At 39.7% G+C, this 288358-nt stretch overlaps 2 protein-coding genes, 1 long non-coding RNA gene, 1 other non-coding gene and 1 pseudogene across 5 annotated transcripts; 3 read left to right on the top strand and 2 right to left on the bottom strand.

Moving 5' to 3' along the window:
• Window positions 1-40193: 40193 nt before the first annotated feature.
• Window positions 40194-41698, bottom strand: LOC137224845 (uncharacterized). Of its 2 annotated transcripts, none has more exons than XR_010943532.1 (2): window positions 41550-41698; window positions 40194-41024 (listed from the first exon to the last, which is right to left on the bottom strand). It is a non-coding gene; the product is annotated as an uncharacterized lncRNA (long non-coding RNA). The 2 variants fall into 2 exon arrangements; XR_010943531.1 differs by having other exon boundaries at window positions 40194-41016.
• Window positions 41699-56723: 15025 nt separating this feature from the next.
• VEPH1 (ventricular zone expressed PH domain containing 1) lies at window positions 56724-271590 on the top strand. Its single transcript, XM_067737220.1, has 14 exons — window positions 56724-56851; window positions 60653-60947; window positions 86630-86845; window positions 96531-96705; window positions 119588-119754; window positions 131432-131641; window positions 158663-158883; window positions 174425-174634; window positions 175206-175603; window positions 216608-216747; window positions 219183-219317; window positions 249035-249152; window positions 265662-265798; window positions 269788-271590. The coding sequence occupies exons 2-14, from the start codon at window positions 60810-60812 to the stop codon at window positions 270022-270024; spliced, it is 2502 nt and encodes an 833-aa protein (XP_067593321.1). The 5' UTR covers window positions 56724-56851; window positions 60653-60809; the 3' UTR covers window positions 270025-271590.
• Window positions 79930-83076, top strand: LOC137225415 (THAP domain-containing protein 7 pseudogene; annotated as a pseudogene).
• On the bottom strand, window positions 106737-112277 carry PTX3 (pentraxin 3). The gene is made up of 3 exons (XM_067737219.1): window positions 112026-112277; window positions 111174-111578; window positions 106737-107964 (listed from the first exon to the last, which is right to left on the bottom strand). Exons 1-3 carry the CDS (start codon window positions 112153-112155, stop codon window positions 107351-107353), a joined length of 1149 nt encoding a protein of 382 aa, XP_067593320.1. The 5' UTR covers window positions 112156-112277; the 3' UTR covers window positions 106737-107350.
• On the top strand, window positions 163192-163298 carry LOC137225659 (U6 spliceosomal RNA). The gene has a single exon (XR_010943965.1). It is a non-coding gene; the product is annotated as a U6 spliceosomal RNA (small nuclear RNA).
• Window positions 271591-288358: the final 16768 nt, after the last annotated feature.

The following is a 288358-nucleotide window of genomic DNA, read 5'->3' as shown; positions in this document are numbered from 1 at the left end:
GAATAGACTTTTTTAATAGTATGAAGGACATAGAGAACAGAGAAATCAAGTCTCTAAGGACTCTTGGGAGGGTTTATTTGAAGGGTTAGAATGTAACTGGGCCATTAAATGCCTAAAAAGCAAAGTTTTACTTCACAACTCTTTCCCAAATTGAGAAAGGCCTAAAACAATTTGCCACTTTTGAAGAGCTGCTGGTTTAGGAAAAGTGATGCAGTTGGAGAACTTTGGGTGTTTCCTTTACCTTTTATTTAGTGGCTTTTTGGTAGTGGTAAACTTCTAAAACGCAACACTGAGGAAAAAAAAATCATACAAGCAAATCAGCTTACCTTTCTGTTCACTGCTTCCAACTTCCTGATCCTTGACAGCATGGAGCATGATTGTTGGTCTGGAATCTGAAATGATACAGTGGCATATCTTATTTATCAAAGTGCTGTACGCTTAGGCCCTAAAGAATGTGTTTTGAAAATGAGTGTGACCAAAAGAAATGGTATTCATAAGAGAGCTTATGGGTAAAACCTACCCACATTTCAGACTTAGGGAGGAAAAACAATTCATGCATAAGAGTCTTGGAAGCTTGTCTTAGAATTTGAACATTGAAACCTCTTCTTTTTGACCATTCCTTTAACTTCTTTTAACACATATATTAAAGAATAGAGTAGAGCAAGGAGGAAAAATCTACTTTTTTGAAAAAAGTAGATTTTCAAAAAGGTTTAGGTTATGTTTCATCATCGTATTTTTCATGAAATTCACTGTCCCCCACACAAAATGCAGCAATAAGTTATTAATTGCCTTAAGAGATGTTATCAATTTTATTAGTAAGAAAATTCAGGTCTTATCTATAAAACCACATAGGATTTTGTTTGAAGCTAATAAACAAAAGTTACATTTTTCTTTTTGAAATCACATTTAGCTTTGAGATACAGACACACGCATACACGCACACACATGTCACTCTCCATTTTCAACTTCTCAGTAATCTTTTATTGCAAAACCAAAGCTATTTGAAAACGGAGTCTTCAGTTTAATCTTTTGTAAAGTCTCCTGATTGTTCTCTAAATAGTGTAAAATGAGAAAGCTCACATCTCACACAACCTGCACATCAGTGTCTGTCCATCACAGCCAGTAACTGTTAGTCAAATGGGACAAATACCACGCAACGTGTCATTAGTAGGCTCTTACTAATATTTCAAATGTGTGGATCTAACACCATCCTGTTGTGCTCAGAAATAACTCCCAGATGTAAATTATGCATCAAAGATTATACTTGTCTTTAGCTCAGTTCGGCTTTCTGGCTGACCAGCACCCACCTACAAATTAGGCAGCCACCAGGTACGGTGGCCCAACAGATTTTACTGGTGTTGTTGATACTTTAAGTAATCGTCAAGAAAATGGCTGATAGTTAAAGTATAAACACGTTTCTGTAGCGGTCCCCACAGCACTTCTCCCACAGTGATGTACAGCTGTGACACCAGGATTTTCTGAGATTCTAAGCAAAACCCAGTCTCAGCAGATTGCAATCATACAAATGATCAAAGCTATTAAAAATCAAAAAAGGTAAATATTACCCACTGGAAATTCTGTACTGATCTTCTCACTTGCTTGAAGAACACACTTTCACAACTCTCTCAGGTCATATAAAAATAGTGAAATAAAGTCTGTTGGATGCAAGACACCAATTAAGACAAAGTTAGAAGTACATGTCAGATAAAGAATTTCCATAGCAAAAAATATTTCTTACCTTGTTCTTCATCTGAGCTGTGCTAGTCAAATACTTTATCACATACTATGTCCCCTTTTCTCTCAAGAGAGTCTGAAATTCATAATAGGGTACAAATTTTTTTTTTTTTTGGCCGTGCCAGGCAGCATGCGGGATCTTAGTTCCCCGACCAGGGATCAAACCCGTGCCTCCTGCATTGGGAGCTCGGAGTCTTAACCACTGCACAGCCAGGGAAGTCCCTAATAGGGTACAGGTTTTAGACTTGGTGGTGTCTGATCACCACATACAAATTGCCAAGCACACAGTTCTCAATGCCAGACAATGTAGGACAGGCATGGTAAACACTTCTACCCCAGCAGTCAGTGATGTGAGGTCTAGGGCCACAGTCTAGGATAAGGGACTCATCCAAACAGATTTCCACTTTCCTCATTTCAGGGCACCCCTGTACCTGCCTCATCACCACCATACAAGGTCCCAGGCCAAAGATTCCAGTTCTTGAAAGGGATGTAAAGATACAACATGTGCCTGAGAGGGCTGTTAGCTGGCTTGGTGCTACAGGCCTTTATCTAAAGCCATACAAGTGGGGTGGCTTCCCCGGGACCCACCTTGGGGACGAGAGGTGCTCAGGGAACAGAATCTGGGGCAAAGTGCCCTTGGCAACCCAGAAACAGGCACTGGTGGACCCGGGATCCCAGGCCACATCGCCAAGGCAGGGCTCCAGCTCACACCCTCCTCCTTCTTGAACCTCTTCTGCTCCCAGCTTCAGTGTCTTATCCTGCTCTCCTAAGATCTATTTTGAGGGCACAATACCAGAGACCTGTGGTCAAATGCAGCCTGGAGCTGGATAATGTTGTGGCCTCTAGTTGTAAAAAGTTTTAAATTTGTTGCCAACATTTAAAACCAAAAATATTTCACATAAAAATAGAGAATGTGGGCTTCTCTTGGAAATGGGGAAATCTGGCAGCTGGAGCAGCTTTTCCTGTGACAGTGGACTGGAGCTGAGGGACAGCTTCACCTTCTAAGACAGGACAAGCACCCTGTGGACCCATTGGCATTTGAGTTGACAGCTGTGGCTCAGCAGTTCCCCACAACTTTTGAAACACAGTCACAGATTCTGGACCATGAATTAGATTAGATGTTAGGAAAGTATTATTTTCTGAATGGGAGGCATGGTTTTGTGTGTGTCATGGTAAAACTGGTCCCTTATGAGTCTCTGGTCTCCTGTTCACCTTCTTTGCTCACTTCGAAAAAAATCTTTGCTATTTTCTGGAGGAGCCATTTTTCTTTTAACTTTTTGCTCCTCCGTTCATGAAAGCCATTTGTTAAAAGGCTGCAGACACCTTTCCTGCACTAATTTCTCTCTTCCCTAGAAGCTTGAGCAGTCTCAGTTTCCTCATCCTGAAAACCTAAACAGTAATGCCCACCGATGGGCAGGTTGTCATGAGGACTCACTCTTACTTACATTCATGCTTTCATTCTTGATTAATGTCACCTCCTACCTTGTTCTAGGCACTGTGCCAGGGGCTGGGTTAAATGAGACACCTATATGTAGGTACAGAGTGTATGAACAGCTCTTAGAACCAGGCCTGTCTGACACACAGATGCTGCAATCATCACTGGAGTCCAGACACTGAACCTCACTTTAGTGGGAATTCACACCAGCACTTTATGGAAAGAGAATCTAAAAGGAACAGTAATGGAAAAAGCTGAAAGGGGCTTCTTACCCTTGGAAAACAATAACTCTTATCTCCACCCTCCTTCAACCCTGGTCAGTTTCCACATTTCCTTCCAGCAATGCTCCCCATGCTTCCGTTAAAGATGGAACCATCCAGAGAGCTGGGTGTGTGATTGACTCCCTGTGGCTCTGTCTGCTGATTGAGGTCATGTTCAGCCCTTACCGGAAGCCCAACCTGTGTCCACACAGAGCTAAACCCCTCCCAGGTGGACTCCGTCTTCCCTCTGCTCCCTATTATACTTCAAACAGTCATTCCATCTCTTCCTTGAGCTATTCTCATAATCTAAATTCCCCTAACCTAGCTTGTAAGTGATAGGACGTAACTCAGGCAGAAACCTTCCAACCCCAGAATCTGTGCTGCCTCTAAACCACATCTTTTCTCCAGCTGACATGTAAGCGCCCCACAGAAGGGACAGCCTTAGTCTACTGTCACACAGGGACGCCACTGGATTTTTGAATGGGAAAATTCTTTATAGAGTCAGGCTGTCTCGGGTATCATAGAACATCTAGCATCCCTGGCTCCGATCAGTTAGTTTGAGTAGTACCCCAGTACTCGTGACAACTGAAAGTGACTACACATTTCTAGACAGAGGTAAGGGAAGTGAGGCTACATGGGGGGGGATGGGGCGTGGGCAGGGAGCAGTCCTCATTAAATTTCAACATTTCAGTTGAATTTGGCCCCCACATTTTCTTCCCAATAAACTTAATAGTCCCTGGTTTAGCAATAGGTATCCATAATTATAAACAAAGCAAATTCCCAAGAACATGTGGTAATTTTTAAGATACAGAATGTTTCCAAGGAGAACAATGTGCACCACCACTGTGATCTCAGGCAAGTTGCTTAAATTCCCTATGCATCAGTTTCCTCAACTGCAAAATGGAGATAATAAGGGTCCTCAAGGACAGATGATTCTTGTTCCTCTTCCACTGTATAGAATTGTTCTGTGAAGTGGCTTCCTGGCCAGGAACTACATTTCCTGGCCCTCATTGTATCTGGGTGGGAATATGTGGTTAGTTCAGTGAAATGTAAGCAGAAGTGATGTGTGTTGCTTTCTGTTAATGTGGTTTGGAAGTAGGGGCGCCTTCTGCACATTTTTCTTCTTTTGCCAGCTAGATGTCAGTGTCCAGAACATCCTAGGAAGCAACACATTGGAAATGAAGGAGCAACAATGTAGAAGGAGCCTGGGATCCCTGGATCTCCATTTGGAGGAGGATCATATAGCTCTTATGCCAATCAGGAATATTCATTCTGGACTTAGATGAATAAAGAAGCTTCTATGGTGTTTGAGCCACTGTTCATTTTAAATTTTGTTAGAACAGGTAGCATTGCCTTAACTAATACAAATATTTACCTCTTGTGATAGAGTAAATGACGTAGAGCACTAAGGAAAGCCCCTGGTACATAGTAAACATTCAATAAATGCTAGCAATAGTTATTGTAATAATTATTATCGTCTCTCTATATTACTTAGTGGGGCCAAAGGCACTAAAGTTTGGGGGAAATTAGGTGTGTAGGATGCTTTTAGATGCAACAGATAACTCGGTCCAAAAATGGCTTAAATGATAAGCAAAAATATCTCACATTGTAAGTTCAGGGCCAATATTTTCATGATTGGCTAGACCATGTTGTCACAGACCCTAGTGCTGTCCATCTTTTTGCCCCATTATTCTGGTGTGTGCTGATGTCCCTCCTCATGGGTGCAAGATGGCTGCCGTTGCTCCAGAGATCACATGCAAACAGGACAATACCCAGTGAAGAAAAGGGGCTTTCTCTTTAATTGGTGAAGAAGACCTTTCTTCCAGAAGACCCCCAACTCCTTATCCAGGATTGGCTTACATGCCCATGACAAAACTAGTCAGTCATTGGTAAGAATAATGAAATCATCATCGTTGGTCACCTTCCCTGAGCATATGGGAGGGTAAGCAGCCAAGATAAATGGAGGCTCTGTAACAGATGCTGTGGGTGCTGTTATTTCCCCAAAGTAATGCTTTATACTTCCAACACAAGGCTGTTCTACTAATCTTGCAAGCATCCTTTATTCATGTCTACCTCTATACTTTTGCTCACATTAATGTCCCCTGGAATGCCATCTGTTCTTCTCTTGTAACCAGTATTCAAGTGGCTCCTCAAGTTCTACTTCTTCTATGAAGCATTCTCTGAATGTGTCCTTCCTCTTCTTGGAACTTCTATAGCTCTTGTGGTCAGTATCACATTTTGGTATTATTGTATCATATTATATTATTATATAATATTTTTGTTAGTTTATGGTATATTACTATAGGCTCATTGTTTGTTTGACATATATGGATTTATTCACTCAAAATTTGTTTTTGAGCACCCACTGTATGCCAGGCATTGGGGGAAAAAAGTTGAGTAAGACATGGCGCTTGTCCCCAAGTTCCTTATAGCAGTAGAAAACCCCATACCTTAGATGCCTACTGTGTCTTCCATGTTGATCAACCCAGAGCCAAGCATAAGGTGAACACTTAAAAATTTACCTACAATAATATACCCAGGGAGGGGTATATTTGGAAAACAAAGTGTCACCACCACACAAACCCAATTTGTAAAGTGTTCACCCATTATTGTACCTCAGGCCTCCCTATTAATCACCAAAATCACCCCATGTAGAAACCTCATCACTACAGTTACACTGTGAATTTAAAAGTGTCAGTTTCCCAGCAGTTCAAGAGACCCTGAGACATTGTGAATATCAGGTGTAATCATGTGTTTCCTTCCCCAGAAGAATGTGTCCCCATTTGTCTCTTCTCTGTAAAGAGATACAGGACATTAAATCACAAAGGAGAGAAAAGACAGGAAGAAGAGTAGATTTAGAAAATCACTTAGTAGTTGCCTTAGGACTTGCACATAGAGTTTACAAGATGAAAGAAAGTGAAGACACAATCAATTTTAATAGTTCCTTGGAAAAACTCCATCCCCAAATGTCCTTCATTCTTGTTGCTATTTGTTGAAGGTTTGCAAAGCTGACTAAGTGTGTTTTATGCTAATTGGCTTTATCTGACATCTCTTTATCATTTGAAATTAATAGACAGCCTCGTAGATACAAGGTTAATGGAATATCTTCTCCTCCTCAGATTTGCAACTTGGCATTTTCCCCAAAACACCACTTTCATCTTTATATAAGCGATCGTGTCTATAAAGTCTTCTTAAAAAGGCATACTGTCTAATCCCATCAACCCATTTGTGAAACGTTCCAGAGGGAAATTGTTACACTGTTATTGTAGAAGCTGTTCTGCTCTTTGCATGCTCCTAAATGCCCAACAGATCTGACATCCTCTTAGCATGGTGGGGCGATAGCAGCTGACGTGCCAAGCACTAAGCAACAGCTGGCCCCATAGCAAAGCCCCTTCTTCTTTGCTTCTTTGGAATGATGCCACCTGAGAAAAGGAACACTTAATGTGCACTAGAACCAAACTTCGTCCCAAAGTGCACAGATGATAGAGGCCCTCTCTCCTCTCCTCCCCTCCTCCTGCTTCTCCCTTTCGAGGAATGGCTGTGGTGACATTTGGAAAGGAGGTGTGAAAATGTTTGGGAAGGCTTCTCTGTGTATCTGTGAGGGACAAGAGGAGAGGGGAGGAGCGGCAGTAGATAGGGTGACCGTTTTTGGCCTTTAGGGAAAAAAGTCGAGGGAATCAGCAAGTTTATTTCTGTTTGTCCAACTCCGGTCACCAAAGGGAATGAGAATTGAGGGAGGCAGATTGCATGCAGAGTCCATAATGATATTTACATGCTTTATGCTCCCAGAGCTCCAAGGGCTCCAAAGTCTTAAATAGCATTATGCCAGCATTTAAGACATGCAAAAAGGTATGAAGAATAAAACGAAACAAAATGAAACCCAATACATGCTGTATATACATGTCCCATCTCTCCCTCCTGCATCCCACCCCAAAAGTAATCACTATCCTAAATTTGTTGTTTACCACTGCATGCTTTCCAGGCTTTTGCTACATACTAATTGCTTTGCATCTTTTGAAACTTTATTTACATCTGTATCAGATGTAAATAGAAACAGATATAACAGAAAAACACAAAATGAAAGCAGCTTAAACAGAATACATGTTTATTCTTCTGTCACATAGGAGAAAGTTGGGGGTGGGCCAGCAGTGGTACCTAGGAATCTGTTTCATCCTAGCTCATGGTTTCCACTTTCCAAGGCACCTTAAAGGCAGCTTCTGGCGTTTCAGCCACTATGATCACCTTGTGGGCTAGAAGAAGGCGATAAGGCTGAAGGACAAAAAAGAGTCATTAGCGGCTGAGCGCAACTCCTTTAAAAGCTCCTGGAAGTCCTAGTCATCACTTATACTTACAGATCATTGGCCAGAACTAAATCACATGACCGCACCAAGCTGCAAGGTCCCCTTTATCTGGGAAGCAATTTACCAAGTAATATTGGTGTTCTATTGCTAAGAGGGAAACAAGAGTGGCTTAAGCAACTGTAGTCTCTGCAAAGATTCATGGTCTGTGTATGCTTGTTTTGCTTAATTGCATTTGTGAGATTCATCTATGTTGAAAGTTATAGCCCCGATGCATTAATTTTCACTGTTCTATACTATTTCATTTGTGAATAGTCTCCAACTTATTTACCCAGTCTCCTGTTTTGTTTTGTTTTGCTTGTTTGTTTTAATTCTCTTTTGGGGTTGGTGAAAACAAAGGTTTACAGAAATGATGCTATGAGCATTCTCATATGTGTCTCCTCATTCATACATATGAGTGCTTCTCTAGCACTCTTAATGGGGAGTGGAATTGCAGGGTCAAATGTATGCACTTCTCCAACTTTGCAAGGTATTACTGAATTTTTCTCAAGGGTGATATAGCACCATTTCATTGACCCCAGTCAATGGTGTCCCTCAAACTCCGCTTTCTCAACAACCCTTGGTATTGAGACTTTTTAGATCTTTGCCTTTGATGAGTGTAAAATAGCTTCCCACTGTGGCTCTCTTTTCATTTTCTTGGATATTAATATAAATGAGTGTCTTTCGTGGTTTTTTTTTTTTTTTTGCGGTACGCGGGCCTCTCACTGTTGTGGCCTCTCCCGTTGCGGAGCACAGGCTACGGATGCGCAGGCTCAGCGTCCATGGCTCACGGGCCCAGCCGCTCCATGGCATGTGGGATCTTCCCGGACCGGGGCACGAACCTGTATCCCCTGCATCGGCAGGCGGACTCTCAACCACTGCGACACCAGGGAAGCCCTCGTGGTTTGTTTTTTTTTTTGGATGATCTATGTTTCATCTTCTGTAAACTGTCCATCTCTTTTGTCCATTTTTCAAACATCAAGTTGTTTGCTTTTTTCTTTTTGGTTCTTTATGTATCCTGGCTACCAGTCCTTTGCCAGTTATGTGTGTTGAAGATATTTTTCTCCCAGCTGGGATTTGCCCTTTCACTTACTCTATAGTATCTTATGATTAACAGAAGTTTTAAATTTTAGTGTAGATGAGTTCATTGAACTATTTTTAGTTTTTTTATCTTAAGAAATATTTTCTTCTCCAAGTTCAAAACATTTCTCTATTTTCACATTTTAATCTTCAATTTACTTATACATAAAATTTATTTTCTGAGATAAAGTTCCAATTTTCCTTTTTACCGTTTGACTAATCAATCATTAGCCCTAACACCACTTATTAAGTAGTCCTTATTTTCCTCATTAGTCTGCAATGCCAGGTATGAACTATATTGTTTCCAGATATTGATAGGACCTTTTTTGGCTCTTTCATTCTTTTTTACTAGTTTACTTTTCTGTCATTCTGTCAATAAGATGCTGTCTTAATTAGCACAGCTTTAATCATGAAGTTAGTATGGGATTAACAGCGTGATAGACAAGTGAACCAATGAAACAGAATAAAAGAGCCAGTGTTTTCCTGTGCTGTGTGTACTTTTATGTGATGGTCAGTCAGGTTCAGCCACAAGAGGAGACACAGGAGACACTCAGGAAAACAAAGTCTGTTATACTCACAGGTCCTACAGAGGGGTCACAACAGCTCTCTCCTCTCTGGTATGCAAGATGCATCATCTAGCCACCTTGGTGTCTCTGGATTGTAGCTCCATCTCCTCAACTCAGAGAGTCCACCTGACTCCCCTTGGGTGAGCATCTCTGAAACTTGGTGTGGAAACTCTCTCAAGGCAATAATCTGGGGCAAACATAGGGCTCATCTCATTTGTTTTTCATATTTCAGGAATCACTGTCCTTCATTGCCTGATGTCCAATGTCACAAAAACCATTTTTTCATATATATTGTCCATTGTTTTTGGTTTTTCAGGTATAGGATAAATCTGGTCCTTGTTACTTCAGCCTGACTGGAAACAATAATCTGGGCAATTCTCATTTTGTCAATATCCATGCAAACTCTAGTAAAGACTGTGACTGAAATAACATTGAATTCATACAGATGGGAATATTGTGATATTGGGTCTTCCTATTAGTGATATGAAACACATGCAAATAACTTCAACACAAATATGGTATATCTCAGACTTCCCTGGTGGTCCAGTGGTTAAGACTGTGCTTCTACTGCAGGGGGTGTGGGTTCGATCCCTGGTCGGCGAAATTCCACGTGCCGCAAGGTGAAGCCAAATAAAACCAAAAAAAACCATGGTATGTCTCTCAACTTTTAAAGATTTATAAACAAAGTTTTATAATTTTATTCATTAAATACATTAAATGTATTGCACATTTTTGTTAGATTTACTCTTAATACTTTTATCTATCCCTACTATTATAAAAGCTATCTTTTAAAAATTAATTTTTTAAATGTATTTCTATGTTTTCTATAGTGTTTTAGAATATAGTTGACTTATATATGTTGATCTTAAATCTAGCAACCTTGCTGAACTTTCTTATGAATTATAATACCTTATCTAGAAGTTCTTTTGGATTTTGTACATATATAATTGTATCACCTGTATATAATTACACATTTTTTACTTCTTCCTAATCTTCATACTTTCTTTCTTTTCTCTTTTCTCTTCTTTCCTTCCTTCCTCCCTCCCTCCCTCCCTTCCTCCCTCCCTTCCTTCCTTCCTTCATTCTTTCTTTGTTGTTCCCTCTCTTTTTTCTGTCTCATCGTGCCAACCTGAATCTCCAGCACACTGATCAATACTGAATACAAGTAGAGGTAGCAGGTCTTCCTGTCTCACTCCTGATTTCAAAGAGAATTTTTCTAACATTTCACTAGTTTGAGGTTTGCTATAGGTTTTCATAAGGTCCTGTATTGGACCTTTTTTCCCCCTCAGTTTAAATATTCATTGAACATTTGCAACATGAAAGGAACTGTGCTAGGCTCTATGAAGTAGACAAGGTTATACAAGACATGGTTCCTACCTCAAGAAACTGACAGGATCATTAGTGATATGAAATATCAATATATATAAATGTAACTTTAATACAGAGCAGGCTAGAAAGTGACAAATGAAAGATACAAACCAAGTGTTTAGATGTTGCATCAATTCCTTGCAAGATTCAGCTCAATAAATAAATTTTGAATACCTACTCTGTGCAAGAATTAAGGAAGGCTCTCTTAGACATGTTTCTAAATTTTAAATGAATAAACTCTTAGGTTAGTAGTAAGTTTAAGCTTGTGTTCAGTATTTTGATTATTTAATGATTTAGCTCTTAAAACCCCAAGGTTTTACGAAAAGGAAGAGGCCAGTTTTACCCCCACGATAGTGTTAAACTCTAAAATGTACAGTAAACCAAAAAAGGGATATCTTATATGTCAGTGTTATGGAAAATATTGTTTTAGGAATGAAAGATCAGCTAAAAAGATACATTTTAGACATAAATTTTAAAGAGATGTAAAAATTGCAATGCTGTCTTCAGAGAAATAAGGATAAAAAATACTGCCCATGAATAATTGCTTTTAGTGCCTTTAGAACTTGATTTTTTGTAATTTTGTAGTTAAATTCAATTCAGTAAGTTACAAGGAAGAAATCCTCTTCTAGGGCTTTGGATAAAGCCGTTTTTGTATGTTGTTCTCATTGTATGAAATTAGAGATAAAACATGATTGTACCTGCTTCTCACTATTATAAAAAGAAGTGACTATTCGTATTCCTAAATCATTTGTCCTTGGCAATGTTACATATATACTACCACATAGGAAAAAAAAGACTTCTTCCAACATTTTTCTGTACAAAACATGCACCTACCTTATTATTGTTAATATTTTGTAGCTAATATCTTGCCTGGCTCAGTTGTATATGAAAAGTCAGAAAAACCGTAACCTAATTCTCTGGGGTAAAGGGTAATAACTCTAGAGAAAAAGGAGAAGAATGACAGGAATGATCAAGAATTTCCCACACCAGTGAGAGGAAGAAAGATGCCTGAGAAGTACCCATTAGATTGGGTCAGTAAGAAGTCACCAGTGACCTTATGGAGACCATTTTTGGTGAAGTGACAGGAGAGGAAAGCCCTGACTATGAAAGATGAAGGGAAGGTGAGGAGAGGAGACAGTATAGACAACTCTTTCCAGCAGTGAGTCGGCTGCTTTGTGTCAAATTCCCTCAGGGGAGTTGGAGTCCTGAAATCAATGGCTCCCCAAAACCAACTGTTGATCCCATAGAGATACATAATAGAATTTTCATAGAGATGCATAATAGAATTTTCACTGGTCCAAATCAAAGTGAAAAAGGTACAGACTATGTAGGAAGTTGTTCATAAAACTACATTTACTCCATTTAAGAAGTCAGCTCTTGCTCTGAGGTAAAGACCTTCCGAAGCATCCCCCATCTCTTTTGGAGGTGGGGAAAAACACTCTTTCCTCTAGGAAATAATGGGGAAAGTAGATAGAAATGTTTTCGTTATGACTTCTTTTTTTGTAAAAAGGGACTTAGTAGAATTTTAAAAGTTCGTAGCTGTATATTTTTCTTTTGTTTTTGTTTTGTTTTGTTTTGTTCGGTGGGGGGATTGGATTCCAAAAGTCTTAGAATCAGATTTCTTTACCTGAAGGACAAAATGCCTTGGAGAGACCATTACCACAGCCAGCCCACCTGGGATACCCAGGCTCCCTCTCAGGTGCCTGTCTTCTTTCTCCTGGAATCCACTTCCTCAGCTGCCCTGTCCTAGGGAATATACAGGGTCCAACATGGAGGGCCACTTCCTTTTTTTCTCAGCCCAACGGTAAGCAGCAGCAACACAGATGAGAGCTTAAACACACCTCTTTAGTTGTAGGATTGCTGACCATCAACTCTTGGCTGCTCAGAGCCCTGCACAGTCTTGACTGGGGTATATGTCTATGCAGCTATGCCAGGTGTGGTAGTACTTTTACAGTCCTGTGTTATGGGCAGTGAATTCCTGTAGAGTTCATGCTATTATCAGTTTGGTAGAACCTACAGGTTCTTTTATTTCTTCTCTCTTGCTAGAAGATGATGATGATGATGACGATGATGATTGTAGTTCCATAGACAGAAAGTCCTTTAACCTTATAAATCATGCCTATTAAATTACTCCTCATTTACCAAAACACAGTTTGTTCACAAATGACAAGTAGCAAGAATAATGTGAACGTGTCCTAAGATATGTCAATTTGGAAGTTGTGACAGATTGTATTTTCCAAGGTGGCCACACAAGATCTCCCTTTTTACTTGATTTTCTTATGATGTGATGTTGATATTTTTCCAGTTAAGAGGGGATGTCTATGTTATTACCCCTTGAATCTTAGTGACTTGGGACTGTGGCAGAAGTGATATTTTGTGACTTCCAAGGCTAGGTCATAAAAGATACAACTTCCACTTGCTTCTCTTGAGATGCTTACTCGTAGAATCCAGCCACCATACTGTGAGGAAGTGAAGAGGCCACAAGTGGGTGATCCAGCCCATAGCCTCAGCTGAGATCCCAGCAGACTACCAGCCTTGACTGCCTGACATTTGGGTGAACAAGCACTCAGATGACTCTAGCCCCCAGCTGTTGTGTCACTCCAAGCCTTCAAATCTTCCCAGATGAAGCTTCAGACATTATGTGGCAGAAACAAGCTGTCCCCACTGTGCCTTGTCTTTGTTCCTGACCCACAGAATCTGTGAACATAGTATAACTTTGTTTTAAGCCACAAATATCAGATGGTTTTTTATGCAGCAATAGGTAAGTGACAAAGATGCTCTTTTCTTGGTTAAGAAGTAACAATAAAACCTCATATTTATTGGTTCTGGCAACAGATAAGAAATTTACAGTACTTTCTTATTTAATCCTCAAAATGAGCCCTTGAAATAGGTATTACTTATGAATCCCATTTTATTGATGAAAAACCAATGCATAAAGGCATGGGTACAACCTCATGGAGCACAGATACGTTTTACATTTTCATAATTAGTGCCATGTTATTTCTCTTCAATATTTCTCTTCTCTTTTTTCTATACACTAGTGATAAGGGATCATTCAATGTGGAATAACCTTTTTTGTTTTAGTTTGAACTACTTTTGGAAAAATCTAAATTCAGAGTAAACCTTGAAGTAAACCTATGAATGCAAACTCATAGTTTGCATTGTCTGTTAGAGACATTATAAAACAAGTTAATGGAAAAATCCTGGCAAATACTTTGATCATGGAGAATAGTATAATAAAATGATTTCTATAAAGAATATAAACCATAACATTCTATTCTAAATGAAGTATAATTGACCTTCAACATCATATTAATTTCAGGTTCACAACACAGTGATTCGATATTCTATACATTACAAAATGATCACCACAGTAAGTCTAGTTACCATTTCACCACACAAAGATATTACAATATTATAGGCTGTATTCCCCATGCTGTACATTTCATCCCTGTGACTCATTTATTTTGTAAATGAAAGTTTGTACCTCTTAATCTCCCTCACTTATTCTCTCATCCCCCCCACCTCCTCCCCTCTGGCAACCATTTATTTGTTCTCTGTAACTAGGGGTCTGTTTCTGTTTTATTATGTTCATTCATTTTTTTTTCTTTTTTAGATTTCACGTATAAGTGAAATCATACAGTATTTGTTTTTCTCTGTCTAACTTATTTTACTTAGCATAATACTCTCTAGATCCATCCATGTTGTCGTAAATGGCAAAAAAAGTTTTTATGACTAATATTTCATTGTATAAGTATGCCACATCTTCTTTATCTGTTCATCTACCTGTGGACATTTAGGTTGCTTCCATATCTTGACTATTGTAAGCAATGCTGCAATGAATATAAGGGTGCATATATCTTTTCAAATTGGTATTTTCGTGGTTTTTCTTTTCTTTTCTTTTTTTTTTTTTTGGAAAAATACCCAGAAGCAGAATTGCTGGATCATGGCAGTTCTATCTGTAATTTTTTCAGGAACCTCCATGGTGTTTTCCATAATGGCTACACCAATTTACATTCCTATCAACAGTGTATGAGGGTTCCCTTTTCTCTGCATCCTCACCAACACTTGTTATTTGTCTTTTTGATAATAGCCATTCTGACAGGGAGTGAGGTGATATTTCATTGTGGTTTGGATCTGCATTTACTTGATAATGAATGATGTTGGGCATCTTTTCATGTGTCTGTTGACCATTGGTATGTCTTTTTTGGGAAAATGTCTATTCGGGTTCTCTGCCCATTTTTAAATCAGGTTGCTTGTTTCTCTGATGTTGAGTTGTATAAGTTCTTTGTATATTTTGGATATTAATCCCTTATCAGATATATTGTTTGCAAATATCTTCTCCCTTTCAGTAAGCTGCCTTTTGGGTTTGTTGATAGTTTTCTTAACTGTACAACAAGCTTTTTAATTTAATGTAGTCCCATTTGTTTATTTTTGCTTTTTTTGGGGGGGGGTGTTTTTGGTCTGAGGAGACATATACAAAAAAATATTGTTAAGACTGATGTCAAAGAGTATACCGCCTGTGTTTTCCACTAGGAGTTTTATGGCTTCATGTCTTACATTTGCCTTTTATTCACTTTGAGTTTATTTTTGTATATGGTATGAGAAAGTAGTCCAATCTGATTCTTTTGGAAGTAGCTGTTCAGTTTTCCCAACACCATTTATTGATGAAGCTCTCTTTTCCACATTATATATTCTTGCCTCCTTTGCCATAGATCAATTGACCATATAAGCGTGGGTTTATTTCTGGGATCTCTATTCTGTTCTGTTGATCTATGTGTCTGTTTTTGTGCCAGTAGCATATTGTTTTGATTACTGTAGCTTTATAGTATGATTTGAAATCAGGGAGCATGATACCTCGAGGCTTGTCCTACTTTCTCAGGATTGTTTTTGCTACTCAGGGTCTTTTTTGTTTCCATACAAATTTTAGAATTGTTTGTTCTAGTTCTATGAAAAATGTTATTGGTATTTTGATAGGGATTGAATAGACTCTGTAGATTGCCTCGGGTAGTATGGACATTTTAACAATGTTAATTCTTCTAATCCATGAGCATGGTGTATCTTTCCAATTGTTTGCATTGTCTTCAGTTTCTTTCATCAATATCTTATAGTTTTTATTTGTAGATATTCTTTTCTGTTTAATTTGTATATGTGTTCATTCATGTAGTAATGCTACAATGTTTGAATTGTAGTGGCTTTATAGTAAGTTATATAGCTGCCTGTTAATTAACAGATACTCAACTTCTAATAAAATTTATTACATGTATCTGAAAAAAAAAATCTTATAGTTTTCCCAGTACAGGTCTTTTACCGCCTTGGTTAGATTTATTCCTAGGTATTTTATTCTTTTTGATGCAATTCTGAATGGGATTATTTTCTTAATTTCTCTTTGTAATAGTTCATTGTTATTGCATAGAAACACAACAGATTTCTGTATATTAATTTTGTATCCTGAAACGTTACTGTATTTATTTATTAGTTCCAATAGTTTTTTGGCAGCATCTTTAGGATTTTCTATATATAGTATCATGTCATCTGCAAAAAGTGACAGTTTTACTTCTTCCTGTCCAATTTGGATTATTTTATTTCTTTTTCTTCTATGATTGCGGTGGCTAGGACTTCCAATACTATGTTGCATAAAAGTGGTGAGAGTAGGCATCCTTGTCTTGTTACTGATCATAGAGGAAATGTTTTCAGCTTTTCACCATTGAGTGTGATGTTAGCTGTGGGCTTGTTATATATGGACTTTATTATGTTGAGGTATATTCCCTCTATACCCACTTTGTTGAAAGTTATCATACATGGATATTAAATTGCTCTGTATCATTCAATCTACTGTTGATCCCTTAGAGTGCATTCTTTATTTCAGTTATTGTATTCTTCAACTCTGTTTTGTTCTTCTTTATATTTTCTAACTTTTGTTAACCTTATCATTGCATTCATCCATTCTTCTCCCAGGTTCATTGAACATCTTTATGATTATTACGTTGATGTCTTTCTTGGGTAGATCACTTATCTCCACTTTGTTTAATTTTTCTTCTGGAGTTTTATCTTGTTCCTTCTTTCAGAATTTATTCCTTTGTTGCCTCATTTTGCCTGATTCTCTCTGTTTTTATTTCTATGTATTAGGTAGGTTAGTTACATTTCCCAGTCTTGGAGAAGAGGCCTTATGTAGGTCCCATATCGCCCAGCAACACAGGCCCCTCTGGTCCCCAGAGCTAGATGCTCTAGGAGGGCCTCCATGTGGCCCTTCTGTTGGCCAACTACTGTGAGCATGCTAATAGTCAGGGCTGGCCCCTAGCCTGATTGGCTGCCACGAGGTGCCTCCTGGGGGCGCTGCTCGTCCACTGGTGGGCAGGGCTGTGTTCCAGAGCGGCTGGCTGCAGGGCCTGGCATCACGTTCTTATGTTTTGTTATAAGGAACTCAAAGAACTCTTCTAAGTGGCTATCATCATCTGTTGGCCATAATTCTGTCTCTATTTTGAAGGCTTGGAGTGGTATAATTAATCAGCTGTAGAGGATCAGACACTCAGCCGGAGGGTAAGGAATAGTGCTTGTACCTCCTAATTTGTGTTCTGGCCTCTCTATTTACCTAACTGCAGTTTTCTGACACTATTGAGTATATATTCATTCAGTTATTCATCTATTAATAATTTTCTAAGTTATGGACACCTATTACACACCAACAAGGTACCAGGCACAATCCTAGTGTGATGAAGAAATATTTTTGAAGCATTAGTTTATTTAAAAAAATTCTGCCAGACTTCCCTGGTGGTCCAGTGGTTTAGACTCTGCACTTCCACTGCATGGGACACGGGTTTGACCTCTGGTCAGGGAACTAAGATCCTGCATGCCACAAGGTGTGGCCAAAAAATAAATAAATAAAATAAAAATAAATAAAAATAATTTTACCACCTCCTATTTTTAGCTCTTTCCCCCAGTTCAGCTAGTTAAGTTTTTCTGGGTTCATAGAATCATGGAAATTATGTGAAACAGTAAGTAGAGAAAAATAGTTTGCCTTTGCTTTTGAGTTTCAGAAGATTAGGCCCTCAGGGGAACACACAGGACTCCATATGGACAAAATATTTGAGAGAGAGAACTCAAAAATAAGAGTGAGGCTTCTATTTATCCCATCTCCTGCTCCTTTTAGGAAAAGATTCTCTTAACTGAGAGTACAGAAGATCTGGAGGAAGGTAGTAAAAGTGCAGACATTGATGGGTTCTGGAACAGGGCCCTGTTCCTGTCCCCAGGTAGGAATGACTGCAGAGCCAGATTGAGAAGACCAAGCTTCAGCCAGCAGCACAGACTGCCCAGACTCCCAAGTGGTGTAGAAACTGCAGAATAGTTTGTTTTGCATCTAATAGAAACGTGGTGTGAACTACTGGATTGAAGGGCCTTTGGATTAGGAAGAGGATGTCTCTCTGGTGGCCTTTGTGAACCAAAGGCCTGACAGAGGCTCAGAAGAACAGCAGGTGTCCTGGTAGGTACTAGTGGATGGAGAACATGGAGATCTTGAGGGGGCACCCATGTAATCCCCCTACCACTACCAGGAAAGTGGATGGGGGACCACCTTGATTCAGATTAGATTTGCCTGCCTTGGTAGAGTAGGAATTTGTGAACAAAAAGGAATCATTTAAATAGTCATATTTTTGCACACTGGTGTTAAGGACAGTGATTCTTCTTGAACAAACTAGGTTTGGAGATTACATCATTGGAGAGTGACATAATAAATGAGCAAGCATGTAAATAAATAAAATAATTAGAGCCTGTGAAAAGCATTAGGAAGGAAGTGAATAGGGTGACAGAGAATAATCAGGACACCTGCCTATCTAAGATGATCAGGAAAAGCCTAAAAGAACAGCCAGCACAAGGCCCTGAGGTGTTGCAAGCGGTTGTTCTGGATTCCACAGAAGGCCAGCTGAGTGGACTGAGGATTGGGATAAAGTTGGACAGATGGGCAGGGACCAGAGTTTAGAGGGCCTTGTGGGCCATGATACAGAGCTGGGATTCTATTCTATGTGCAATGAGATGCCACTGAAGGGTTTTAAGCAGGAGAAATCAGAGTCAAATCTATAATTGAGATTTAAGAAGATGAATCAGGCTGTTGTCTGGGGACTGGATTGCTGAGGAGAGGGACAAGAATGGGAGCGTGGAGCCAGCGAGTACAGTGGTCCAGACCAGAGATGATGGCATCTTGAACTAAAGTGGAACAGGAAATGGAAAGAAAACAGTAGAAAAATATAAGATATATTCTAGATATGGGATCAAGAGATCTGGCTGGTTCACCTAGGTTTGGGAAGAGGCACGAGTGGGTATCAGGATGACTTCTAGGTATCTGGCTTTAATAACCAGGTAGACATTAGGGGCATTTCCTAAAATTGGGTAAAAGGTGATGCTGGGATGATGGCGATACCTTTTCTGCGTTGTGGTGCAAAATCCATTGTTCCATTTGGACTTGTTCAGTTTGACAGGACAAGAAGTCATCCACATGGAACTGTCAAGAAGATATTTAGGTATGAGCCTGGGGTTCAGAGGAGAGGTCTTAGGAGATAGAAGTTTGAGAGTCATCACTCTATAAATATTCTTCAAAGTCATGGTTATGAATGAGATCGATTAGGGAAAGAGTGTGATGGAGAAGAAAAGAGGGCAAAAAATAGCTGGATTCCGGCATTTAGAGGTCTGGCAGGTAAGGAGGACAAGGGAAGCTGGACTTTAAATTAAAACATGTACTCATAGTTCTTTACTCTTTGTGATAGCTCTGCTTGGTGAATAGTGTAGCTGACAGGGAACCAACACAAACCAGCCTGTTCTTCATATATGACTTCCTCCCAAAGCTCTAAGTCTCCTCCGCTATTAGTTTCCTCAGCTACACAAGAAGGGCCCTGTGGCCCTTGTAAGGAAGGAAGCAGCCACCTTCCTTACAAGGTTTGGTGTCAAGAGGGAATTAAACTCAGGCACAAAGATTTACATTCAAATGCCAGCCATTTTCTCGGTCCTTATGAATAGTCCAGACTTTGTATTTTAGGCCTTTAGAAATACTAATAATGCAAACGGAATCAAAATCATTTCATATTATTAACAAGCATTTTTGAGTAATGTTTTGAGTAAGCGCCTAATAAAGTTTAAGAAATAAAAGTAACTCATGTTTATTAAAGAGGAATTACTAAGTCTCCATTCATAAGCTTCAATATCCTGCTTAATGGATTCCATACAACATAACAGAAATCCAGTGAATGAATTATGGAGAAACAGTCCACAAAAATTATACAGTTTCCTTTTTTTTTTTTTTTTACTGTTGTTCCCCCTCCATGAAATAACGATGAGGACTGTAGCTTGAATAAAGCCATTTCTTATAACAGAATGAAAGCATTAGGGTGACACTGGTTGTATTTTATAGCTGCCTGGCAAGAACATCAAAAGCTTTATGGTCAGAATGTGCCCCCTAGTGGAAGATGTGAGTAAGAAAAAGTGGAGAGGAAACGGTACAACGCTCAAGATCTTGTGAGAATTGAGGGTGGGGAGAGGCCTAAGGAGGCAATGAATAAAATGCTTGTTGACCACAGTTTGTAAAGAGCTGTGTAAAGAAGAAGGCACGTCATCAAATGAGGAAATGAGTGTAGCCGGGTGGAAAGGAGCGCCTGGGACAATTAAGCCTGCAGCCTTAGGTTCTAGAAAACTTGAATCATTTATGATGAATTATAAATGAAAAAGCCACTGAATGAGGCCTCATAAAGTGGTGGAGAAGTGGGTTGCCTGGGAGCTCAGGCTGCCTGGGTGCAGATCTTGGCTCTGTACATAGCTATGTGACTTTTGAGAGTCACTTTGCTGTCCTCTAAGCTTCAGTCATCTCATCTGTAAAGCAGGATAATCACAGTGCCCTAGGAGGTGTTGGTTGTTGTGTAGATCAGGGTTGCTGCAAGGCACAAATGAAAAAATGTCTAGAAAAGTGTTTTTAGCATAGTGACTGCTGTACTACAATAGCTGTCACTGTTACCTGCCAAGGGTGCATTTAAAATCAGGAACAGGCATTTGCATTTCTATTTTTAAAAATGCCTTCAGATACAGACATTCAACTACAGAGGGAAGCTCTGGGGCTCTGAAAGTTGTGAGACCAGAGATTTCTGAACCATTCTGTAAGACACCCAGATATAGTAAACCGGGTTGCACTTGCTCATCTGCCGTGTGTGTCCTAACAGAACAGTGGCCAGACACATTTGGATCTGTGTGTGCAATTTGTTTTTACAGTTTTACAGTTGAGGTGAAGCCAGTCAGGGCTGGAGGGTTGACTGAGCAGGGCTGGTAGGGTGGGTGGCATGGGGCAGGGGTCAGCTTTCTGTGAGTGACAGCTGAAGGGGGAAATGGAACATCAGCTGGGACCACAGGTAGGGCACAGGTTTACAGGAACCCAGAAGAGCTGTACTCCAGGAGAACACATGAGAACATTCTCAGGGCAGTAACCATTTCCACTCAAGGGTTGACATGGTGGAGTGGGCAAACAAAAGAATAGCGGGTTATTACAGGAAGTTTTCTGGGTTTTTGGAAACTTGCTTTAAACAAACAAAAAAAAGTGTGTGTCTTTTAATTCCCTCAAATGTGCTGCCAAAAATTCAGGTATTTGAAAAGGTCAAGAAGCACTGGTGCGACTGAGAATCTCCAGCTGGAAAGAGGGAGGTTGGGCTGTGGTTGCCTGGAGTCTGGGGCCTAAGGCTCTGTCTTATAAGGAAGGAGGCTTCCGGGAGCCGTGCTGATGGGCTGGTGGGCTCTGCCCATCTCTCTCACTCAAGGAAGGAGTGCACAAGCTGGATTTTAAATACATGTTAGTGCAATAGTTTTCAGATGGGGAATTCCACACACACACACGGCAGCCACTCCATGCTTCCCGGATGCATCTCACATCACCCAGAACCCTGTGCAAGCAACAATGCGGTTAAGAATGTGTCATGGCAAATCAACAAAATATGTAGTTTGATCAGCACATCCTGAGAGCAGATTATTAAAATATGCAACCAGATCCCCCAAGTGCATGAAAAGTTAACTAACAAGTTTTGTATCTTGATCAGTTTAATGAGTGAGAAGTCGATGAACAAGCATGTCAAATTGTACACTCTGGCAAGGGGGTAGATGTTTGAGAGAAGCGGGAGGGGCCAGAGCTAATACTGTTGGTTTTCAAACTACCAATCCTTAGAGTTCGATGTCAGAGAGAGCTGATTAGTAGTAAGATGTTATCCAGCCTGTGTCCAGCATGATGTGATGAGAGGGAGAGCCTTCTGATGAAATGAAACATTGATCCTCCCTTTGAGGCTTCACTAAGTCCTAATGGACTCAGCCATGTTCCTGGAAGACCCTGCCCATACCATTATATTCGCATGTGTGCAACTAAGAGGCAGTGGCAGCCTCTTGAAATATCTAAACTACCTGACCTTGAAGAGCAGCTAAATGGAAGGGGGGAAAAAAAGCTCTTTAATCACACTGTATTACAGATGCCCCATGCCACTGAGAAAGAAGCAGGGCTTCATAAACTAGGAATGCCCAGCTAGAAAGCTGGTGGAGAACTCGAGTAAACTAACCCAAGTGGTTGATGATCACTGAGGAGATGTGAATTGGATTGTCACTGAAGACTGTGAGGTCTGCTGTCACACTGCTACTGGCAGGATGCTAATGGGGAGCTTGGCAATCCACTTTCAACACAGCCACACACGCCCCCAGTGACTTGACCTGCATATAAACAGGGACGTAGGCACCAGTTTATCAATTCTGCTCTGCTACTTTATCTTGGCTGACTGACTGGCATTGCAGCTGTGGGAGTGTTGGTTTCCCCAGGCATAAATTTACCCCCTTCTATAATGAGCCGGGCAACAGAGAGATGGCAGTCCCAAATAAAAGGCATAAAGCAAATCCAAATGGGAAATATTCCGCAGACAAAGGAGAAAATTGGCAGTCTGGCAAATGCTGACGTTGGAGCTGGCTGCCAGTTGCCCTTCTGTTGAACATGTACTGTTGGGGCAGAGGAGGTGGGAGAGAGACTTTTCTTTGTCTTTCTAAATTTGGCTAGATTTTCCCAAAGTATAGCACATGGTCATACCTAGAATGATTTGGGGTCTTATGTAGTATATGGACAAACATTAAAAAATGGTAATAGTTATGATTCTATTTCCATGAATATTAGATAAAACAGAAATAGCACATCAAACTCATGATTTGACTAATATTGTTGGAGTGAGGTAAAGATACCAAAAGTAAGTCAAATTAAAGCAAATTTAAAGAAAAATACCACATTTACAACAAGACATGATAAATGGATATGTCAAAAATCATAAAATGTTTTTCAAATGGCTGGAGTTTAGGAAAATTTGGGCTAGAATATTTTTTTGGTAAGAAGTTTTCATGTAATTCAGCCTAAGAAACAGTTCTGTGTATGTGTTGAAAAGATGTGTGTTTCTGTTTAAAATGATTTTAAATAGAAAAGGAAAACTGGAGGACAGGAATAAACAAATTAGAAATTAAAGAAGAATTTCAAAATTTGTCACTTATCCCATTTTCATTTGTTGAATGAGCTAAGGGAAGTTCTCTAGCCATAAGCCTGGGAAAAGAAAAAGGTCAGGGTCAACAGATATTTTTTCCACACTGTGTTTCAATGACACACGTTACACATGGCTCAGTGCTGCCATGGGGGCCAGACCCAGGTCTGCATGAGGGCCCTGGGAGCCTCTGTGAATCTCTTTCTTAGATAAATCAGGAAATGTAACTTACAAAAATTTATAATACACAGATGAAGGGATCTGCAAACATACCACAGTTAGCTTATTACCTCGCTGTATAGAAAGAGACAAAGAAGCTCAGACCAAGAACACACCCTTGAGGCACTAACACATTAATGAGCTGTCATAAAACCATTAAAGTACTCTTTGAATTACCAAAAAATAACTCTCGATTATTAAAAGTTTTAATTAAATTTTTATGAAGATTTTATTATAAGTTATAGCATGCATCAAAAGTATGTATACTATGTATGCATGTATGGCATGTATAAACATACACACACATATGTATATTTTTAAAATAATAAGATACACCTGCACCCTCCAACCAGCGTAAGAAATAGAAAATGACTAGTATTTTGGAGTGTCCAGTGTGCCCTACGAACAGCAACCCCATTCCCTCCTATCCCCAGGTACCTACTTTACTGAGTTTCATGTTGATCATTCCCTTGCCTTTCTTCATAATCTTACTATGTGTGTATGTACCCCTAAGCCATATTTTATCTAACGTTTCCTGTCCTTCAATTTTACATTAAAGGAATCACACTGTATGGATTCTTTACAATTTGATTTTCTCATTCAATATTATGATTCTAGTATTGACACATGTTAATATGCATAGATTTGGTTTATTCATTTTCACTCGTGTACTATTCCAATGAACATACCACAATAATCTATTTACTATACTGTTCATGGACATTACAGTTGTTTTCACTTTTTGTTATTATGCACAATGCTGCTTTTACAGGCCCCTGGTGTTCATGGGCAAGAGCTTCCCTTGGGTATACACTTAGGACTGGAATTGCTAGGTCCTAGGTATGTGTTTCTTCCACTTCAAAAGATAGTGTCATTGTTTTCCAAAAATAGTTTTATCCCTTGTTGCTTGCACTGTTTGCAAATATTTTCTCCCATTCTGTGGGTTGTCTTTTTGTTTTGTTTATGGTTTCCTTTGCTGTGAAAAAGCTTTTGAGTTTAATTAGGTCCTATTTGTTTATTTTTGTTTTTATTTCCATTACTGTAGGAGGCAGATCCAAAAAGATACTGCTACAATTTATGACAAAGAGTGTTCTGCCTATGTTTTCCTCTAAGAGCTTTATAGTATCTGGTCTTACATTTAGGTCTTTAATCCATTTTGAGGTTTTGTTTGTTTGTTTGTTTTTTTGTGGTACGAGGGCCTCTCACTGTTGTGGCCTCTCCCGTTGCAGAGCACAGGCTCCAGACGCGCAGGCTCAGTGGCCATGGCTCATGGGCCCAGCCACTCCGCGGCATGTGGGATCTTCCTGGACTGGGGCACGAACCCATGTCCCCTGCATCGGCAGGCAGACTCTCAAACACTGCGCCACCAGGGAAGCCCCATTTTGAGTTTAGTTTTGTGTATGGTGTTAAAGAATGTTCTAATTTCATTTTTTTACATGTAGCTGTCCAGTTTTCCCAGCACCATTTATTGAAGAGACTATCTTTTCTCCATTGTATAGTCTTGCCTCCTTTGTCGTAGATTAACTGACCACAGGTACATGGGTTTATTTCTGGGCTTTCTATCCTGTTCCACTGATCTACATTTCTGTTTTTGTGCTAATAACATACTGTTTTGATGACTGTAGCTTTGTAGTATAATCTGAAGTCAGGAAGCCTGATTCCTCCAGCTCCATTTTTCTTTCTCAAGATTTCTTTGGCTATTTGGGTCTTTTCTGTCTCCATAAAATTTTTTTTGTTCTAGTTCTGTGAAAAATGCCATTGTAATTTGAAACGGATTGCATTGAATCTGTAGATTGCCTTGGGTAGTATAGTCATTTTGACAATACTGATTCTTCCAATCCAAGGACATAGTATATCTTTCCATCTGTTTGTGTCATCTTCGATTTCTTTCATCAGAGTCTTATAGTTTTTGGAGTTCAGGTTTTTTGCCTCCTTAGGTAGGTTTATTCCTAGGTATGTTTTTTTTTTTTTGATGCTATGGTAAATGGGATTGTTTCTTTAATTTCACTTTCTGATCTTTTGTTGTTAATGTATAGAAATGCAGCAGATTTAATCTCCAAAATTTACAAACACCTCTGTGGCTCAATATCAAAAAACAAACAACCCAATCAAAAAATGGGCAGAAGACCTAAATAGACATTTCTCCAAAGAAGACCTACAGATGACCAAAAAGCAAATGAAAACATGCTCGACATCACTAATTATTAGAGAAATGCAAATCAAAACTACAATGAGATATCACTTCACACCAGTTAGAATAGCCATCATCAAAAAGTCTACAAACAATAAATGCTGCAGAGAGTGTGGAGAAAAGGGAACCCTCCTACACTGTTGGTGGGAATGTAAGTTGGTACAGCCGCTATGGAGAACTTAAGGAGGTATGGAGATTCCTTAAGAAACTAAAAACAGAGCTACCATATGATCCAGCAATCCCACTCCTGGGCCTATATCCAGAGAAAAACATTTTTCAAAAGGATACATGCACCCCAATGTTCACTGCAGTGCTGTTTACAATAGCCAAGACATGGAAGCAACCTAAATGCCACTGACAGATGAACAGATAAAGAAGATGTGGTACAGATATACAATGGAATATTACTCAGCCATTAAAAAGAATGAAATAATACCATGTGCAGCAACATGGATGGACTTGGAGATTATCATACTAAGTGAACTAAGTCAGACAAAGAAAGACAAATATCATATGATATCACTTATATGGGGAATCTAAAAAAAATTGATACAAATGAACTTATTTACAAAACAGAACCAGACTCGCTGACTGAGAGAACAAACTTATGGTTACCAGTGGGGGAAGGGTATGGGGGAGGGATAGATTGGGAGTTTGGGATTGACATGTTTGCACTGCTCTGTTTAAAATAGGTAACCGGGACTTCCCTGTTGGTCCAGTGGTAAAGAATCTGCCTTCCAATGCAGGGGATATGGGTTTGATCCCTGGTCAGGGAACTGAGATCCCACGTGCCGCGGGGCAACTAAGCCTGTGCGCCTCAACAAGAGAGCCCACGTGCCGCAAGCTACAGAGCCCATGAGCTCTGAAGCCCGCTCACCACAACCAGAGAGAAGCCCATGCTCCGCAATGAAAGATCCCATGTACCGCAACTAAGACCCTATGCAGCCAAAAATTAAAATAAATAAATAATAAAATAGGTAACCAACAAGGACTTACTGCATAGCACAGGGAACTCTGCTCAATACTCTGTAATAACCTAAATGGGAAAAGAATTTCAAAAAGAATAAATAAATATATACGTATAACTGAATCACTTTGCTGTATACCTGAAACTAACACATTGTTAATCAACTATATTCCATATAAAATAAAAAATTTTTAAAAATACCTTTATCAGTTTAAACTCCCACTATTTACAACAGCAACAAAAATAAAATTACTGGATCTTTATCTTACACTATACAAAAATCAACTCAAAATAGAGTAAAGACTTAAATGTAAGACCTGAAACTATAAAACTTCTAGAAGAAAACATAGAGGGAAATCTTGACATTTGTCTTGGGAATGATTTCTTGGATATAACACCAAAAGCACAGGCAATAAAAGCAAAAATTAATAAATGGTACTACATCAAACTAAAATCTTCTACACAGCAAAGGAAACAATCAGTAGAATGAAAAGGCAACATATGAAATGAGAGAAAACATTTGCAAACCATATATCTGATAAGGAGTTAATATCCAAAATATACAAGAAAATCCAAACTCAGTAGCAAACCCCACTCCCCGAATAACCCAATTTTAAAAATGAGCAAAGGACTTGAATAGACATTTCTTCAAAAAAGAAATACAAATGGCCACCAGGTATATGGAAAGATGCTCAGCATCACTAATCATCAGGAAAATGTAAATCAAAACTACAATGAGATATTCCCCCACCTGTTAGGATTGCTATTATAAAAAAAAAAAAACCCAAATATTAGCAAGCATGTGGAGAAATTGGTATGCTTGTATACTGTTGGTGGGAATGTAAATTGGTGCAGCCATTATAGAAAACAATATGGAGTTTCCTCCAGAAATTAAAAATAGCAGTACCATATGATCCAGCAATTCCACTTCTGGGTATATATCCACAAGAATAGAAATCAGGATCACAAAGAGATATGTGCACTTCCATTTTCACTGCACAGTGTTCACAATAGCCAAGATATGGAAACAACCTAAATTTGTCCATTGACAGATAAAGGAAATGTGGTATATACATACAATGGAATATCATTCAGCCTTAAAAAAAAGAAAATTCTGTCATACATGACAGCATAAATGAACCTGAAGGACACTATACTAAGTGAAATAAGCCAGTCACAGAAAGACAAATATTGCATGATTCTATTTATGTGAGGTGTCTAAAACAGTCAAACTCATAGAAACAGAGAATAGAACAGTGGGTAGCAGGGACTGGGGGCAGGGGGAGCTGGGGGGTTGTTCACTGGGTAGAAAGTTTCAGTTACACAGGTAAACAAGTTCTAGAGATCTGCTGTACAACATAGTTCCTTTAGTTAACAATACTGTGTTGTGCACTTAAAAAATGTATGAAGAGGGGAGATCTCATGTTAACTATTCTTACCACACAAAATCAAAAACAAAGTGGCACAAAGAAACTTTGGGCGTGATGGATCTGTCTATTACCTTGACCTAGATTGTGCCTATAGTTTCATGAAAGTCTGTATGCATATGTCCAAACTCATCAAATTGTACATGAAAAAGCTAATTGACTGAAAAACATTAAAGAAGATCTAAATGATTTTGGAATTATAGCATGCTATATTTAGGGAAATTCAGTATTTTATAAATATTAACACTCCTCAAGTTAACTGTAAATTTCATGATATTCCAATCAAATCTTAGAATTTTACATGGAAGTTACCATCTGATTCTGAAGTTTACAGGGAAATTCAAAGGGCTGAGAGTAGCTAGAATAATTTTGCAAAAGTAAAAGATGAGACAACTAGCTCTACCAAATGTGATAATTAAGACAATGTGTTGTTAGTTCAAAGATAGGCTATATATTGAAAGAAGAAAACATAGAACTCGGAAACAGAGCATTCTCTAGAAGGAAATGGATAGAGATGGCAGCGCAGATCACTGAAGAAGGGATAAACTCATAAGTAAATGGCACCTGACTATTGGTTGACAATAGGAGGAAAAATAAAACAGATCCCTACATACCACCACATACAACAATCAGTTCCTTGTGGATTAAAAACTTAAATGTGAAATGCAAAACTATAAAACCTTTTAAAAGACAGTGAGAGAATATATTTATGATCTCAGTGTACAAAAGAGTATCTTCAATAATACACAAAAAGCACAGTGCATAAAGAAAAAGATTTATAATTTTGACTACATGAAAATCAAAATATCAGAAGACATTTTAAAATATCATAAAGACGGACTTCCCTGATGGCTCAGTGGTTAAGAGTCCACCTGCCAATACAGGGAACATGGATTTAATCCGTGGTCCAGGAAGATCCCACTTGCCACAGAGCAACTAAGCCCGTGTGCCACAGCTGCTAAGCCTGCGCTCTGGAGCCCGCGAGCCACAACTTCTGAGACTGTGTGCCACAACTGCTAAGACCCGTGCACCTGGAGCCCATGCTCTGCAACAAGAGAAGCCCATGCACGACAGCGAGGAGTGGCCCCTGCACACTGCAACTAGAGAAAAGCCGGTGCACAACAACGAAGACCCAATGCAGCCAAAATAATGATAATAATACTAAATAAAATTTTTTAAATGTCATAAAGAGAATGAAATTCAAACCACAAACTGGGTAGTACTGTACTATTGGTAGTGCAAAATTTGTACTACCAATATCTGGAAAAGAACTCATCAGTAAAGCATATAAAGAGTTCCTATGAATCATCAAGAAAAAGATAACCAAACAGAAAAAAGACATGAATAGAATTTCACAGAAGAAAAATATGAATGGCAAATAAATATTAAGAGATGATCAAACTCATTGGTGATCAAGGAATTGTAATTTAAAGCCCAAGTGAGACATAATATCATACTCACCCAACTGGCAACAATTAAGAAGTCAAGCAATAATCTGTTGGCAATGATGTGGAGCTAAGAACTCTCACCCACTGCAGATGAGAATGTAAATCAAGACAACTACTTTGGAAAATAAACAAGCATTTTTCAGTACAGTGGGAGGTTCACATATCCTATGACCTAAAATTCCACTGCTAAGTGTATAAGCAAGAGAAATACTTGCACATTTGTATGCGGAGACATGTATAGGAATGTCCAGAGCAGACTCTCCATTACAGCAAAAATGGAACAAGCCAAAAGCCCACTGACAAGTTAAAAATAAAGTGGGACAAAGGCATAGAGTGGAATACTATACATCTGTTAAAAGTAAATCAGCCACATTTCCATGGAAGAATCACAAGAACATAATGTTGAGTAAAAAACATTGAGTCACAGAAGAATATAGTTTATTATCCAATTATTATTTCAAAAGCATGTGAAGTATTTAGATAAAAACATGGGTTATAAAACTATTTCTAAAAAGCAAGAGAATAATGATATACAATTCAAATAGTACATTACTTCTGGGTGGGGAAAGGGAGGGAAAATTGAGGAAGGGCACACATTCTAATTGCAGTTTTTTTTTTTTTAAACATCTTTATTGGAGTATAATTGCTTTACAATGGTGTGTTAGTTTCTGCTTTATAACAAAGTGAATCAGCTATATGTATACATATATCCCTGTATCCCCTCCCTCTCGTGTCTCTCTCCCCCCCTCCCTGTCCCACCCCTCTAGGTGGTCACAAACCACCGAGCTGATCTCCCTGTGCTATGCGGCTGCTTCCCACTAGCTATCTATTTTACATTTGGTAGTGTATATATGTCCGTGCCACTCTCTCAGTTTGTCACAGCTACCCTTCCCCCTCCCCATATCCTCAAGTCCATTCTCTAGTAGGTCTGTGTCTTTATTCCTGTCTTACCTCTAGGTTAAGCTGGGTGGTGAGTAGATGAGTGTTCATTTTATTATAATCACTTAAATTGTATATTTAAAAATAATACATTCATTTGTATATATTACAGAGTTTACAATTTAAAAAGACAAAAGGAATTATATAGCTAACAAACACGGCAAAAATTGTGAAGGTACCCCTTGATTGACCAAAGTAGGTGTCATTCCATGTCAGAGAGGAAAAGGAAGTATGACTGCTGCATGTGCACTGCCAAAGGTCCTGTTAATTCTTTGGGGACACCAGCATATACTTGAACATTTGGCACCTGGCATGTAATACATATTCAATACAGTTGGTGAAAGAAAGAAGGAAAGAAAGGAAGGAAGAGGAGGAGGGAAAAAAGTAAAGAATGGGGTGGGGAGGGAAGGAGGCCGGCCATTCTGGGCTTGTGAATAATTGATTCTACATAATAAAGAGATTCCTTGTTGTCTGGAAAGAATTCACTCTTGTCTTGATGAGGGAGAGCTCTATTCTCTTGCAGAATTTAGCCCATTGTGTCTTCCTGTTACTAACGGCTATACTGACAGCTATAGTATACCACTGAGACTTGCTTGTCAAACATTAACTGCTATGCTATGTTATTATAGATTTTTTTTTTCTGATAGAGTAATCATTACTACTTATGCAGAATGACAGAAGCTGCCTGATAGTATTTAATCTAATCTGAAAATACAAGAAATAGCCCAACTATGTAAGACATAGAATGAACCCAAAGGGATTTTTCTTGAAAAGTCAGGACAGGAAGGGAAACATTCAGCACATAACAAAACTCTGACAGACTGTACCTTTCACTTTAGTTTCATGAGAATTGGAGTAGTAGGCAAACAGCCCAGCAATTTGATGGCATGCTTAAATCTGCATTTTTAAAGGTTGAATACATACAAAATCATACTCATAAGACATTTCAAAATATAAAAATAATGATAAAACAAAAACTTGCGTACACACACCACACAGCTTTAAAAAATAGAACACTAAAAAAAAACAACTTAGAAGCTCTTCCTGTCTCTTATCCCCTCAACTTTCCATCACCCCATGCAAAGTAATGACTGTCCTGAATTTTATCTGTATCATTCCATGACTTTTGTTTATAGTGTCACATATTTGTATATATTCCTAAACACTAAATTCTTTGCACACATTCAAACCTTATATAAATACAATACTACTACATTTTTTTTCTACTATGACTTTTTTCCATTCAGCACTGTTTTTGAGATTCATCCATGTTGATAATATATTTGCCTATAATTCACTCATTTCCATTGCTCTTTGTATGAATAGCACAACTTACATCCATTTTGTCTACTGATTGATATTTAAGCTGTTTCCAGTTTTTTGTTATTATGACACTATGATCTTTCTTGTTCACCTCTACTGGTTCACATGTGAAAGTTTCTCTGAGACTATACCCAGTAGTGGAATTGTTGGGATATAGGGCATACATATCCGCAACTCTGCTAGATAACAATTATTTTCTACAGCAGTTTACTAATTTGCACACCCACCAACATTGACTGAAAGTTCCCGTTGCCTCATATCTTCACCAGTCATTTTTGCCACTCTTAGGAGTGAGTATTTATCAAGTTCTCTGATGTGCCCACTTATATCATACTTTTAAGTAACCACAGATGTGATTCAGTCAGTATATTAACCATGTACTTAGATCTGTGCCCACAATTTGAAGTTAGTGCCCCATATCGAATTGAGCCACAGCCTCATTTGGACATTTATCAAAAAGCAGGGCTTAAAATGGAGAATAACTCTGTTGTTTTCTCAATAAAGTGCTGATTGACAAATATGAGGAAAAAATCATGTTAGTGGTAGAAATGAAATATTGCATTTGGCACTGTTGGGAAATCACCCAAGTTTTGTGGGTTTCTGACTTCATAACTACAAGATATTTGGATCAAAGTATACTTACTTTAGGTGACATATGAATTCATAATCCAAGGGAAAAAGCCTCATAAAAATAACTTAACATTAAATATATCTTGCAAAAGAACCATTTAACTTGGCAAAATATTAATGAAATAAAACACATGGGTTAGATTTCCCTTATAATACACATAGGAATAAAATGTGCTCAACAAAATGTACTTCGGCTTTTTCCAAACTAGAAACATCTGAAAATAAACTAAGAGATTTCTCTAAACCATAGCATGTTTCTGGCTTTGTCCTCCACTTAATTGAGTGTTGCTTTCATAATGAAGCACATTAGGGATGGGGGTTGTATTCAGCCTACAAACCATTCTTTATGAGGTAGTAAAGATAAAGACAATGATACCAACATAAAAAATACTTAATTTCATGGTCTTACCTTGTTAGCATATGTTTCATATCAGCCATACGAGTTCTTTTCTGAAATCCCCTTTAGTTAAGAAAGTTAACCATTGTTTTGTCCTGGAAAATTTAGATAGAAATCTATTATGAAGGTTACAGATAAAGGAGCTAGGTAAGATGTTTCCCTGGCAACTGTAATTCCATTGCTTATAAAGAACAAAGTTATCTATGTTGGTAAAGCATAACTGAAGTTCAGACATTTTTCAAGGCAAATTATTGCTTTATTCTGTGTCCACCAATGTGAACTGCTGACCCATTAAAACTAAGGTTGTAGAAATAATAAAAATATCCATAAATGCAATTTTAGTATAATCTCAGTGCATGTGCAGACTAATTTTCTAAACGTGCAAAAAAAATAACACATTTTAGAGATAAAAACTTAACTGTTTTAGACTTCCACTTTCAATATAGTCTAGGCAAATCTGACCAATTCATCTGATGAGAACAATAAAATCTGGACAAAATACTTTTTTTGGTGTTTGGAAAAAAATATGTTTCAAGGCACTGAAAAGGCAAAAACATAATAAAGTATCAGGGAGCCTAGATGTAGAGGAGGATTGAAGACCAGGGAAGTGAACCTGGATTTGGGGGCCATTTTTCCCTGATGGGCTTTGCTGACTCAAAAAGGAATATGAAAGTCTAACAGGCAGAGAACCTGAGCATTACTTTTCACAGCTTCACAGAGAAAGGGGAATAGGCGTTAGAGTCCAGGACCTATCAAGAAGGGAGGAGACTTGAAGAAACTCCTGTAGAAATTCCAAAGGGCTGCACCCTAGGGACAAGGTAAACTGGAAATAGAGGAAATAAAGTTTCAACTTATCTCAATACTTAAAATTGGTGATACCAGTGCTAATGCATGAGCATATTTGAATCCTCTTCTCAAGCAGAAGACATCCTTAGTTTCAAATTATTTTTATAGTCAGTTTTGTAAATACAATGTCCATTCACTCACACACATGAACACACACACACACACACACACACACATACATATTCACATACACATAAATAACCAAGCATACAAGGAGATAACATATATGAATAAAAACAAGAGGGGGAAGAAAACCAGGCAACAGAAATGGACTCACCAGGTCTCCAGATACTGGATTTATTAGGCACAGACCTTAAGATAATTTTGCTTACGATATTCAAGGAGGAAAAAAAGACACGACTAAAAAATTGGCAGGGAACTGGAATCTACATGTGAAAAAAAGCAAATGAAAATTTTAGAGACAAAAAAATAACTGAAATGAAAATTTTAGTGGATGGGATAGTATATTAGACACAGCTGAACAGAGAATTAATAAGCTGAAAGATCAGAATAAAATATCCATAATGTAGAACAGAAAATCAAAGGATGGAAACAAGTGAAATTTAGAAAAAAAAAAAAAAGTACTATAAGGAGTCTATCATACATGTAATTAAAGACCCAGAAGGAAAAGAGGGAGAGGAAATGGGGCAGGAGTAATATTTGAAGAGACAAAGGCTGAAAAATTCCAAAATTACCTCTAACCACAAATTCAAGAAACCCTACGAATCCCAAGTGCAGGATAAATTAAAATAGATCCACACCTAAGCACAACGTAATGTCATTGTTAAAATGATAAAGTCTTGTGGAGATATACATACACATTATATATACACATATTACACAGTGTACACCTATACATATTGTATTCACCAAGGAAGTACAAAAAGATAGTAAATGAATATGTAATTTTGAAGCTTATTGAGGAGACAAAAGGAATAAAAACTGTTCAATCAAAACAAAAGCAAGGGGCTTCCCTGGTAGCACAGTGGTTAAGAATCTGCCTGCCAATGCAGGGGACATGGGCTCGAGCCCTGGTCCGGGAAGTTCCCACATGTCACAGAGCAACTAAGCCCATGCACCACAACTACTGAACCTGTGCTCTAGAGCCCATGAGCCACAACTATTGAGCCTACACACCACAAATACTGAACCCCACGTGCCCAGAGCCCGTGCTCTGCAACAAGAGAAGCTACCACAATGAGAAGCGTGCGCACTGCAATGAAGAGTAGCCCCTCCTCACTGCAACTAGAGAAAGCCTGCACACAGCAACAAAGACCCAACACAGCCAAAAAGAATAATAAAAATAAATAAATTTAAAAAAAATTTTTTTAAATCAAGAAAGAGAAAAAGAATCATAAAACAGAATATAAAACAAATACTATAATGATAAACCCAAATATATAAGTAATTAGATTAAATGAAAATGGTTTAAATATTCTAATTAAAACATGAAAGTAATGAGATTGAGGGGGCAAAACTATATGACGTAAAAAAGAGACATATCCAAAACATAAGGATAAAGAGAGGTTGAAATTAGGATCTAGAGCATACAAATATTAACCCAAAGATATACTGCATAATTATATTATTGTCAAACAAAGCTGACTTTAGAAGAAAAATCATTATTACCAGTAAGGAGCGCTTCTTAATAATAAAAGTTTTCAACCACCAGAGATGATAACAATTCTAATATTCTAAGTATAACAGAGCCTCACAATAGTATAATTACAAAATAGAACTTCAAAAGAGACAAACGGAGAAATGGAAAATTCTAAAACATAGCAGAAAATTGTAACACATCTTGAAATATCTAATTCAAAAAGCCACACAAAAAGTAATATTAGAGAGAGGGGGAAGATGGCGGAAGAGTAACACGCTGAGATCACCTTCCTCCCCACAGATACATCAGAAATACATTTACACATGGAACAACTCCTACAGAACACCTACTGAACGCTGGCAGGAGACCTCAGACCTCCCAAAAGGCAAGAAACTCCCCACGTACCTGGGTAGGGCAAAAGAAAAAAGAATAAACAGACAAAAGAATAGGGATGGGGCCTGCACCAGTGGGAGGGAGCTGTGAAGGAGGAAAGGTTTCCACACACTAGAAGCCCCTTCGCGGGCGGAGACTGCGGGTGGCGGAGGGGAAGCTTCAGAGCCGCGGAGGAGAGCACAGCAACAGGGGTGCGGAGGGCAAAGCGGAGAGATTCCCGCACAGAGGATCAGAGCCGACCAGCATTCACCAGCCCGAGAGGCTTGTCTGCTCACCTGCCGAGGCGGGCAGGGCTAGGAGCTGACGCTCGGGCTTCGGTCGGAGCACAGGGAGAGGACTGGCAGCGTGAACACAGCCTGAAGGGGTTAGTGCACCACGGCTAGCCGGGAGGGAGTCCCGGAAAAAGTCTGTACCTGCCGAAGAGGCAAGAGACTTTTTCTTCCCTCTTTGTTTCCTGGTGCAAGAGGAGAGGGGATTAAGAGCGCTGCTTAAAGGAGCTCCAGAGACGGACGTGAGCCGCGGCTAACAGCGCGGACCCCAGAGATGGTCATGAGATGCTAAGGCTGCTGCTGCGGCCACCAAGAAGCCTGTGTGCGAGCACAGGTCACTCTCCACACCTCCCTTCCGGGGAGCCTGTGCAGCCCGCCACTGCCAGGGTCCCAGGATCCAGGGACAACTTCCCTGGATCTGCTGCAGGCTCGCCCCGCACTCTGAACCCCTCCCTCCCCCCAGCCTGAGTGAGCCAGAGCCCCCGAATCAGCGGCTCCTTTAACCACATCCTGTCGGAGTGAAGAACAGACGCCCTCCGGCGACCTACACGCAGAGGCGGGGCCAAATCCAAAACTGAACGCCGGGAGCTGTGCGAACAAAGAAGAAAAAGGGAAATCTCTCCCAGCAGCCTCAGAAGCAGTGGATTAAAGCTCCACAATCAACTTGATTTACCCTGCATCTGTGGAATACATGAATAGACAACGAATCATCCCAAATTGAGGAGGTGGACTTTGAGAGCAAGATTTATTATTTTTTCCTCTTTTCCTCTTTTTGTGAGTGTGTATGTGTATGCTTCTGTGAGAGATTTTGTCTGTATAGCTTTGCTTTCACCATTTGTCCTAGGGTTCTATCCGTCCGTTTTTTGTGGGTTTTTTTTTTACTTAAAAAATTTCTTTTTCTTAATAATTATTTTTTCATTTTAATAACTTTATTTTATTTTACCTTACTTTATTTTATTTTATCCTCTTTCTTTCTTTCTACTTTTTCTCCCTTTTATTCTGAGCCATGTGGATGAAAGGCTCTTGGTGCTGCAGCCAGGAGTCAGTGCTGTGCCTCTGAGGTGGGAGAGCCAACTTCAGGACATTGGTCCACAAGAGACCTCCCAGTTTCATGTAATATCAAACGGCAAAAATCTCCCAGAGATCTCCATCTCAACACCAACACCCAGCTTCACTCAACAACCAGCAAGCTACAGCGCTGGACAGCCTATGCCAAACAAACTAGCAAGGCAGGAACACAACACCACCCATTAGCAGAGAGGCTGCCTAAAATCATAATAAGTCCACAGACACCCCAAAACACACCACCAGACGTAGACCTGCCCAGCAGAAAGACAAGATCCAGCCTTATCCACCAGAACACAGGCACTAGTCCCCTCCACCAGGAAGCCTACACAACCCACTGAACCAACTTTAGCCACTGGGGACAGACACCAAAAACAATGGGAACTACAAACCTGCAGCCTGCAAAAAGGAGACCCCAAACACAGTAAGATAAGCAAAATGAGAAGACAGAAAAACACACAGCAGATGAAGGAGCAGGATAAAAACCCATGAGACCTAAAAAATGAAGAGGAAATATGCAGTCTACCTGAAAAAGAATTCAGAATAATGATAGTAAAGATGATCCAAAATCTTGGAAATAGAGAAAATGTAAGAAACATTTAACAAGGACCTAAAAGAACTAAAGATGAACAAACCAATAATGAACAACACAATAAATGAAATGAAAAATACTCTAGATGGGATCAATAGCAGAATAACTGACGTAGAAGAACGGATAAGTGACCTGGAAGATAAAATAGTGAACATAACCACTGCAGAGCAGAATAAAGAAAAAAGAATGAAAAGAACTGAGGACAGTCTCAGAGACCTCTGGGACAACATTAAATGCACCAACATTCGAATTATAGGGGTTCCAGAAGAAGAAGAGAAAAAGAAAGGGACTGAGACAATATTTGAAGAGATTATAGTTGAAAACTTCCCGAATATGGGAAAGGAAATAGTTAAAAAAAGTCCAGGAAGCACAGAGAGTCCCATACAGGATAAATCCAAGGAGAAATATGCCAAGACACGTATTAATCAAAGTATCAAAAATTAAATACAACAAATATTAAAAACAGCAAGGGAAAAACAACAAATAACACACAAGGGAATCCCCATAAGGTTAACAGCTGATCTTTCAGCAGAAACTCTGCAAGCCAGAAGGGACTGGCAGGACATATTTAAAGTGATGAAGGAGAAAAACCTACAACCAAGATTACTCTACCCATCAAGGATTTCATGCAGATTTGATGGAGAAATTAAAACCTTTACAGACAAGCAAAAGCTGAGAGAGTTCAGCACCACCAAACGAGCTTTACAACAAATGCTAAAGGATTTTCTCTAGGCAAGAAACACAAGAGAAGGAAAAGACCTACAACAATGAACCCAAAACAATTAAGAAAATGGGAATAGGAACATACATATTGATAATTACCTTAAATGTAAATGGACTAAATGCTCCCACCAAGAGACACAGACTGGCTGAATGGATACAAAAACAAGACCCATATATATGCTGTCTACAAGAGACCCACTTCAGACCTAGAGACACATACACACTGAAAGTGAGGGGATGGAAAAAGATATTCCATGCAAATGGAAACCAAAAGAAAGCTGGAGTAGGAATTCTCATATCAGACAAAATAGACTTTAAAATAAAGACTATTACAAGAGACAAAGAAGGACACTACATAATGATCAAGGGATCAATCCAAGAAGAAGATATAACAATTGTAAATATTTATGCACCCAACATAGGAGCACCTCAATACATAAGGCAAATACTAACAGCCATAAAAGGGGAAATCAACAGTAACACATTCATAGTAGGGGACTTTAACACCCCACTTTTACCCATGGACAGATCATCCAAAATGAAAATAAATAAGGAAACACAAGCTTTAAATGATACATTAAACAAGATGGACTTAACTGATATTTATAGGACATTCCATCCAAAAACGACAGAGTACACATTTTTCTAAAGTGCTCATGGAACGTTCTCCAGGATAGATCATATCTTGGGTCACAAATCAAGCCTTGGTAAATATAAGAAAATTGAAATTGTATCAAGTATCTTTTCGACCACAATGGTATGAGACTAGATATCAATTACAGGAAAAGATCTGTAAAAAATACAAACACATGGAGGCTAAACAATACACTACTTAATAACGAAGTGATCACTGAAGAAATCAAAGAGGAAATCAAAAAATGCCTAGAAACAAATGACAATGGAGACACAACGACCCAAAATCGATGGGATGTAGCAAAAGCAGTTCTAAGAGGGAAGTTTATAGCAATAAAATCCTACCTTAAGAAACAGGAAACATCTCGAATAAACAACCTAACCTTGCACCTAAAGCAATTAGAGAAAGAAGAACCAAAAAACCCCAAAGTTAGCAGAAGGAAAGAAATAAAGATCAGATCAGAAATAAATGAAAAAGGAATGAAGGAAACAATAGCAAAGATCAATAAAAACTAAAAGCTGGTTCTTTGAGAAGATAAACAAAATTGATAAACCATTAGCCAGACTCATCAAGAGAAAAAGGGAGAAGACTCAAATCAATAGAATTAGAAATGAAAAAGGAGAAGTAACAACTGACACTGCAGAAATACAAAAGATCATGAGAGATTACTACAAGCAACACTATGCCAATAAAATGGACAACCTGGAAGATATGGACAAATTCTTAGAAATGCACAACCTGCCAAGACTGAATCAGGAAGAAATAGAAAATATGAACAAAACAATCACAAGCACTGAAATTGAAACTGTGATTAAAAATCTTCCAACAAACAAAAGCCCAGGACCAGATGGCTTCACAGGCAAATTCTATCAAACATTTAGAGAAAAGCTAACACCTATCCTTCTCAAACTCTTCCAAAATATAGCAGAGGGAGGAACACTCCCAAACTCATTCTACGAGGCCACCATCACCTTGATACCAAAACCAGACAAGGATGTCACAAAGAAAGAAAACTACAGGTCAATATCACTGATGAATATAGATGTAAAAGTCCTCAACAAAATACTAGCAAACACAATCCAACAGCACATTAAATGGATCATACACCATGATCAAGTGGGGTTTATTCCAGGAATGCAAGGATTCTTCAATATACAGAAATCGATCAATGAGATACACCATTGCGGCGAGCCGCCTCCGACCAGCAGAATGACGAGTCGCCACACGCAAGATTCTTCTCGTATCACACTTTATTGGAGCACAGCTTGGTTAAAGAAAAGATGGAAGGAAGACCCCGCAATCCTATAGCAGTCTGCTTATATAGGGATTAAGAACATGTGTCGCTCTGTGATTGGCTTTCGCTGATGGTGCGACTTGTGAGCCAGCATCGGATAGGTCGCTACTTTAAAACCTCATTAGTATACTTAGCGCAAGCGCAGTGGCCACAGGAAGGATGATTCAGCTTGCTTCAGCTTCCTGCTGCGTGGCAGTTAGCTGACCGCGCCCTACATCTCCCCCTTTTTTATTTACTAGGATCACCAAGCAGAATGTAGCCCGTACAAGTGTTCACCTCATGATGTGCTCACTGTTCGAGGGCAGTCTTCCGTTGGCATGTCTGAGACACCTTCCTGCGTGCAATGCCAACAAGGGCTGCAGGGTGCAAAGGCTGACTCAGAATACGTTTTGATTCCCTATAGAGGTGCAATGGCAACAGGGCCTCTCTGTGCAAGGGCAATCAATTCGAACTGTTCAGGACGGAGACCCAGGCTGCGGGAGAATCACCTTCACTAACAGCCAAAAGTGCTTGAGTGAGTAGGACCTTATCTCGATGTGCCCTGACGCGCATGCGACAGACCAACCAGAGACATATCCCAAAGATCCCCACCCCTACCCACTCTTTAAAGAAGGAAAAGGCAGAAGAGAGCCAAGAGGTAAAATCTCCAAAGGTAACGGGTTCCAGCTTGGTAGCATTCAGTTGCATAATCTGAATCTTTTGCTTAAATATCATCCGTTCAGCTTCTTGAGACCAGTTTCCCTTTAGGAATTCTCCAATCTCTGCACTCCTATTCAGGGCATCTGTAAAGTGGCCAAAGCAGAAATATCCATGCCTACTCCTGCCTCATTAACTAATAACCAAGAATAAAATGGCCATCCTTCAAAATACCACTTTGTACTATCATTTCCTTTTGTCTCATTAGTATCATTTCCTTTTTCCTTTCTTCCCATATAGGACTTTAAATCAGGGGAAAATTGAAAGCCTGAACTAAGTTCATACTTAGCATAAGTTCCCCCCTGACAAGGGGTAAAGACTGGGGATGTTGATGTGACTGGCTCACAATAGGGGGCGACAACAGTCCTGTTGGCACTTGTTTTATCAGAAGCATTATTTCTTAAAGGAACTATCCCTGTATGTTCCAAAACTAAAGTGGTAATATTCATCTCATTTTCACTGGAATTCCCTATACCTGAACCTGAAGTGTGGCCTTGAGTTATCTTGCTCAAAGCTTCATTCAACATATTCAATGGAACCAAATTATTTCTAAGTGGATTGTTCCAAGTGGTCAAGGTTATCCTGGCCAAAAGGATACAATCCTTTGTGGAATTCCAACTAATACAAAGACTTCGATTCAAAATAAAATCACTGGCATTATACGGTGCCCAGTCATAATTCAATGGCTGGGTACAGGCCGTATTCATTTCACAACTAGTGGAATAAAATATTGGAAGAACTCTGCTCTGAGAGCGAACCGGCATGGGAACTGGCCAGGTCCGGCCAATTCCCCAGAACGTCATATTCTCTGCCCTAAGCAAGGGAAGAATCATCAGGAACATCCAGCTCAGCATCTTCTCTGAAGTTTTCTTCAACAATTCTCGTCAGTCTTGATGGCACCCAGATCGGATCTTGATCCGACGGTTCACTCCGTGTGTCGAGTTCTGAATCGGTCCTCCATGCAGGGCGCGAAGTTCCCGGGTTTCGGCACCAAATGCGGCGAGCCGCCTCTGACCAGCAGAATGACGAGTCGCCACACGCAAGATTCTTCTCGTATCACACTTTATTGGAGCACAGCTTGGTTAAAGAAAAGATGGAAGGAAGACCCCGCAATCCTATAGCAGTCTGCTTATATAGGGATTAAGAACATGTGTCGCTCTGTGATTGGCTTTCGCTGATGGTGCGACTTGTGAGCCAGCATCGGATAGGTCGCTACTTTAAAACCTCATTAGTATACTTAGCGCAAGCGCAGTGGCCACAGGAAGGATGATTCAGCTTGCTTCAGCTTCCTGCTGCGTGGCAGTTAGCTGACCGCGCCCTACACACCATCTTAACAAATTGAAGGAGAAAAACCATATGGTCATCTCAATAGATGCAGAGAAATCTTTGGACAAAATTCAACACCTATTTATGATAAAAACCCTCCAGAAAGTAGGCATAGAGGGAACTTTCCTCAACATAATAAAGGCCATATATGACAAACCCACAGCCAACATTGTCCTCAATGGTGAAAAACTGAAAGCATTTCCACTAAGATCAGGAACAAGACAAGGTTGCCCACTCTTACCACTGTTATTCAACGTAGTTTTGGAAGTTTTAGCCCCAGCAATCAGAGAAGAAAAGGAAATAAAAGAGAAGAAAAGGAAATAAAAGGAATCCAAATCGGAAAAGAAGAAGTAAAGCTGTCACTGTTTGCACATGACTTGATTCTATACATAGAGAATCCTAAAGATGCTACCAGAAAACTACTAGAGCGAATCAATGAATTTGGTAAAGTTGCAGGATACAAAATTAATGCACAGAAATCTCTGGCATTCCTATACACTAATGATGAAAAATCTGAAAGTGAAATCAAGAAAACACTCTGATTTACCATTGCAACAAAAAGAATAAAATATCTAGGAATAAATCTACCTAAGGAGACAAAAGACCTTTATGCAGAAAATTATAAGACACTGATGAAAGAAATTAAAGATGATACAAATAGATGGAGAGATATACCATGTTCTTGTATTGGAAGAATCAACATTGTGAAAATGACTCTAGTACACAAAGCAATCTACAGATTCAATGCAATCCCTATCAAACAACCACTGGCATTTTTCACAGAACTAGAACAAAAAATTTCACAATTTGTATGGAAACACAAAAGACCCCAAATAGCCAAAGCAATCTTGAGAACGAAAAACGGAGCTGGAGGAATCAGGCTCCCTGACTTCAGACTATACTACAAAGCTACAGTAATCAAGACAGTATGGTACTGGCACAAAAACAGAAATATAGATCAATGGAACAGGATAGAAAGCCCAGAGATAAACCCACGCACATATGGTCACCTTATCTTTGATAAAGGAAGCAGGAATGTACAGTGGAGAAAGGACAGCCTCTTCAATAAGTGGTGCTGGGAAAACTGGGCAGGTACATGTAAAAGTATGAGATTAGATCACTCCCTAACACCATACACAAAAATAAGCTCAAAATGGATTAAAGACCTAAATGTAAGGCCAAAAACTATCAAGCTCTTAGAGGAAAACATAGACAGAACACTCTATGACATAAATCGCAGCAAGATCCTTTTTGACCCATCTCCTAGAGAAATGGAAATAAAAACAAAAAGAATCCAATGGGACCTAATGAAACTTCAAAGCTTTTGCACAGCAAAGGAAACCATAAAGAAGACCAAAAGACAACCCTCAGAATGGGAGAAAATATTTGCAAATGAAGCAACTGACAAAGGATTAATCTCCAAAACTTATAAGCAGCTCATGCAGCTCAATATAAAAAAAACAAACAAACCAATCCAAAAATGGGCAGAACACTTAAATAGACATTTCTCCAAAGAAGATATACAGACTGCCAACAAACATATGAAAGAATGCTCAACATCATTAATCATTAGAGAAATGCAAATCAAATCTACAATGAGATATCATCTCACACCAGTCAGAATGGCCATCATCAAAAAATCTAGAAAGAATAAATGCTAGAGAGCGTGTGGAGAAAAGGGAACACGCTTGCACTGCTGGTGGGAATGTAAATTGGTACAGCCACTGTGGAGAACAGTATGGAGGTTCCTTAAAAAACTACAAATAGAACTACCATATGACCCAGCAATCCCACTACTGGGCATATACCCTGAGAAAACCATAATTCAAAAAGAGTCATGTACCAAAATGTTCATTGCAGCTCTATTTACAATAGCCCGGAGATGGAAACAACCTAAGTGTCCATCATCGGATGAATGGATAAAGAAGATGTGGCACATATATACAATGGAATATTACTCAGCCATAAAAAGAAATGAAATTTAGCTATTTGTAATGAGATGGATGGACCTAGAGTCTGTCATACAGAGTGAAGTAAGTCAGAAAGAGAAAGACAAATACCATATGCTAACACATATATATGGAATTTAAGAAAAAAAAATGTCATGAAGAACCTAGGGGTAAGACAGCAATAAAGACACAGACCTACTAGAGAATGGACTTGAGGATATGGGGAGGGGGAAGGGTAAGCTGTGACAAAGTGAGAGAGTGGCATGGACATATATACACTACCAAACATAAAATAGAGAGCTAGTGGGAAGCAGCCGCATAGCACAGGGAGATCAGCTCGGTGCTTTGTGACTACCTAAAGTGGTGGGATAGGGAGGGTGGGAGGGAGGGAGACGCAAGACGGAAGAGTTATGGGAACATATGTATATGTATAACTGATTCACTTTGTTATAAAGCAGAAAATAACACACCATTGTAAAGTAATTATACTCCAATAAAGATGTAAAAAAAAAAGTAATATTATAACATTTGGAAAGCTAATTTGTAAGTTTGATCTAGTGTACATAAACAGAACACTGAATCCAACATACAATCATATTTTAAAAGACCATATGCTGAGACATAAAACAATATTCAAAGCATTTTAAAGGATTGAATAGAGTGGATTCTCTACCTAAAATGGGGGAATAAAAAGGCAACTAGAAAATCACTAAATGTTTGGAAATTAAACAATAAACTTCTAAATAAGTCATGGGTCAAAGAAGTCATGATGAAAATAGAAAATATTATGAACTCAATAATGATAAAAATACCACATATCAAAACTTATGAGTGACAGCTAAAACTATGCTTAAAAGGAAACTTAGTTTTAAAGGCAAATATGAAGAAATAAGGAAGGGTGAAAATCAATAACCTCAACTTCAAACTCAGGAAAATAGAAAAGAACAGCAAAATAAACCCATAGAAAGCAGAAGGAGGGAAGTAATGAAGAGTATAAAATCTATAAATACAATATAAAGGAAATTTTTTAGAAAACTAAAAATTATATATGGCTAAGCTAGTCATTCCAAAGGACTAGGGGAAAAAAAATGTAAACCCAATAAAATTTGTAGAAAAGAAACAATAGTGATAAAAGCAGAAGTTAATGAAATAGAAACTAAAAAGAAAAATAGGATTGACCAACAAAACTGATGCTGGATTTTTGAAATGACTAATGGCAAAATGGGTTAAAAAAATCAGAAGGGGTTCAAATGAATAAAAAAGAAGAGGAATATAAATTGGGGGGGGATGGATAAAACTGTCCTATTTACAGATAGTAAGATTATCTACATTCAAAAGTCTCTATAGATAAACTTTTAAAACTACTAAAAGTATTCAACAAGGTTTTGGATACAAGATTAATATACAAATTTCTTTAAGGCTCCCTTACACTAGGAATAATAAAATAGAAAGTGTAATTAAAAAAAAGAATCACAAAAAAATTATACAACAGTACCTACCTAAGTTACAAATTACCTAGGAGCAAATCCTACAAATATGTGCATGAACTTCATAAAAAAAAATGTTATTGAATAACATAAAAGAGAACTTGAATTAAGTGGAAATTGTACCTTGCTCATGAATTAAATAAATCAACACTGAAAAGATATCAAGGGACTTCCCTGCTGGTGCAGTGGATAAACTCTGCACTCCCAATGGAGGAGGCCCGGGTTCAATCCCTGGTTGGGGAACTAGATCCCACACACATGCAGCAGCTAAAAGTTCACATGCCACAACTAAGGAGCTGGCGAGCCACAATCAAGTAGCCCGCCTGCCGTAACTAAGACCCAGTGCAAATAAATAAATAAATAATTTTTAAAAAGAAATCAGTACTTCCGAAATAATCTATAAAATTCATTAAAATCCATATAATTTTAATTACAATTCTAATCAAAATCTCAAATTGATTTGTATGAAAAAATATTAACTGAGTCTAAAATTTATGTGGTCAACAAGCTGTAAAGGTCAAAGAATTGCTTACACAATTTCAAAAAGAAAGTACAAAGAAGGGGTACTCTTTCTATACAATATTAAAGACATATGCAAGACATATTAAAGATATATGCAAGATATATTAAAAAGCTAAGATCATCAAAACTGTGTAGTATTGGCACAGAGGAAAACAAATAGGCCAATGGAACATAATAGGTACTCCTGAAATAAACCCAAACATATATGTAAATGTGGACTATAACAGAGCTGGTATAATAAATCAATGTGTAAAGAGCAGACTATTTACAAAAAGAAATCATGCTAGAAAAATTATATATATATACATACACATATATGTATATACATATATACTAATAAAACCAGATTCCTACCTCACCTTATAAACAATAAATTTTGCATTAAAACCTAAATATGAAAAGTCTGTATATTAGACATTAAAAGTATGAACCATAAAAGGAAAGATGAATTTTTTAAAAGCTAAAAGCTTCTATTCTAATTTTCTACTCTATTTGTAGAAATGAAGAAAGATTGGTATTACCCAAACACCCATTACTAAATAAATTATGCCATATCCATACAGTAGAATAAAATGCAGATTTAAAAAGAATGAATTGGACTTCCCTGATGGCACAGTAGTTAATAATCCACCTGCCAATGCAGGGGACACGGGTTCGAGCCCTGGTCTTGGAAGATCCCACATGCCGTGGGGCAACTGGGACCGCAAGCCACAACTACTGAGCCCGCGTGCCACAACTACTGAAGCCCATGCTCCTAGAGCCCATGCTCCGCAACAAGAGAAGCCACCACAATGAGAAGCCCACACACCTCAACGAAGAGTAGCCCCTGCTCACTGCAACTAGAGAAACCCTACATGCAGCAACAAAGACCCAATGCAGCCAAAAATAAATAAATTATTTAAAAATTTTAAAAAAATTTAAATAAAAAAAAATAACGAATAAGCTAGAGCACCATGTTATACTGTTAAGTGATTGAAGTATTATATACCTATAGTATCTGTAGTGATGTCAACTGTTTTATTCCTGATACAGGTAATTTGTGTCTTCTCTCTGTTTCTCTGATTGGGCTGGTTAGAGTTTTTTTGGTAAAGGATATGCCTCCTTACCAGTACTAGGAAAATTAAAAAAAAAAATTTTTTTTACCAATTTAACAAGAAAATAATTATATCTCAGCCAAATTGATTTATTTGCTATATATTTCTTTGTTTCTGCATCAGAATTCTTTTCAATTACAGAATTACTGTTTTACTGATGCTTTAAAAAGGAAGCCTTTATTCATGAAATTTTTATTGAAGTCCTCCTCCGTGCCAGACAGTAGGCTAGAGCTGGAGTTTCTCAGATGAATTAAAACCTGGTCCCTGCCCATAAGGGTTTGTCAGCTAGTGGGAGATAATGAGATTAATATGGTAGCCTTCTGTACAAGTGCCCTGTGGAAACAAAAGACGATGAGGTCAGCTCTACTTGGCATGAGTATCTTTACAGAGAGGAAGAGGTAAGAATCATGGTGAAAGGATGAGCTGGCACTTTATAAACAGACCAGGCATTCCAGGTAGAGGGGCTGCCAGGTACAAGGCACAGTAGCAAAAGGGAGAATGATGGCTGTATCATCGTTCCTTTTTTTAGTTGCAAGCAGTGGAAGCAGTTTGGGGTTGATTAAACAGAAATGGATTTTCATTAAAAATCCATATTAGGAGTTCCCAGAATGCTGGGAGGAGTGAAGGATCATTGGAGAACAGGTGGGGAAGCCCCTTCTGCTCCTGCACTGGGAACTGTGGGGAAACCACCTCCAGCCTGGTCCCACAGGTGCCTGTGTTGAGCCAGGACCATGACCTTGCCACCACTCCTGCCCATGAACGATGGATGTTTCCTTTACCAAACTAAATGACAAAGTGGGTTCTACACAGTTATCCTTCATCAGGTTGTTCACTTCTAAATTACAGTCTTGCATGGAGAGTCTGATTAAGCTTAAATTACCTTCCTTTATTTACTCAAAGGTTATTCAACAAGTCAGGTCCATACTATATGCCAGACACCAGGTTGAACTCTACAGAATCAACTGAACAAAGTTCCTACCTCCATGAGGTTTATAGTTTTGGAGGAATGGTAAGAAAGAAGTGTAATAAAAATTTTTTACAAAGAAAGAAGTAAATATATGTTGGAGGAAAACATATATAGTATGTCAGGTGACAGTAAGTGGTATGGACAAAAATTTAAAAATAAAACATGCAATGGGCTTCCCTGGTGGCGCAGTGGTTAAGAATCCGCCTGCCAATGCAGGGGACACGGGTTCGAGCCCTGGTCTGGGAAGATCCCACATGCCGTGGAGCAACTAAGCCCATGCACTATAACTACTGAGCCTGTGCTCTAGAGCCCACAAGCCACAACTACTGAGCCCACATGCCACAACTACTGAAGCCTGCGTGCCTAGAGCCCATGCTCCGCAACAAGGGAAGCCACCGCAATGAGAAGCCCGTGCACCGCAACGAGGAGTAGCCCCCACTCGTTGCAACTAGAGAAAGCCTGCACGCAGCAACGAAGACCCAATGCAGCCAATAAATAAATAAATAAAACAGGAACTGAGACATGCAAGGGAGGCAGGGAATGTCAATGTTTTATAGACAGTGGTCAAGCAAAGCACGCTAAGGTGATATGTGGGTAAACATATGAAGTCAAGGAGCCAGCCATAAGGACCTCTGGGGGTAGGGCCTTCCAGGCAGAGGAAACACAAATACAAATGCCCTCTGGTGGAAATATATCTACTGTGTCCAAGGAATAGCAAGGAAGAAGAAAACTTTGTGTAGCTCCAGTGTGGCTGGAGCAGAGAGAGCAAAAACAAGAGTGGTAGATGAAGTTGAAGACAAGGAGGAAGAAGGGGGGGAAAGCTGTATCATACAAGGCTTTGCTGATCATTGAAAGGACTTTGGCTCTGAGTCAGGGTGAGATGGAGAGCCATTCCACCGGAGAGTATTGGACAGAAGGGAGTCAGTTTTGACTTGCATTTTCATAGGATCATCTAGATGTTCTGTTAAGACTATATTTTAACAAGGCAAGAACAGAAGCCAGGGAGGTATTGCAATAATCCAAGTGAGACATGAAATAATGGTGTTTGAATCACAGTAGTAGTGGTAGTGAAGAGAGGAGAGTGAAAGGTGATAGGCTCCTGGATGTATTCTGAAGGCACTGGCCTCACTACACAGGGCTGTGTGTGCGCGAGTGGTGCATCAAGCCTGAAAGGGGGTGGGAGCCAGATTACAAAGCCCTTTGTATACCAAGTAAAGAAGTTCGGATTTCATCTTCAGGCAGTGAGCTGTCACTTACTCATTTTTAAGTAAAAGAGTCATATATCATATTTTATTTGAGAAAGCTAATCAAAGTTGAGAATGGAATTGAAGGGGCCATGCTGGAGGCAGGGAGATCTGCTAGGAGACTTCTGTCACTATCCAGATAAGAGAGGATGAAGAATTTAACAGACAAAAAAAAAAAAAAAGAATTTAACAGAAACAAAGCTATCTAGCTATCACAGTGGAGAGGGGGGAATGGTCATGTATTAGTTTTCTATTGCTCTATAACAAATTGTCATGAACTTAGTGGTTTAAAACGGCACACATCTATTGTTCCACATTTTCTGTGGGTCAGGAATCCAGGCATGCCTTAGGTGGGTCCTCTGCTCAGGGCTTCACAAGGCTGCAATCCAGGCGATGGCTGGGCTGTGTTCTATGGAAACTTGACTGGGGAAGAGTCCTCCTCCAAGTTCACTCAGGTTGATGGAAGAATTCATTTCCTTGTGTCTGTAGGACTGAAGGCCCTGGCTTCTTGCTGGTTCCTGGCTGGACGCTGCCCTCAGTTCCTAGAGGCCTCCCATAGTTCCTTGTCACGTAGGACCAATTACTTCATCAAGCCAGCAAGGAGAATCTGAGAGTGAGTCTGTCAGCAAGATGGAGTCCCAGATAACATTAGGTAATCATGGGAGTAACCTTCCACCATCTTTGCCGTATTCTGTTTCTTAGAAACAAGTCACAAGTTCCACTCACACTCAAGGAGAGAAAATTACACAGGGTATGAACATCAGAAAACGGATCATTGAGGGTCACCTTAAGATCTGCCCACCACATATAATAAAGAATGTGGAGGACACAGAATGGACAGGATCTAGGATGTGACAGGGTCATTGTATGTGAGCCTTGTGGCTTGTGGGATCTTAGTTCCCTGACCAGGGATCGAACCCACGTGCCCCCTGCCCTCGCAGTGGAAGCGCAGAGTCCTAACCACTGGACTGCCAGGGAATTCCCACTACCACATTTTTAAAATCAAAGTATTTTTTATTTTAATGAAATAGACAATAAACCTAGCCCCAGGTCCTTATTCTCCTTTTCCTAAAACAAACGAACAAACCAAAAAAAAACAACAAACAAACTCTTGCAGTTCAAGCCATGTGTTATTTTGCTGAGCTAAAAGGAAGTTCCTGGACCTGTGTGAATTTCTGTGTTTCTAATGGACTCTTGCAAACCTGGGAGACTGAACACAGAAATGGTATACCTGAAGCAGTGTGAGTGGTTTCAGGTAAGAAAAATTATTTATAGAAAATGAAATCATCCAGCAATTCTCAGTGTTTATATATAATTTACACATTTAAAGCCATTTTAGAATTTATAGATATTCTGTAAAGGAAGCATCTTAGTTTGACTGTGGTTAGAGATTCTTTATTTCAAGTTTGCCAAGGGGGTGTGGGAAGGGGTGGAAGTTGTGCAGAAACGGGAGGGGGGAGAGCAATACTCTGTGGAACTAATTACCCAAAGGAATTTATGACAATTGTACATGGATGGATGGATTCCATGATTAGGTTTATTAAGGTCACATAGTACGTGACTAGGATCCACCAAACAAGTTTAGGTGGTTAAAGTGGAAATATTTGGGGAAGTTAACATATAATTGTTTGAAAAGAATTAATTTGGAATGTCCCAGTTTCAAGTACACTGAATGACTACATTCCTTGTAGGCCTTTCCTGTCTCTACCTGTTGTCTGTGGAAGCCTGTGGTTGTCACTGAAGAGGCCTGTTTGACAGAGGTGGTTGTCCACTTCCTTTGCAAGGAGCTGCCCCGTGGGGACCCAGGAGAGCCCGTCCACAAACCTGTCTTTAGCTGATTCTGTCCCGTAAAACTTTTTCAAAACAAATGGCAGAAAACCCAACCTGAAATCACTTAAGCTATAAAGGCTTACAGTGAAGGGTGGCTCTTGCCAATATCAGAAGCAGCTGGTTTAAGAGCTTAAACAAAGTCACAAGATTTGTTTTTTGGTGGCAAGAGCAACCAGACCTTGTATCACATCATCAAGTCTAGCAGGAAAGACTCTGTCCCCCCAAAGCCAAACAATCATCTTTATCTTGACTTTCATTGGGCTGGAAGGGGTCATACACCTCCCCTAAATTAATCACTATGATTAGGAGAATCCAATTCTCTGATTGGCTAAGATCCAACCTGTTTATGTAAATCAACTCTATCTAAAGGACATCATTTCCAAGGAAAGTTTGGGTATAGTTTTTACCAGAAGTAGGATGAGTGGATGTTGGGCAGTAAACACAGAAGAAAGTCCTCTTCACCCCATGAGAATGCCTTTTAACGGAGCCAGCAATTTATTTACACGGTAGCATGATTGCCAATGACATGGAAACCTTGATATTTGTGCAACTTGTACAGTTGTACAACTTACATCTTATTCTCCCCACCACACTACCCCACCACACTCACATACTTCATTTGACTGAAAGCTCTAGTTAGAAGAGGCTCAGAAATATTCTATTGCTTTGTGTGCAGGCAAAACCTCAGATCAATAAGTATAGAAAGCCCATGTCATGTACATAAGGGGAGAGAAGTGCCTCCAGATACAACAATCCACTGGGTACCACCAATTAATTTATGCATTAGAGGTTTGAAGAACACTCTCCTTAAAGGAGAGAGAGATGTAAGGATATGTAGGACTGCTTGTAAGGGATCCTCAGTGTATTAGGCCTGAGAAGAGGAGTTCCATATTTGGATGGTAAGAGGAAGTGAATTAGCAATTGGGATGGGCACAGGAAGGGACAGTGCTGACTTGGAAAGATCTCTAGTGCTACTAGATGCTTCATTCAGTTGTTCAGGGTTTCACTAGCAATACTAATACAGTTAGATTGTTTGCTCATTGAGACTAGTTATTTTCCTTCTCTTGTGGTATTTTTCTTCTCTCATATTTGGCTTAAATACTATCTCATTCCACTACATTCCTCCCTCCATCCCTCCCCAGACCTTTTCACTGATGCCTGCCTGATAAAAGGCCCCACATCTGATATTAACCTAAAAGTTCCTTGATTCCTTAGAGTGAGTTATTCATTAACAGCACCTAAATTACTGGTTGTTAGGCAAATCTTCTAATTCTTTTCAATCTACGGATCTGCTCCGAGAGGCTTCTGTAAATCTACTGCAGAAATAAGTGAAGCTTTGTGCCAGTTGTTAGCCCTAAGGAGAAGTTTGAAAGAGGGAGGAGAAGTTACTCATTTGCTCGATTCAGCATGGTGAGTCCAGGGGAGGGAATCAAGTGTACCTCAGGCTTGACAAGCAGCTCAGGAAAACACGGCTGCTGCCTGCCGACAGGACAGAACTAGGCAGGGGCGACTGGGCTGCTTCTGAGCATGGTCGTGGGTTCCTGCCGAATTGCTCTAAAGATCAAGCATTTTTCCATCTATTTCCTATGATGGCCAGAGTTTCCTGTGCTAAGAGGTATGGCTGTCTTCTTTCCTGTCCTTTTGTTCAGCAAAAACAAAAGCTAATTAAAGTAAACGTCAGAAGCGGTACTGGGGCAAGGAGTGGGCTTCGGGACTGGGGCAGAGAAACTTCCAGCGGCTGTGGCTGATTATGCAGATAAAGTGCATTTGGGAGCTGTGTGTCTAGCCATGTATGCATGCTTTTCAGTTATTATGATAAAAAAAAAAAGCAACCTCTCTGTGGGTTATTAAAACATGTCTCTAGGCCTCTGGAGCAGAAAACTGTGCTTCTAGATTCACAGAATGTGCATTTTTGTTTTACTCCATAATAGTCTAGGCTCATTTCTATTTCATACTTTTGTTTACCTCAAGAAACACTTTGCAACCAGCAAAGAAACTGGCTCTGCCTATGATTTTCAAAGAAAATTCAGTGGCATCATTACAATCACTGGGTAGGACAGTCACCATTATTGTTTGTTGTTGCTGTCATTTTTTTCCCTTGATGTTTCAGATACCTTACAAATCATAACTGAATCTAGCCACTTGTTTTTCAAATACATATTTAAATTGCTATAGTACTCAACTGCTGAATTCCATGACATTTATATATGTTTTCAATTTAAAGACTAGAAAAAAAAAATACTTAGGGCATTATTTGAATTGGTCATGCAGTTGTTTAATATATGAAATTTAAATGTAAATAAAGATACATTTAACATTGAATTTTCCTTGTAATTTGCAACTCTGGATATGTTCTCTGGAAAAGCAAACCCAGAAAATTGGAATTAAAATTTTTTTGGTGAGATTTGTATCAATTCCAGAGCAAACGTGTCTTGTGAAGTCAAAATTTACAAATGAAAATTGATACACCTTGAAATCATTTTGACAGATCACAAATTCTTGGTTTAGAAAGTTTGCTAGATGTTTCCTTCATTCCTGATGAAATGTTTCTTTCCTATCTGTGTTCTCATAAGTTGCAATACATTTTCAAAATTAAGTAGAATTTTTTGAGCTCTTGCCTAAACAGGTCACCAAACCTATTTTTTGTATGCGCCTATGATAACAAGGCTGCTACAAACTTAGACTGTATGAGTTCTAGCAAAAACACCAAGGGTTGAGTCCTTTAGCATCATTTGGAATAACCCAGCCTCAAAGGCTTTCAGTAGAAGTGAAGTGTAGCAACATGTCACAGCAGAGGGAGCCAAGAGACGCCCAGGGAACAATAGACATCTTGTGGGAAGGGCTGAAATGTATGCGGCCCATTCCCATGGGAACGCCTGTAGTTCTTTCACACTGTGTGAAAAAGATGCTCCTTGAAAAGGATCTTTAATCCTTTCTTTCAAGGGAAAATCTGAGAACTTTATTGAAAGTTTCTAGAACCCAAATGGGTCTAAGTTAGTCACTGGGCATTTTAAACACAGGTGAATAAAATGAGAATTTTTTGATGCACAGTAGTGTTGTCCAAAGCATAATGTAAATAAATATTGCTATTCTAGAATTGTCTGAAGTGAAGAAACCAGAGAATATCCTAACCTGGAGTTGGAAGCTAGAGGCTCATTTCTTCAGAATAATTTGGCTTCCTGAGATAGTTATGTTTATTGAAATCCCCCCAAAAGTGGTATCCCAATAGCTGGGCGATTAAGTCCTCTGGTTCAAGTGTGTTTTCGTTTAGCAGAATCTACTGATGCATAATAGAGTAAACCAGCAATGTCTTATTAGCCCCCATTCAGCGTAGGTCACCTTGAAAAGTCATAAAGAACTTTTCCCTCTGGTGCCCTGGAGGGTATAATACCCTCCCTCCTTCCTAATAAACATGGGAGTGAGCGTGACACTTAAGTAGAAAGCTCAGGTATTTGGATTACCTGGCCACAAAAAGTCTGAGATACATTGTATTTCAGTCCATATCCGCTCTGTAAAAAAATTCACTGTTACTGTTTGGCCATGGTGGGGACAGCATCACAGTAAAGCTGTCTCTCCAAGAGAACAAGGCAAGTTTGCTGAGAAATCAACAGGGACACATACAAGATAGTGTATGACCTGCCCAGATATAAGACGGGGGGAGAGTACAGCTAGGATATAAATATGACACAAATGGGGAAGACCTAGGCATCTTTAACGCTGTGAATTCAATGTCAGGTAGCAGTACAGTCATCGTTAGCATTTACAAGGTATGGCACGGGGACGTGTAAACAGGAGAATGACCTACAAGAATAATGATATTATTAAGGATATGATTGCTGTCACTCTTCGTGTGGTTGCCGTACGCCTGATCTGTGTGAAATGCTTTACATAATCTCTTTAAACCTCCCAACAACCCACATCACCATCCTCAGGTGTAAATAAGGAACCCGAGGCTCAGGGAGGTTGATTAATCTGCCCAGGTTTATACTGCAGGTAACGGCAGAGCTGAGCCCAGATGTGTCCAGGTCCCCCTGCACTTACCACTCTGCTCTTCTTACTGGGTCCCCATACTCTGTCCAATTCTGGACCCTAAGCTCATTTAAAAATGAAAGAAAATTGAATAAAAACTAGTGATAAGTACCGTGAATAATGAATAGAGGATGAAGAAGAGGGAAGACTAAAGAAATATAGTCTATTCCATTAAAAGGAAATAGAGTACAGCTACTGTATCAGAAAATTGTCAGTGAGAGAATACACCTTCTCACAGATGACTAGGTTCTCTATTTTTATAAAGTAAACTCTTTAAGGGGACAGTCCTCCACATGTGGATGGCGTAAAAATAGACTAACCACCAAGTGTTTAGGAAGATTTAAGAGGTTATTCTCCTGAAGCATATGACCTGGTTCAGTGGCAGGTGTGTGGCCACCCTGAGCACACACCTTTATGGGTAGCACCACTGGGGAGACACCTGCAGTGTTCACATCTTGGTGATCGTGCAGATGAATTTATCTGCAGCACAACTTTTTGTGCACTTTGTCAGCAGATAGGTGAATCCATGGGACGAGCAGACCTACTATAGGAACAGACAAGCTAGGGGTAGAGAACAATATGGTTTAAAACATGTTTTAAAGATGTGTCACTAACTTTTGAAACAGTAAGGAAGGGTTTAGGTACCTTTTTCTCCTCTGCAGTATCAACAGATGAAGCAGATAAACATTTTCTCTGAGTATTGCTGCAATATTTAAAGTACCAATCTAAGTCTGATCCAAGAATCTCCCAGCAAATAAAGTGGGAAAAAACAGGGTATGCATCTTTGTTGGGTGAGTTTGTTCTCTTTATTAGCAACTTCCTGCATCCTGAAACTTTCAACAATGTTGATCTAGAGGCAGAGCAAAAGTATGACTTCTTTAGGAGCTGTGACTCTTCCTGAACAAACTCTCAGTGTTTCAAACTCTGTACGTGAAATCTCGAAGGCGAGGGAAGTGTTAATTAAGCTGCAATTCTCCTCCCTTCCGGGGAGGGGAGGGGGGTGGATGTTGAGAAATGGCTCCGATAGCCGTCCCATTCACCTGCTTGAGTTCCTATTGAAACCGTGTTATCTGCGTGGCTTTTTTTTTTTCCCCCTCCATTCTTCTCAGGGAAAGTATAGATTTTCATGAACACAGGCAGTTTTGTTTTCGCTGTTAAAAACAACTCCACTTTACTGGAGCAGGCTTTCTGTTTCACCCCAGGAAACAGAGCGTTTCACTCAGAGGTAACTCTCCACTGGGTGAGGCGCAGCCTGTCACCTGACCAGCTCCAGAGCTGCCAGTGGCATTCCTAGAATTCTTGAACCCGGCACCGCAATGAACAACTTCAGGTTCACTGAGCTGAGTAGATTCCACTCCCTGTGCCCTTGGAGTCCGCTGCCCGAGTCTCCCACCCAGCCTCAAAATAGACCGTTGAGTAGCAGCAAGTGCGCCTTTGAGGAGTAGCACGCAGGTAAAGCGCGTTTGTGGGGGACAGCTGGGACTCCCCGAAATGTGTTGCGCATGGTTCAGAATAATTTCTCTTTTTGGGGTGTCTGTTTCTCCATACAGAAACCCGACTTGTCAGTCAACATCTGCTTAAAAAATGTAGACTGAATAATGAGCACCTGGGCGTCAGATTAGGGAATGAAATTAGGAGGGCCAAAGGCGGGGATGAAAAGGAATTTTATAAGCCAGTTTTTGTAACATAGAAAGTAGAAGATTTGGAGGCTGACCTACTTGGATGTGAATCTTGGCTCTGTGTGTAACCTGGGGCATGATGTTTAACCTCACCAGTCCTGTTTCCTCTTCGGTAATCATATCTACCTGCAGGGTTGATGGGAGAACTGAGAAGAAAGTGTCTAGTGAAGAACTTGGTACATAGGAAGTATCCTAGTGTGTGTACATACGTGTGCTTGTGTGTGTACGGTGGATGCATATGTACACCTACATATAGGCCACAGGACTATGACATTCATAAGAGCACGACGTTTCTCAGAAGATGAGGTAAAATTTGATCTGGCTCTAACCTTCTGGGCTGCTGCAAACAGAGCAGCAAGAGAAGCCAGACACCTGAGCAAAACATTGACCGGAGCTGCTGAAAAATAAATAACATGCCCTGTTGATTCTTATCCAGGAAAGGGAGGACTGGATAAGGATGCAGGGTGCTCTTTAAATGAGGACAGGTGGAAGGGAGGCGCTCAATAATTACCATGCACAGTCATGTATGTACCTACACACAGTCCTGAGAGGGGCTTTGTCCTGGGAGACCAACTGCTTTCAATCCTGACTCTGCAACTTACTCTCCAGGTCCCCCTGGACTGCTTGTTTTCCTCTCTGGACATCAGTTTCTCATTGCATGGAATTGTTGTGAGAATTCAGTGGCTTGTTATGTGGGAAACTCTCAAGAGTAGTGCCTGACACATGGTAAACACCCACTAAACATCAGCTGGTGGTGTCATTATTTTACAAAGTGCACTTTTGTGTGTTATCTGCTTTGATCTTCAAAACAACCTGATGAGGTAGATGAGGTGTGCCTTACACACGTTTTGCAGATGAGAAAACTGAGGCTTGGGGAAGGGCAGAGCATGAACCAAAGGCCCCATGACCACTGACTGGCTGGGCTGGAACTTGAATCTGGGGCCCCAGATAAGCAGGTGGCTTAGTATGTACTCAGCACACATGCACTGAATGAAACCTGAAAGTTCTGGCTAAACACCATTTCCTCCACAGACCCATTCCTTGTCATCTTGCCCTAGGAGAGATCTCTCTCTCCCTCGTACTTCCCCAAACTTCCTTTTGTAGTACCTCGGCGACTTTTCTCTGGGTCATCCTTGTAATGTAGAATGTTTGGTACAAGTCTCCTCTCTCCCTCCTCCACCCCTGGATGTGTGAAAGTTTTCATGTATGGCTATGTGTTGAATAACAATGTTGCACATGGTGGACACACAAGAGTAACAGCTGCAGTTGGAAGCATGAACGTGGGACTCCACACCAGGTGTCACTGCAAGTGTGAAAAGAAAAGAAGGAGCTCAGGAGAACCCTGTGGGTGCCCCTCTCCCCCAGCATGTATTTCTGCTCCTTCTCGAGTTCCAGCTTGAGAAGCTCTGCCATGTCTGGGGCAGCTCAATCTGCTTCCAGAAGTGCCTGATAGTGACCAACAAGCTGACTGGTCAAGGTGAAGTAATTTCCATCCAATACCTTATTTTCCTGAATATTATTTCACAGAGACTCTGCCATTGCAAATACCTGAGTGGGAGAGGGCGAGGGGAGCAGGGGAAAATTCAGGAAAACACTGCCCTAATTTTTCTTGTAGATATTGTAATTCACCCCTCCACATTTGCCAGGATGCAAAGGTCCTTTGTAGGATCCTCACTCTCCTCTCTCCCCATCCCCTGAAACCTTCCCTACCTCCCTCGTTCTTTTCTCATCCTCTAAGCCTCTCTTCCTTGTGACTCTCCTGCTCTCTGGTTGGCCTAAATCCCAGGGTGTAGATGGACGAGGATGCAGGGTCAGTGTAGGAGGCAAGAGGAATTCATCTTCTTGCTTTATGACCCTACCCATATCTTCACCCTCAAATGTTACTAATGAGGTTTCTACTCCTAATGGTAGCTTCATGTGGAGTCTTACGTGTCATCATCAGTCCACAGCAGTTATCGACTGGGAGCCCAGCACTGGAGTCTCTGGGTCCAAATCCCAGCTCTCTAATCTACTAGCTATGTGGCTTAGACAAGTTATTTAATGCCTTGCGTTCCTCACCTGTAAAATAGGAATGAAATAGCCTCATACAGTTGTTATGAGGATTAAACGAGTTAATGTTTACAAAGCATCCAGGATCTGGCATATAGACAAGCATATGTAAGTATTGGGCGTCATTTTTCTAAAGCTGGTAGGTAGTGCAGAAGTCGCATGTAGGCAATACTACCCTTGAAATCTCTTCACTGGCCTGTAAATTGCACCATTTGGAATACTACAGATCGCTTCTTCAGTTAGGTGCCTGATGATGGATTTGGCTTGTGTTTAGAGAGCATGTTGTATGGAGAGTATGTAACTTTAAAAGTGCTTTCAGCACAGAGAGGTGCTGCCACAGTGATAGCTCACGGGGGGACACCCAAGGGAGCAGCAGACTTTCCCTTTTCACACTCATTCTGGGGAACACATTCAGACTGAAATGCTGGGCAGAATTGCTTATGTTACATAAACCGCTTATGTTACATAAATCAGTCTCAGCTCTCACTCTTGGAACAAGTGGCTGCATTTGTAAGTTACCTGTATGTATGAGGTGACTCCACTCTAATGTAAACTTGGGGGGAACCCACTGGCCTGAGATCAGGAGAAGAGCACTGCCACAGCTTCTGTGAGGCCTCGAAGAAGTCTTAAACCTCCCTGGTTATGAAATGATTGCTAAGGTCTCTACCAGTGCAAACGGTCTACAGTTTTATTAGGCCCAGAAAGGAGCTGATGAGAATAATCAGTTATTTAATTGGTACCATTGCCTTACTCTCTGTGGGCTGTTAATTAAGTAAGAACTACAATGGGACTTTATTATTTCAACTTTGGGAATAGAGGGAGGATTGCCCGATCCTAAAACCCTTCCTCTTTAGCCTTCATTGCAGCGTTCTCACCTTCAAGCTCTGTGTTCAAGTTCACGCTCACGTTCTGTAGAGATTTATCTGGTCTCATACTCCCAGGCAGAGTTCTTTATTTCATAGCCATTTGTTTAGAGAGTACATAAGAATAGGGCACCTTCTGGACTGAGGTTCAGGAAGCTCCTGTTGTCAATACAGCCAAGAAGCCCCGCCAAGGAGGTAAGTGAAGCATTGGTTCCCACGTCCAGGAAACAGGCAGTGGGTCTAAAAGGTGTTTCCTGTGTTCTGTCTTCCTTTCATTGCCCTTTTCTGTTTGCTTCCCATGGGAATCTGTTTGGGGAAAATCTGGCAGGTATTGGGCATATTTGTTGCTGGTCCACTTGTTTCCTTGTGGCAGGGAGAGAAGGACAGGATATGGAAAGGATATAGAAAGGAGAAAAGTAGGGGATTTAAGCTGCTTTTTGAGGCTCAAATTAAATTCTGGAGAAATAGAATCATTTTCGACAGGACTTTTTGAGACAAAATAAGGAGAGAGTTCTTTTGAAGATCATCAAGCCAGAATCTGTGATTCCATGTACATTTCCAAATGTCTTTGTTTTCCTCTCTCTCTTCTGGGCACCAAGTTCACATTCTGAGCTCATGCCATCCTACTAAAGGCTATCTTGTGTCATTTGTTTCTCTTGCAGAGCGTGTCAAAGAAGACCTCAAAGTCTGGAGAAAAATGACCTTTCAAGGAATACGAAGTCTATGTCCTGCTACATGTTTTTGTCTCACTAACCTCTGGTGACTGAGACACATGGTCCTGGGCCTGCAGACAGTCCATTGATTATCAGACCCCTCAGCATGCATCAACTCTTCAGACTGGTCTTGGGACAAAAAGATCTTTCACGAGCCGGCGACCTCTTCTCCTTAGATGACTCTGAGATTGAAGACAGCCTGACAGAAGCCTTGGAGCAAATTAAAATCATTAGCTCATCTTCAGTAAGTAAACTCGTTCTTAGACTAGACCCCTGAAATGACCTATTCCGGAGCTAAATGACTGTACATATCCTGGGGAAAAAGATCTTTGCAGAGGAAAGAGGAAGGACCACTCATGTTGGTCTCTCTTAACCCTTCTCTGTGGTTTAGCTGGCATCTGAGAAATAATACCAGGGAAGTCTTTGACTTGGGGAGCACCCAGACCACCTTTTGCCCATTCACAGAGACCAGAACTCTGGAAATGGCAGACCAGAGTGGAATTCTCACTAAAGGCTGTCTAAAGGTTGTTTCTACATCCTTGAAATGACATGGAGAGGAGAGGGAGCAAATCTGGGGGAAAGCAGACCCACCGAGCTGCACAAGAGCAGCGCCTGAGATGGGGGTTAAATAATGAAAGAAGGCAAGGTGACACCTCCTGCCACACAGGTAATACGAGACCAGGACAGCTATCTCTCTGCTGCCAGAAGTGACAGTTGCCCAGGGCTTAATCACGCTGATTCTGTTTGCTTCTGTATAATCTCCATTTTTTGAACCTTTCCTTTGCTCCTTTTTCTACACGCCCCCCCACCCATTTAATTCAACTCACCCGTTATTAGCCCCCAGTATGATTAGACAAACTTAAAATCTCCATCAACCCTCCCATTCCTTCGCTTTTCCTCAGTGTCAAGATTATATATCCTGAAAGCACTTCTGAAAGAGAGCGTGTGTGGAGTGCCTGGCGTGGTGGGATGTTGACCTTCTTGACTGTGCTTGCAGGTTGGTCCCATTTCAAAGACCAAGGCCACCAATTATCCCCTCCCATCCTCCCAGCTCAACAGTGTTTTTGCCAACACTTGGCACAAACACCCACCAGGCAAAGGAAAGAGACAGGACTCCAGCCATAAAATACTGAATAGCAAATATGTACATATTTCAGAGATAACAGCTTTCTTCCATGTCATAACGAAAAGATGCTTAAAAGGCATAGCAACCAGTGCTGCTTCCTCCTCAAATCTGTCAGCACGTTCTCTTGTTGGCTGCCATTAACGTGCCAAGTCTGCCCAGTGACAAGTGAAGTCACTGCCCAAACACTATTCTTTCCTCAGGTAATGTCTTTGACAGCAATTACGTGTCCAGAAAATTAATCAACTTAGTCTGACTCAGAAAACAAAGTATTCCTGGTACATTTCCGCTTTCTGGGTAGGATTTGTGTGCTATTTCCAGCAGTCCCTTCCTTCATACTCCTCTGGAAATAAACTGGCTGAATGTGCTACAGATGTTATCTAATCTAATGGAAAATATGTGTATGTATATCTAGGTATCTGTATCTATATTTCCCTGAAGCCTATTTCCACTAGAGGTCACTAGTGTCAGTGATTTCTTCTGTTTCCTCATCAATTGCTTTGTCTCACAGATGTCAAATTCAGAATTTCAGGACTGGTGAGTTCTATTATGTGTCCCCACTTTTAACCATTAAGGCTGGCATGTCCTTTGTCATCAAGAGCACTGTCCATACTTTAAGCCCTCCACTTAGCATCCCACGAGACAAGTAGGTCTGGAGAGCTGGTAGTTCTCTTGAGATCTACATCTACTAATTTCTGTCACATCCCATTTCTTCCATTCTCTATCTGTAACCATGGCACAGAGTAGATAGGTGGCAGAATGAAAAGAATAATTTTTTTTTAGAGGAAATCATGCCGATCATTCCAATTTTTAAATGCAGGGATCATGTTGATAGATCCAGTTTTGAAATTTGCTGATCAATCCTGGTTATAAACATGTCCCTGTTTGGCATTCCTTCCCAGCTCCCCTCCTTTAAAAGCCAGTTCAAGTTTCATTATTCCTGAAATGATTTCTAGTGGTTCTAGTTCTTAGTGGTTGCCTCTTTCTAAAAGGACTTAATTGCCCTTTTGCATTATACTTTTCTTATAGAAAGTCATCTATTCATATATCCTCAAGTGCAATCTCTACATGGGGGAATCCAGGATCTATGTTTTCAGCCTTCATATCTCTCGATGAATTTCAAGCTCGTACTAGTTGATATCCATCACCTCAGATTCAATATATCTAAATTAGAAGTTGTCACCTTTCTTCCAGTTATACTACCCTTTTCCTAGGTCTCCAGGTTTGAAACCTGGAGTCATTCTTGACCTCTTTCTCTCACTCTCACCTTTTCCTGTAAATTCTGTAGGCACTGCCTGAGAAATGCCTCTCATCTGCTGCTTCCCTTCCCTTCCTGCTGCTATCACCTTGGCTTAGGCTCTCAAACTAATTGATATCCCTGCCTTTGGCCTTGCCTTTCTCTAGTTCAATCTACTAACAGTTACCAGCTTAAATTTCCTAAGCCAGGTTTTATTACATGTCTCTCCATTGTTCAGAGTGTATCCATGATGCCTCAATACCCATGACATTCAATGACCAAGGCCAGTGATCAGTCCCCTGGACGACCATGCCTACTCTATGGTTACTTCCCTGTTAGCTGCATCCCATCCTTCCCTTATAACCAAGATCAGATAAATATTCCTTCTTAGGCCTTTCCTAATGACCCTGGATCTCAGTAGTCAATTCCACTTCTCAATTCCTCTTTGGAAACGTAGAACTGGAAGGACCTTCTAAACTGTCTTGTCCAACTTCCTTACAGCACAGAAATCCCTTCTTTAGGATTCTCGACAAATAGGTGGCCTCTCCTTCTGTTTTTGCAATGATGGGGACATAGTACGTTTCTGATATTTTTTTCCTGCTCCACCATTTTCCTTTGGTAAATTGCCCCTTCCCATTGCCTGAAGCCTTCCTTGATGGGGCCTTGAGTCAAGGTTTTCTACTTTGCCTTTGACAGGGAGGGGGGAAGGCAGGAGTGGGGTCACCTGACCCAAGCTATGCCAATCAGATTTTCTTTCCCAGTAATTCTAGAAAAGAAATCAGCAAAGGGTGAGCTATCATGATGATGGTGTCCCAAAGAAACAGTCCTTGCTTCCTGTCCCTCTATGACTATAGCTGCCTCAGTCATTGTCTTTCTAAGGCTAGATACTACAAATTTCCCTTCAAATCTGCAAGCCACCTCATATCTTTTAATTATTTTATTTGTTTGTTTATTTTGCTACAGCTATCCAAACTTTTCCTGCTGCTTATGAACAAAGAATCCTAACTGTCAAAGAGATAGCTGTCTCACTGTTGGAAGTTCAAATCGTTAGTGTGTTCCTCCTTTTGGCCTAATAAAATCACAGTCTATGTATTTTCTTTCTACTATTCTTTGTTCTATTCTCTGCCCTCAACAATCAAGAGAATCTAACCTCTGTTCCTACAAGAAGAACTTTAAACATGTGCAGATAGGTATCAGGTCTCACCTCTGGCTTCTCTTCCCAGCTGAATATCCTTATGTTTTTCCAGGACAAAGAAGAGCCTGTAGCAGGGATAGTTTACAGCAGTCTCTGGTCTGGAAACTCAATTTTGTCAGTACATGAGAAATGCTATTTAAATCATGCTATCAGAAGTATGAAACAATGGTGACTTAGTGATTTATAATGAAAAGTATAACGTCTGTCAGAATTATTGTGTGTTCCATGCTATTCTCCCCGACTCTATTTACCCAGTCTTTCTCTAGACAAGGAATATTATTACTGATTAGGCGTCTTCCTCCTCTATTATAATCACATTTTAGCCCTACCTCCCGGAGATTGTATTTAACTTACCTGTAAAGTCACCCATGTATAGGTAGTGTCTTGCGTTAACCCTGTAGTTATTAGCTAATCCCACTCATACAAGTGGGGTTTTTTTGTTTGTTTAATCCTCAAAGGGCAATCTTTTTTCCAGATTTTTGGAGGATGCCTCTTTGTAGCCTATGTTCTCAGAATTTTGGTTACCCTCCTCTGGAATCTTTTAAATTTATTATTGTAATTTATCAATGCCTAATACTTGAACCAATTGCTTGGAACAGTTGCTGATTCTAGTCAGATACTCTGCTTCTAAAATTTCTTTTCAATAGTAACATCACACAATTGGCCACATTTATCCTTTGATGTGCCAAGACCCTCAGGTTAAATCAAGATTTGTAATTAGATAACCTGAAAAAATTTTTTAAGTATAGAATGTCACATTTTAACCATTGAAATAATATTCTTGTCTTTAGGCCCTCATTCCAGAATGTTTATACCTTTTAAAAAACCATGATTCTGTCCAATATATTAGTTATCATTCCCAGCTTTGCAGAATCTGAAAATTCAGTAAGCAAGCCTCTAATCCTTCCCCCAAAGTCACTCATAAAACAATCGAATGTTACTAGACTCTGCTCTGCAGTCCATGCCCTTTTTTTCCATCAGTTACTCTAAAACAGAGCTCGAAAATATTTTATCCTCAGGCTTGATTTGAGAAAGTGACTTCTCACTCGAAATTCTAAGTTCCCAAATACACCTTTAAGTTTTGTCTTTTCATTTCAAGTCTTATCTGGACTACATAGGCTCCCTCTTTCCAGACTATCCAGGTGAGACTCTCTCCCTATCCATTCAGCCTCTTCTCATACTCTCAGCACCACCTTTCCCACGATGCGCACCCATGCCTAATCGATCTACCCGTCTTCCAGTTCTCTTTAATTTTTTTAAGAATAAAAAAATGTTAGGTACACAAAAATCACCAAATTTAAGAAATTAAATAAAATTGTTATCACCTGCGTGTGTCTCTCTAACCCAATGCACCTCCCTTTCCTCTCTTAAGGAAACCAATATCCTGTTGTGGTACTTATCCATACGTGTTTTTATTTCTTTGCTACACATGCACGGCTCAAAAATGATTTATAGCTCTGTAGTTCATGTTTTTAAACTTTATATAAATAGTGTCATAAGTCTCAATGTTATGTTTTTGAGGTTTATCTATGTCGGTACATGTAGTTCCAGTTCTTTTGTTTTCAGTGAAATAGTGTATTCCATCACATGACTATGCCACAATTTATTTATGCAATCTTCTTTTGATGGACATTCACTATTTCAACAATGCTGCAGCGAACATTCTTATAATTAACAGGTTTGGCAAATGTGCTTGATATCTAGTGTACACAATCAGTAGTGAAACAACTAATTTTGGGGTTTTGTGTACTTTCAATTTTCTGATAAACCACCAAATTGCTCTCCAATGTGGTTTTACCAATTTACACTCCCATCAAACATGTACAGTATGAGAGTCCCAGTGGCTTTATTTCCTGATCAATGCTTGCTTTTATCAGATTTTTAAAGTGTCAGTTTAAGTGAAGCAGTGTCTGATTGTTATTTAAACTTTCACTCCTCTCATTATTATTATTATTTTTTTTGCGGTACGCGCGCCTCTCACTGCTGTGGCCTCTCCCGTTGTGGAGCACAGGCTCCGGACCCGCAGGCTCAGTGGCCATGGCTCACGGGCCCAGCCGCTCCGCGGCATGTGGGATCTTCCCGGACCGGGGCACGAACCCGCATCCCCTGCATCGGCAGGCGGACTCTCAACCACTGCGCCACCAGGGAAGCCCTCACTCCTCTCATTATTAGGGAGTCTGACCATTTCTTCATACGTTTATTTGCTATTTGCCATTTGAGTTTTCTTTTAAGTAAAGCACCTCTTTATGGTTTGGGTTTTTTTTTTTCTTTCCATTTTTCTCTTGAGGTTTAAAAAGAATCTGTTCTTGTTAAAGGAGTTTTTTTGTATATTTTCTACAAAGCCTTTGTCACTTTGTGCATGTTGCATGTCTCTTACTCCAAATATAGCTTGCCTTTTTTTTTTTTTTTTTCTTTTGCGGTACGCGGGCCTGTCACTGTTGTGGCCTCTCCCGTTGCGGAGCACAGGCTCCGGACGCGCAGGCTCAGCGGCCATGGCTCACGGGCCCAGATGCTCCGCGGCATGTGGGATCCTCCCGGACCGGGGCACGAACCCCTGTCCCCTGCATTGGCAGGTGGACTTTGAACCTCTGTGCCACCAGGGAAGCCCAGCTTGCCTTTTACTGTAACATCTTGATATCCGATAGGATGAGTGTCCCCAAACTCTTTCTTTAAAATTGTTTTGATTCATTTCTGTTCTTTAATAATTTTGTATTAAGCTTCTCAAGTTTCATGAATAATTCTGTCAGTATCTTGATTGAAATTTCATTATATCTATAGATTAATCTGAAGAAAATTAACATCTTTATGGTACTGTTTTCTTATCTGTAGATAATGTTCATCTGTCCATTTATTTAGATCTTCAATATCTTTCAATAAGGTTTTATGACTTTTTTTCTTAAGGCTCTTGAGTCTTATACATTCTTTAAAATTTATAAATATTTTATGCTTTTAGCTGAAGTTATAAATGGTACCCTTTTAAAAATTATATTTTTCAACTATTTTTGAGGTGATAATACCATAAATGACACTTGTATAGTAATATTATGTCCAGTAAACTCCCTCAACTCTCTTATTACTTATAAATTTTTTCCATTTATTCAACAAATATTTATTAGGTACCTACTATGTTCCAGATGCTTCTATGCTGAGGACATAGGAGTAAGTAAAATAGACCAAAAAAAAAAAAACCTCTGCCTTCATCCATTGAATTGGGTGAGGCAGAAAATTAAATAAATAAGGAAAATATGTAGTATATTAGAAGAGGATAAGTGCTATGTAGAAAAATAAAACGAAGAATGGGGACATAAAATTGGAGGTTTGAAATTTTAAGTAGAACAGACAAGGCAGGCCATACTAAGAAGCTGACATTTAAGCAAAACTTGAAGGAGATGAGGGAGCATTACCTGTGGATACCTTCAGGAAATCATTTCAGGTAGAGGAACCATAAAGTACAAAGGTCCTTAAGTTGAGGGCAGCCTAGAGTGTTTGAGGAACAGCAAGGAAGTCAATGTGCTTGCAGCAGAGGGAGCAAAGTGGAAAGATCATAGGAGATCGGGTCAGAAGGAAAGGGCAGGCTGGATCATATTGGTCCTTGGGCAGAGAGCTGGAGAGTTCTGACCAGAGAAGTAACATGATCTGACTTTCCTTTTCCTGTTTTGAAAAGAGTCTGCAAAAAGGCAAAAGTGGAAACAGGGTGGCCAATTAACCTGCTTCTGCAATAACCCAGATATAAGAAGCAACAGAGACTCTTGGAGCAATAGAGGTGATAAGAAGTGTTCAGATTCTGGATATATTTTGAAAGTGGTACAAACAAGATTCATTAATATGGGTACAGCATGTAAAAAGAGAGAGAGAAAGGACTCGAAGATTTTTGGCCTGAAAAACTAGAATGATAAAATTGTTGTTAAGTAAAATGGAGAAGACTGGGAGGAACAGATGTGGGGGAGAGGTAGAAAGGAATCAAGAGTTCTTTGGACATGTAAAGTCTGAGCTGTCAGACATCTGAGCAGAGATATAGTGTAGATAGTTGGATATATGAGTCTGGGGTTGAGCAGAGAAGTCTGGGCTGGACATTTTAATGTTGGAACTCATCAGCCTTGAGACTGGATGGGATCACCAAGGAAGTGAGTGTAGACAGAGAAGAAGAAAGTCCAAAGGCTGAGTCCAGCGCACAAAGATCAAAAAGATGATGAAGGAGGACAAGTCAAGTACACTGAGAGAAGGGTCCAGTGAAAGAGGAAGAAAGTCAGAAGAGCATGATGTCTTGAGAGCCAGGTGGACACTGTCAAGGACAGAGCGATGTCAAATGCTGCTGATAGGTCAAGTGATGTGAGGACTGAGAACTGACCATTATTTCAGCACATGAAGGTCATTGTGACTTGACAAAAACAGTATCATTGGGTAGAGAGGAGTGAAAACTGGATTGGAGTTCAAGACAGAATGGGAGGAGATTTGGAGAAAATGAGCCGTGACAACTCTGGGCATTTTCCTACCAAGAGGAACAGGGAAATGGAGTGGTAATTAGAAAGAATTAGGGAGTCCAAGAAAGGATTTTTTTAAGAAAAGAAAAGCACATTCTTTGGAATTTTTTATATATACAATCATTATCTTAAAATAATGATGGTTTTGTTTCTTCCTTCTCAATTCTTACGTCTTTTATTTGATTTCTCTGTCTCCTTGTCCTGACTAGCTCTCGAGAACAATGTTGAATACAATAGGAATAGCAGATACACTTTTTTCCTTCTTTAAAGGAAGCTTTCTGACTTTGCAATGTAAGTATAACGTCGTTTGCTCCAGGCTTTTGGTTAATATCTTTTGTCAGATTAAGGAGATTCCCTTTCATTTGTATTTTTCTAAGAACTGTTAAAGTTTATCAACTGCTTTTTCTAGATAATCCGATTTTCTCTTTTAATCTGTTAATGTGGTGAACTGCAGTAATAGATTTTTAAAATATAAAGCCATTGTTACACTCCTGGGATAAAATAAAATTTTACATTTATTTTAATATATTTCATGATTTGGTTTCATATTTTTAAAGGAGTTTTGGAACTGTAAGCTTGGCCTATAATTATCCTTTCTTCTACTAATTTTACCTGGCTTTGGTATCAAAGTATAAATACTAGTCTCATAAAATGAGTTGGGAAATATCTCCACATTTCTATTATATACAACAGTTTTATAAGGTGGTGATGATCTATTCCTTGATCTCACAAAACACCCTTGGGGCACCATGAGTTTGTTTGTTTGGTTTTCTGGGGTAGATTTCTGAGGTACTAATTCAATTTCTTTGAAGAAAATGGAAGGATTTTTGCTTCAGTCACTTTTGATAAAATATAATTTCTAGGAAATTGTACATCTTATCTGAGTTTTCAAATTGATTGGCATAAAAATGTTTGCATTATGTTGTGTGTGTTCTGCTGCATCTGTATTTAAATGCTCTTTTTCACTGATATTTTCTTTCATCAATATTTTTAGAATTTTGTCTTTTTTTAAAGCTTTTAGCATCTATATAGGATCTTCCTTTCTTATTAATTTCTTTCTTAATGTTTATGATTTTCCTCTTTATTCTTTCTCTGGTTGTATTCTGCTTTTTTTTTTTTTTTTTTTTACTCATCTCCTGAGTTGTATGATTAGCTTATTGCTTTTTTTTACTTTCTTATTTTTTAATATAAGCACTTAAGATGATAGATTTCTTGCTAAGTACCACTTAGCTTTATCCTACAAGTTTTTGAGACATAGTATTTTCATTATAAATTCTAAATACTTTATTGATTGTGATTTCCTCTTTGACTCATAAGTAAGTTAGAAGGTTGTGCTTTAATGTCCCAAAGAATATTTGTAATCTTGTTGAGTTAAAATTTAACTGCATTGTAGTCAGAGAATGTTAACTGCATGATACCAATTGTTTGGAAATGGTTGACTTGCTTTGTAGCATAGTTTATGGCTAATCTGTGTACATAGTAATAGCTAATGCTTATGTAGCAGTTGCTTTGTTCCAGGAACTGTTCTAAGAGCTTATCACAAGTTAATATGCTTTTTCCTTTCTAAACTTTTGAGATAAATATACTAATATTACCCCCATTTTATAGACGAGGGAACTGAGAGACAGAGAGTTTAGTAATTTAACTTGTCCAAGATTATATAGCTAGTAAATTGTAGAGCCAAGAATCAAGTTCAGAGAGTTTGGCTTCAGAAACTGCTCTTAGCACCACACTATACTGCCTGCCTCTTTACATGTTTCATATGTGCCCAAGAAGAATGCGTATTTTCTAATCATTGAGCATAAGACATTAAGCTTGTCAATTAAAGAATTCTTATTAATTATATTGTTCAAATTTTCTATAGCCTTAATAAAATTGTTTTTGCTTGGACTGCCAATTGCTAAGAGAGGCATTTAAAAAATTTAAATTTCTATTTCTAGTCTCTTAGTAGTTACCTTTAAAATTTTAGCAAACATAGTCACTATATTTCATCAATTCTAAGATACTTTTCACATATCTATATCTCTGAAACAAGTATACATTTTATAATTGATTGAAATCTAACAGTTGCTATGGGCCAGGCAATAGGCATAATATAGTTGTCATTGCCCACGTATGCATGAACTTATCATAGCTTTGCATATTGTTACCATTCCAACTGAAATATGTGCATTATTATTACCAATATTGAGTTAATATACATTTAAAATGTTTCAAAACTTCTAAATATAATGTGGCACTGAAACAAAAACTTATTAGCAATGCAGAAAGGCATGGAAAGAGAGGACCAGGGTATGAATTCTGTATTAATGAATGAAATATTCATCACTGGGGGAAAGATAGAAATTCCATCTTTTCTTGCAAAACAGTAACTGAGAACTTTATGGAACCTAAAACAAAACAAAATAAAAACACCTTTTTATTACTGAGGTATTTGTAAAAGATTGCCTATTAAAATATAGTAAGTAGTGCAACTGAAAGCAGAAGAAACAGGCAATTCCCTTAGAATAGATGAAAGAAATTTCAAAGAAACGAATTCGTGTCGTGCATAAGATTTTCTTTAAGGCATGATGTAACTCACAATTAAATGGCACATTTTTCTCTTTCTTCGTAATGGTAGGTCTTATAATTGACACCTTCTTACATCTGATAAATTATAATGAATGTCTAAAGTTATGCAATGGCTCTGTTCTCCTCCTATTACCACAAGGAAGTTGGAACACTTTAATACTCATCTTACATATTCTTAAGCAGCACTTTTATTCTACCTTGTTTAATGCCCTCAAAACTATTCTTTAAAATTACTGACTTGTTTTTTTAAATTCAGCCAATGCTTACTTTGAGCACCTAAGGTACTGTTTCTTTTCTCACCATTCTTTTTTTTTTTTTTTATTCTCTTCCTCCTTTTTTTTTTCCTTTTGAATCCAAATTCCTACTTTCTGAAGTATACATTTTAAAGCCCCTTCAGTGAAGGCCTGTTAGTAATAAACCCTCTCAATGTTTGTTTTTCTGTTTTTCAGACTTTTTGTCTTTATTTTGCCCTTAATTTTGAATGATAATTACCTGGATATAGATTTCTAGATTTGTAGTCTTTTTATTCCTCAGTAATCTATACTATTGCTGTTGTGAAATCTGCTGTCAGTTTGTCATTCCTTTATGCATAATCTACTTTTTTCTATTTTAATATTTTCTCTGTGTCTTTGATGTTATAGGTTTTCACTATTATGTGTCTAGATGTGGTTTTATTTGTGTACTTCTACTTAATCCTCATTGTGTTTTGTGATTTTGAGTTTTATGCCTTTTATCAAACTTGGAAAGTTCTTAAATATTATATCAAATATTGCCTTTCCCATCTAATCTCTCCTTCTGGAAATCCTAATTATTTACTTATTTATGCATTCCAAAAATATGTTTTGAGTACCTACTATCTTCCAGCAATGTTTTTAGATATTGGGAATATAATGGGAAACAAAGCAGACAAAAAGAATTGCCCTCATATCCTTTATATTCTATCCTATTTTATTCATGTCTCTCTTTCTTTTTAATTGTGGTATAATTGACATATAACATTATGTTAGTTTCAGGTATACAACATAATGATTTGATATTTGTATGTATTGCAAAATGGTCACCACAATAGGTCTAGTTAACATCCATCACCATCAAAGTTACAAATTTTTCCCCTTGTGATGATAGTTAATAACACTGTATTGCATATTTGAAAGCTGCTGAGAGAGTAGATCTTAAAGGTTCTCATCACAGGAAAAAAATGTTTTGGAACTCTATGTCTTTTCATCTTTTATATTTTCCATCTCTATGTGATACTTTGTTTTTTTGTTTCCTCAGCTCTATATTCCAATCCACTGAGTATTTGGGGGTTGGAATTTGATTGCCATCCAAGTTTCATTTGGTTTCCATTCTAAGTTTCATTCGGTTCTTTTTGACATCTTTCGGGTCCTTTTTAAAGTGACTTGGTCTTTGTTCATAAAAATAATTTTCCTTTGGGGCTTCCTTGGTGGCGCAGTGGTTGAGAGTCCGCCAGCCGATACAGGGGATGCGGGTTCGTGCCCCGGTCCGGGAAGATCCCACATGCCGCAGAGCAGCTGGGCCCGTGAGCCACGGCCGGTGAGCCTGCGCGTCCGGAGCCTGTGCTCCGCAACGGGAGAGGCCACAACAGGGAGAGCCCCGCGTACTGCAAAAAAAAAAAAATAATTTTCCTTTATACATTGAATCATTTTGAACATATAATTGCATCATTTGAGATCAATAATTCTATTACTTGAAATTTTTGAGTATCTAATCTGCTTATTAGAGACTTAGTTTCTTATTTCCTTGAGTGTTTTATAAATCTGAATTTTTTAGTTGTGTTTAAATAAGGATTTTACTTGTGTGAATATTGAATTGATTGAGGGTTGAGTGTTTTATCCCTCAAAGCAGTTTTATACTTGCTTCTGCTGGGAACCCCAGTGATATTATCATCTCTGGGACAGCTTTTGGTTTTGTTGTTGTTGTTAGTGTCTTGAGTTTGGAGATTCTTGGAATGGTAAAATAAATGAGGTATGCATATAGGTGTGGTTTTTAAAGTGGAAAGAGTGATACAAATATAAAGGATTATCCGTATGGACGCCAATGTAGAATGTGACCATAACCGAGGAGTAACTATGTGGTCTTTTTTGTGCTGTATGTTATTTAGTGGTTATGGAATAAATGTATAAAAATTGTAACCAAAGAAGGCAATATCTGTAATTCTCTGTAAGTTATAAACCCAAGGCTGGCTTTTAGGGTTCTGGTATCCTTAAGAGAAATAATAAACATAGTAATAGCTAACCTTTATCTGTACTTACTATGTGCCACACACTATTGTAAATCCTTTCCCTGTATGTTAGCTCATTTAATCCTCACAACTATGACTATAGGAGGTAAATATTAACAACATTCCAATTTTAAAGATTAGGCAACTGAGTTATAGAGAGATAAGTGATTGCTCAAGATTGCGGAGCTGATAAGACCAGAACATAGCTTTGAGCTTGGGCAGTCTGACCCAAGAGCCCATGCTCATAACCACTATGTTATACTGTCTCTAAAGGGGAAGAGAAATGGTCCATCCTTTGCCATAAGATGTCTCCCTTCTTCTCTCTCAAGCCTCTACTTTCATGCCAAATCCACTCTTCCCACCACTAACCATTTTATTTCAGAGGTTCCACATTCCCTTTTGCCAGTGGGCCATTCCCTGAAGAGTGCTTACAACATAGAGAAGGGTGACTGAAAGGTTAATGGATGGTGATGTGGAGGTGTGGTGTCTATGGCTGAGTGGGAGTTATCCATCCTGATAACTAGACCTGGAGCAGCACGATGCGTGGCTTTTTCATTGTCCTACTCCTCCATTTTGACATGCCCACCACTTTAGGATAAATTACTTTAAAATTGACAATGACCAGGTCACTGTGAGAATGAATCTCTAAACTCAGCTTGATGGGTTTGCTATTAAATAGATTTGGTCCTTGGAAGATATTCATTTTAATATGCATGGGTACTAACCCAATCTTGTGCTCAAGCATAAACACATACATGTGAACACATATATATTTCATAAGAACAGGGTGTTTCCTGGAATGTGAATCAGGAAAACCCTAACTTCAAAGCTGATTCTTCACCAAAAAGCTTTAAACTATTCAATTACATCATTAAAAGAATTAAAAAGGTTGGGGTTTTTTGTTTTTGTTTGTTTTGCTTTGTCTTTTTGAATATCTGCCGAAGGAAGCAGTTAACTACTAATTCAGGTTTTTCCCTTTACTGGAGGAAATCTCCTTTTTAGAGAATAAATTTTTCTTCATGTCATACATAGGAATTTGAATATATAAAATTTCCAGTTGAGAAATCTCTTTATTTTTAGTGAAGTGGTATGGAATAAGAAATTATTAGCTTCAAGAGGTTCACAGTAATAAGAAGGTTCCTAACTGGTGCACCTATACCTAATATATTAACATATCAGCTGAACTTACGACCAGTGTGAAGTGATTTATCCTTATGGACAGCTGCTCAACTTTGCTAGTTAGAAATCTTTGAATATATGCCTTTGGTTCAACAATCTCACTGACACTATCCTGTACACTCCAGTGTCATTCCAAGGCAGCTTTTTCAAAATTTCCTAAAAATTCAGTACTCTCTTAGCATGGAAGTTATTGAACCTTTGTGTTCATGAACCAAGACACATATATATGCCATGTGCTTTCATTGATTTGCACCTTCAACTTTTACTGAGGCTTGTTTCATCCAAATGAAAATCTCGTTGCTATTTGTTGTTAAATGATTGTTTAGGCATGGTTTAGTATGTTTCTCAAGGTCATCTATATAAGCTCTGTGGTAACTGGGTTCCAGGGACCCAATTTAAAATGCTCCAAGGGAGAAACAAAATCTTGGGTGAGGCCATTTCCTTTGACCAAGGACAGTTTTGGCAGGCAAACTTGGCTATGAACCAGCTGAGAAAATGAGTGTCCTTTTCCTAGCAGGGGATTTGGGCAGTGTAGCATAGCCTCCACTACAATCTACCCCTGGCACCATGTGAGTCCATTTGCTTTATGTAATCATTTCTTCCCATACGGAAGCAGCTTCTCGGAGATGCTGATTGATCTCTACCACTCCAGTTGGTATCAGTGCTGCAATTGGTACTCATCGTCTCAGTGGTAGGCTGAATAATGGTTCCCCAAAGATGTCCACATCTTAAACGCCAGAACCTATGGATTTTACCTTACATGGCAAAAGGGATTTTTCAGATGTAATATAGTTCAGGATCTTGACATGGGGAGATTGTTCTCTTTTATCTGGGTGGGCTTGGTATAATCACAAGGATCCCTGCAGTAGGGAGGCAAGAAAGTCAGAGGCAGAAGAAGGAGATGGAATGATGGAAGTGAGGTTGGAGTGATGTACTTTGAAGATGGAGGCTCATGGAGGCCATGAGTCAAGGAATGCACATAACTTGTAGAAACTAGAAAAGAAAAGGAATTGGATTCTCCCCTCAGAGCCTCCAGATGAACTATCCGTGCTTTAGCCCAATGAGACTCATTTTCAACTTTTTACTTCCAGAACTGTAAGAAAATTAATTTGTCAACACAAATTCTTGAGCCTCTAAATATGTGATAATTCATTACAGCAGCAACAAGAAAGCTGATACAGTCTTCCTCCTCCACCACCTATTCTAGATTCTCCTCACCTTCAGCTTGCACCTCTGCTGATTTAAGTTGCTTCTTAGTTAGGGGACTCAGATGCTTTTTCCTGAGGGATCTGAGACCCTGGTCTCCATGCCCTTCTTAGGCTGCGACTACTCCATTGTCCATTTACATCAAAATTGGGCAAGGGAGCGCCTACAGATGCCCCACTGTGTAACAGCAGCCCAACCTCCTCCTAATGCTGTGGCCAATTACCCTTGCCAGGATGGCAACTCTTTTTGTTTTCTGCTGGTCTCTTGACTCGGGAACCTGGAGTGGCTGGGTTCCCAGGCTTGTGTATTCTACCCATAGTGAATTCAACACCATGCAATGGTCATTATTTTAGCATGTATGTATGTATATATATTGCTTCTTGGAGAATGGTGGCCCATTCATATAGAGTATCTGGCTGAGTTGCTCCTTCAAAAGCCTATTCTATTGCTCTGCTAGTCCAGCAGTTTCAGGTGGTATGTGGTAAGAACAAGTGATAGAATCCCATGATCATGTGCCGACTGCTGAACCTCCTTGCTGTAAAGTGGTTCTTTGCTCAGATACAATGTTTTGTGGGATCCTATGTCAGCAGATCACATACTCTGTGACCCCTTAAATAGTAGTTGAGGCTTAAGACCTGGGGGCAGGAAAGGCAAACTCAAACTCAATACCTATTCAATAGGTATTGATGTCTTTTCTGGAGTGGAAAGACCTAAAGCAAAAAAATTGCCATCAAATGATTCATTGGTTTTCTTGAGGGATAGTGCCATTTTGGGGGCTCAGCACTGACCTCTGTTGCCAGCAGACTGCACACTTAGGCAATGACAATAATAACAAGATCAACCTTGGTGAATAGGAGCTTATGCTGTTGGGTGATGCCTAGCTTATATCCCAAGGCTACTCCATTCATGTACCCGTTGGATCACACTGTAGTGGCTATGATAAAGCTGATGTCATCTAAGCCATTCTATCCACTTGTTTTTTTAGTGCCTCTTCTGTGGTTAATGCTCTCATGGGCATTAAAATGGGATAAACAAGATATCTACACTTTGTGCCAAATTCCATGTATCAAACCACATGTTTCTTGCTCAGAGTTCCTTATCTCTGATCTCTCAATCTTCCTTCTTCCAGGCCCTTGGCCATTCAGCCAAGCCATCTGCCACCACTCATGATTCTTAGCTCTTACCTGTACGTTCCTTTTTCCATACAAAGTTAATGACCAAGTGCACAGCCTGAAGCTCTGTCCATTGGGAGAATTTTCTCTTATTGTTGTCATTCAAGGTCTACTTCTAACTAGGTCTACACTGTAACATCAGTCAAATTTTGACTTCCATCCACATACTGAGCTAACCCATCAGTAGTCCAAGTTCAGATGTTTTCCTACTCTGTCAGCAGATCATAAGGGAACCTGCCATATGACTGTGTCCTGGAGGTGTCATTTCTATAGTAGTAGATGACATAGGAGTCTAGGCTACCTGTTCACACAGCTTATTTGTGCCTTCTGGCTTTGTTTGTGTCTAACCCAAGATGTGCCACTTCCTAGCAAAATAACTGAACTCCAAAAGTTAAGAAAAAACAAAATCATAGTACAAAATAAAATGACATATTAAGATCAAATATATCTATCATATCATTTCATCTAAATGGTCAAACTTGTCTGTTATAAGAAAGACTTTTAGATGGGATCACAAGGCAAAAGCTAGCAAACAAGAGACATATATTAAATAAAATGATTTAGAAAATGTAAAAATAAAAAGATGAAAAACAATAATTTACTTGATTAAAGTACATGTTAAAATTAATTCAAATTAAAGCAAATCCTTTTGATATTTACAGCAAAACCATATGCCACATATTCAAAACTAATATGAGTTTATTATTATTTTTTGTACCATGCCAAATTACCAAATAAAGCACATGAAATGACACTTTGAGACAAAGTCAACACTGAGTCAAAATTAATCCTCTTTGCTGAAAATTCTGAGAAGCAGTTTGTCCACATATCTGCTAAAGCAGGGCCCTCTGTTCTCAAATGAAGATCTGTGAACTCTGCATGTAATCCCACCATGTTTAAAAAAGAGTGGATATATGTATATGTATAACTGATTCACTTTGCTGTACAGCAGAAACTAACACAACATTGTAAATCAACTATACGCCAATAAAAATTAATTTTAAAAAAGTGCTGACAGAATGATTTGGAATCATATGATCAAGTACTACCTTCTTATTTTTGTATAACCTATATACTAGGCATATCTTCAGCTATTAAGAAGCATTGAATAATGACTACTAAATTGTTTTATACAAAGTTATATTAACAGCCATTCATTTAATGTAAATCAATGTAAAAGTATGTAAAAGAAATGTTAAAAATAAGAAAATGATGCTAGGAAAATGCAAACCAAAAGAAAGAACTCATGATCTTTATATAAGACAAGGAAAAACATATGCCAAAAACACTAAATGAGACAAAGAAAGGAAATTTTTACGACAAAGGATTTGGTTCACAAGTTATAAAGATTAAGAATATCTATGCATCAAATTATATAGCAACAATATTCATAAAATGAAAACTTTAGGAGATACCAGGAAAAAAAGATAAGATACATTAGTTGTAGGAAATTTTAATTCACTTCTCTTGGGCCATAATACATGAAAGTAAAAAAATTTAAGTAAGGCTATAAGAAAGATCTTCCAAAATCTTTTTATGAAATTGTCATAAAGTTGGTATGAAACCTGACAAAGACAAATCCCTCAAATATTGATGTAAAATTATTAAATAAAATATTAATAAACCAAACCCAGTAGCACATTAAAAAATTAATTTCCCAGGATGCAATAGGATATATTCCAGGAATGCAAAGATAACTGACATTAGGAAATTTGTGTCTATAATTTGTCATATTAATAGATCTAAGGGCAAAAATAATATATCTATAAATTCTAAAAAGGCATTTAATGAAATTCATTATCCATTCTTGATTAAAAGATAAATTCAATAAAACAGGAATAGATTGGTACTTTCTTAACATTATAAAAAAACAGCATAATGCTGTTTATGCTGTTTCTTAACATTATAAAATATATCTTAACATTACAAAAAAACAGCATAATACTTACTAGAGAAATTCTAGGAGTATTTTCCTTAAAGTTAGGAACTGTACAAGACTTTCTAGTATAATGTAATTCTTTTACATTTTTCTAGAGATTCTAGCCAAAACAATTAATAAGATAAAATTAGCAAAAAGTTTAAAAAGGAGGAGGTAAAATTGCCATCTTTTGCAAATAACATGAGAACATAACTGGAAATCCAAGAGGATCAACTGAAAACACTCTAACATTAAAAGAATTCAGTGAATTGGTAGGGTGTTAAATTAGTGTTCAGAAATTGGTGGATTTTATATAACAATAACCAGTTAGTGGAAATAGTCACCAAGAAGAACCAATTTAGAATGTCAACAGAAAGATAAAGTATCTAGATATATAAATAATCTGCATGAATAAATGTGCATGCTCTAGATTAAGAAATCTTTAAAATCTTTCTGAGGGACACAAAAGTGGACCTGAAAAGTAGAGAGGCATGCTGTATTCTTACATAGGAAACTCAGCATCATAAATATGTCAGTTATCCCTAAATTAGTTGAAATATTTTAATAAAAACATCATCAGAAATTTTCTTTCTGAACTAGGCAAGATGATTCTATAGCTCCTCTGTGTAGCAGCAGTAGTACTCACAGTAGTGATAATAACAACCAAGAAAAAATATAAAACAGAAGAGTAATGGAGAGACACCAATCTACTTCCACTTATAGGAATTTGTTCTATGCACATGCTCCTGTAAGTGTGAAGTAACTTGCATATGAAGTTAGACAATGCAACATTTTTCATAATTCCAAAGACTGGAAACTGCCTAAATGTTCATCAATAGGGGGCAAATTAAATACACTATGGTACCTCCTTACATTGGTATACTATCCTACCATAAACGTGAATGGCGAAACTCTTCATATGTTAGTTTGAAAAGATCTCCAAGATTCAGTATGAAGTGAGAAAGCAAGATGCAGATGTGTATGTCCATTTTGCTATCATTTGTGTGTAAAATAAGGAGTGGGGGAGTATATATGTATATGCACGTATGTATGTGTATCATATATTTCTCTACGTACATATGTACATTTGCTTGAATATGTATATAAAGTCTTTGTAAGGATACACAAGAAAGTAATAACTTGGTTCTTTGTGGGAGGGTAATGAGTAGGGGAAAAGGGAGACTTTTTTCTTATTTCCTACTTTTTAAATTAAATTTTAAATTAAGATTCATAAATATATTTTTTCACATAATTAAATTCTGAAAATTAGTGCCAACAAAATCTTCTTTCCTATTCAATTAAAACCAATGAGAATATTATGCTTAGTGAAATAAGTCAGAGAAATACAAATACTATATGATATCACTTACATGTGGAATCTAAAAAAATAATACAAATGAATGTATACAAGACAGAAACAAACTCACAAACATAGAAAACAAACTTGTGGATATCAAAGGGGAGAGGGAAGAAGGGAGGGACAAATCAGGGGTATGGGATTAACAGATATAAATCACTATATATAAAACAGATAAGCAACAAGGATTTACTATATAGCATTATACCCATTATCTTATAATAACCTATAATGGAATATAATCTGCAAAAATACTGAACCACTATGCTGTACACCTGAAACTAACACACCTGAAACTAACATAATATTGTACATTGTGATATATATATCAACTATACTTCAATTTTTTACAAATTAAATAAATGAATAAAACTAATGAACCTTTACTGGGCATCAACTATGTACCAGGTACGATTATATGTTCTGGAAGCACTGTGGTACACAATTTCCTCCTCTTCTTGGAGTCCAGAGAGCTTAGAGAAAATGTTATGGAGCAATCATATTAACCATCTTAGCATTTACAGTTGGAATACAGGCTTCCTTCTGTCTATGGTATTGGTTCTGTTTCATCTGATTTTATGTATATTCCCTTTATTACATAAAGTAACCAATATGATGCTGCTTCATATTTGAAGATGATGCCATTAAAATAACTGCTTTTTACAAGAACAATTATGGCCAAAGATAGTGATTTTAGCCCAATGGTGTTCTCTGTTATTTTTCTCCCCTAAGGATGGTTTCGGTTTTTCTGTTGCTGCAGAGATTTTTGGAAAAGTCAGCATCACTTATTTGCCCTCTAATATTCCATTTTTCTCTATGACTTGGCTCTATAAGTACCTATTTGCTATATAGGTTCTGGCACAAGTAATAAGTCTGCTGCATTAAAATTAAAAATACACTCACCAACAAAGGAGAAAGGTAAAAGAAAATATAATAAACAGTCCACCAAACCAAGTGATGTTCATTCTAGGAATATGGTGATGGATTAATATCCGGAAATTTCATACTATATGATAACGTAACACTTCACATCCATAAGCCAGGTAAGGAAAAAAATGCTTGGTTACCTCTATAGATGCTGAAAGGACATGAAAAAAATTAAAACAAATATTTAAACTTTCAAAATAGAAAGTGGTGCATCTATATGATTTAAAACACAGTATTTTCTTGCTTTTGGCCATAAAATTGTATATATCAAAAATCAGGAACTAAAACCAGAAACTAAACCGCATTCTTTCGTTTATCCTTTTTATGTGAAATAGCTTAGGAAATTCTAGCTGACACAATAAGCCGTGAGATATATAAATGGTACAGATACAATACAGAAATCTTTCTAGTAAACCCAAGAGAATGATCAGAAAAAATACTACAATTAAGAAGGCTAGAGGGCTTCCCTGGTGGCGCAGTGGTTGAGAATCTGCCTGCCAATGCAGGGGACATGGGTTTGAGCCCTGGTCCGGGAAAATCCCACATGCTGCAGAGCAACTAAGCCCGTGCACCACAACTACTGAGCCCACGTGCCACAACTACTGAAGCCCACGTGCCTAGAGCCTGCGCTCCACAACAAGAGAAGCCACCGCAATGACAAGCCCGTGCACCGCAAGGAAGAGTAGCCCCCGCTCGCGGCAACCACAGAAAGCCTGCCCTCAGCAACGAAGACCCAACGCAGCCAAAAATAAAGTAAATAAAATTAATAAATTTTTTTAAAAAAAGAAGACAAGCTAAACGGCTCGGTATGACACCTCGCCAGACTTCAGCGCAACAATGGTGAAACCACGTCCCATCACTGCTCCGTGCAGGGAAGTGCACGTGGGACACATGCGAGACGTGCAACCGTGGCATCTTCTTCAACAGGCTTCCCAAGAAGGACAACCAGAGGCGAGGCTTGTGGCTGGCCAACTACCAGTGCCTGGACCCCAGTGGCCAGGGCCTGTGGGACCCGGCACCCGAGTACATCTACTTCAAACACTTTGAGGAGAACTGCTTTGAACTGGTGGGAATCAGTGGGTATCACAGGCTGAAGGAGGGAGCAGTTCCCACAATATCTGAGTGCTTCTCCAAGTTCCGCCCAACGACCAGGACCCAGGGGCACAGTTACCCACTTGGACCTCCTAAAGTCAGCCAGCTCCCGCCACGCAGTAAGCACTGCTCTGAGGGCCAAGGGCCCACAATGCCAACTTCTCCGCCTCCACCTCCTGACGTCACCTGCCTTCCGGCGGAAGAGGCGTCAGCCCCTGCCGCTTTGCCTACCTCCCCCGCTGAGAGGCTGGAGGCTCGCCTCAGTAGCGCCTTCTCAGACCTCTTGGGGCCCCTGGGCGCCCAGGCAGATGAAGCGGGCTGCAGCACTGATCCGGCACCCAAGCGGGAACCGGCAGCCGTCGCCTCTGGAGCCGAGGACCGCCTCCCCCTCGGCCTGCGTGCTGCGCCTCCCGCCACCCGCCAGAGCCTCCATCCAGAATGAGCCCAGCGACCGGGTGGGCAGCGGCCTGCTCTGGAAGCGGCGGGCTGAGGCCGCACCTGACGCCCTGGACAAGGCCCAGCGCCAGCTGCAGGCCTGCAAGCGGCGGGAGCAGAGGCTGACCAAGCTGCAGCAGGGGCGGCGCGGGAGAAGAGGGCCCAGGCGGCTGCCCGCCGGACTCTGCAGGAGCATGCGCAGGACTTTGCCATGCAGCTAAGCCGCAGCATGGCCTGAGCGAGGGGCTGCCCGTCAGGGTCCAGCCTCTGCCAAACTCAGAATCCTCCTGGAGAGGGACCTGACCTGAGCTGCGTTCACCAGACCTGCCAGATGCCAAAATAAATGGGATTCTAGAAGGAAGCTCTGCTCTCTGGCTCAGCTCCCCACTCACCACCAGGCCTGTCTCATCGGAAAAACCCAAGAATGACGATTACTGACCTCCTGAGGCTGCTATGCTTGGCAAGTAGTGAGGGCCCTACAATGACCTTTCTGGTCCCTGGAGGGCAGGGATGAGGCCTGTGGGGAGCAGGGGGACAGGCACGTGGGCAGCCATCCTGGCCTCGACCTGTGTCCTCATTTTCCTTCAGTTCAGCTGGAATGTGGAAGGCCTCCCCTCACCTGTGGTCATCAGGTAAGTGTGTGAGGTGACGTACAGCACACGTGACCTCTGCCTCTTGGGCCTCGGCCACAACGGCCCCAAGAGCACCACTGAATTCTTTCTAGTCCTGGAAACAGCCACACAGTGTTGTGAAATTTGCTTTTGGGGGCCCTCGGAGTACAACTTCATTGATTCACATTGTGCCTGGGAGAGTGGAACGGCCATTACAGGAGGCGGACGCAGAGCAGGGTTCGCAGGTGGTTCCCGAGCCCAAACTCTGAGGCCAGCTGAGGCGCATCTTGCACCGCCGGCTGCTAGCTTGCAGGTGGCTACAGGTGAACTCCCCTCGCCTCAGGGCCACCCGGTCACCAGCACACGGCACCCGGGACTCTTCAGCAAGGCCTGAGGAGTGGCAGGTGCTGCATTTACGCGGGGCACAACCAGAGGCAGGAAACGAACTCTAAGGCCCAGAAGGTAGACCATTTTTCCCTAAAGTGGCTTCCTGGCAGCTGGGGCAGAAGGGCGCTTGTTCCCAGAAGGGAGGCAGAGTGGTGGCTTCTGCACTGGGCTGGACTCTCAGCACCTTCTGCCGGGACAGGGAAGGACCCGGTGGGGTGGCCTGCCCTCGCTTTCCCGGCCCAGGCAGGAGCCTCCAGTGCAGCCCAGGAGCAAGGCAGCCACAGAGGGGCTGGGAGAGCCGGCTCCAGCCCCCCAGGGCTCCGCTCCGGTGGGGAGAGGCCGGAAGTCGGCCTGCATTCCTCCCACCGGCCTTCCAACTACCTGGCGGGGGCACCCCCGGTAGGGGTGGGGAGCTGCTGGCATGAACAGAGAACCAGGCAAGACTGGCTGATCCTGAGGCCTCTGGTGGCACGGCCAGGCCTCAGCTCCAGGAGACCGCGGACTGGAACCCACCAGTTGGGACTGTGGCAAGGTTTGTGTGTAGGTAGCACTGCTGTGGCTTTAATGGAGCAAGCCTATGACAAATACTTACGAGAGACAAAAAAAAAAAAAAAATTGAACAAGTAAACAGAAGAGACAGCCCTGAATTAGAACCTGATATACACATAAAACAATAACTAGGAGATGCATTATTCAGTGAATAATGATGGGAAAATTAGATGAGCTAATTCATAGAAAATGAACATCTTTACTTCCTTCCATAAATGCCAGATAGACTCAAGAGCTAAGTGAATGGTTAAAAGATTAATTTCTAAAATACTAAACATTAAATGTTGTTGAGTTGTTTTTTTAATGTAGAAAAAATACAGGTAAATTTTTTAAAAATATTTATTTATTTATTTGGCTGTGCCGGATCTTAGTTGTGGCATGCAGGATTTTCGTTACCACGTGCGGGATCTTTTAGTTGCAGCATGTGAACTCTTAGTTGTGGCATGTGAGATCTAGTTCCCTGACCAGGGATCAAACCTGGGCTCCCTGCATTGGGAGTGTGGAGTCCTGGCCACTGGACCACCAGGGAAGTCTCCAGGTAAATTTTTATTAAACCTTTGAATAAAGAAAACATGAAGTTAATAAAAAGCTATTAAAGGAATCACAAAGAAAGGGAGGGAGGGAGGGAGGGAGGAAGGAAGGAGTGCATGTAGATGGAGATTTGTATGAGCATAGAGTACATCTGTCAAATACGTGAGAAATTGGTGAGCATGGTTTCCCCAGGGAAGGGAACTGACGTGAAGGGGAGACTAACTTTTCAGTGTAAATCTTTTCCTTGTGTCTTTCGTATTTTTGTACCATGTCCATGTATTATCTTTTCAAAAAACTAAATAATTTAACTAACTTTAATTTCCAATTTAAAAAAGGAGAAACAATAAAGTCCCCAAAGACTGATAGATTTGGCTATCTAAAACCTTAGCATGTCAATAAGAGCAGCAAAACAACTAAAAATAATGTAACAAGGGTACACATTCACAACCAATATGCCAAAGGTTGACATAATATCCTTAATAGAAAAAGATATTATTTCACCAAAGAAGGACCAAAAAAAAAAAAATGAAGTCATTTAAGGAAAAATAGACATAAGATACAGTGGGCAATTCCCAAAGGAGGAAATACAAATGACAAATAAAACGTGTGAAAATATTCAACCTTACTTCTGATCAAGAAATTCCAAGGAAAACAGCAATGAGATACTGTTTTTCACCGATCAAATTAGCAAAAATTGAAAATACTGTGTTCTTGCAAAGGTACAGTGGGCAGAGCTCGCTTTAACCCAACTGATGGGAGTATAAATCAGTAAGACCTTTCTGGAAAATAGTTTGGCAGTATGTATCATGAGCCTTAAAATGTTCCTGAGTTTTGTCTCAGAAATTTCCACTTCTGGTGAATCTGGACTATACATAATCTACAGCATGGAGAGGGCTTCACGCGTAAGATATTTACTGCAACATTAGTTGTAAGAGTAGAAAAAAGATCAAGCTAGAGCCTGCAGTTGGACAGGAAAGCCCCACCACTTCCTGGCTCTAATGGCACATGACGGTGCAAGAGTCTAAGCTCTTCCCTGCTCTGTTTTGTGTTCAGTTTTACCAATCCACCACACAGAGTTCACAGGCCGATTTTCCAAGTTAAAGTGATGGACCTATTTTTCACATTTAGATTTTTTGAAGGGTCATATTACCTCTCCGTAAAGATCATTAGGTATTTGAGGAAGAATTAAAATAGGAGAATGGAAGGAAATTTGGTTGGGGAGAGCTACGATGGACTTGGTAGTTATTTGAATTGAAAAGGAAGAGATGAAATGATAAGTTCTGTTATGTGCAGAAAGAGAGAGAACACTCCTGAGGGGAAATTGGCGAGTAATTTGAAACATTTCACAAAAGTTGCTGAAATGTCAGAGCAAAAAGTAAACCCTGACCTCTAATGAACTTAGAAACTGAAATAGCCTGAAATTTGAACCCATGTGCAAGTGAATAATTAAGCTCCTTTGGACTCTCTCTGCTCCCTGTCTGTGTATCTGGGATAGTACAAACCTGCTCCATTTTAGCACGTTTGCAAATCTGCCTAGTCCACAAAGTACTCATCTCCAAAGAAGGAGGTATTGCATTGGGCTTTACAACCTCATCCTTTAAAAGCCGCAGTGTGGCACACCCATTTGCTAAGTGACTGAGTTCATATTTTTTAGGTCCTTCAAAGGATAACTTTCCAGAGTATTATTTAACATGAAGGTTTTCTTTCAAACAGGATTACCAAACCAATAACAATGACCAAGCAGTGGTTGAAATCTGTATCACACGAATCACAACAGCCATCAGAGAAACAGAGTCGATTGAAAAGCATGCAAAGGCCCTTGTGGGGCTCTGGGACTCCTGCCTGGAACACAACCTGAGACCGTCCGGGAAAGACGAAGACACTCCCCACGCAAAAATCGCGTCTGATATCATGAGTTGCATTTTACAGGTACGTCAGTGTTCAGCATCATGCTATTTGAGACCGGCTTGGCAGCTTAGGTGAGCACGTGGTGTCTCTGAACCGAGAGCCAATGTTTCTGTAGCATTCAGATACTGTAAAAAGACACCACCAACCATCAGTAGCTAAGCTGAGCAGGCTGGTAATTAATAAGCCGGGAAGGTTGTACTGAGCCCCTACTGTATGCAAGACACACTGAGGGGAATTCAAAGTAACACCACAGCAAGCTCTGATCTATTTGGAGAGATAAGACGTGTACATATAAAAAGCTAACAGTAAAGCACTGTGTGTCCAGGTCCAAATGAGGAACATTGGAAAATTCAGAAAAGGAGACCAAAGAGGGGGTAGAGTCTGAGTTGAGGGGCAGTGAGCTTGGAATATGTGGAGAGAAGCGGCTAAGTCATTTTTAAGTGCATTTCTGTATGTACTGTGAATTTTCCATTATAATAATATTTGCCTGTTCTGACCATGTTTAAGTTCTTTCCTTTGGCATAAACATGAATTTGGAATTTTGGCTTAGCCATGAAATAATTATCTAAAATTAAAATGTTGGACAAGTCACATAACTTCTAAGCCACGGTTTCCTCCCTACAAAATGCAGATGAAGTGACATTGTGACAAATTTTACCAACCAGTAATGTTGATAGTTGTTTCTTTAAAAAGAATTCTGTGGTCAAATAAGTTGGGAAACACTGAATTCAGTTTTTCCCTTTTGAGCTGTCACAATGTTTCATAGCACATTAAAAGCTCTGAAAAGTTCTGCAATAAAGAAAGCTGGTTAATTGTTTAGAACAGCATTTTGCAGTCTGATTTGACCATGTAACTTCCTTCCCCATCTCACCCTAACACAACGTTTATGAGCATCCCTCAGAACTAGTGTTCTATTGAGCATAGGTCAGGAAATTCCAGCTATGTTAAAGTGTTTAGCACTGTGTGTAGCAGCTAATATCAGCTTCCTTTCTTCTGTTTTTCCTCACAGTTGTCTGTGTTTAACTGAAGCATATTGCATTTTGTCTGCTCAGTTCCAGGACTGGTCAACTGAACAAAAGAGTCTCCACACACTATCATACTGTTTTTCCTTTGTCCCCAGGGTTAGAGATGGGAGGGGAGGAAATGGGAATTTCAGCGAAATTAATGGAAGATTAATGCTTTTGGATATAATAACAAAGACCTAACACACCTTTTCTTCATTGATTATTCTTCTATTTTTATCTTGAGTATTTATTAATTTTTAAATTTTATTTATTTTTTATACAATTTTTAAAGGTTACACTCCATTTATAGTTATTACAAAATATCGGCTATATTCCCAGTGTTGCACAATACATCCTTGAGCCTATCTTTCACTCAATAGTTTATACATCCCACTCCCCTACCGCTATGTTGCCCCTCCTCCCCTCCACTGGCAACCACTAGTTTGTTGATTATTCTTGACTATGTTATTGAAATACATCAGAAACCTAGATTATTTCACTCCAAAGTGCCACTCCAACAGACATTCAGACAGAAACTCATAAATCAGCCCGATTCTCCAGCTCCCCCTGTGATTTCAAAACCACTGGTCTAGATTCCAGCAGCACTGTCCAACAGAAATACAATGCAAGCTACAAACATTAGCCACATATGGAATTTAAAATTTTCTAATAGCCATATTAAAAAGAGGTGAAAACAGATTAAATTGATTTGATATTATATTTTCCTTAACCCAATATATCCAAAACATTATTTCAACATGTAATAAGTGTAAAAATTAATGAGATGTTTTACTTGTTTTGTCTACTAAGTCTCATAAATCCATTGTGTGTGTTAGCATGTGTTACTTTGCACTGGTCACAATTCAGGAGCTCAGTAGGTTCACTCGGCTCCTGTGTTGGTACAGTTCTAGAGAGTCTGGAAGGCTTTCTGGATGGAGATCGAATTTGAAAGGGTTATGAGCAATTATTGGGAATTTTACCAGGTAGGAAAAGTGGAGTGAGAGAACATTCCAAGTAGACAAAACAGATTGTACAAAAGTCCAAATTTGTGAAATGAGACCCAGATCAGAGAACTAAGCAGGCTGACCTTCCAAAATGCCCCAAAGTCTAACATAAAGGGGTGTTTCATTCTGGGTAAGGCATTATGTCTCCTACTTTAAAAAGGGGATGGTGGGGAGCAAATAAAAACGTGAAACTCACTGCTGATCAATGAGAATGAGTTTGTAAGATTGTTGAGAGCAGGGCCCTGAGGACAAGCACTGACATTTTGGGAAAGGACAGAGAAAAGGGCTAAGGGTTAGGCGTCTTGGTTGAGAGGGACAAGTGAGTCACAGGAGTGGGAGATTCTAACCTGTAGGGCCAGTGTGGTCACAGGGCGTCCATTGTGTGCCCTCTGAGCAGGCAGAAGGTGTAATAATGGAAGATGGAAAGCCCTAAACGTAAACTTGCCTTTTTCAGAGCAAAGTGCAGCAATTTGTCCAGGCTACCCCTAGGGGTGTGGTCCCAGAAAGTCATTTCCCACGAACCAAAGGCAAGCCTGTGGTTGCAGCTTTGGCATTTAGCTTTCAATCAGATTTTAAGGGGAACATTTTGGCCTGCGGTAAATATTGAAAAGAAGATTTTGTCCTACTTGTAAAATAGGTTCTTGTGGGAAACATGTAGAAATCCAGATGACTCATATTCTGTTTTGTTTTTTCAGTAAAATAAAACAGTAGGTCAACTTTAAAGTCAACCACTTAACATTTTTAGCTACACACACACAAAGATTCCCTCTCCGCCCACCTTACCTCCCAAGATAAGCAATCCCAGCCTCACACAACCTGATCAAGCAAGGGCCCACCAGTTCTGCCCGTATTCTTAAACATTTTTTTTTTTCTGGCCACTTTGCTGTCATTTGAAGCTAAATATGTTCACACACACACAAGAAAAAACCTTTTTTTTCCCCTAAATTTCCTTTTTCAACCTACACTCAAACCTACTTCAGATGACCATTCCTATTCTACTTTTATATCTTTTTTTTTTTTTTTTTTTTTTTTGCGGTACGCAGGCCTCTCACTGCCGCGGAGCACAGGCTCCAGACATGCAGGCCCAGTGGCCACGGCCCACGGGCCCAGCTGCTCCGCGGCACGCGGGATCCTCCCGGACTGGGGCACGAACCCGCATCCCCCACATCAGCAGGCGGACCCCCAACCACTGCACCACCAGGGAAGCCCCCTATTCTACTTTTAATAATTAGTGGTTATACTGCTTTCTTTTCTTGGTCCTAACTGTATGAACTTGCAACATTTACCTCAAAATAGTTTTAAAGTTTTCAGAATTCACCTTCTATACCTTCCTCAATGCAGAATCTGTACATGTATGAGGCATGCACTTGTGAGTTCTGGTTTCTTTTGTGGTGGGTGATACTATCCTGCCATCCCACCCTGTGTCCTTAGACTTCTGTAAAATGAAGGATGAATCAGGTGAGCTCTCAGATCACCTCCTAGTCTGAAATTCTGACTCCCTTAGGAGATGCTGAGAGGTAGAACAAAAGGCTTTAGAGCTTGAGGGCCTTAGAATCAGATACTCTTGGTCTTGTATCAGTGAGAGATTGGCAAGTTATTTCATCTCTCCAAGCCTCTGTTCTGCCATCTGTAAAATGGGCATAACAATACTTGCTGCTCACGAAGAACAATTTTATTATAAAAGCAATCTCCATTTGTGATCCAGCCACTATCTGGAAGTACCTATTTCAAACCACAGCTTCCTCTGACCAGGGTTCTATATGGAGTTGGCCAATGCTTATTTGTTTGTCTGTAGAAAAATCCTGAAAGAGTAGATACCCCTCTCCCCCTCCACAAAGCACATTACATTCTAGGATAAATCAAAACCTGAAGAGGGTTGAAGAAAATACACATGCACCTCAAGGGGGTTGTAATTACTGACATAACTGATGGGCTAGAATGAAATTCTAGAGAACTGACAGACCAACCATCATGATGTTGAGAGCCAATGCCTGGTTTTCTCCTCAGTACAAGTTATAGTGGTTTCAGCCTCTTCCCCAACCAACCAAATCGCTTAGCAGAGCTAATGCCAAGTAAGCTCTGGCTTTTATCTCTTCCTCCACATCTTCTCACACTGTTGATGATCATTTGAAGAGGGAGATAGCCAAAGCAGGGAGGAGGGAAGAATGAAATAGCCACCAAATTCACTGTGGGAAAATGCGAAAGTATCTGATTTTCCTTCTTTATAGAAGGACCCCCCACTATCCATTCACCTTGATTCCACGCTTCAGTTTTCTTATTTCCTCTTCCCCAGTTAATGCTGCATGAAGATTCAAAATCTGTCCCTGGCTGGCATGCAAAATGCCTTAGGCAATGTTGAGAGCATTTCCTTTTCAGCTCTCAGAGGCAGGATTGGTCATGTTCATCTAGAAGTTTATTCAATAGGCAATCCCAGCTTTACCATTTACTGGCAGGGTGATCTTGGGCATTTCATCTTTCTGTGCCCTAATTTCCTCATCTATAAAATGAAGGTAAGAGTAGCTGCCTCATGAGTTTGTTGTGAGGATTAGATGGATAGACATTAAAAAATAGACATAAAATATTTAAGACACAGGAAGTGCTGTATGAGGATTAGCTCTGGTTGGTATTGTCATCATTATCATCTGCAGGAAACTCTAAAATAGCATCAACACTTTGTCATTTAATTATTTATTTTAGCCATCGTTCATTGCCTGTCTCCCCCTGGCCAAAATAGAAGCTTAGTTTTATTCACTGATATGGTCCCATCACCTAGAACAGTGAATGGCACATAGTAGGTGCTCAAGATCATATTTACTGAATGAATTAATTAATGGACAAATGAACACATGAGTAGCTCAGGAGACCTGACTGCCCTCTGGCTTTTGTACTAGCCGTGCTTCACCCCAGAGTGGGCTCCAGTACCATTTCCTCACTTAATGCTGCATAAGACAGGGGCATGAAATGGGAGGAGATTGGGACACTCCCCTACCCCCCAGGTTCCTGAGACCCACTCCCTTATTGCCTGTCAGAAAATACACTGGGAAAACTTAAGTGGATGACATTTAGATTTTATATATAGCCATGCTTCTAAGAACCAAGCATTTTATATATAAATCCAAAATATGATTTATCTGATCCATGATGGGGATGAAAGACAATAAAATAACCATTTTAATATATGGTATTTAATATTTCTTGAGATTACTCTTTTACGGCTCTTAGTTGAATTCAAGGCCTGAGACCAAAGAGCTTTTTAGTTGCTATCACCTCAGATATCTATCTCTTTTACTCAGCTTTATTCTTTTCAATTATAAAACACTGGGAAACCTTCCCAAAGTGCATTTTCCAAAGGAAAATCTCCACCAACAGCTCAAATTGGTGCTAATCTAGTCAAGAAATAGAATTCTTGGCATCTGTAGAACAAAGCCCTCTTGTTTTGCTTCTACTGCTAGATATAACTGTCCCTATGAGCAAGTCTTTATTGCTACCTTGTACTTCACTGAATTGTTCCCTGAGTACTGAGTATTGAATTGTGCGTAAGAAGATACACATGCCATCATGCTCACATCTGCATGGAGGGACAAGATGTAGCATAAGCTCTGGCATTAACAGTTGCTGTTAAAGTGGTTTATTTGTACGAGCAATCACAGGGGCTTTGTCTGCATGTATACCATTAGCATTCCTGGGATCCAGATAATCACAGAGATAAAATAATTTCAGGGGCCTGAGATCTACTGCATTAGCAAATCCTTTTGCTTCACCTGAGAGCAAAGCTCAGCCATTAGAAGGAGGTCCATAGGACCCATGTTTGCCCAGCCTCACCTTGGCCTACCAACCCCTCACTCATATCCTGTTGCTGTCACTAGTGCCCATGGTCTCTTGAGACACTAGGAACTGTCTAGTTGCTGTTTAGAGATTGAGAGCCTTTGGTGGCAATTACTTGGTGTTTATATGAACTGTTTGCTCTTTGCTTAATGTTTCACTTCTCTTCTCATTTGAGAGATTTCCAGATGACATATGTGGGAGGAAAACAGAAAAATTGAGTGTGTTATAGTTTTGTTTTTTAATAATGATATTATACATTAAAAATTTTTCTAATAATTTTCACATGGAACCACACTTCAAAGACTTCAATAGCTGCCCACTATTTTTCCCTAAGACATCTAGAATTGTTGTAAAAAACATATGACCAAATTGGTTAAGACAGCCTGTTCTTTCATTGTTGCTGGCAAACGTTAGCTCATTCCCAAGGTTTAAAAACATTAGTTGCTGTTAATATGATTTTCACTGATCTTTTACTATGCCTGTCAGTGTTCACAATTAGTAGGAAACACTTGAGTTGTACTTCCAATGCCACCATCGTGGTTTCTCAAAACGTTACAGGTAAATATGCTTAGAGACATTTTCCTCCAATGGAAGGCGTATACTTCTCTAGCTGCAAGTTGTTTTGGCTAAAGACAGAAAAGATAAAGTAACTGGGCCATGATATTCTTTGTTGGAAAGCTCTAAGAAGAATTGTGTGATTGTGTTCCACTCTCAAAACTACAGCTTTGGCAGCCATGACAGGGACAAAGATATGTCATGTAAAAGGTAAACTAGCAAAAATCTACACACTATGGAGAGATTGGGGCAACCCAAGAAAATTGATAGATGAGACGGAAGCGTTTGGGAAATACTCTGTTCAAATTGGAGTATAACTTAAGTGTAACCTTAAGGGAGCGGGCATAGAACAAGATTATAACAGAGAAAATCGACAAATCATTCGGGCTTCCTAAACACCACATGTCTGAAGTGCATGTCAACAAAAAGAGCATGCTCAGTATGAGGTCATTATTTTGACACATTTCCTCAGCACTGTCTGGGGGTGGGGGTGAAGGGTGGGTAGAGACTTAATCTGATGGAGAGGAAAGTTCCAATCACCAGACATGGGGATTCGGCTGTAGGGCAGGACCGTTAGGTTTCACCATGGCGTAGATGAAATAGCCCTCAAGATATTCCTTTGCTCTGATCTGCTCTTGTGCCCATGAGTGAACATTCTGGTTAGTAATCTGGCTCCTGATTTCCTAATGGTGTGAAAGGGTCTGACCTGAAAACACTGTCACTGTGAGAGAGTAAATTGGCTTACCTGATCATGCACCAGCCTTTTGGAAATCCCTCGGTGTGAGTTTCCCTCAGTGGATGCAAACAGTTCTGTAAGGCCTGGCCAAGTACACAGGCAGACTTCTAATGCTGAAGGGTGGGGAGCAGCCAGCCTCCCAGGGATGCCTGACAGCTCATCACTCCAATAGTGGCCCAGTCTAATCAGGCACAGTTAAATTACCAGGAGGGGAGACACTCTAGATAAAGCCTGATCTGAGAGAAGTCTGGCTGCAGGCCCTGGTTCTGATAGTTAGATTGTGTTAGGAACTCTAAGAAGGATAAGACAGAGACTTACTGAGTGGAACTGATACATAAACACATGATTCGTCACCAAGGAATAGGGTCAGAGCTTTCATCATGGCTGACTTCATGGTGAGACATCAACTTAGGTTGTTGAATACCTATTTTCTCTGCTCAGGAGTCAGACTGATCCTTGAATCTGAAAAATGGGTGGAACTACAGGAATGGATTATGGATTTATCAGGTCTATTTTTGTTTCTAGGGACTGGGAAGAAAAAAAGTTTAAGCATAAGAGACTTAACTGGCTCACTTAGAAAAATTTAGGGATAGAACTGGCCTCAGGCACAGCCTAATACATGGGGCTCAAATGATGCCACCATGTTTCTCTTAACTTGTCTCAGATAGATCCATGTTGCCTTGAATCTCATACAGATTCTCTCCTACTGAGGTCACAAAATGACAGCTACTCTTTTTTTTTACTGTATTGTTTATTTGTGGCAAACTGTTTTTTTCGTTTGTTTGTTGGTTTGTTTCTTGCGGTACGCGGGCCTCTCACTGTTGTGGCCTCTCCCGTTGCGGAGCACAGGCTCCGGACGCGCAGGCTCAGCGGCCATGGCTCACGGGCCCAGCCGCTCCACGGCATGTGGGATCCTCCCGGACCGGGGCGCGAACCCGCGTCCCCTGCATCGGCAGGCGGACTCCCAACCACTGCGCCACCAGGGAAGCCCTGACAGCTACTCTTGATCTTCCATTCTCAGCATTTTGAATACAACAGAAGAGAGAGAGTCTCTTTCACAGAGCCCTTGAATGGCTCCTGCATTATAATTGGGTAACTTGCCCATCCCTGAACTTATCATTTGGAAATGTGATTCTCTGGTTGGTCAGCGTCTGAGTCATTTGACGGCCCGTGAAGCTAAGGGTGTAAATGCCTTCATTAGAAGTACCTGGGAGGTGGCCGTGGAAGTCCTATTTGCTAAGGAGTGTGTAACAACTCACCTGCCCAATCAACTAGCCCTGAAAATGGATGGCACTGGAGGCCATTGCTGGCAGTTGGTGACCCAAGCAAGAAGGTGGGAGCGAGCAGGCCCTTTCCCAACCCCATCACCTGCCCTTCCTTCTTCCCACCACATTGTGTTCCCAATCATAACTACCACTATAGATTTGTATTTTCTTCATTAGTTATTCAACTTGACAAATGTTTATTGAACACCTGCCATAAACCTAGAATTGTGGGAGGTATTAGAGGGGATAATCTATGGGTAGAAAGATAGACGCATTTTTCACATGAACGGTCAGAGAAAAACAACCACTTTTTATTTCTAATGTAGTAATGTAAAGTTGAACAAATTGTGCACTGTGCAACTTTTGCTTTATAGTTAGCCTAAGGGGTGGGGTTGATGGTTAGAATGGTTAATGGTAGGGAAGACATATCATTCATTTGTAAGAAAACAATTTGTATTTTCCAAATAGTATTCCCTAATTAGGTAATTGAATGCTGATGGCACTATTGTGTATGTAAGGATATTGATGTTCAGTCACAAAGTACATCAAAAAGGGAATTATTTCAGGATCCAGAATTCCTTTAGTTTTTAGCCTTACGTTCATTCATCTTTTTCCTTCCGAATCTCAGTCGAAACTTTAGTTTTTAACATATAGTCGGGAAGCAACTGATTCAACATTCCGTAGGTTTTTTTTCTCAAGTATAAATCTAAGTTATTCCTCTCATCAGTGACTCCTGATCACCCTAAAGATCAATTCCAAACTCCTTAGCATGGTGCCAGACCTTTCATAATCAAGCCTGTTTACCTCTCCAGTCCCCTCTCTCATCTCCTACCCCAGCTTTCCCATGTGTACCCCACATCATCCATACTGAACTATTTACAGTTCCTCAGATGCACAAGTTCTCTCACCTCTCTGCTTTCACACACGCTTTTCCTTTTGTCCACTCCTTTCCTAGCTATCTCCCAGCCATTTCCTCTTCATCCACCAGGTCTCAGGGAAGACATCACCTCCTCCAGGAAGTCTTCCTTGACACCCCCTTCAGACTGGATTAAGCGCTCCTTTTTTGCTCCCTTATCCCCCTGCACATTCCTTATCATGGCCCTCATTAGCCTATGCTATTAAGCGCCAGTTTGCCTCGAAGTCTCCCTAACAAGAACAAGAGTTTCCAGAGTTCCCAAATACAAGGAAAATAAAGCGGGCCCTGTGTTTTCACAGCTGCACTCTGAGAGCTTAGCTCAATAAATATTTTTCGGATGAATGAATAAATGAATAAAGAATGAACCACTTATTATTTGTTGATTTCTTATATTTCCTCAGAATTACAACCGGCCCCCTGTGATGGCATTAGCCATCCCTATTGCAGTGAAATTCCTCCACAGAGGCAACAAGGAACTGTGCAGGAATATGTCCAACTACCTGTCCCTGGCTGCAATTACCAAGGCAGACCTCCTGGCCGATCACACAGAGGTTATAGTAAAGAGCATACTCCAAGGTATGGTGCAACGGCTGAGCTTGGGGACGTGTTTTAACAATCATTTTAAAGTATTTTCATGAAGCAGTTATGGTTTGTGGAAAGTAAGACTTTGAGTATTGAGAGGTACGTTAGATTCTCTGCTTTGCCACTAGGTGGCTGGGGAACATGGATAAGGTTACTTGAGCTGGCTGAGTCGGGGTCTCTTCACCAGGCAGATGAATTCTTTGGACTCATTAGATGAGTCGCACGCTTCCTCTCAACTCTTCGTGTCTCATTTGGAGAACTGTGTTTTCCGTGCTTCTGGTAATCTTGTCCAACTACCAACTGTGCAGAACCTGTCTGTACTAAGTGGAATGTGTCCCACTGCTGTCGGTGGCAGATGGAAAAGCTCTTCATCCTTTGTTTTCCAAAAGCACAAAATGCTAGATAAAATACACCAGAGAATGTGTAAAGACCTCTTAAATGTGAACACGATTTGGGACTGATTTATAATTGTGTTAAATACTACCATAGAGTATCAAATGAGGACATCCCTGTTAATGTTTTCATATTTGTATGAAAGAGATCAAGTTAGTGCAGTCAGAATATTCTCTTTTCTTGTATTGTTTTCCTTTGGTTTTAGATCTATCAGAAACCTTTTTTTGTTTGTTTGTTTTTGGTTTGGGATCAAAGAGCAATATATGGTATTATTTGATAGGTACCCAAATATCCCCAGCCATATAATGTCTGAGGTCCATGAGTATCTTGGCCCACATTTGACTGCCACAGGCCCACATACTCAAATGGAGCATCCGCCTTCTGGAAAGTGCTCCCAGACCAAGTATTTCTGAAAGGCCCCAGTATTCTCTTCTTGCCACAGCATAGTGTGGTGATGCCCATCTCTGCCACTCTGAGCCCAGCAAACTCTGTGGACTGCTACCATGGAGGCCCCAGGAATGGACTTGCCCCACACTGTCCTGCCTGGGATGGCAGCCTCTGTCCCTTTGTGCTGTTACCTCTGAAGTTTCAGAAGCCACCAGTCCTCAGTCCACTGTGGTAGGATGGGGAAGAGAACCTGTCTTTCCCCTTTGTGTTAGGCTTTGGTAGACAGCCAGAGCAAGGTTGCTTGGCTCCCAGTGTCAAAGTATGGTACTGAGTTCGCAGTAGAATATGTTGTTCCATTTGATCTAAAACTCTCTCTTTCTTCCCTGGGCTCAACTATCCACCCAAGAGTCAGGCTAGTAACAAATTAGTCCACCAGTTCTCAAAATTTCTACAGCCCACCAAGGACCAAGATTTTGTTCACCATACCAGACATTCCCAAGAAGAGCTCTTAGTACCTGCCCCCAACCCTGGACATCTGACCAGCCACCCCAGTGGTCTGCCAGATGCCCAGTTTGTCTGAACCCCAACCATGACAGTGGGGTTTGGCTACAGGACTGAACTGCTAATTCCTCTTTATGCATGATCTAAATTTGTTAAAAGTCCAGGAAAACAATTATGCTTTTTTCACCACCTTGACTACATATTTGGTACACATTTTATAGAAATTACAAACACACACGCCACACATTTTAAATCCATGATAGTTAGACTTGCAAGTAACTGATTTATGAGGGAAAAAAATGGAATTGTCTCTTTGCACCTGCCAAGAACTTAACTCATGTATTTGTTTTGTTTTGTTTTTTTGAAATGCACTTTCAATGACAAAGAAATCTTTTGAAACACAAAATACACTTTCTGAATTAACGGCTAGTATTTAAAATAAACAAATGATTTCGTTTATTTGATCTGGCACTATGAAAATCATCATAAAATAAATGAAAATTTAACCTATAAAAGGTTGGGACTAAATATTTCAGGGTCAGATTTTTAGGACTGATGTGTGTGTAAAACTCTGCAATCACTCACATAAGCCTATCAAACTCTGATTTGCAAAATGGAAGGGATCTTTGTGTCTCTGAGTAGTAAGTTTCCTGCTCTGCAAATCTTTGTCATATATCCCCTGCAAAACAGCCTTAGGAGGCATCATTGGGATTTCTTTTTTCTTTACATGTAGTTTTCTCCCCTTTCGATTTTCCTCCTTGATTTATATTATCCTAATCCTTATTCTCCCATTTTTCTACTTCTGCAGAAAATGCTAAAGTGTTAGAGTTATTTGATTTGATCTGCTTTTATTAGACTAGAATTGTAAAATTGTAGAATCTTAGGTTGATTCAGCTCAGTTACCCGGGCAGTGCTTGAATCCCCACAAAATTGTCATCCATTCAGTGATAACAATAATAATTATAATAACAGTAATAACTACAATGGCTAGAATTTATTTCATGCTCTCTTTATGCCAAATGCTGTACTAAGCATTTTATACTGGTTAAATCATTTAATCCCCACAAGAATTCCATAACAGAAGTCCTATTATTATCCCATTTTACCAATTAGTTATAGCTTAAGTAACAGAAACCCAGGTATAAATAGCTTGATGATGATGATGAAGAAGAGGAAGAGAAGGAGAAGAAGGAGGAGGAACTCCTTACTGGCACACATGACTGAAAAATGCATGAATGTATCAGACTTCCCATATGGATTGATTCAGGACTCAAATGTGGTCCCAAAAAGTCATTACTCGGTTCTGCTTCCTGTGGATTGGTTTCACTTTCATGTTTCATATAATGGGCCTCTCTCATCATGAGATCTCACATGAGCTCACATCATCATGAATACCAGTTAAGAAAAAGAAACTCCATATCCAGTCTTACTGTCCCTGTTTGACCACATGCCCATTTCTGAACCAATCCATCATTGCTGCTGGGAGATACAGTACTTCAACTGGCCGGACTAGGGTCATGAGCCACCCTCAGAGCAGGAGCTGATAGTAAACTCAGCAGAACCATATGGATGAGGAGTAGATAACCTGAAAATCCAGGACTGTAGCCAACAGTGTTGTAAATTAATACTGGGTACCAAAAAGTAGCCTTATGTAAATATTTACTTTTATCCCTTCATACTTATTAAGAGATTCAGTTCATTTCTTTGGCATGCCAAGATCTCACTGATAATGATCCTCCATTTCAATATATCTCCAGTTCTTCCAAGGTTCTTGTCATCTGTAAATTTTATGAACAGAATCACTCTATCTTCATTTTAAAACGGTAATGAAAAGGTAGACCCAATGGGGCCAGGCAAGCCTTGTGGTGTACCAGTGGCAACTAACCCCTTACCCTTGGTTGGTGTTATTCCATTGATCATATTTTTTCAATTGTGTTATATACATGTCTATCCCTAATTCCAAACCAAATGCGTCCTTTAAGCTTAAATAAATCATGAGAGAATGTCAAATGGGGTTAAATATTTATCCCTGAAGGCTAGTTCCAAGCCAGTGTTTTACTACTTCCCATTATTAATGGTTGTATATGAGTAATACTATTTACTTTTACAGTAAATGTAAATATGAATTCATTTATTCAAATTGCTTAGACTCCATTTGTCTGTTTTGTGTTCTTTGAATTCTCCCAGTGAGAAGGAAATTCTGAAAGTCCTTCTTTTTGGAGAAAGGATTAAAGGCACGAGCAGAATGTTGTCTTGATTTGTATTAATACTTGAACGCTAAGGAGATAGAGAACCTGAATGTCCCTATATCTAATAAGACAATTCTGTCAGTATTTTTAAATCAACCCACCAAAAAAAAAAAAAAAAAAGCCTGTCACATTTAGTATTATATGCAAATCAGAACAAATATGCAAGGAGTAATTACAGTCTTATCTAAACTTTTTCATATAATTAAAAAAGAAGATGGGGAGGGTGGGAGGGAGATGCAAGAGGGATGAGATATGGGGGTATATATATGTATAACTGTATATATGCTATATATATGTATATATGCTATATATATGTGTATATATATATAACTGTATATATGCTATATATATGTATATATATGTATAACTGATTCACCTTGTTATAAAGCAGAAACTAACACATCATTGTAAAGCAGTTATACTCCAATAAAGATGAAAAAACAAAGCATTATGGGAATGTATGGGCACAGATTTTTGTATAACAATATTAATGAAACTACAAAACAGAACCTAAAATACTGCTTTAATGAGTACGTGCACAGTATCTTGCAGGTGAATCACAGTACAGTTTCCCTTTTATTCTGCTTGCTTGGTAGTTTACACATGTTATTATATATGCCTGCCTGCACTTAGCTGTGTTGACAATAAATTAATGTGGTAATTTAAAAAAAAAAGTACATTCTCCAGCTAATTCTATAAGGCTGGTATAGCCATGATATCAATACCAAAGGACAATATAAGAAAGGAGAATATAGACCCATCTTAATTATAAACAGAGATGCACAAATCACAAAAATTTTAGCAAAGTGATTCTAGCAATGCATAAAGAATATAATAGTTAACATTCGTTGAGTTCTTGCTCTGTACCAGGTACTAGTCTTTTAACTCATATAATTCTCCTAATAACTTATGAGGGAGGAACTAGTGTTATCCTCTTTTTATAAAAGTTATCCCAGGAATTCAAGGATGACAATATTCAAGATGTAATTCTCCACGGTAAAAGACTAAAAGGGAAAAAAGTCATTTGATCAGTAAAAGCATCTCATAAAATTCTGTATCCATTCATGAAAAAAAATAAAGAATGCAATCTAGGAATTTTGGAGAACTTCCTGAAACATTAAGAGGATATAATATATATATATGTATATAACTAAGATATATATATATATCCTTTCCTTTTGTAAAATTCAAAGTCTGTTCATGATTAAAAACAAAAAAAAACCTCTCAGCAAACTAGCAATAGAGGGAACATCCTTAATCTAATAAAGGATATCTGCAAAAACCTACATCTAAAATCATACTTAATGAGGAAATGTTGAATGCTTTCCCATTGAATTAAAAAGATAAGACAAGGATGTCCCTTGGGTAATTAATTTGTTTTCTACTTAAATCATATCAGGGCAATTTAATATTTTGTAACATCAGAACCTTTTCAGAGTGGGAGATATGTTTTTCAGTGTCCTGAATAATTCTTCAAACTTGTTCTTTGCTATGTGAAAATACTTTGTTAAACCTGTCCAGTACTGGAATATAAAAGCACAACCAATGCTTAGTGCAGCATGAGTTAGCATATCTTTCACCTAGGAAGTTGACAATATTATTGGTGATCCCTAAAATGAGGGTATCACCAACTGTAAGGGATTATTTGAGAGCCTATAGGGAAATCCTTTCCAAATTTTTATTTGGAACTCTGATGCAATGCACACCACTACTATCAAAACTAAAAACAGTGACGTCCTTTCATCTGCATTTCTGAATCAGTGATCATAATAAGGAAATATTCCTCTCTGTCAATATGCCTTTTACACGGTCCTCTGGCACAAATCACAAGATGACCTCAAATGATTTGAAACTTAAGTAGAAAGTCTTTGGAAAGAAATGTAATCTTGTCTCAGCAAGAGTCCAGATTCCTTTCTGACTTCCTGGCAATGGCCTAGAAAAGACTGTCTAGTTAATTATGATAAATTCACCTCATTTCTTTCTCAATGTGAGACAAAGTTCAAACCACTGATTGGTGAGCTGTCTCAGAGAAATCGAGATAGGAAATTAACCCCCCGTTTATTGTGGCAGTGATAATATGTACCAAATAGTGTGGATGTGAGGCTTAAATAGATAAAGCAGCTATACTTTGCACAGTGCCGGGCCCACAGTTCATCAGCGGTTACCATGATTCTTCTTTTTATCACCATCATCATAATCATCATCATCGTTATTGTCGTCACTGAGTGTCTGCTTTATACCAAGCCCATATTAAAATATTAAAGGCAGAATCACATCCATTTGTATAGTTTCGTAATTTCTGGGGAGATACTTAGCCATTAAAAATTCATGATACAGTTATTCTTCAAGGAAAAGGTTTTAAGTTCACCATATTACAGGCTGTTGAGAAAGAATTTACTAATCAAATATTCTAGAAAACAGGCTACCAAAGTAGTCTCATTAAGAATATTCAACCTGAATATTAATAGATATAGGGAAATATTAAATATAATGTTATAGAAGTCAATACAAATGTGCAACAAGAAATAGAGACACATCTTAAATCAGAAAAGAATCTCTTCTGAATCGTTAACCAAGTCTTGGATCTGATGCACGCCAGAGTTTGCACCTTCCTGACTTCACCAGCAGATGTTGCTGTGAAGTAGAATAAGGCCTGCACAGTTATAAGCATCCATGGGCCGAACTCTGAGAATAACTTACTCACAATGGAAGGGAATCTTTATATTTATTTGTTTGTATTTTTGTTTGCTTATTTTTTATTTAATCCACTGGGAACAAGTTGAAAAACATTTTTATGATAACTATTTCATTTCAAAAATTATTTTAGGGTTTATAAAGCATTTTTAGATACATTATCTCTTGTTGTATCATTTTCATAATGCCCCTTCAGCAAGGTAGGTAAGTCCTGTTATCCCCAGTTTTTTGGCTAATTTGAGATTCATAAAGATTAGTTAGCAGGCCTGACATTTTATAGTTAGTGGGTAATGGTGCTAGGATTTGAATGTTGTGTTTTTGACCCCAAGCCCAGCAAGCTTTCTTCTATACTCCAGATTTATAAAACCAAATGCAAGGGTCAGCAATCTGAGTTTTCAAGTTCACTGAATCCAGGAATATATAAGTGAACACATACAATTACTTTGACCAAGATTTTTAACTTTTTGAGTGCCCTCCCTTCCTTCCTTCCTTCCTTCCTTCCTTCCTTCCTTCCTTCCTTCCTTCCTTCCTTCCTTCCTCCCTTCCTCCCTCCCTCCCTCCCTCCCTCCCTCCCTTCCTCCCTCCCTCCCTCCCTCCCTCCCTTCCTTCCTTCCTTCCTTTTCTGTCTTTTTATTTTTGGCTGTGGTGGGTCGTTATTGCTGCACGTGCGCTTTCTCTAGTTACATCAAGTGGGGGCTACTCTTCGTTGTGGTGCGCAGGCTTCTCATTGCAGTGGCTTCTCTTGTTGCGGAGCACGGGCTCTAGGCGCGGGCTTCAGTAGTTGTGGCACCCGGGCTTCAGAAGTTGTGGCGCACGGGCTTAGTTGCTCCGCGGCATATGGGATCTTCCCAGACCAGGGCTCAAACCCATGTCCCCTGCATTGACAGGTGGATTCTTAACCTCTGAACCACCAGGGAAGTCTTTGAGTGCTATTTCTTAGTGGCTAAAATACAGTTCTGGAAACTTTTGGCCTTAGTAAGCTTCTCAAAGAAGAGCTTTCTAATATAAAATTTAAGAAGAGATGAAATAAAAATCAATTATAGTTTCTTCTTTGTTTTCAAATCTGTTTATTAAAGTGAAGTTAGTTGAGTAATTGCAAATACCTAGCTCTAATATTCTATAATATACACTTAATAGTCAACTGTTCTGGATTTTTTTAAAGGAATTAATACTTAATTAAAAGCCAACTCACATTGCAATAGACAAGGAAAATATATCAACTCTATCTTGTTCAGATACTCTCTCTGCAAAAAAGTTGCTCTACTTACATACATATGTAGGAACTAGAGTGACAAAGTGTCACAGTTTGCCTAGGACTGAAGGATTTCCTGGAACAGGGGACTATCAGTACTAAAGCTGGGTTGGTCCTAGGCAAACCAGGACAGTTTGTCACTCTAGCACACATACATAATATTTTATATTTTGTACATGTATTATATATTAGTTATACATGTAATTTTTCCTCTGAATAACTTGAGCCATCTTGCACAGTTCTTTTACTGTGCTATAATATGATGATGCTCTCAGTAACCATCCTGGTGAGTGAAACTCTTTGCCAATGTGCTAGACTAAGCCAGCACACTGATATTTCTCTTTAGATTATTTTATCACTATTTTACACATTTCTTACTTCCTCCTTTTGCTGACACTGTGTATTCTAAAACTCATTAAATGCTATTAGTGTAAAGAAAAGAGTCAGATAGCCAGCTTCCTGAGACTGTAAAGTGTAGTTTGTACATATAGTCTGAGTATTTTGAGGGAATAAAGTGCTTGGTCTTTTTTATTAAAACGAAAAATTGCTCCACGGGATCAGGATTAGATTAAGTGGTCAACCAATAGTGGATTGAAGAAAAGATAAAGGTGTATTTTTCTTGTTGTTGTTGTGTAAAAGAAGTACAGGGACAGGCAGCCTAGGGCTGGCAAGACAGCTTCATAATATTAAAGGCCCAAGCTTATTCTATATTGTTATGCTAAATCTCTTGATCTAAGAGATGGTTGCTGAAATTCCAGCCGTGATTAACATATTCCCATCGGTCAGAAGGAGGAAGGGAAAGGGAATCACATTCGTTATTTCACCATCAGCCAGAACATAGTCATTTGGCCACATCTAGCTGCAATTGATGCTGGAAAATAGAGACTTTACTCCGAGTGGCCATACATACCATTAAAACCAGAATTCTGTTACTTAGGAAAAGAGGGAAAATCGATATCAGGGAACAATTAGAAGTCCCTAGAACACTTATCCAGATTTACTGCTGTAGCAGAGGTAATTTCTACTTTAGTAACTCAAGGGTTACTTTCTTTTTTTCAGTTTGTTTCTTCTCTGCCTTCAACATGTAATTCCTGTTAAAAATTAAAAGTTCCCTTACATTTAACTCTATCAGCATATGAATTTGCATATCTCTTGGCCAGCATCATCTTGGGTCTCTTGAACAGATGTAATTCATGCTGAAATGTGAAAAGGAATTGAAAGCATGCCTAACTCTCTGCTGAAGGTTCGGTCAAGTATTTCCTCCTTCAGCTCAGCATTCAGAGTCATAGACAGTGGCTAAACAGGGACTGTAACCTTGAATTATGTAATCTCCGAGTGTCTGAGACTGACCTGTGACCTCAAAACTGGGAAGGATTTTCTTTGAGACACTTCACTCTGGCTTTGTGGGTCTCATGAGTAGGGTGAAGCTGTATTGATACCATGAGTATATCTTCAAAGATTCCTAGATTTATAGAATTTCACTGGACACTAAGAGTTTTGTTTTGTTTTTTTTTTTATGATTTTTTTTTTTTTTTTTTTTGCGGTACGCAGGCCTCTCACTGTTGTGGCCTCTCCCGCTGCGGAGCACAGGCTCCGGACGCGCAGGCCCAGCGGCCATGGCTCACAGGCCCAGCCGCTCCGCGGCACGTGGGATCCCCCCAAACCGGGACACGAACCCGCGTCCCCTGCATTAGCAGGCGGACTCTCAACCACTGTGCCACCAGGGAAGCCCTGGACACTAAGAGTTTAACCCCCTCCTTTTACTGAGAAGTTCCAGAGGAGTTAAATAACTTGTCTAGACAAGACCAGGATAGTTAGTTACAAAATGTGGTTTGACAATTACTCCTGGCTCCCTTCTCCACACCTCATGAACAGGAGATGACATGTGGTTGTTCAGGTCCTACCTTTAGGTGGACACATCATCACTGTGGTTCTACCACATTTCCTACTGATGTTCACATGTGGCTTTGTGGTTCTTCTGTCAGCCCTTGCTTGCGTCGCCTCTACAGGAAGAGAACATTAGTGTGGTAGAGAGTTATCTCCCCATCTACAGGTTGAAGGGACTTGACTGTTCTCTCCTTTATGCGTAAGAGAATGGGATGTGTACTAAGGGCAGAAGTCATTGTTTCTTTTCCAGATTTTTAGATCTCCCCAATAACAGTCCTAAACCATCTCTTGCAGGTATCATGTGAATCTGAGGAACTCTGAATATAATTCATATTTTTTCCCCTGTATACATGGGACAGAAAGTTGTATATGCTCATAGCATCATCAAATTGGAAGGAATCATTATTTCTTCAATTCCTTGATTTCTCAGTTGAGGAAACTAAAACCCAGAGAGATGAATTGACTTAGCCAAGATCATATTTCTTGCCTATGATTTATAGGAAGCCAATGCTTAAAACAACTCTATAGTTTGTTTCTAACGATAGTAACTATTACTATTTACATAACAGATTAGTATCTGAAAACTAATTGCCTGCTTTAGATTAAAAAAAAGTGTGGATTTGCTCCCAAACATTTTAAATTTATAATTAGATGACATGGACTCATTTTTATAAAATATTTTATTTACAGAAGAGATTTACAAAAATAGTCTCAATAAAATTAATACAAAACCATTTTACAATATAACTTATATAACTATCTCCTCAAAAAATGACATTTGATTATAACACACACTACATTTGTATTTGTTAAGTCACATGGTAGTATAAATATGTTCTATCATCATTTTTTCATAATAAGGTATGTACCAAATACAATGAACAGTGGACAACAAATGTTATTTTATTATTCTTCCAATGTAAAATTCATCTCTGGCCAAAACAAAATTAGCCAAAGAAAAGTAAAACAATTGTCCTTCTGTTCAACCATACAGTCTTTTTTCATTATTTGAGAGTTTATCTGACAAAGACACAGCATTAATCTGAAAGCACATGGCATAAAGTCTAGTAACAATATCCCCAAAAGCCTTCTCCAATGTCTCCCCTTCGACTATTTATTCAGTATTTTGCCAAGATAAATAAAGATTGATCTCAACTCTCTCCTTCATTAGTCTCAAGTGTTCTTAGTAATGCATTCAGGTTTTTAGACCTTCCCAAGTGGCATATGCTTAAAATGTGAGTTTCTTTCTTTGGCTTTAAGTAGAGTTTCACCACACTTAAGAAACGTACTGTGCTCCTCCGTGGGGCTGAATCTCCGTGACTGCCCACCCAACCACATTGCCCCGGATGTGACAGGACTCTGCTCCTCCGGTCTTTCTTATGTCTTCATTGCTGAGAACATGATCCCAGATGTTGAAGCCCGTGAGTCTGCCAGAAAAGGCTAATGTCTCATCAAAGCCACCACCCACACAACAGCCGTTCTTTTCTTGGCCAACCTGCAGGATTCCTCCTTCGGGAACAACGTGACCCGTGGCCATGTCTACAGTGGCGGCCACCAGGTCACCATTTACCCACAAGGCCACGTGCCCTTTCTCTGAATTCCAGGTGCTGCACAGATGGGTCCACGTTCCCAGGGAAATCACAGTATCGGTGACCAGTCTGTTTTCCTCTCCACCCACCACAAGCACGATGGACTGATAGCTGAGGTACAGCTGGATCTCATACGGATTCCTCTTTGTGCCATAGGAAAACAGGACAGTTTTGTTTAACACATCTGTGGCTTTGACCCAAATGCAGGCACTGAAAGCCTCAAGTTTCATTGGTGTTGCTGGATGCACACTTGCAAAAATCTTCTTGGAACGCATGGGGAATAAAATCGCTGTTTCACAACCTAGAGTAGCAAGGGAGTAAGAATATGAAAGAAAATACAAATTCATTCCGAAATGATTCTGGCAGTTAGGCATTTTAGGATGGGCCTTTTAATGACTACGGTTAAAAACTATATGCAGCAATATGTTATGACTTGAGGGGCCCAAGTATAAAATCTCTATAAAGGAAAGAAAACAGGAATAAGGAAAATCAACTGTCTCATTCAGAAGCATGTAAATGGAAAAGAAGGCACACAGAGAAATGGTAAAATTGGGTTTGAACTTGGGCACTCTGGCAGCAGGAGCCACACCCTTAACCAGCACACTGCATTGCCTCTTAGTGGTAGAAGAAGCCCTGGATTTGGCTAAAAGAGCTGGAATTCAGTTTGTTTTACTACTAGTAAGCTGTGTTGCTTTCGATGAGCCCCACAGTCTCTCCAGGCTTTATAGTTATCTGTCAAAGGCTCTTCCATTCTCCTTGTAATATTCTGCAAGTCCGTAAAGAACAAGCATGTAGCAGTCGAGAAGAGCTCTGTGGACCAAAGATATGCTTAAAAATTCTTACTCTGTCCACATGCTTATAAATGCTATGTAAGCCGTAACAGAAAACCTTTAAGGAAGAGTGAATTCTTCCGAGGGGTCGGATAGAGTATATATTTCTGCTAATACGCACTTAGAAGGAGACTTCCAAACTTGGGGGTTGGGAGCTTAGTAAATTCCCACCTCTGTCCATCTCCAGGTCACATGGCCAAGTCAGGGAGCTGCAGCTGCTGAAGTGAAGACCTTTTAGGTGTCTCTAGGAAATAATGTGCTAAAGCCTTTAACAAGTGAGCTCTGCCTTGTGCTAACCTCATATATGCATAAAAGACCATATAAAGAAAGAATTTTAAAAAATCTAAAGTAGGGCTAGGTATTCAGTTTATAACAACCTAAAGAAGATTTACCATAAGATACCTTTAAAAAGCAAACTCTCAGAGCTTTTAAAGACTAACTGGTGAATAGAACTTACAGGAACCAAATATCCACGCAAAGTGTGGTAAACTAAGCTAACTGCCTACAAGTGGCTGAAGGCTAGGCTCCATCCTGAAAAAATTAAGCAGATGGACCTTATCCTTTAGAAATAGTCAGAGAAGATAATGAGGTTCAGAAAATCCTAGAAAAATAACTATACTAAAGCACAAAATTGGTCCTGTCATACTTTGGTATTAACTTTTTCACTGAATAATTTGAATTTCTGAAGATTTTTTTAAATTAATTTTTAATGAGGTGTTGATTCTTTTTTCAGATGAAATTGGTAGGTACATGCTTTTCTAGCTATGTTATTTAAATCAATCAAAGATCATGGAACAAAAGATCACCATATGCATGGGCATTTGACATACTCTCTGTAATGTTTCAGTAGTGTTCAGAGAGGGTGCCAACTACAATCTCATGAACTGATTTCCTGTTTAAATAAGCCCAGGCAGTTAGGATTGCATTCCAAAGCCTTTCTTGATTGCTTCTCAGAGACCCAGCTTCCCCTGTTGGCTGCACTGGTTATGTGAGTTCATGGAGTAGAACTGCATGTTGACAAGTTTTTTTGTGGCTTCTTTTGGGGGCCAGTGATTGAGGCTCTTGATATGTCTTTAAAATGTCAGAAACTCTCTCATGAAATGGCTTTTAACTAATAGGTTTTTCTGATTATATTATCAAAGACCAAACAGAATTAAAACCAGGTTCTTAAGAGGCTGACAACAGAATGATTAGGAATCCCTTAGGAGCCAAGCTGGCAGGAAACCAAGAGAGAAGAAATCAAAGCATGTGGGTAAAAGTATTAGTAGAGGATGTATTATAATAAGAAATTAACATTTTTGAATTCAGAAATACATCCCTCTTCTGCTCTAACTAGTATGCAGAGGTGGAAGTGAAACAGCATAATTCTTCAGTTTTCCTGGTATGTGATATGTACAATGATTTATACATGGTTTGCAAAAGACAAGAAATTTCATCCATTAAAACAGCTAAAGAATTATAATTTGTCACTTACATTGAGGATCTATTGTATATTTGATTTTATGATTTTTCCCCCCTCTGAAGCCCTACTTAATATTTTAAAAAATATGTTCTGTACTGATAGTCCTCAGTTATTTAGGAAAGACTCGTATTCTGGTATGGTTTCTGCAATTTTAAATGCAACATGCTCTCACACATGCATGATTCTTCTCCTACCCCATCCAATAAGAGTTGCTTTATTGGACATAAAGAAAGGATGGTGCTTTTTGTAATTGTTTTCTGTTCATAAGATGCTCAGGAAAAGTGTAAGTCATATTTTCTTACATAGGACACAGATTTTCTAATGTAACCCACAATTGTTACATCACCATTTCTTAGAAATTTTGACTTACAAAGGAGTGTTACTTGGCTCCAAATCTACTCTTTATTTCCTTGAACTGTCTTTCGAATGTATTATTTTGAGCTCACATGTGTTTGAAAATTCACTTAGTATTACATGGGACTTCGACAGGTTGCATCTGGTTTGAACTGCCTCTCTCCTGTTTCACCCTGATCCTCCTCATCCTTGGGGTGCCACCTGGATACCAGTTGGCTCCTACATCTTACTGTCTCTCTTTGGATCCCTCAGCCTCTGGTTTATTCCAAACCTCACACCCTGGACCTCACTCTGGCGCTCATTTCACAGACCCGAGGGCTGGGGGGACCCCTTGGGAGATCAGATTCAGCCTCGAGTCTTTTGTTTGGAACAGGCAGGGAGGAGGGGCCAGCCCAGGGATTGGAAAACCTTCCTAAAAATTAGGCTGTGCCCTGAAATAGCGCGGGGAACCAGAGCTCCCCTAAAGAGAGAAGCCGGCTAAAATTAGACGAAGTGGAAATCCCTAACGGAGGGAAGCTGACACCGAGAGAGGTCACGGTTATAACCGGCCAATAGAGCTCCTGTAACGCCTGGTCGGATCGGGTGTCAGTGTGGGGCCCCTTGACGTCTATTTCAAGACTGTGATGATTACGTGCACATCTATCCTCTGGATTCCTCGGGACTGGAGACTACTTTTGAAAGCAATTTTCCCGCCTTGTATGGTGTGTCTGAGCTCTGTGACCATGCATGGAGAAACAGAAGGGTGTGTGTGTGTGTTTCTTCTCACTAAAGCCTCCTGTAGAGGGTTGGCTGACTCGGCTTCCCACAACTCGCGCTCCGAGAACGAAGCCGCGTGGGGGTCCCCGCCCGGTCCAGCGTCCTCACCTGCTGGCAGCCAGCGTCCTGCCGCCCAGCCCTGCACAGCGCGGAGGTCGGCCTGCGTCTGCCGCAGCTCCTCGAGCACTGCGCCAAGGGCCCGCCCCGCCTCCTCCTGCGGCTGCAGCGCCCCGGCTTCCTCCAGGCGCGCCAGCCTGCGGCTCGCGTCGCGGCTCGCCTGCAGCAGCTCATCCAGCGCCCGGGCCAGCCTGGCCTCGGCGGGGGCCACCGGCGTGCACAGCCTCGCCAGGCTGCCCGCCAGCCGGCCCAGCTCGGCCCGCAGCTTCTGCAGCTCACCCCGGAGGACGTCGTCGGTGGCCTGCAGCAGCATGCCCTCCCGCATCTGCGAGTTCTCCAGCATGATGAAAAGCTTGTCCCACTCGGAGTTCTCCCGACTGCAGTCGCACGGCGTAGCTAGAGAACGGGACACACGCGTTACCGACCCGCCCAGGCCCTCCTCGGGTGTGCCTTGTAAAATGCCGACCTCCCTCGGTGGTCCCAAGTACTCATCCCCAGTACCCCCCCCCCTTTCCTTTCAGGATACCTGCAAAAAACCAGCATGTAAATATCTCGAGTATGACAGAAACCATGCGAGTTTATATGAAGTTGAACTCTATGAAATTGCCGTTCATGGAGCTCAAAACGAGAATATAGGCGATTTCATACAGTTCGACCCATTATGTATCTCTGACAGAAGTAACTTTTTGAAAACGCTCCCTTCCCTAACGTGCTTTTCTCTTTTGTAAAACAAACTAATTTTTTTGCTTATTTCATTGGCTACAAAATATATGTATAATACTTAGACCCAAAGAGGCGGATATGTAATTAGGGTTAGCAGAGAAACAGTTAAAATGAACTTACGGTCCTCAGTGGGATGGAGTCCATTGTCTATTTCATTGTCCAGATTCACATACATGAGCTCATATTCATCCGAGTTCTCGGCCGACACTGCAGACCAGAGAGCACAAAACAGAATCACAGGGAAATGCATTGCTGAAGAGACAAAGTTCTTCCCACAGACGTCGGGAGGGGACGAGACAAGAGGCTCTCAAGTGAGTGGAGAAGCAGCGGAGGAGAGTGAGAGGCAGGAGCTGAGAGCCCTTAATAAATGCTGGGGAAGGTCTGAATGGGGATGAATGAGTAATGCCAGTGGCACTGCGTTCACGGGAGTTCCCCTGAATTGGGGGGGGAGGGGTGGGTGGGAGGGCGAAGGAGACGTGGGGAGTTGCACAATAGTAAACCACAAAGGTTTGCACTGCAGTCAGATTAATTGGAAGAGGGTCAGAGGCGAAAGAGGTGGGGAGACTGGGCTAGGACTGTCTCCCCCTGGGGATTAGCTGTTGTAACTTGAATTGGTAGCACTGAAGGATGAGAGGGAGGGGAGGGGTATTAGGGGGAGAAATAATTCAGCAGGCATAGAGGTGTGAAAGCAAGAGCATCATTTCAGCATTTTGTGTGCACTCGCATTGTTTCACCACCGTTATGTATAGAAAACTTCTTTTCACTTTTCTTTGTACACAGTTTTACAGGTCTAAACTGAAAGTTACTCTGATTTCAAGATAAACCAACACAGTAAAAATTTGTATGGCTCTAGAAGCCAAATCCATTCCGAGTTATTCCACCTTTAATCCTTCTGGAGTTGCAACTATACTTTTATAAATGGACTTTCTAATGACAAACACAGCAAAACTGGTAAACCTAGAATGAGAAGGAGCTGGGGAAAAGGAATTAACTGATTTTAGGTGTGTTTCTTTTCATAACCTGAAATTATGTGGATATATTATTTCACTAGGCTTAGAGTCAAAGATCATATTTCTAAAGTAAATTTAGGGATTCCTGCTTCTGCCAATATATGGAGATCTATATAAGCTGAAAACTCTGGTGAAAAAAAAACCTAGAAATGTGTTTACATTAGAATAATAATAAGAACTTAAAATGTACAAATAAGCTTCCAATAAAGTAAGGGAGATATCCAGAGGCCAAAGAGAGGGAACCAAAAACAGACCCAAGAGCTGATGCTAGGCCCCCTCCCCCGAGGGGAGGTGAAGGGGAGGACATGTTGTCCGTTCTGTGATAACCAAGTGTTAATGGCCATATGGGAACAAGGCTTAGGCCAGGATGAGGAGTTACCTATTGGATTTCAGTTGGTCTCTGCCCTAGCTCAAGAAAGTGAGAAGTAAGCATAGCTCTCTTTGACTGAACTCTACAGGGTCTCTGAGAGTTTGTGATGTTGGGCCTGCCCTCATACATGTTCCAGATTCAAATGTATACTGTCTGACACATATTTATTATTAAAAATAAATTCATAATAAAAATTATTTAAACATATGAGGGAACAATCCACCATAAATTAGAACCAACAGAAACCAAAAGGGATTAGACACCCCTCCCTCAAGAATTTCACTTATTTAAAATATCAGCTAGAAACTAGAAAATAAGTGTGTTTAAAGTGATTTAAGATCTACAAGAAGGAATTGGAAACATGAAAAAAGAAAAAGACACTGATGTTTTTTAAAGAATCAAATATAACTTCTAGAATTAAAAAAAAGTTAATTGAAATTTTTAAAACATTCAAGGAATGGATTAAATGACAAATTAGGGTGAAGCTGAAGAGAATATTAAGGAACTGGAAGAAAGAGCTAAGAAAGTAACTCTAAAATCCTTTCATTGTTCAAGACAGGAAAATTAATTTTTCTTTGTTAGTTCAAGAATGTTTGTCTTTTAAAGGACAGCCACCAAAACCAAAAGGAAATAAAATGTCCAAATGGAAGGAATAGAGTGAATTTAAAAAAAAAAAAAAAACTTGACCTATTCAATAGGAAGCAGTGAAGTAGGGAAGAAAAGCATAGACAGAGCAAGATAAGTAAAAAGCACAATGTAATGTAAAAATGAATCCAAATATACCAGTAATCACTATAAATATTAATGAAACAAACTTTCAGTTAAGAGACAAATGTTTGTCAGTTAGAAATATTTTTTAAGTCCAGCTATAAGTCACTTACAAGAGTCACACATAAAACATAAGAATCTAGAAATCTCGAAAACAAAAAAATTTAAAAGTGGTGAGAGAATATACCAAACAAGGGCAATTCAAAAAAGCTAGCATAGTTGTATTAATATCAGTCAAAAGTAGACTTTATTTTTTTTTATTTTTTATTTTTGCTGAGGGATTTTTTTTTTCATTTTAACATCTTTATTAAAAGTAGACTTTAAAGCAAAGAGAGAAATTAAATTATGATGAAATGCTTTACCAGGAAGATATCTCAGAACTATCTGGTAGTTTCAAAAAAATATGCCAAATATTGACAGACTTATAAGAAGAAATTGACAAATCCATAATCATAAAGACAGATTTTAACGTACTTCTCATAACTGATAGGTTCACTTCTGTCATAACTGATCATTCAAATGCCAAAAAACTGCGAAAGGATACGGAAATTTAAACTACATAATTTAAATTTTGATATGATGAAATATATGGAACATTGCTCAGAAGGTTTGATAAGCAAGTTCTACCAAGCAAGGAACATGTAATCCCCATTTTATATAAACGGCCTCTGAGAATAGAGTGTGCAGGAATGCACTAAATTCTTTTTATATGTCTAGTAAGTATGATACTAAAAAGAGACAAGGTCAGTACAAGAAAGGAAAACTGCAAGTCAGTCTCATTTAAGGATATAGATGTGAAAGCTCTAAATGAAGTATGAGCCAAAATCCAGCAATCTATGCATTAAAATGCATCATAACCAAGCTGAGTGTATTCTAAGAGTATAAGATTGATTAAACATTAGAATATTCATTAATTTACTACAATAACAAGTTAAAGGAGAAATCATATGGTCATGTGGACAGGTGCAGAAAAATCGTTTAATAAAATTCAACACTCATTCATGTTCAAACTAGGAAAAAGACAGGAACTTAAACTGATAAAATCTAAATACCAAAAATGTGTAGAAACATGTACATACATTATGATGAATCCTTAGAAACATACTCTGTAAAGACAGGAATAATAAAACGATACCAGTGGACACTGGTTCTATTCATCAAAGTGTTTGAGGTCCCAGCCGGTAAAGTAGGACAAAAAAGAAATGTAAGGAATAAGGATGGAAAGAAACGAAGTTTTCATCAGTTATTGTAAGTTGATTATCTATATGCAGAAAATCTAAGAGACTCTGAAGACAGTTTATTAATAAAAGAACTAAACTTTTGCTGGATGAAAGGTCAATGTACAAAAATCAGTTGCTTTCTTAATGCAGCACATAAATAGAAGATATCTTTAAAAGACCAAAAACTTTCATTTACAATAGCAACAACAAATATGGAATACCTAGGAATCTATTTAACAAAAGATATATAAGGTACAGCTAATATCACAAAACTTTGAAAGACATAAAAAAATTACATAGATAGAAGAATATATCAAGTTCTTGAATAAGAAAACTCAGTTTCACAGAGATGTCAATTATTCCAAATTAGTCTATATATTCAATGTGAAGAAAAAAATCCTAACCTAGTTTTTCAAGGAAGTTGACAAACTAATGGTAAAATTTATATAAAGTAGAGGAATTTGAAGTAGAAGATGAAGAAATTTGCCCTGTGAGATATAATGATTTATTATAAAGTTATTGTAATGAAGAAAATATATAATTGGTGAAGGTATGACAAATAACCAGAAACAGATCCAGATACATGGGAAACTTTATATATGAAAGAGGTATTACAAATCAGAAGGGAAACAGTTGGCCACTCAATAAATTGATCTGGGACAATTGTTTATATACACACAAATATATATTTATAATTAGATCCCTTCCTCATATATACAAAAAGTAAAATCCAGATGGATTAAAGACAAACATAAAAACGAAATCATAGGTCTTCCCTGGTGGCACAATGGTTAAGAATCCGCCTGCCATTGCAGGGGACACAGGTTCGAACCCTGGTCCAGGAAGATCCCACATGCCACGGAGCAACTAAGCCCGTGCGCCACAACTACTGAGCCTGCACTCTAGAGCCCGAGAGCCACAACTACTGAAGCCTGCACACCTAGAGCCCGTGCTCTGCAACAAGAGAAGCCACTGCAATGAGAAGCACATGCACTGCAGCGAAGAGTAGCCCCCACTCGCCGCAACTAGAGAAAGCCTGCACGCAGCAGCGAAGACCCAACGCGGCCAAATAAATAAAATAAATTTAAAAAAGAATCATAATGCTTTTAGTAGAAAATATAGTAGAATATTTTTATGAACATATTCATTATATTAGGGAAAAATTTCTCAATAACAAAATCTTTAAAAACCATAAAATAAAAAATTTAAAAATCAACTCCATTAGGATTGCAACTTTAAAACTAATAGACCAAATATTAGTATCCAGAATAAATAAGGAACTTCTACAAATCAATAAGAAAACACAAACATCCCAATTGAAAATAAGTAAAGGATATGAATGGCCAAATCACGGCAGAGGAAATGACCTGAAAACATATAAAAATGGTGCTCAGCCTTACAAGTGAGTAAATAAATGAAAATTAAAACAAAAAATGAGGTGTCACCTTACACCCCATCAGATTGGCAAAAACCGATGTCTGTCAAGACCAAATGTTGGCAACAGAAACATTCATGCTCCTGGTGGGTATGTAAATTGTTATAATCGTGATGGTAGGCAGAATAATGAACCCCTCCCCAATAATTAAGATATCCACATCTTAATCCCCATGACCTGTGAACATGTTGTGTTTCATTGCACAGAAGATGGAATTAAGGTTACCATATAAGGAGATAATCTTAGATTATCCAGATGGACACAGTGTCACCACAAGGGTGCTTAAGTGGAAGAGAGGCAGAAGAGAGAAGCAGAGGAAGAGGTGTAGTGACAGAAGCAGGATCAAAGAGTTGCTCTGTAGCTGACTTTGAAGATGGAGGAAGGAGACCCCAAAGCAAGGAATGCTGGTGGTCTCCAGAAGCTAGAAAAGCCAAGAAACGGTTCCTTCCTACAACCTCCAGGAAGGATCCCAGGCCTTCCAGTACCTGGATTTTAGCCCAGTGAGACTCATGCCAGACTTCTGTATTATGGAAATATAAGATAATAAATTTGTGTTATTTTGGGCCACAGTTTTTGTCAGTTTCTTATGGCAGCTATAGAAAACTACTACAACCACGTTGCAAAGAAATTTTGGAACATCTAGAAACTTAACTCCGAGGGAAAACCCCACTGCTTTGCTACTTAATTATGTGGTCCAGGGACCATCAACATCACTTGAGAGCCTGTTAGAAATTCAGATTCTCAGGCTGTACCTCCAATCTGTTGAATCAGTATCTGTGTTTTAACAAGTTGCCCACGTCATTTCTAAGCACATTAAGCTCAGAATCAGTACCCAAGGGAATATCACCCATTTATGCACAACGAAATAGTCTAAAAATTGCAGCACTATTGGTGAAAGCAAATAATAATAACAATAATAAAAATCTTCCAACCATATAGTATATGAATAAATTGCTGCATATTTATACAATAGAATACCATACAGCTGTGAGAATAAATGAAGGAGAACTTCTTGGATATAAAACTTCAATACAATGTTGGATGGGAAAAAATATGTTGCACAAAGATATGTACAATATACTATTGATATAAAATTTTAAAGCATGCAAAGAACACTGTAAATGCTTATTGATATATTCACATACAATTGAAGTGTAAAAACATTCACGAAGATGGTAAACACCAATTTCAGGTTGGTGGTTGCCTCTGGGGAGAAAAGGAAGTGAGTGGAGTGGGAAGCAATTATGGTACAAGGTTAAGTTTTGGTAAAGCTGGTTGGTAGGCACACCAGTGGTCCTTATATTTTTGCCTATATTTGTCTAATGGCTTGAAATATTTCATAATGAAGAAGAATATATTAGTTTATGAATGAAATTTATAGGATTTCTACACCAAAGTGTCTTCATCAGTTTCAAATTTTTAAAAAAGCCCTTATTTATTTTTGTATTCTTTGATCAAAATCCAAGTCAGCTAAAGATGACTAATCTGGGTTTTCCCTCTTCAGGGGTCCCAGGACCTTTAATGAGTATTGTTCCTGTCTTCAATTACAATGACAGTTCCATTTATTGTGACCTTTTTTAGCAGTTAATCAGTATGTCTACATAGCTAAGTTCTATGAGCTAATGTGCTTTGTAGAGATTGGGCATGACATTGACAATTCCTGATCCTTTAAGAAAAAGCTCTTAGTAAAATTAGTAAAAATAAGCAAAAATAAATTAAAAAATAAAACAATGTTTTTTACATTTAAAAAAAAACCTGAATATTTCCAATACCTTGGAGTCTGTGAGCATATGCCTAAAATCTGTTTGAGACTAATTCTATGAACCATGTGTGGAAAAAGCAATTCTCATTATTTATCGTCACCAAGATATATTCACCATGACCCAGGATCACCCTTTCATTAAATTTAGTCATAGAGATTCTGAAAATTCTGGCCTTATTTTCTTAATCCTCATATCTAAATGTCCCCACCATTTAGTAAGGGTCTACACATGTATAATCACTGCTTATTTGATTCTTTCTGTGTAAGTCTTCTATATACAGAGCCAAATTTAAAGTAAATAGAAGCAAGAAAATTCTTGTTCGAGAAATCCCTAGAAACAAATTCTGAGACATTTAAGTTCTTGAGAGGATTTTTCGAAAAAATCCATACCATAAAATGATAAGCAGATGTTTCCCATATGTTGTTTGCTGATGAGTCCCTGCAAACCTTACATCATATTTTTTTCTTCAGGTTCCGCCATTTTAAACCCAGTTGTCCATACAAGTCTTTGAGGCAGGTCACCTGTGAGAAACAACCTGAGTGTAAACTTCCCTTGAAATAGTGCAGAAATTGGGGATCTAAATTTGCATTGCTACTTTTCTAACTATTCGTAAAAATAAGGCATAGTTTCCACGTATCAGTTGTCTGAATCGTGCCTCCATATCTCTCAGGAACATGAATACATTCCTCTGCACTTTTTTTTTTTTAGTTCAGTTTCATTTAGATTCATGCTTATGTCACCGCTTAGTTTTCATTTAAACAGCATCCAAATGTTGTTTTTCGTCAGGAATTCTTTATTGGAACTGTTTCCTTCTCAAGGGTGTTGTCTGGTTACTGTCAAATTTTCTTTTCCCCATGGTGCATTACTCAGGAAAAATTTTCATTAGATAATAATGCTGATCATATCATAAAATATTCCCTTTTATGGAATCTGTTTAAATAATGATTCAGTGATTTTTCAGAATAAGGTACCATGTTATTTTTAGCAGAGGATTTGGCCATTAGTCTGTGCTGTTTAATATGTGAGGAGGTCCAAAATTTGTTGCATTGATAATAATGGTATTCTATGGCTCATGGGCTGATAAAGTCATCATTTCTGTTATTATTCCTTCAACAGGTAATGCCATGTTGTTGAGGGTGTTACCTGCTGTGTACGATAAGCAGCCTCAGCCAATTAACAGACACCTGACAGAACTCCTAGCCTTGATGTCTCAGCTGGAACAACCAGAACAGTACCATCTTTTACGGCTTTTGCATGTAGCTGCAAAGAGGAAGCAACCGGAGGTAAAGTTTACGTTATATACCTGATGGTTCATACAACCGGGTCTGTTTCTGGGTATGTGGACAGGAGGTATGCTTCAGCTTTCCTCTCTCATGTATCTGTGCATGCTCACCTTTACATAAAAGCACTCATTCACTTCTTCTAGAATCATAAAAGTGAGGAGGTAATGGCAGAAGTTGGATACTGTCTTAGTGTTTCTAGAGAAACAGAAGCAATAGAATGAATCTGTCAATCAATCTGTCTATCTATCTGTACATACATACATACATACATATTTATCATGAGGAATTAGAGTTGGCTTATGCAATTATGAGGCTAAAAAGTCCCACAATCTGCCGTCTGCAAGCCGAGGACCCAGGAGAGCGAGTGATATAGTTCCAGTCCAAGGACCTGAGGACCAGAGGGCTGAGGATGTAAGTCCCAGCCTGAGGCCCGGGGAAGACTGATGTCCCAGCTCAAGCAGTCATATGCAGGCCTTCAACAAATTGGATGTGGTTCACTCACACTGGAGAGGGCAATCTGCTTTCTCATTCTACTGATTTAGATGCCAGTATCATCTGGAAACACCCTCACAGACATACCCAGAGTAATGTTAAACCAAATATCTGGGCACCCTCTGACTCTGTGAAGCTGACACATGAAATTAACCACCACAAGTACAGTAATACAAACACAACCAATGTGCAAATCTGTAGCCATTGCAGGACAGCTTTAGTGAAAGGTCAGTGTGGTCGTGCAGTCCTAGGAATCTACAGTTTCTCAGATAGGGCCAAGGGGGAGACCTACACATGCCTTGAGTTATGGGGAAATCAGACTGCAGTGAGAGCAAAGGCTCACTTTCTAGATAGCAAATTACTTGTTCTTTGGATTCAAGTAAAAGATTGTAATAATTAGGATGCTTGTGATTATCAGTAACCAAACACCCAACCCACAGTGGTTTAAACAAAAAGAATTTATTAGCACATGCGATGGGGAAAAACCTTCAGATGAGGCTTGATCAGGGGCTCAAATATGTGAGCAGAGCAGCTTCTGTATCTCCATTTCTCAGATTTTTGATTTCTCGCTGTTGGCTCTCATTTTCTGTAGGATTTCTCCTTGTGGGCTCCAGATGGGGCTAGGGGTTCTCTAAGCAGTATGCTTTCCTACAACATCCAAACCAAAGTCCTGACAGTCTCTGTTTCAGACACATGCTCTACCCCTGCAGCTTCTCCTGAACCCTGAGGATACTCACATAGAAACTAGAGGCTGCCAGGAAGGAGGAAGTAGAATTGGATTCTGGAGGGCACCAAGACGTGTGCACAGTACAGATTAATGGTCAGCCAAGGTTATATATGGCTGCATCTTCGCTCCATTTTCCTGATAATATCAATATCCACCACTTGAAAAACCAGTCAACACTAAGGTGAAGCCTGGAACATTTGGATTCAACATCAAAATTGAAAGAAAGGCAGGCAAGAATGGTCATATGCATAATTAACCACAATAGACTGTAAGCTCCTTGTGGTAAGGCATGATTTCTTCTTTTCCTTTGTATCCCACATCTTGGTACAGTATCTGAGAGCACTCAATAAACATTCATAAAACTAAAGTGAACTAAACAGGGTGATAAGTGCTCTATGAAAGGTATAAACGGCGGGCAGGGGATAGTGAGTTCTACCTTAGGGGAAAATAGGTGCCATGAAGACGCACAAAGGGAGTGGCATCAGGCAAGATGTTGAAGCTTTATGTCAGGTGGAGCAGAGGGGCAAATGGTCTTCAGGAAGTGGGGACTGGGCTGGGAGACCTGGACACTGGAGAGCAGGCTTAAGCCCCACCCCCAGAGGTTTCAATTCAATAGGTCTAGGATGGGGTCCCCGATTCTGCCCTTTTACAAGTTCCCAGGTGATGCTGCCCCTGCTGCTTCAGGGACCACACTTTGAGCAGTAAGGCTAGAAGTCGGGCAGAGGACTGGGCACCTCTCTGTTACCTGGTATGCATCTTTGCTTTTGCCCTTAGAATAATATATTGTCACTATTTTTTCCCCGTCCATCTCTTCCAGTTCACCTTAAACTCCTTGAGGAGCAAAGAGTGTGTCTGCATATTTGTATGAACTCCCTAGCGTAGTGCTGGGCACCTAATAGGGTTTCAGTAAAACGTTGTTGAATCTGGAAATGAATAAATGAACAAAAGAGGCCAAAGAGAGTGAAGACCATGAAGAACAAGGAAAAAGATGTGTGTGGTCTCCAGAGGGGGAAAGTGGCTCAACAGGGTCAAGATCTAGGGAATTAAAGGAGATTGGAGATGGGAATTGACCTTGGATTTGGTAGCTGGGGACTCACCAGTGACCCACGAGAGGCAGTGGTCTGTGGGGTGAAGTGGAGAGTGACAGGCATCCATTACTTATTGTGTGTGGAAGGGAAGGGTAGGAAATGACCGCACGAGTGTGGGAGTTTAGGAGAAATAAGGAGGGTTTAACAACATCCAGTAAGAATAAAGTGATTGAGGTTGTGGGAGAAAATATTAGATAAAATAAGGTGCTAGAGGAAGTCTGGGAGTGAATTCCAGAGCACAGATGGAGAAATGAGTTTCAGAAAGGATTAAGGACAGAAAGGATGGGCAAAGCTACAACAGAGTTTGGGCTGGGCAGAGAGTGGAGTTGAGGGATCACTGGGTCACCTAAAAGAAGGCTCAGGGTGAGGGGGGCACAGACAGGATGGTGTATTCGTTTCCTGTGCTGCTGTAACGTTACCACAAATGTAGTGATTTAAAACAACACAAATTTATTACCTTATAGTTCTGGAGGTCAGAAGTCTAAAATGGGTCAACAGGCTTGCATTCCTTCTGGAGAATCTAGAGGAGAATACGTTTCCTTGTGCTTTCCAGCTCCGAGAGGCTGGCCCATGGCCTGCATCACTCTCGTCTCTGCTTGACTCTCCTTTTTCCCTCTTCCAAGGCCTTTGTGAGTACATTGGGGCCGCCCAGATGATCCAGGATTATCTCTCCATCGCAAGACCCTTAACTTAATCACATTTACAAAGTCCCTTCTGTGTGGAAGGGAGCATTTTCACAAGTTCTGGGTATTAGGGTGTGGACATCTTTGGGAAGTCATTATTCTGCCTACCACAGATAGAGACTGGGGACCAGGTGATATGGGGAATAGTGAGAGGTGACTAACAGGCCAAACCTAGTTTCATAAAGGAGGTGGCTGGCATGCCATTTGATCTGCAGCCTGAGAACAAAAGCAAAACAAACACAGTTTTTGGAAAGGCAGGTTCAATAAAAGTTCAAGGGGGATTTGGATAGAATAAGCTAATTCTATCCAAATAGAATAAGCTAACTTATTTCCCATAGGGTAAAGGATGGGCATAAAGGTAAATGAAACCAGGAGGAGGCTCACTTATAGGAAGGGGGAGAGGAAAGGCCTTGGTGTCACCTGACCCAAAAAGGTAGGGTCCAAGAATGAGGGTGGCACCATGTGTGGCGTTCAGAGAGGTCCTGTCAGACCTCTGGTTACAGGCCTTCTGTGGCTGTCCAGAGACTCGGGAAAGGGCTTATGAGGCCATTTAAAACCAGGCCCCTGACTGTTGCCTGGCCTCGTAGGGTCACTTTAATCCTTACACCTTGAACAACTATACAGTCTTAGGGACCACAGGTGGGCATTCTCTATCAGGGCACTGAGTTTTTACATATATGCTATGTTCTCCATCTGGAATGTTCTTTCCTAACCAGGACCACCCTTTTTGGGCTGACAGTTGCTTAGGTGTTGCTTTCTTGCCAGTAGTCCTCTCTGACTCCTTTCTTCTGCCTAATCCCAGACATAGCAAATTTCACACTGTCATGAATTTGTCTCTGCTGGTCTCTCTCCCTCTGGATCACCTTGGCTGTGATGCAAATGCTTGAGACACAAGGACCACCTTATCCATCACTGTGTCCCCAGTGCCTGGCATAGTACCTGGCACACAGAAGTCTCTCCACGAATATTTCTTAAGACGGATGAGTTAGTATTAGTGCCTAAATTTGCAGAGGATTTTACCATTCACAAAGGACTTTTGTTTTAACATCTAATATCTCATTTAATCCTACCAATAACTCTATGATGTGTTATTTTTTCCTCCATTTTACACCAGTCAAAATGGATGCTTTGTTGCAAATGGAGTGTAACCTTTAAAAATTGTATAAAAATTAAAAATAAATTAATCAGTTAAAATCAGAAAAAAAAAAAGAAAAAAGAATGTTTTGAGAGGTTATCTTGCCCCCATCTCACAAGTAGTAAGCGGTAAGTGACAGGTCCAGCACTCTGACTCCCAACCCCCTCCTCTCTTGGCCTGGGGGAGTCACTGAGTAGCCTCCACTTTCAGAAGGCCACAAGGGAAGTGTTCCCAGGTTACAGAAGGCAGGGGAGGGTGGACAAGGGGCACCAGTAGTGGTTGAGCTCATGCCAAGTACCAGGCACTGTGTAGGTGTTTTACAGAGATTATCTCACTTGTTCTCCACAACCTTTTCATTTTGTAAACAGAGAAGTTGAAGTTTGGAGAGGTCAAGAACAGTGCTGGTACCAAGGAGCGACTTGGTGAGGTGGCTTTTCATGCCCCCCTTATCTTTATCGGCCCCTCCAGCTTTCAGACGGGCAATGTCCATGTCTTCCACAGGCCATTACAGTCACAATGCCCCGCCCCTAAGACTGCCATTTACAGAAAATCTGGGGCTGACACTGGTTAGGGAACTTTCGCAGAGCCATACAGATTAGGCTGAGCTACCTCATCAACCCAGTCTAATTCCAGCCAATGAGATCTTTTGATCTCAACATGCTAAAAAAATGAGACTGTAAGGCTGTGGCTTGTGAAACAAATGGGCGAGCCGGGGGACACAGTAGAAAGGTAAGCTAGACAAGAAAAGGAGGAGAACTGAACAGAAGGGGAAAGAGAGTGGGAAAGCAGATTGCTGTAGGTATTCCTGTAGGTGCTGAGTGTGGATCCTAGAATGAAGAAGCAAAGGATTAGGAAGCACCCATAATGACGTGAAGGGACCCACCAGGGCCAGGATCCTAACTGGTGGCAGGAAGTGGTGACTAGGGCACCACCCAACCCTTTGTTTCCCCTCAGCACTTCTCTTCCTGTTAAAGCAGCCCTGCCCCTTCCCACCCCCCTTGCCTCCTTCAGCTCTTTGTCAGCTAACACCTGGTTACTGAGATGCTCAGGCAGTGAGCTAGAGAAATCCCTGATTCACCTCTCTCTCTCATGTTCATTAATTAGACAGCAGGCAAGGGGAAAAGGAGGGATACAGAGAAAAGTCTACTGAGAGAGGAAAATGAAATACGTGGCAACAATCAAATCTACAGACTGAGGCTTTCAGTGTAAGTCTAGTTAATTCAATTTCAGATGAAATAAGAGGCTAAATGAGAAGGATTTTGACTTTGTGACATTTGGATTAAAAGGGGGTTTTTCCTTCTGCATAAAAGCTGTGCCAGTGCTCTGTAACTTGGAGGTAAACTGAGCTGGTTCTCCAATGAAGGCAAGTGCAGGAATGTTTTCATGCTTTCTTGAATGCACTCCTCATTACCCACCTTCTGTGACCAGTGATAACTGGGCTCTCCAGGGCTGGAGGGTCAACAGTTGGCCCTTGAAAAAAAATCTTCTCTATGTATAGCTGACTAGTCCATGAGGTTGTGAACGTGACATAGCATCAACATCCATCTGTCTGTGAGTTTCTGATGTTGCTGCCCGATCATGTGGTATCCCTTCCTCCATCACTGCCCTCAGAGTATCCCTCTTTTAGGAAGCTATCCTTCCTAGGTGGAGGGAGGCAGTTCTTGGCTAGTGACTCGTGGCTGGAATCTCCAGAGGATTCTCCGAGTTCATTTATAGGAAAAGGCTGGGTGGTCAATTTTCCAAGTGGCCTTCTGGGGCTAAGTCTATATTCTCGGCTGCCAAAAACCATGCTGTAGTCTAGTCAATGAAGGAAACAGAATTTAGTAACACATATGAACATATGTGTTATTATCCCCAGGATGTAGGTGTCTAGCCCTAACCATACAGAGAAGAGTGGCAGGAAATGGCAAGTTCAGCCCTCTGTTGATTAATGTCCAGACCCAGAGGAACTGCTTTTGTGGTCTGGTCCCTAGAGTCATTTTCTAGGATTTTCTCTCAGCAGTGTAGAGCATTCCTATTCACATACCTAATCCTACAGCACCTAACATAGCATCACCAGGCTGACAAGACTCAGAGGTCACTTGGTATTTATTTAAAATGAGAAGCCAGTTGCAGAGCATTAAGTTAGAGTGATGGAATATATATAGACTGTTCTCAAACAACCTTTGGAGCAGAACCCTGGATTTCAGAATATATATTTCGTTAGTATGGTGGGTATAAGTAATACATGAAAAGAGTAGCAGTTATTTTATAGGTTTCTGGAGATTAATAGAACTTGAGTACTATCCAAATTAAATTGAAAGAGAAAATTGAACCTGAGGACTAATTTAAGAGGGAGTGTGGATACACACGTGCACATACACATGTACATGTACACAATAGCTCGACTTTTTATTCTGTAAGTAAGAATTTAAATGTCATTTGCTGCCAGTTAAGTTATGGAGCTATGTTTTCAGATGGTCGCACCCTCAAGGTGCCCATGGGCTGGAGTAATGAGCTGTGTCCACAAAATTTCAGTTCAAGGACAAGATGCTAAACTTGTCAGCAGACTGCTTTGGGAGACAGAAAAGGCAGTGATTAATTCTGCTCAGGAAGGACCAGAAAAGTCAGGGATAGGACCCTTCCCTGGGCTACTTGCTTTATACTGTTCTGGTTGGCCCTCCTCTGCCTGTGCCCCCAGTTCCCATGCACTTCCCTGTCTACTAGACATAGTCCAGATAACTGGGACCTTGGAATCCCATTCCTGTAAGTCTCCATCCTGCTTCCAGGATGCAAGGCCTGGTCCCTGGGCCTGTTTTCCCAAGAACAGGCCATGCCAACAGTGTGACCCCATAGGTCTGAGAGGCAGCCTAGATGAGCTTGCATATGTGGGCTTGGGTATCCACATATATGCATAGGAGACTCCTTGAGGGCAAAGCCAGGGGTAGGAAGAGAAGGGAGGGGCAAGAGATGGGGATTAAGGGTCATTTCTTCCTGTTCCCTCTACAGGGGCCAAAAATTCTAAATTCAGATCAAGCCTCCCAGATTGTTATAAAGGTGTATGTGTCAGGTAAGAAGATAGAACACTGTATAAGACTGTAGAATATTTCAGTGTGTGGTCTGGGGGCCTCCCTTGTTCTCTAGCTTCAGGTTCTGTGTATGTTAGAGCAGCCTGGAGGGAAGGCTTCCCAGAAGTAGAGCTATTTGAGATCAGCTTTGAAAGTATGAGTTTTCTCCGTATTCAAGCCACTGTGGGTGGTCAGTGGCATGTTGCTGGCTCAGAGGGTTCACAGAGGAAGAGCCAGCAAATATACCCATAAGCGAAGACCCTAGAATGCCGTGGCATTGGGATTCCAGCCATGCGCCATGGGAAATCTTTTTTTTTTTTTTTTTTTTTTTGCTGTACGTGGGCCTCTCACTGTTGTGGCCTCTCCCGTTGCGGAGCACAGGCTCTGGACACGCAGGCTCAGCGGCCATGGCTCACGGGCCCAGCCGCTCCGTGGCATGTGGGATCTTCCCGCACTGGGGCACGAACCCGTGTCCCCTGTATCGGCAGGCGGACTCTCAACCACTGCGCCACCAGGGAAGCCCCATGGGAAATCTTTGACATAAGCAGATGAAGTTTTAGGCAGTGAGGAGGCGGAAGAAAGGGGAAAAGACTTGAGGCTAGGAGGTCAGTTTGGAAGCTCTGTCAGAGTCCAAGGCGTGGGGCTTGTGGCCTAAACAAAGGCCGTGTTAGCTTGCTCTTTGCCAGCCATCTATGTTACCTTAGTGGCTACTCTACTCTCAGCCAAAGAAGGCTTTCTCTGAGTTATGAGATGACTCCAATGAGGCACCATGAAGAGACCAACCTAAGGAAATGCCCTGTGTTTGGAAAATATAATTTCTCCTTATCCAAGAATATCTAAAGCCCAAAGCACCACTTCCCTTAAATGTGAGTGATAAACTTCAAGAAATATCTGCCTTTGTTCATTCACATTATTCACATTTTATTATTATTCCCATTATTCAAGGTTTCTCTTTTCTTTGCTCCTATGGATTCAACTCTGCCCAGAAGTATATATATTTGCCTGAGCCTGCCTGCCTGCCTTTCTTACTTTTTCTTTCTTCCTTTCTCCTTTTCTTTCTTTTCCTTTTAAAATTTTCTTTATAGGCTTGGGATGTATGGCTGGAGTTTAAATAAAATTGTCATGACTGGAAGCACGTGTCACAGGTGTTCCAGGAATAGGACATGAAGAATAAGGACTAGGAAATGGAATTTTGTAGAATGGGGCAGGAAATGTGTAAGCGTTTTCCATTTCTAAAAGCCTCAGGTTAAGTATGCTGCCCTGACCCGGAGCAGCTGGCTGACACTTCTGCCATAGGTGCCAGGGACCTCTCATAGTTTCACCCAAAGGACATACGGTCAACCCCAATGCACAGGCAGCCTTTACTGAACTGTTCATTCATATGTGCCATTTACCAGAAACTACCTCTGTCCTTTTCTCCGCAAGTACTGGATATGAATATCAAGTTTAAATTTATACACAGGATGATCCTAGTGATCTCAAAATTATCTTCTTTTATGTCCTTATTAGTTATGTTGTATATGACACATGGTAGTATATATGTTTAAACATTATGTACAACTATTCAAGTACTATGGTGTGGGGTGGGAGTTGGGGTTATCCCAAAACTACCCTATAAAATCATTTAGATCTGCCTTCCTTTTATTTGTTCCTTAAATATTTATTGACTTACTTTCAGGCCAGACTCTGTGCTAGGCACTGAGTATACATTCATAGGTACAAAATGGAAATGATTCTTGACCTTGTAGAGATTTCAGTCAGTCTGCAAGGCAGACACTGGAACAGCAATGAGAAGGAAGTATGAGGGTAGGAGCTTTAGCAGGGACATGAGACTGAGAGGGGAAAAGAAGAGGAGTTGAGGAAGATTTTTTAAAGGAAATAGTAGCTAATCTGAAGCCTCAAGAATGATAAGGAGTTATCCAGCAAATTGGGGGCAATAAGAACTACAGGCCGAATGGATCACATGAGTAAAATTCCAGACACAAGAGAAAACTTAGCAGGTCAAGAACATTTTTTAAAAATCCAACATGATGGAAGTGTGTTATGTGATGGGATCTGGATGGGGAGACAGTAGAATAGGTGGGTAAGGAGCTAAGTCTAGAAGGTGGATAGGAGTCAGTTCAGAAAAGGTATAGTGAACCTCTGGCTTGAGAGCAATGAGAAATTAGTGAAGTATTTTAAGCAGGAGAGGGTCACCATTGTGGCCACAAGGTCGAGAAGGGATTGGACGGACAAGACTAAAGGCAGGGAGAACAGTTAGGAGGCTGTTGGAATAACCCAAGTGCAGGGTGACTAGATCAGTGTCTCAGCTTAAATGTCCCTCCTGAGAGGACTTCCCTGACCCCCAGCCTAAATCAGGGCCCTGGGACTGTGTCTCACAGCACCCTGTATTTCCCCTATGTGACATTTATTAAAACTTATAATTACGTATTTCTTTTGTAACTATTTGTTTTACTAAGTATCTCCTTTACTAGACAGTGAGTTATTCCATGAAGGCAGGAACCTGTCAGACCTGTTAGAAACATTAACTCCAGCACCTAGAATAGTACCTTGCAAATGGGAAGGACTCCATAAATATTTGTGAATGAGTGAATGGATAGATGAATGGACATGGAGGGAAGTGGACCCATCTGTGGGATACTTGGGGGGTGGAATCAATAGGACTTGGTGATTGCTTGGATGAAGCTGCTGATAAGGGAAAAACAGTTGTCAAGAATGATTCCTAGGGCTTCCTTGGTGGCACAGTGGTTGAGAGTCCGCCTGCCAATGCAGGGGACACAGGTTCGTGCCCCGGTCCGGGAAGATCCCACATGCCGCGGAGCAGCTGGGCCCGTGAGCCATGGCCACTGAGCCTGCGCGTCCGGAGCCTGTGCTCCGCAACGGGAGAGGCCACAACAGTGAGAGGCCTGTGTACCGCAAAAAAAAAAAAAAAAAAAAAAAGAATGATTCCCAGACTGCTGACTTGAGCAGTCAGATGATTGTGTCATTTATGGGGAAAGAAGACACTTGGGGCTAGAGAGGTGGGAAAAGCAGGTTTTGGGCAGGGGATGAATTCAGCAGATTGAGCTGTGCATCAGATTCAGTTTTTATACTGGAATCTGCATTTCAAGTTTCCCTTACCAAAACAGCAAACCAACAACAAACAAAAGAAATAAGCATAGTAGAAGTATGGATGGGCAAATAGTTCGTACTTCTTTGTTCAGTTTTCCACAGGTTGTCCTTTCTAATTCTTTTATTTTAGCAGACAAAACAGTTAATTAAATCATCAGTATGCAATGTGTCTATGTGTTAATATAGAGACTTTATTCCACAAAAAAGTCACATTCTCCTTAATACAAATTATTGCATCTTTATATTGATAAAAGCATTAAAAATTAAGAAAGATTAGGATATTGAGAATATGGTAGAAATTATTTAATAATTATTTATTATTATTTAATAATTATTTAATTAATATATAATTTAATATATAATATAATTATTTAATAAAAATTAATAATTTTTTATCATATTACATTTTTGTGATCCAAATGGAAAATGGAAGAAAATGGAAGAGCTCTTTCCTGCTTCCTTACTTTTATTATTAAATATTTCCACACCATATTTCTCCAGTTTGAAGGCTCTGATTAAAGTCATCGTCAAGGATCTCTTACATACTTATATTGTCCTTTAAATTGAAACTCTCTGATAGTCTATGGATAATTAGGAGTTAACTGATGAAATGAGGTAGTGGAGAAGACCTTATTACAGAGGGAATAATATGTGCACAGGTCCCATGGTGAGAGGAATTTAAGAGAGAAAAAAATGCCATTGTTACTAAAGTTGAGAGAGCAAGGTGGTCATGTCCGAGATGATGTCTAAGGAGTAGGCAAGTAGGGACTGAGTATGTAGGCCATGTTAAAAATTTTGGCTAGTATCCTAACTTCTAGGAATCTCTAGTTGTTCTGGGTACATAGTAGGTATTCAATAAATATTGTTAATGCCATCTATGCTTTTCAATTCAATTTAATTAGTGGTCAAATTCATTCTTCTCAATATATGCAGCACAGTTGATAATGGACAGCACAACCAATTTCTGAGAACACTACTTGATAATGTTTTCCGTGAGTCTTTAGGAAAACTCTATTGTATATAAGCACCAAAAATAAAATAAAAATAAAAAATTGAAGCTTTCAGGGTGGTTTGGAGGAAATGTAACACTACCGATAAGGACATAGCACATCAAAACTTGACTTACGAATAGAAACATTTAAGCATTTTGCAGCCTTTACTCTTCAATAGCAGAGTGCAGATTTAAAGAGGAAGCAAAAGGAACTGAAGCCTCTGAAATTTTATTGTAAATTCAAAATTTCAGACTTGGGAGATTTGTTTGAGTTCCAGCAAGAGTAATAATCTCAGAATGTGTTGAGTTCAGATTGAATACAAAAAATATTAGGTTGATTCTGACTTAATTAATTTCCTCTTTGTTTCTCTTTCTTCTCTCTTCTTCTCCTTTCTTTCTGTAGGTGGTTCAGAAGTGTATTCCTTTCCTAATCGGGCATTTGAAGGATTCGACCCATAACGACGTCATCCTAAGCATCCTCATAGAGATAGCAGGCTATGAGCCAGTGGCTTTGAACAGTTTTCTTCCAATGCTGAAAGAGATTGCTGAGAGATTCCCCTACCTCATTGGACAAATGGCGAGAATCTATGGAGCTGTTGGGCATGTGGATGAAGTAAGTATGGGTTTTTTTCTCTCCATTTCCCTAAATTCCATCAGCACTTAATCCATAGGAGCTCTATGACCTACAAATTTGTCCTGAGACTTCTGAGAGTTTCGTTTCTTTCTCTCTCTCTCTTTTTTTTTTTTTTTTTAATGCATGGACAGCAGCCTCTGGATCAAGGGCACATTGTAGCAGGGTTATGTGGAAGGTTCAGGAAGTGAAGATTTCATTGCTGGAGTGTCAGTGAGGAAGGCGAAGGGTTACAATGGAAAGAGCACTATGACAGATTCAAGACCACTTTGTAATAACAGCAACCAGTAAGAGTTTCATCTCATTTCTGGTTGCAATTCTGGTCAACCAGGAGACCATCAGTAAACACAGAGTTAGGTCCCAGAGACTGCATATTAATGAGAACCCATAGCTATCCTGTCAGTAATTGCCTGGACTCTATGTTTTGAGCCCTCTACATGATGTTACTTGAGAGAGTGCAGTAAACGTTCATGGATGTTTAAAAGTCCTAGTCTAAATATTTGCATAATAAAATCTTTCGGAAGGGACAACAGGATGCCGCCAGAGCTTGTGGGGACTAGGCAACTAAGAAAGAATTTCCAGAAATTAAAGTTCTGAAGGGTGTGTGCCTGCATGTATACACACACATGCATGTCTCTCTGGCGATTTCATATTGGGATTTAGGATTTTTATCTTTTAAAAATAAAAGCAAATATATAATCGATAGAGGAAAGCTTTTACTTTCACCCACTTACCCATACTGTAGTTTCCTATTAGATAAATATAAAATTGTACAACTCTTAAAAGAGATTTCATAGTTCACCAAGTTTAGCAATCTGTTTTGTTTGATTTCTGCTGAGATTTGTGGAGAGCCTGGTGAATGCCAGGCTTCCTCCTGGTTGAGGGCCTTACTCCTCTAGTTTCCCAGAAGAAGGTGGGAGAACTGGTCTCCCAAGCAGTGTGTATTTATGAATGTGACAGTGACTCTTGTAAAAGGATTACTCGGTACTGACGTGCTGCTTAGTATAATCCCTTTCCATTCAGTGCTGTTTGGAATGTCTCCTGCCTGCCATGATCTGCCTTGTGGTAACAGTTTCTGTGCCCATCGCCTTTGCTGCCAGGAGAGGCTGCTGGTATGCCCAAGTGCTTTTAGGCCAACTGTAACCAACAGCTGTTTGCCTGAATCTGCTGACATTGCAGATTTTTGCATGGACCAAAAAATTCAACCTCTGATGTGCAAGGCCTTGGAATCTTCAAGTGGTAGTTCTTTTTGTCACAAATACATTTACGATTCATTAATGTGTAGTGATGCACATTGAAAGTGACTACACCTCCCATAGAAAATGTAATCTGTAAACAAAGCAAAACAAAACAAACAAAAAACACTAGCCACTGTAGGTTTATCTGAACTAAGGCTAACTTGAGAGAGAATGGACTATTAGGTGACATTTTTTGTGACTCCAGGTGAGTGCAGAGAGAAGGCGAGGAGGGTCCAAAGAGCCTCAGGGATCACTTATTTCAAAATTCAGAATATCAGAATATTTCCTCATCTCTGTCTCTCTCACCTCTCTCTCTCTGTCTCTGTCTCTCTCTATCTCTATCTCTATCTCTATCTCTCATTCTCATGTGCCCATGGAGGCATCTATGTTTGGGAGAGAAAAAAATTTTTTCTGATGCTTCTGATTCACCTCCTCAGCAGAGAACAATTTTAGATCAAATACTTTCCAAATGTTTCTGGATATCAGGACTATATTAGGAACTTTTTTAACAAAATAAGTTCTTGGGCCCCATAGAATACCTACTAAATGAAAAACTCCAGGAAAGGGACCCATGAATCTGGATTTATGGGACACCCCTCCCCCACGTCTGCCAGGGTAATTCTGATGCAGCATTTTGTGGATCAGTATTTGAGATCCCTTGACATAACATATTTAAAGCATTTTATCTTTTAGACAAAGGATCAGTCAGGCCTTGTCCATCACCCATCCTGCCCTCCTCCATCAAGTCATGTTAATCAATTAAAACTTTTCCAGACTACTGATATAGCAGTTTACATGTGGTCAGGAATAAGTAACACAAAAATTCAACAATGGTTTAAACAAAGATACACATCTATTTCCCTTGCACATAAAGAAGTCTAGAAGGCAGTCAGCCTAGAACTCCATGTTTCAGAAACCCAGGCCCCTTCTCCTTTGTTGCTCTCCTATCCTTGAGCACACCAAAGAGCACAGGGCTTCTATCTCATGGTCCAAGATGGCTACTCCTCTCCACCCATCAATTCAACATTTCAGCCAGTAGGAAGGGGAAAGGGGAGAAGAACTCTTCCAGACAGTCAAACACAACCTATTGTTTATAGCCCATTGGCTAAATAAAACAAAGCTGCAGATGACCACACCTAGCTGCAAGGGAGGCTGGAACATCTAGTCTGGATTTAGGTGGCCATATGCCCAGCTAATCAAAAGAGAAGGACAGAAAGAAATGACAGGGGACAAAGAATGTCTCTGTTGCAGTTCATCAAGTCATTCGTTTCTCTGGGTCTCTTTTCTCTCCTCAAAAATAAGTAATGTCTTTGCACTGGATTACCGCCCTTCTGGCTCTGATATTCTTGAATTCCATTATTCCATTTCATTTAAGATCAGACTGACACAATTACCTATAAATGTTAGTCAGGATCCTTTACTCAGAAATAATGCCTAAGATATCAGCCTTTGAAAGTCCTTCTTTTAGTTTTAAGAATGCTAAAATTCAGATGTCCCAAGAATTAGTAGTCTAAGCAGCTATTAACTGCTTAATTTGAGTAAACCTGTTCAATGTTCTAAAAATTTTGTGGAGCCATATTCCTAAAGACCAAAACCAATAAGCAAGATACATGTGTATGGTTATTTCTCTCCAACCTCTTTGCAGAAGGAAACAGAGAGTTACTGAAGTACATTGCCAGGTGGGTATGAGGGCAGAAGTCAAGTATGGGCTCCTGGCTACCTATGGAGGAGGACATTGCAATAAAAAGAGAACAGCAGGAACTTTGCCCTAAAAAGGCCCAGCTGTTTTCTGTGTGGAGAGCTTGGTCTGTGTGACATAAAGGGACATGGGGATATATGAGACATGGAGCTGTTTACGGTGTTAATGATGAGACAGCCACAGGACCCTAGTGATCTCAGGCCCTAGGATCCTCTTTCTCAGTCTCATCTAAAAATTTCCCAGCCTCATCTAAAAATTGACGTCATTAAAATATTTTTTCTCTTTGACACCAGAGTAAAATTTTCAGATGTATTCAGGGGTTCCAAGTATCAGATGATTTCTGTTGCTAGGATTTTAAAAGATTTTGGAAATACAGAAAAGCCGATGCAATTTGAGTATCTTGCTTCAACTTCTGAGATGCGCAGTCTGTGACTGATTGGAGCCTACTGTTGATCCCTCCCTTGCTGCCTGCCTTCCAGCAAACTGCACTGTTTGATCCTTAAGAGGAAGAGGGGAGTCTCCAGGGGATGTAAGGCTGTCAGGCCCAGGGTAGCCTCAGGGGTAGAGTCAGCTTGGAATCAATCACACATGTTATTAATTGACTTCTGCCCCACCTTCTGTGCCTGCATAAAGCTAAGTGTAGGAACTGCAGGGCTGGCTATGGGGAACCATACCACGTGTGCCTTTCTTTCAAATCAGCACCCATCTGGGTGGGCAAACTGTTTTCAGCAGCTGATAGCAGTCACAGTCTTCCCATCTGCTGATGTAAACCCAGCAGAGGAAAGTTGTATCTATAAAACAAAAAATAACACCCTATAGATACTTATTTTCGCTATCTCCCAAATTACCTCAGGGATCTTTTTTTGCCCAGATTTGGAAAGAAACCATGCTTAATAGCCATGGTGCTTGTGTCACTATAGGAGGCTGTAGGGTGGTGACTCACAGGCAATTTTCAGGTGTGTTCCGGCATCCAAAGTACATATGTTGGATGGAGAGTGAAACTAGAAGGAACAAAGGGCAGAGAAATCTACCCACTTCTAGGGTAACTGATGAGTGGTTGCCTCTGAGGTGTACCTTCTTTGGCCCTGTCCAGTAAAGGACACAGCTGGCTCTTCATAATGCCAGGATACACCCCACTTCTGTGGTGTGTTCAGTTGAAGCAGATGCACAAATAAGGAATATTATCTTATTAGACATGTACTCAGCATGGCAAAAATACACAGGTCCTTCTGTCTTTCTCAAATGAGGAGACTATATAGTGGAGACCTCCAGACAACAGCAGAAATGACTTAGTACTTTCTGAGGGTCCATCCTCAGACCTACATCCAGAGAATTCATATAAAGCCCTTAGAACAGTGCCTGGCATCGGGTAAGTGCTTGATACATTTCAACTCATAATAGTAATAATAAAAACAACAGCAATATAATAAACTCCTACCCAGTTGGAGAGTGTTACTGAGAGAGGAATGTGTTTCTTCCCACTCTAATGCATCTCTTGTAGAATTACCAGTTTTTTTCCTAAAAATGCAAGTGTGATCCTACTTCCTTGCACAAAGTCTTCTGTTGGCTCCTCCACTGCCTATAGGATGCCATCATCTTGGCTTGGCCCTACTCTCCCTCTCTAGCTTTAACTCTTATCTGTCCAGGCTGTTCCAGCCCCGCTATGTTCTGTCTGTTAGCATTTTACATCCTTCCCTGAGCACACCTTGCTCTGACGTACGTCGTGATCCTCACAGCCTATTCTTCTGCCTGGATAGTTTCCATCCCCTGCTCTTACTTATCTTTCCTGACCCAGATCAAATGTCGCCTCCTGTGTAAGCTCTTCCAGTTCCCTTGGGCAGTTAGTCACCCCCTCTATGCTCCCACCTCACTCTGGCTGTACCTCAAAGGCCATACCGACTGTGCCATGTCATAATTTGCCTGTCCATGTCTATGTCTTCTCCATGAGTTTCTGAGCTCTCATAGGAAGGAATCATACCTTATCCATCTGAATTCGCCTGTGGCCAAAAGAATTCATGAGTACTCTAGAGTACTGTTAACTAAGAATTTGAAGGTTGGATTCTCACTAGCCACGTTCCTTCAGTCAAGTCTCTGTCTAATTCTTCTAGGTGACATAACTATAACTTAAGAGAAAGGAGAAGAAAATATTAAGATGGAAAGTGTTGTTGACTCTTCAGAGCCTACACAATTTATCTCTAATACCTAACAGGTGAAGGATGAGAATAAATTGGATAGCGGACCTGACGTTATTAACCAGAAAGCATATGATGAGCCATGTCTATCTGTGATTCCCAAAGATCCTGGCTCTTGGTAGGTGACATCAGAGAAAAATGATGTTGAGTGGATCATGAAAAGAGGTTTTCAGTGACTTCCCTGGTGGTCCAGTGGTTAAGACCTTGCCTTCAAACGCAGGGGGTGTGGGTTTGATCCTTGGTCGGGGAGCTAAGATCCCACATGCCTCATGGCCAAAAAAACAAAACATAAAACAGAAGCAATTTTGTAACAAATTCAATAAAGACTTTTAAAATGGTCCACATCAAAAAAAAAAAATCTTAAAAAAAAAGAAAGAAAGAAAGAAAAGAGGTTTTTATATATGAGAGCTCAGCAGGCAGCAAACCGGTTGAAGTACAGCTCCCAGGAGGAACATTCACCACTGTAGACTGAGCAGTGATCACCACCTAGGATATGTCTGTGTAAGAACGCATTGCATGAATGATCTTGCTGCCCATGGGGACATCCATACAGTGTAACATGGTGGCTAAGAGGGTGGTCTTAAGAGTCAGACCGCCTTGGTTTGAATCCTCACTCACTGTGTGGCCTTGAGCAAGTTACATCACCTCTCTAGATTCAGTTTCCTCATCTGTAAAATAGGAATAGCAGCATTATTTACCTCGTAGTTTTGTTGTGAGAATTTAATGAGTTAAACCATGGAGAACAGTTTCTGGCAAATGGTAAACATTCGATAAACATCAGCAATTTATTACTTCCTCAGTGGTGCTCAGGGCTTTCTCATTGCATTTATTTGGATATAGACTGAAACTTAAGCCAAACAGACTGAAATCAGGGAAGACAGGAACAGGTTAATGGTGTGCCTCAGGGAAAGAGACTGAGTGGATGTGTATGTGGGGGACAAGTCAAAATAAGGACAGAAATAAAAGGAATGAGGTACTGCATGTACCATCAAAGGTATAAAGCGGGACTGGCTGTATCTTCTTTCCTTGTTAGGAAATAACTGGTATATATAAATTTTTTTCCTCAGAGTGGAATGTATTTCTGCATTATATTTATATTGTAGACCACCATTCCTGAGGGGAATAAAAGTAACAAAAACAATAATAAAGCCACATTTTGTAAAAATTTTTATAATTTAAAATAAGCCTAGTTTTCTTGGGGGCACTGGAAGTGCATTGCTTTCCATAAAGGGCAGGTGGTCCCCAGCTCCCCACCTATAAAAACAGCTCAAATAAGTTTGCAGCAATTTTTTTAAAAACTCTCATTAACTAAATCTGAAGTGGTTTAAATTAGATCCAGGCCAGATTGCCTTTTCTTGCCCATGAAGAACTGAAGTAGAATGCTTCAATTCCAGAGGCTTTATTTTTTTCATTATTTTCTTCACTCATTAGACTCTCTGAGCCACGCAGGTGGTCTCAGCCCCCTTGGTTGGGTATTGCAGTTATTACAACCCTCTTTCCTAATGTGGGTCCACATGCAAAAGAGACTTCTTTAGGAATGGCTTTGACTTTTTTGAGAGGACAAACTGCACTCATGTGTTCTGTCCATCTACCTAAGTCTCAAATAAACGAACTGAAGCAATTTTAGTTTAAGAGTCCCATCCTCACCAGGACCTCATCTCATTAGAAGGCACACACTACTACAGAGCACACCCTCCATAGCTGTGTTTCCCCCGCCCTATGCCAGACCCGCAAGGCAGCCAACCTATGTGGCGGAAACAGAGATGCCCTAAACTGCTCTTTACACATGATCTCATAGTACGTGGAAGGATGTTACGGCCAGCTGTTTTCCTTAGCTGGAGACCAGCAGTTTGCACCTGTGAAGAATCAAATGGCATGCCCTCTGAGGGCGGCCACTGCCAGGGCGGGTGTGAAATCCTGTGCCCTCTGCCTTGTTTTCCTAACTGGCTGGAATATGCTGGCCAAGCACCAGGGTGTGTTTATTACATCCTCTCTGGGCTCAGAGTCTTGGACACGTTTCAAGTAGAGAAGTGACACACATCTTGCCCAGGTCGCGTTTCTGTGACATCCGGCAGGCCTTCCACAAAAACACTTGCAGGAGGAAAAGGAAAAGAATGACAAAGGCATCTGAGAACCACATTACTGTCCTCATCCTGACTGTGTGGAAAAACATCCTGCGACATAGGAGCTGGATGGATGCTATGCATCTCTAACTAGGAAATCAAGACTAAGGGCCCTAGGGGCCATTCCACAAGATGAAGGACCTGTGACTTAAAAACCACAGTTTCCCCAAGGGTGGGGGATTTAGTTAAAACTTTGGAAGGTTCAATGTCTTTGGGGAAGCCTTGGTTGGTGCCAGCCGGCAGCTACTTAATACTACAGAATTGCCATCATCGGGGAAGATTCTTTTTTCCAAAATGCAAGTAGCTTTATTGTTTTTTATATTGTAAAAAGGGTACATGCTAATTGAAATGATATTAATAAGTCTCTCGCAGAGTGTAAAGAAAACAAAAAAATCTTTTAAGTATATACAAGATATGCTTTCACATAACAGAGCTGATTTTCCATAGCCTCCCTCAATGATATAGGGTTGAGTCGCTGATTCTTTCTGAGTGCAAACCCCAGTGCTGGTGGTGAAGGGAACACAGAGAGGAGAAAGACATGGTCCCTGCCCTAGAGGGGCTCACAGTGAATGGGGGGCAAGAGAGATGTACAAACAGATGATTAGAGTTTAACTTGGTGCCTGTTAACTACTGATTTCTGAACTGGATCAAGAAGGAAAGAACTCACCTTGTGTGGCTGAGTTTGGAAGTGTGTTCTAAGTGAGGCTTGTTGCATGATAGGATTATGTCAGGGGAGGAGGAGGAAAGTATTCATGGGAGGACACAGCTGGTGCAATGGCATGCAGCTGGGGGAAAGCCTTCTGGAAGCCATGAAGAGTTTCAAGTGCCTGGATAATGGAGGGAGGGGAGAGGGATGAGGCTGGATGGTAGACTGGTTCCAGATGATGGAAACTCCTCATTGATTAGCAGGCAGTTCTTGTTTTCTACCTTCTCTCTCCAAACTTAACTTATCACTGGTGTCCAGGTCACGTGGGAACAGTATTTTGTTTCCCTTTATTGTGTAGACAAGCAAATGAATACTGTGTACCTCAGAGTTCCCCAGAAACTAAAGAGCCTGTTAAAAGGACAAACAGTCCCCACAAATAGTTGCAAATGTAGGATAGTAATGGTTACAAAAGTTACATGTTGCAGCAGTTTTCAACAGTGTCTTGTAATTATCAACTGTAATTTAGGCCAACCGACCAAATCCACAAGGGGCTCTCAGTGGCTCTGTGAGGGGAGAGCTTGGCAAGGCCTAGAAAGGGGCCTCTGCTTGACCAATCTCCCCTCAGGATTGAACCCCAAGGATAGTTAGCCTGGTCCCCGCAGATCTCACCTTCTCTTTTCAGAGGGGACTTCTGCCTTTCTTATACCGGTGTCTGTGAGGAAGCAGGCCTGTGCCTGCCCCACCAAAAGCATAAAGTTTCCACTTAGCGACTGCCCTTCTAGGCTTGAGCTTAAGATGTAAACGAATCCTGGATTCATCAGAAAGGACAACGTGGCATTGGCAGCAAGTGGGTTGAGGGGATAAAGCAGTTGCTACTTCCAGCTCAAATCCTGCTGCTCTTTTAAGGCTGTAGCACAGACCTTGCTCTGCCCATAGCCCTTAGGCTTAAATCACTTCAGCATAAGCCAGCTCTTCTGATCTCTGGTGGCCTCGGCCTGCAGCGGCTTGAAGCAGGGTTTTGGTTCCTGGCCAGTGATTGAGGTCTGGTTGCAGCCGTGAGAGCACCGAATCCTAGCCACTGGACCAGTGGTCAGCGACAAGGCCCTGGCCCTATGGCTTTGCAGAAAAAGAATTCCCACAAAGACGGAAAGTAGTGAAACAAGTAAAGTATTTATTAGGAGAAAAACGAGTACAGTACGTGTGGATAGACACACGGGCAGGCTCATAGAGTCACGCCCTCGTGGCAGTTTGAATCACTTTTATGGGGCATTTCTTCCGGGTTTCCTTTGGCCAATCATTTTGATCTGCCTGGTTCAGAGTCCATACCTGGTTCAGAGTCCGTATTTGGTATAGCTCAGGATTTTTCCATGTGTGCACACACATCTCTTAGCCAAGGTGGAGTCCACTGAAGAGGCCTATGTGTAGGTTTGGCCACTTGGTATCACTCCCCTTTTTTTTTTTTTAATTTCAATTATAATATTTTTTATTTTTAAAAATTCTTTTTGTTTCGCAAATTTGCAAGATCATTACTTTTTTATATTTTATTATTACTATTTTTTAACATCTTTATTGGAGTATAATTGCTTTACAATGGTGTGTTAGTTTCTGCTTTGTAACAAAATGAATCAGTTATACATATACATATGTTCCAATATCTCTTCCCTCTTATGTCTCCCTCCCTCCCACCCTCCCCATCCCACCCCTCCAGGCGGTCACAAACCACCGAGCTGATCTCCCTGTGCTATGCGGCTGCTTCCCACTAGCTTTTGACCTCCAAGGAGCCTTTCTCTGCATGTGTAGCTGGGGAGGTCTCCTGACTTCGAGAATGAGGAATATGTGGTCTCTCTGGGCAGGGCCCAGCCTCCTCTCTCAATTGTCCTGTTATTCCCTTCTCGGAGTATCTGTCCACAGGGAACGAACTCAAACCATTTGCTCCAGGGGCCTGTCTCTCTCCTGCTTCCCTTCAACTGCCAGCATCTGCATTTCTGAGTCTGTGGTTTTCCCCAACTCTACAAGCCACCCGCTGACATGCATGGCAGGATAGATGTGTGACGAATATCACCCCCAGCCCCACTAGCAGCCTTCAACCAATGATGGGGGTATTTATACCCCGACTCTGTCACTCCTCAAATGAGGTAACTCTTTTCCCAGAATCTCCTGGCATCCCTTCCGAGCTATTTCCCTTCTCTGCCTCACTCTTCTACTCCTGTACTCATCTGCTGCAGTTTCCAAATAGATGATTTGCACATAAATCATCTCAGGGTCTGTTTCTGGGGAGCCCAATCCAAGAAAAAGTCATTTCCATACCCTCCCAGGCCATCACCATCTTCCCTGCTCTGAGCATGTGAGAGTGTACAGCTGTAATGTGGAGTCTGCACCTGACTTTCTTCTGGTTGCATTTGCCTTCTGTTCGCTTGGTGTATGAATCCACACACTCCCAACCCACTCTAATACCTTACATTTCCTTGTTACCCTGCACTGCAACTGTATTTGTGGCTCCTAGCATGTGGGCCACAAATACTTGCTGACCAGCTGTTACATAGAGACTGGAACTTGACTGGACACTAGTACAGGTCTTGTACTAGTAGACGGCAGCTGATGACATGGCAGGTTGTGAGGAAGACCAGGAACATTAAAGACATTGGGTTCCAGTTGTGGGTGGTGGCTACTGCTTTTCAGGTTCTGTTGGTCTCCTTTCTGTGTGGTGGTCAAAGTGTGGTCCCCAGCTTTGGGCACCACTGGGAACTTGAATCGGAATCTACAAGTTAACAAGATCCCCAGGTGATGTGTGTGCACGTGAAAGTGTAAGAGGCACTGGTCTCAAGGATCCAGGCCCCACAGGGCTTATCTGCTATAGGATCCCCCCGGGGGTCTGGGCATGCCCACATACGTATATGCATGCATGATTCATGTATGTTTATAGACACAGCCATACCCCCGCAGGTTTCTTTGTAAGACCCATTTGTTTCAATGTAAATAAATCAATAACCTTTAAAAATGATCATCTTTGGCAATGTTAGGGTAAACAGAAACTCAGGGAGCATCAAACATTATTTATTATACAGTTTTGAGCATTTATCACACATCTGATGTGTGCAAGGCACTGTAGAGAGTGTAAAGTTAAATAAAATTCAGCTCTTGTGTTGTTGGAAGGGGCTTTGGTTTTTCTTCACTTAGAAATGATCCTTCAGTGGGCTTTGACACTTCCTGTATAACATTCCTAGAATTCCTCACCCCATCCCCACTCCTATGGAAAATGAGGTGGCAATGAGGGGAGGATGGGGGGAGAGTGTTCCTAATTAACAGTTTTAAATAACATAGGGGATATATACAAGATTTTCCTATTGCTTAACTTTTTTTTTTTCCTTGTTACTCAATTCATCATCTTTTGACCAGGATCTGGAAGCATCCCCAAAACCCCCAGCAGGATTTGACACATAGATGGTATCACCATGATGTAAAGTTTTTTTTTAATAACTGTACTCTCAAAAAATATGAGGAGAGTACTTGAAAGTAGATGAATTTTGTTGCATAGCCATAACTATACTATGTGAGCTGATATTTACATTTCAGCTCTCTGCCTTATTTATCAAAAACTGTAAGCCTGATTTTATTTTGTAGTGAATAGGGATGGGGAACTTGGTGCTGGTTCACAGCCCCTAAGAAAAGATGTATCTGACAGTTGGCTGATCAGTCACGCTGAAATGTTCACTTTATAGTTCTTAGCATTAACCAGCATGAGTCTTGTTATCCACATGTATATAACACAAAAGAAATTATACTGAGAAGGGTATCTTAACATCAGTTTATTCCTTGTTAAGTAATGAATAAATCTAGAGTAGATAAAGAAATAGTTGCTATTTAAGATTAGTAAATTTAAGATGTCTGGAAAATGTTTTCAGAACTGTAGATTTCCCAACTTCAGCACTATGTAGATCCCATAGAGTTTCAAATATCTGGCAATTCACCCAGAGAAGTGGAAGACAAACACTTTCCTAACTATCTCCCATTACTGAAATCTTTATTTACTTAGTATGGTTGATTTTAGAAATCCCTGGATTATACTAAGCTCCTATTGATGTCTACATTTTCTCTGGCTCTTCCTTCGACTGCCTTCTTCTTTGAAGACAAACTTCCTTCAGCTGTACGTAGCATTCTCTGTGACGGTGGTCCCTATCTCAATCAAATGTCCCTTTCCTCCTTCAAAACACTTCCCAGAGCCCACCTTCTCTATGATAGCTCCACGTTCATAAAGCATTATTTGGTGACCAACTCTTTCTCCTTCATGATTGGTAAGTACAAACTGATTGTCAGGGAAGGAGGGTAGTGGGAGGAAACGGGAAGTTACAAAGATTTCCTGAAGGAAACATTCTACCTTTCTCCACTTTAGAAAGTGAGAATTACCTTAAAGGCTAAATGCATAGATTTTAGCATCCCATACAGTAGATAAAATGGAAACAATGGATACAATGAGGTGACTCTTCTATTATTCTGCTGAGGAATGGCAAGATTAAATCATGCTATGGTCTAAATGTGCATGGCCATCCCCGCAATTCCTATGTTGAAGCCTAACCTTAAGGTGATGGTATTAGGAGGTGGAGCCTTTGGGCGGTGATTATGTCTTGAGGGTGGAGCCCTCATGTACAGGATTAGTGCCCTTATTAAAGAGTTTCCAGAGAGCTCCTTTGCCCCCTTCTTCCATGGAACCAAAAACCAAATCTGCCAACACCATGATCTTGGACTTTGCAGTCTCCAAAACTGTGAGAAATAAATATTTGTTGTTTACAAGCCACCCAGTGTGTGATATTTTGTTACAGAAGCCCAAATAGACTAAGACAAAACATGAGTCCATTCAAGATCTCAACACAACCTTATCTAAAAATCCTAAAATGCTGTTCTGCTTTATTTCCACTGTTTACATAAAGGTGAGCTCACAAGTGAGTGGAAGGCAATTTGGAAAGTAATTTTTTCCTCCAAGCTACTACATTTCAGACCTTCTCTTCTGAGCCATCCTGGCCAGACAGACATACCTTCAAACCCCCATCCTATTAACTGCAGTTTGTTTGCATATTTTGATTTACTTATTTATTTATGCCCTGCTGACTTCCAGCAAGCAGTTCAGGCAGTTCACAATGAAAACATAGTTGCTATGAGACCAGAAATAATTAACCCAAGGCAAAATCCAGGAACGAGAAAGGGGAGCATTGGGGGGATAGGGGGCAAGTAGCAAAAAAACTTAAACTATCCTAGCTAAGGAAATCAACAATCTCAGGCAGGGTCACATTTGCAGACTGCATTTTTCCATTTCATTCTCCCCTATAAGTAATGAAATAATATTTATCCAAGTATTTCTGTCTAACTTGTATTTTAGGAGTTACGTCTCAGCTACCATGAATAAAACATCCTGGTGATATTTTTTTGACAGTAAGTAGGTGTAAAGAAAGATAGGCATCTTGTATTTAATTGTATAATGAGTAAATTATGTAATATAATGAGTAAAGTATGGAAAGTTCAATTGTAGCTGATGTATAGTTCAACTGAGTTAAATCTTACCATATTGTTCCTTTTCTAATGACCACAAAGCACTTTTTCTTTTTTTCCTGGCAAAAGGTTCAAACACAATTTCTCTTTCTTTCTTCCTTTCATTTTTCTTTCTTCCTATTTCTTTTCTTTCTTTTTGGACCTGTAATAAGCAACTTTCTTCAAAATGGTTTCCATGATTGGGCCAGAAGACCTGTGGTTACTTTTTTCTATCATTCTGTGATTATACCACATTTGCAAAACAGATATTGTGTAGTTAAAGATGGGCTGCTTCTTTGAGTTCTCTAGAAATGTTTCAATGCTAAAATCCCCAATGGTCTTTCAAAAAGTTTCCTTAATTGAAGCAAAAGAAATAGTGGAACCATTGTTGGGGATAATCAATGAGAGGTCATTTACATGAGGGGACCGTGGTGTGGTGGGAGAAGAAATTCTGGCTCCGTATAATTCATTCTGAGTCGCTTGAGCCCACACAAAAGATTTACCTTTAAAAGGCTAAGTTCCCAAGCCCCCAGTTTTTAAAGAGTAAATCCGAACTGTAGAACCTCTAAATCCTTTATCAACCCACAAAATAACACTATGTTCAAAGCTCAAATTAGATAGATTTCTACAAGCTTTAAGGTCTGTAAGTATTTGGGGGTCAATGCAAAGAAAAGATGCTGGGAAATAAACTCTCAGCACAAATGAAGAGAGATTTGGGTTTTCAGACATAAATGTGGCCACACCAAATGCTATTTAGGGAAAAATAATCTTAAATTTGAAACACTTATTTGACAGCAGACCGTGTTCAGTTTTCTGGCCTTTAAAAAAATCAATCATACTAAAAACATAATTTATTTGGTTACATTATTGTCTCAAATAGCAAGACATTTCACATTCTCTGATTTCTACTTTAAATCCTAAGTCAACTTCATTGAAACCTCTCTTTGAGGAAGACATAGTAAGTTCAACATTTAAATAAAAGCCATAACTGCTTTATAAGTACAAAAATTATACCTTGTATTTTTTTGTTTTGTTTTTTTTACAAGGGCAGGGTTTACTTTAGCATTCTGTGCCTAATGCACGGAGTTGAACTGAGTCCAGTAGATCCTTAATTTTTGCCATGTTACAAAATTTGAGGTTCATTCAAAACAAAGGATACATCTGTTTTCATCAGCTGCTTCTTAAATTTTATTACTGGGACTTATTCTTTTTAATTGTTTTGCCTAAGCAGTATTGTTTTACTAGGCATGATTTATTACTCTCCCATGTGCCCACAGAAACTGTGTGTTCCTGAAATCATGCAAACTAAATCAAAAATCATAAGGAAAGGATGGGAAGTTATTCCCTTTACATTGGATTAAATGATCATTTAGAATATGTAAATATGTTTAAATTATAATAGAGCTTTGTTTTTCAATGGGAAGAAAAATATGTTCAATTAAGTCCAAGCTGATATAAAGAAAATTGAGGCTTGATCAGAGGATAGAAGAAAGAATTGAGGAATACGACTTTTTGGAACGCTATTTTAAAAATCAGCTCAAAATTGGAGGATTATCTGCCTAAGGAGACATTAACAGTGTTTTTGTTTGTATATTCTCTACTTCGTTCCACAAAAAGAGTTCTCAGGCAGCTTGCTCTCTCAATGTTCTATTTAAAATAAAATATCAAATCTTAGCTTTTGAACATGATAAACTAACAGCATTTGATGCCTACTTACTGTGCAAGCATTTTGTGTATATTTTTGTGCTAGTATTTTCAGGCTAGAAGAGCATATCCTTGTCTGGGGGTAGCATAATTTTTAAAGAGTAAAATTTATTAACTGTAGAATTATCTTGGAACTTATAGATTACTGGATGACTTTATTTTACTGGACCATTACTGCCTTGTCTACTTCAATAATGGCGACTTTTTGTGGAATTGAAAATGTTATAACTGTAGAATATTTTTGCTTCAGATACAGGAAAATATTGAGAAAGACTGGGAAATAATTGCAAAGAGAAAAGGATCTAGCTATTGATCATGAGGATTCAAGTCACTAAGAAAACCTTAAGTTATATAGTCTTTTGACTTAATCATGTGACATTTTTAAAAAGAGAAATAGGCTTTCTCGGTAAGATGTTGAGCAAATTTCACTTCTAGCTAAACCTTTCCGCAGGTTACTGAAACAGTGGCCCATATTTGCTTCCTGAGTGGGTATTGGGGTTTTGGACATCTCTAGAACTTCCAAACCTTTATCAATTCACAAAATAAGTTAACTCAGAAAAATTAAGGGAATATATGGCTTCTGAAACAGCTTATTTTAGTTTTGGTGATAATTTAGATATGTCTGCATTTACATTTAGGATTTTCGACACTGAAACAATATTAGCTAACATTTACTTAGCATTTCCCTGTGCCAGGCATTGTTCTGAATGCTTTGTTTTTAACTCACTGAATCTTCACAACCACTGTATGAGGCGGACCCATTAACCTGTTTTATGAACTGAGCCATGGAGAGTTAAGTGACTTGCCCAAGGTCCATGACTGCCTGGTGGCAGTGCCAGGATTCAAACACAGGAAGGAGCTTCTGAGCACACTGTGACCACCACACCACCACCCGCTTCTTCTCAGCTGGGAGGGCTTTCCATGGGACTGCCACCTTTCTGTTCTCTGAGGGTGGAACTTCCTCTGGGAATATGTATCCAAAGAAAATCTCTCACACTTATCAACAACTCAAACAGCCAATACTCTTTTTGTTTGCCCTGCTAGTGTCTTACTCACCAATTCTACTTTCCAAGCAGTAAAGGAAACCTCTGGAAAGGCAAACACTCATTGTTTCAAGGGGAAATTTTAGGCAGTGGAACAACTTAGGCTGCTGCTAGAAGGTGTCTCAGAAAGAGCTATAAATCTTCAGGGTGAGTGCAGTTCAGAGAGGCCTGAGCAGGGGCTGAGATGGAGAAACTTTGCACGTTGCACAGACAGACCAGCTAAATCCAACAGAAAAGAAGGTCTCTAATGAACTGGACTCAGTCATTTGGAATTTCTAAGAAGAGTGACTATAAACTCATCAGTCAATAGAATCTTTAAAATTTTATTTTAAAGGTTAATATCTCAAACTCTGAACAGACAATAGAATAGGAGGGACCAAAAGTCTTCCAGTAGAATAGGACCAGGAGTCATACATCACCAGTAAGTAAAACTTTACATGTTTCAAAGGGACTCCCACTGTTTAAAAATGACTTTTAAAACCTGACATTGATTTCTCTGCAGGGGAGGTATTCAGAGAAAGAGAGAAGCACAAGGGAGGGGCACACCGGTGCTTTCAATGGTATTGCCAGTGTTCTGTTTCATTACTTAAATATGTTTATACATATTCTTTCATATGCAGCACATATTCTATAATATAAAAAAAAACCATTAAACATTTACTATGTGCCAAATAGTATGGCTGGCATTGACAACAATAATATAATAAAACAATAGGCCTCTACTAAATGGCTTATTTTTTAACTCATTGACATTTCTAGTATAATCACATCTTATTAAGAATAATACTTGTAATAACAATTGATTGCTACCATTTTTTAAAACCATTTGCTCTATGCCAGGTCCTTTATAGGTATTATTTCATTATTCCTCATAACAAAGTCTTGAAGAATTTGTGTCAGCTGAGTTTGTTAATAGCATATCAAACTAAAGGCAGCTTCAATAATAAGAATATTTATTATCTCATTTAAGAAGTCTGAAAGACTTGATGGGTCCAAGTTCCTTCAAAAATTCCAAAATGTCATCAAAAACCCTTGGTGACAAGGCTCTTTTCTCTCCACCTCCCCAGTATATTGACTTGGCCCCATAAGTATGTCCCCTCATGCTTGTAAGATGGCTGCCACAGATCCAGGCAGCACATGATGTAGACACAGCAACGTCTGATTAAAGAAAAGGCAGGTGTCCTTCCATGTCTCTCTTCTTATTTGGGAGAAAAACCTTTTCCATCAATCTCTAACCCCAGAAAACTTCACCTCAAGTCCAAATGCCCTCAAGACGGGTAAACTCATATACCCGTCCCCTAGTTACAAAGGAGGCTGAGGAGTTGAATAGCTGTCATTTTCACATTATGGCAGGATGGAGATTTTACCAATAAGAAAGAAGGTGATAGGATGAGATATGACTATTGATAGGCAAGCAAAAATATCTGCCACTGAATTGCTAGCTCTAATTTATAGATGAAGAAACTGAGGCTCAAAGTGGTTAAATAAGATGCTCAAAGTTATACAGCTAATAAAAACACCAGGCCCAAAATCATCTCATGTTTTTCTTAACATAAGTCCAGCCATACCAAAAAAAATCTATCAGTACAGCCATTCCCCAAAAGGAGGTAGGAAGATTTAACAAATCCTATTTTGCTGAAAAGCATGAGGTTTCCCCACCTCATGGTTCCAGAGCCATGTCAGGAGTGTTGGGGTGTTGATGGTGATTTTCAATAATAAACTTTATGTCAGGCAACACATTAAGCACTGAAGGTACAAAGATGAACATGACATGTCCAGCCTTTGAGGGGCACACCGGGAAAGGTGACAGTGACACAGAAATTGCAGGCACGGATGTCAGGGCTCTCATGAAGATACAGCCAGAGGTCTGAGGAACACAGAGATAGGTGCAAGCAACTTTGGCTGGAAGAGTTCAGGAGGACTTCACAGAAGAGGTGACGTTTGAAGTGGTTTAAAGACGTGTGGGAGGGTACAAGGAAGAGAAGGGGAGGAAGGGCTTCCAGTAGCCAACAGTCTGCCCTAATGGAAGACATCTGTTTCTGATGGAAACTGGGTTGCTAAAGGAGATGGAAGAAGAGAAAACGATTTTAAGGGTGGTCTTTTAAAATGGCAACAACCCCTAGCCACAGATAGCTCCGAGAAGAAGGCATATCTCAGTATCTCCAACATGAACACCACTTCATAAATGTCTTACCGAGCATATCAGAATCTATTAGAAAAGGATTTACAGATAAGTTTCTCCTTTGGCTTTCTCATAATTACAATTCTCATTCAGGGAGAGCTTCATTCAGTGTTCCAAACCAAATGGATCCCTTTTTTGGAAAGAATGGCATTATTCTAACATCTTTTTTTCCTTTTTTTTTTGTAAAGAATCAAAAAAGTCAAAGAAGGATTTTAGAATATGTCATGTTACCATGTTTTTCATATTCTGCTCTAAATAACTGAGTTGCTGTTCCAGTCATACTCAATGAGAATGTGCATACTATTTTTTTGAAGTTGATTTACAATATTGTGTTCAATTCAGGTGTACAAGAATGTGCATCCTATTTAGTTCAGGATTTAAAAAATATTTCTAATAGCTCAAATGTATTAATTATATGGTTAGGTCTTTGATATATCTACTTGTGTGTTACTTGCTTTAACTATCAATTTTGAGAGAAGTATATTAAAATCTCCAACTACAAATATTCATTGATCTATTTTTCCCTGAAGTTTTACCAATTGCTAAATAAATTTTGAGGTGGTTTTGTTAAAAATAAAAAACAAAAAACAATTGAGTTGCAAGCAAAAAGCAAATGGCTGTCGCCAGCCTTCAATCTGCACACCCAAGTTGGGTCATATATACAAATCCATCTGTGGTGGGGAAAAGAATTAATATGTGGGTGAAAAACAGAGCACATGTGGATTTGGATATACAGTAACTTACTAAGGAAAGAACGTTTCAATTAGTTTAAAGGCAAGGAGAGAATCTGCCTGTGGTGAAAAATAGAAGGAAAGAAACTGGCAAGATGAGCTGGAGACTTAAACCAAACTCCATATGACCTGGTTAAGCTGAGCTCACATTCCTGATGGCTGAATGGAAAGTCAGGCCCAGCAGTTTGGAATATCTTTCAATTCTGACCAGAAGATAATTTTCTTTTATAGGAGGTCCACAAAGATGCAAGATTGATTAATCGATCCACCTATCTACGTGTCTATCTGTCTATCTATTGATATCTATCTATCTTTCTATTGACCTTACTGATTTTATATTCACAGAATTCACCCTAGTCTCTAAACTGTGTTTGTAACCCCAAATCAATACTCGAGGTGCTTGTGCGGTCACTCACAGACTTGCACAGAATAGTGCCCACTGCACAGGTTCCCAGCTGGGGTTGAACAAGGCAATGCTCTGCCTTCTTGTTTCAGTTCCCCTCTCTCTGTAAACAAGTGTCTGTTCTTCTCATGGTCTATTTAGTGCCACAGTCTAATCTTTGTGCTCTTTCTTGGTGACTTCATTGCTTAAAATGTCCACAAGTTTAGTGCTGAAGTGCTCTCTAGTGTTCCCAAGTGTGAGAAGGCTGTGATGCACCTTATGGAGAAAATTCGTGTGTTATGTAGGCTGCATTCAGGCACGAGTTATAGCGCTGTTAGCTGTGAGTTCAATTTTAATGAGTTAACGATCTGTATCAATTAAGACATCTTTATTTTTTTTCTTTTGAATTTTACTTTATTTTTTTTATATAGCAGGTCCTTATTAGTTATCTATTTTATGCATATTAGTGTATATATGTCAATTCCAATCTCCTAATTCATCCCACCACCATCCCCCCCCGGCTTTCCCCCCTTGGTGTCCATAGATTTGTTCTCTACATCTGTGTCTCTATTTCTCCCTTGCAGACCAGTTCATCTGTACCATTTTTCTAGATTCCACACATATGCATTAATATACATGTTTGTTTTTCTCTTTCTGACTTACTTCACTCTGTATGACAGTCTCTAGGCCCATCTATGTCTCTATAAATGACCCAATTTCGTTCCTTTTTATGGGTGAGTAATATTCCATTGTATATATCTACCACATCTTCTTTATCCATTCATCTGAAGATGTCTTTAGATAGAAACACACATAAAACAAGGTTATGTATTGATCAGTTGATGAAAATGTGTGACCAGAGACTTTCAGGAACCTACCTCTATATTTGCTCTAGAAGCAATGCTTCAGTATTTGCTAATTCAGTGTTTGAAATGACTTTATAGAGCATAGCTACTATGAATAATAATAATCGACTCTGTGTACACAAACACACACATACACACAACACACACACATACACATATACATAGAGAGACAGACAGTGATATATCATCACATTCACCAGCAGTGTGAGGCTGTCTAGCAGAGTCCTCTGAGCTGAAATAATTTCCCACCTTCTCACAGACTCCAGAGTAGGGTGCCCAACTGTCCCAATTTGCCCTCGATTGAAGAGTTTCCCAGGATTTGGAACCTTCAATGCCAAAACCAGGAAAATCCCAGGACCAATCAGAAAGAGTTGGCTCCCCTACTCTAGAGTTTCTTGAAGCCAGGTAATTGAGGTGGAGGAGGGGCCCATACTAACCCTTCAGCTCTTGCTCTGAAGCTAGTATCCCCACCATCATTAGGAAAGAGGCTCATGGAATAAATACACCACCAAGCAACTGCTGGCCTCACTCAGGCTTCTGAGGGCTCCTAAGTAAAGGCTGGGCTCTCCCTGGCAAAGCTTCACTGAGAAAGCATTAACAAGCTCTTTTGATTTACATTCCTAATGCCCCTTGCAAGTGTCTTTTTGGTGTGTGGAGACGTCTAAGAGTTGAATTATGAAAAAATAACAATGAAATGGCCCAGTAAAAAAGCAAGAATAACAGATGCCCAGTAAATAAAATATTTTCATTCAGGCAGCAAAATAAATTATTTTCTTTAACTCTTTTGTAAATTGATAAAGGACAGAGAGAAAAGTATGGATTTTAGGACCAAATCCACATTTCCTAAAATCAGCAAATTCTCAAACTTTCAGAGATTTGGAACTCTATATAGACTAGTGATTCTCAGCCCTGGCTCTATATTAGAATTACTTGGGAGGTTTTAAAAATTCCTCTGCCTGGACCCCACCCATCACAATGAAATTAAATAGAAATGGGGGCGGGGGGAAGAGGGGAATTATTGGGCATTAGAATTGTTCTAAAAGCTTTGCAGGTGACTCTAACATACAGCCAGGGTTGAGACCCTCTCACAAGGAGCATAGTGTTGAGAAAGGGTCTTGGGAAAGTTCAGCAGAGAACGCTGAAATCAGTTGCTGATACCTGCTGTGGGTGGAAGACAGGAAGGTAGCAGCAGACAGGGCTGCACTAAGCCATCTTTTTCAGCCTAGCCAAAGTGGAAATATTCAAACTGAAATCAGGCAGATCTTGATTCACTCTTGTGTCTGCTACCAAGACTCGTATTACCAGTGTAATCTTGGTCCAGTGATTGGCCCTCTTATCAGTATCTTCATCCTCTTACCATTTTGCAAGGTTGTCATGAGGATTAAGTGAGGAAGCAGATGCCAAGTACCTGGGACACAGTGGATGCTTAACAGAGGGAAACAATCATCACCATAACCAGGCACCCACATTTTCATTTTTGGCCGCTTTCTGATTTACATTCTGTTATCCTAACAAAGAATAACAGAGGCGTTTTATGAGATAATAGCAGTATTTTACAAACAAAATGAATAACACAAAAAAAATGAATGGTATGACCAAGGCAAATCACTGCCTGTGACCCCAATCCAGCCACACCTATTCATTTACTTATTGTCTGTAGCGGTTTTCCCATAACAGATACCACATGGCCCATAAAGCCAAAAATATTTACTCTCTGATTCTTTACAGGAACAGTTTGCTGACCCTTGATTCTAGTTCATCAATTCTCAGTGCGGTCCATGGACCCCCGAGACCCCTTCAGGGGATCTGCGAGGTCCAAGCTATTTTCACACTAATACTCACACATCATTGACCTTTTTCACTGTGTTGACATTTGCACTGAAAGGACAAAAGCGATGATGGGTAAAACTGCCAGTGCCTTAGCACAGATCAAGACAGTGGCACCAAAACGTACTCATCGACGCCTTCACCACCACATGTTTGCAGGGAAGAAACCAAACAAACAAAAAGCCAGTTTCACTTAACTCAGGTTGGCCCTGTTGATATTTTGAGCCAAATATTTTGATATTTGGTTTCCGGGGGGCTGTCCTATGCACTGTAGGATGTTTAGCAGCGTCTCCAGCCTCTACCCGGTAGATACGACCAGCTTGTCCCCCCTAACACCCCCAGCAGTGACAACCAAAAATGTCTCCAGACATTTTTTGAAATTGCTTTTATTTAACTTAATAACTGGTAAATATCAATAGATATAACTCAGATGAACAAAAACTCTTTGGTGTCTTCTATAACTTTTTAAGACAGTAAAAAGTCCCTGAGACCAAAAAGTTTGAGACCTGTTGGTCTATTTTGTATTTACAGAGTATTTATGATATTTACACCACTAAATCAAAATAAAGTGAAAAGGATCCTATAACTGATGATGAACAAGAGACAGGAAAAAGGAGTGGGAAAATATGTGCAAGGGTGGGTTTGGGATTTGGGGTGGGAGGGATGGAAGTATAGCCAGAGAAGACACAGCTTTAGAGACACGGGGGTCAGTGTGACCTGAGTGAATTAGTCCTCCATGTGTGCCTCAGTTTTCTTCTTATAAAATGGCAGTGATCACAGTATTATTGGGAGGATTGCATGAATAAATACATAAAAATCATATAGAATAGGATTGGCACTTAGATTTAAGTGTTCTCTGTGGGTCAGCTATTATTATTTTAATATTAAATAATCAATTTATGTCAGAAGGGATGAGGTCAGGCTTGCCATTAAGGCACACCAGTGCTGCTGACCCTGTCCCCACGGTGGGATGACTGAAAGCAGAAAAATGCAGTCACTGGTCCCCAGAGATGAAATATTGTGGAGCCAAGAAAGAAATCAGAATCTCCTAAACCCCTTCTTACCCTAACATCACACTTTCTAATCCAGAATCACATCTGTTACCCCTGTGAGGTACATGGGCATGCTCCAGGTTTTCAGAACAAGCGATGTGAGGTTGGCTAGGCTTCATGCGTTAGTTCCAGAGCAGCTATAACTTTTCTTGTTCCCACACTGTGATTAATTTTTCCTTCAGCTCAATTTGGCTGCCAGAAAATCATCCAGAATTGTGTTGATTTCAGCAAGTACGCACACAGCCATCCTCACCTTTAGGAAGACATGTGCTTTCAAAAAAGGGCTCTTAATGAAACCGTAGGGACACTTCTTAGGTAAGCAAATGAAATGTTTGTGGACTGACTAAAAAAACTGCTAAAGAAGAACCTGAAGCTGAAGCTGAGGAAGTTACTTGAAATTTGAAATCGCATTGTCCATAGTAAAGTGCCACATCTCCCGTGTCCCTTTTCTTATCTCTTCCAACCTCCCTTTGTCAATCAGGACACTTTTTGCTGTAACTGTTTTCTGTGGTTACTGAGACTATTGGGTTTAGATTCTAAAATCTTGCTGAATTCACATGTAATATTCTCTGTGAAATCTGACCTGACTACACTATTTAACATTAACCCCCCTCTGTGGGTCTCCCTAATCTGCCTCATCTTCCTTTGAGGTACATTTCTCCATCCAACACACTCTGTATTTTACACATGTATTTTGTTTATTGTCTGTCTGCCTCATTATCATGGCAGAGATTATCTTGTTACTTCAGCGCTATGTTCCTAGCTTCTAAAACAGTGTCTGGTGCAGGGTAGGGACCCTCACATCCAGCTTTTGCCTTGAAATGAGGAAGGGAAAATGTCCCTGTGATGCATTGCACACCGTGAATTCACATACAGAGCCCTTGCATGAATGAAAGCATCTATGTTGAAAAAAAATTAGACTCAAGAGTACTTAGGTGTCCTTCTGCAACCTGACAATTATATGAGCCAAAGTATAAAATGGGCTATCAAGGAACTTGTTCCAATGGTGTTTATTTTTCATTCCTCTAATATTGTTATCCTTCAATGAGTAAATATCTCTTCAATTAGCTGTCCAGCTCACTGAAGTGCTAGCCTTAGTCCCACATATCCAGACAGAGCACTGTGCCCTAGGGGTTCTTACCAAATAGTTATTAAGGGATTGATGGCAGATGTAGCCCCTTCCCTAAGAGATGTGTTCCAGTGCAATTGTACATGGACTCTTTGAAAAACAAGTTAAGTATTAAAGACTAGGGAAGTTCACTACTGCAATCTGTTCTGTAATAAATATTTCTTTTAAAGTACAGAATTCTTTTGCAACTACATACCTTTATTTGTAAAGTCATGCCTTGGCGTATAAGGTTTGCTTAAATCAGTGAATCAAGACATACACACCGAGTGTAGACACTACAGGCTCAGTTCTGTGCCTGGCTGATGATTGATGTATGAGAAGTGGCCCCTTCAGGAGACTTGAGTGGTACATGTAACCGTTAGGGAATTATATGTGGAAGGGGGGATTGTGGGTCCCTTAAAGGCAGAGACCACTTCTCATTCACCTTTGTCATCTAGTGTCTAGCACAGACATATTACAGGCATGCAATAAAAGCACGAGTAAACAAATGATCAAATGCAATCAAGTACTAAAAAGATTTTTTAAAAGACTTGATAATACAGTGAAAATTCAGACAGAAGAGGTCGTTGGGAATGGCTTCATGGAGGAGAAAGAAGTTACATCTTGAAAGAAATGAAGGCCCCAAATGCTAGAACAAAGGGGACAGGGGAATTCCTAGCTAGAAGAGTAATTTACACCTGCACACCTATCACTTAAAAGGATTTTGAGCATCAGCCTCCAATATATATTTATTTATAATTATACATATGGTCTATTTTTTTTTTTTTTTTTTTTTGCAGTACGTGGGCCTCTCACTGTTGTGGCCTCTCCCGTTGCCGAGCATAGGCTCCCGACATGCAGGCTCAGCAGCCATGGCTCACGGGCCCAGCTGCTCCGCGGCATGTGGGATCTTCCCGGACCGGGGCACGAACCCATGTCCCCTGCATCGGCAGGCGGACTCTCAACCACTGCGCCACCAGGGAAGCCCCCATATGGTCTATTATACTACCATTATGAAAGTTTTTAAATACATTAAAAAATAAGATTTTAAAAGAGCAGTTAAAGATAAAATAAGCATATTTTTAATTATTTTTATTTATTAATGGTATATCATTATATTGGGCATAAATCTACATTTCAAATAACGTTCTTGATAATTTTGAATTTTTTGGCTAACTTCCAATCATGTTGGATTAAATCATGTCACCTCATAATATGACTGATGAGAGGATTTATCATAGGTATAAGAGACAAGTCAGCTAAGCCATTTTCTTGTTATTCACTCACGCCTGAGTTATTCATGCTGTTCTTCATCTTCAGTTTTTTGAAGGAACGTATTTAAGTCAACTGTGAGAGTTCACTTGATTAAAGCTGAGTGATAGAATCTACTCATTCGACCAGGCACATAAAATCTGTAACATGCTGACAAATGCTTAAAGTGAACAAATGAGAGAGGATGTCCTGTGGAGAGGAGGTATACCATTATGGTACATGGCATCATCTGACAGACAGATGGATGGGGGGGTGCCGTTGACCAGGCCTCCCCTGTCCACATGGAGTTAGTGAGTCATAGGCATAGAGGCTTGGCCCAAGGAGGAACCAGAGTTGGGAAGGGTGAATGTGGGGGTCAGATCATTAACGACAGTTGAGAGATTTGGACCTGGCAAGATAGGCTCATGAGACTACATATTTTTAAGAAAGGAGTAACAGGAAAAAGGTTTTATTTTATTTTTTTTAATTGCCTTGGAAATCAGGAAAAAAATCAAAACCTCAAAGAAGCCAATTAAGAGGCATTATGAATGAAACATTGTTAGCTTCAGCTAGCTCTCTAAGTAAACTCCCCATAGAATTGTCATCTGCAGGTCATGGGACTCTGACTTTTTTTTTTAAATATAGACCTTAATTCTTCATCGTTCTTCCCCACCACCACCACCCCAGCTTTGTTAAGGTATAATTGACAAGTAAAATTATAAGATATTTAAAGTGTACAACAAATGATTTGATATACATATACATTGTGAAAGGATTCCCCCTATCAAGTTAATTAACCCATCCATTATCCCATATGTTTTAGCAAATTTCAATTACATGATACAGTGTTATCAACTATGGTCACTATGTTATACATTAGATCCTCAGACCCTATTCATCTTATAACTGAATGTTTATACACTTTACCAACTTTTCCCTATTTCCCCCCCACACCCACTAGTCCTTGGAAACCACTTTTCTAGCCTCTGTTTCTTGGGTTTGACTTTTTTTTTTTAGATTCTACACATAAGAGATACCATAAAGTATTTGTCTTTCTCTGTCTGGCTTGTTTCATTTAGCATAATGCCTCCATATTCATCCATGTAATCACAAATGGCAGGATTTCCTTCTTTTTTGTGGCTGAATAACTTTTCATTCTATATATATATGCCACATTGTCTTTATCCATTCGTCTGTCAGTGAACACTTAGGTTGCTTCCATGTCTTGGCTGTTGTACATAATGCTTCTATGAACATGGCAGTGCAGATATCTCTTTGAGATAATGACTTCGTTTCCTTTGGATAGATTCCCAGAAGTAGGATTACTGGATCATAGGGTAGTTCTATTTTCAGAGGAACTGCCGTACTATTTTCCATAGTGGCTGCAGCAGTTTCCATCCCCGCCAACAGTTGTACACGTTCTCCATTGTTCTTGGCAGGAGAGAGCCAGGAGCTGCTTGCCGTTCCTGGTGAGTCAGCTGGCCAGCATGGAGCACTCGTTTCACCATATTCTCCTCTTGGAGATTAAGAGCATCACGGACACCTTCTCCTCCATCCTGGGCCCTCAGAGCAGAGACATCTTCCGCATGAGCAACAGCTTCACTGCCATTGCCAAGCTCCTTACGCGACAACTGGAAACCACCAAGGCCAGAAGTGACAGGTGAGCAGGGATCCCTGGGTACCTCAGGATCTGTTGTGAACCCACTGAGACATAGCACAAAAGGCTATGTTTTCTTTTGTAAGCATAAAAGTTCCCAAAGAAAGCCAAACTCACTATCTCAACATAGAGTAACTTCTGAATAAATTATGACATTTGCCAGAATTTTTTCTAAATCTGTGAAAACCAGAATGTAAAAAACAATCCTAAAAAAAGTGTAAAAAATACGGTAAGGGAATAAGAATGTAGTGCAAATAATAATGTTTGTAGAACTCGTTTATTTATTTAACAAGCATTTAACAGTTGCTTACTCTATACCAGGAACCCTGCCAAAAGCTAGACATATTGAGAGATAAAACATGTTCCTTTACCCAAAGAGCTCATTGTCTAGCGAGGAGGTAAATATTGAGTGGGTAATTAGAGAATAGTGGGAAGATTATGCTGATTATGATGCTGTCAAGGAGTTTGGGGAACACAGAGATGGGGGTACCTACTTATTCATGGAATGGAGAGGAATGGGAAGCTGAGATCAGGGAATGCTTCCCAAAAGAGGTGGTATTTTGAACCAAGTCTTGAAAGATGACCAGATTTACCAGGCTGGCTTTGGGGCAGCATGTGAAAGAGCACAGCACTTTCTGGAAAACAGAAGTCATTTTGTCTGGCTAGGGTGTGTGTAATAAGGAGAGTGACATTAGGTAACACTGATGAAGTGGTAGGCAGGGACCAGATGATGCAGGACATGACAGACCTTCTTAAGGAGTTTGAATTTTATCCTGGAGGCTGTGAGGAATCATGGTGGGTTTTTACATGTTAGGAGATGATCAGAATCCATGTTTCAGGAAGCTCACTCTGGCCCCAGTGCAGAGAAAATCTCAGGCAGAGGCAGACTGGAGTCAGGTCAAATGAAGGAAGGACAGAAAAGTGTCCACAGATACTAGCAATTAGAAAATTATTGATGATTGTAGTGAGTGAGCTGCCAGTGGTATGGCTGGACATAAAACAGGATGCCTGGGGTTGAAGGGAGAGGATAGCTACAATAAACAAATCTGGTCCTTTCAAGAAGTTTGTGGAAAAAAATAAAGACCATGCAAGATTGAGGGAGGGGTTTTATTATGTTTTGCTACATTTTGAATAAGGAGGCACTTGGAAAGTTTTATGACCTTAGAAGTTACAAAGTACTTTCAAATTCATCATCTCATTTGATTCTCATGATCATCCTAAGGGGTAAGAAGGGCAATTATCATCATTCCTATTTTATAGAAGAAGAAACAAAGGCTCAGAGACTGGTTAAATCTCTTCCCAAGGTTACACAGTAACTAAGTGATAAAAGATGGACTCAAATTTCAGATCCTATGCACTGGAAGGTATTCATTTATGGAGAAGGGGCAGGGCACATTTGAGACCAGCATCAGATTTTGTGAGTTTTGGGGCTAACAAATGATGCATATCATTTTCAGTCTGAAACAGCATTCCAAAAACACGAGAAGCCATCCTTACAAAATAGTGAACATTTAGTCACAAGGGTCCACTTTATGTCCAGCATGGCACAGAGCCTGGAGGTCCCAAGAGATATAAAACAAAACATAAGACATAAAACACCGTACCTCAAAGGTTTCACAGTCAGTGCATGTGATGGGGTTAATGGAAGTGCGTATAGCAGGCATGAGAGACATACAGCCAGGGAAACGAAGAATGTTTCACAAAGAAGGTGAAATTTAAGTTCATTCCATGTTTATTGAGTAGCTTCCATGTGCCAGGCATCTGCGTAGGTACCAGATTAAGTTGCACAGGATGAATGAAAGTTCCCCAGATAAGCGTTGAAAGGATACTCCAAATAGAAAGGACACTCCTCACATGCAAAGATAAAAGAGCTTAAGAGTGTGTGACCCAGACTAATGAAAAGCAATTCGTTCATCGTGGCTGGAGTGAATACATCAGTGGAGGGTGGGAGAGTAAACTGAAAAGTTAGGTCAAAGGCAGATTCTCAGAGAAGCAAGGAGTTTGTCCTGTAAGCAACATGGCGGCTTGGAAAGATTTTAATCCAGGGAATGAACACGGCTCCTAGCACAGTAATTAGCAGATAGCGGGCACTCAATAAATATTTCTTCACTAAAGGACTAGGTGGATGAGGAAGTGGCTGACGTGCTGGAGCCCTGAATGGATTTGGCTGGAGCTGCAGGCTGGCAAGAGAGAGAGTGGCCAGGATGCTGTTACTGGGGGCTTAGCAGTAGGCTCCCTCCATGGTGTGCGAGGCCTGGGCTAAATCAGAGGTGGGGAACCTAAGAAGTCAGGACAAATCTTTATAGGGAGAGAGCTTGGAATTAGGAAGAATCGATTATTGGTGAGAGGTGGGGTGAGGAGAAGGGGAGGAGAGTGAATGAAAACCCAAAGATATCTAGCTTGAGTGACCACATACATCTGGAAGAGGATGCTGAAAACCGAGAAAAGACGTAACAGGAGGGGAGCCCATCTGGAGGACCTCTTGGCCCACTCCACACAGAGAATATTTTATGCCCAAGATGGTCATCAAAGTCAACAATAGCTATTAATCTGAGGAAGCCAGATAGCAAGTGCCCTTTTCTCTCAACACCATAGTTTTGATTGAGCATATAAAAATCTGTTGCTGCCTGGTTCAATGTCTAGTATAGATGCCTATAATACCAGGGTTTCTAATTTTGGTGCTCTCGACATTTGGGTTAGATAATTCCTGGTTGTGGAGCTGTTCTGTGCATTCTATAGTACTTACGAGCTTCCCCAGCCTCTGCCCACCAGATGCTAGTAGCAACCCTCCCCCTCAGCTGTGACAACCAAAAATGTCTCCAGACGCTGCTAAATGTCCCCTTAGAGGCAAAAATCACCCCCAGTTGAGAACCACTGCTATTTACGTATTCCATTTAAAAACAGCATTTACACAGACCCCATGACCTGCCTAGCAGCAGCCTACACATGGCAGCATCCAAAAAATCCAAAGCCAGCATCATGAAGGGATGATTTGTCATCTATGTGCAAGCACAAAGTCACTGTTGGCCAATTTTCATTATGTGGGGAACTTCAGTTTAGAGCTTCTACAGCTGGTGTTCGGGGGAGCCACCTTACATTCTGTGCTCAGCTAGCCTGCTCATTTCTTCTTCCAGTGGTGACCGGTGTGTGCGTCAGATGTGAAAGCTCGGGCACGTATTCTGGCCAGCAGTCTATCCATTCTTTCTTGCCTCTACACAGGCAAAGTTTCAAGAGGCCAGTTGACTCTCCATGAGATTATATGTGTGAAAAAGGGTTTGTATAAAGGAGAAACATGTTATACAAGGGTGTCACATTAGGCATTCTGACAGGAAAAATGATTCTTAATAAGCAGGCCCAATCCAATTAGCAATAAACAACTTCCACATGAAAAGAAGAATTTAGGAGATATATAGACAGGAGAAAAAAATGAGGTCTCACTGTCAAAATATGAGTCTGTATTAGGAAAATGCATTTCTCCTCCGTTTATTATTTTTCTGAGGGGAAAAAAAAAAAAGAAAAAATTAAATGTGAAGAGATGAAAGGTCACCACTCCCTTCACATACACCACCACCACCACCATTGCCACCACCTCAGCCTCTCTCAATTCAAAATACTTCACCCGTTTCAACCCTCTCTGTCAGTCTCCTTCTAATCGATTGTAAGTATTCGGTGGGAATCTCAAAAAGGCTGGTGTGGACAGCCAGGCCTTTGTATTAGCTGCTCATCCTCTCTAGGATGGTTGCTAGGCTTCTCTCCCCACATCTTTTCTCTGAATAGCCTTCATTGTGACCATTTAGCTTCAGTAATTTTAATCTGTGCCCCACAAAGCAGAAAGGTCCACACTTTTGTCTAAAGCATCCAGCAAAGTCTGATCCTTACAATTGAAGGGGAAATGAATAAGGGAAGAGAGCTCAAAAGAAAATTAAAGATGGATTAAATTCAAAACAGATGTCGTCTAATTTACAAATCTGACACATAGCCCAGCAGGCCAGATTTTAGACTTCAGGCCCAAATTACAAGACTATCAAAAGGAAAACAATTAGCATCCTAGAGAGAATGAAAAATGGAGGAGACGGGAGCCTCCTTTGCACCAAATGACTGAATTAATCGGGTGATTTTTTATTTGATGCACCAGGTAAGCACACTTGCACTTTTCTTGTACCTGTATTTCAGGATGAATGTTTTTATCTAAATAATAAACCACCGGAGGCTGACTAACAGGACAGCCATGCAAAACATTTAGATTCTGAAATTAATTCTGGAGAATCAAAAGAAAGATAACAGCAATTGTGGATTAAAAAAGAGAGGGTGGTGCTTGCTTTGGCAGCACATATGCTAAAATTGGAACGATACAGAGAAGGTTAGTATGGTCCCTACTCAAGGATGACATGCAAATTCGTGAAGCGTTCCCTATTTTTCTTATGATTACCAAGGGGGAAGGGGTGGGAGGGAAAAACTGGGAGATTGGGATTGACATATACGCACTACTGTATGTAAAATAGATAACTGATAAGAACCTGCTGTATAGCACAGGGAACTCTAGTCAATACTCTGTAATGATCTATATGGGAAAAGAATCTAAAAAAGAGTGGATATATGTATGTGCATAACTGATTCACTTTGCTGTACAGCAGAAACTAACACAACATTGTAAATCAACTGTACTCCAATAAAAATTAATTCAAACATTTTTAAAAATAAAAAAGAGAGGGTGTCAAGATAGGAGAAAAGCTCTGTACCTTTCACAACTGTATGAGCCCTAAGTAGCCTGCTGGGTGGCCACTAACCATTGAACCATTTGCTTGCTGGGACCCATGGGAAGCTGGGGAAAGAGAGGGTGGCTCCTGGCAGCTGTGTGCTGGCTGAGCAGTCAGTGATCCTTGGACTAGAAGACACCTTTGCCAATGCTTGTGGTGCCAGGGACCACAGAATTGGGGACAGTTTGTCACTGGTGGTCTTAGTAGGAGGTTAGGCTTGGCCGCAACTAGGGATGGAAGGTTTGAGGGATGGAAATTGTGAAAAGAAAGCAGGGGTGGGGGGGTAAATAGGAGAAATGAGAAAAGGTAGGGAGAAAGAGGGGCCAGGAAGAAGGCACAAGGGGAAAGCAGAGGGAAGGGAGAAAGGGCACCTGACACAGCCCTAAGTCCCAGGCCTGGGGGGGTCACAGTTCCCTCAGATCCAGCTTTCACACGCTAGCCAAAGCCATCAAAGTCATGGGGGAGAAAGTTACCTTTAAGAAAAGTTTTAACACAAAGCATTAACCTCTGGCTTGATTAAATGGGTGTATGTTCTTTGGTTGTTTTGGTGGTGATGGTGATAGTAGTGATGAGACTGTGTTTATTCTTTGTTGTTAAGAATCAGATGGGAGGTGAGGGGTAGGCAATGGAAGGTAAAATATAGTCAAAACCTATTCGGTAGGTTTAAATCTGATTTCGGGATACAGGTACCCCTCACTTTTCAAAAGTTCACTTTACGCTCCTTTGCTTTGAGGGAAGACCTACATTAGTACAGTCGTCTTGATTCCAGGACCCCTCGGATACCAAAAGCCATCAATCCATCGATCCTCGAGTCCCTTTTATAAAATGGTGTAGTGCAGTTGGCCCCTGTATAGGCTAGTTCCACACCCTCAGTTTCAACCAATTGCAGATCAAAATTCAGAATTCATTCTGTGGTTGGTTGAATCTGAGGATGCGGAAGGGGGGATATGGAGGGCCAATTGTATCTGTTTTTGCTAACAGAAAGAAATCCAAAGAGGATTTTCACTTTTACAAAAAAAAGGTAATTGCTTCTTCGCCTTATACCCATTTCAGCTTAGGAAAGGTTTCATAGGAATGCTCAGATAGCAGGGGAAACCTGTAAATGGAAAGCAGTGACACAGTGGAGGGAAGGAAATGAAACAACAGTATGTGGGAGAGAATGAAGGGAAGATAGAATAAGGAGATTATGTTCACAAGGAAAGGACTCCAGGACATCTCCCCTCCTTGGAGTCACCCCAGAGTTTTGTTTTATTCTAAATTTCATGCATTGAACATCAGAGAAGTGGATGACAGGGTGGAACAGGGGATTTGAGTCAATGTGTGTCTGGAATGTATAGCAAAGCAACATGGACTGCAGAGACCCTTTTCCAACTGTGAGACCCTTTGCAACCTGTCATTCCAGAGTTCCCATCTTGACATCTGGGAATCACATCAGAACCCAACCCTGGTGTGATATACAGTCTCTGAAGGCACAGCCCGAGAGTTTAGGAGTGATGGCTCTTTACCGAGTCCAGAGCCAAACTGCAGAGAGCAGGGAGTCAGGTTCTTCTCTCCAGCTTTTCAGAGAAGGCCATGTTTCTGAGTCTGATCAAGCTTTTAACCAGCTCCTACCATGTGATGGGTTCAGCTCTGGGAGCTTTTACTATGTTATATTGTTACATCGTCACAACAGCAACATCTTTTAATATATATTAGGATTACAGAGGCTTCATACTAAAGCATAGTGGAGAAAACTTTGTGGATGGGCAAGAACAAAGTAAAATTCTTTTTTTTTTTTTGGTTGTGTTGAGTCTTCCTTGCTGTGCGCAGGCTTTCTCTAGTTGCGTCGAGCGGGGGCTACTCTTCGTTGCGGTGCTCCGGCTTCTCATTGCAGTGGCTTCTCTTGTTGCAGAGCACGGGCTCTAGGCGCGTGGGCTCAGTAGTTGTGGCTTGCGAGCTCTAGAGCACAGGCTCAGTAGTTGTGGAGCACGGGCTTAGTTGCCCCACGACACGTGGGATCTTCCCGGACCAGGGTTCGATCGAACCCGTGTCCCCTGCATTGGCAGGCGGATTCTTAACCACTATGCCACCAGGGAAGTCCCCAAAGTAAAATTCTTTACCCAGCCCCTACTCACCTCTAGGTTCATGGTAGTTCTTCAAGGGGCAATAGTGTAAATGCCCAGACATCAGCTCATAGAGTTTTCTTTCATTTCTTCCTTTAGTGTAGTCCAGTGTATCTCAAATTGTAGTGTGTACAAGATTTACAGTGTCCACAGTACTTCATTAATAAAGGAATTTTAAAGGAATGTCAGGGGTGACTTGCCTGTTCCTCCCCAAAGTGATACCACACTAACCTTTATTATTACCTCCTATCAATAGAATGCCTTGTTTGTGCCTCTCTTCCCACTGAAGGCTGCTCTTATCCAGGACTCCAGTTTGGTATCCCTTCCCCAGGAGGTCTTCCCCACCCACCCATGCCCATGGTGACCTTCTCTCTTTTGCCCTGCTACAGCTCCCATTGCCTCTCCACTCCTCCACACCTGAAGTCCTGCACTGAAGTGCTAGGCATCTTTCTGTTTACCCTCCAGTCTCCCCCAAACTTGACAGAGCTAATATTCAGAGCCTATGCACTGTGGAAGGAAAATAGAGTCTTAAAAGTGCTTACAAGAGCTCCCACTTTTTTAGGCAAGACATGTTTATACAAAGAGAAATTGATTCTTTGAGAGCAACTGTTGGCTCGAAAAATGTACATAAGGAGGTTCAGGACCATAATTAAAAACATGTGATGTTCTGGTCAGTGTTGCCCCCTGCTTAGGAAAAGCTGAATGCAATTTCACCCCACCAAGGTAACCAGAGTTTTCATAAAAAACATGTATATGTTTTCAATCTAGGGAGGTCTAGGGTGGTCACTTGTATAAAAAGAAAATCGGAACAACCATTTGTGGCAGTAGCTGTGGTTCTTGTTACTCCTCCATGTGTAGGGAAGGAAGGGCTTTGGTTTTTTGCCCCTCTTCTTACTGAAGAAGTTAAGTCTGTCATGTGGTACCATTTACGTTCCATCTGCTGTTCATTTACTTCCACCATTTGTCCTTCCTTAAAGCGGCATTTATGGTGATGCAAAGGTCTGGAAAGGTATTTCAGGAATTCATTTATCAGCAAGAGAGGTAGGTGGGAGACAGCATTACCAGCTTTGGAGCCCGTGAAGCAGCCCCAGGGAGCACAAGGCCGCAGAGGGGCTGGCTCTGCCAGTGTGGACAGCCCTGCCCGGAGTGTGAGCGGCACAGTCACACCTTTGCCGGGGGGACCAGGCCCCTTTCCTGTAACACAGCTGTGTTCAAAACACAGGACACACGAGAGAAAATAGCTTTTCATCAGGCTTCTGTGGTTTGGCTTTCCCTTCCAAACAAGACAGGGAACAGCAGAGCTTTAGTCTGGAGGAAAGGAAAACCTGTGCTGTGGGAGGAGAGGTGAGAGGGACTTGACCCCAGACGGCCCCTTGTGGGAAGGGTGACCGCTGAGGATAAAACAGTTCTACTTGGGCTTCCTTGGTGGCACAGTGGTTGAGAGTCCGCCTGCCGATGCAGGGGACACGGGTTTGCGCCCTGGTCCGGGAAGATCCCACATGCCACGGAGCGGCTGGGCCCGTGAGCCGTGGCCGCTGAGCCTGTGCGTCCGGAGCCTGTGCTCCGCAACGGGAGAGGCCACAACAGTGAGAGGCCCACATACCGCAAAAAAAAACCAAACAAACAAAAAGAAAAACTGTTCTACTTGACCATGATGACCCAGCTGTTTGCTATTTTCATTCCCCAAAAGCTCCCTGTTCCTTTTTGGTATCCATCATAATTGAACTCTGAAGTTGCTACTTGCATGCTGTTTCCTGAGTTTTGAACACCTTTCAGTTTTTGTTAAAGGGGACACCAGAATTTATTTTTCAGACCTCTGTGAAGGGTTGCTCAGCAATTATATGTCAACTCTGTTCTGGTGTGTTCCCACAGGATGTTACTCGGTGGCATTAGCATATAATAATTCTTGTTGGTTACTGTGCTATCACCAGTCCCAAAATATGTATTGCTTCTTCCTGTGGTAGAGTCAAAGGCAAACTGAAGGAAACACCTACTGAGAGGCAGGGGGAAGAGGGTATGAAGCGGGTGAGCCCTGGAGGTGGATACTTGAGTTTAATGCTGGGTTTACTAGTTGATCTTCAGTAAATTAGTCGACGTCTCTGTGTCTCAGCTACTCCATCTGTGAAATGGAGATGGCAAAGGGCCTGCTTCACTAGTAGAATGGGCAGACCGGATGAGGGGATGTATCAAAAAGGATAACTTAACCATTGCCCTGTTCTTCCAGTATTAAACAATGGTGAGTGACAACGTCTTACCTTTTTCCCTCTTCAGGCCCAGTGGTTGCATTTCATGGCAGATACCCTCCCCTTAATCCTCATGACCAGCCCCCATTACCTGCTCACGTTCCCAGAAAAAAAGTTAGCCTAGAAAAGGAGGAGCATGTTGTCTCTACAGTTCTTACCCCTGATTCAGAGTGTTCTGATGACATTACTATGTTACATTTTTGTACTCTTTTATAATTTTCAAAGTGCTTTTGTAACTTGTGCCACATCCAGATGACAATTTATTAGGATCTGTCAGCCTTCTGGTAAGGCTGCCGCTCACCAGGTCTGCCCATTCTAGGCTCGGGAACCTTGACTAACAGTTCCGGGTCCATCTGAACCAGTATCTGTCAGGGGCAAAAAGTGAAAAGGTACCTTTACCTCAGAACTGATAAAGACCCTGGAAGGCTTGAGAAGGATAAAGCTATGGAATGTGAGGGAACTGCATACAGTTTACCACACTCCAAATAACACACAGTTACTTATTTACTTACTTATTTACTTAGCTGCGTTGGGTCTTCTTTGCTGCGCGCGGGCTTTCTCTGGTTGTGGCGAGCGGGGGCCACTCTTCTTTGCAGCATGCGGACTTCTCATTGTGGTGGTTTTTCTTGTTGCGGAGCACGGGCTCTAGAGCGCAGGCTTAGTTGCTCCGTGGCATGTGGGATCTTCCCAGACCAGGGGTCGAACCCATGTCCCCTGCATTGGCAGGCGGAGTCTTAACCTCTCTGCCACCAGAGAAGTCCCACACACAGTTAATTATTAAGTCTCACCTCACTACAGAATTAGTGAAACCCCTGGCAGCTTTGCTTGATTAAGAGAAAGTGCCTCTGCCCTGGTCTGCTTAAGATTCTGTTCTTTCAGTGCCTGGGCCAGTGCTTCTCAAACTTGAATATGCACTGGAACACCTGGGGATTGGGTTAAAGTGCACACTCTGATTCGGCAGGTCTGGGATGGAGCCCGAGACTCTGCATCTCCAACAGCCTCTAAGGTGATGCTGATTCTGCTGGTCCAGTAACCTCACTTTAAGCAGCAAGGGCAGGGGCTTTGCACTTTTTGCTGATCTTTTTCTGTGTCCCATTCCTTTTCGTGTTGGTTAAATGAAAAGAAAACAAATGACTGAGCATCTGTATTAGAGTGATCACTTCCTCGTATCAGAACTTTTAAACTTTTGTTCTATTAGCAGAACGTTCTCTCTCCATGCCTGCAATTGCTCAGAATTCATCCTTGAAGTACAGAGATTTTTTTAAAAATCGACCATTTCTATATCCCAGTCCTTGTATGCTCACACAGTAGGGAGGGTCGCTCTCCTATAGTCCACAGTCTTTAGGATGCTGCAGAGGTAGGAGGGACTGTATGGTCCTTCCTGGCTTAGAAAAAGAAGAAGCTTATCTTCCAGGTTGGGTATCACCTGTACAAGCTGCCTTCTTTCGGTATCAAATGTCCACATTGGGCAGTAGCCACCTAGAGTTTTACCATTTGACATTTTCATTCCCATTCTGTATTGGGCTACACTGTCAAATCCATTATCTTCTATAATGTTTTCAGCAATCTGGTGATACAGTATCACTGATCCCATTTTTAGATAACAGAAAAGTCATAAAGAGATTTGCCTGTCACTAACAGGAGATTGGAGTCATAAACCTAGATCTTTTCCCTGGAAGGCCATATTCAGTCTATTTCCCAGCCACGCTCTCCTTTCGAAGCCCCTAAAAAGAATCTTGTGGATGAAATAAACCATGGAGTCATTTCATTTCAGTGAGTTCTATGTTCTGGTGCCCATATAACTGAGCACCTGCTGGTCTCTGCTCTTGTGCACTGAGGCAGTCAGGGGCAGAAGAGAGTACCAAGAATTTGGATTCAACATTGTCCTTTACCTTAGTATTCAATTTTAGCGTTTCCAGAGGCATTACTCATTTCAGTTCCAAAACAGATGACAGTGCCGTGGAGCTGGGGGATCATCTCTGTCATTCTTATGATGATTGATGACCCAAGAAACTGCTGAAGAGTAGGGAACATAACATGCTAAGAATTTAGGACTGTGGATTTGGTCCATCATATTCTCCTACTTCTCCTCTAACAAGCTCAACTCTGCAGGATACATATCCTGGGCATGGGATCATAAGCCAAGCTCATCAAAAGTTAACTAATATTATTTTTCTTTGATTTAAGGAGCCAGGAGGAGAGGCTGCCAATCTCTCCACCTCTGCCAGCTTTATAGTCTCATCTCCCAGCTTAGTGAGAGCAGTGAACTGCCCAAGGACCAATTCGTTTCTAAGGGGGAGTCCCGCTCACACAAGAGGGAGATAATTAGGCCTTCCCTTGCCCCTCCTGGGTATCCCTAGAGATGCTTTTACAAACTTTACCTTGGCAATAGACACCAAAAACTGTTCAGACTGGAAATCATCTGAGCCTCTTGTAATGTGGCACGTTGAGTTAAAGCCAAGTTAATATTTAGGGGATTATAGAACTCTGACAAAGATTTCTGTAAAATTACCTCTGGAGTTAAAAGCAACAAATGGAAAAAAAAAATAACAACCCCCTTGCATGAGCCCAACTCCCTGGCCCCCACAAATAAATGTAAACAGGACCGGGACCTCCACTCTCCACCCATACTTTCACATTTGTGATGCATTTCTTTGCTCTAAAAGGAATGCAGAGTTCCTCTCTCTAAAAGATTTTTGTTTTTGAACAATTCTCTCCTATCTATTTATACTAAATTTAAAAACCAAGAGGAGAAGTCAAAGAGCAGTGAGTGTTTTTTAATAAATTCAAACTTCTGCCTACCATTTTCTGACCTTTCAACCTATTGGAACAAAAACTTATCCTAATTGTCTGCCAGCAAAACTCTGTGACAAATCCAGGTGGATTGATGGTCAGTAACAGAAAATTCTCTCTGGTCCATCTTGTGGCTTTGGCTACCTTGGAGACCCTTCATTACCACCCCTAACCCCTGACTCCTGTGTTATAAAATCTCCAAATCATAAAAACAAGGAAGATCGTGTATAAGAGAGAAATTCTTTGTGGTGAGAAACCTGCTCATCAGTGACACTTATCAGCCTCATATCTAGAGATTACTTTTCTGGCCCAGACATTTTATCGTTGCTTCTTTACTTATTTAGCCCTTTGCAAATCCCTCTTTTCACTCCTACTCTTGCTCCTTGTTTCTCTCCACAGTTGATATTTACCAAATGACACTGCCCCATCCCCTACTCCCCATGGACCAGGAGAAGCAGCCAGTGCTTCATAGACATCTGGTAGACCTCCAGAGGGTTTTTTGTGGGTGCAGGGAGCAGGCTGGCTTCAGAGATGTAGGTGGTCTCAGTTCATTTATTCTGCAAACACTTCAGGTACCTGTGAGTGTCAAGCACTCTACAAGGCACAGGGGAATAAGGATGAGCATTATAGTTCCCTGCCCACTGAGCAGCAGGGATTTACCCAGGAATAGGGTGGCCAGATGAAACTAATAGAAATATAAGACATCCAGTTAAATTTCAGGTAAAGAACAAATAATTTTTTAGTATAAGTATAATCATTTTAGTATAGTACAATACATTTTTTACTATGTCCCATTAGAGACATACCTATACTAAAAAAAATATTTGTTGTTTATCTGAAATTCACATTTGGCTAGATACCTGGCAACCTGCCCCAGAGGCACCTGACCTAACCCTCTTGGGTCAGCAGATGTCTAGGGTTAACCCATAACTTCTTTCATGCCCAGAGTCCCCTCAGGGATGCTGTAAGGCAATCTGAGTGAAGGAAGGCATACTCCCAGGTACGAGAGCTCTGACTCACACAGTCCATGGTGCTTAACAGCCCACACTTGGTGACTGGAGACAGGGGCAGGGAAAGGGGGCTGAGTGACTGTCCTGTCCTAAAGTCTGATGCCGTAGCATTCTCCAGGGGACATCAGTACCTTCCAGGATATGGAATATTGATCTGCCTGTGTCTAGGCCATTGGTGTTTTCTTTTTACATTAACACAATGCCTAGACAAGGACAGATAAAGCTTCCAGAGGAGTAATAATAATAATAACAATTAATAATAATAATAAAATTTAACATCTCCTGACTTCCTGTTTTGTGCTAGGAACAGTGCTTCACACCGATTCTGTCATTTCAACTTCCCAACAACCCTATGAGTTAAGTATAGTTATTATCTCCATTTTGTAGATGGGGAAATTGGTATGAAGAGGACATGAAATAAAAGATCTCCATAAGTAAGAAAATTTTACGTAAAAAAATCAGAAACTGATCCAATAAAATTATTGAGGGAGATTTACTATAATCATGTGAAATTTGAAGTTTTTTGGAAGAAAATGCTATTATTTAAACTGTTGTTATAACCCAGAGCTTTATGTAGAAAGAAAAAACTAGTAAATGCATAAGAAACTATACCTCTAACAACTTGTATGTTTTGAGATTTAAAAATTTGTTTAATGCTCAACATCTGATATATACATATTGGGGTATACTTTGTGCTTCACAAATTTTTAAGTTTTAATAATCCCAGCTATAGAAATTTCTAAAATAAAGTTCAAAAATAAAGGTATCTTTCATTTTTGAAATGTGATTAGGTTCCAAGGAACCAGAGGAATAGTTTAGTTTGGCGACTATACATGGACTAACGTAGATAGAAAATAAATACTGCCCCCAAATTTCTCATCTTGAGAAGGATCTTTTAAAATTAACCTTTGTAATCATGATGGTTTTTAAAATACCATCCAATGACAGCACTATCTTGACTTTATTTGGAATAGGAGTAAAAATTCAGCTTTTAGAATCTTCTGGCTGGAAGATGTAAAAACCTCCCATGTGTTTGTGGGCAGCCAGTATCTTATGTGTGTCAGAAAGGGAAACGTGTTCAAGATGAGCATTTATTCCCATGCACTGGTTCTTGAAATCTACTCATGTATATTTCACTCAGTCATGGGATGGAAAATAAGTTTTTCATTATCTATGCAAAACCATAGGAAGCCTATAAAAGTTATATTAAAAATGCATTTAAATTTTCTCAGAAATAGCTTATTACACAATAAACAGTGTCCTATTACTTAATGTATGATCTACTCTCCTTCCCAGTTTTCACCTTCAGCATCTCTCCCTGGGGTGGACTAACAGGAGGATTCCAACCCCTGAGGACCCAAAACTAGGAACCCTCCCTCAAGGCCAGGACCCCTCTCTGGGCCAGTCAGAAAAGCTGCAGGATCCAACCCTTCAACAATGCCCACCACAGACATGGCCCCAGAATAGGTGGAAAGTAACTGAAAAAAAATCATCAACAGCCCCTCTATGTTGGTTTTCCCTAAAAAAGCAGTGCCGCTAAGAAAACCGAAATTTTATTTTCTCAGCCTAACTTAAGAAATATGACAGGTTTACTTTGGCCCTTATGGAAAAATAACCATATGTTTGAAAAAGCCAGGATTTTTCTGTGAATTTGAGGCGCCTTCCCTCAACCTCTAGGAAAAATACGAAAACCAAGTAAATACACACAGACAACCAACAGAATTATTAAGCCATCTTGGTGAATGGATTCCTAGAGATTATTAACCCTTGTGTTTATAAGGAAAGAATTAATCCTAACCCCAAATTATATGATTGATAGTGATTATTAAATTGAAATTAAAGTAGCTCTAGTCTGGCTCGATATTAGAAGGCAGAAAAGGGAATATAAATGCATACTACTTTTCTCTAATCATTCAGCACCTCAGTGAGCATCAGTGAGCTATTTCTGCAGCTTGTCTGTGGGGTCTTACTCTGTCTAAGCCACTGTTAGCCCTTAGAGAGGTAACAAAGTTATTTCACAAATAGCCCCTGCCTTAAAGGAGGTAATTTTAATGACCCACAGAGTGTTTTATAAATTCTACTATACAAGATATTTGGAACTATTAATGTCATTCATGGAAAACCTCTTTCCTCCAACATAATAAAATTCAGAAAGATTTTTCTTGCTTCATAAAATGGAAGAGTCCCACTGATTTCCTTAAAATAACAAAACCATGAGTTTACACAGTCCATTTGAAATGTTCTTATTCTAATAATTTCAGTACAAACAGATCAGCATATATAAGTTTTCTAGAAAATTCCTGGCATGAATTTCATATGAAAGCATGCTTTGGAAAGCTAGATAAGAATATGGTAGATGACCATAAAAACTGCTTTTCATCCTCTGAATCCTTCAAAAGGATTTCTGATACAAAGTTGCCATAAACACCAATGTTTCTAAACTTCTGGCAGAATACACTGTAGAAGCAATTTCAAAGACCTGTGTCCATAGTAGTTACTCAATAAATATTTGTCAAATGACAAATTAAAAAATTGAGCATGTACAGTTTTCAGTTTTGAATAAGAAGCAGTTAGCAGTTAACATTGTTCTGAAGGGTATATGTGATGAGCATCGAATGCAATGATTTTCATTCTTTTAGGAGAAAACCCAGCACTGAAATCGAATTTCTTGAGAAGCTGGAAGAAGCCAGCCTCACTGTTGATGAAAATGAAGATCATGAAAAGCTCCAGGTTAAAATACAGGCTTTTGAAGAGAAAATAAATGCTGAGGGCAACACCCCTGGCTCAATCAGAAGATATAGTTTGGACCAAATTTCTAAGGAGGAAAGAAAAGACATTAGATGTAATAGGTATAAATTTTGTTTGGCTGGTTTTTAGAATATGTGCTTCATGTTTGCTATTAGTTTTGTTGTCACTCTTTTATTAAGTGGTTTTTAAATATCTTTTACCTATAGCAAAATTCATCCACAGTGCTTTCGTTACCCAAAGAAGCTCACTATATTAGAAGGAGAATTCAAATAAAAGTCAAAAACCTATGGTTTATTTTTTAAAAACACTTCTTAAATATAAATATGCTGATATTGAGAATGACTGTCAAAAGCTTTTCTTGATTTCTGATGAAAAAGCAGAAGCAAAAGTAGGAAAAAGAATATAAATATGTAAGTTCACCATTTCCCAGCCAGTTTTGCCATGAAACTGATTTTTAAATCTTTGTTTTGGGAGGTAGCCTAGATCTACAGAGGTTTAGCTTATTACATAATGTGTATGTTTTATCAAATTCTGTTAATAGCACCAATTTTCAGTTTCACACTCTAGAGGAAGTAACTTTTGCCCCAGTGTTATTATTCTTTCTTTTCCTTGTCAGTAAACGGTAGCCCAGCTTCTTTACCTGCCTCAGCCTTCCCTTTGTTTGTATTGTAGGTCAAAGAGTTTGGCTTTGCACACCGCGCTAACGAATGACTTGAGTTCAGAGGATGGGGAAGTTGTAGAGAGTGGAGATACGCCAGCCAGCATCTCTCTTTCAGAAATAGACCCACTTGGCCAAGGACATGACAGGTCGCCCTTTAAGGGAGACACTGATGGATCACAACTGGTAAATTCTTCAGTTTCACACCCAAGTATTATACATATAGAATCTGAGAATTTGCCAGAAACAGTTAAAGAAAACTATCAGGAAGAAACTCCAGATACAACCTCAAGGCCTGTAGAATACCATGATAAGCTCTACTTGCACTTAAAGGAAAACCTCAGTAAAGTGAAAGCATATGCTGTGGAAATGGGAAAGAAGATTCCAGTCCCTGACCAGTGTACCATTGAAGGTAAGTGACCTGAACTCACCAAACTTAAGAAATTTCAGGTATCGCTAGAAAAAACAAAAAAATAAAACTCCAGTAATGTAAATCGCCATACCCTTCTGGATCTTTTGCAAAATAGATAATTTGAAAATACCCTTACATTATTTTAATTGCTTTTTTCCCCCAGTAAGTTTAATCATCTTTTTGATTCCATTTGAATCTACCTAAATCTACCAACTCTGATTTTTTCAAACCTCAAAATATATTGTTTCTGGTTTCCCATCCATAGTGTTCAGGAAAATTCTGGAAAGGGATATGTGGCCCCCAAAATAGACTCTGGGGTAGGTGTCCAACCAGAGGCATTTTCAATCCACATAATCATGCAAGAAAGCTATGGGCAGCGTCGAGCTCCAAGAGATTTTCCTTCTATTCATTCAGCAAGCACTTATGAAGCAGCTACCGTATGCCAGGCACTGTGCCAAAGGTTCAGTTATGAACCAAACAGACGCACTCCCTGATCTCTTGGAGGTTAGACTATCGAAAGAAAAGATCGAAGCCATAGTCAGGAGGTGATGCAAGGTCAGGAGCCAGTGAGAGTGTGAGCTAGTCAGAAAACAACGGACAAAGTAAGAAAAGAATGTCAGGGCCGGAACTTCCCTGAGGTGCCCCATTTAAGGAGATGCCAAGAAAGCTCAGTAAAATTTTAAGTAAAGTCAGAATTAGTAACAACATCTTGCCAAGCCATAATGAGCTGAGGCAAAAGGAGGTAAGTAGTAATATTGAGCATGTCTTTATTTACAGTTTTGATATTTTGTTTATCATGGACTTTTTGTATTAATTTTGATTTTTAAAAATATTATTTATCTTGACTACTAAATTTTCTGGTGCTCCTTTAAATTCTGTGCCCTAGTCCTGGCCCCGGGAAAGATGATGGGTTGGAGACACAGGTACTAAAATGGCAGAGTGTCCAGGGCAGGCTTACCCTTCTGGTAGTGGGTTGAGCAAGTATGGATGGCTGCAGGCACTCTTGGGCTAATTAGATCTTTCCTACAGTCACTCTTAAGCAGCAGCCATGTTCTTCCCTTGAGATTTAGATTAAGGTCCTTGCCCACTCCTAGGACATAACATCTTTTCACAGGTTTCAGCTCTCATAGAAAAAGCCAGGCAGCTTCTCTTCTAGAAAGAAACACAGCTGAAAGATGGGGAATCCAATTTATATTTACCCACCCACTGACCATCATCCCCTTTCATGTTTAGGTACTAGGAGGGTTTTTTCATACTCTACTTTCTATTCCCTTCTCCCACTCCATATCAGAGGAAGGTAGATTCTCATGCTACCAAAGGAAAAGGGCGGTTCAAGCATTTTGTAATGACAAATATTACTGTTTAGCATGTTTGTATAGAATCTGACATTTTCTCTTTTAAAAAAACTGAAGTATAGTAGATTTACAATGTTGCGTTAGTTTCAGGTGTACAGCAAAGTGATTCAGTTATACATATATATATGTGTGTGTGTGTATATACATATATTCTTTTTCAGAGTCTTTTCCCTTATAGGTTATTACAAAATATTGGGTATAGCTCCCTGTACTATACAGTAGGTCCTTGTTGGTTTATCCATTTTATATATATGTATTAGTGTGTATATGTTAATCCCAAACTCCTAATTTATCCCTCCCTCCCCCTTTCCCCTTTGGTAACCATAAGTTTGTTTTCTATGTCTGTGGGTCTATTTCTGTTTTGTATATAAGTTCATTTTGTATCTTTTTTTTAGATTCCACATATAAGTGATACCATATGATATTTGTCTTTCTCTGTCTGGCTTACTTCACTTAGTGTGGTGATCTCTAGGGAATCTGACATTTTCAAAAGTGTTTACATTAATTTATTGATTAGCCTTCTTAAAACTCTTTTTTGAAATGGTAACAATAAAAGTGATATTGCTCATATTCAATATAAGTTTTGGATAATTAAGTACACCAGGACTTGAGAATGGCTAAAATCAATAAGACTGAATTAACACACTCTTAACAATTGCATGCTTCACTAATTATCTATGTATTTAACACACATGTTGGAGAATTCAATATAAGAAAGGTTAAGTGAACTTCCCAGTTTGACAGAGGACGTCTGTAGCAAATATAAAGTTAGATACCTTTTCATCTACTGGAATAGTTTTTTTATTTTTTTTTTTAAGTTTAGCTTAAATCATTAAAGATGTACTATACAGTGAGGTTTAATCTTGTGAAAATGTGAAAGAAGTCTGGCAGAGTTACTTCAAGCATCTAGTTGTCAAAGTGATATTTCTTATGGCCTTGAATTCTTTTGGGAGTTTGAGAGTTAACTAGGGGACTTGGGTTTTTTTCACAAAATATTGAATGAATCCATCATCTTTACTTAAAAAAAAAAAAAAAGTTTTTTCTTTTCATGTTTTCTACCAAGCATGGCCTAGAACTGAGAATGTATTTTTTTAAGTTGACATTTTGGATTCATTCATGCTTTTGTAATTTCCTGGAAGTTCCTGGGAAATGCCTTGCACTGAGATATGAGTGAGGGATTGAAGATTTGTATGACTCACTGTAAATACATCCACGGAGAAGGGACTGGTACTGACTGCAGGGGACACATTGTTATTATTTCAGATTGTGTAAACCACTCAGCAAAACTCCAGCAGTCATCTGGCTGACACAGTTTTGCTTATTGTCATGAGATCACTCAGCTCAACAATATTGTGTTTCTTTCCTTAAAAATTTAATGAAGAAAGATTTAGGCTTAGGATTTGTGTTCTGTTTAATGTATTGTTGGTATAAAAGAGGGATATTTAGTCTTTCTTGCTAAATTATGCAAAGTAATCAAGAAACATAGAGGAGAACCATAAAAACCACTTCCACACTATTAAAAAGACAAATAAGCCAGCAGGAAATAAGAACAACAACAAAGAATTAAGAATAATTTTAGACTGTGCTAAAAGGACATGACAAAACAATCCTTTAAAGAAGTTCTTTTTGTATTGGTTTGAATCATATGAAAAAAACTGATGTTCAACTTCCTTATTTTGACTGACAAAAACATCACTTTCATATGGTTCAACATAATACTTCAGTAATAAAATATGTTGAAAGAACAGGAGCCTCATAGTCACTGTACAGCAGAATTCAGTATGTGGTGAATCAAGTCACAAATAGCATTCTTGTCCTCAGTCAGCCATCTTATTACTGCATGATATTGATCACAGTGGGAACAGGCAATGGGCAATAATAGATCAGCACAAATCTATCATCATATTTGGCAAAATTGTCAAACCCCAGGTCTTATTGAAGCTGGGTCAGCAGTTCATTTTGGGTATGAAAGCCTGTTATTCCCTAGTCAGTTATTCTCTCCTGGGCTCCATTGACCTCTGGCATAGGAGCAGGTTTGCCAGCCACTGAAAGTTAATGTATTCATGTGCAGAGTGATAGTCTAATACCTGCCTGATTATGTTTACATAAAAGACCAGAGGAATTTTGTTCATCTGCCAAGGGGTATTTTAAAAATCTGAACCACTGGTATTCATTTATGTGAACAAAAATGATTTAGAGGTTAAAAACAAAGCACGTGATATTGAAATAAATCCTTGAAAATCTGGCCCATCACTGGAGTTCTATAAAGGAAGATATAAAATCTTACAAGAACCCATCAATGCTGCCTTGGTTCGCTTTGAAGTATTTCCTGATTGGGTGAAAATACATCCCATCTGTAGAGCACATCAGCAAAGCTGACTTGCAGAAAGCTAATTTTAAAGCTGGTAATGTGGTCCTTTCTCTAATAGACCCACATGAGTTGATTTTTCTTGACTCGAACAGATATGAGAATTACAAAAATAAAATACAGCTCACTGTAAATATCAAGAAGCAGGTGCTGTTTTCATAATTAATGATAAATAAGGCTTCCTTATTGAAATTTTGCATGTAGTCAAGTCCAGCCTCATATTGGGATGACCGAGGAGACAAAGCCCACACCAGTCTTTTACCTCTTTCTCCTCAGTTGGTCCAATCTGGAGGATAATGGTAACACTGATCCACTTAATGGTTCTGGGGGAGGTTTCTTTCTTTCTTGTTTAGAATAGATTGGTTTAATCCTAGGATTAGAATCATTTACCCATGGGAAGAGTTGTAAGATATGCAGGTAGAAAAAAATCCTAAAGTTTTTCCACACAATTTGAGAGGGAAAACAAAATAGGAAGATGTCACAAATTCTCTGGAACCTCATTTCACCAATGTGGTCCACTGAACTCGTTTGGAGAACACTTGTTAGGGAAAAAATTTTCTAGAGAATTTTTCTTGGTCCTTTGGAATTTATCTTGGGTGACCTACTTACCAGTTCCCATTTCTCCAGAGTGGATTTGAATCAAAAGAAGACAGGTAGGATTGTGGCAGGGTTCTCCCCTTCACTTTCTCCTGCCACACACATCCTGCTTTCTGTAATCTACATTGGCCCATGAGAAACACCCAAATAATATGAAAAGACCCCTTCTGAACTCCTCTATCAAGTTAACATCAAGTCACTGCCCTTGTTCATCCCCAGCCAAGAGTAGCTGTAAGGCCTAGACAGATACCATGTCACTGGTAAGGATGTTATGCGCTTAAATCCACAACCTAAGGTGTTCTGCTAGAGGGCATCAGATAACTTTATTTCTCATTATATTATATTTTATTTTTTTTTCACAAGCTATATTTCACAAGTTATATTTTCACAAGCTCTTATTAAAAAATAAAAAGTTTGATTTCCTTTGCACATTCAAATAAATGACTAAAGAAAAATGCCCTAACTGTGCTATTGGACAAAGAAGTGTGCTGCTTATTTGCATACTTGCATTTGGTTTACCTGGTATTATCTATGGATGAGATGTTTATTCATCCAGCTAGGAAACAGTGCAAAGTGAGATTAATAAGCACGTTTTGTATGGAAATTGGGAGAAATTATCTGTCAGTAAATGAAATGAGTCAACTAAACTCTTGAAATAGTTAGTTCCTCTAATATAGTGTCCACCTTGGGTAGGTGTCTAATGGATTTAAAGGGACTGTGCTAATAAATAAACAGAAGCAAAAGTAAGTACATAAACTGAGCAAAAAATGCATAGGAGTGCCTTGCAGTATATCTCGCCCTAAAAGTAGCCACATTAAAAGAAGAAGAAAGAGGAGGAAGAAAAGGAGGAGATAGCTAGGAGCAGAAGTAGTCCGCTGTGACATATTTCATATTCTTAAATATATTCTTCTAAATGTATTATTTGTAAAATAGAAGGCTATATGGCATTATACTTTTATGTCTGTAGTGAGTATTTTTATCTTTTTTTTAGGGAAGCTCATACTCAGAGATTATTATCAGTCTTCTGTTATTGTTGTTTGGGGACTGTCTTTACTCCAAAACATACAGTGGTGGACAAAATGGTCCTGAGCCACTGATGGTCCCCAGCAGAAGGGTACATTCCAATCCAATTTGCCACAAACCAAATTTCAGGAAAGTGAATGTTATTTTTTTTTATTTACTTTCATTATGAAACTGGCAGTATGTGCCCTGTAGGGAAACAAAATGGTCCCTAGATATCATCAAATCTCATTTAAAAACTGAGCAAATCTATATTTCTGAGCTCTGTTGTTGAAGAGCTGGTAGCCAGGAAACTGGAAAGAGATTATATGGCTGGGTAAAGGGTTTTGATATGACAGAGGAAATGGGTGGGTGGAAAAAAGATGGTTTCCTCTTGTTTGCTCCACATTAACCATCAAACTTTAGATGATGGAGGATTTTTAAATGTTTTTTCCAAAAACGTAGGCAATCACGCAGTTGGCAATCAGGAATTCAGTTGTTTGATAATTTGGTGGCATTTATTTGTGTTACAGTCCATTGCCATAGAGGTGCATATTTACAAAGAGCAGATGAGTCTGTCTAAAGCAGACAGAGCCTCATGTCACATATTGGCAGACCCACTTGGGGTCAGTGAAAAAGAGCTAATTAAAGCACACCAAGTCCCTGGGTTTCCTCTGTCAACATTTTTGACCTGTCCACATTAGAGACCAGTGAGAAATTATAAAAGGCAATTTTTTCTTTTCATAATAAATGATTCAGTGGACTTTTAAAAATAGTTTATGGAAAATACTCATTTTTAGATGAAATATTCACATCAATTATCAATTATGCCATCATTAAAATAAGCCACAAATTCAGGAGACATAATGCCATTGCAGAAACTCCGATTCTGTTTCTCATATCAAAACCCCTAATTTCCAAGTAGCCTTTTCAGATTGGCTTTTTTTCACCTAGTAATATGCATTTAAGCTTCCTGCATGTTCTTTTTTGTGGCTTGATCGCTCATTTCTTTTTAGTACTGAATAATATTCCATTGTTTGGATGTATCTACCATTGTAGTATCATATAGACTAGTTTTACTGCCCTAAAAATCCTCTGTGCTCTTCCTATTAATCCTATTAATTCACCCATTAATTCTACAAATATTTCTGAGTGCCTGCCACATGCCAGCATCATTCTAGGAACTGGGAAACATCAGTGAACAAAACAGGCAAATATCCTTGCCTTCACAGAGACTGTTCTAGTAGGAAAAGACATACAATAAATAATAGACATGATAAATAAATAAAGTATGGAGGACGTTAGAAAGTGATAAGTGCCATGAAAAAAGTAGAAATAGAGCTGGCTAAGAAGAAACAGGACAAAGAAAAGGATTTACATTGTGTGTGTGTGTGTGTGTGTGTGTGTGTAGTTCTAGAAGGACACCCGTCAAACTATCACCACTGGTTTTCTCTGAAGAATCAGATTGGAGATGGGAGTGCAGAAAAAGAGAGGGAAAGAGAAACTTGCACATTTTAAAGTATACATTTCTTCAAGGTTTGGAATTTTGTAACAGTTTTATAACAACAATTTTGTAACTCCCTTCAGTAATAAAAAGACATGCTGATAACTTGGACCCAGGTGATAACTCCAGACTCCTCAGAGTCCTGTCTGCCCAGAGTCTATAGAATTGAGTTGAGGTCCTAACTCTGCTGTTGGGCAGCTCCAATTCCTCCAACAGATTACTTGATCTCCTGTGACACCAGTTCCTCACATTTATCCCAAGAGTATATTACAAGGTCATGAGATTTCAACCTGTGCTCCCTGAAGACCATTGGGGCCCCTTCAAAGGGCCTCGGACACCCCATCTTTCTTTCTCTGCCCTGCAGACAGAGCACCTCTCATGTACCTGGTGTTACACGTTGGTCTTCCTGATAGGTGTTTAAACCAAGAATTCCACAGCTTAAAGAAACTTGAAAAGCACTGAGCTGCATCATTTTTAAGGTCCTTTTTTAAGGTGCCTTATGTTCTAAATTAATTCTAAGTGTCTTATGTCAGAGCTGGCAAAATGTAAAACGTTCGTTATTTGACAACTTTTTGTTTGTTTATTGAAGTATAATTGATTTACAATGTTGTGTTAGTTTCAGGTGTACAGCAAAGTGATTCAGTTTTATATATAAACTATATATATATAGTTTTTCAGATTCTTTTCCATATAAGTTATTACAAGGTATTGAATATAGTTCCCTGTGCTATACAGTAGGTCCTTGTTATTTATCTATTTTATATACAGTTGTGTGTATCTGTTAATCCAAAACTCCTATTCCCTCCCCCCACTTTCCCCTTGGTAACCGTAAGTTTGTTTTCTGTCTATGAGTCTATTTCTGTTTTGTGAATAAGTTCATTTGTATCATTTTTTTTTAAGATTCCACATATAAGTGATATCATATGATATTTGTCTTTTGGCCACATTTTTAATCATCCTCAACTTTATTGCTAATTTTATATTTCTAATGTAAAGTTAAACACTTTTCTTTTATGTTAATTTTCTGTGCTTTGTCCAGATATCTGTATCTGTCAATTTATAATAGTTTGTTGGGAGAAAATAAGCCAGATTGTTAAATACTTTTTTTTTACCTTTTTTTTTTATTGATATGTAGTTGATTGTTCAATACTTTTGAGGCCTGTCTCACTATCTGCCCAGATTTATCAGTATCTATCAAATAGCCAATGACCAATCATGATCAGTAAATTAGTGCATTGTGTCTGTCCTAGCTGGTCTATTTCTATTCAAATTGTTTGGTTTACCTTACTTAACAGAAACCAATCTTATTTCAAATTGTGTAGAAAGGAGCCTACCAAAATATATAATAAAATAAAAAGACATAATTTGCTCAGTTTAAGGGGAACAAAACAAACATATAGAAATAAATCCAGTAGTTGAGTTATTTTTCAGAACTGTATCCCTGGAAATTTTCACAGTTTCTAAATGTGGTTTGCAAATTTATTTCTGAGCATTCTAGCGGCCATAGTAAGGAGGGAAATAAAATTAGCTTAAAAAAATCTGGAGTGTCCATAAGTAAAAGTATGATAATTGCTCATGGGGGAAAAAAAGAAAGCTGTTTGTTTATTTGGTTGATAAGGCTGTGCCCAGTGAATCTAGATCATCAAAAAAGGTATTTACATTATGCAACAAACAGTTAACCACTAAACACAACAGTAGAGTAGTGGTTCTCAACTGGAGGCAATCTTATGGCCAGATTGGGGACTTTTGGTTGGGGAGGTGAAGTAGGTGCTACTGTCATCTAGTGGGTAGAGGCCAGGGGTGCTGCTAAATATCCTTTAGTGAATGGACAGCGTCCCCCGACCCCCTCACCACTAAAACAAAGAATTTTTCAGCCCCAAATATCAGTAATGGCTCAGAAACTCTGCAACAGAGCCTTGTTTCTCAAAATGTGGTCCGTGGACCAACAACATTAACATCACCTGGGGACTTAGAAATTCAGATTCTCAGGCCCATCTTAGACCTACTGTATCAGCATCTACAATTTAACAAGATCCCTCAGGTGATTCGTATGCACATTAAAGTTTAAGAAGCAGTACTGCTGCAGGAATGAGAAATTCCATAGTGTCCTAGTAGTAGAGAATATAATTTTCTTCCTTACAGTAACTTTGTGATTTAATTAATTGACTCTTCATTTAATGCTTACCTCTTAACTGAGGAGATGAGTTTTCATCGCAGGGACACTCAAGGATATGGGGTTCAGTCATTTGGACTGTTTATGGCACTGAATTTGTGGCTCCAGTTCTTTGATTCTTCTCACAGGATATGAGTTTTAAAAAGGAAGAATAAGCTTGGAAGCCCGGAAGCTCTACTCCTTGGTATATGTTTGAATTTGTACTATGTGACCTTCTGACTTTTTATGAACATGGCATTTAGTTCCTCATAGAAGGTAATTTTAATAACTGCAGAATACCATGTGTATCAAATATATCTTCAATGATGCTTAGTCAAGTTGTGTAAATGAGTTAGAAGCATTTGGATTACATTTCCCTTAAAATATGCATAGAACTAAAATTAAGCAAAAATATGCTGGAGGCAATGTATGCTTTCCAAATTGCAAAACCTTGAAAAATGGGTTGAGACAAGTATCTGTACGTGAATACACCTACCATTGATATTTACAGGTTAATCCACTTGGCCTTCATTCCTTTTATTTTTTTTTACATTAATTTATTTATTTTTGGCTGTGTTGGGTCTTCATTGCTGCACGCCGGCTTTCTCTAGTTGCGGCGAGCGGGGGCTACTCTACGTTGCAGTGCACAGGTGTCTCATTGCGGTGGCTTCTCCTGTTGCAGAGCATGGGCTCTAGGTGCATGAGCTTCACTAGTTATGGCATGTGGACTCAGTAGTTGTGGCTCGCAGGCTCTAGAGCGCAGGCTCAGTAGCTGTGGCACAGGGGCTTAGTTTCTCTGAGGTATGTGGGATCTTCCCAGACCAGGGATTGAACCCGTGTACCCTGCATTGGCAGATGGATTCTTAACCACTGCGCCACCAGGGAAGTCCCATCATTCCTTTTAATTGGAACTGATGTCATTGTACTTTGGACCATCTTTTCTCTACTAAATCTATATCATTTTTTCTAAGCTTTTCTGAAAAGAACCTTGAAAATATTTAAATAAAGCTATCTTTTCCAGTAAAGTAGACAGTTGAGACTATTCCTGTATCCCCTATCATGTCTTTCTACTGAATTTTTATTTTACAGTAACACCACTTCATAAATACAATTATACCCTGGGGGTTTATGTTTGTTTGATTGATTGTTTTTTTTAACAAAGCCTTTGCACTCTTAAAAATAATGGAATCTATAGTAAAAGAATCAAGACAAGCATAGGCATCCTTTATATTCTTACAACATTGATATTGTACGACCTCTCCATAATTCCAATGTCAAATGTACATTGAACACTTAAGGTGTTTGTTAACGCTTCCAGAAATTTTGTCATGGTTAACTTTGCATTCCCTGGATTATTGTGGATTTTTAATTTATGTGTGACAGCAAGAAGAATTATTCTGTCTTCTTAAAGTAATTTAGTATGTATATAAATTTAAGGGTTTACTTGAGAATTTAAAGCACTAAAACGTGAAGCAATTTCCGAAGCAAAGAATAAACTGATAGCATATTGCCATCCTTGGTTTGTTAAAGTGTTACCTGTGAATACCTTTCATGTAAATTATAGTGCCTTAATGGGTAAGGGTACCTATTTAAGTCCAACTGAGAAACTGGTTTTTCAAACTCTTGGGGCTTAAGAAATTCCCAAATGCTTTTTAGTCAAGCATTGTTATTGTTAACTTTCAAACTCATGCACATTTTAAGGAAATGTAATCCATGTGTTTCAAATTCATTTTCACTTAATCCATCAAGATATGGTTTGGTAAACTCTTCTGATCCATATGAAGTATTTTACTGATAATAAAAATCTCATCAAGAAATGACTTTTGCTGATAGTTAAGAAATCTACCCTGATTGCTGAAATGTTGACCCTGTTGACTTTTGAAGACAAAGATCTTTTTCTGGTTTTGGTCACACTCTTTTTCTTCCATCTCAGTTACTGTTTAAAAAAAAAACAAAAAACATAAACAAAAAAAAACCATGATGACACGGAATCATAGAATCAGCTGGTTGTGGGCAAGGTTTGTACAGGGAGATAGGGACTGGTCATTCTACTCAAGGTGGGCTTGGAACCACCCCTGTGATAAATTAATGATTAGGTACAATAAATCAGTTGAAGTGTCTGAGAAGAATTCCCCTTCTTTTTTCCAATCCAAAGCCTATACCACCATCACCACCTTCTTGGGGGGAGCCTCAAATAATTTCTCTTAGCAAATCATTTATTTGTGTTCTCACTCTTTGTCCCTTTCCCCCAAACAGAAGGGGCTGACATTGTCCAGACAGATGAGTGTCTGGAGACACAAGAACTTAAAGAGTGGTGTGGCAGTGGGCTGTCCCCAGTGAATGTCTTCAGTATCCAAAGAGCAAGCGGAGCCCTCAACTGCCTTTACACCTGCCCACCCCGTGCAGGGCCCAGTGCTTCACAGCACCAGCCCGGGAGGACCGGCAAGGTTGACATCTTTGGTGGGCAGCTGACCAGGGAAAGAAATCCATTGCAGCAATGTGTCCAGGTGGAGTCAGTCCTTGCAGCCAGCTTAGGCCTTCTCAAGTCACAGATCACTGCCTTCATCAGATGAATGACCTTCCAAAAATGCTTCTTTGTGCCCTGAAAGGGGGATTCCTGGAGCCTTTCTCTACCCTTGCATGAAGTTCCCAGCTGGGTAAACAGAAGCCTGGGTCACCAGCTATGGTCTTCTCAGCCCATGGGGGCCTTGACCAGGTCCAGGGTGGGACAGCAGTACCACTTGGAGCCTGAAGAGATTCCTTGGGCCCTAGAGTAGGACTCAGGGTGCCTTTTTTTAGGTTTCCAATACCTTGGCTTTTAGGGCACTGGTTTCAATAACCATTATCTAACATCCCCCACTCTCACACACCTTGTGAGAGGGTGTCAGGGTTTGGAGTCCCAGAAACGGAGCTGGAGTGGGGCATCACTCCAGCCCCAGCAACTGAGATGAGAAGCAGGCAGCACAGGGGTCTGAGTCTATATCTTGTTACAGCCCAGCAGGCTCTGGACCCTCTCTACCTCAGTGCCCAGCACAGTGCCAGGCACAAAGCAGGTGCTCAACACACATGGCTGAATGAATGAGTGAATGAATGAATGAACAGACAAATGAACCAACAAATGAAGAGCAGGAGCAGGCCCGCCCAGAACCTGACCTAGTAGATGCCGTGTGTACGACTAATGTGCAACTGAATCTCTTTTCGCCAAGTGGGCTTTCACAGTGCATGTGACTTTTCGCTTACGGTTAGGTTGATAGCCGATATTTCATTAGGAAAAGTTTATTGTGTTGTTATGCAACATAAGAGGTTGAAAACCCACAGAGACTGCCACAAATAAAGAAATTAGATCTCAAACTCAGCATTAAAAAAGAGGCAAAATGGTTAATCATTTGCTGGCAATATGTACATGGTATTTTTCAAAACATTTGATAGATTGAAGAAAGTACTGAATTAGTGAAAACTGATCATTGTTAGTTCTATGCAGATAAATGAGCTTCTTTATAGTTACTCATACAGTTAGAGGGGAAAGTGCAGGAGTGAGGCTGTGGGGTAGAGCTGTTAGAAGCATGGGCTCAGGCAGCCAGAGTTGGGGCCAGGAGTCTCTCTTCCACAATAATGGCCAATTCATTTCATATTTGAGAATTAAGTGAGATATGCATCTAAAAAGCATTACTCCTAAAAGCTTTTAGTATTTTTAACTCGAATTCAATCAGTATTCATGTTGCAGGCTCCAGCTATCATGGACATTAATTACATGTGGATTTTCATCTGTAGGAGAAAAGGGGTGAGGTGGGTGAGGGCGCAGTGTAACTCCCCACAGTGCCCCACCGCCCGTATATAGGAAAGGCATGGGCTGAGCAGTGGACAAGGTGAAGACTTCTCCCCAGAACAGTTCCACAGCCGGTGTCACCTGCAGGGAAAATGATCTTATTCTTCAAACTAAAAATGAGACATGTGAGCTGGAAAAAGCTGCCTATTTATTTATATCCAATGGATGTTTTTCAGACACAATTCTTAGTTTCTGAGTATTTTGTACCTCTGAGACTATGATTGCCTGAAATTATTTTATGTATAAAACAAACTTAACTCATCACTTATCCTTCAGAAGGCTAGCCCACTGTGATAATTGTGTGACAGCTGGTAGATTAATTGAATTTATCAACCAATAGCACAACTCAATTCTAATCCATTTCCTAGTGGAAAAAATTCCTAGAGAAGTTAATTTTTTTTACAGTTATAAAAGCATAATGTTCACTGTAAAAATTTGCAAAATAGAGAAAGGAGTAAAGAAAATCATCCTTAATCTTATCATTTTACCACTGTTAGAAATTTTATGTATTTCTTTCCAGGACTATATTGGAAAATATTTTGACCTTTTCGGTAAGGGCTATTTTTCAAAGATGATTCGCTTTTTAATCAGACAGTGAACATTTGGGTTTGAAAATTGTGGACTAATTTAAAAGTACAATTTAACAATTTAAGCCAGCAATGTGTAATTATAACTACCTTTTGCTACAAAATTTAAGCAGGATAATCTTCTAAATGGAATATTTTTGTTGAAGCACCGGGAACAACAGACCTGCTAGTCAACTAACATGAATTTAGTATGTGAAGAATTGTCAGATTTCCCTCTATGAATAACATTTATCTCACAGCTATATCGGATACAAGATATTGAATTTAGATCAGGACCTTTTTTTAAAAGGATATTTTTTTGCCATACCTTAGTAAAATATATTTCTTTCCTGGCTGCGGCATTCCCTTTGAGGCTAAGGTTAAATGTAATAATTTAAAAAACGTTAACATTCTTCAAACAAGTTTGAAACATAGAAAAATATTTACATCAAGCCTAGCAATATTAATCATTGTTACCAGCTTCATTCTAGACTGGAGGTTGGCAAACTTTCTATAAAAGGCCAGGTAGTAAATATTTTTGGACGGAGGCAGTCGATGAGGTCTCTGCTGCAACTACTCAACTCTGTCACTGTGGTGTAAAAGCATCCATAGGTAATATATACATGGAGGTGCATGACTGAGTTCCAATAAAACTTTATTTATACAAGCAGTGAGTCAGACTTGACCAACAGCTGTAGTTTATCAAGCCTTGTTCTAGACAGTCAATTTTTACTGGCTGTCACATTCACCTAGAGTTTAGATGCAGCTTAAGGGTTTCTGACCCTTCCCGCATCCCTTATACACACAAGACTTCCAGTAAGCATGGTTGGTTGAACACATGTTTATCTCCACTACCACTGAAATGCCACATAAATCACAATAAAGGAATTAAAAGGTATAAACTTAGGAGAATGGAGAAGACAGCAGACAAAGGATGTCAACAAAAGGTTTGGCCAAGTAAAGGAGATGCAAACTTGGCAGTAAACAGTGCCTGGGTAATAGCATTTGTGGTCCAAGGGAGGTGCCACATGAGAGGGATCTTGTACAGTTCTGCTGAGCTCTCGTGATCTAGGTAGGGCTGGAGGCAGCAAACTGCTTCTCAGGAAAGTTGCGCAGAACCTGATGCAGTCACTGCCAGAGCTGCCACACTTAGCTTATTTGTAAAACTCAAAGTAATTGGATGAGGGTCGGGGAGGAGGTCTTGACTCCAACTGTTAACGTTTTGGTATTCAGTGGGCTTTTGGAATGAGAAGAATAGTGCCAACAAGAACTAGCAGTTTAACTGCTAGTGCTTTTAGAGCTAGTAAGCTATTCTGAAACTCTTTCCCTTCAGCCTTCTTTCTGAGACCCAAGGGAACAATTTGCTTTATTTGCAGGGTCACTTCTAGCACCCATTGATGAGTTTCCATCATGTGAGGAAGGAAGGGGCAGAAAGTCGGAAGACAAGAAATGGCAGAAAGGAGGCTTCTGGCTGCAGATTTGCAAGTCTGGGTCTCTGTCCACAGAAGGAAGCTCAGACTGAGGGAGGCTGGTAGCTATGGCGCCAGATGGGCTTATTCGGGTGTCTCACTCCACAGCCCTGCATGAGTCTGGCAGACAAAGGCAGTGTGTTAAGAAGCCACGTGTTCTGTTGTGACAGATGCAAACTTCAAGGGTCACTGGGGTCATATATAACAAGCTTCAGTAACTCTGAGCTAAGAACTCCCATCTCCTTTTCCCAGCAGAGTATTTAGAGAATTGATGAAAAAAAAAAAAAGAAGTTGACTTACGTTTTTTTGGTTGTTTTTTTTTGAGATAGACCCTTTTCGTGCTCTGTTTTCTCTTTTGTCCCAAAACAGACACTAGTCATATTCAGGTCCTGTTTGCTCTATTCAGAGGGAAAAACATTGGATTTCTTGTGTTATTACTAACACTGTCCCATTATTGTGTTTCCTTTGATTTGACTTCCTTTTCTCATAATGAATCTTCCTATCTTCTCCCTCTCTTTGATGTTCTTGTCTCCTGTCTCAGTTCATTGTATTTGCATTTACTTCTCCCATGCACATCCCTTTCATTCTTTAGTTTGGTCTACTTTCTTTGAGAATGTCAAAGAAAAAACACCCCTGAGACCCCATACACACAGACTTTGGACTTTTCCCCGGCGCTTCTCAGAGAGCATTTTACTGAGCATAAGGTGTCATAATATTGATAGAGGTGATTAGGGGAAGGGGCTGGTCACTGATCTTCAGTTTGGGCAGAAGGTAAAATTAAAATCAAATCAAATTCAGCAGCCCCTCCTTTCCACAGGGGTTAGGAAAGGCATGGAGTACAAGGAACCGTGAACCCTTCCTCGTGGTAGAGCTTTAGCTCTGCCATCACTGCCCACCAGATGCTGCCTGCTCACAGTGGCCTCTGGTTCTCAGCCTACTAGATTTTACATTAATGTGGATACCTGAGGCACCCACATACCCAGGACCATCTGTAAGGACATGTGCAGACAACCTGCAGCTTTTACCCTTGGATTTAAGTGATAATTGTATTTGGGGAAAGGCTGACTCAGCAAGATCAGAGAGAGGTAAAACAGTGGTCATTTGCCATGTTGGACCTGCGGGAAGAGCTTTGGCCATCTCACGCTGAGCCAGGTGCAAGTGGTTCAAGCAGAGAGGAGGAGTTATACACTTAATAAGGAAGTAAAATTACCTCTACCACCTTTTGTTATACTCTTTATTACCATTTTATTCTTGGAGCACAGCATAGTCCCATGGTTTCTTGAAAATTCACAGTCTGATTTGAGTTGCTTTTTGTGAATGTGGTCTCTTGAAGCTGGAGGGTCTTTTGTAAGTCATCATTCTATATATGCTTGAGAATTAGACTACTCCTGCAGCCAAAAATATGGAGTTTTCAAAGTTCTATTCCGAGAACTGCCAACGGATCTTAGAGGTAATCCAGACCAAGTTAGCTTTGAAGTCATCTATCGTGGTCAAGGTTTATACACATTTCAAAAGAAAAAACTAGGCTTACCAGAACCAGCGTGGTCTTTGAGGACTGTGTACATCAGCCCCATAGCCAAGGTTCTTTCCCACCACGAGGCCCAAAGCTGGACCATTCTGCCCTCACCCTTCACTTTGCTCACCCCTGCCTGTCCTAGAAGTCTCAACACAAACGTTGCTTCCTCAGAGCAGCTCTCTCTGACCCCCACCCCAGTCTAAATTAGCTGTTCCCATATTGTTCTTTGGAGGTTTTTTTCCGTCTTCTTTTTCCTTCGTGGTACTTAACACACTTGTATTTTTGTGCATTATTCTTTATTGTTTGTATCCGCTAGATAAAATTGGTAGCACATTTACTGCATATTCAGTGTCTGTACTGTAGGAGCTCAGTAAGCACATGTTGAATGAATGACCTTTTGAAAATTCCTATGAATCTATGTCTATACTTTATTAAACCCCTTTTAATATGTTTTTTTTACTGCTTAGAAAAACGAATTTTTATTAGGAGCTCTATTAGCCCAATCTAACCTTTGTATGTCTGGATATTTGGGATTTTATTTTTACAGTTTCTATTTTGACTACCTTCTTTACAGCTAACCCTCTACCCTCTTAAAAACAAACAAGAAAATAGAGAATCATTGGAAATTATTGAACAAAGCAATGTACAGATGATAAATATTAGAAATAGACCATTGTTCGATTTCTTCGATTGGTTTGTCTTTGTATCAGTGATAGTGTCGAGGGGCTGTAAATTGATGGTGGCTGCTATTTGTATTTCATGTGGCTTCTCCCTCCAGTTTCCGGCTCTGATAATTTCCCACATGGACTTGCTCTTTCCAAATGGGTTGACTCATTGTGGGTAAGAATAGCTTAACTTTACTGAGCATCTTTATGTTGCATAATGAAGATTTGTTGACTAAAAGGATAAGCGAATAATTGTTTTTATTTAATCCTGATGAAAAGCATATACCATCTAGTGATCATCGTCCTCATTTTATAGATGAGAAAAGAGAAAGTCATATAGCTATGGTAATATGGCCGGTGGGTGGCAGAGTCAGGACTCAGCCCTGGATACATGACCTTGTTGCTGTCTGTCCATCCCACACTGCCTTTCTGGACGTGCCATTTTCATCCCCCCTCCACGCCTTTGCCCACATCATTGGTCCTCTAGGTGCCCTCCGCTCCATTTCTCTAGGGCCACCATTCATCATGTCTAGATCAAGTCTTACTTTCTCTGTCCTCAGTGATGGCAGGTACTGTGCATCTTGTACTTTACCTTGGATTGCTTTTTCTTTTTTCTTTAATACTCATATATTCCTAATATTTCTTTTTAAGTTGTAAGACTCTCAATGAGTCTTTTTATAGTTTCAGTACCCAGCCCAATGCCCCATACTTGATAAATCTCCAAAGTATTTGTTGATGATGATGTTGTTAGATATTTCCCTGGTGCAGGACAGGATATCAAGTGAAATCAACCTTCTTCAAGCTTACCAGCTATTCATATTGTCACAGCAACTGCATCAGTGGCAACTAATCTCTAACATCTTTCAGAATTTATGCTCTAAGAGTACAGTTCATATGAAAATACCTTCCTCAGAGGCTTTCAGTTATATTTGTGGCCTACAGTATTGAGTTTCCCTTAAGTCTAGAATTATGTTCTAAAATTAGCTTCCATTTTCATAGTATATCTCAGAACTGGCTGCACAAAATTAGTTGCTTTCTATTCAGCGAAACCTCATTGAGCAGCAGCAAATGAAATAAGATTCTCCCTAGTTTTCCCATGTCAGATACATGATTATGAAATCAAAATAGATTTCCTAGTGGACATCTTAGAGAAGCCAGGCTCAGTTAGGAGTTGCTAAAGGCCACTTCTTGCAAGATCATCAAAGAGTTAGAGACGGACTTCCTGGTGGCACAATGGTTAAGAATCTGCCTGCCAATGCAGGGGACATGGGTTTGAGCCCTGGTCCGGGAAGATCCCACATGCCACAGAGCAACTAAGCCCGTGTACCACAACTACTGAGCCTGCACTCCAGAGCCTGCGAGACACAACTACTGAGCCCTCACGCCACAACTACTGAAGCCCGCGCACCTAGAGCCCATGCTCTGCAACAAGAGAAGCCACCGCAATGAGAAGCCCGCGCGCCACAGCTAAGAGTAGCCTCTGCTCACCACAACTAGAGAAAGCCCGCGCGCAGCAACAAAGACCCAGTGCAGCCAAACATAAATAAATAAATAATACATAAATTTATTTTTTTAAAAAAAGTTTGAGACAGTACATATATACTGTGTGGAGGTCCTGTGCAACTTGCAACAACCTATCTGGCATCATCGAACCTCTTGGTAAATACATATCACTCACTAAAGAGTGTTTTATTAAGGCTGTCAGGTGACAGTGAGGCCAGAATGCTTTAGTTCAGAAATGCCAACTGAGAGAGGAATGAGTTAGATGGCTCACGTGTAGACAATCTTAGGCTCATCCTCCTTTCCTCAGGGGAAAAACATGTGAACAGACCCATTTTAGTGGAGTTTAATAATAAAATTTCCTAAAATTTCCTGTGCCCTAAATCTGGTTGCTGTTATACATTTTGCAGAATTGTAAAGTAATTGGTAGCACATGGCATGGTACCTGCAGGGGATCAGGGCTTGCCTGTCTTGTTTGCCTCCATACAACTTTTGATATATCTCTGCTAGGTAGAGCCAAATGTTTATTTATAACACATGGGCTTCCACTGACTCAGTGTGACCACAGAGTGACTCTTTATCATTGCCAGAAATCAACTACATTTGCATCATGCAAAAAAAAAATATATATATATATATACACACACACATACATCTATATATGTGTGTATTTAATTTAAAATTCATATAAGTTTCAAAATTACTTTCATGTCTGCAAATTGTACTAGCTCCTATGAAAATATCCCAGATTTGTTTCTGATCATATTTCTGTTGACTATTTTGTACCCTTACTGTTTGGACATCTAACTTGTATTTGGCTACCATCAAGAGTACATGGTAGGAAACAGTTGAGTTCTTCCAAATGAACTTCCCCTAGAGGTTTTGTAATTGGATAAGTATTCAGGGTCCTCCTCCTAGGGCTGAGTTAGACTCATCACTGTTGTTGGAAGGTGCACGCTTTCTAGTGGTTACCAAAAATTCACTGGAGAAGTAATAAACATGTCAATGGGGTCACTTAAAAATAAGTTCCATTTTCAATTCATTTCATAAGTTGTATTTCATTATTCTTACTTTGGGAGGAGTATTGGCTGGAAATATTAGAAACAATATTGAAATTAACCCACAACTGTGAATGATGCTGCCACATAACCTTTTTCTGCAATTATGAGCAGTCAGTCACGCAATCAGAAATGACTCCTGTTTGAGTACTATTCATAAGGGTAGCTACTCATCTGTCTGCACAATCAGGGGGCCAGGAAAGTGACTGCAAAAGTCGTTATTTAAGTACATCTCTTTCACAATTAATATGGCAGTGTTTTTTTTTTAATTTTATTTTTTGGCTGTGCTGCATGTCATGTGGGATGTTAGTTCCCTGACCAGGGATCGAACCCGTGCCCCCTGCCTTAGGAGCACAAAGTCTTAACCACTGGACCACTAGGGAAGTCCATGCAGTTTTGTTTTTAAAGTTGGACATTATAAGAACAAGGAAATCAGTGTTGAAAATAATGTGACCATCCCTCAAGAAATTAAACATAGAATTACCTTATGATCCAGCAGTTCCATCTCCAGGTATATACCCAAAATAAGTGAAAACAAGTATTCAAACAAATACATACACTGCATAAGTGTTCATAGCATCTCTAGTCACAAAAACCAAAAGGTGGAAACAACCAAAGTGTCTGTCAATGATTGACATTGAATAGATAACAAAATGTAGCATATCCAACAGTGGAATATTAAGTAGTCATCAAAAACAATAAATACTGGTACATGTTACCTCTTGAATGAACATTATGCTAAATGAAAGAAGTCAGACACAAAAGGCCACATGTATACGACTCCATTTATATGAAATATCCAGAACAGGCAGAGCCATAGAAACAAAATGCAGATTTGTGGTTGCCAGAGACTAAGGGGAAGGAGATTGACTAAATAGGTACAGGGTTTCCATCTGGAGTAATGAAAAAGTTCTGGGACTAGATAGAGGTGATGGTTTCACATCATAAATGTACTTAATGCCACTGAATTATATACTTTAAAATGGTTAAAATAGTAAATTTTATGTCATGTGTTTTACAATTAAAAATTTAAAACAATATATATGACTACACATTCTGTGACAAACTCCATACTTAATAAGCAGCAGGTACTCAATAATTATAGCATGGTTCTGAGTTAATCTCTCTGTGCTACTAGTAGCAGCAAGCACAATGTGCTAGGCGCCATTTTAAATGCTTTACTCTACCCTGAGCAAGTATTATTCCTAAATTACAAATGCAGGAACTGAAATATGGAAGTGAAAACAAAATTTGCCTCAGACCACGTAATTTGCTGGTGGTAGACCTGAGATTTGATCCCAGGTTGTCTAGCAACAGAGTCTGTACCATTAGCTGCTGTGCTGTAGGGTGAGCTAATGTTGTCCTGTGATTATAAAGCTGATGTGCTTATGGCAGCATGTTCTCAGGCTCCCAGAACAATGTTGATAAGGTGTCAGTTCTTAAAGAACAGATAATTTTTATTCATATCTGCAAAGTACAAGCATATTTCTATTGCCTATTGTATGTATTTGATTACCAGGTAATCAATTAAATCAGTGGTTTAATTACCATTGAACATACACATATCATGAAAGAACTACAAGAAATACAGTTCTCTTTCAGTGCAAATTCACTGTGCTGTGCAAGGCCGCTGGCTGTGGTCAGAGGTATCATGTGGCCCTTTGCAGTCTTCTGTTGGAACAAGAGTTACCTGCAGTTTCTCAAATCTCTCTCTCTTCCCCAGTCTTGCATTCCAGGGGCTAGACATAGTAAGCTAAGTCAGATTTGGTTGAGTCATAAATCAGGGACTTGGCCATGAAGCATGCAGGGGGCTGAGAGAAGTAAAGAATATCATAAGCACAGAGAATGGGGTAAGAAGTGATAGGTGAGAAGAAACTGACTAAAATAAAATGTCAGCCTCCTCCAGGGATCTCCATACAATCCCAAATCACACTGTCTGAGGAGTGAGGCTCGCTTGTGCTGCATTGCAAGGCCTCTGCATTGCCCACCTCTAGAAGGGCACCATTTACACTGTGGCCTTTGTGAATGACACCCTCTGAACTCATGTGGTGTAGAAGCTAGTCAGTGTAGAAATACTTTAATTTCAAAATGAAGCCATTATAATCTAAATATATGGGAGGAAATTGAACTGTGCACTTTGCCATGCTTCTAAGAGATTTGAATCTCAAGATATTAAGGAAAAGAATAGCTTCCTGAACTGGTTCCATTGCAATTCTGTCTTAGAGAAACTACCATTCAAAACCCTTCTAGCTCTGGGACTTCAGGACTTTTTTAACTGGAATCTGGCATCAGATTTCCCGCATAAGGCAAATTTTTGAGATGCCAGAGTTCTGGGAGCAGGGCAAGAGGCCACTCCTGCAGCCTCTGTTGAATGAATGTTGATTATCTTCTCACCCCAAAGTTTATGTTACCCGCTGTACTATTGGGAAATAGCCAACTGAGGCAGGGATAATTCGACTATTAACCCTCACTTTGGTTCTTCAATAGATCTTTTTGTATTCCTCTATAGGACAAAATATATAACCAGCTGTTTCAAATTTACAACCAGAAAGTTGAGTTTCTGGAAGCTGAATGACATTGCTACTCCCTTTTATGATGTAACTTCTCTGGACAGCAACAAGAAAAAGAAGGTAGAAATAATTAATTAACCAGAAACAGTAAAAACGTTGACTCTGTTTAATGTTAACTGTGATGATTAATGTCATCATCACTGGATTTTAGGTCACATAAGAATGAAACAAGTTACACTTAAACACAACTTGCAAGAAGCAATGGATGAAACTAAGGCTTTCAAAGATAGAGTGACCTCTGTCATGTGTAACATTGATTTATAGAAAAATAATTTTATGATTATGACATTCACTTCTGCTAGAGACTTTCTGGTTTCCCAGGCTAACTTGACAGAGACAATTTATTTCCTTGGCTTATTTCCTTGATTGCTATGCTTTCAGTTTGGGTGGTTCCCATTGGGGAACAGTAGTATCTTGAGTTGGTATTTCATGGGTCAATCATGTGGGCTTCCCTCAAGAGAGGTTTGAGCAAGAATGAGAATGTGCCACATAACTCATCCAATTGTACTATACAGATCAAAACCACAATCAAAACTGAAAACAAACTATCAACAAGTCTAAATACTGTGCAAATGAAATTGATACACAATTTATAATAGAATTTATATAATTGAAAATACTTAGGTATAAATTAAATCCTCTTTGACTTCAAATATTATTAGTTGCTGCTTGAATCAGACATAGTAAATCACAACATCTTAGAGTCTCAGATTCTTCTTCTAAACTGGAAGTATCTACATCACAGGATTGTTTTGAATATAAAGGGGCAAAACACACAAAAAGCTTTTAGAATAGTGCCCAACATATAATAACCAACCAATCAATGTTAGCTATTTTTTCCATTTTTGGTGCAAGAAAGTCATCTTACTTAGGATGCTTTGAACACAGCAAAATGTTAAGCCTTTCCTTAGAGCTTCCTGGTGGTGTTCTTGCTACATGACTACGCTGAGCCTCAAAATAGCATCAATATCAAAAGCCTCACTTGCTCACCACTTGAAGTACTAGAACTTTGAAGGATTTCGGAGAGACCAAGTGAATGGCTTCAAGCACTGTTACGGGATCTTCTTTCTTGCTAGATCTTCTTCTGTCATGTCCCCAGAGAAATTTATTTCAGTTGTGTAGAATTTTATTTCAGCCTGCACGTATTAGCTTTGTATTAAGTTATTTTTGCAATAAGCAATTAGGTGAAAATTTCAGGACACTAAGAGACTTAGAGATTCCAAGGGTCATTAGGATCCCCTTTTCTCTAATCAAAACAGCATTATGGTTGGGGCTTCCCTGGCAGTCCAGTGGTTAAGACTCTGCTTCCACTACAGGGGGCACGGGTTTGATCCCTGGTCGCTGAACTAAGATCCCGCATGCCGCCAGGAGTGGCCTAAATAAATAAATAAATATTTTTTTTAAAAAAACAGCATTATAGCAGCCCTCCTGGCTGAGGGCTGATTTCTTTCCCCATATACAATAGTCATAGTTGTAATAACGATCATGATAATGATCAAAGAAGCATTATTAAGCACTTGCTCTGTGCTGAGCACACTTCTGTCTGAAAATCTCACTTAAATTAACGCATTTTATGCTCACGTTAACCAGGGTGACCAATTCCTTTTGCCTTGTCCAGGTCTTTCCCAGTTTTAGCACCAAAAATTTCAAGTCCCAGAAGCCACCTCAGTCCCAAGCAAATAGGGATGGTTGATCACACTAAACATCCCTTAGAAATAGATGCTCTTATTATTATTCCAAATTAAGTCACAGAGAGGTTATGTAACTTGCCTAATGACACAAAGGTGGTAAGGAGAAGAGTCTGGCTCCAGAGTCTGGGCTCTGCACCACCACCATGGAACAGAACTGGATTTTGGATGAGGGGTTGGAACAACTGCCCCTAGAATGGCTTCTGAAGGGATGGGCTTTTCAGTCCCTGTCTCAGGGCAGAGACACTGGTTGTGAGAGCATCCCAGAGTCTCTGTCACCTGAAGGTTAATGGGCAAGTCTCACTCTGTTCTTTAATGGCAACACAAAACAGCAAGCTGGTACAATATCTGAACAGTTTTCACGTAAGACATTTACAAGTATATATGCACCAAGAGACACTACAGTCCACTGTGTGTGATTAGATTTCAGCCTTCACATGCAAAATATCCTGATACCCTGCCTCGGTCAACTTCCCACCCTCTACCTTTTGCTGTGTGAATATTAATAAGACTCTCTTTTTATTAGGACAAGATTTCTTTCTCTACCCAGGTCTTCTTGTTCAAGATAGTTTTATTCTCTATCATTATCATTATTTTTACTTATTGTAAGATTACAAAATTTCACATTACAACTTAGCTTTGCAGAGAAAACGCACCATCATTTTGTCTAGAACTCCTTGTGAACAACTAACCACTGATTAGTAAGGGGGAAATTAACTGAGTCCTTATTTAAATTTAATCCCATCTGATCATTTGAGTAGTATGTTTAGGAAACAACCTCTCATTGGAATAAAAATGTTCTTCCTGTTACCCCCTGCCATGCTTATCTCTCTAAGGTGGCATTTGGGGGCATGACGAATTGGGTCCTCTTTCCTTGTGGTTGTGGAAAAGCATCATGCGTGGGGGTAGCAGGGTGAGAGGGAGTGTCTTCTTGCCTAAGGGATAATGTCCTTTGCTTGCTTATCACCCTCTCAGCTGAAGTTATGGGTGATGTTACTTATTTTCCAGGCACTGTGTGCATAGCTCTTACCTAGCAATCTGACTGCAACTCAGCACCCACTGGTGCTGTGGCCCCCTCTGAAGCCTAGCTGGGTCAGTTCTCTCTGCTGTATACTGGACAGAGCTCCTCCCCACTACAGTGATTTCTCTGAAAAGCTGTCCAACAAGAACCTCAGCTGCTTCTTCCTCCTCTTGTCCACTCCATTACAGGGACAAGGGTGGCCCATGGGAGCTGAGCCTTATACCTCCTCTGCTTGCCTCCGAGCTGTGCTTTTAACTAAATTGGCTGCCCTGTACTGGTGCAGAGAGCCACCTAGGAGTGGATCTCCTTCCTAAGGGTCACCACTGCTCTCCATGTTACCATACTTAATCTAATGTACTCCCCCTTCCCCAAGCTGAAGTCCAAATATAATGAAGTCAGGACCCACTTCTGATGATGTCACACTTATCTCTCTCCTTCTCTCCACCATCTGCCCTGCCAGAACTGAAAAGTCTTCTCTTTTGCTTCTTCTATGTTATATTCTCCCTACCAACTGCAGAACTGATATAGCTGCCATCCCCTCCACACCACAGGTCTCTAATGGAAGTTCTCCATGCTCAGGGGTTGATAGACTAAAGGGAGATAAAGAAATTTAGAAAATCCTTTCTCAAGACAAAACTTTGCTTGCAAGGTGTTGTGCTGTATAATACAATTTTGGCAGTTAAGAAATGAATTCCTTCTTACCTTAGTCTTCCTCTTTGTATTCTTATAACAGTCTATACCCCATTGCCACTCCACGCCCACCCTAGAGCAAAGTTTTTGAACTCAGGAAGGCAAAAGAGAAAAATAACGTTTAAAACTATAACTATTAGTCTCATTTCATGGTAATTTTGTGAGACATCATTTAAATTACCTCCTTTAACTAACAACTTTTTCATTGTGTATGATTTTTTTCTTTTTAAGTTATACAGATAATACATGAATATAAACCCATAGGGAAAGAATTAAAATAATACAGAAGTATATGGAGTAAAATAGGGTTTGCTCCCCACCCTAATCCCACTTCTCGACCCAGAAATAATCACTGTCAATTGTTGATGTGTAGTTTTACAGACCTTTCTCCCATGCATTTATATAAATATATGGGTTTATATACCAATACATAATTTTGACTTCTTTTTTCCAAAATAGAACTTTCTACACCTATGGTTTGTATATTTCTAAATATAAAATTACCAAATTTCCCTTCACATCTCTGAATTTAATTTGCATTATTAAGGTAATCCCTTGCAAAAGATTTTTATTTCATTCTGATGATTCAGAACAAAAGCATCTGTCATGCTTGTTTGACAACTGGCTAGAATTTTTGCCATGAGCAGGAAAATATGCATAGTACTTTTGCTCTGGGTGGGGATGTTGCACCCACGTGCATGTGATATGGCCAGTGGCCAGCCAGCTTCTGAGAAAGGATCATGTATTTCTCAGGCAGTAATATCATAAACAGAACTTAGTGAAAATGAGGCAAAGTCCTCTTTCCTGTTACCTTCCTGCCCTAGATTCTTCATCAAATGAGAAATTTGGTAGTCTTTCCTTAGCACATATTAGTTCAACAGCTCACATTTCAGAGAACCGATAGCACCAAGCCCTGGAAATACCAAGATGATTACAGCAGTGTCTTCGGACATTGAGAAATTTTCAATATTATTTCAAACAGTCATTTCAGAAATTCATCTTCACTTTTGAGAATCTAATTTTTTTTTACCTTGGAATTTCTTTCCTTCTGTTTCCTGCATCAAAGTTGTGGAATAATTGTTATTCTGTTCAAAACTTCTAAACTTGAATTGGGTAGTGACAGGGGAGTATAGTTTCAGTCTAAGATAAAAATATATTTTGCAAATCATATGGAATTAAAGTTTGATAAGTGGTCCACACTGGCTTGTGATGTCTTCTTCCATTTTTTTTTTTTTTCAGGCAAAAGCAAGAGTATTTTTACGTGATGAGTTTGTTCTACATTTTTTCCCCAAAATTGTAATTTATGTTTTACTTCAAAAACATGATTTTTAAAATACTGTGGAAATGTTCTCATCAGACAAATTACCGGTTTCATTTCCTCCTATTCTTTTTCTGTCCAATTTAGGATATTTATACAGTTAAATGACAGTATTATTCATTCATTCAGGGTCAGTATTTTGAATTCCATGTCTTTGAAATATATCAAAGGAGAGTTAATTGGGAGATGGAAGAAATGGCTTCAGTGGTTCCTGTCTGGCTAGTGTCGGACAGGAGAGGGAAATCTACTCCAACAGACCCTGTTGCCATCTGTCCTGTATTGAGTGCTGAGAGTAAGTCCTGGCAGCCCTGGGCAAATGTCCAACCCTGCTTTGGACAATCATCAAAGACACATTTCTTCATGGGCCCCTAGAGGCCCTCATTGAATCATAGAATTTCTGAGCTAAAAAGTACATTCTAGTACGGCAGTTCCTAAAAAATTAAACATAGAATTACCGTATGACCCGACAATCTCACTTCTGGGTATATATCCAAAAGAATTGAAATCAGGGTCTAAAAGAGATATTTGTACACCCATGTTTATAACATTATTCACAATAGCCAAAAGGTGGAAACAACCCGAATGTCCATTGACGGGTGAACGATGACTGGATAAACAAAATGTGTTATATGCATACGATGGAGAATTATTCAGCCTTAAAGAGGAATGAAATTCTGATACATTCTACAAATTATATGAAACTTGAAGACATTATGCTAAATGAAATAAGCCAGAAACAAAAGGATAAATATGATCCCTTATATATGATTCCACTTACGTGAAGCACGTAGAGCAGTCAAATTCATAGAGATAGAAAACAGAATAGTGGTTCCCTGAGTTTGAGGGGAGAGGGAAACGGACAAGTATAGTTTCATGGGTATAGATTTTCAGATGGGGAAGATGAAAATGTTCTGGAGATGGATGGTGGTGATGACTGTACAACAATATGAATGTACTTAAATGCCACTAAACTGTACACCGAGAAATGGTTAAAATGGTAAATTTCATGTTATATTTATTTTACCACAATAAAAAATCCTTACCCTCATGGAGCTTACAATCTAGGAGAAAAAGAAAGATAATAAGCAATTAGAAATGTAAAATTTTTTAAAGTACAGTTTAGATCAGCTTTGGCCTGCCGTCATTTTTACAGATAAGAATTGAGAAGACAGAGAGAAGAGATAACAAGAGTCTACTCACTAAGACCCTGGTTGTCTGACTCCTGGGCCAGTGATGTTTCCATTGAACCATACTTCCTTTTTGAGGTACTTCTGTTACCTCTATTTTATCTAAGCTGTTCGATAATATACTGGAAAGAGAACAGGCTTTGGAACCTGGGTTCAAATTCCAGCTCCTAGAAGTTTGACCTTGAGATTTCCTTCTCTATAAAGTGGGAATAACTAAACCTACTTCATAAGGGTTCAGTGTAATCTGTTACACTTACACCTAGGTATGAAGTAAGTAGTCAAAGAAAATTAGCTCCCTCTCTGCCAAGTTCTTCAAATGCCTTCTCTGAATTTGTTGCTTATTTATGTTATGTTCAATGTGCTAATACTTTCAACCTAGCAATTTCTGCAAAGATATTCCTGTATTTGAGTTTTAATAAATCATTCTAGAAATACAGTTTGGATATGGAGAAGAATGATTCAGTTGAAAAACCTGGGAAACAAGCCAGAAACACTCATTTGACCCTTATTTAGCTGGGAGAGAACTTTTAAAGTGTAAATTTGGTAAAGAATTCAAAAGAGCTAACTTATTCCTTTTTCCAAAAAATAAAGCCAACTCTTTGATATTTCCACTAGCTATAAAAAACTCGAAGTCATACTCTATTTTTATTCTTAAAAGGCACTTATCTCTAAATAAAAACTATATAATGACATGGATTAGATATAAGTACAACCCTGGAAGATGAGTTGTGTCTCATCTCCCAAAAAGAATGGTGTTTCTGAGATCCAATATATTTAGAAAAATAGTCACGCTTATCAACTGTTAGCAGAGAATCACGGGGCATCACAGCTACCACCACCGTCCCCCTTCACCTGATTCTACAGCTTTCGCCACCTCTAAGAACTATAAGCCTAGTTATTTAATTATTCCCTCTGAGTTTAGCATCCTCTCCTACTTCTTCCTATCACATTTGAGGATAAAAGAGATCAGTTATTCCCAATTTACATAGGCCTCTAAAGAACTTCTCTTTATTGATTTGCCACAGCTCTTTATATTTTATGAGAAGATTTGTCTTATCCCCAGGTTAGAGAATTATGTTGACTATATAGTAATTGCATAGAAATTAATGCCTTGGGTTATATTTCTAAGCCTGAACAACTTATGTTGTCTTGTTAAACATACTGGCAATTTATTTTGGATTGTCCATCCTGTCCCTGCAGAAGCTACAGATAGCTCAACTGGGGAAGTTCAAGATCATTAAACAATATGACTTTGCATGAGGTCATCACTTTGTGAACAAAACATGGATCTTACATTTTAATGAACTTGGGTCTTGGATCTTACATTTTAATGAACTTGCGTCTTAATCCTGGCTCTGCATCTTAATTGATTAAGTCATTTAACTCTCTGACACTTTTACCTCTTAAGTGAAAAGAGATAATAGATAATTATAAGGATTAAATGATAATTATATAAAACATCTAATGGAGTGATTGGTAAAGAAATAAATACTTATATTAGTTATTCCACACATCAACTTGCTCTAATATTTTAAGTAGTACACACACACACAAACTAAAATCTGATTTTTATTTTTGATTATGGTTTTACTTGATTTCGAATTTCCACTAGACTTTTTTTTTTTTCATCTTTACTGGAGTATAATTGCTTTACAATGTTGTGTTAGTTTCTGCTGTATAACAAAGTGAATCAGCTATATGTATACATATATCCCCATATCCCCTCCCTCTTGAGCCTCCCTCCCACACTCCCTATCCCACCCCTCTAGGTGGTCACAAAGCATCGAGCTGATCTCCCTGTGCTATGTGGCTGCTTTACACTAGCCATCCATTTTACACTGGTAGTGTATATATGTCAACGTCAATGCTACTCTCTTACTTTGTCCCAACTTCCCCATCCCCCGCTGTGTCCTCAAGTCCATTCTCTACCTCTGCGTCTTTATTCCTGCCCTGCCACTAGGTTCATCAGTACCAGTTTGTTTTTTTGTTTTTATTTATTTTTGGCTGCGTTGGGTCTTCATTGCTGCATGCGGACTTTCTTTAGATGCAGCGAGTGGGGGCTACTCTTCGTTGCGGTGCATGTGCTTCTTATTGTGGTGTCTTCTCGTTGCAGAGCATGGGCTCTAGGTGCATGGGCTTCAGTAGTTGTGGTACATGGGCTCAGTAGTTGTGGCTCATGGACTCTAAAGCACAGGCTCAGTAGTTGTGGCCCAGGGCTTAGTTGCTCCACGGCACGTGGGATCTTCCCGGACCAAGGACTAAACCCATGTCATCTGCATTGGCAGGTGTATTCTTAACCACTGCACCACCAGGGAAGTCCCAGAACCATTTTTTAGATTCCGTACATATGTATTAGCATATAGTATTTGTTTTTCTCTTTCTGACTTACTTCACTCTATATGACAGACTCTACATCCATCCACCTCATCACAAATAACTCAATTTCATTCCTTTTTATGGCTGAGTAATATTCCATTGTATATATGTGCCACATCATATTTATCCATTCATCTGTTGATGGACACTTAGGTTGCTTCCATGTCCTGGCTATTGTAAATAGTGCTGCAATGAACATTGTGGGTACATGTATCTTTTTAAATTATGGTTTTCTCAGAGTATATGCCCAGTAGTGGGATTGCTGGGTTATATGGTAGTTCTATTTTTAGTTTTTTAAGGAACCTCTGTACTGTTCTCCATGGTGGCTGTATCAGTTTACATTACCACCAACAGTGCAGGAGGGTTCCCTTTTCTCCACACCCTCTCCAGCATTTATTGTTTCTAGATTTTTTGATGATGGTCGTTCTGACTGGTGTGAGGTGATACCTCATTGTGGTTTTGATTTGCATTTCTCTAATGATTAGTGATGTTGAGTATATTTTCATGTGTTTGTTGGCAATCTGTATGTCTTCTATGGAGAAATGTGTATTTAGGTCTTCTGCCCATTTTTGGATTGGGTTGTTTGTTTTTTTGATATTGAGCTGCATGAGTTGCTTGTATATTTTGGAGATTACTCCTTTGTCAGCTGCCTTGTTTGCAAATATTTTCTCCCATTCTGAGGGTTGTTTTTTCGTCTTGTTTATGGTTTCCTTTGCTGTGCAAAAACTTTTAAGTTTCATTAGGTACCATTTGTTTTTTTGTATGTTTATTTCCATTTCTCTAGGAGGTGGGTCAAAAAGGATCTTGCTGTGATTTATGTCATAGAATGTTCTGCTTATATTTTCCTCTAAGAGTTTTACAGTGTCTGGCCTTACCTTTAGGTGTTTAATCCATTTTGAGTTTATTTTTGTGTATGGTATTAAGAAGTGTTCTAATTTCATTCTTTTACATGTAGCTGTCCAGTTTTCCCAGCACCACTTATTGAATAGGCTGTCTTTTCTCCATTTTATATTCTTGCCTCCTTTATCAAAGATAAGGTGACCATATGTGCGTGGGTTTATCTCGGGCTTTCTATCCTGTTCCATTGATCTATATTTCTGTTTTTGTGCCAGTACCATAGTGTTTTGATTACTGTAGCTTTGTAGTATAGTCTGAAGTCAGGGAGTCTAATTCCTCCAGCTCCGTTTTTCGTTCTCAAGATTGCTTTGGCTATTTGGGGTCTTTTGTGTTTCCATACAAATGATGAAATTATTTGCTCTAGTTCTGTGAAAAATGCCATTGGTAATTTAATAGGGATTGCATTGAATTTGTAGATTGCTTTGGGTAGTATAGTCATTTTCAGTGTTGATTCTTCCAATCCAACAACATGGTGTATCTCTCCATCTGTTGGTACCATCTTTGATTTCTTTCATCAGTGTCTTATAGATTTCTGCATTCAGGTCTTTTGCCTCCTTAGGTAGGTTTATTCCTAGGTATTTTATTCTTTTTGTTGCAATGGCAAATGGGAGTGTTTCCTTATTTTCTCTTTCTGATTTTTTGTTGATAGTGTATAGGAATGCAAGAGATTTCTGTGCATTAATTTTGTATCCTGCTACTTCACCAAATTCATTGATTAGCTCAAGTGGTTTTTTCTTGGCATCTTTAGGATTTTCTATGTATAGTATCATGTCGTCTGCAAACGGTGACAGTTTTACTTTTTTTCCAAATGGGATTCCTTTCATTTCTTTTTCTTCTCTGATTGCCGTGGCTAAAACTTCCAAAACTATATGTTTAATAATAGTAGTGAGAGTGTACGCCCTTGTCTTGTTCCTGATCTTAGTGGAAATGGTTTCAGTTTTTCACCATTGAGAATGTTGTTGACCATGGGTTTGTCATATATGGCCTTTATTATGTTGAGGTAAGCTCCCTCTATGCCTACTTTCTGGAGGTTTTTATCATAAATGGGTGTTGAATTTTGTTGAAAGCTTTTTCTGCATCTACTGAGATGATCATATGGTTTTTATTCTTCATTTGTTAATATGGTGTATCACTTTGATTGATTTGTATATGTTGAAGAATGCTTGCATTCCTGGGATAAACCCCACTTGATCATGCTGTATGATCCTTTTAATGTGCTGTTGGATTCTGTTTCCTAGTATTTTGTTAAGGATTTTTGCATCTATGTTCATCAGTGATATTGGCCTGTAGTTTTCTTTCTTTGTGACATCCTTGTCTGGTTTTGGTATCAAGATGATGTGGCCTCGTAGAATGAGTTTGGGAGTGTTCCTCCCTCTGCTATATTTTGGAAGAGTTTGAGAAGGATAGATGTTAGCTCTTCTCTAAATGTTTGATAGAATTCGCCTGTGAAGCCATCGAGCCCTGGGCTTTGTTTGTTGGAAGATTTTTAATCACGGTTTCAATTTCAGTGCTTGTGATTGGTCTGTTCATATTTTCTATTTCTTACTGGTTCAGTCTTGGAAGGTTGTACGTTTCTAAGAATTTGTCCATTTCTTCCAGGTTGTCCATTTTATTGGCATATAGTTGCTTGTAGTAGTCTCTCCTGATCCTTTGTATTTCTGCAGTGTCAGTTTTACTTCTCCTTTTTTTGTTTCTAATTGTGTTGATCTGAGTCTTCTCCCTTTTTTCCCTGATGAGTCTGGCTAATGGTTTGTCAATTTTGTTTATCTTCTCAAAGAACCAGCTTTTAGTTTTATTGAGTTTTGCTTTTGTTTCCTTCATTTCTTTTTTTTTTTAAATTAATTAATTAATTTATTTTTGGCTGCATTGGGTCTTCGTTGCTGCACGCAGGCTTCCTCCAGTTGTGGTGAGTGGGGGCTACTCTTCATTGCAGTGCGCTGGCTTCTCATTGCAGTGACTTCTCTTGTTGTGGAGCACAGGCTCTAGGTGTGCGGGCTTCAGTAGTTGTGGTGCCTGGGCTTGGTAGTTGTGGCTCATGGGCTTAGATGATCCACAGCATGTGGGATCTTCCTGGACCAGGGCTCGAACCCATGTCCCCTGCATTGGCACTGTACCACCAGGGAAGCCCTCCTTCATTTCTTTTTCATTTATTTCTGCTCTGATCTTTATGATTTCTTTCCTTCTGCTAACTTTGAGGGTTTTTTGTTCTTCTTTCTCTAATTGTTTTAGGTGTAAGCTTAGGTTGTTTATTTGAGATTTTTCTTGTTTATTGAGGTAGAATTATATTGCTATAAAGTTCCTTCTTAGGACTGCTTTTGCTGCATCCCATACGTTTTGGGTCATCGTGTTTTCATTGTCATTTGTTTCTAGGTATTTTTTGATATCCTCTTTGATTTCTTCAGTGATCTCTTGGTGGTTTAGTAGCATACTGTTTAGCCTCCATGTGTTTGTGTTTTTTACAGGTTTTTTTCCTGTAATTGATATCTAGTCTCATAGCGTTGTGGTCAGAAAAGATGCTCAATATGATTTCAATTTTCTTAAATTTACTGAGGCTTGATTTGTGACCCAAGATGTGATCTGTCTTGGAGAATGTTCTGTTTGCACTTGAGAAGAAAGTGTATTCTGTTGTTTTTGAATGGAATGTCCTATAAATATCAATTAAGTCCATTTGGTCTAATGTGTTTAAAGCTTGTGTTTCCTTATTAATTTTCTGTTTGGATGATCTGTCCATTGGTGTAAGTGGGGTATTAAAGTCCCGTACTATTTTGTGTTACTGTCGATTTCCCCTTTTATGGCTGTTAGCATTTGCCTTATGTATTGAGGTGCTTCTATGTTGGGTGCATGGATATTTACAATTGTTATATCTTCTTCTTGGATTGATCCCTTGATCATTATGTAGTGTCCTTCCTTGTCTCTTATAATAGTCTTTATTTTAAAGTCTATTTTGTCTGCTATGAGTATTGCTTTTTGAATTTCCACTAGACTTTTAAAATATTATTATAAATTATAACTCCTTTCTGACAAGATAGGGTGCTTTCAGGGTTCCATGGCTATATCCCACTTCTGAAACATTATGATATAATTTAGTACTATTTCTAATTTTAAAATGTTTTCTAGAATGTTAATTGGTAGAATTTCTAACTTTTTTTACATTAATATTTTACAACCATAAAATGAATAAAGTATTTCTTTACCAAGATCATAACAAGATTACTAGCATCTGAAGTATAGCTAAAATACAAGTGACTAAGCTGAGGAAGAATGTTCACATTAACAAATAGCTGTATCTCAGGACTTCCCTGGTGGTCCAGTGGTAAAGAATCTGCCTTCCAATGCAGGGGACGTGGGTTCGATCCCTGGTCGGGAAACTAAGATCTCACATGCTGCGGGGCAACTAAGCCTGCATGCTGCAACTACTGAGCCTGCACGCCTCACCTAGAGAACCCGCGTGCCACAAGCTACAGAGCCCATGCGCTGTGTAGAGAGAAAATCCATGTGCCACAACTAGAGAGAAGCCTGTGCACCACAACTAGAGAGAAGCCCTTGTGCCACAACAAAAGATCCTATGTGCTGCAACTAAGACCGGATGCAACTAAAAAATATAAATAAATAAATAAACAAATAGCTATATCTTTCATGCCAGATGTGAAAATGTGGAATGTTTAGTTAAATTTAAGCCAAAATTTCAACATGAAAATTAGTATTGTATTATTACTATTATAATTTCTCATTATTTTCATGGGAATATCCTACTGGTTTTATCATTGTTGCTCCAGAAGGAATCAGAAAGAGTATAATAAAATATCATTATTATGTTTTGAGGTAAGCTTCTCTATGCCAGGTACTGTGGTGGGTACTAAATACACAAAGATTTTTTTTTTTTAAGATGTTGGGGGTAGGAGTTTATTAATTAATTAATTTATTTTTGCTGTGTTGGGTCTTCGTTTCTGTGCGAGGGCTATCTCTAGTTGTGGCAGGCGGGGGCCACTCTTCATCGCGGTGCGCGAGCCTCTCACTATCGCGGCCTCTCTTGTTGCAGAGCACAGGCTCCAGATGCGCAGGCTCAGTAGTTGTGGCTCACGGGCATAGTTGCTCCACGGCATGTGGGATCCTCCCAGACCAGGGCTTGAACCTGTGTCCCCTGCATTAGCAGGCAGATTCTCAACCACTGCACCACCAGGGAAGCCCCACAAAGATTTTTAAGAGAGAAAGAGAGGAGGGTGGAAGGGAAGGAGAGGGGGGAAAGAGAGGGAAAGGAAGAGGAAAAGAGCTCTGCCTTTTATAGTGGACAGAGATAAAAATACTAAGAGTGTGACTCAGGCTCCTCACTGTTGAAGTGGGAGTTTACAGGTAAGCAAGGGGTAGAGGCTAAATGATCCATGTGGTAATGAATTAGAATTGAAACCATGGGTATGAACTCATGTTTAGCTTAATATAGATACAGATGGTTGCATATAGAAATACTTGTAAATAGATATGTGTACATATACACACATAATTTCCCTGCTTTGTCACCTTAGGAGGCCAAGGAACAATGACACCCAAGTAACAGCGAGCATACCTAGTACCTAACTCTTAGTTTCTAACACAGTTCTCCAGTGAAAGGAACCAGAAGTCCTTGGAGAAACAGCTGATTCTAAGACAGGGCAGGAAACATACAAGATGAGCCTGGAGCATCTTGTATGTGAGATATAAGTAAGGAAGTGATGAACAAACAAATAAAAAACCACACACACAATGATGACAGCACATCAAATGGACACAGGAACCAACTGAAAGAGCTCCCTGTGGCCAAAGCTGGAACAGTTAGAGCAACAAAATAAAATAATATTGAATTATAAAATAAATATCTGTGAGTACATACTGATAGAATAATTGGCCAAATAATTTGAATGTAATAACTAGAAGAGGAAGAGACAAATTTGTGCAGAAGAATTCCACATAAGTTATACAGCTATTCTGCCCTCAGGAGGTGAAGCTAACTCCCCACTCTTTAAGTATGGGTTGCACATTGTGACTTCTTTTCAAAGAGGGCAGTTTGGAAAGTGGGGAAAAAAAAGAGTAACTTTACAGTGGAGAAATCTGGTGAACACTACCTCAGCCAGATGTTCAAGGTCAACATCAATAGTCATAGGTCATGTAGATCAAATGTACTCTCCATATGATATGAGGAAAATGGCACTTTATCTCTGTGGTTTTCCTCCCCCAAATTCGAAATCTCAGTCTGTTCATGAGAAAAACAGACAAATCCCAACTGAGAAACATTTTACAAAATGTTTCAAAACTGTGAAGATCATCAAAAACAAGGAAAGTCTGAGAAATTGTCACAGCCAAGAGGAGCCTAAGGAGACGTAATGAGTAAATGTTCTGTAGTGTCCTGAATGGAATCCTGGAACAGAAGAAAGACGCTAAGTATAAACTAAGGAAATCTGAATAAACTATGGACTTAAGTTTATAATAACGTGTCAGTATTGGTTCATTACTTGTAACAAATGTATCATACCAACTTTTTTTTGGCTGCATTGGGTCTTCATTGCTGCGCGTGGGCTTTCTCTAGTTGTGGCGAGCGGGGACTACTCTTCATTGCGGTGTGCAGGCTTCTCATTGTGGTGGCTTCTCTTGCTGTGGAGCCGGGGCTCTAGGCGCGTGGGCTTCAGTAGTTGCAGCACACGGGCTCAGTAGTTGTGGCACGCGGGCTCTAGGGCGCAGACCCAGTAGTTGTGGCACATGGGCTTAGTTGCTTCGCGGCATGTGGGATCTTCCAGGACCAGGGATTGAACCCGTGTCCCCAGCATTGGCAGGTGGATTCTTAACCACTGTGCCACCAGGAAAGTCCCTCATAGCAACTTAAGATATTAATAAGAGGGGAAACTGGGTTATAGTATATAGGCAACTCTCTATATATTGTAATTATATACAATATATAAATATATAATAATTATACATTTATATATTATAATTATATATATGTAATTTTTCTGTAAATCTAAAAGTATTCTAAGGCAAAAGTTTGTTTAAGAATACTAACATAGGACTTCCCTGGTGGCACAGTGGTTAAGAATCCACCTGCCAAATGCAGGGGACATGGAGGAGCCCTGGTCCGGGAGGATCCCACATGCTGCGGAGCAACTAGGCCCGTGCGCCACAACTACTGAGCCTGCACTCTAGAGCCCGCACTCTAGAGCCCGCAAGCCACAACTACTGAAGCCCATGCACCTAGAACCCGTGCTCCGCAACAAGAGAAGCCACTGCAATGAGAAGCCTGTGCACCACAATGAAGAGAAGACCCTGCTCGCTGCAACTAGAAGAAAAAAAAAAAGCCCACGTGCAGCAACAAAGACCCAATGCAGCCAAAAATAAATAAATAAATAAATTTATAAAAAATAAAAGGACCAAAGCAAAAAAAAAAAAAAATGCTAACAAAATTTTAATACCGTACAATGAATGCAATGTAGGAATAAAAGCATATGAACTGTGGGAGAAAAGTGTGAGAGGAAAAAAAGAATTCCAAAATGATCCTTAAATACTTTGACTTAAAAAGAAGATCAGGGCTTCCCTGGTGGCGCAGTGGTTGAGAGTCCGCCCGCCGATGCAGGGGACGTGGGTTCGTGCCTTGGTGCGGGAGGATCCTACGTGCCGCGGAGCGGCTGGGCCCGTGAGTAATGGGCGCTGGGCCTGCGCGTCCGGGGCCTGTGCTCGACAGCGGGAGAGGCCACAGCAGTGAGAGGCCCGAGTACCAAAAAAAAAAAAAAAAAATCAAATGCTCTTTTGTATCATGTCTTTAAATTTATCCATGTGTGTAATGTATATATTTTGGGTATTTCAACTTACAACACATTATATTATACAGTTCTTGCTGCTCATGTTAACTTCAGTATTTTTAAAGACCAAACCAAATCCTTTTTGTTTTGTTTTGTTTTTTTTTTACAAAAATAAGCCACAATTCTATATTTAGCGAAGCATGACCTCTCTTTTCAACATTTAATCTAGAAAAATAAACAGTTTGGGCATCAATTGTATAAATAAAAAATATCTTAATAACCCAGATACACTAACCTTACTACACGGAATTACCTTGAATATTCATGCCTTATGTGCTTTTTTTCAGGGTGTTCCCTACTCTTAAAATGCTTGTCTCTCTCACATTTTTTCTAAGTTCAAAATCTTGGCTTAGCTTTCAAGGTCACCTCAAATATTTCCTCTACCAGGAGGCCTCACCTGGTTCCCCAAGGATGATAGCTGCTCATTGCTGTGAGTGGTCGGTACTGTGTGTCCCTCCATTATCCCATGGACTTAATTTACAACTGTTGTTTATAGGTGTTTCTCCCATTTGGCTGTAAACTTCTTAAGAGCAAGGTCAGAATCATGGCTCCTCTTGGTCTCTGCACAGTGTCTGACACCCATTCATTCATCCAAAACCATTTATTGCACGCCCACCATTCAATACCATGGAATGAACTGGAGGGAGAAAATTACAGAGAAAAATTAACAACTAAATGTTAATGTTGGAAAATCTTTCTAATCCAGCAAAGCTCAGAAAAAAAAAAAATGAGGAGAAAAATATTGAAACAGATCCAGTTTACTGAAAGCATTAACAGAAGCATTATATCACAGAACTGATGTGTTTTTATCACTGGTGTATATGCTTCTAGGTAAAGGGCAAAGCTTCTATTGCTTTGCCCATTTTCCGTGATCTGGGACCCCTGTGGTTTGTGTACAGAAAGCTGGTAGGCTCAGGGCAAGTAAAATAAATTGAATCAATGTTCATTTTCAAAAGAATACATGAACGAGCAGTCATTTAGGGGAAGGAAAAAGAAAAAAATGTTTTTTTCGTGTCAGAGGCCTGAAGTCCAACTTGGACTGTCAAGCTACTGCACAGGTTCTTACAAACGATCTTTTTCCCTTTTGAAACTTTCTGTTAAAACAAAACAAGGTGCTGTCTCAATGTATACGTTACAGCTAGATTGATTTCCAATAGAACCATTTTTTGTGTATGCGCTCTTATGGAATTCTTGATTTCTGCCTTCTCTAGTATTGATTAATTTAAATTCAATTTTTCAATGCCAAAAAAATATTTTTAATTACCATTTTCAAACAATTTCTGGTAGGGCAATTTTAAGTGGATATTGTGCTCTATTCTATTCTATGAAGTCTTTCCCTGTCAGTGGCAGGCCTCCTGGTCTTTTCCACTGAACTTTCAAGCACTCTTTATATCTCATGATCCACTCACCCACAGAATGCAGAAATGATTTCTGATTTCATGCAAGATTTTGAATGCTTAAATTTCCCCCAAACAGCTAACAACATGAAAACTAGTCCTCTTTTATACCAATGGTTCAGAATCACACAGAAAGTTATTATTTATTAAGATTTCTAAATATGTTTCTAAATTGCCCTGTGGTTTTATTGTTTGGTTTCCAATGTCGTCTTCTCTAATCTATCATTGGCCACCCTCCCTTAACTCTTCCAAACTCTTTCCCAAAAGCCTGTTATTCCTTCACACCTGAGCCCTGATGGTGCACAGATAAGCTTCCCCCGTCCCCACAATTCTCTAGGGAACCCCATGCACTCTCATGGGTTGGGACTGACTCTACCACCTTATTAGGGTTCCCATCAGCTTTTAATAAACTCTAGTCCATTTCCATTTTTAATAGTAGGGCATAATTAATCTATTTATTTTCAAAATATTTCATTTAACATGTCAGATTAATTCTGAAACAATAAATACCCCATGAGCTATCGATATGACTCTACAGATTTAAAAATTCCCAGTATGGTAGAGCCTAAAGCATCCCAACGTGGCAACAGTTTGGCTGAGTTCAAATCCTGGTTCTGCCACAGGTAGGGCAAACTTGAGCAATTTTTTCTGGATCCCTGAGCATCATTCATCTCTCCAGAAACTCTCTTTAGAGCATCTATTGCGTGCCACGTGCCAAGGTCATAGTGGTGAACAAGGCAGTCACAGTGGTTCACTAAGTTGACCCTTTAATGGGCTAAGATTCCTCATACTTAAAATAGAAACAGTAACACCCATCTTGTAGGGTTGTAAAAATCGAATGGCTCCTAAACATGGCTCCTCAGCATCTCTGCTCTATGCCACCACCACCATGCTCCCCCACTTTCTTGTTCCTAAAGGATGATCTCTTTAAGTTTCCCTGCTGAAGCTCTTCAAGATGAAATAACCTTTTTGAACCAGGACAGTTCACAGGAAGCCACCCCCTGGCCAGAGTTATTCTGGGGGTTGTTTCTGGGGCCTCTGTACAACCAAGAGAACAGTGCCCCTGGTCATGGCACACCATCACTGCCCAGAAAATGCCTCGGTTTCCTTCACCCATTTGTTTATGCTTCCCAGGTTATTTCAAAGTTCCCAATCATATGGAAATGACACCTATCTCCATTTCTATTGGTAAGAGGTTTTTTCCTCCCCTGCAAGTTGCTTGGAGACTTCTCATCCATTGTTAATCAAAAGAAAAAGAGGAATAGAATACAGCTTGCTTAAAGCAGCTACATTTAAATCCACATTCCATGAAATGGATCTACTCCCAAATCCATAGTTGTTTGAAGTTATTAGCTCACAGACTGAAAACTAAAGAATGTATTTCTAAAGATGTTTGTATGTTGAAGTATAAGGTGTAACTCTGGGAAGAATCTAATGTTTAATGCTATGTGTATTTGTTTCTAGATTCTGTTAGAAGTTGTGTAGCAAAGCTGTTCTTCACTTGCTCCCTAAAGGGTCATTATTGCCTCTACAGTAAATCCAGTTTTATTCTCATCAGCCAAGAACCTCAGCCGTGGATCCAGATCATGTTCCTATTTCAGCAGGTGTGTATAATTCACATTCATTGTGGCTCCTTGATGAGAACAACTCACATTTTGATGTGAATCAAATTGTACATGAATATAAAAAACAGCATTGATTTTTCTTCCTTTTCTTGAAATAACGATCTTATTCTTCTTCTACTTTACTAATGTTTTTCAAATGGGTTTCATCTTTGGCTTTGTTCTTAACAGTTGTCAGTTTTCCGAAAACAAACCAAGAAAACTTGATTTTACTTTTGCCCCTTCAGTCTTATTTTATTGACTTAGTCTGATTATTTGTTTTTCTCTTTGAGCAAACTCACCAAAAAACATGTTTATGCTGCTTTTCTTCTTTGTTCTTTTTACTATAATGTTTCCTTTCTTCTTCCACACCTTTGATATTATGTGATCTGGATGAAGCCTGACTTTGAGGTAAATAAAAATCAAATCTTTGACATGATAGTTACAAACCCAGTGCTAGCCTTGTATGCTGGGCCAGACTCTTCCCCTTCTCTGTCAGTTTATGCCTTCATGCAGTTCTCAAATTAACAGATTCCAGTCTAAATGGACCTCTTTGGAATGATGATTAATTAAATCAGGTCCTGTTCTTCTTTAAGTGAAAGATCATATGCTGTATAAGTTTCTGATAATAATCAAGAAATTCCCAGATGTGTCCACATTTTTTTTAACTTTTTATTTTATATTGGAGTATAGCTGATTAACAACGTTGTGATAGTTTCAGGTGCACAGCAAAGCATGTGTGTACCTTTTGGGTTTCACAATCAATCTGTTACTGCTCTTAACCTTTTTAAATCTGTGGGCAACTTACTCAGGGTATAAGATCCTCTGCCTTTTCCCACTCAGTATAAAAAGCAGCTCATCTTGAGGATAACAATAAGATTTTTCTGGGAAAAAAATTGTTATTCACTTACTAAATAGAAACTTTGTACACAAAGACCACCTAGAGAGTCTTATAAGTCAATGTTTGGACAGTCATTGACATAGAAAATGGGATTTTACAAGGCAAAATCATTATTTTATTATACCTCACACATAAAGGATAATATATATGGTATTTTATATGTGTGTGTGTATAATTTTGTGACTTTTATGTTCTATATGTTTTTATAAAATTGTTCCCTTGAATTGAGACACTTCTTACATTCATAGATGTAACACCACAACATGTAAATAACTGTTAAACACATAATTGGTTAGTAAACATACAAACAGTTTAAATCTTCCTTTGAAAATTTTAGAACCTAGGGGCAGGACAGGAATAAAGATGCAGACGTAGAGAATGGACTTGAGGACACGGGGAGGGGGAATCAAGCTCCACCTGGGACGAAGTGAGAGGGTAGCACTGACATGTATACAGTACCAAATGTAAAATAGATAGCTAGTGGGAAGCAGCCACATAGCACAGGGAGATCAGCTTGTGACCACCTAGAGGGGTGGGGTAGGGAGGGTGGGAGGGAGATGCAAGAGGGAGGAGATATGGGGATGTATGTATATGTATATAGCTGATTCACTTTGTTATACAGCAGAAACTAACACACCATTGTAAAGCAATTATACTCCAATAAAGATGTTAAAAAATGTTTATTTTCATTGGCTTGAATGATATATATGTAAATGTGATTCTTTTTTTACATTGACAATCTCATTTTCCCAAACTGAGAATATCTTAAAGCTCTAAGAATATTCAGCCATTACACATTTTATAACCGAAAATGTTTGTGTTTCCCCAACCCCCCCACTCATACTGTTCACATCTGAGCAATTGAACAATGAACTCTTGGTTATTTCATGTCTATTCTTCATGATTTACTCTGTATAAATAAACTTGATATTTGTACTCTGTACTCTCTTGGTATTTGTTTTAATTTTATACCTTAATTCTCAGATCTTTGAAAAATAAATATATATATTAATATTAACCATTTTCCAATTAAGTAACATGCTTGAGAAATGATTGAAGTAAATACTACATTACAAAGGTTAGGCGTATTTATAGAGATCAATATCAACTGTCTTAAAAATCCTATTTATGGGCTTCCCTGGTGGCGCAGTGGTTGGGGGTCCGCCTGCCAATGTGGGGGACGCGGGTTCGTGCCCTGGTATGGGAGGATCCCACGTGCTGCGGGGCAGCTGGGCCCGTGGGCCATGGCCGCTGGGCCTGCGCGTCCAGAACCTGTGCTCCGCAACGGGAGAGGCCACAGTGGTGAGAGGCCCGCGTACCGCAAAAAAAAAAAATCCTATTTATGTTAAATTTTCTGTTAAGAAATAAAAAACATGAAATGTACCATATGTTTGATCTTCAAGACAGGTTTCCCTGTAGCTTTATTTAAATTTAAACCATTTTTAAGTTCAGACCAAGCCTAATAGTGCTTTGCAGTCAATCAAACAATAAGGACAAGAGATAACATGTCATGTTTCTCTCATTAATGCCCTTTCAGAGCCTATTTCCTGAGCCCCTGTCTATACAGAGCCGTTCTGTGCAATTTCTCAGAGCTCTGTGGGAGAAGACCCAGACAGAGGGTACTCACAGCTTTGAAACAGCCATGATGGAGTCCACATTCCCACAGCAAAAGGTAAATGCTTTTTTCCTTGGACATGTTATTTTAAACCAAGATTCAAGATTAGCTTGAAACAGTTTGCCTTTTCTTGATAGTTCAGTTTTTTCCCTTCATTCCTTTATTTTCTTTTATTATTAGAAAACACTAAGTAATGATTTACATGTCATGCTGTAGTGGACTCAGGACCTAGAGATATCAGTAGACAAGGTCACTGCCCTTTGAGGCTCCCAGACTGACATAATACTGCCCACTCAGAGCCACACAAAAACCACACACATGGTATGGAATAGAAAACATTTTACAAAAGAAGACAGACAACTCTAGGACTGAAAAGGAAAGAGCATTGGGGAATCAAGCTCCAGCTTCTTTAGTGCTTTTCATTTCATCCTTTGATACTTCCTCTCATAACCTTGCCCTCTGTTGTCACCACAAAGCTAGAAAGGGAAGACAAGGTGAACAGGAAGGTCAGGGTGGGAAAGAGCTCTGTTGAGGCAGACAAGAATGATGTGAGACAGAGCATTTTAGGAGTGTGGAAACAGGGGCATCACTCTCAGAACACAGTTGGCCGAGATCTCCCGAGCAGGCCCTTGAACTGGGAAAGGACCAAAATGTGGAGCTACGCCTATCCAGTCAACAGAGTGTAACCAGAAGTGGACGTTCACTGCCGTGATCAGATCTGCCCATGAGAAAGGTCACAGGCCTGGCTATGGAGAGAATGATTAGAGGAAGCCTGACTGGAGACAGGAAGACTACAAAGGAAGCAACTACTGTAGTCAGGTAGGAAATGAAGGCCTGAGCTAAAGTTGGAAGTTGTAGGAAGAGGATGGATTCAAGAGCCATTAAAGAAACAGAATCAACAGGACTTGGTCCTTATAAGGAAATTGAAAGAACCAAGGATGACTCCAGGTGCATTGTGTGGCCAATGGATGATGGCACCATCTTGAAAAAGAGAGACCACAAAGGAAGCTGATGTGGAGGAAGAAGATAAATCATTCTGGCTTACATGTTTTGAGTGTGAGTGGTTTGTGTAGATAACCAGATGGTAATGGTGGTTGAATTGCCACTGTGGACCTCAGGAAGAAGGACATGACTGGAGATAATGGATTTGGGAGTCAAAGATAGCACTTGATGTCATGACAGTAGACTGGATAACTCAGGAAGAACATGGATAATGAGAATAGAGAATGGTTATTGATCTCTCCTTAGTAAATTGCCAGCTTCTGTAAGTCCTTCTCATACTCAGAGATCCTGATTATCCTTATTTTGCCTTCAAGAAAGCCCAGTAATAAGCATTGGATGCTTACTGATCAAACCAGAGATTCTGAGAGTATATGATCATGGTCTTTGTCCTTGTTTTACTATTGAGAAGGGGAACAAACATACTAATATTAAATAAACTCAAAGTACAAACAACTAGCAAATTAATCAAAAGCTGTTACATTGTGAAACATAACTCAATACCTCTTAAGTGCTGAAGGATTGTGAAAAGATGAGAAATGGGTGTGATTAATCAGAAGTTTAGTTAGTATGGTCTGTAAGACACTGAAGCCACACCCAATTATTGCATCACTATTTTTTGGCTTTGGTTTAAGAATTAGACATGTAGTATTAAGAATAAAAGAAATGCCATAGTTGCATCAATGCAAACTAGAATGGAATTCTTTGCATATTTCCTGCAAATTTTAAAGTTTTGTATCATGTTTAAAGACAATGCCTCAAATTCTTATAAATGTTTCATAGTGAACTGTAGTTTAACTAGAGGGAACTTGTAAATTAAACCTCAGCAGACTGCTTCAAGTCCTAAGAGGTTGAAAAAAAAACCCCAGAACTTCACAAACCAGTTTTGTGCATGCTCACAAGTATACTTATTCATATTTCTTCTATTTCATACCAATAAACATTCCTCTAGGGAAAAATTAACTGCAAACCAAAATGTTTTATAAATTTTTAAAACTATAATTTGGTTTATTCATAACTAATAGAAAAACTTTGATGTCTGGAATGTGCACTGTGTGACAAAGTTTATCAACCTGGGTATTTCTCAATCAAATTGATTTTCTACTCTCTTTATTTTATGAAGTGTTCTTCCCATGAAATTCACAATAGCTGTGAGAATGGTCCAAAGTTTGCTTTCTTTTCACCATATGTGCCAGTCTGTACATAGACTAGTGATTTGAAAATGATGGGCATGTGTGTATCTGTTGCTGTGATAGAATTAATACTGCAGCCAACTGGATTCAGGTATAGAAGAAAGGAAGACACTTCTGAGAAAATGCCTAAATCTTTAGAATATAATGCTCTGGAGAGTTTGTTATTGAGAATTCATTTTAATAAAATCTTGGAATTTTAGAATTGAAAATCAACGGTAAGTTATCTATTAATTTGTAAAGTGCTTGAGGGCAAGGGATGCACTATGTTTACCATTATATTTCCAGGGTCACACAGTGCCTGGCACGTGGTAGGCTCTCAGTAAATGATGAGTATCAATTGAATAAGTAAATAAATCCTGTCACTTTCCAGATGTTAAAATTGGAAGCATAGGGACCTGTCGTAGGTCACCTACCTAATCAGGTGCAGAGCTAGAGCACAAGCATACACCATGGTGACACTGGGTCCACCACCAATATGTCTGGGTTTTCTCTACTCTGGCTTGTAAAATTACAGTTCTCTGCCTCTTGAAGTAAGCCTTGATCAGCCAATGATATATGAGAAGGGATATGTGTCACTCCAGGCAGAAGCTTTTCAAAGCCAGTGTTCCATTCTCCATCTTCCCTTTCTTACCCTACCATGGGGACTGCAGAAGCAAATGTTGATATTGAGTTGTCAGAAGACGGACAAAACCTGGAACCCCAAACTACCACATAGAGGACTGCTGCTCTGGAGAGACACCCAGACCCACCACACACTTCGCATGATGAAGGAACAATCTTCTGTTTTGTTAAAGACAGAAGTTTTGGTGTTTGTTATAGGAGTATAACCTATCTATCTTGACTACTTTTCTTAATTTTAAATAGTAATAAAAACATTTTTTAAAAACTTGGATTAATGGAAAGATATGCCCTTCTCATGGATTAATGGAAAGATATGCCCTTCTCGTGGCTAGGAACACTGATTACACAAATGGAAATTTTCTCTCAAATCATAAATACAATTTATTTCCAATCATAATAGCAACAGAATTTCTTCATGGAGTTTGACAAAGTGATCCTAGATTTGAAAATAACCAAAACAGTTCTGCAAAAGAACAGAGAGGAGAAAATTTTTCTACTAGGAAATGAAAACTTATTCTAAAAGCACAATAAGATGAGGAGGTGATTATTGCTGTAGGGATAAATTAATACTAATAAGGAATAAAGAGTCCAGAGATAGTTCCAAGCATATATGGACACTTGGTAGATGATAGAAAGGAGATTTCCAATCAGTGAGGAGAAAATAAAATATTTTAAAAATAATATGGGGGACATGTGACTTTTCAGATGGAAAAGATAAAATTAGATCCCACCCAGACACTATAATAAATAAACTAACTCTAGATAAAGCTCTAAATGTAATCAATGAAACTTTACAACAAGTAGAAGAAAATACCCATAGTTGTCTTTGTGACTTCAGGATAAGAAAGAATTTCAGACATAAGTAAACAGAAATCATAAAGGAAATATGAATAGATTCGAGTACTTAAAAAGTTTAAATTTCTGTATGACAAAGTACACCACAACAAAGTTAAAAGGCAAGCACAACCTGGGAGAAGTTATTTAAAATATGTGTAAGGGCCCTGAACCAAGATGGTGGAGTAGAAAGACGTGCTTTCCCTCCCTCTTGTGAGAACACCAGAATCACAACTAGCTGCTGGACAATCATCGACAGGAAGTTGCTGGAACACACCAAAAAAGATACCCCACATACAAAGACAAAGGAGAAGCGACAGTGAGACGGTAAGAGGGGCGCAATCACAATAAAATCAAATCCCATAACTGCTGGGTGGGAAACCCACAGACTGGAGAACACTTATACCACAGAAGTCCACCCACTGGAGTGACGGTTCTGAGCCCCACATCAGGCTTCCCAACCTGGGGGTCCAGCAATGGGAGGAGGAATTCCTAGAGAATCAGACTTTGAAGGCTAGTGGGATTTGATTACAGGACTTCGACAGGACTGGGAGAAACAGAGACTCCACTCCTGGAGGGCACACACAAAGTAGTGTGCACATCGGGACCCAGGGGAAGGAGCAGTGACTCCATAGGAGACTGAACCAGACCTACCTGCTAGTGTTGGAGGGTCTCCTGCAGAGGTGGGGGGTGGCTGTGGCTCACCATGGGGACAAGGACACTGGCAGCAGAAGTTCTGGGAAGTACTCCTTGGCGTGAGCCCTCCCACAGTCTGTCATTAGCCCCACCAAAGAGCCCAGGTAGGTTCCAGTGTTGGGTTGCCTCAGGCCAAACAACCAACAGGGAGGGAACCCAGCCCCACCCATCAGCAGTTAAGTGGATTAAACTTTTACTGAGCCCTGCGCACCAGAACAACAGTCAGCTCTACCCACCACCAGTCCCTCCCATCAGGAAACTTGCACAAGCCTCTTGGATAGCATCATCCACCAGAGGGCAGACAGCAGAAGCAAGAACTACAATCCTGCAGCCTGTGGGAAAAAAAAAAACACATTCAAAGAAAGATAGACAAGAAGAAAAGGCAGAGGGCTATGTACCAGATGAAGGAACAAGATAAAACCCCAGAAAAACAACTAAATGAAGTGGAGATAAACAACCTTCCACAAAAAGAATTCAGAATAATGATAGTGAAGATGATCCAGGACCTCGGAAAAAGAATGGATGCAAACATCGAGAAGATGCAAGAAATGTTTAACAAAGACCTAGAAGAATTAAAGAACAAGCAAACAGAGATGAACAATACAATAACTAAAATGAAAACTACACTAGAAGGAATCAATAGCAGAATAACTGAGGCAGAAGAACGGATAAGTGACCTGGAAGACAGAATGGTGGAATTCACTGCTGCAGAACAGAATAAAGAAAAAAGAATGCAAATAAATGAAGAGAGCCTAAGAGACCTCTGGGACAACATTATTCACAACAACATTCACATTATAGGGGTCCCAGAAGGAGAAGAGAGAGACAAAGGACCAGAGAAAATATTTGAAGATATTATAGTTGAAAACTTCCCTAACATGGAAAAGAAAATAGCCACCCAAGTCCAGGAAGCTTAGAGAGTCCCATACAGGATAAACCCAAGGAGAAACACACCGAGATACATAGTAATCAAACTGGCAAAAATTAAAGACAAAGAAAAAGTATTGAAAGCAGCAAGGGAAAAATGACAAATAACATGCAATAGAATTCCCATAAGGTTAACAGCTGATTTCTCAGCAGAAACTCTACAGGCCAGAAGGGAGTGGCATAATATACTTAAAGTGATGAAAGGGAAGAAGCTACAACCAAGATTCCTCTACCTGGCAAGGATCTCATTCAGATTCGATGGAGAAATCAACAGCTTTACAGTTAAGCAAAAGCTAAGAGAATTCAGCACCACCAAACCAGCTCTACAACAAATGCTGAAGGAACTTCTCTATGTGGGAAACACAAGAGAAGAAAAGGACCTGCAAAAACAAACCCAAAACAATTAAGAAAATGGTCATAGGAACATACATATCGATAATTACCTTAAACGTGAATGGATTACATGCTCCAACCAAAAGACACAGGCTTGCTGAATGGATACAAAAAAAAGGCCCATCCATATGCTGTCTACAAGAGACCCACTTCATACCTAGGGACACATACAGACTGAAAGTGAGGGGATGGAAAAAGGTATTCCATGCAAATGGAAATCAAAAGAAAGCTGGAGTAGCAATACTCATATCAGATAAAATAGACTTTAAAGTAAAGAATGTTACAAGAGACAAGGAAAGATACTACATAATGACCAAGGGATCGATCCAAGAAGAAGGTATAACAATTATAAATATATATGCACCCAACATAGGAGCACCTCAATACATAAGGCAACTGCTAACGGCTATAAAAGAGGAAATCGACAGTAATGCAATAATAGTGGGGGACTTTAGAACCTCACTTACACCAAAGGACAGATCATCCAAAATGAAAATAAATAACGAAACAGAAGCCTAAATGACACAATAGGCCAGATAGATTTAATTGATATTTATAGGACATGCCATCCAAAAACAGCAGATTACACTTTCTTCTCAAGTGCACACGGAACATTCTCCAGGATAGATCACATCTTGGGTCACAAATCAAGCCTCAGAAAATTTAAGAAAATTGAAATCATATCAAGCATCTTTTCTGACTACAACGCTATGAGATTAGAAATGAATTACAGGGAAAAAAACGTAAAAAACACAAACACATGGAGGCTAACAATATGTTACTATATAACCAAGAGATCACTGAAGAAATCAAAGAGGAAATCAAAAACTACCTAGAGACAAATGACAATGAAAACACGACGATCCAAAACCTATGGTATGCAGAAAAAGCAGTTCTAAGAGGGAAGTTTATAGCTATACAAGCCTACCTCAAGAAACAAGAACAATCTCAAATAAACAATCTAACCTTACACCTAAAGGAACTAGAGAAAGAAAAACAAATGAAACCCAAAGTTAGCAGAAGGAAAGAAATCATGAAGATCGGAGCAGAAATAAATGAAATAGAAACAAAGAAAACAATAGCAAAGATCAATAAAACTAAAAGCTGGTTCTTTGAGAAGATAAACAAAATTGATAAACCATTAGCCAGATTCATCAAGAAAACGAGGGAGAGGACTCAAATCAATAAAATTAGAAATGAAAATGGAGAAGTTACAACAAACACCACGGAAATAGAAAGCATCCTAAGAGACTACTACAAGTAACTCTATGCCAATAAAATGGACAACCTGGAAGAAATTGTCAAATTCTTAGAAAGGTATAACCTTCCAAGACTGAACCAGGAAGAAATAGAAAATATGAACAGACTAATCACAAGTAATGAAATTGAAACTGTGATTAAAAATCTTCCAACAAACAAAAGTCTAGGACCAGATGGCTTCACAGGTGAATTCTATCAAACATTTAGAGAAGAGCTAACACCCATCCTTCTCAAACTCTTCCAAAAAATTGCAGAGGAAAGAACACTCCCAAATTCATTCTATGAGGCCACCATCACACTGATGCCAAAACCAGACAACTACAATAAAGGAAAATTACAGACCAATATCACTGATGAATATAGATGCAAAAATCCTCAACAAAATACTAGCAAACAGAATCCAACAACACATTGAAAAGATCATACACCATGATCAAGTGGGATTTATCCCAGGGATGCAAGGATTCTTCAATATACACAAATCAATCGGTGTGATACACCATATTAACAAATTAAAGAGTAAAAACCATATGATCATCGCAATAGATGCAGAAAATGCTTTTGACAAAATTCAACACCAATTTATGATAAAAACCCTCCAGAAAGTGGGCATAGAGGGAACCTAACTCAACCTAATAATGCTATATATGACAAGCCTACAGCAAACATCATTCTCAGTGGTGACAAACTGAAAGCATTTCTTCTAAGATCAGGAACAAGACAAGGATGTCCACTCTCACCACTATTATTCAACATAGTTTTGGAAGTCCTAGCCACAGCAATCAGAGAAGAAAAAGAAATAAAAGGAATACAAATTGGAAAAGAAGAAGTAAAACTGTCACCGTTTGCAGATGACATGATACTATACATAGAGAATCCTAAAAATGCCACCAGAAAACTACTAAAGGTAATCAATGAATTTGGTAAAGTTGCAGGATACAAAATTAATGCACAGAAATCTCTTGCATTCCTATCCACTAATGATGAAATATCTGAAAGAGAAATTAAGGAAACACTCCCATTTACCATTGCAACAAAAAGAATAAAATACCTAGGAATAAACCTACCTAGGGAGAGAGAAGGCCTGTATGCAGAAAACTATAAGACACTAATGAAAGAAATTAAAGGTGATTCCAACCAATGGAGAGATATACCATGTTCTTGGATTGGAAGAATCAATACTGTGAAAATGACTATACTACCCAAAGCAATCTACAGATTCAATGCAATCCCTATCAAATTACCAATGGCATTTTTTATAGAACTAGAACAAAAAATCTTAAAATTTGTATGGAGACACAAAAGACCCCGAATAGCCAAAGCAGTCTTGAGGGAAAACTCCGGAGCTGGAGGAATCAGACTTCCTGACTTCAGACTATACTACAAAGCTACAGTAATCAAGACAATATGGTACTGGCACAAAAACAGAAACAGATCAATGGAACAAGATAGAAAGCCCAGAGATAAACCCACGCACCTATGATCAACTAATCTATGACAAAGGAGGCAAGGATATACAATGGAGAAAAGACAGTCTCTTCAATAAGTGGTGCTGGGAAAACTGGACAGCTACATGTAAAAGAATGAAATTAGAACACTCCCTAACACCATACATAAAAATAAAGTCAAAATGGATTAGAAACCTAAATATAAGACTAGACACTATAGAACTCTTAGAGGAAAACATAGGAAGAACACTCTTTGACATAAATCACAGCAAGATCTTTTTTGACCCACCTCCTAGAGTAATAAAAACAAAAATAAACAAATGGGACCTAATGAAACTTAAACGCTTGCGCAGCAAAGGAGACCATAAACAAGATGAAAAGACAACCCTCAGAATGGGAGAAAATATTTGCAAACAAATCAACAGACAAAGGATTAATCTCCAAAATATATAAACAGTTCATGCAGCTCAATAGTAAAAACACAAACAGCCCAATCCAAAAATGGGCAGAAGAACTAAATAGACATTTCTCCAAAGAAGACATACAGATGGCCAAGAACCACATGAAAAGCTGCTCAACATCACTAATCATTAGAGAATTTCAAATCAAAACTACAATGAGGTATCACCTCACACCAGTTAGAATGGGCATCATCAGAAAATCTACAAGCAACAAATGCTGGAGAGGGTGTGGAGAAAAGGAACCCTCTTGCACTGTTGGAATGTAAATTGATACAGCCACTATGGAGAACAGTATGGAGGTTCCTTAAAAAACTAAAAATAGAATTACCATATGATCCAGCAATGCCATTACTGGGCATATACCCAGAGAAAACCATAATTCAAAAAGACCTATGCACCCCAGTGTTCACTGCAGCACTGTTTACAATAGCCAGGACATGGAAGCAACCTAAATGCCTATCGACAGACGAATGGATAAAGAAGATGTGGTACATATATACAATGGAATGTTTCTCAGCCATGAAAAGGAACAACACTGGGTCATTTGTAGAGACATGGATGGATCTAGCGACTGTTATACAGAGTGAAGTAAATCAGAAAGAGAAAAACAAATATCGTATATTAACACATGTATGTGGAACCTAGAAAAATGGTACAAATGAACCGGTTTGCATGGCAGAAGTTGAGACATAGATGTAGAGAACAAATATATGGACACCGAGGAGGGAAAGCTGTGAGGGGGTGGTGGTGGGATGAATTGGGAGATTGGGATTGACATGTATACACTGATGTGTATAAAATTGATGACTAATAAGAACCTACTGTATAAAAAATAAATTAAATAAAATTAAAAATTAAAATAAATAAATAAATAAAATAAAATATGTGTAACACACAAAACTCTCCTACACATCAACAAGGAAGAGACAAACAACCCAAGAGAAAACTGGGCAAAGAACATGAACAGAAAATTCACTGAACAAAAACTCAAGTCGCCAAAACACCTAAGAAAGGATGTTTAGACTCACTAAAAATCATTGAAATAATTGATTTAAAATGTTAAAAATGAAATACTTTTTACAATGATCAGACTGGCAAGAATAAAAAATTGTGGCAATACAAGTTTTGGCAAAGATGTGAAAATATAAGAATGTTCATACATGACATATGAGACTAAAACAGGTTTATCTCCTTAAAAAAGAAAAAAGTGGGCTTCCCTGGTGGCGCAGTGGTTGAGAGTCCGCCTGCCGATGCAGGGGACACGGGTTCGTGCCCCGGTCCGGGAAGATCCCACATGTCGCGGAGCGGCTGGGCCCGTGAGCCATGGCCGCTGAGCCTGCGCGTCCGGAGCCTGTGCTCCACAACGGGAGAGGCCACCACAGTGAGAGGCCCATGTACCACAAAAAAAAAAAAAAAAAAAGAAAAAGAAAAAAGTACTTAAGAAAAAAATATATGTAGTCAATAATTAGATTCATAAATGACAACTAGCTGGCAGTCAGGGTAGGTGAGTAACTTTCCAGAAGTTACTTAATTACATTTACAACTTATCAGAAAAAAACCCTTAAGGATTTTCCCCCACAAAGGATTCCCCTATCTAGTTAATTAACATATCCATCACCTCACATATTCTTTCTTTCTTCCCTTCCTTCCTTCCTTCCTTTCCCACCCTCCCTCCCTCCTTTCTTTCTTCCTTCCTTTCTTTCTTTCAGAACATTTAAGTAGGAAATGCTCATTTCTTTCCACAAGGAGGTTTTATATTATAACATATAAAAATGTTCTGTCCTAGACAAGGTTTAAGACAAATTTTCCTTTACAACCTTTTTAAAAGAGCAATCTGGCAATAGCTGGTTATATTATAAATTCATGTACTCTACTATCTTGCAATTACATTTCTAGGTGAAACTCTCACATATTTGCACCAGAAGACATACAGATGTTACCTGAACATTGTTTGCACCAAAAAATCAGGAACAATGCAAATGTTCATCATTAGAAGGACACAGAAAAATGTCGTGATCTAGTCATGCTACACAGGCAGTTAAAGTGAATTAATTAGACCTATGTGTAGTAACATGGAATAAATCTTAAAAACATAATATTGATTTTTAATAAGCAAGTTGCAAAATTATGATATGAATAGTATGATAGCTTGCATATATTTTTGAAACACACTGAGCAGTATTATGCATTATTTATGGGTACATATACTTGTGATAAAAATACAACAGCATATTTAGAATCACACCAAATTCATGATGGCATTGCCTCTGGATAACGAGGAACTGGGGAAAGGAAGGAGGGAAGTGTTACTGGGAAGAAAATTAAGGAGATCTCAATTGCATCTATAATTTTGTTTTTAAAAAATCAGAAACAAAATATTAGCATTTGTTAAATTTGGCCTGCAGGGTCATGGGTATTTGTTACATTATCCTTTGTACATGCTTTTCTTTCTTTCCTTCTTTTCCTTTCTTTCTTCCTTCCTTCCTTCCTTCCTTTCTTTCTTTCTTTATTCCTTCCTTCCTTCCTTTCTTCCTTTCTTTTTTTCTTTTTCTTTTTTTTTCTGATTAAACCTGTAATGTCTAAGAGTAGAGGATTAATATATTTAACTACAAAAAATATAAAATTTTTAAAAACAAAATCTGTTTAGTAACTTGAAAATATGTGTAACAAGTATGAAAGACAAGTTTAATATCCTTAAGATACTGTGGGTTCGTGCAAATCAATAATCAGTGGGCCAAAGACATGAGCAAATAATTCAAAGGAGACTTTGAGTGCAGAAAAAGTATTCAACCTCATTATTAGTCAAGATTAAAAAATTGAAATTAAAATAACGGTACCTTTTTAATCCATTTTTAAAAAGGCAATAATCAGTGCTGGCTAGAGTAAGGGAGTTTAGACACTTTCACACATTTCTAGTCAGAGTGTAAATTATTTCAACATTTCTAAATACGTAATTTAGCAATGCAGGTCAAGAGTCTTAAAAATATTCATATCCTTTAACACAGTGATTCTACTTCTAAGAATCTGTTCTAAATAAATAATCTGAAATGTGTATAGAACTTAAGGTACCCCACACCAAAAAAATACTTTGGAGTAATCTGTTAACAGCCTAAATGTCTAAAGGTGGGAAAATGAAAGTGTTATATACATATGCTTGGGGTGGGAGGGGGAAGCTGGGGCGAAGTGAGAGTAGCATCGAAATATATATACTACCGAATGTAAAATAGTTGGCTGGTGGGAAACAGCAGCATAGCACAGGGAGATCAGCTCCGTGCTTTGCAAGGACCTAGAGGGGTGGGATAGGGACAATGGGAGGGAGACTCAAGAGGGAGGGGTTATGGGGACATGTGTATGCACATGGCTGATTTGCTTTGTTGTGCAACAGAAGCTAACGCAGTATTGTGAAGCGATTACACTCCAATAAAGATCTATTAAAAATATATATATACACATTATAACACAATGTAGTATAATATTTTCTAATATGTAATTTAGATTATTAATATAAAATAATTTACAATATGTGATATATCATAATAATGTACATAACATATATGTCTAAAGATGGGACAATTAAAGTAATACATATATATAGACATCCATCTATAGGGAAGAATGTTAAGAAACCATGAAAAATCATGTTTATGAAAAATGTTTAATGACATGAAACAATGCTTACGTCAGATACCACATTGTGGGATGCAAAATTATTTATATAAAGAAGATTATTTGAGATTTGCCCATTAAGACAGCCGAAAGGAAATATACCAAAATGTTAGCAATGATTAGCTCTGGTTGATGGGATTAGCTATCTTCTAAATTTTCTCTAAGTATCTATTTCTTTTACAACCAAGGGAAAAATATAATTACAGAAGTACCACTTTTACTTATATTGCTTTTTGTAAGTAAATGTAAGTAACTGAGCAGTTTATTTAAATAAGGGAAATTTTATTTTACTAAGCAGAGATGAGTGATGCAGCATCATATTGGCAGTGTCAAAGATATTGGTCTTTAACATCTTAAGGAAGGAGGAGATGTTCATTTATGTTTCCAGTAAATAATTAGAGTGCTTACAATTGCCAGGTAGTCTTCTAGATGCTGAAGATAGAGGAATGAATTTTAAAAATACATAATAAAAAAAGAAAATTCCATTTTCAGATAACCAATTTTCACTGTAAAATAAGGATTTTAGAAAAAGGGCAGAAAATCCATTGATTTATTTAAGAAATGAAGAGAATGGCCTCTGTGGAGTAACTAGAGATACTATTAATAATTCCATTCCAGGGCACGTGCACCCAGCCCTTCAGAGGGAGCAGTGCTCTGATTATCAGAGGACCAGACAGTTGACAAAGCTGATGCAGAGATTGCTGAAGGGCTGGAATGTGAGAGAGGGGTCTCTTTTATTGACACACATGTTCCAGTTCCCAAAGCATGGAGAAATTCCATATGCCATAGAAATGAGTTCTCGAAGCTATGCCCATTATGGAAACGAAACCAGAAAAATTTAAATTTACTGCTGAAATAAAATGTACCCCATGTGGCTAACACTTGGAGATTTGTTTTCAGTCCACATTGCTACGAACACACTTGACAGTTCCCAGGGTAACTGGCTGTAGTGTCAAAGTATAAATAAAACTAAAGCTCCAATTCTTGGTAGAACAAAAAGAGACCTTCTGATGCTCCCAAAGGCTTAGATTTAGTGTTTTGAGTTACCGTGTTAACATAGTGCTTGAATAAATAAATACATAATAAGTAAATAAGTAGTGGGCTTATTATATATAGAATGTAACTTCAAAATCTTACCGGAAATTCAAGTGTACATGTGTGATATAAGTGACAAGTGTTGGTAGGCCAGCCTCAAAAGAGAACAGTGTGAACCCAGGTGTCTCAGAGAGGTTAGCTGTGTTGAATCTCCCTTTCGGAGCAAGCTAGATAATAATGGGGTAGATGGAAATTAGGTTCGAGATTTCAGAAGCCTAGATGGGGTGGAGGGCTCTTAGGCTTTCAGGCTATGAGCTCAGAACCAGGAAAACCTGACAGGCATATCTAAGAAGCAAAGGTGAGGTAAAGAGATAAAAAGAAGGTGTGAATAAGCATCCATCCAAAGAAGCCGGGCAAGTGGTAAATCCATTGATTATGGGGTAAATTCCATGGGAATGCAAGTCATGATAGGAAGGGGTTGGGAGGGCAGATTGAGGGCGAAGTGTGGATGCAGATGCAAAGTTGGGGGGAATGGTAGACATTAAAATACAAGATCTGGGCTTTTAAAAGAAAGAGGAAAGTGGTTCCATGTACGGAGAAATGACATGAGCAGTAACATGGAAGAGACAAAAGATCTCAGCGAAGTCATGGTAAATATGACTCAAGTTCATTCATTCAGTTAAAAATATTTTTTACAAATGCCTGCTCTGTGCCAAGTACTGTGCAGAGACCGAACTTAAACAACCACACCCTGCCCCATGGAGACAAGTAATGTACACGTAAATAAATACACAATTCCACACTGACAGATGCTGTACAAGCATAAAATGCCTGAAGAAAGAGATGAAGGACGAGGGCATTTGATGGATGGTCAGGGAAGTCTTCTCTGAGCTGGTGTCCAAGTTCTCCTGGCAAAGGAGCCTATTTGCATAAAGGCTTTGAGATTAAAAACACACACACACACACACAAACAAACAAAAGAAGAAGAATTTAAAAAGAAAGTCAAAACCTTGGCATATTAGAGCATTCTTCTCCAAATTTAAATCACACATCCAATCAGAAAAGTTTTTAGAGTGAGCACCCTCCATGTTTATATTTATTTACTTATAAATTATATACATGTATTATACTCATTATTTCCATTAGAAAACATATTCAAAAACAGAAATTGTAAAGGAGGAGATGAAAAAGAATGTGGAAATTCCATTTTCCTCTTCCTACATCCCAGTGAATGGCCATTCATATGCAGGAGTCAACTCACTCCACTTCCACAGTGTTGGAAGGAGTGTAAGGGTCAGGGTTGAGCCCAGTGAACAAAGGGAGAGTGAAGATTAAGGGGTTGAGAGTGGGTCTGGGGGAATTTACCCCTGGCCTCTTAAGCCATGGCAAAGAGATTTTATTGCAGTATGTGGAAAGCCACCCAAGAGTTTCGAGCAGCAGACATTACCCAGCTTGTCTTCGAAAGATCACTCAGTCTGCTGTGTGGAGACTAGATCAGAAAGGGGCAAAAGTAGAATCGTGGAGATCACAAGGGAAACTATTGCTAATCCAGATGAGAGAAAAAGAGTAGTTAAAACTGGGATGGTCCTGGAGGGCTAGAAATAAATGACACATTCAATATAAATTTTGGAGGTAAATGAGTGGGGTGTAAAGGTGAGGGAGACTTTCGAACATCTTAAGTTTAAAATGCCTGTGAGATGTTCCGGTGGAATTGTCTAGTGGGCAAACGGGAAATGGTTTAGGCCAGAAATATAAATGAGGGCATTGTTGGCACAGAGATGATGAAAGCCATGGGAAGATTAAAGCCATCTGGGAAGAGAGCACAGAGAGGGAAAGGACCCTGTTCAGGACTGAGGCCAGAGAACAGCTGAGAGACAAAAGAAACCCGGAAAGAGTAGAGGTCACATATCTCAAGAGAGAGTCCAAGAAAGAAAGGAAAGGGAATTGGATGGAATTTGGCAACCAGATCAAGGAAGGTAAGTACAGATAAGCATCCATCCAATTTCGCAACTTAGAGCAGTTTTACTGGAGCTTTAAGAGCAGGGTTCAAACAGGAGTCAGTGGAGAACTGAGAAAGAAAGAATGAGGAAGGAGACTTAGAACATGTAGGGAGCCATTTTAAAAGTATGGTGCTGAATGGGTTGGTGATGGAGGAAGTGTGGAGATGGTTGAAAATGGAAGCCCCCAGATCACCTTTATAAGTTGTTGGGATAAAGCAATAGAGAGGGCGAGAATGATGAGCAGGTGAGAGGAAAAAGGACTCCACACAGGCCCAGGTCAATTAGTGGATTTGGTGGTGAGAAGATGAGTGAGTTCTTTTTTATGGCTTTTCATCTTTTTCAATGAAATAAGAGGTGAGGCCGTCAGCTGAATGTGGAGTCAGGGAAGGAGGAATGGAATGTAGGAGGTTTGAGGAAAGAGAAAGTTTGAAATGAAATTCTCACAGAAAGGATCCATGAATTTGCTAGAGAAAGATGGCAGGACTGTCTGGCAACAAGTAACATCCATTTGGGTTCTGAGATAACAGATTTAAACTGAAACAGACAGATGATTTTTTCCAGCAGTGATCAGCTGTTCAGGGGCTAAAATGGAGTTCATCCAGGCTTGGGCTTTTGTCTTTTGGTTGAGTGGTAATGAAATCGTGAAAAGTTTCAAGGTAGGGGAGATCTATGTTTGAGAAGATACAGGGTAAAGATGTAGACCAGGGCTTCCCTGGTGGCGCAGTGGTTGAGAGTCCGCCTGCCGATGCAGGGGACAGGAGTTCGTGCCCCGGTCCGGGAAGATCCCAGATGCCGCGGAGCGGCTGGGCCCGTGAGCCATGGCCGCTGAGCCTGCGCGCCTGGAGCCTGTGCTCCGCAACGGGAGAGGCCACAGCAGTGAGAGGCCCGCGTACCGCAAAAAAAAAAAAAAAAAAAAAAAAAAAATGTAGACCAAAGAAAAGATTTATGCTGAAGAGGAAGAGTCTACACCTAGGAGACTCCACTTGAGAAACAGAAAGATAGTCTTTAGAGCCCAGAAAAAAGCAAAGTTATTTTCTGAATGAAGACAATGGATTTGTGCTGAGCTTCTCTTCACAAGACCCCTCTACTTCTCCCAGCACCAACCTATGTTCTGCCATTCCCCTTGGAAACAAGGGCAGAAGCTCATCCATGAGCTCCTCACCAAAGTGAAGGCAGACAGACAACAGCTGAGAGGCCAGATGAGGCTAAATGTGACTACGGCCACGTTTACACCGTGCTCTGTGCATAAGGCTTGCGATGCTGGGAAGCATTTCCCAATGCTTAAGTATTGGTAATACTCAATGCTTGAGCATTAGCTTAAGCATAAGATGAATTTTTATCACAGTTTATCTAGTGTCAGTGGACTTGCATTCTTTCACCATAGCCACGTAATAGTTCATCTGGGATTACCACAATGAACATAAGAGGACAGGCTTGAAGATGAACAGACTCCTTGAGAACTGACACGTCCTCTGGAACTTTTATAAGCATGACTTTTATTGATGTCTTAGGACCACTGAGTTTGGAAGTCCAGCCAGATTCTAAACTTTGCCTCCCTAAATTCTGTCTCTACCTTCATTTGGATTCACTCTTGTTTCCCCTTAACAGCTATACATTATAACAATCTAATTGAGCCCCTCATTTAAACAATTCCGTACATACAACTCATTATATTAAGTGATTGCACATGATTTTGTAAACACATTAAACCTAAGTGACAGTTCCATTCACTATTTAAAAACTAGAAAATTATTACCCTTTTACTTGGCTAATTAATACACACCAGTAATATCCCCCTAACCACCATTCACATATACTGTGCTTATGTTGTACATAAGCTTTTTTAAAGAAATTAAAATCGGCATAAATATCTTCTTGGTTTATTTTAAATCCTGGCTGATCACACGTATTGTGTTTCCTTCATGTTTCACAAGCCAGACTGTCTTATAATGAAGCATGTCAATTTTACTACTGTAGTGAACATTCCTTCACAGTCAGCCAGATGTTCTGCATCAGTCAAGGAAATTAAAAAAAGAAAAAGAAAAACCCTTCAGAAAATAGTTAACGAAATACCTCTATTCCTGGGGGAACAGAAGTATGCAGTCCCTCTGAAATGTCTGTTCTAATTCAATAGTGGTTTAGATTCTTTTCTTAAATAATCAGTGCATGAGTACAATCTTATTCTTTTTCCCTTGATGCTGTCATGGATATTGTATGAATGCCTATAGACACTGGGCACTGAGCTAGTAGACAAAAACAGCACCTCTCTTCAAGCAAGGTAGAAGCGTAGTAGTTTGAAGCTCAGGACCTGGGTTTGAATCCTGGCTTCACTACTTACCAGTTCTTTTATCTAATTCCCCCGTGCCTCATCTTCTTTACCTGCGAAGTGCATTAAACACTAGTACCCAGTTCACTGGGGTGTTATGAGATTTGGAAATATATGCAAAATCACTGTACAGTGACCGGGACATACATAGTAAGAGCTCAATAAACCGGAACTAGTATTGTTTTCCTGCACTTCCTGTGCAAGACCCCTCTCAACAAAATGAATGACAAAGCTTTCATCTTTTGAGAATGAGCTTTATTTTCACAATAGCCAAAATGTATCCAGGCTTAAGTCTCTTATAAAAGGAGACTACTCAAACTGAGTAATAGGGCTTCCCTGGTGGCGCAGTGGTTGAGAGTCCGCCTGCCAATGCAGGGGACACGGGTTCGAGCCCTGGTCCGGGAAGATCCCACAGGCCACAGAGCGACTAAGCCCCTGTGCCACAACTACTGAAGCCTGTGCACCTAGAGCCCGTGCTCAGCAACAAGACCGCAGTTAGAAGCCCACACACCGGAACAAGGAGTAGCCCCAGCTCACCGCAACTAGAGAAAGCCCACACGCAGCAACGAAGACCCAATGCAGCCAAAAACAAATAAATATATTTTTGAAAACCTGAATAATAGTTTCCAAGTTAAAAGTTGGACTTCACTAAAGTAATGAAACTTTTTCACGTGTGGCTCACGAATATACTCTAAAAACAATTCCGAAACAGACTTCTAAAAAGGCAGAGGCTGTGTCACTAAAACGTGTGTCATCATCCAAGTTTAAGACTCATTTCAAGATATAAATTCTGGGGTTTTTTAATCTAAAAAATCATAGCAATTTATATATCTCAATACTAGACATATCAAGAAGGAGAAGAATCAGTGGCACTATTGGCTTTTTTTGTTTTTTAAGGACCCTGAAAGTTGCATGTAGATTGGCAAACTTTTGGTCCTAAGAACACATGACCCTCTTTCCCTTAGAGGTCACAGACTGTGGAGTAATCTTCATATTTTTAAATTCAGTAAACAAATATTTCCTAGAGTCTAATTATTTTCAGTACATCTTTGAATTTTTATGCTATTTTCAATATAATTTGGGGTTCCTAATGAAGACCAGTCTGAGGGGAAGGAGCCATTTTTTTAAGTCCTCCGCTAAATACAGTCCAGAGTATCATCTGACGCCTCATTCCAGGGTCTGGTAATTCCTTGCCCAGTCCCACTTGTAGGCATCACAGCCGCCCACACTGCACGTAAGCCCCTTTCTCCGTGATCTTTCCCCAGAGCTAATGGGACGCATTAGAACACCGTCACTCCAGTGCTGGTTTCACTGAGTAATTCTCGGACCTTAGCACGTCAAGAGTCCCTGGAGAGCTTGTTTAACTGCAAATTCCTGGGGCCTCTGCAGATCTTGCAAGGGGTACTTGCTTGGGTGGGCCTGGGAATCTGCATCGTAGACAAACGATCCAGGAGATTCTGAGGCAGTATGTCCCACAGTCTACTCTTACAGAAACACCAGAAAAGAGGCAAAGGCACCTGGAATCCAGCTGACTTGGCTTGAATCACATCTCCACCACCAACACGCTCTGGGAATCTGCTCAAGTTGGTTAACCTCACGGAAACCCACTCGCCTCGTAGGGCTGCTAGGAAGGGAAAATGAGATGATGCATTTAGTTAGTTAAGCACCCAGCAGAGCACTGGCACAGAGTAAGTGCCCCATAAACAGCACCTATAAAACCATTACTTCATAAACTTCCAGACTGTGGTTAAATCACCTGTTTAGTTTTCTCTTTTTGGATTTGTAACCATTTAGATATATTTATGGCCCTGCTTTGAATTTTTTCCATTTTCACTCCTTTTGTAAGAACTGAGTGCTATGGTCTGTGTCTGAGCAGGGCTCAGATACCTCATTATAACCCTATGTGTGTGTCTAATTATTCTCTAAGTGGGCACACCTCACTGCACCCTTTAATCTCAGCATCTCATTAGAGTGCTCCGTTTGCCACCTTGTTATTTCCCATCCCTTCACCAAGGTTCCCTTTTTTGTTCTGCTCCTCCTTTCAGTCCTCACATCTTCTTACACCCATTTCTTTATTCATAGTATTAAATCCTTCCTTTTATGCTTGTCATTATTCCCTCCTTTCTGCACAGCTCATTACATCCCTCCATCTGTGAACCTCATTATGCCATTCCATTTGTATCTCATTACACCCTCGTCATGCACATATTATTAGCTCCCCCATTCATACACAGCACTGCATTCTTTCACTCTGCTGCTTATCACAACCTGCCCTTTCCACCCTCCCTATTTAATGTTTCCATTTATAAATCATATTACGTCCCCCACAAATGCCTTTATCATTACATCCAACCATTTATGCATCTCATTACCCCACTGCCCAGGCACATTTCTATGTGCATTTCTATTTGCTCATCTCATTGTGGCCCCATCGGACATGCACACGTCATTACCACCCTTTCAAGTGTTCACGTTGCATTACATCCTTCTATGTTTGCATCTCATTATACCCAATATTCGTAGGTTTGACAACAAACTAACGAAAACAGGCAGATAAATATGTTACTTGCCTTTAGAAAATGAAATATGTTTCTCAGACGCCTGATATCAGTGTTTCTTAAACAAGTCATTCATTTCAGAAAGATTTACATATATTTATCTAGATGAGACAAAAACACTGTATATTTTATACGCATAAAAAGGAGTGTCTTATCTTACTTTGTTCGTATCATCATAATTATCACTACTTTGTATTACTTCTCTACAGTTTACAAAGTAGCATAGTTATCCGTGAATTGATTTGTGGCAACAGCTCTCTGAAGGAGGCAGCTTAGGGATCACAGTCATTGTGCAGATTGAGAAGTACATTGAAAGCCCCGAGAAATTAAGATATTTCCCAAGAACTGCTAGTGAATGACAGTAGCGGGGCTCAAACTCAGATCTTCTGGCTCCCAAACCTACATTCTTTATACCATCCCACTGTGCAGAGAAGAACCTTATTTCTAAGTATCACTTGTGTCATCTAACCCATTCTGTAACACTTCCCTACCGTAGAACTGGGTGCCAGTGTTCTTTAGGTTTGGTTTGTTTTCTAAAACAAAACAGTAGAACATATTTCAAACACTTTGCATTTCATGTCTTTGTCTCTGAGTTTGAAGAGCTAGAGTAAAAGAAGCTTTCATATGGAGCCACCCAACAAGAATAAATGCAAAAATCAAGAGAAATAAATGTTCCTTTAACGACCATCGCCACTGAGCCAGCCTCACACAGGCAAAATGAGGAGATCCCTCTACAAGGGATTTGAAGGGCACCAAGGAATCCTCCCCACATGTAGAACCTTTGTTCCTCACAGATTCTAACCCCTGCCAGTCTCTTTGCTTCACTGAACTGTGTTCTCTGCCTCACTTTTATTTATTTTTGATTATGAAATAACTGACAAATTCAGGAAAGTGCAGAAAGATGACATCCATTCCCACCACAAGATAGAAGAGGGGTTTACATTTCTTCCATATTTACTTCAAATATTTTCCTTTACAAAAAGAAAGAAACTGTTGCAAATACTCTCCTGAGGTCGGTGTGTATTATTTCCATGAATGTTTTGTACCATTGTTTTAAAATTTTACATATGTGTTACTGTATTGCATACATCTTTTGTAATATGCTTTCTGTGTTTTAAAAATATGTCTGTTCATACATGTAGATCTAGCTCATGTGGAATTTTCCATTGGGTAAATAGACCAGAGTTTGCTTCATCCCTTTCTCTACTGAGGAGTAGTTCATCTTATCCCATCTGCCTTGATCTCTACTGGTTCACCAGTGCTTAGCACTGTGCTCTGTTGAAAGACTAAACGGAGACATTTGAAATTCCCATATCATGGGAAACAATGCCTTCTCCTTAAGTCCATGATAAGAGTCAGTTTTATCCCTTTGATCACTATTCCAAGTAGTAAACAAGTCGACAGAATGATCATTCTTAAAATAAAACTAGACCCTGGCCAAATGTTGATATGCCCTAGTGTATTAAAATAATTGTACCCAAAAAGGGTGGTCTGATGCCCAGAACCTGGAATGCTTCTGATGACAGCAAAAGGCAATAAAGGTAGAGAAAAATACAGTGTTTTCTACAGAAGTGTGGTTGATTTTCCCCATGGTTTAAGAAGCAGTGGTTTTAGAAGTCACTGGAGACTGTTGCCAGCCCCTGATGCAAGCAAACCACGGTGACTGTGGTCACCAAAAGCATGGCCTATTTCAGGCATTAGAAATGGTTGTTGGATAGAAATTCCTCGAGAAACTTCAGAGTCTAGAAAGTCCCTTATTGTGATGTGGAAAAGGAATTCCTCATGCTGTGCTGGTGGGAATGTAAATTGGACAGCCATCCTGAAAAGCAATTTATCAGAACCTAGAGAAGTTAAAGATACGCATAATGTTAAATTTTTTAATGTGTCATGCAAACAAGGTTTCTGGAGCAGAGCAGATTATTATTGTTTACAACGGATAACCTCACCGCTTCCCCTTTGCCTCAGTTGTTTACCCTCAGGCAACACGATGAGAACCACATGTCATCCTACACATACCAAGGTCTGCATTATAGGTAAGGAACCATGAAAACATGAATCTGGATATTTACATAGGGGAGGGACAACGCCCCCATTCATCTGAAAGAAGGGGAGAAAAATCTTTGCTCCTTGGGAAGGATGCTGAGTTCTTACTCTTACCTTTTGGATGCAGATAAATCGCTCCATGGAGAGGACAAGACTAGTGTCTCCAGCTTGATAACCCAGGGATGTCTCCAAATCCTGGGTCTCATTCCCACCTTGAAATGTGAACACATACTTCTGGGAAGATAAATCTCTCTAGATGGTCTCTCATTTTCTGATTAGTTATGAATTCACTTCTAAAGCTTTTTCTTTTAGCCCAGGTCCCAAGTTTCAGTAAAATTTGCTCAGAAAGCCCAAACTCTGCAAAACCATAAAAATATTTTCTCTATATTCTTATACATACCCTATGATCCAGCAGTTTCACTCCTGAATGATTATCCCAAAAGAATTCTTGCTCATGTCCACAAGGGGACATGTATGATGAGAATATTCATTGTTGCATGGTCCGTCTAGGTGCAAAGGTGGAGGCACCCTTGATGCCCATACTTAGGAGAATGGTTAGATAAAATGTGGTGGGTGGTGAAAATGCACTAGTAAATCACATTACAGCAGTAGAGGCAACAAACTAAATACACATACAAAACCTTGTAGAGATCTTGAGTGAAACAAGCGAGAAATAGAATGTGGTCTATGATATAATGTATTTATGAAAATGACAAATACCCTAAGCATTGCTACATGTTTTTCAGGAATACATATCTGTTCAAAGACATATCAAACCCCAAAGAGTGAGAACTTATATAAAGGGGAGATGGGAGGAGAGTCTGAGAATGAGAGCAGTATCAGGGATAAAGGAAGAAAATTAAGACAGCAAGAGAAGGACCTCACCCCCAACAAAATAACGTACAGAGCTGAGGCGTATGATTATCTCACTAATGGATTCCAAATGAAGAAAAAGAAAGCCTCTCGAATGAGCTTTTTCCACATCAGCACCTCTATGGTCTAGTACACATAGTAATACATACTAGTACTAGATGCTCAATACGTAGTTGTTAAATGCAGGTGGCAACCACTGATTAGAAAAAAAAAAATCACTGCAATTCTTTGTTTTCCAATATGAAAGGAGATCCCGTGGGAATGCAGGCTTTCATTGCCAGTAGTTCTGGTGATTACATTTACTGCTGACACCCTGTAGAAATGCCAACATTTTCATGACATTTGAACATTGGTAGTCTTTTGCCCTTGCTTCCACTCTGATAAAAAATACTTTGCTGGTTTTAATGGGCTAACATTTGAAAGAAATTGATACAGCAGAAACTAACACAGCATTGTAAATCAACTATACTCCAAGAAAAATTAATTTAAATAAATTAAATTAACCACCGGGGAAAAAAATAAAACAAATTGGATCCTTCAAGAAATTAATTATGGGTTTATCAAACATTTATGAAGCTTCACCCAATTTGCCACCTTTATTTTGACTCAATGCATATATGCTTATATTAACTTTTCCATAAACTACTTTATTTAAACTCTTGTCATGCTTACTGCCAACATTCTGTAATCAAAAATATCACTTTTTTTTGGTCCTTAGGTGAGTGTGAAAATTTGGCTTTTTGAATCAAATCAAATATTCTATCATATTTATTGGTCCTTGAATGAAAGAATTCTTCAAAACATCTCTCTGAAATAAATCAAACATGGGTGCCTTCTTCCAGCCACTTGGAGCCAGAACCATAGAATTGTCATGACTTGCCAGGAAGCAATTCAGTTCTTCTCAACACACTGGGATTCAAAAGATAGGAAGAAGGTCAAGTCTATTTCATGATCTGTAGTGATAGTAAAAAGCTTGCCACTTTGACCTCATGTGTAGTTAGGGTTCTTTTCCTAATCTGGGATGGAAAAAGGAGAGACAATGGAATGTAGCACATGTACGACATCCATGTTGAATACTGGAGCACACTGTGAGTTCTTCCAGGTCAGCACCCTTGCCACCTCTGCTCAGAATCTGTCTCCCAGCTGTTGCCCACTTCCCTCCTCACACATCCCAACCTCCTGCCAAGTTTCAGATAAGTCCCAACAAGTTCAGTATTCATGCCTCAACTCTTCCTTCTGTATTGCAAAATTTGGAATAAAAACATCTCTGATTATCAAGAGTGGAATTTTTGCTCTTGCAACCAGATTATGTATTTTGTCATATGAAACCAAACTATTGTGGAAAAGTATGAACATATGCACATGAGGATTGACAAATTCCTCAAATACCAATTAATGGAGACAGATCAGCCATCCCCACCTCTGTTTCCAAGGGTGTAGAATTAATTTCCCAGTCAGTGCATGCCAGAATAACTTGGGGAGCTTGTTTAGAAATGCAGATTACCAGGCCCAAACATGGACTTATTGGGTTAGGCTTCCAGAGGCAGACCTGTATATGATGTTTGTAACAGATTTCCCCAGGATTCCTGATGCCAATACCTCCTGAGAACTGGAGATCTGGAAAAGCTGAGGGTCTTGAAAACAAGCAGTCAACATGCTATGTTGATGGATTCAGGCAAACATTCTTCTTCAATTACTACATTTTATTCTAGAAACTTGTTTTATAAAGTTAAATAAAATGAATTCCTGTAATATACATAGAGACACAAGTATTTTTTTAAAGTAAATATGTTCTAAAAGAGCTTAATAGTCATAACTGAATAGACATGAAAATTGAAAACCTAAATGCCACTGCTGATATAAATGTGGCTCAATTAGCAAAAATTTAGAAAAATTCGTTGAACAGCTCCTATGGGCAGAGTGCTATGCTAATTAATTTCAGAAGCTACAAAATAATATAGGAATAAGCTACAAAATAATATAGAAATTGTTAAGGAACTTTAATCCAGTTGAGAACCAAAGAAGTCACATCAGAAGAAGGTTAATAATAACCACAGCCAAACACAAATAAAGGTGTGTTCTAATTTCCTTCTGTGAGAAATACTGTGGACCCAGTGGATTGCCTTCTCATGTCCTTGGAATACAGGACTGTGTCTCCTTCATCTATTTGTCTTTGGTTCCTGACGCCAGGTGCTCTTAATTCTAAGTGATATGAATTAAACTCAACAGTGATATTTCTCAGAAATTGAAATAAAATTTTAAAATTAGAGCATAAATATTCTTTAGTGTCTCTTTTGTTAGTTTATTCATTCAACATACAGTGTTTCTTACAAGGCAGTATGACTACAAAATGTAGGACAACATGAGTAACATAAAGATGAACAATATAGAGGAGAATCATTAATTTTCTTCCCTCAATAAGTTTATTTCACACCCTGAACTCCATACAGTTAGAACATGTGCACTAGAAGTAACCATAAAGACGTAAAGTGTTACTATTATGTGAAAATATTTAAGATTGTTTAAAAAATAACTCTTGTTTACATTTCTTAAAACATGCTTGAAGTATGTGCCGAGAGTTGATCCTATTAACCATAGGCACATAGAGCGTGTGAGGCAATCCTACGTTTCGTTATCTGTGCAAAAATAGAGTTAGAACAGAATTTAAATGTGCCAGAACCCAAAGTTCTTCCAGATGTATCCTTTCACTGATTTCTGGAAAATTGTTTCCCAATACCTTCTCACAGTACATAGACCATGTTATAAGATCCACTTTGGACTTTTACAGAATCGATAGCATTGACTCATGCTGTCATTGTCATCAAAACAATGTTGTAAATATTCTCTCGTCTTTCCAAGCTGCCTGGCATATTTTTCCCTTAGGCTTTGCAAGAGACTTTTTATATAGTTTTCCAAATTCCTACTCCCATTAATGACTTTTTTTTCTAAAACTGGACAAACATTTACTTAATCAGCTGTTTTAAAAACATCATTTTCCCCCTCCAAGGGCCTTTACCCCTTTTGAATTAGATGGTGTTTATCAGGAAAATCCTTCTTAGTGCATGCTTACTATGATTGTGTATCTTTTTTCTTTAAGTCAACAGAAATAATACGGACTTCAATATTCTTTGGGTTTTATTGAGGCCTGATTTGGTGTGTACTTGAAAGAATGTGACCCCTCTAAGTAGAAGCATCATTTTCATTGAAAATTGGCCAGCAGTGTCCCCTCCTCTTCTCCTTCAGAGCGCAGTCTCAGTATTGATGCCTAAAACTGCATAACAAATCACCGCAAACCTAGCAGCTTAAAACAGCATGCATTTGTTACCTCACAGTTTCCTTGAGTCAGGAATTTGCTTGTGACGTAGCCGGGTTCTCTGCTCAGGGTCTCACAAGGCTGCAGTCAAGGTCTTGGCTGAGCTGTATTCTCATTTGGAGGTTCCAATGGAAAGGGTCAGCTTTCAGACTTGCTCAGGGTGCTGGCAGAAATTTGGCAGGGTGGAGGGGTTGTTGTAGGACTGAAGGGCTGGATCTATTACTGGCTGAAGGTGGCCTCTAGGTCCTAGAGGCCACCCCCAGTTCCCAGCCATGTGGCCCTCTCCATAGGCAGTTTACAGTGTGGCAGCTTGCTTCTTCAAGGCCAGCAGGAGAGTTTCCCTATGCATCTGCTGGCTAGATGGGCTTTGTGTGTGTGTGTATGTTGGGGGTGGAGGGAGGAGATACATAATAATACAATCGCGAGATTAATATTCTATCACCTTTGCCATATTCTTGGTTAAAAGCAAGTCTCAGGTCCCTCCCACACTTAAGAGAAAGGGATTATACAAAAGGGTGAACACCAGGAGGTGGGAATTATTAAAAGGTCACCCTAGGGTCTGTCCACCACAATGCCATTGAACAGAAACACTCAATGAGTGACCCTACTTAGATCTAAATTATTTTTATTACTCTTCTGGAGTCTAGTTGTCTTAAAGGAAGTTTGTAATTCTCTAACCAAATCAATTTTAGTTCTCTTGCCTTAAAAAAAAAAAAAGCCATACAGCAATTCCTGGGCAAGGCCTAGAGAAGCTACAGGACCCAGGAGGGTAAAGAAGATGAGTAGGAAAGAGAAATAATGACCTCAAGCACATTGAAGAAGTCAAAATTCCAAAAGTTTAGGTATCACGAGTTGATGGTTTGTGTTTGCTTGTTTCGTGATTTATTTTGCTTTGATTTTCCACCAGTGTTTGGAACTACCTGTGTCTCATTTGTCTCTCTATTCAAAGTTGACTGTTACTGCCAACTTCAACAGTTCATAGAATTACCATCTACTTCCTCACTCAGTCCCCTTTGCACGACACCTAAATCCTCTGAAGAAGTAAGTCTGCTTTTGACTTGAGAACTTGAACACTGGGATCTCGCTTGCCATCTGTCTTAAACTTTTAAAGTAACTTTTTGCCAAGACACGTGGATTATGAGCAACAACCTGGGACACTTCTGGTCTCAGAACAGGAAAAATAAAGGAACCCTTAAGTATTATTTTAAGTACTTTGTTTGCTAGCAGTGTTTGTGGTGAATGATAAATTGATCCTTAATTGTGTGGGAAATAGAGAAGTGATCTGCATGTCAATGGCCAAGTATAGACTTCAGAGACTTAGCAGTTTTGAAACTGATATTTATGAACATCTGCTTTTTCCCCATAAATTTTAATATGGATTTCGTCCTTTGAAACCTGCAAAACTCCCGGGTGCTTCTTCAGTCTTTATCTTGGAAACGTGCTTTTTTAAAACATCTCCTTTTTTTCATTGAACACATTCAGCCTCACTTTTGCTAAAACAACATTTCTTTATAAACAGTGCCTATTGGAATGCCTAAAAGATGGTATTAAATGTTAGCAGCTCAAAACACTGTATTCAGCATTTTGAGCCTCCAAAATGTCCAATCCCAGAACACAAGCCGTAACAGTCTTAATAAAGGATGCTAAAAAGAATTCATTTCTAGTCCCAGTTTATGCCTTTCTTTATCCCACAGATATTTATTTAATGCTTGCTTATTTTTAGTGCTGACATTAGAGCATCCAATAAAACAAAGTCCCTGCCTTCATTGGGTTTTTGTTCCAGTGAGTGTAAATGTTTCTGAAAAAGAATTCACTTTAAATTTTCATAATACTGTTCGTATAGTTCATTGGAAAACTTTGCACTGGTCCTGCAAACCAATGATATTCATCCATTCTTGATGTTGGACTAGATTCTGGGGTTATAACTTGTGGACGCAGTAGATATGTTTCTGCTCTCAAGGAGCTTAGAGTTTAGCATACTTCTCACCTGTGTCAAGAAAGGCAGACCCAGGGAACTTTGAGGTAGGATCTGGGTAGCCACTGATCATTCTCTATTTTAGATCCACTGTAAGCAGGGCTAACAATGCCTCCATCCCTTGGCTCTTGGCATACTAAGAGCCATTACTATGGGTAGAAGATGAGTGTGTGGACCAGAGGAAAGGAAATAAAATCACAGCTCAATAGACGACAAACAGAGAAATCAGCTGGGCACGTGCAAGGCTAGAAAAGACATTAAATCCCTGCTAGGAAAGCAACTTTTTAAGAGTGCAATTCTGACCACTCTGTAGCAGAGGCTATAAGTCATTTACATAATAGGAAAGCCTCAGGAGGATAGTAGAGCTATTTAATTTGGTTAAGCTAATAGTTTTCCATCCATTTACAGTGTAATGGAACCTCCCTTCTCTGCCTCTTAAACAGGAACACATTGGCAGGTTGCCACAGGGCACATAAAACAGGGGCGGTCTTCTTGGTGTGTCAATTCTACTCAACCATTTAGAGGGGAAAAGATAATTAATTTACTGATAAGTAATTTAAGGCATTATTTTCCATTAAAACCAATGCAGCCATATAATGGACTAGCATGCAAAATTTGCATCCACTTTTAAGATAAGCATGAAACTAAAACAGGGCTGGAGCCAAGGGCTGAGGGATTAAACCCTCTCACACATTTTCTATCAGCCCCCTGTGAAGCCAACCTAATAAAAATAATTTTTTGGTATGAATAATTGATCCTCAATGTTATGTAAAGTGTAAATAAAAGACAAGTCCCCCAGAAGCATTCCTTTCAACCACACTGCCACTTGGATACCCCAACTTTTTAGAAATTCTGGAGCTGCTGTTAGATGTAAGAAAATTCTGGGCCACTTCACTTCCCCACAGCCTGACGCCCAGCCCTCGGGCCCATGCTCGCTGCCTTCCGCATTTAAGAGCACTGCCCTGGGAGAGTTTGAACTTGCTGCTGTGTTCCAAAATGGGCCAAGAGAGGTTGGCTCAATGCCCCCTCCTTGTGCCTGGCAGTGAATTTGAGCCCTGGACGTCCTGCTTCCATATCCCATTTTCCCCCTCTCAGAATGCTATGCGGCAGGCAGACCCACTTATGTTCTTTGTGCTTTGTGTTCCTGAAACAGGATCTGGACCAGGTACAGCTGCATCTGGAAGAAGTGAGGTTCTTTGACGTGTTTGGCTTCAGCGAAGCAGCAGGAGCGTGGCAATGCTTCATGTGCAACAACCCTGAGAAAGCAACTGGTAAGAGCCTCCCTCCCCTGGCTGCTGAGAATCACTTGTGCCCCTGGGATTTACAGGGATGCATGATCCCCACCGTTCTGGTTGGCTTTCTTCTTGCATAAACATCCTAAGTTGGCATAATGCACAGAGGTGGGCCTGACTGCCTCTGCTTCTTGCTGAGAAAGGTATCTCACCAAAGTGGGAGTGAGAAAAAGGGAGGATGTTGAAAGGGAGAGAAACATAAACGAGAAATGAGCAAGAGAAACAATGCCTACAATTATATGGCTATCAAGAAAGTGGTACTGGCCATTTTGCCCTGAAAACATTCTTCATTTCGACCCCGATGACCCTGAGGGTTAGAGAAAAACAAGCATCCTGTCAAGAAGCCCAAGGAAACGAGACCACACTAAATGAGTGAATGGTTGCACAGGCCTCCTCATCTCATAGTCCTCCCTTACATTTGTGCTTGATGATTGAACTGGGTGAAAAGTGAGACATTTAAAGAGTAAGGAATTATTTGAGAAATAGCTTCATAGCTGGTTATTTACCCTTCCCTTCCTTTCTGCTGCCCAAGGAACTTGGTCTACTGACCTTGCCTAAAAAATAATCATTGTTGGTGAATCTGAGCCAAGCTCTATGTTAAACATGTCAGTATCTCATTAACCTTCACAGTAATCTCATAAGGCTAGTACTAATATTATCTCCATTTTACTGATGGGGCAACTGAGGCACAGAGGGATTTGGGAACTGCCTGAGGTCACACAGGTAATAAGTTAACAGCGTCTGGATTTGAACTCAGTCTGACTCCAGAGCCCATGCTCTTAACCAACTCTCCATGCTCCCTCCCAGTTACGCTTGCCCCAGTCTGACCAGTGGAAATAGGTTGATAAAAAGTCTAATCTTCACAAAGTTATGCTGTCCTTGGAAACAGAATACTTTATCACCCATGTGCCCTCTTAGAAGGCATAGAGCTCTCAACACTGACACTGCTCAGGAACTGCAGTTTAGACCAAGAGAACGGTATTAAAACACTGTTGAACACAAACCACTTTGTAGATGAACCATCCTCTAGAGAGCCGTTGATTATACCACCTGTACCCATTCCTTGAATTGGGGGATTTTGTGCATCTTAAAGATCATCCATTGTGGCAAGTCTATCCTCTTGCGCAGCCAAGAAGTTGAGACTGAATCGGGAAAAAAATGTGTTCATTTGGCCAGATGGAAATGTGAGGGTCTCTCAGAGAGGCACCAACTAAAATGTATTACCTCACAGGGATGGTATGGGTGGAAGAAGCTGGCATTAAGGATAGCAGCCTTCGCGAGGCACACATTGCTGGATGATTACAGACCAAGTTTGAGCTGATGCCAGAATGAATGCCCCAATTTTCAAAAAGTTAATTTGAGCAAAGAAGGAATTGAGGAACTGAATGTCTCCATTATGAAACTTTCTAATTAGACCTTATTTCACCTGTGAAAAAGACAAAGCATAAAAGAAACCTTATTTGAGATCGTGGCGAAGTAAGGTGCTTATCTGAGGTGGCTCTGAGGGGCCCTTAAGAATTTCATTCCAAGTAAGCTGAGTCCTTACCTTAGTTCAATAAACATTGAATCGTATCTGGCCAAGGGAGGCTCAGGAAAGGGCCTGCAAGTTAAAACCACAAAGTGCTCCTTTAATATATGTTTTCTCAAATTCACTGCCATGCACTTGAAAAGAACATTTTGCACATTCACTCGTTCTTATTTGTGTTTCTCACAGTTAAATATAGACTGAGAACATATAGCAATAAAAATTCAAACAAGGCCAAATATTTTATAGCAGAACATTCTGAATCAAAATGTTTGGTGCCGAAAACTTAGTGTGCTTAGGTTTCTTTTCTCATTTCCTTTTGCTCCATGAAAGGGGATTTGAATCTGAGAGAAATCCTATTTTAAATTATTATTTTCACCAAAAACTCTTGACTCCCTGAAAAGTTTATATAGGTTGTTGATCTAATTTTCTTATTTTTATATAGCATATAAATTATATATTTAAGTGAAAGGTCTAACATAATACTGCTGACACATATATTATTCATAGGGATGATATTTGCATTCATGTTATACTTAAATTGTAAGTTTAAAGGTGATCAAGACATAAATATTGGGAAAAAAAATTTTTTTTTCCAAGGAATAAGTATTTTGTTATTTGGTTATGCACAGCTAGCATAGTACTTGGGTCCCATTTTTCATTTATGAAATGCACGTTTGTTGTTTTGTTTGAATGTCTTCTCCAGGCTGAGCCTTGGGATAAAATATGAATAAGGTACAATATCTCTGCTCTGAAAGGATTCATAATCCAGTTAGGGCCAGAAGACATATATGGAAACATCTAACATACTTCCTTGTATGTTTTTAGCATGCAATAAATACCTGTTGAGTGAGTCAATGAATGAATAATACTTAGAAATGGAAAAGTCAAATACATCTTGAATATTAAAATGTTTCAAAATTGTGATTATGTGTTAATAATATCAAGTACATCACTATACCATACCCATTGCATTCTGGGTCTGGTGAATGGAGGTTGGTGCTTCTTTCCTCTTTGAGAGAAGTCACCGTGTATACATCAGAGTCTGCTTCCCTGTCTTTGCTCCTGATGTACTGTGCCCAAGTCCTGTTACTGCTCTGGTTTGGTGAGCGCTCCTGCAAGGCCCAGATGCCCTGTCAGCCTCAGGGAGGAGGGATCTAAAGAGATAGGATTGGTGCCTAGGACAAAAGGCTGAAGAAATTGCATTTGGGTTTTTTTTTTTTTAGGTATTGGCAAATGGTACAATGTTCTCAAATATTTGTTGTTCCAATATTTTCAATGAGGCCATTAGAACATTTCAGTTAGACATCAGGAAAGTCATCCTGAAATATAAATCCTTCTTAATAATGTGTAAAGTAAACTGTGGGACTCCAGAAATTGACAGCAAATCAACTGGCTTCCATGGTCACTTTAAGGACATTCTCCTCCTTGGGTAAAAGTCACATCACCCCACCAACTCCCAGTCATCTTCCCATCAACTCTACCATCAACACACAGAAATGCACAGAAGTTTACTATTTGGTATTCAGAAAAATATTTTTTTTTTCCAGTTGGGTGTGAAGTCAGAGGAAACTAAATGCTAGCATAGTGTAAAGGTCTTAAAATTATAATTGCTGGCATTTATCATACTAACTATGTGCTAAGTCTTACATGCATTTTTCTCACCATTATTGAGTCCATTTTACAGATCAAGAAACTGAAACACAGAGAAGGTTAAGTACTTTTTCCAAGGTCACACAGCTGCTAAGTGGTACAACTAGGATTTTAATCCAGGTTAATTCCTGAACCTGAAATTTCAATCTCTAGGGCAAATCCAAGTTAAGCACATGGAATATTGAAAATTACAAGAACAGTTATTTCATAATGTTATATTGCATTGGAAAGACCAAGGAGTGATCTACTGATACCTCTCTGATGACTTAATCTACTCAAAGATGAGCAGGGGGTTTGGTATGATAATGTGTGGGAAATGATTACATGTAGGAAATGGTTACGTAGAAGCTATTTCCAATCCCTCCAACTGCTGATTCAGTTTCTGATAATCATTTTATAAAAGTACAGAGTAGAAGGTTAGAAAGTCACTGAAGTAACTCAAGAATCCTCAGAGACTTGCTTGTTGGTGTTTATTGCCAATCCCATTACCCCACATGAATGAGAGAATAGAGGTTGAGCAAATAGATCAAACAGAACAGAATCTATTTCTGGAAAACCAAACACATCCCTTTATCAGTCATCCTTGTGTCCTGGAACTACTAGTACATGTTAACAGTAAGAATTAATCAGCTGGACCATCCTGGAACACATCTGGCTGTCTATTCAGTCACATTGTTTTTTTTAAAGGAAGAAGAGGAACTAAATCGTGACTTTCACTCTTGTTTCTTGAGACACATGGGATGCCTTTGTTCTTACACCCTACAGAAAACAACTCAGCGATGTCTTGGTTTTGGCACTTGTGTCTCCCTCTGTAGATCTGAGCACTTGCCAGTGTGATCACTCTCTTAGTCACTGGATATTTAGATATTGAATGTGATTGTCTGTAGGAGGTCTCCTTAGGTTATAAAAGAGAATGAAAAACATTTTTTCAGACAGACTTCAACCATCTATCTTGATTCCTCTTTAGAATTTGATTTCAAACATTTGTGCTATAAGAACATGCTGTCCATTATATCACATGGGCAAATAGAGATGGTTTCAAAATGCTATCAGGATAAGAAAGACCTCTGTCAGGAGATATTCTTCAGACACTAGAAACTGGTAACAGCAGTGTGGCTCTCCTTTGCTGGACACCTTCAGCGTGAGCTAGATGGCTTTCCACTCCAGACACCAACATGAAAATGGGCTAGGGACTTCCCTGGTGGTTCAGTGGTTAAGTCTCCGTGCTTCCACTGCAGGGGGCACAGGTTTGATCACTGGTCAGGGAACTGGGATCCTGCATGCCGCACGGCGAAAAAAAAAAAAAAGAAAATGGGCTAAATGACCTCTGAGGACCGAACTTATAAGACATAAATAGCCTGTGGGTCCATTAGTATGAAACTTTTCCATTTAATTTTAGTGCCAACTTTCACAGAACTTTAAGGGTGACAAAAGAAAACCCACTTTGGATTTATGCAGTGACTGGGTTTGTCTTATGATGCCTTCCCTCCTACCACAGTGTGTGAGCATGTTGTCTTCCATGTTAAATGTGGTTGGAGTGCCAAAAACAGGACAGTGGTTGGGCAGGATAACATCACATTTTCACATGTATATACTGTTAATGTCTCGGTTCATAAGACTGAACCCCAGACTGTTGTTCAAAGATACTTTGAATTAGTTAATGACAAAATAAATACATGCTCATCAACTCAGATAAGTTATTATCCTTATCCTGAAATCTTTTTCCCTTTCCCCTCTTCCCATCTCCCTGTTCTATGCCTCTCTGTTAAGCCTTCCCACACTCACATTCTCTCTCTGTCTCTCTCAAACACACATACAAACACAGACACACACACACACAGACGTGCATACACACTGGCATACATGGACACACCACCCCAACAGAATAAACTCTCTCCTCTCTGTCCTTTCCGTTCTCTGCCCACACCTTCTGTAGTGTACACAGCACATTGCCATCAATCTCTCCCACTAGACAGTAAACTAGAGGTGGAAAAACCATCCATTATTTTTCTTTGTATGCCCTACCCAGTACCTGGCACATGGTAGCATTTAACAAGTATTTGGCATATAGATGGATGACGGAGTAATTCATGGATCATGTAAAGTGATAGGATGATGATAGAAGAAATAAGATTTGTTTTGAAATGCAACTTTAAAATCTAATTCTTTCTCAAAATTAAAAAAATAACCTACTAAACTGAAACCTTGAAATAGCAGCTTTTGCAAAGTAAGCTTTTATAAGAAGAAAATGTTGCTGTGTACAAAGTTTCAACACTATATGGTTACCCAATTTTAATATTTTACTAAACGGTTTCAGTACACACAGAGTTCATAGTAAGCTTGCTAATAACCTGTGAGCCTCTATGAGAAATAAGCTAAGATCAGTAGCCTAATACCCTGCAGGGGTTAATTTCCATTTTTCAACCAGCGTCACTATCCTAATCCTTCTGCCTTTCCATATTGGGTCAACAACAATCTTATCTTGGTAGGCTGAAAGTTTACTTGCAGCAAAGCGTGAATCACTCTGTGGTTACCCACAAACAAATCATCAGGCATTGAAATGTGTCCTCTTCCACTCAGAGAATAAGCCGAGTCACAACCCGTGGAGGAGGAGAAGCATGCTTTAGAAAGGCAGACTAGAGTGAATAAATCAGTCTCTATCACTTTACAGATTTGAAGTGACATAAGAATTTTTATGTAGTTTTCTAAAATAAAGAACTTAATATCTCTTAAAAGAGCTCTAGTCATCACCTTTCAGAGTAATCTTAATTTTTTATCTACCTATACAAATACATTAGGAATGAAATTTATTTTTCAGCCACAAGCTCCCCTATGTAAAAGACATATAAGTGCGTTTAGCGGCCACTGAGAATGAAGTCATCAAATACCTCATATTTTGCCTTGGATCTTAGCCCTTCCACCTTCTCAGAAACTCCACAGCGTAGATTACCCTTTCTCTCTTTTTTAGTCAATGTCTCCCTCCAACTTTAACTCCCATGGGCTTTTAAACACTTTCAACTGGCTTAACGTCTCCTTTCCCTTTCCCTACTGCCTCTCTCTCACCTCCTCTTGAAAGCCAAAAGAGTCCCGTCACTGCTCACTCTGAATTTCCTTGCCTCCTTCTCCTCCTGCTTCAACCCTCTCTAATCTGGCCTCTAAGCCCATTATCTCTGTGGTCATTTAAGGCCACACAGGTCCCAGGCACGGGGTATGTTCAGTCCTTGTGTCACTTACCTTAAGCAGCATTCAATTCTGTTGGCCAATTCCTCCTTCCTCAAACATTTCTCCCTTTGCCTTCTGAGACAGCACTCCTTGGGTCTCCCTCCTACTCTAGACACTCCTTCTCAGCCTCCTTTCCAGGCCCACCTTCCTCTATCCACCTATTCATTGTCAGAGCACCTCTCTTCCCCTCACTGTAACTCTCTCCTCTGTCAATCTCCACTGCTTCTGCGGCTTCAGTAACCTCTTCTATGACAAAACTCCCAAATGTGTATCTGCAGTCCAGGCCCCTCCTCTGATTGACTTCTCCCATCGCCTGCTTGGTACTTCAAAGGCATCTCAAACTCAGTTCATTTAAATTAAAACTCATAAGGGTCCTGCCCTTGTCCCCTCCCCCCACAAAAAAAAACAAACAACACTGGATTTTCTTCCAGCATTCCCCATTTCAGTAAATACAACATCACTCATTCTGATGCATCAGCCAGAGACCCACTGCCCTCTCTCCTACCCCTATCTAATCTATCACCCAGTATTGTGGATTTACCTTCTCAACTGTGCTCAACTCTGTTCACCTCTCTCCATTGCCCTAAAGCAAACTACCATCACCTCTAACCTAAAATAATGGCAATAGCCTCCTGACTGTGCTACTTGGACCTTCCAACCTCCTTCCCACATTGCAGCCAGAATGACCTCTTCGAGGCACAAATCTGATGGGACCACTCTCTGCATAAAACCTTACCATGGCTTCCCACAGCTCTTAGCTTAAAGACCAAACTCCGTATCATGTGCCTGAGAGCTTCACATGCAACGTTCTCTCCCAGCCTTTCCAGCCTCATCTTGTCCCCAGTGCCATCTGCTCCTCTCTGCTCTGCCCAGAAGGAACTCCTTTCAGTTTCTTACACTCACCTCACTTCTTCCTGCCACTATGCTTTTGTATCTGCTGTTCTTCTGCTAGGAGTGCCCTTTCTCCCCTCATCACCTAGTTAATGTAGATCTTAGCTTTCCCATTACAACTCAGATTCATTGCCTTTCTATAACCTCCTGATTTATGCTAAGGTCCTCAAAGTACTTCGGAGCCTCTCCCTATAATACTTGATATACCTGTCATCTTGTTTTTTGTTGTTGTTATTCTTTCATTTGGTTGGCTTTTGCATGTGATTATCTGATTAATGTCTACTTCCTGCAGTAAACAAGTTCTATGGAGGGAGTCCCCCTCATCCATCTATCCTCAGCCCCTAGCACACAGTAGGTACTCAATAAATATCTGCCAAATAAATGAATGACCAATTTTGTATTTTCTCAAAAAATTTTTAGTAAAATTTTTCTTAGGCAAGTGGTGACAAAAAACTAATGAATGAATTCACAATAATTCATTGTAAGAGAAACAAGGTATTCATATGATGACATTTGCAGTGTATCTTTTGTGCCAAACGTATTCTTTGTATAAACAGTATTTTCTTAAATAAGCTCTTCTCAAAAGTACTATGAGAGATCATTTTATTTAACAGAGTAGTTATTGTGTGTGTGTGTATGTATGTCAAATACACACAGTGTTATGGTGTATATGATACAGATGAAGCTTCCAATGCAGACATTGTAAAACTTCTATTTATTGCCAAAAGGTTTGAGGCCAAGTGTTGAACCACACCAGATGGAAATTGTGTTAAGTAATTCCACAAAAGCAGTGTAGACACACCTTAGAATGCTCTTAAACACCAAGAATGTACGTGCATGCAGGTGGGACAATGGCTAACGTGTGCAACTTGTACAGCCCAAACAAGGTGACCCTCCTTATCACAGAGCTGGTACAAGTGTGTCAGATCTATTTTTTTCCATACAAAGAAAGCTGTACAATGTCAAGACCGTGCCGGAAAGCACTCAGCATTTTAAACTGTCTAAAATCCTATGGTCAGGCGTTGCCAGCAGTACCTATCCATGACATCATATTAATGAGATGACAGCATGGGACCAACATGGGAAGTGTGTATGGAACCCTTTTTTTTTGAACCCTTTTTTATTCAAAGTTCAAGAATAAGGTTGAGCAATTCTCTCCATTCATTTCTACCACCCCTGATCTTTTCCCATTGGTCCCTGTCAGTCGTTACTGGGCAAGTCTGGGCCAGTCTTCTTTGATAGGTTCCCATAAGGGCACAAAGGTGACCATACTTACTGCTCAGAACTTACTGAGCAGGTTACCTTCTTGGCAAGTGGCCTTAGAATTTTTCTTTCACTGATGAAACCATAAGTAAGCCAAATTCCACAAACATTGATTCTGAACATTTTCTTCTATAACTCTATTAACTTAAGCCAAGGACATGCATGTGATCTTATACTGCTATCCTATTCTTTAATTTTATGGAAAGGTCATAACAATTTTCTTCCCACTATTGGTTTTGCAGTTTTACTATTTTGGATATTGTACGACCTACTACTGTCATCTACCATGAGGCTACTATCATTTCCTAGAAGTTCCTGAGCTATGTTAGAATAACCTGGGGATCCTGTTAAAAACGCAGGGTCCCTCACCCTACCCCAAAATTTTGCTTCAGTAGGTTTGGGGTGGTTCCTTGTAGCATGCATTTTAAGAAGCCAGCAGGTAATTCTGATGTAGGTGGCCCTCAGAACACAGTTTGGGAAACACTGCTCTACAAGCTTATAAAAGAGTAGTTCTGAGGCTTTTTTTAGAACAATATTTCAGTGATTAATAGAGAAGCCTAGAAAGCGGACTACATTTTGATGGGTATGAAATTACTGAGAAAGGAAGCCATTCGGCACATGTGAAAGTGCCCTCAAAGGGCTGCTGTCAAAATGAGTTTGTCCTTTTTTGGGCCCCACGCATCTTGTAGAATGTTACAAAATGGATGCTGGATGATACCGCCTCGTTTATTTACTACTGTAAGGAAATATGGGCTTCTAAAACACTGCCTGGATATTCATACGAAACATGCCATTTGTTACAATCCTCAGTGATTTCAGAAACCACAGATGCTCAGCCTACCAAATGTGGCTCCTATGACCTCCTCATTTAATGATTCTATCCCTCTTTAAGCATATCCTCTGTAATTAGAGTTGGCTTTATTAGAACTGGCACACATACAAGAAAATCAGTAAAACCATAGAAGGGAATTGAAGTAAAGTTGAGACTCTCAGTACATAAAAAATAATTCCCCACAGACTGTACAGGAGTTGTAATTCCCAGAAGCAGTCATTTCAAGGGAAAAGTTTTTAAAAGACATACTTTTTCTCAGTTCTTCTTTTAAAACTAAATATTTGAGATTGACGTTTTTTCTTCCAGAATATGCCTTCTTTTGAAGGTATTTGTCTTTAACAATCAAGAAAAAATATCTAAGAATTCGAACATCACAAATTAAATTCACAACCGTCTTAATTATTCTTGTACAATGCAATATTTTCAAGACAAAAGTTGCATAAGCCAGAAAGCATACATACAAGGAACTTCTGGGTATGGATAGAGGTCGGTACAATGTGAATAGTAGTTAACAGTGGGGGACATGTCACCACCTACTGTCATAAGAATAAGCAGGAACTCTGGAATAAAAGGGAGCGACCACCAATGATGTGGAAAAGGCTCCCAGTGCAGCCCAATCTACTATTGGATTAGCTTGAATATGGCAGTCTTTGTGAACAAGTGGATCTGTTACTCAACAACAGAAGAGTTCACCTCCCTTTGGGACTCTTTGAATTGCTTGTGACACCTCAACTTCAAAGCCTGCAGTCCTTGAACTTTAAAAGGGTTTCCTGTCTTACTCTGAATTCTCTCACTGTTCCTAACACTTTAATATAGTATAGGTTTCATTACATCCTTAATTGGAGGGAGGGAGATGGGTTTTATCCTAAAGTCATTAGGATATGGTATTTATAAAAACCACCTGTTCATCATCACAGTAAGAGATGTTGATGATTTTATGGTCATGATCATGGTCATGATCATGATGATAGTAGCTACTATTTGTTGACCCCTTATTATGTACCAGGACTTAGTTAAGCAAGGCTACTGTTAACCTTTACAGCATTTTTGTGCCTTTATTTATGGTGGATGATGTCCACTTGGGGGTGTAGACTTAAACAGCAAAATTCGGGCTGAATTTCAGCCCCTACTTACCCCTTGGCTGAGTGTTTTTGTGCAGTGCACAGCCATTCACAGTGGCCCTGTTGTTAAGCATGACATCTTTGGAGAAGAGGAAATTGAAGCTCAGTGAAGTTAAACAACTTGTACAAGACAAGTCAGCTGTTAAAGTAACAGATTCTGGGCTTCAGCTGAGGTCTGACTCCAAAGTCACTGCCCTTACCTCATCAGCCCTAGGCCTAGGCCAGAGAAAGTCTTTGGTACAGCCCTGTATGATTTATTATAGTAAGGAGTAAACATGGCGTTCAACACACTATGTTTAACTAAATTATAATTGGCTAAAAACATATCCACAATTGCAACAGATCTTAAAACAAGGTGGAGACCTTGAATTATTGAGCTCTTGTGCTCTTGAGATAAAGGGGTTATATGACTACAGAAATTATTATTTTTTATGATGTTATGTTACAAAGTATTAGCTTCCACTTTGCACGATGTCCAGGGATCTTCAGGATGAGTCTCTTCTTGAATCTCACATCACATCTCTTGTTTGCCAAGCCCCACCAGGTTCCATCACAAAGAATGAGTGACAGTTCCTAGAATGCATTTCATGCCCACTCTGTCGGCCTCAGCCCTTTGCATATGTTTTGGGGTTTTTTTCCAGAATATCCTTCTTCACTTCACCTTCATCACTGCTACTTGTCCTTCAGAATTCAGCTCAGACACATTTTCTCCAAGAAGCTTTTCTGCTTCCTACACCCAGTTTAGAATAGGTGCCTCCCAGGGTGTTCCATTCTCCTTACTTCTGGCTTTCAGTTACATTCTGGCAGGAGATCAGAGGGAGGGAGCAGAGTGAGGTCTGCTTATTTATTCCCGACTCCCTCCCTGCTTGGTCACCGCAGGTTGACTGTGTCCTCAATCCACAGCCACAACTCCTGTCAGGCAGCGCTCTTGCATACAGGTCTCCTTCTGGGTCCTAACTGTTCTCTTTGCTTTCCTCTTCAGCCAGAGAGGGGTGTTATGCCTCTTCCTGGCTCCTGGCCCCAGAGTACTAAGGTGCTTTTCCTACACCTTGCCCACATCTGTGTAAGTAGTCCCTTTATCAACTGCCCTCAGTTGCCCAGCTTGAGGTGCCCCCGTTTCCTGCTGCAGCCATGCCTGATCCATAGCAGATCCCATCTGGGGTCTGTGAGGCTTCATGTCTGTGCTAGCTGGACCTTCGCAGGCTCTAGGCCCCTCCTTGGTCCTTAAGAAAAGCAGGGTCCTTTCTAATGGGATTTCAGAAGAACTTTCAAATGAAGTCCAATATGGCCTCCCCATGACTATTTGATACCCAATCTCTTTCCTGGATCTTACACCAAAAAGTCTTGAGTCGCCTGCCGATCCCCCACCTTCAGCTCATGACTTTGACCAAAGTGACTGCTTTACTTGCAAAAGAAGTGAACTTGCTTCTGAGTTCATTGATTCTTCCAGCTTCTTTAAGTTTTTTTCTTTTCATGCACTTTCCCTCACATGTCCCACTTGTTACCTCAGGTCTTCTCTGTACTCCTCCTAGAAGTTCCTCTCTCCCTTCTTCAGCGGGGGCCCAGCCCCCATGTCACCCTCTCCCAGCTGGAAGAATTTCCTTTCTTTGAGTTCTGTAATGCTTGGCTTTTACTTCTGCAGGGGCACTTGCCAAACTCTACACTGAGTTGTCAAATTCGTAAAATACTTTATCTCCCACAAGATGATAAACTCAAGCTCTCTCTGAGCTGGGCTTTATGACCCCCTCAGATCCAAACACAGTGCCTTACAGCTTATCTGTGCTCAAAATTATGTGTGAGATGACTGGATATCGTTGGTAGATCAACAGAGGAATATTCTTTCTTGCTTTAAGGTATCCGGTCTGATATTATTTCACTCTTATTCACCAACTTTGTGTTGAGTAAGACTAACACCTTCAAATTTCATCTTTTATCAACATAAATATTTTCAACTCTTGGTGCACAAAACGAATACAATTAATATATGACCATTTGTATTAGCATTCTAAAAGACTTTTAAGTTGATAAACACGGTAATAGTTTGGGTTCCAATTGCACTAGAGAATTCAGTTTAATATTCCATAGTTTTTTCAGCCAACTGATAATTTAAAAAAGGAACAGATCCTGGTTGGTAAAGAATGTCTTAGCCAAATTGTGGTGCTTTGAATGAAATTATGTGTTAATTGGCAAGAGAGAAAATATTTAAATATCCTGTATGCATTATGTGCAAACAAGATAGTTTTAGACACACAATCATTCCCTCATAGGCTCATTCCACATGTTATTTTTCAAGTGGAATATGATCATCCTTAGAAAGAATTAGTTATCTGTTTTGACCATGAAGAAACTGCAATATCATATGAGAATTATTGCTTACCAGGACATGCTATGGGCAATAGGCCTATTAAAAGGACACATGGCCAGTCACGCATAAGCCAGACATAATTATAAAAAAAAATTTTTTTAGGACCTGGGATAGCCACTGGAAAAAAATTTAAGTCTTTTTTTTGCCTTTTGAAACTATTTTTAAATTAATCCTACAGCTACAGATAGCCTGACTTTTACATATTATCTGAAGCCGACTCTGATGCCTAAATTAAGGCCCTAACATGCAGCTAGTTTAAAGTGCTGCTAACATTTCCTTCCTAAAATCCTTTCCATGGACTTTTCCCCTGGGATCCACTTTCACTGGGCTACAGTGAAAAGTCTTCACTTAGCAGCATTTCATCCTTTTGTTCTCCAGTAAGCCTATCATTTTCTCTGGAGTCTCTCACAGTCATTGTGGGCATGTGGGTATGTGGGTATGATATCCCAGCCACTCCATGTCTCAAACAATTCCCTTAACTATTTTGCCAAGTGCGACTTCTGTCACATACACTTAAAGTGAACCATTTGGACCTGCCTTGAGATTTGGATCTGTGTTGAGGAGAAGTTCTTGTAGCTAATTCCCTATGTCAGATCTAGAAGGACACACGTGCTTAAATATTACCTAAACCAATAGTGATTTCAAATCAGCTCAGATATCATGACTATTTCAAATGTTTCTTTGAGTAAATATGGGAGAAAGACTGGAAAAATATTCTGTTATTAAATGACATTGCAGGGGCTTCCCTGGTGGCGCAGTGGTTGAGAATCTGCCTGCCAATGCAGGGGACACGGGTTCGAGACCTGGTCTGGGAAGATCCCACATGCCGCGGAGCAACTAGGCCCGTGAGCCACAACTACTGAGCCTGCGCATCTGGAGCCTGTGCTCTGCAACAAGAGAGGCCGCGACAGTGAGAGGCCCGCGCACCGCGATGAAGAGTGGCCCCCGCTTGCCACAACTAGAGAAAGCCCTTGCACAGAAACGAAGACCCAACACAGCCAAAAATAAATAAATTTATAAAGAAAAAAAAATGACATTGCATTATATTAAATCATCTTACCATTAAAAATGGCAAGACAGCAATGTGGTTACAAAAGGTGAAGTACGTTCTTTAATAAAAGAGGGAGGCAGGGGTAGTAGTTCTTTGCTACTTACCTAGTGTCCTCACATAAATCTCTTTATTTTGATTTTTGATCTCTCAACATCCTTGTAAAGCAGGTGGGAGCGATTATTATTTCCTCTTTGCTGAGCAGAAATCAGTGGTTAAGAGGACTCGAATCTAACTCTTCTGAATTGTTATTCAAAAATCCTTCAACATTACAATTAGATCAGCATTTTTTTCTAATTTGAAAGCATAGGAAATGGGTGTTTTAGAAAAAAATTAATCCTATTTTTGGCTTGGGTTTTTCCTTGTTGTTACTTAGTTGCTTGTTGGTTTGTTTTCTCCTCTTGGAACTCCGTTGGACCTTCCCTTCCTCCTCCCAGACAGGCTGCTGTACTCTTCATGACTCAACAGCACGTGTTAGCAGACATTCATGGAACCCCTAGCCCAGGACGACACTGTGAGCACATGGCAAGCAGGCTGTCCCTGCCCTCTAGGACCAGTAGCACGTGGGGAAGACATGGTGTCCTAAGTGCTTTACCTGCTGCACAAAGGAAGCAAGCACTGTGTTTATGGAAAATTTAAATTTGCAAAGAGCATACTAGCTTTAAGAAAGCTCTAAATCAGATGATTCCTAGTAAAGCAAAGCAGAACACTGAGATAATTTTCTTGACATTGATTGTCAATGATTCTTGAGTGACTGCTTTCCATACCCTCTATGCTATACCTAGTACTAGCCACCGTGGAGCATCGCAGAAAATGGGGGACACTTCTCATCACTGAAGCCTCAGATTAAATGCCACCTCAAATATGCAAGCTCTTTCCTGAGCACTTAAATGCATGTGCACCAACCCCCAAGTCACTCACTCTCTATTCTATCTTCATCATAACCCTATCACTATCTAACAATATATTTCATATGTTGTTTCAGTTATTAGCCTTAATTTGGGATTGACAATGGAACATCCAATTGACTAGTCATCAGACAAGAAGGGAAAAAAGCTAGATTAACTTTAATAGAACTTTGTTTATAAAAACTATACATTGCATTATTCTTAACCCAACAGTGCTGTTAAGGTAGACAAATCCCCTGTCTGAGGTAATTTTTTTACCTACGTTAGATAAGAGAAATGGTAGATGGGAAGGATAGGTTGTGTTCATATGGTTAAAGAGGTACTGTCCAAATTTCATAGTGGTGAACAAATTTCATCACTTTCAAGGTGCTATGAAAATTGAACATTAATGTATATAAATAAATATTGTCATACTCCCCAGAAATCAGATGCTTTCACATGATTTTGAAATTTGAAGAGTGAATCTTACGTAGTTGGTAAAACAAATGGAATTCTTCAGTTCAACATTTAAACTTCTGACATTGTAACCGGACTTCTAATTCTATGGTTATGTGTAATCATACACACTCTACTTCAGTGTAAAATGAATCCATTCATTCACTCATTCGACAAAAATTTATAGACTCCATACTAGGTTAGATGCCTGATGTAACAATAGTGAACAAAGCAAAGACCCTGCCCTCATGGAGCTTTCAGTTGAATGGAAAAGAAAGACATTAATAAGGTAAATACCAATAATCATCTACAAATGATGATACCTGATAGAAAAGAAACACGCCAGTTGCTTTGAGAACGTGTAGAAGACAAAGTCACTCGAGTCTGGGTTTGGGAAAGGTCTCCCAGAGGAAGCAACGTTTGAGTTGAAACATGAAACGATCAGTTTTTAACTAGGTGAAGATTCAAATATGGACAGTGGAGACAGAGTGTGTGTGTACCAGAGTGGAAAAATCATGTTCAAAAGAGTTAGGTAAGTTTGCCTTTGCATCTGTTAAGGATTCAGAAAAACACATCTTTTGGAGCACTACATTGACTTTTGCTGCCAAATAGCTAAGTATACTTGGTTTATGATTATTTATAAAGTTATGTTTCTAAGCAGTTCACGTGAACAGAATACCATGAAACAAAGGAGTTAGGAAGCACAGAAAGCTGAATGTCTGGATGAACCTTACAAAACTGCTAACCAGGGCTTCCTTGGTGGCGCAGTGGTTGAGAGTCCGCCTGCCATTACAGGGCACACAGGTTCGTGCCCCGGTCCGGGAGGATCCCACGTGCTGCGGAGCGGCTGGGCCCGTGAACCATGGCCGCTGGGCCTGCGCGTCAGGAGCCTGTGCTCCGCAGCGGGAGGGGCCACAACAGTGAGAGGCCCGCATACCAAAAAAACAAACAAACAAACAAAAAAAACTGCTAACCAAATGCTCTTTTCGTGAACTATGTTCCTTTTGCAAATCTCAATGAGGGCTTTCAACACTTTTCCATTATCATATCTAAATTGTGCATTCTTTTAGGGACAAAGGGGGAAAGTTAACCAAATTAATAATTTGTTAGCCCACTATCCAAATGTACTTACTGGGTCTGGTTCACTGTACAATTCTGACTTTTGATCACTTGCCAAATAAATAATGGAAAATAAATGCCTTGATCGTTCTGTTACCTTCAACAGTTGTAAATCAAGATGGCCAGCCTCTCATAGAAGGAAAACTTAAAGAGAAGCAAGTCAGATGGAAGTTCATCAAAAGGTGGAAAACCCGCTATTTTACACTGGCTGGAAATCAACTTCTGTTTCAAAAAGGAAAGTCTGTAAGTACCCCTACCATCTTTTACACTTGCATTTTTAAGGTCTTGATCTCTGCCAGCTAGGCATTTTGTCTTGAGTTAAAAGGCCAATAATGTTTTCCTTCTCCATTTTACAGTGTCATTTTATTATATATGCCCCTTTGACTGTCTACTCTGTTCATTCCTGTGTTAGTTGGTTCACTGTACCTCTTCAGTTTATTACGGGAGGGTTTTTTGGTTAACTTAAGTTTTAGAAGACGAACCACAGAAGGTGTACCCGGGGATCTTGACTTGAATACCGTACCTTCTGTTTCCTTGTGGATCACCTAAATAAATGTGTGGCTTATGACATTGACTCTGACTTCTTTTAGGATTGAAGGTTATATTTGGAGGTAGGGACCTGACGAAGGAGACAGTAGGCAGGGAGGAAGAAAAAAAGGCTGATTTATTTTAAGTACTTTTTGTAGTCAACCAAATTCAATTCTGATTAGGGAAAAATATTACTATCTTTCTTTCATTTAATATTCAGTTAATGAATAGAATAGAATTCTGAAAGAATAAATATTCATTTAATATAATTTTCAATCTGAAGTAGGATGCTCAGTAAATATTCATATTCTGAATTTTCAGTGGGAAACTTGTGAAATAATATTCTATTGCAATCAACAATGCAAAGTTATCCCTTTCTTTTCAAATCAGTTTTATTTATCATTAAACTCTACTCATTACAGATCAGGGAGCATGAAATTTTGACCTACTTCTTGACCATTTTGAGATATTATAATAATAACTTATCAGAGCTTATCACATGCCACACTGGATTGCCTCTATCTATCTTCGGAACAATCCTTTGAGGACAACACTATTGTTATTGCCATTTTATAGATGGAGAAACTGAGGCACAAAGAGACTGATAGGCTTGTCCAAGGTTAGAGCCAGTAAGGTGAGAAAGGGTAAAACTGGAGTTAGGCTCAGGCAATGTGACACCAAAGCATGTTCTTAAATGGGTACACTGTCCAGCTTCCCATGTACACTTAAAATACAGGCTCAGAGGCAAACCAAACTGTGTCTGAATTAATTAATGAGAGTGTTAAATTACTTAAAAATTACATTTCACTAAGAGCACATGCACTATATCTTTGGAGTGCTCGTTACAAAATTTATTTGAACTTAACTACTCAACAGGAATCAAGTATGGTGTATCTGGATTATGACAAATTCTGATCAACGCTCTTTTAGTTAATAAGACTTCACATTAACTTTTTGAATGAAAAAGAACATTTTGGTGACATCTATTTTGAACTCATGTTACTTTCTTCATCTGTGTGTTTTATAAAATATACAGATGGGCTGAAGGTCTTTTTAAATGGGAAGTATAATGGTGTGTTCAATTCGAAAAGTTATTGGCGGTTTAAGGAAACATTTTTTTAGCATAAGTTCACACTGAAGCATTTTTAAAGTGTTTAAAATGACCATTTGAATTTCCTGTCTTTATTAAAGAAATCAGAATAGAAGTTAAGATGTAGAGATTTTTCAGATCCCTCTTATGCATTAACAAAGTAGAGTTAGTGCATAAGAATGTTTTCCCTGAACTCAAATAATGACCTTTATACTTCTTGATTCGGAGCTTTTTAATAAAGTTTAGAGAATAAGCTATTGTATAATTGGCTAACTTATTTGACATCTTTATCAGGAAATAATGGTTTGACATTCCAGAAATATGACAGAACATTTGGCTCAAATATTAGGAAATAATATAATATAGCATGAAGACCACAGCAAAATCCCTCTCATCCCCAGGGAGACAGTAACCATGCAGTGGTCAGCAGTCCAGCTGAAGCTTCAGCCACATCATAAAGGGATTTTCTTGTAAATGAGGAAAATGTGCATTTTAAAGTAAGAACTAAAAGACTATAGTGTCTTATTTTTCACTTTTTTTTTGGGGTGCACTGGGTCTTCGTTGCTGTGCACAGTCTTTCTATAGTTGCGGTGAGCGGGGGCTACTCTTCGTTGCAGTGTGTGGGCTTCTCTTCGTTGCAGTGTGTGGGCTTCTCATTGCAGTGGCTTCTCTTGTTGCAGAGCATGGGCTCTAAGCACGCGGGCTTCAGTAGTTGTGGTGCGTGAGCTTGGTAGTTGTGGCTGAGTAATAGTCCATTGTATATATGTACCACATCTTCCTTATCCATTCATCTGTTGATGGACATTTAGGTTGTTTCCATGTCTTGGCTATTGTGAATAGTGCTGCTATGAACATAGAGTTGCATGTATCTTTATGAATTACAGTTTTGTCCAGATATATGCCCAGGAGTGGGATTGCTGAATCATATGGTAATTCTATTTTTAGTTTTCTGAGGAACATCCGTACTGTTTCCACAGTGGCTGCACCAACTTACATTCCCACCAACAGTGTAGGAGGGTTCCCTTTTCTCCACACCCTCTCCAGCATTTTGTTATTTGTAGACTTTTTAATGATGGCCATTCCGACTGGTGTGAGGTGGTACCTTATTACAGTTTTGATTTGCATTTCTCTAATAATTAGCGATGTTGAGCATCTTTCCATGTGCCTATTGGCCATCTGTATTTTTTCTTTGGAGAAATGTCTATTTAGGTCTTCCGCCCATTTTTCCATTGGGTTGTTTGTTTTTTTGTTGTTGAGTTGTATGAGCTGTATGCATATTTTGGAAATTAAGCCCTTGTCAGCTGCATCATTTGCAAATATTTTATCCCATTCTGCAGTTTGTCTTTTCGTTTTGTTTATGGTTTATTTTTCTGTGCAAAAACTTGTAAGTTTGATTAGGTTTCATTTGTTTACTTTGTTTTTACTTCTATTGCCTTGGGAGACTGACCTAAGAAAACATTGGTACTATTTATGTCAGAGAATGTTTTGCCTATGGTCTCTTCTAAGAGGTCTATGGTGTCATGTCTTATGTTTAAGTCTTTACTCAATTTTGAGTTTATTTTTGTGTGTGGTATGAGGGTGTGTTCTAACTTCATTGACTTACATGCAGCTGTCCAACTTTCCCAACACCACTTTCTGAAGAGACTGTCTTTTTCCCATTGTATATTCTTGCCTCCTTTGTTCAAGATTAATTAACCATAGGTGGGTTTATTTCTGGACTCTCTCTTCTGCTGACATCAGTATTTTGAATTACTCTTTTTGTTTGATGCTCCTGAGATTTTTCCAAGGTGGACAATACACCATAGAAAGTTTAGGACGAGTGAAAAAGATGCCTTTCCACTGCAAAGTGAGAGAAGGGTGATTGTGAAAGGGAGATGGGAAAGGAGGGTAGGCAAGATTCTCAAACACAGGTACATTCTCCAGTGGACAGAATGGGCTCAGGAATATTAAAGACCTGAAATTGCTTTAAAGAAGTATCTGACTCCTTAAAAATATTCATGCTAGCCTATCATGATGACTCTGGTGTTAGAGAGATCCTTAAGCATCTGCTTTAATGCAAAGAAAATGTAACATCATTAAATATTCCTTCCCTTAATGTTTGTGGACAAATCATGCTTCCAAAGCTCAAGAGAGTTTCAAAAACAGTTTCATCGACTTAAACATTGGAACCCTGTTTGTTCAATTAATACCTCTTTCTCAGAGGTAACACAAAAGAAAATTAAATGTCAAGCCTGTAAAATTATCTCAGATTCTGAGTTAATATTACGCCAAATTGTACTGCTGCATTTTGCTCTATTAATACAGTGTTAATGTCAGTAGAAAATGACATAAAGTCAAAGAAATATGCATCAAGCATTTTTCCCAATCCCACTGTATAATAATTTTCTATAAATTGGCTATTTTGTTTCAACCCTAGATAGTACAACAAAAAGCCAGTTGCTCACTCCTTCATTTGCTCTAATGACTCTTTGAGGCTTTAGCACCCAAAATAACAAAGGTCTTAAGCCACACGAAGTGAAAGGATTCTGATCCTCTTAGAAAATTCTCCGGGAGCCAGAGATCTTTCCATGCTGTTGAAAGCTAGCTCATGTTCTTTCCTTCCCATGCATTTCAGAAAGATGATCCTGATGACTCACCAATAGAACTCAGCAAAGTACAGAGTGTGAAAGTTGTGGCCAAGAAACGCAGGGACCGCTCTCTCCCTCGGGCTTTCGAAATCTTCACAGACAATAAAAGCTATGTTTTCAAGGCCAAGGATGAGAAGAATGCAGAAGAGTGGCTCCAGTGCATCAATGTGGCAGTTGCCCAAGCAAAAGAGAGGGAAAGTAGGGAAGTAACCACATATCTGTAGGGATTTGCAAGCCGACCTCACACCAGTTGTATACAATGGGCATTGCACTGTCATTGCCAATGTCAGGAAAAAGAGATAAATTCACCATGTCATGCTGTTTTTTTATTAAATACCAATGGAGCAGTTTTCCCCAAGAATCAGGACCTAAAAGTGGCAAGATCCTGAGTACATTTCAGATCCACATGGCATTTGCATTAACTCCAGAACAGCTGTGTGAGGCATATGGGAAAAGGAGCTACAGATGGTATGAAGCCAGAAAGGGGAGAGTAGGGATCTAGAAACTTCCATAGACATGTTATTGTACATTGTAAGAAAACAACTTTAAAAGATACCTGAACTACCTATCCTAAGGGAAGATTACGTACTTCTGATGAAAAATAATCTGTCAAAAGTATTAAAAGAAGGGGCTTCCCTGGTGGCGCAGTGGTTGAGAGTCTGCCTGCCGATGCAGGGGACACGGGTTCGAGTCCCGGTCTGGGAAGATCCCACATGCCGCGGAGCGGCTGGGCCCGTGAGCCATGGCCGCTGAGCCTGTGCGTCCGAAGCCTGTGCTCCGCAGCGGGAGAGGCCACAACAGTGAGAGGCCCGCGTACCACAAAAAAAAAAAAAAAAAAAAGTATTAAAAGAAAAAAAAACCTACAAGGAAAAGTCAAATTGATGAACACTGAGGAAAACCATATAACTTACTTACGGAAATATAATTACATTTATCCTCTCCTAATACAAGTGAGGCTAACACTTTGTAAAATGGTTCTCAAGTTAAGCCAATTATGTAATTAAATGTCCTTCAAACTGCTTATTTGATTATTCCTTTTAGGTTCATATAATATGATCTAAAGTTTAGATACTTGGATATTTCTCCTGCCCAAGGCAGTAAGTGTAAGCCAGGGTAAGCACAGAAAACCATTTTCCCATCTTCAAAATATGTGTCATTTCCATTAAACTTTGAGATTTTAAAGTTCTATACGTTTCTTCTTTGTATTCAGCACTTTAATATCTCCAAATTACAAACATTTATTGGTTTTTGCCATTACCCATAATTTAAAAAAAATTAAGCTGTAGTAGGCAGAATTCTAGAATGACTTCCAGTGACCCAAACCCTGGTATAACCTCCTCACCCTGAGTGTGGTGGGACCTATAACTTGCTTCTAACTAATAGAATATGGCAAAAGGGATAGGATAGTCTCTACCATGATTATGTTACATTACGTGGCAAAGATGAAGGAAATTTTCCAGATATAATTAAGGTCCTTAATCAGCTGACTTTGAGTTAATTGAGAGGATATGATCCTGGGTGGGCCTGACCTAATCAGTTGAGCCCTTTGAAAGAGGGTGAGCAAGTCAGAGTCTCTCCCACTGGCCTTGAATAAGCTGCCACAAGTTCTACAGCTTCAAGGAAATGAACTTTGCCACAATCAGTGAGCCGCTTGGAAGAGGATCCTGAGCCTCAGATAAAGCCCATTCCCAGCCAACACCTTGACTGCAGCTTTGTGAAACCTTGAGCAGAGGACCCAGCTAAGCCATGCTTGGACTCCTGATCCATGGGTACTTTGAGATAATAAACAAGTGCTGTTCTAAGCTGTTAAGTGTGTGGTCATTTGTTACGTAGCAATAGATAACTAATACAAAAGCTTACTTGTAATGCACATACAGGTTAATTTTTTTCTTTGAAATTTATTAAACATAGTCTAGTGTAGAAACGTGGAGAAGGATTATAAGTGGTCAATACCCTGAATTCTACCCTGACTCTACTGCTAACTCACTAGGATAGGAGATATAAAAGAAACCAAGTTTGGGGAAGGAAACAATTCAATTTTAAGTTTTAACATAAAGTTTGAGAGTATTGTGAATCGTAGAAGTTCTTAGAAGTTGGAAATAGAATTTGGAACGTGAAAATTGGGCCTCATCATATAAATAGATGGTTGCTGAAAATGTGAGATAAGATGGAATTACTCAGGGAGAATAAGACAAAAGAATTTATAAGGGCTTCCTTGGGACACCCAGGATTTAAGCAAGGAGGCTGATTAGTGTTCAGAGATGTTATAAACCAGAGGAAATAATGTCACAAGCACCAAGGTTTTCAAGGAAAAGAGAGAGATCAGCCATGTGAAATCCTGAAGAGTAATCACTTAAGATAAAGAATGACTTTTGCAACCAAGAAGCAGTTGGTGTCATTGGCAAGAACAATTTCATTGGAGTGATGAGGTGAAAGTCAATCTCAGTGGACTGAAGAATCAACAGGAGATTAAGAGTTTAAAGCAATAATTGAACTCTCCTTTCAGTAATGTGGGGCTAAGATGGAGAAAGTGTTTTTTGTTGTTTGCTTTAAGGATGCATTAGACTTAAGGGAAAGAAGTTTAAAACACAGAAAGAAAGAGGAAAAATAACTTTGCTTGAGCAAAGTTTCCGGAAATGAAGGAAAACGATTAAAACTCCTTTTTTCCACAGCAATTTATGGAGCAGCTACCAAGAAAGAGGTACCATGGTTGGCCTGGAGATAGAAAAATAAAAGATCCAGCTCTTCCCTTCAAGGAGTTAACAGTGTAGTGGAAGAGATGGACATGTACAACAAAAATTGAAATGCTATGTGGCAAGTGCCTTGATGGAAGTATGCACAGGGTCCTGAGGAAACATAAGAGAAGGCACCACTGTAAGTGACTTTGAACTCAGCTTGGGCTCCCTTACTGTTCCCCAGAGGAGTTAGAGAATGAGCTTGTCTTAAAGAACTAGTAGGAGTGTCATGGGCAGACAAGGAGCAAATGGCCAGTAGAGGGAACCGCCTTGCAGAGGTGAAGGAGGAAGAGGGAACATGGTCTACTTGCAAAACAGCAAGTCCTCGCCTGGGATTGGAACATAAGGGACCTGTTGGGAGATGGTGCAGAATGATGCTGGAAAGGCCTGCAGGGTCATAGCATGAAGGGCTTGGTTCCATGCTAAGGATCTTGAATTTTTTCCTTAAGATGGTGAAACATATTGAAAGGTTTTAAGAAGATTTGCATTTAGAGAAATAATTTTGATCATGGTATAGAGAATGGATTGTAGCAGGGAGGTGATTTGGGAGGTTCTTGGAAGGTAGTGAGGACCGATGTAGTAGCAGAGGAGATAGAGGGAAATGGAAATGCAGGGAAAATATTGAACTAATCAAATGGACAGGACACTAGTGGATTGGATGGAGCTGGGGTATAAAAATGGGAAGGAAGGAGTCTCTGATGACTCCAAGGTGCTCTGGGGAAGCTTGATGCATGATGATAGCATTCATTGAGATAGAAAATTCCAAAGCAACAGTTTGAGAGGTGAGACAGGTGGTAAATTTAATTTTAATGTATACATTCAGAGTCTAGATAAGTGATTCACCTTGGACTAAAGGGACATCTCCTTCTATGAAGTTGGGCAGGAAAAGGGTGAGAATACGCATAGTCCTAAATAATTCTCTAAATAGTGTTTTTAAATCTGCCAGCTCATTCTTAAGAGTCAGTGAGTAACCCTAGATGGTTTCATCAATTAGGAAAAATTGGTAACAGACAAATAGAAATAGAGTAGTAAGTGACACTATATTATTAATAATTTAAATGCCAGTAATGTGCTCAAACCTTTCACAGAAGAGGGATTACAGTAAAACACCAGTTACTCCCTGATTCTGTTTTCACTGAATGCTTGTCTTAAAAAAAGAAGAGAATGGCCCTATGAACTCAATTTGGAGGAAAAGAATTATTTTTGTGGTTTAATTAACTAGATGCCTCTAGTTTAAAGCACAACTCTCAGAGCCTTTGAACCGGTTCTAAAAAGAAGTAAATACATGAAATGTAAAGACTGATCTTTCTGGTTACATTCCATGATGTAGTAATTCCAAATGCAGGCAGATTTTCCCGAGTTCAGCATCACACTAGGCATTTTAGAATCATTGTCTTCCCACTGATATTTCTGGCACTTGCACCCCTGTGGCCAGCTGGCTTACCACAGATTGGCCTTTCCCAAGGGAGCTGCTGTTGCTGATCCCGACCTACGAAGAAACCACTTTTCTAAACATGTTTAAACCTTTAAATATGTTGGTATGAATACAATTATAATCATAGACAGAAATTCAAGTGGTTTTCATTTTGACTTCATTTTGACTCTTTTTTCCTCCCAGATAGCTGTGGAAACATAAATGTTTATGTGTGAGACTCCCATCTGGTTACTTCTTGAGAACCTGGAGTTTGGTAAAAATAAATATTCAATATTTTTCTAACACTAGGTTTTCTAGAAAATCCTTGGCTGGTGATGTTGAGGGACATTTACTGGGTCATCTTCAGCTTGCCTACTTTAGGGCTTATTTATTATGACTTATTCTTAAACATAAATATAGATTACCTGGTTGAAAAAACATTCCCCATTTTAGGAAATAATTCTGAGATGAGGCAAGAGAATATGTGAGATAAATTCAGGGTGCGTTGCAGAGAAGTAAATACCACAGATGCCCCAGTCAGGATTTCTAGTTCCCAAAAGCTAACTAAGTTTTTGGATGAAAAACCCAAGATGTTTGTCTTGTTCCAGAATAGCACCAGGGTATAGACCCCTTGGGGGTGGGGAGGTTCCTCCCCAGGGATGCTTCTGAAGGACAAAGGGGTTGGAAAATCAGGGAGAGTTCTCCCCAGGCAGCGGAGTCTGGAGAAAGCAGCACAGGATTTGGGCATGGACACGTGAGGATTCGAGTCCTACTTCTACCGAAACTGAATTACCAACCTGAGAAAATCACTCCTCTCTCATCTCTGGGTTGGGGATAATATTATCTATGGAGTACAACTGTTATGAGGATTAAATGTCATGTAAAAGCCTCCAGCAGAGAACCTTTATCTTAATAGGTGCATGGTAATAACACTCCACTTTTTTATCTACCACTATGGAAAAAAGAAATCCTACCAATGAAATTATGATGCAATACCTTAATAACAGTCCAATGAGTAGTGTTTTACCAAAATGTCTTTTATCTATTCTGAGGGATTTAGCAATTTCTTTCTGACTTTAGGTACTTTGCATGTTATGTGATAGGTAATTCTATAGATTGGTATCTATTTCAGCAACACAGTGAAACATGGCTTTATTACGTGTTGATATCTTCCTTTCTTAGGTAAAACACTTGGTGGTTGCTTTGCATGACCATATGGAACCGTGGTCATTACTCCAATGTTGGCTCTTTGGTTCACTAATGTCACATTTCATCCCAATCCTCTATTTCTGTGCTTTTCTATGTACATGATAAATTTTTGTTTCAAAGTCAAATCATATTATAATTTGTTAAGACATACTAAACAGCAGTTTACATACTAAACATGTAGTGTCAACCATGTACACAATTCAGTTGAAGTTACAACACAAAGAGCTGGGGCCCAGTTCAAGTGATACCTGGTCACAGTCATTCCTGGCGGATGACGATCGCAAAACACCACTGATTGTAAGACACATCCCAATTTCAGAACTGGTAAATAATAGGAGAAAAAATGCAAATAAATGATCAAAAGTAAGTATTAATTTAAGGGTTCCACAGTATTCAAAACTGTATGTAAAAGTTTTGTGAACAGTAAATCATATGGCAAATATAAGAAATTTTAAAATCTTTCAAAATGCACCCATTCTCAAAGGTATGAGATCAGCCCTTCCTGTGCGTGCTTACCCTCTGTATTAGCCAGGGTTCTCCTTGTTCTGTTCAGGTCCCCATAGATTGGATGAGACCCACCCACATTGGTGAGGGTGGATCTCTATTCAGTCTACTGATTCAAAGTGCTAATCTCTTCCAGATACACCTTCACAGACACACCCAGAAATAAGTTTTACCAGCTATCTGGGCATCCCTTGGGCCAGTCAAGTAGACATATAAAATTAACCACCACACCCTCTGTTTTGATGGAAATAGAAATAGCTAATGTCCACACAACAAGCCATGTTTCTGGTGCCTCTGTGCCTCCCTTCCTGTACTCTCCTTTATCCAAGTACCCTGCCCTGGCAGGGAAGCTCCATAGGGAATGGACTAAGATGGCAGGGCTGAGGGTAGGGGCATGTGGTGTGTCTTTTATCCACTGTCACAGATGGGGGAGCATGGGGGTAAATTGGGATGGTGTCTGAAGAGGAATCCAGACCGAGAAGGAGGAGGCATATCCAGATGAGTCCTATAGAGGTCAATCATGCCAGAGACAAGAGTAGGGAGGCAAGGCCTGGAGCCAAGTTGGAAGCTGGGGACCCACGGAGGAGCACAGTGGGTAGAATGGATCCACTGTATGAACTATAGCAGACCAGGACAGGCCCCAAGGCTGGGCTTTTCCAGGTACTTGCCTGGGTAAGGAAGCTTCTATTCAGTGCGCTTTGATGAGACAGGTTTCCACCTCCTCTTCTCTGTCCTTCTATTACCAGGTTACACAAGTCCTTCCAGCCTTGTTCTTGGCGGGACAGGCCACCAGCTCCACTGGAGGCCTGAGCTCCTGGGTGCTGCCATGAGAACCCCAGCCTCGCAGAGCAGTTTCCATATTGACATTCTTCTCATTCTACACCCCCAACGCCGCACATATTGAACTTGTCTACTTCAAAGAAAAAACTTTCTGGGGGTATGGGGAGGGGAGCCAGAAATCCTGGAACTTTCTTGTGTGTTACTCTGTAAGATGATAATCAGACACATTGTGTTTACATAATTCCTGATGCCTTTTTGAACAAACCTTTTTAAAGCTTTCGTCAAATAGAAAGAAAATACACTTCCTTTGTCTTTCAGTCATAAAATGATTAGAATTCACTTTGGTACTGAGAACTTAGAAGAGTTATAAAATACTCAAGTAATGTAAAAGTGGAAAGTATGCAAACAAATGACAAACTTATTTGTTAATAGAAATAACAAGTGCTCCATGAGACCTCACTGGAAACTTGGGAGGAGACAGATAATAGTAAATTCTAATTTTTCTTTTTTGAATTCTTTTAGAATTCTTTTTTTGCCTTGTTTTATTACTACCAGTCCACTTATGTCAGGATAATACAGATTTGTCAGTATAGTACACATTTGTACATATATACGTACACATATTCTTTTACACAGGAGTTGTGACAGCAAAACAATGTTGACATGTAGTTTGTAGAAATCAGTCTTATTATGTCATTGTCTTAGATGTCCCCCTCGCTCTCTCTATCTATGTAATTAGGCCGGGATTTCATGTAATCAGAAGAACTTTGTGTGTGTTGCACTGTTCTTAACTGAGATTCACTCCTACACATCCGATAACCTCTGGGAGTATTCTGTTCCTCTTAATTCAAAGCTATTGTTCTAAACGTCTTTTCTGTTAAGAGAGAAAAGCAATGATCCTGTTTGCCCAAACTAGCTCATAAACACAAAAATCAGAGTAAGGCCCATCTTTTTAATTTAACCAAAACCACGGTTTGGAAATGTCTATGTTGAAAGATTAACCATGAAGTATAATCCTTGGGATATGTGTGCTTTAAGTGCTGATTTGAGAACATTTTAATCAGGACTCACTAAAACATTTCATAGAGGGATATCTTAAGCTTTTCCACACAAACATCCCTCACCTATATATTCATGTTCTTGACATCACTATAATGTCCAGAAATCCTCCTGTTATATCAGCCTCAGGTGAATACAAATCAAATTCCACTGCAGCCAATACTGTCATTGTGAGCTTCCAGTGTAAGGAAGTCACTGGCAGAATGTAAGACAGCCATGTAAACTAGGCCAAGTTCTTCCAAGAAAGGGGGCTCAGCACTTATCATTCAGTTAACAGTATCATGGGGTGTTGGAGTTAGAAGACCCTTAGAGCACGTAGGGTCCAACCTCCTCTGCCCCAACCACGGAGAAGTCCCTTCCTTGTCATCATTGGCAGGTGTCATTCCCAGCTGTTCAAACACTTCTAGGGACAGAGAATCCATTACTTTATCACCAGTCCACATGTTTTTTAAATTAATATTTTCTGATTATAAAAATAATATTTATTGTAGAAAGTGCAGAAAACAAAAAAGGACTATTAAAATAAAATACAACAAAAATTTCCCATAATCCCAAAACCCAAAAGCATCCTATTATGTGATTCCTATTAGGTTACTCATCCTTTGGATTGCTTTTTGGAAAATTCTGCCTTTTGGTAATTTCTAACCTTTGGTCTTAATTCTCTTTCCTGCAGCCACACGAAATGTCTGCTTCCTCTTCCCCAAGACAGCCCTTCAATTAGTTGATTCAAGACATTCATCCAACAAACATGTATTGCATATCCAACATATGCCAGATACTATGCCAGGACCTTGACTAGTAAATTGTCCATGCCTTTAAGAAACTCAGTAAATAAGTACATATTTATCCAGTATGTAAAACAAAACAGAAAGCACCTCTTATGCTCAGGACCTGTGTTAGGCATTGGGAATGCTGAGGTCATCAAGATATCCCAACCTTTGTGGAATTTATATTCTAGTAGAAGAGAAAGATGTTAAAGTCTTTTCTTAATTATGAAATTGCCATGTGACCAGTACTTTGCGAAAGCACAATGGATAGAGATCATGAAATGAGAGGGCTGACCTAGTTAGGAATTTAAGGACAGCTTCCTGGAGGATGAGTTTTCTGACCTGAGATCTGAAGGATGAACAGGAGTTATTAGTCTTCAGAAGAGGTGAAGGAAAAGCAGACCAGAAAGAGAGATCACAATGAGAGATGACCGTGGGGAGAAGAACGTCACAGCCCATTGGAGGAATCAAAAACAAGCCAGTGTGTCCAGAAAACAGCAGGGAGGAGAGGAAAACTGATGAGGGTGGTGAGACAGGGGATATGGGCAAGTCTTGCAGGCCCAGAGGGAGAGCTATTGACAGGCTTAAAACAGGGTGACATGATTAGGTGAACAGTTTTATAAGTCCTCCAGCTTCTGTGTGGAGAATGGGTTGCTGGGACAGCAAGAATAGACACTGGGAGAAAGACAGGGGGCTACTAAGATAGTACAGGCAAGAGATATAATAAGAGCTTGTAAGGAGGGAGTGGCACTGGAAATAGAAATGGAGGGCTAGAGAGATATTTTTAAAATAAAAATTACAGGACTTGGCGATAGATAGGAACCCACCCTCAGGATTCTGGCACCAGTGGATTGGTGGTGGCACTGTTCTATAAAGAGAATGCTCAAAAGGGGTCAGATTTGAGGACAAGTCTTGTCTGTGGAGGAGGGATTATGAGTGTGTGATGTTGGGGGCTTGGCAGAGAGAGAGAAGGAGGCAGCTGACTCTTCGGAGGGGGTAGCAAACCCTCCACCGAAGAGGTGATAACATTCTGGGCCTTGGAGAAGGAATCCAGTTTTCTTCTACTGTAGACCTGTTCTTTCACACTCTCACAGTCAAAGAAGAGAGAGCTCATTCTAGTCTTAGGGAACAGTGCATGCAAAGACTCAGGATCAAAGTTAAGTTAAGAGACAACATAACATAAGTAAGCAAGAATGAGGACAGAGTCACCTAACCAGGTATTGAATCTGTGCCCCCTGCGGTTCTGGAAGCATGGAGCCTTAACCACTGGACCACCAAAGAAGTCCCCAGGGTCACTTTTTTTTTCTTTCTTTTTTTTTTTTTTTTTTTGCGGTACGCAGGCCTCTCACTGTTGTGGCCTTTCCCGTTGCAGAGCACATGCTCCGGACGCGCAGGCTCAGCGGCCATGGCTCACGGGCCCAGCCACTCCGTGGCATGTGGGATCTTCCCGGACTGGGGCACAAACCCGTGTCTCCTGCATCGGCAGGTGGACTCTCAACCACCGCGCCACCAGGGAAGCCCAAGGGGTCACTTATTTTTAACTACTTATTTTATTTGTGCCCTTGTTCCAAAAATAATTTATGATTTTTTTTTAATTTATAGTAGATTTTAAAAATAAGTGTGGTGGACACTGATTGTCCTAGTGTGTTCAGGCTGCTATAACAAATTACCCTAGACTGGGTAGCATAGAAATGACAGCCATTTATTTCTCACAGTTCTGGAGGCTGGGAAAACCAAGACCAAGGTGCCAGCAGTTTCAGTGTCTGGTGAGGTCCCGCTTCTGGTTCACAGACGGCCATCTTCTTGCTGTGTCCTCACATGGCAGGAGGGGTGAGGGAGCTCTCTGGGGTCTCTTTTATAAGGGCACTGATCCCATTCATGAGGGCTATGCCCTCATCACCTAACTACCTCCCAAATTAGGTCCCACCTCCAAACACCACCACTTCAAAGACTAGGTTTCAACACTTGAATTTTAGGGGACACAAACATTCAGACTGATGCATTACCGAGGCCCTTCTCCAGTGAAGAACTTGGTGCCCCAGCACAAATTTGAACAGCTCTGAGAGCCCATTCTACCTCCAGAGCTCCCCATGGGGTCAGCTGAGGCTATCACTGGGGCTGCGTTAAAGCTCAGCTTCTCCCCCTCCCCAATCTTGATTCTTCTCCACACCCTCCCATAGGTGTTGATTCTAAGGGTACTCCTTAGTAAACATCCTGCACCTTAAATTCTGTCTCAAGGTCTGCTTCCCAGAAAGTCCAACCAGATTGAAAGTAAGTAAAGGCATAGAGCAGAAAAAATAGTCACCAGTATGACGTAAGCAGATGAAATGCATGCTGTGAGGTTCTACCCACCGCAAAAGGCAGGTAGCGTTCAGAGCTGACTCCACGCTTCCATGCAGCCAAAATTAGGAGAGACATTCAATCAGATCCATGAGTCACAATTTCCCAGACTAAAAATAAACCATTTGCCCAGAGGAAGAAAATATTCCTGATACTGAGACCCAAGAATTTTTTCCTGTGGGGCCTCCCCATGAGAACCCTATAGCAACAATAGCCTCTATATCTCCCTGCTCAGGGCAGGAGCGTGTTTCACGAGATGTGTAAAGGTACAAACACCCTCATGACTTCATACGTGTGAACAGTGTAATTTTCTTTATTACTTTATGTTAGACTTAATTTATATCTTGAGCCCTGGATCCCATTTCACCTGGTGAAAAAAATGTCATCTTAGTCAGTTCAGGGGAAACTCAGCCAATTAGGAGTAGTCGCCATTTATTCAGGTTTTTCCTAGTCCCCCTTCCCCACAGTATTCTCAAATGTATTATTTATGCAACAAGGTTCATATCCAAGGTTCTTCATGGTCATGAAATTTTTAACCTCAAAATCCTTACTTGAGAGACTTAAAACCCTGTTTTCTCAAAGTATTATCTCTGCTCTGAGTCTCAGAAGTTTATTCTGAAATTCAAAGGCTGACAATTCACTGTTACTTCTAACTTCTTTTCACATCCCTTTTCTGAGGCAATGGATACCTCCTAAAGTCTGAATGAGAAGGTAGAGGTGGGAGGGGAGGGCAAAAATGGGTCTACAGGAGATCAAGTTAATAACAAGAGATTTTTTTTAAGCTTATTGGTTAATACACTGTTATCATTTTTTCAAAATAATATTCTGCAGTGAAAACCAGTAACACAACACTAGTATATAGAACAAATAAAAGTAATTTGGGGGCTTCCCTAGTGGCGCAGTGGTTGAGAGTCCGCCTGCCAATGCAGGGGACACGGGTTCGTGCCCCGGTTCGGGAAGATCCCACATGCTGCGGAGCGGCTAGGCCCGTGAGCCATGGCCGCTGAGCCTGCGCGTCCGGAGCCTGTGCTCTGCAACGGGAGAGGCCACAACAGTGAGAGGCCCGCGTACCGCAAAAAAAGAAAGTAATTTGGGTGAGGGGCTCAAACTATGTGCTCCAGACAGACAGCATGTGGTAAGGTGTAATTAAGTCAGGGATGTATTTTTTTATTGAAGTATAGTTGATTTACAATGTTGTGTTAATTTCTGCTGAACAGCAAAGTGGTTCAGTTGTACATTCGTACACCTTCTTTTTTATATTCTTTTCCGTTATGTTTTATCACAGAATATTGAATTTAGTTCCCTGTGCTATAAAGTAGGACCTTGTTGCCTATCCATTCTATATATAATAGTTTGCATCTGCCACCTCAAACGCCCAATCCATCCCTCCCCCATCCCCCTCCCCCCTTGGCAACCAGAAGTCTGTTCTCTGGGTCTGTGAGTCTGTTTCTGTTTCATAGATAGGTTCATTTGCGTCATATTTTAGATTCCACATAAAAGTGATATCGTACAGTATTTGTCGTTCTCTGTCTGACTTATTTCACTTAGCATAATACCCTCCAATCCATCCATGTTTATGCAAGTGGCATTATTTTGTTCTTTTTTTGTGGCTGAGCATTCCATTGTATATATGTACCACACCTTCTTTAAGGGATACATTTTAGAGTGGAGGAATGGATTGACTGCACAACTTTCAAGCATCCTTTCACAATGATCCTCCAAGTGGAATTAGGATTCTCTATTATTTATTTATATAATATTGTAATAGGGAAGAACCTTTTGTATTCTATTACAAGTTAATCACTAAAGGGATGTTGCCTATAAGCTTAAGTTATACATAATGGCCCATCTCTGGGAACCCGGCCTCCCAGGTAATGAGCATTAAGCTAAAATACCTTTGTTTAGCTCACAGGAAACATCCTAACCAGGCCCACCTGTGAATGACTGCAGGGAGGAAGAATTAACACACCCTCCGGAAGCTGACTGGAACCAGGAAATGTATGACTTTACTCCCTCCCCTTTTAGTATAAAGAAGCCCAAATTCTTTTTATTTTGAGGGAGGGGGAGGGGTATAGTTAAGGATGAGAGATGCATCTTATATTTATTTTATTCTGTCTTGGTGTTATAGAAATGTATGATCACTGTGTATTATCAATGAATGAAAATGATAAATGAAACAATACCAAACATGAATTTAGATTTAACAGTCCCCAGTTTTGACAAAGATCCAACATCTAATCTTTGAAATAAAAACAGAGTAATGGAGCATGGTCAGATGCAACAGGATAAAACAGTTTATAGAAAGGCATATTTAAGAGTTAAATTTCATGAAGAAGCCTGAATTCTAACACAGGCAAAATGGCTCTTTGGGGACACGAGTCCACCATCTTCTCACTTTCCTGGGTTTCTGAATAGAGTCGCTGTTCCTTGCCCCAGGAACTCATCTCTCAGTTTATTGGCCTGTTGTGTGGCAAGCAGTACAAGCTAGGGCTCAGTAACAAATTTTGATGAGCCATCCAGGAGCCTTGCTGCTCGTGGCTAGCCGGTCCCAGTTGGGAAATTTTGGAGGTAGACCTAGCACCTGCCAGGACCACTTGTCCTGAGAGTCTTCTTTTCAAAGTTCCCCCAAGCAGCACCGGCTGCCCCAGCACTTGGCAGTTAGAGCAAGGAATCGACATTTGGGAGCCAACAGGCTCCATCCAGTAGGGTGAGTTGCTACAGTGTATACAGCCGGAAACTTTATTTCCTCTCTGTTTGGGGCTTTTTCTCCAGAATAAGCCAATTTGTTTTGTTTTTGAGTGGGGTACCTTGTGGGAGAGAGGAAAGAGTTGTTGGTCTTTTACCCGATTTGTGAACCAGTTCGTTTGTTTCTTTGGATGCTAGCATTGTGTGTGCCGTTTGTGTTTTGTTTGTCTTGAATTTCTATCTTTAAAAATGGGGAATGTTTCAACTATCCCTAAAGAAAGTCCTCTAAGGTGCATTTTGGATAAGGGATCTGATTACAGCTATGACCCCATGGGTGAGAGGAAGATGATATTTTATTGTAACAATGTATGGCTGCAATACCTGTTAGGATCTCCACAGGAGGGTTAGGCAGGGTTATCTCGGCACCCTGTGCACCATGTACTGCTTACCCTTGCTGTGTTAATTACGTCGTTTATGGTCTCCTGTGTCATTGGCATATGTAAAAGGCCAAGACCAAACCTGAGGGTTTATTTAGGATTTTCTGTTTGTTCTTTGGGTTTTTCATTTTGTTTGGTACTGTTTCTCCATTTATAGCCAAATCAGTTTTGTGATACTTAAAACTTTTACTGATGTCAAATGGAGGAAAGGAACAGGAAAAAAAAACTGTCTGTTCTTGTCCAAGAGTGGGGCATTCCGAGGAAGAAGAGAAAGGTTCCACTTGAAAATCACCAAAACTATAAATAGAAACAGAAGTGTCTTTTCCATAAATATTAGTTTAAAAGGGTTTAGCTATCTAGACGGGTGACCCTGATTTATCCCATCTGCCAGAAATCCAATTTGAATCCAGCCTCTTTTGCAACTGATGGGTTTTACATTGTTGTACCCAATTCATGGTTAAAATTTGGGAATGGGAACTATGAGGTCCCTGTGTTTGTGTGTTTGTACATGTGTTTATAGATGTGTGGCATTGTCAAAATTAATTTGTAAAAGAACTCTATTTAATTTGCTTAAAGGAAATTAAGTTCTTATATAAATACTCAAATATAAAAGAAACTGGCCAGAATGAGTTTCAGGTTCACGTGATCTAGGAACTATTCACTATTGAATTAATATCTGGTGTTACAGTTAGCGTAAGGTTGTTGGTTTGATACAGCTATATCTTTAGAGTCATCAACTTTAAGTATAATACTTTTATTATACCTAGGTTTACTAGAAATCAAATAAGACCTTATTATTCCTGTTACAAAAGCTTTTAACTAAATAAAATAGAGGTAAATGAAGTAAAGAGTTTTGGGTAAACTATGGGAATAATGTTTTAGGAATATCTATCTAGAATAGTGTTTCTAGATTTTCATAACTTGAAACTAAACTAAAATCTAAAATAAGACTGAACTTAATTAAGAGAATAAATCTTAAAGGTAGTGGTTAAAAAACATGAATTTGGTTCTCTAAGAGGTCAAAGTTTTCATAAAATATTGAACTGCTTTTGGTAATTGTGAGTTTTTTTAAGTGATCTGTATTTGCCATTGAGATCTTTTATCACTGGTTAAAACTTTCTGATATTTTTGACAAACTTCCCAAAGATCAAGTTCTAAGTGAGGTTCATTTGGTCTCTGGCTAACTCTGGGGCTTTCTGGAGGGTTCCTGGAACACCTCACATTACTTGTTTTCTCTCCATCTGAGAGAGAGGAATATTAAACTAATTGGGCTTATTTGGTGTGTTGAACTGCATGGGAGGCATTATCAAATGAGTGGTGATAAAACTTCTTAGATTGTATCATATGAGTAAATGTTATTAATATACACATTCTAGAAATTGTATGGGACTTCTGAAATTCTGGTATATGCTGGTAAGTGAAGCCAGTCATAATTTTACTAATTATCTTACATTGTTTGCCGCGGCGGTAATCAAGATTCTGTTCAATTGCATTGTAATCCCAGTTGGTTGATGCCAAAGCAAAAAGGCATCCTTTTAATGGTTAGATGATCAATTGCTAGCTATGGTTTTACAGTGGCTTTTGAATAACTCTATAGCTGTTCTGTGAAGAAACAGGGAAGAATGGTGAAATCCTTCATGTGCAAGCATTTGTACTATTATCAGGAAACATAAGAAAAAGAAGGGAGTGAGAGTGAGGATATGTTGCTTCAAACCTTAACTCCTCTGGCTGAGCTAGCTGTTCCAGAGGCTCTGGACATTATGCCAATATATCCACCCTTTCCACCACCTTCCATTCTTATGCAGCTCCAATTCCTGACACTGAGGCTCAGGGCTTCCCCTCCTTATAGGGATCGATTAGAAAATCCTGTGTTAGTTTCTGGCACAGGGACTTGGTCTGGTATCGCGATCTAAGACTTGACAAGGCACCCAATTTGGTTTCAGGACAGGGGATTTCTCTCGTGCAGTTTCTCTCGTGCCATTATCTCGTAGGGGGCCTAAATGCAAACGACCAGCCAGCTAGGTTTCTCAGACTTCTTTAGTTGGAAAGATCGCAACCCTCCTTACAGGGAGGATCCTCTACACCTGAAGCCCACTTGGTAGCACTCACAGCTGAACCAAACTGGGACCCCCGTAAGGGAAGAAGGCCCTTATTAGAGCACTACTTATTAGTGCATCTTGGCAGAGCTTTGAAAAGGGAAACCAAAGCAAAAGATTTTGAACAAAATTCAAGAAATTCAGCAAAACAAAGACCTCTCTGAATTTTGGAAAGGATTTATCAGGCCTACAGACATACTAATGCAGATCCCGAGGCCCCTGAAAATATTAAAGTGGTAAATTTGACCTTTTGGGGCAAAGTGCCTCAGGTATCAAGAGAAAGTTGCAAAAATTAGATGGGACATTTGGAATGAACCCTTCTCAACTGGTAGATGTTGCTTTTAAAGTGTTGAACAGGGAACAACAACAGAAGAAAGAAGATGCAAAAGGAAATGCCACTTTTTTGGCAGCGGCACTGGATTCCCAGAGGCGAGTAACGGGAAGAGAGGTAAGCCCCCGTTGGGGAAGGAACAATGTGCTTACTGTAAGGAGGAGGAACAGTGGAAAACAGGTTGCCTAGGCTAAAACAGAAGAGCAATAAAAGATGAGAGTCTCTCATAGAAAGAGAGGAACCTCTGAAGAGGCCCAGGGGCTCCCTTGGACTTGAGTGCCTAATTCTCCACAAAAGGATCTCCCTGGGTAAAACTGACAGTGGGGAATGAGCTGATTAACTTCCTGATGACCTCACCCTGAAGTTTTTCACCAGAATAGCTTGACATCAGAGTCTCACCAGAACATGCTTTAAGCCTACAGATGGCGCTCATGAAAACCCCAGAAAAGGAGACAGAGCTCTTTCCCCCAAGGTCTTGAAAAATAACCCAAAGACTGCTGTCAGACCTCCCCAGATGGGAACTCTACACAGAGGAACCTGTCCCACCAAGGACTGAAAAATAGACTTTACTCACATGCCTTAGACTGCAAGAAGTTTCAGATAACCTGCTAGTGTTTGTGTGGACACTTTTTTAGGACGAGTGGAAGCATATCCCACCTGGACAGAAAATCTCTGAAGTGGTTAAAGCCCTCCTAGGGAAATTATTCCCTGATTTGGATGAAGGCATTAAAACTGTATTCATCTTGGAGACCACAATCAACAGGAAAAAAACAAGAAAATGAATTATACATTAAAAAGGAATGTCGCGGGTTTCCCTGGTGGCACAGTGGTTGAGAGTCCACCTGCCGATGCAGGGGACACGGATTCGTGCCCCGGTCCGGGAAGATCCCACATGGCGCGGAGCGGCTGGGCCCGTGAGCCATGGCCGCTGAGCCTGCGCGTCCGGAGCCTGTGCTCCGCAACGGGAGAGGCCACAACAGTGAGAGGTTCGCGTACCGCACAAAAAAAAATAAAATAAAATAAAGGAATGTCGCTAAATACATCAAGAGACTAATTTAACTTGGGATAAGGCCTCACCAGTTGCCCTGCTCTTGAGGTTGTCTCCCAAAATGAAAAGGCCATTATGCAAATTACGATTATTTTGGTGTCTGTTACCACTAACTAAGCCCCGGCAGTTTGCTCTACCTTTCAAATCCCTGGAAAGGACAGGCTTGGGGTGGCAGTGTTGAGTAAGGTGAAAGTTCAAAGGCTGCTGAGGTTACAGTGACGGTAGCAGAGCAAAGTACTTCCACTTCAATTACAAAGTTCAAGAGGGCAAGGAGCCCCCTGAAGATGGAATTAAAACAGCAGATGCCACAGAGCTGTGGCTGCTGAGAATGCTGAAAACATGAAGCCGCTATACTGTCTGGATTGCTGTGGGAGCAGACACTTTTGGTTTATACCTGCAAGGAGAGATGGAGAGATGCTTTCTGTAAATGAGAATGAACGACTTGAAGGTAATCTATTTAAATAGTGAGCTTGAGTGGTCCTTACCTCTAAGGAAAACAGGCAGCCCCATACAGCTGAATATCTTTTGGGCGTTATTAGGGAGAAGGACACCATTACTGTGAAGTTTGTACACTTTACAGGTGTACCCGTTTTATTGCACTTCACCTTATTGTGCTTCGCAAATACTGCATTTCTTTATAAATTGAAGGTCTGTGGCAACCCTGCATCAAGCAAGTCATTTTTTCAACAGCATTTGCTCGCTTCCTGACTTTGTCCCATTTTGGTAATGCTTGCAGTATTTCAAACTTTTTCATTATTATATTTGTAATGGTCATCTGTGATCAGTGATCTTTGTTACTATTGTAATTGTTTGGGGGCATCACAGACTATGCCTGTATCAGACGCAAACTTAATTGATAAATGTTGCTTGTGTTCTGACTGCTCTGCCGACCAGCCTTTCCCCATCTCTCTCCCTCTCCTTGGGCCTCCCTATTCCCTGAGGCACAATAATATTGAAATTCAGCCAACTGTAACCCTACAATGACCTCTAAGTGCTCAAGTGAAAAAGTCACACATCTCTCACTGTAAATCAAACACTAAAAATGACTAAGCTTAGTGAGGAAGGCATGTCAACAGCTGAGGCAGGCCAAAAGCTAGGCCTCTTGCACCAAACAGTTAGCCACATTGTAAATGCAAAGGAAAAGTTCTTGAAG

Source organism: Pseudorca crassidens, chromosome 5 (genome assembly GCF_039906515.1).
Source record: "Pseudorca crassidens isolate mPseCra1 chromosome 5, mPseCra1.hap1, whole genome shotgun sequence".
NCBI classification, from domain to species: domain Eukaryota; kingdom Metazoa; phylum Chordata; class Mammalia; order Artiodactyla; family Delphinidae; genus Pseudorca; species Pseudorca crassidens.
The sequence above is the reverse complement of the archived record's forward strand: the minus strand, read 5'-3'. Positions and strand labels throughout refer to the sequence as shown.

What these genes read in the sequence shown, in the direction of transcription:
- VEPH1 (XM_067737220.1), top strand. Translation starts at nt 60,810, where the DNA reads ATGCATCAACTCTTCAGACTGGTCTTGGGACAAAAAGATCTTTCACGA. An exon ending in CAAAGAGGAAGCAACCGGAG is followed by an intron (nt 119,755 to 131,431) that starts GTAAAGTTTACG and finishes TTCTTTCTGTAG; the next exon opens with GTGGTTCAGAAGTGTATTCC. An exon ending in CAACCCTGAGAAAGCAACTG is followed by an intron (nt 249,153 to 265,661) that starts GTAAGAGCCTCC and finishes TACCTTCAACAG; the next exon opens with TTGTAAATCAAGATGGCCAG.
- PTX3 (XM_067737219.1), bottom strand. Translation starts at nt 112,155, where the DNA reads ATGCATTTCCCTGTGATTCTGTTTTGTGCTCTCTGGTCTGCAGTGTCG. An exon ending in ACTCCATCCCACTGAGGACC is followed by an intron (nt 111,579 to 112,025) that starts GTAAGTTCATTT and finishes CCCGTTCTCTAG; the next exon opens with CTACGCCGTGCGACTGCAGT. An exon ending in AGGACGCTGGCTGCCAGCAG is followed by an intron (nt 107,965 to 111,173) that starts GTGAGGACGCTG and finishes TTGCTACTCTAG; the next exon opens with GTTGTGAAACAGCGATTTTA.